The sequence below is a fragment of the Clinocottus analis genome, unplaced genomic scaffold (genome assembly GCF_023055335.1).
Source record: "Clinocottus analis isolate CAN_PGR_092001 unplaced genomic scaffold, fCliAna1.0.p SCAF_11, whole genome shotgun sequence".
Taxonomy (NCBI): Eukaryota; Metazoa; Chordata; class Actinopteri; order Perciformes; family Cottidae; genus Clinocottus; species Clinocottus analis.
In genome coordinates this window covers 4,794,541-5,034,484 of record NW_027175832.1, presented here as the reverse complement: position 1 = coordinate 5,034,484, position 239,944 = coordinate 4,794,541, and the positions used below count along the sequence as shown (strand labels likewise).

General features: G+C 43.1%; 17 protein-coding genes across 21 annotated transcripts; 6 read left to right on the top strand and 11 right to left on the bottom strand.

The window, feature by feature from the left end:
• Positions 1–42,500: 42,500 nt before the first annotated feature.
• On the bottom strand, positions 42,501–55,641 carry LOC137782087 (SUN domain-containing ossification factor-like). 2 transcript variants are annotated; one of them, XM_068571184.1, is made up of 24 exons: positions 55,367–55,641; positions 53,025–53,139; positions 52,637–52,756; positions 52,108–52,340; positions 51,764–51,868; positions 51,451–51,592; positions 51,247–51,364; positions 51,024–51,148; positions 50,847–50,914; positions 50,623–50,730; positions 49,976–50,081; positions 49,534–49,554; positions 48,507–48,562; positions 47,754–47,836; positions 47,457–47,522; positions 47,292–47,357; positions 46,997–47,084; positions 45,297–46,598; positions 45,085–45,172; positions 44,662–44,766; positions 43,903–44,060; positions 43,477–43,547; positions 43,296–43,351; positions 42,501–43,184 (listed from the first exon to the last, which is right to left on the bottom strand). In XM_068571184.1, the coding sequence occupies exons 1-24, from the start codon at positions 55,429–55,431 to the stop codon at positions 42,720–42,722; spliced, it is 3,930 nt and encodes a 1,309-aa protein (XP_068427285.1). In that variant the 5' UTR covers positions 55,432–55,641; the 3' UTR covers positions 42,501–42,719. The 2 variants fall into 2 exon arrangements, with proteins under 2 accessions (XP_068427285.1, XP_068427286.1); XM_068571185.1 differs by lacking the exon at positions 49,534–49,554.
• A 1,513-nt stretch (positions 55,642–57,154) lies between these two features.
• Positions 57,155–76,199, bottom strand: LOC137782398 (dynamin-3-like). Its single transcript, XM_068571678.1, has 21 exons — positions 75,876–76,199; positions 75,018–75,354; positions 73,132–73,205; positions 72,751–72,900; positions 72,109–72,312; positions 71,091–71,189; positions 70,677–70,837; positions 70,235–70,377; positions 69,895–70,030; positions 69,575–69,642; positions 68,616–68,754; positions 68,358–68,444; positions 67,700–67,770; positions 67,494–67,548; positions 65,846–65,959; positions 61,840–61,949; positions 60,943–61,057; positions 60,340–60,504; positions 59,917–60,149; positions 59,662–59,835; positions 57,155–58,849 (listed from the first exon to the last, which is right to left on the bottom strand). Exons 2-21 carry the CDS (start codon positions 75,176–75,178, stop codon positions 58,807–58,809), a joined length of 2,502 nt encoding a protein of 833 aa, XP_068427779.1. The 5' UTR covers positions 75,179–75,354; positions 75,876–76,199; the 3' UTR covers positions 57,155–58,806.
• A 2,741-nt stretch (positions 76,200–78,940) lies between these two features.
• Positions 78,941–85,028, top strand: LOC137801983 (myocilin-like). The gene is made up of 3 exons (XM_068599473.1): positions 78,941–83,179; positions 83,676–83,780; positions 83,918–85,028. The coding sequence occupies exons 1-3, from the start codon at positions 82,702–82,704 to the stop codon at positions 84,718–84,720; spliced, it is 1,386 nt and encodes a 461-aa protein (XP_068455574.1). The 5' UTR covers positions 78,941–82,701; the 3' UTR covers positions 84,721–85,028.
• A 1,594-nt stretch (positions 85,029–86,622) lies between these two features.
• Positions 86,623–88,506, top strand: LOC137802420 (peroxiredoxin-6-like). The gene is made up of 5 exons (XM_068600260.1): positions 86,623–86,714; positions 87,209–87,365; positions 87,761–87,910; positions 88,061–88,207; positions 88,333–88,506. Exons 1-5 carry the CDS (start codon positions 86,623–86,625, stop codon positions 88,504–88,506), a joined length of 720 nt encoding a protein of 239 aa, XP_068456361.1.
• Positions 88,507–89,389: 883 nt separating this feature from the next.
• On the bottom strand, positions 89,390–99,546 carry fggy (FGGY carbohydrate kinase domain containing). The gene is made up of 16 exons (XM_068570302.1): positions 99,466–99,546; positions 98,904–99,103; positions 98,559–98,670; positions 97,896–98,047; positions 97,171–97,259; positions 96,721–96,836; positions 96,427–96,555; positions 95,000–95,103; positions 94,601–94,708; positions 94,259–94,320; positions 93,250–93,409; positions 92,537–92,611; positions 91,877–91,997; positions 91,572–91,666; positions 90,399–90,460; positions 89,390–89,933 (listed from the first exon to the last, which is right to left on the bottom strand). Exons 2-16 carry the CDS (start codon positions 99,084–99,086, stop codon positions 89,852–89,854), a joined length of 1,650 nt encoding a protein of 549 aa, XP_068426403.1. The 5' UTR covers positions 99,087–99,103; positions 99,466–99,546; the 3' UTR covers positions 89,390–89,851.
• Positions 99,547–102,476: 2,930 nt separating this feature from the next.
• Positions 102,477–104,582, top strand: LOC137781511 (transcription factor Jun-like). Its single transcript, XM_068570315.1, has one exon. The coding sequence runs from the start codon at positions 102,833–102,835 to the stop codon at positions 103,793–103,795; it is 963 nt and encodes a 320-aa protein (XP_068426416.1). The 5' UTR covers positions 102,477–102,832; the 3' UTR covers positions 103,796–104,582.
• A 410-nt stretch (positions 104,583–104,992) lies between these two features.
• Positions 104,993–109,911, bottom strand: tada1 (transcriptional adaptor 1). The gene is made up of 8 exons (XM_068571082.1): positions 109,811–109,911; positions 109,359–109,450; positions 109,198–109,263; positions 108,584–108,678; positions 108,220–108,432; positions 107,495–107,646; positions 107,224–107,380; positions 104,993–106,211 (listed from the first exon to the last, which is right to left on the bottom strand). The coding sequence occupies exons 1-8, from the start codon at positions 109,891–109,893 to the stop codon at positions 106,059–106,061; spliced, it is 1,011 nt and encodes a 336-aa protein (XP_068427183.1). The 5' UTR covers positions 109,894–109,911; the 3' UTR covers positions 104,993–106,058.
• Positions 109,912–114,134: 4,223 nt separating this feature from the next.
• LOC137781269 (angiopoietin-related protein 1-like) lies at positions 114,135–122,810 on the bottom strand. The gene is made up of 5 exons (XM_068569932.1): positions 122,567–122,810; positions 118,733–119,571; positions 117,295–117,488; positions 115,893–116,163; positions 114,135–115,422 (listed from the first exon to the last, which is right to left on the bottom strand). Exons 2-5 carry the CDS (start codon positions 119,532–119,534, stop codon positions 115,235–115,237), a joined length of 1,455 nt encoding a protein of 484 aa, XP_068426033.1. The 5' UTR covers positions 119,535–119,571; positions 122,567–122,810; the 3' UTR covers positions 114,135–115,234.
• Positions 122,811–125,023: 2,213 nt separating this feature from the next.
• LOC137781234 (protein zyg-11 homolog) lies at positions 125,024–132,623 on the top strand. 2 transcript variants are annotated; one of them, XM_068569870.1, is made up of 14 exons: positions 125,024–125,418; positions 125,904–126,054; positions 126,421–127,220; positions 127,379–127,519; positions 128,553–128,729; positions 128,992–129,056; positions 129,325–129,424; positions 129,681–129,731; positions 130,079–130,237; positions 130,339–130,386; positions 130,846–131,046; positions 131,140–131,192; positions 131,613–131,710; positions 132,199–132,623. In XM_068569870.1, the coding sequence occupies exons 1-14, from the start codon at positions 125,416–125,418 to the stop codon at positions 132,357–132,359; spliced, it is 2,208 nt and encodes a 735-aa protein (XP_068425971.1). In that variant the 5' UTR covers positions 125,024–125,415; the 3' UTR covers positions 132,360–132,623. The 2 variants fall into 2 exon arrangements, with proteins under 2 accessions (XP_068425971.1, XP_068425960.1); XM_068569859.1 differs by having other exon boundaries at positions 125,026–125,418; positions 130,076–130,237.
• Positions 132,624–139,751: 7,128 nt separating this feature from the next.
• On the bottom strand, positions 139,752–147,829 carry LOC137801830 (leucine-rich repeat-containing protein 52-like). Its single transcript, XM_068599231.1, has 2 exons — positions 146,841–147,829; positions 139,752–141,959 (listed from the first exon to the last, which is right to left on the bottom strand). Exons 1-2 carry the CDS (start codon positions 147,490–147,492, stop codon positions 141,631–141,633), a joined length of 981 nt encoding a protein of 326 aa, XP_068455332.1. The 5' UTR covers positions 147,493–147,829; the 3' UTR covers positions 139,752–141,630.
• A 2,705-nt stretch (positions 147,830–150,534) lies between these two features.
• Positions 150,535–152,350, top strand: mgst3a (microsomal glutathione S-transferase 3a). Its single transcript, XM_068571599.1, has 6 exons — positions 150,535–150,629; positions 150,995–151,120; positions 151,320–151,393; positions 151,518–151,575; positions 151,725–151,797; positions 151,890–152,350. The coding sequence occupies exons 2-6, from the start codon at positions 151,004–151,006 to the stop codon at positions 152,030–152,032; spliced, it is 465 nt and encodes a 154-aa protein (XP_068427700.1). The 5' UTR covers positions 150,535–150,629; positions 150,995–151,003; the 3' UTR covers positions 152,033–152,350.
• Positions 152,351–152,674: 324 nt separating this feature from the next.
• On the bottom strand, positions 152,675–158,309 carry LOC137782342 (mucin-7-like). The gene is made up of 5 exons (XM_068571598.1): positions 157,856–158,309; positions 156,810–157,064; positions 154,841–155,149; positions 154,583–154,749; positions 152,675–153,936 (listed from the first exon to the last, which is right to left on the bottom strand). The coding sequence occupies exons 1-5, from the start codon at positions 158,037–158,039 to the stop codon at positions 153,892–153,894; spliced, it is 960 nt and encodes a 319-aa protein (XP_068427699.1). The 5' UTR covers positions 158,040–158,309; the 3' UTR covers positions 152,675–153,891.
• A 247-nt stretch (positions 158,310–158,556) lies between these two features.
• On the top strand, positions 158,557–166,115 carry LOC137781078 (importin-13-like). The gene is made up of 21 exons (XM_068569629.1): positions 158,557–158,798; positions 159,405–159,530; positions 159,697–160,331; positions 160,412–160,552; positions 160,667–160,808; positions 160,938–161,104; positions 161,319–161,439; positions 161,561–161,708; positions 161,858–162,039; positions 162,122–162,148; positions 162,286–162,420; positions 163,081–163,227; positions 163,482–163,562; positions 163,658–163,795; positions 163,896–163,992; positions 164,071–164,123; positions 164,221–164,287; positions 164,640–164,698; positions 164,789–164,878; positions 165,073–165,254; positions 165,502–166,115. The coding sequence occupies exons 1-21, from the start codon at positions 158,592–158,594 to the stop codon at positions 165,593–165,595; spliced, it is 3,039 nt and encodes a 1,012-aa protein (XP_068425730.1). The 5' UTR covers positions 158,557–158,591; the 3' UTR covers positions 165,596–166,115.
• Positions 165,460–171,036, bottom strand: fzr1b (fizzy/cell division cycle 20 related 1b). Its single transcript, XM_068569642.1, has 13 exons — positions 170,946–171,036; positions 170,650–170,751; positions 170,490–170,553; positions 170,247–170,374; positions 170,052–170,134; positions 169,767–169,950; positions 169,546–169,611; positions 169,308–169,410; positions 168,905–169,086; positions 168,563–168,796; positions 167,869–167,973; positions 167,032–167,124; positions 165,460–166,531 (listed from the first exon to the last, which is right to left on the bottom strand). Exons 1-13 carry the CDS (start codon positions 171,021–171,023, stop codon positions 166,490–166,492), a joined length of 1,464 nt encoding a protein of 487 aa, XP_068425743.1. The 5' UTR covers positions 171,024–171,036; the 3' UTR covers positions 165,460–166,489.
• A 7,943-nt stretch (positions 171,037–178,979) lies between these two features.
• LOC137803611 (3',5'-cyclic-AMP phosphodiesterase 4B-like) lies at positions 178,980–223,157 on the bottom strand. 2 transcript variants are annotated; one of them, XM_068602235.1, is made up of 18 exons: positions 223,023–223,157; positions 220,856–220,924; positions 211,617–211,750; positions 206,959–207,197; positions 201,679–201,873; positions 201,216–201,252; positions 200,312–200,382; positions 199,606–199,655; positions 190,795–190,907; positions 183,749–183,842; positions 182,152–182,378; positions 181,956–182,054; positions 181,374–181,538; positions 180,923–181,022; positions 180,540–180,694; positions 180,302–180,424; positions 180,017–180,199; positions 178,980–179,926 (listed from the first exon to the last, which is right to left on the bottom strand). In XM_068602235.1, exons 3-18 carry the CDS (start codon positions 211,656–211,658, stop codon positions 179,561–179,563), a joined length of 2,259 nt encoding a protein of 752 aa, XP_068458336.1. In that variant the 5' UTR covers positions 211,659–211,750; positions 220,856–220,924; positions 223,023–223,157; the 3' UTR covers positions 178,980–179,560. The 2 variants fall into 2 exon arrangements, with proteins under 2 accessions (XP_068458336.1, XP_068458346.1); XM_068602245.1 differs by lacking the exons at positions 190,795–190,907; positions 199,606–199,655; positions 200,312–200,382; ... (4 more) ...; positions 220,856–220,924; positions 223,023–223,157 and adding an exon at positions 184,327–184,628.
• Positions 223,158–225,771: 2,614 nt separating this feature from the next.
• Positions 225,772–228,972, bottom strand: LOC137781203 (leptin receptor gene-related protein). The gene is made up of 4 exons (XM_068569810.1): positions 228,859–228,972; positions 228,375–228,450; positions 227,469–227,655; positions 225,772–227,288 (listed from the first exon to the last, which is right to left on the bottom strand). Exons 1-4 carry the CDS (start codon positions 228,872–228,874, stop codon positions 227,172–227,174), a joined length of 396 nt encoding a protein of 131 aa, XP_068425911.1. The 5' UTR covers positions 228,875–228,972; the 3' UTR covers positions 225,772–227,171.
• Positions 228,973–230,697: 1,725 nt separating this feature from the next.
• On the bottom strand, positions 230,698–237,045 carry LOC137780727 (phosphoglucomutase-1-like). Of its 2 annotated transcripts, none has more exons than XM_068568918.1 (11): positions 236,721–237,045; positions 235,607–235,769; positions 235,175–235,339; positions 234,791–234,916; positions 233,409–233,599; positions 233,167–233,321; positions 232,849–232,964; positions 232,583–232,718; positions 231,852–232,035; positions 231,588–231,716; positions 230,698–230,965 (listed from the first exon to the last, which is right to left on the bottom strand). In XM_068568918.1, the coding sequence occupies exons 1-11, from the start codon at positions 236,976–236,978 to the stop codon at positions 230,876–230,878; spliced, it is 1,713 nt and encodes a 570-aa protein (XP_068425019.1). In that variant the 5' UTR covers positions 236,979–237,045; the 3' UTR covers positions 230,698–230,875. The 2 variants fall into 2 exon arrangements, with proteins under 2 accessions (XP_068425019.1, XP_068425026.1); XM_068568925.1 differs by having other exon boundaries at positions 235,175–235,321.
• Positions 237,046–239,944: the final 2,899 nt, after the last annotated feature.

Below are 239,944 nucleotides of genomic sequence, written 5' to 3'. Positions count from 1 at the left end.
TTATGCAAACCGCAGTAGAGTCTCGCGTCCATTCCTTCTCCCTCAGAGGACAATAGGTCTTAAAGGAGCAGAGATCAGTCTTATTTCTCAAATCCCCAAAACGCAATCCATCAGGGTAATTGATCAACCCCCTTTAACCAGCCATCCGTCAAGTCGACGCTGTCCCCCCGCCCCCTTCCTCCCTCCTCCCTCACCCCTGTCCCACTTCGGTCGCCTCATCATGCTGTATTGATTTCAATTTCCCCCCTCCAGCCGGGGTGAAAGGTGTAGGAGAGTGAGCCAGCTTCAATCACTGGAACACGGCACGTACACGGCACGTGGAGGAGGAGGGGGGGGGGGGGGTAATGACCCCCCCACCAAGCGGAGGCAACAAACAGGTCAAGCCCCCTTCCTCCCCCCCCTCTCACACGCACACGCACACGTGAACACACGCCCCTACTGTACGGCCTTGACCTTTGTGAGTGGCTGCAGTCTGCACACCGGTGGATTCAGACGGGCCCCCACAGGGTGCTATGCAAAAGTGCTGGTGCATTATGGGGGAACAGTTGGGGGTCCTGACAGCGCAACAACAAGCCTCTCAAAGAGACAGCACCCGGCAGGAGAGGGGGGTGACCCGTGTGTGAGGGCGCGCGTGAGACTGTCTGGCTGGCACATTCCAGCAGATAAAAGGAAGCATGAAATATGTTTTGTTGCATCTTCAATGTCAACGTTCTTGTTTTTAAAAGCATTGTTTCGCATTCTACATAACAAAAAGATGTCAGTTACATCGGATTCTTGCTTTGCTGCGAAAAGAGTTCACACGCCACGGGAAAAAAAAGAAGAAAAAAAAGAGACAAAGTTTTCCCCCTTCATCTTTTTGTTGTTGTTTTTCAGCCGCTGAGTGTGATTGATGCATCGCTGGCTCCACTCCATCCCACAGATTACAAATGAAAACAACAGTGTTGGGGTCCTCCCTCCCCCCACTGCCGGACGAGAGCTGTGCGTGCGTGCGTGTGTGCAGTTGTGTACGCGGCACACATACACACTGGCAGAAGTGCACTACAACATACACTTAAGCGGTTGATTGACGTGTAGCTCTTGGCTTGAGCACAGCTTAATCCCGCTGCTTTCACAGATGGACTCAGTCTTCCTCTTTTTGTCTGGTGTCACCAGTCAATAGTGGCATGTTATACACACACACAAACACACACACGCACACACACGCACACACACACTGTACAGTACCATGTACTTTTGTTTACTGGGGATGGAGGCTGCTGTGTGGCTTCTAATCCCCTTCGTAACCCGCCCTCCGTTTAGCGGCCACCCCTGCTACTGTGTGAGCGCACGCACACACACACACACACACACACACGCACACACACGCACACACACACAGACACACATTCAAACACACAACTCTTTGGTCATTAAAAAACAAAGGAGGTCAGTATCAGGCAGCTGGGTCCTGTGAAGCGAGAGTTAATCCTCATTTTCAAGGCCCACAGACAAAAAGAAGCTTCACAGATGAAATGTTTCATGAGTTACACATGAACACATTGCGCTTTCCCCACCTTGCTCATTCATCCATCCACCTTTCAATAACAACAAAAAAAAAAGTGTTGTTAATCAGGCTCTTCGTAGGTTGCTGTGGTGCATTATTAGCGCAAATCAAAAGGGGGGGGGGGAGATTAGACTTTTCTCCCCCTCCCTAATCGTATTCCACTTCTGCAAAGGCTTTGATTTCCATGTAGATGGAGCCGTGTTGATAACGGCAGGGAACTGCCCTGGAGAAATGAGGCAGAGCGATAAGATAAGGCGTGCAGATCCCCATCCAGACAAAAAAAAAAGACAAAGGGGAGAGTCATCACCCCACATGGCGGTTAATCTCCATTCAATCCAGAGATTACCGCAGTCAAAAATTCTCATCGCTGCACCCCTGCAAATGATTCGTCATCTCCCAGAGGAGCGGTGGTCAACTGATGCCCGCCTCGGTTTGAAAGCTGATCAATAATAGTTCACGGTTACAATGACGGCGTCGCGGCTCTGGGATCACGACACGACACGCGCTTCAATAGCAGAAAACATGCTTATCGCACTCATCGCCGCTCACTTGCGACGGTGTTTCCTGGGTGTGTAGCTCGCTAGAAGACTTGACCACTGATTAGACCATTCAGCTGTATTCTTGACACACACAAAAACAACCACAGAATGAGCCGCTTCTCCAGGAGAGAGGGCTGTTTTCTCAGTATTGTGCTCCACCTCCACTGAGTTGTATGCTAATGAGGCGTTTTAATTACGTTTAATCGTATTGTCGTATCAGTGTGTGATTAGCATTCAGAGAGGAACGGTGGGGAGAAGCTTGACATCGATAAATGACATGTGACCCTTGCCCCCCACCCCCTTCACCCCCGCCGCTGCGGAAAAGTTCCTCTCCCTTTATCAATCTCATCCAGGCCTCTTCATTTCCTGTCGCACGGCTAATAGTAATGTACTCAGACAGCACTCGGTCTGGAGGCCATAGCCCTCGGGGGACGGGGCGCCGAGCACCTGTGGCGAAGCAATACTCCCACTTTTATTGAGGGAGGGAAGCAAGTCGTGCAAGCTAACTGTCATGTCATGTGTCGGTCTGTTGGAAGAAAAACGTATTCACGCTTCATCGGTTCCTGTTTCACTGTTATGTTCAGACTTCTCATCTTACTGTCTCTGTTTAATCTTGCACACAAGCTTGGCATGTCTCCTGATAGCAACGAGACAGAGGAATCTGCATGTCTCTGTCTGGAAGACGTAATGGTGGAATGGAGCCATGCAGACGTCATGGTGGCCTCGGTGTATCCTTTGAGCTGTTTTGAAAATGCAATCCGTCTATCACGTTGTACTTCTGACTCTGCGCCTCCCTTGCAACGAATACATGTTCCTGTTTTAATGATTTTACTCCCAGGTGTCGAGGGAATTTTTCTAACAAGGTCCTTCACACACACACACACACATACGTGTGCCGCGCTCACATTTAGCAGACATTCTTTCAGGTGAGTAACAACTGCCGCTGTTTTAACGCTGCACTAATCAATGTGTTCAAAGTAAGAGTGTGTCAAAAGACTACGTTTGGTGGGAAATCGGTCGCTCTGTAAGGGACGAATCCACGGAGAATGATCACTAACTTCACTCAGTCAGCCTCGTGGGGTGGTTTAGCATCTCTCAGTTCATTAACCTCAAGTCCAGCTGGTTTTCGGCAACAATTATTTGAGTTTTTCACTCAAAACCCTTTAAATGCCTGAGAGTCTCACCCATTGCAACGAATGACACATTGGTCTCCAGATGCAAACAGAAAAAGGGCACTCCCGTGCGAAACTGTGATTGTGGGCAGCGCTGACGCCCACTCTGGTATTAAAAATAGTCTTTGTATTGTGACACACGTTTAGCTTTGTGTGTAATGCTCTCTGCCATTGTTGTGTCTTGTCTGAGTCTGAAAGCACACCACCAGCTCATTAATCTCATGTAGCCGGACCAGCTGTCTTGTCAAGGTCATGAAGGTCCGGAGAAAATCTTGCTCATAAAACACACTATAATTAGTCCTTGGAAACTCGGACGCGGCCACTCTGCTATCTTTGAAAACACTCGTTTATGAAAATAAGACCTCCGCTTTGCTTTCTGTTTGGGTGGAGAGAAATCCAAGGCGGCTGTGTCTTCTTTAACCTCGGGTTCCTTTAGCGTGCCATGTCTGAATCTCAGACTCATCAGCAGTGAACTGCGACGTTGCTCAAATAAATGCATCATTCCCGCAAGATGTCAACTTTGCACTCCCGGCAACAGGTAAACATGACCGTGCAGTCCAACCACAGCATCAAAGATACACACAGTTGGAGCTGGTATATTAAACAGGGAGAACCGTGAATGAAGCCGAGCCAGTTTTCATTTTTGTGGAGAAAAAGGCGATTATTATGGCGGTGTATTTCTCTCCATCTGCTGAGCTCGCATTTTTAATTAGAAGCGCTAACACAATGTGGGCACATTGCATCTGTACACTTTTTGGATGCAGGATAGTGTACAGATGTCTTCTGCCAGCTATTTGGGGGTGTGAACATCTTGATTATTGCCTGTTGTAGAAATTTGGCAAACTTCACGGGCCATTTGCATCTTTTTTACTCCAGTAGTCGTGCCATGTTCTTATTCTCATGCATATTTCCATAATTCGAAAACCGTTTGTCTGGTGCCGATGGGCCGTGGACATTGTAGACGGCATATGTTCGTATGAAGTATTTCCATTTCTGAAAATGATCTCATCCAAATATTTTTTCCTGACTAACTTATCTGGTAGACTGGCGAACAGGCCGGTCGCCCAACTCCATCTGAACACTCCACATACGTGAAAACAGGGAGGTGTCTTTTGCCCAATCAGCCACTCTGAGCACACAGCAGCTTCCTCAGGGTACCATGGAAACCCACGACATCCCGCTCATGTCCGGTGTGTCAAAGAGGCCCTTTATTTTAGCGAGTGTGCTCTGAGTATTTAGAAACCCCGTCACACACAAGCGCGTATTGTACGCGCGCTTTCCACCCACACATCTCCGTGATCAAATTGTCACAGGGGCCCGATGACAAAGACGATGTGACAGTATGCGATTTATTGTGTCAGGGAAGAAAGTAAAAGAGGGTAATTGAGGGGTGAGTGGAGGAAACAAAGTTTGCAGGTGTCAGCGTAACTTTGTCTGCCATCACAAGACTATGATGAATTTATTCATGGCTGGGTGACGCTGCCAAGTCAAGGACAAACACCATATAATTACCCTATGAATTTAGGAAGCGATTAATTCTAAATTCTAGCTATTTAATTAAAATATGCAAATAGACAGGCGTCGTTGTTACATGTGACACACTTTGCAGAGTAACAAAGTTTGATGGGAGTCACTTCCAACCATTAGCGACATTAGCGGCCTAAAATGATTCATGGAACACACGCACACGCACACACACACACACACACACACACACACAGACACACACACACACACACTGCATCTGTCTCCATTGCACATTCGCGCCATTGCGCATCACTGATTTACTGAGCACATTTGGGTCCAACAGTGGTGACTCAAGCAAGCTGACTCCTTCAAAGCAAAAGAAGAGTTGGAGAGCCATTACACATATAATTGGATTTCATTTCAACCATGCGAGTGGAAAAAAGACTTGTCACCACCCTGGAGAAAATGGAGCCAAAAAATACAATCATTGTATTTACTGCGCTGCATAGAGGGGGATTGTTTATGTATATGTACGGACGCGTTTCACACCGGGCGCTTTCCAGTATGTGCAAGCACGGTTTTCAGCCTGGCGTGTGTGTGTGTGTGTGTGTGTGTGTGTGTGTGTGTAGGGGGTGTTGCTGTGTCCAATGAATGCAGAGAAAGAGAGAGGAATGGGTTTCCCTGATGCTCTTTAAAGCGACGATGCATCAGAGAGGGACAAATTGAACACAGTAAATGCAGAACAGAAGGGAAACCACGGCGTCCATGCCTCTCCACTTAATAAGCCTCACAAATTATATATGAAGTCTGTCACTGCTGCAGAGCACGATGTCCATCTAGAAATGACCAAAGAAAAGGGTGATCTGACGACATGTTGTCTCTATGTAGTGTTAATGTTTTTAATCTTAAGCGTGCAGGCTAAAATGCTTGAGCTACTATATACAGCAGTTTTTACATTGATAATGCAAAATCTTATAATAGTTTGACTTGGGAGTGAGGCATTATTCCAAGATGGTAACACACTGTTCATGATTTATTGATGTTAGACACACAAAACACACAGATACAAATCCTAGGCTGAATCCATTCACTGACCTGAATATTCATGGTAATGCCCATATCATTATCATACAAGCATGAGAACAACTGGAAATGTTAAATTCATATTTAATTGTACACCAAGACCCAAAAGGAAACAAAAAAAAAAACATAATGCAGTGAAACATAAATAGGAAAGAAAATAAATGCATGCATTTGCATGCTCAAATTGATTAATACACTGCATTCAATTATTCAACACGCAATTATGTATTCATATGTATTTTTGACACGTCCGGTAATCTTTTTACGTGATCATTTCACTTCTTTTCAATGCAAATCTCCATTTTGTGTCTGTCTTGACATCAACGCATTAGTCTGCAACATGAAGACATGAACAGATGAACGAGCTTTAAGTACAATTTTCTCATTTCCTGCCACACGAGTTCACTTTTTTTGTGCGTGAAGAAGATGTTAAGACTCAATCCGAGATAAATGACGTGCCGACATGGGTGTATTTTGCGGCGCGGCACCCAGATGTGGAGCTCCACACGGGGAGTCGAGGCGAGGGAGGAGGGAGCCTGGGAGCATTTGATTTTCCATCAAGCGCATCCAAATGCCTTCAGACCTCCCGTTCACAGCCCTGACAGGCACACCTACATACACATCTTCGCATCATCTCACTCCCGTGCACACTCAGACAGATGGGTGCAGCTGCTGCACACCTCTCTGTGTCTAACTGACATATATATTTAACCATTCAAACGCATTTTACTTGACACACACACACACACGCACGCAAGATGCAAATTGAGGCCCACTGACACACACACACACACAGGCAGGCTTTCCACTCACTGTTCCACATGTGCAGGGCTGCCCCGAGATATTCACCAGACATTTTGGAGTTTAACTGGTGCAGACCCAGATTGGAGGCTTTGATCGTCATGCACGAGACCAAAAATGTTGACTGTGGGTTATTTAGAAGCTGGAGGCTGCGTTGGACAACCGCACACCACTACAGAGCTGCTTCTCTGGCATCCAGACTCTGGGTTTCCTTCCCCTCCCACCGAATCCTCATCTCCATCCTTAAATGTGCCAACCTTTTGTTTAGAGAGTTTCTTTTTATCTGGCAGAATATGAAGCTCGACAATAAAACAGAAATGATAATAAGGCTGCTCTTCTGATATTTGGAGGCTCTGACCCAGTTTTGATTTGTTCCACGGGGGGCGGTACTGTGATACATCGCTTTAGAACTCAACTCTAAATCCTAATAAACAGTGAATCCCCTCAATAATTACAGACGAAACTTTCTCCGCACAAACAAGTGATAATTGATGGTGGATTTGTTGAATATCAGCTAACCCGGGCCAGCCAAGTACTACTTGCAACCTACTTGGAAAGGAAACGACTGCAGGTATGAGAGGAATCAGCCGGGTTGAGAGAGATGCTACATGTGTGTGAGTGTCTTTGAAGCAGGGGGGAGAGACACACGATCTGAGGGAAGCGGGGCGTCAGAAAGAGAGAGACAAAGATAGAAGACAACGAGAGTAAAAAGGAAAAATAGATAGAGAGCCAGATGGAGGTTTGAATATTCTGCTTACTGCCATCCCTCCACATGTACTGTGGCGTGACGCGCGGCTGTCGCTATAACCCGCCCGATGAAGAACGAGGCAGATGCGTAATGGTGTAGCAGAAGAACTCAAATGTCAGTCGGTAATGGGCAGCCTGTTATATTAATCCCAGTCAGGGGCCTCCTTAAGACTTCAACATCCTTGGGGAAGAGTGTCATAAAAAATAAGGCAGTAAAGAGAAACCCGTGTAGCAATGCAGCATGAAAAATGCCCTCTATCTGCAGTGACTCAGCCAGTGAATCCAAGGTAAAGAGGAATATGTTTGCCCTCGCTCTTTCTCCTCGCATCCCTCTCCGTCGGTCTCTCCGTTTCGCTCTCCGCACACACACTTCAGTTCATAGACTCGCGTCCACGCACACACACACACACATATGTAGACGCAGAGGGAGACACTTGTTTAAGCACATTATCAAGGCCTGCTTACATTCGCCGGGTCTTGTGACATACGATTTCAGTCATTGTCCTCAAATAGACATATGAATTCATGCATGGCTGCTCAAACAATCACCACTGTCTTCCCCTTTTTCGAAATCAAACAGCAGATGCAGGCGTTTTCTTCTTCAACCCCCCCCCCCCTCCAGTTGGCTAATCTGTTAATTCTACATTCCCCGGGTGAGCCAGACAATAAGGACGATGGGCTTCAACGTTAAAACCCCCTGGCTATTGGATCTACATGGTGAGACCGTCTATTGTTAGGGGGCTTTCTAATGTAAATAGGCAGTGTAAACAACAATCACGACATGCTACTGTCCTAGATAGATACTACTGCGCACCTCAACACCATCAAGCACAAAGACGTATTCACGCATGAGCGAGTAACTCGCATTCATGCTTTGCAGCAGACCGGAGTGAGGCCGAGGACAGCACGGACACATGCATGAACTCTCATTTGGATGGAGTTCTCAATGTGAAAGGTTTCCTGTGTGTCATTCAGTGCCCTGCATTGTAGTGGGAAATTGGTGCAATATTCACTTCACTCCACTTCTTCAAGGTTCAAGGTTTTTTATTTGACATTTGTGCATAGACCAGCGGTCCAGACACGTCGGCATTCTTGTGCAGGGCTCTTTCAGAGTCGGGAAATATAAGTTAGAAAGAGTTTAGGAAATAAAAACACAAATTATTGATTAAAAACAGAGAGCAGCCATGGTATTCATACATTGTCCAGGTTTCTGATCATCTGTGTCATTTTGTCTGTGTCGTTTCTGTAGCGATGCCTTTACTGCAGCAGCGGAGGATGGACCCAGTTAGCTTCCTGACTTCCTGGACTTTTTTTTGCCTTTATTGTGCTGCTTGAAGAAGCTTTTTTTAATCTCAAGTAAGAGCTAGAATACACTTTCATTTTAGCTTGTACCAGGGGTGGACAAACTTTGATTATGGGTCAGAAAAATGTAAGGAGTCACAGGTCAAACACTAGTAAATGTATTTTTTCAATCAGCTATAGAGCAAGAACATTTGTGTTTATTGATCAGAAAACCCCATGTGCCACAAAAGTCACTACATCACAACAGTTTAACATTTGACATGACCCATATATTACAAACATTATTCATGTATCTGCTGCTCTTTAATTTGATTGAACTCAGCTTTGTGTTTTATCCTTTAATAGTGCGTGGCCTAATTTCCCAGTTTAAATTCGTTGACCTTATCCGTGAATCTGCAATTAGTTCAACTTAAAAAAGGCAGAAACATTTATTAGTCAATTATTAGTTCCTGTTCATGGACTAAGTACCCACTTAAGAGATCATGAAGCAAATTTACATGTAAGAGATAGATTTGCCTAATTTTAAAATGTCGAACAGCAGGCAGAAATGATAAAATATTGGTTTTCAAGAGGTTGAGAAACAAAATTTAACTGAATTTATGAAGCGTTTATTCACATTTTGTAATTCATCAGAAATATGCGTAAGCCACATTCTAGTTCATTTAAAGAAAATCCCTGCGGGCCATTTAAAGACGAGCAGCAGGCGGCAGGTAGGGCACCCCAGATGTAGAGCATCATTGCATCATTTATGATCCTATGTTTTGTTTTACTGTCTGACTATTACATAATTTAACTTGAGGAAGCACTGCAAACATTACATGCAATGTGTGCAGGAGATCACGGATCCTGGTTTCCTTTTGGAGTACTCATGCTTACATATAAGGCTTTTCACGGCAGACACTTCTCACTCACACTCACCAGCCAAACAAGTCTTCTTTTTTTATTATTGGCATATCCAGAGTGTATCCATATTGATTTTTAGAAAGTCTATGATTAAAGCTATGGAAAAAGCGAGTAGGCAGACCTTGAGTTGTGATTGATTTGTCAAACTAGTATGTGCAGGGTCCAAAATAAAAAATACCATGGTTATTGATATGCCAACATGGATAAAAGGTCCCAACAGTGCTGTGGATGAGCGACCTGCTGGCAACTCATCCGTCTTCACGTCAACTGAGCAAACTCCAGTCACAGATGAAGACCATGTGACATGGTTGAAAGACCCATGAAAAACTTGGACCGTATGTTGGGAATTGTTTTGTCAAACCAGGCAAAATATATTTTTAAATAGACGTTCTTTATGAGCTCGGTTAAATGTCACTATTTGCATTTAAATGACTATATTTCCTAAGTACACATGCCATCCCTTGGGTACTGTATGCACACATGCAGTGAATGCTTCATGAGCCTAATGCAAATAATCATGTGCTAGAATAAATGGTATTTCCTTTCTACTGACATACTGACACTCTTCCAGGCATTGAAATAACCTCACAGCCGCGCACTTCTCGCACAGATCTGTACACATAGAGGCGAGTCAGAGAGAGAGAGAGAGAGAGAGAGAGAGAGAGAGACAGAGAAGCAGCATGACAGCTTCTGCTGTAGCGTCACTCATCCGTGGTCTGCTCCGATGCAGATGTGCTCTCTACCTCGTTAACCTCGACCAATGGGAGCTGCCCGCGCGCAGCTGTGCGGCTGACACGCCGCTCTGCCTCACCAGACTGCGGCGCTGGCACGAGGAACCCACTGGCACCGAGTCAACGCATACTCACACGCTCGGACACATGTACGTACACGTACAGTACACGCACGCACACGCGCACACGCACACAGAGAGAGGAGAGGGCTCAGACATGACTGTGTTTTCAAACAGGTTCCACCTCTTTTAGGTCTCAAGAGCGTCACGCTGCTCTGTGTGCCGGCGTGTTTTACACACAGTCACCTTGTTCAAGGCCAGAAATAAATAGGTAATTTATTGACGGGGGCGGGTTTTCCCGACGACATTCAATTACACTTTGCAAAGGGGGCTCGTGGAAATGTATATCTCTTCCTATAATGTTGACAGCGGCTCTGCATCCTGCAGCTACTGCTACCACCTGCTTTACAGTAACCATAGCAACTACTTTGGGCTACCAGGGCATTGAGGGGAAGAAGGTCAAGGGTTGACTTCTGTTCAGTGGAGAAATCAAATCTGCTCTTTGCCTAGACAGCAGCTCTGGAAATTGATGTCCAGCAGGAGGGGGCTCCGTGGAGCGAGCTGCTTTTTGGTGGTGGTGGTGGTGGTGGTGGTGGTGGTGTGGGGGGGTTCAGGCTGCTCTGACCCTCGCTAAGATGTGCTGCCCACGGCCACTGCGACGGACTCCCTCTCTCCGACTGATCCAACGGCTTTTGTGTCTGCTGAATCAAGATTTTCTTTTTTTTTTTTTATCTGCCTGCGTGAGTGTCCCGAAACATCAGAGGGTTTTGAAATGTTGGATTTATTCCAGGGCACTCTCAGTCTATCAGTTTGCAGTCTGTTGATTTGTCTCTTTTTGCCGTTTTCCCCTCACATCAGAAGCGAGCCCACAGGTGGTCGCTTACTTTATCGTAGCCATGGCAACTGCCCACAGAAAGCCAGCAGTGGTTGGTGGAGGAGAAGAAGAAGAAGAAGAAGAAAAACCTTCACGTACCTTTAAAAGGGCAGCTCCTTGGATGAGTGTGGGTGGATTCTCCTTTGCTAAGTGGGTTTTAAGCTCTGAAGGATCTTAGACTGATTCAGAATAAAATGGACACTGTGCCCCCCACCTCCTCCCTCGCCCCCCTCCCCCCTCCCTTTTCCCGTCAGCCCAGGTGGGCCACATCCATTCCCCTCAAGGCCTGTCCACAGATGGGCTGATCCAAGAGGGGGTGACATGCGGGGGTGGAGGGAACTGGGCACAGTCCTGGCACGGAGGAGCAGAGCCATCTGCCTGTCAGGACTGCTCCATTTCAGACCCCTGCTCCGGCTCTCCAGTGCTCCCACCACAGATGGACAGCCTTCAGAAAGGTGTTAGTCATGCCTGGGCTGCATCACAGTGACACTAGGAGGGCCGTACAGTCTGGCTATCATTAAAGCAAAGGCTGAAAGCGAAGAGAGGGAGGGAGGGAAGGAGGGAGGGAGGGAGGAGGCAGGAGTAAATATGTGTGTTTGAACAGGTGGAAAGGGGTTAAGACGCAGAGCGGGGAGCTGTCAGTAACTGATATTTGCACATAACATTAAGTAAAAGCTGTGTGGGTTCCAGATATCAAATGTAACAGCCCACAGCTCCGCGTTCGACAACCAGCGCGCCCACACATCACCGCCACCTCTTTCTACTCTCCTTTTGTTCCTATTTTCTTGTCCGTAACCCTCTGCCCTTCGGTGTCATTTTCCTTTTCATCCGTCTTCCCGCGTGTTCTCTCGTAATGAAATGTTTGAACACACACAAGGTTTTCATTTTCTCACCTGGTTACCTGTCCGTCCGTCTGTGCTCGGCTGTCCCTGCGGTGCTCTTTTTTTTTCTCTTTTCCATTCAACTATTTCCATCCTCGCCTCTCCTCCGTCCCATTATTTATTTTTGACCTTTTATTTCCCCTCTCCTCTCCTCGCTCCCTTGGCGGCGGTGGCCCCTCGCTAATCCTTTGGGATGCAGTGCAGCATCTCTGCCGGGGGTTTTCTGGAAGTGGATTTGTAAGAGAAACACCAGTAAGCCTCTCTCTCCCCCTGTCTTAATGGCAGATTAGAGCATTGCTCCGGCATTAAGTCGACAAACACACAGAGCCTCGCAGGCAGGTACAGGAGAGAGGTGGAGCAGCTCGACATCTGTCAGAAAAGTGGCAGCGAGAAACAGAGGTAGAAGAGGGGGGGAGGGCGATCATCGCAAACTAAACATAAGCTGCTTAATGTACCACCTGTTTATTCAATTTTTCACAGGCGAAAAAACATGTATGGTGAAACACAGATGAACCCCCACATGTTTACCTTTTCACGGCAGTGTTGGGATGTTCGGAGAGGCTGACCTTTTTCAAGACACTGGGGTTGACTTCGGCGGTGTATTTCTGTCAGCGGCAAATACAGAACATGGTTGCAGATAATGTCTCATGACACAGACAGTGTATTTAATACAAGTGAAAGCTTTTTATAATCATAAGCTCATCCCATTAAATTATAAAAGCCACTAAAAGCTGTGTTATCACATCATGTGATTTTATTACAGTTCAAACTGGGAGATGTGAATACATGTATTGTTTAAAAATTGTAATGTATTTATTGGAGTTGTATTCTATTCTAATATAAGAAGGTGAGAGTTTGTCTTCACCAGATCTTGAGTAGATGTTTTCTTGGCATAACATACTTTACCTGATACATTTTCATCGTGTTGTGATTTTCTCCTTTACTGCTTTATCATTTTGATTAACAGCTATCACATATTATGATGAAAACACGTTAGACATCATTTAATCAGATTCCTCAGTGGGCTGAAAAACCACAATGCATGTAGTTGCTACAGCTTTAACTTTAAGGCAATGGTGGTCACCGCTCCTCAAAAAAAAACAAAAAACATTATGATAATCATAAATACGCCCACTGGGGGTTTTCTGGACACTTCACTGAGAACCAGCTGTTGGCACCCACTGACATCCTGGATGTCTTCATCTGCTTATCCTGCAGATGATCCGACAGCTGGATGTTGCAGCCTCGTCGCTCCTCCCTCCGCCGCACGATGCAGTCAGAGGGACTAACCTGACCTCGCGGGGCCAGGTAAGGCGCTCTGACAGCCAAACAGGACACGGGGCTCGTTACTGGGTCAGCCCTGTGAACCGGCACAGCGACCAAACATCTGACCTACATTACGCTTCACGCAGCCTGGGTGAGCGGCGCTCCAGTTTGGAGAATTCTTTCGACAGTTTGGAAAACATCACATAAGCTACTGTACTGCCGGACTGCACCTGATGTGCATGTTAACTTTGAGCAGACATTTTTCTTTTAGTTAAGTGATACAGATTAAAACTAGGTCGTTATTTGCTTTTTGTTTTTGTTGCTGTAAGCCGTCATCCTAACCCTAAACCCATAACCCTTAATCCTATTCATTGTTTGAGTTTGTTTGGAAGTTGTACGTGGGGGTTATATAGTATTGTAGCCATGATTTTCATGTTTAATTTGATACTTAACATGTTTTTTTTTCTTTTTCTTGATTTGTATCTTGTGACCTGATATAAAAGGGTCCCCATATTAAGGGCTCAAAGACACAACTCTCCCTGGCAGCAACAGGCTTGATCAGCATTGTGTGAACTCTTTTTTTTTTTTTTGTTGTTGCAAGGACTTAAATTAAATGGACTTTCATCTATGTATGTAAAAGTCCTGCACTCCAGCTTTTAAGTCAAAACTGAGTTTATTGATAAAGAAAGTTTTTCCCAAATTCAGCATCTTCAAAGACATTCACAGATTCTGGATTTTTCAATAAGGATGCTCAATGTTTTGATATAACATGTCTGGAGGCGATCTTAATTATTTATGGAAGCCCGTATTTGATCAGGAACACGACACCTTGTGTCTGAAACGTGCTCCACCGCGGTGTGCTTCAGTGTAGTAATCAATTCAAACAGTTTGAATCACCAGTGTGAAAGAGTATAGCTCATGTCAATCGGACAAAAGGCAAACACATTTATTATTTAAGAGTTAAGTTGGTAAATTTGGACTGATCCTGCTCAATGTGCACAAGCTTGCTTGACTTATATGATTACATTATATACCAGCGGGGGATGAAGTACTGTTCGGGTAATAACTATTTCCTCTAATATTTGGAGTGTGTGGAAAGTCAATTGAACTGCAGAAAGTGAAGCTCTTGTTTCTTTGTGCTTTATGTCACGATACCAGTTAACCTTCAAAGATGAAACACTCAAGGAGTTCTTACTTTTTATACCAACACACTGGCGACTGCATTACTTGTTAGCGCTACACAACTGCGCGGATGTCTTGGAAGGAAACATGTAGGCAAAGACATGCATGTGTTGTGTTTGTGAATCTCCTGCAGCGACCGCCTCCTATTCCACATGTGTAACTGCGTGTTTTGATGTGTGCGTCCCGCCTTTGTGGACGGCCTATTAGCGGGACAAAAGCACGTGTTTCACTCTTCATTTGAAAGAGATCAGTGGATTTGCACAAAGGCAACCCAATTTAGAAATCTCCAACAAAGCTCGCCTTCTTCTTCCCTCTCCCCTCTGCTTCACTGTCTCTGTCCCACATACATTTGCACATTTGCATGCTCTTTGAGGAAGTAGTGGTTCTCATGCGAAAGCCCGAGCTGTGAGAAAAAGGGATTGTGGAGGCTTGCGACTGAAGGGACAGAATTAGTGGGAAACTAGAGTGGGAAAGAGAGAGAGGAGAGAGAGAGAGAAAGAGAGAGAGGTGTGTGTATGGGTGAGAAAGGTCCCCTGAAGAAGCTTAAGTTTGCTCTTTTTTAAAACGCTTTGATCTCGCTCTGAAGCCCCTCACCCGAGAGTTTAGACTGTTGCTTTATTAAGGACCTGCTCGCCATGCTTTGCTCTGTCGACACTTTTTTTAAATTTCTTCTTTTTTTTTTATTTTGGAGCTCAAATTAGCAATTCAAATGGAGGCTATTTGGATATGCTCGCCCAGCTTCCTCCCCTCGGCTTTCCAGGCAGTTTGACAATATTTTTGTTAAGCCCCATTTCCCCCTAACGCAACTGTAGCAACAGGGGAGAGAGAGGAGATGGGTAGATAGAGGGGGAGGCGGGGAGATGGCGGGAGAGAGAGAGAGAGAGAGAGAGAGAGAGAGAGAGAGAGAGAGAGAGAGAGAGAGAGAGAGAGGAGGAGGAGAGAAAGAGAGCATATGGAGCGAGTGTGGGTGTGGAAGGTCAAATAGGAGACAGAGTGGCCCTTGCCATTTGGCTTGTTCTCTCCACTAAGCTAATATGAGGGATAATGACGGTTATTGGAATAATATGGTTCCGTTTAAAGCTGAAAGGTTTAAATTCATCCAGGGATTATACACCAGTGCCACCCTGCTATTAGACATTGAGTTTTTGTACCTCTTTTTTTATTCGCTGGCTGACCTGAAGGACAAAATGTTGATCAGTCAAGCTAATTAGAAAATGTCCAAACTTCAACTTGTATCTCCTTAAATGAAAAATGTTTCCTCCAGTTTCACGAATCAATATCTTAATAATAATGTATTCATTTATTAGCTGTGTCATGTGAAAGGCGTTGCCCATAATGATGAATATCAGGGTCTTTTATTTTAACCAATTATGTTGTATTTTTTATCTTCTTAGCACCAAACAGCAGACAGACACAAGTTAGTACATAGCTGTTGAAAATTGTGGAGCATTTAGCTGTTAAAGTTGGAGTTATTGTTAATAATTAATTGTTAATTAGGAGTAATGGGCTGCTTCGTCACGTGAACTATGAAGAGACCAGGGGTCGAACCGTGAACCTTGCTGGACAACCTTCTACCGATGAGCCACAGCCGCCCCTTTTTTTTAAACCCCCAAGATGCAAAAACAAATGCAGCTTAAAAATCCCAACCAGACATGCGAAGGAACATTGGTAAACTAAGCAGTGACTGAGCATCATTATACGTTTTTATAAGTAAGTATTTATCCATATATATATATATATATATATATATATATATATATATATATATATATATATATATATATCTTATTATTATTATATATTGCTGATTTAAAGACTTGTTTTCTTCTGCATTATGTTTTGATGTTTTTAATAGAGAGAAGAAAAAGATAAATGATCCTTTATCAACCCTCTTGGGGAGATTCTTCTCTGCATTTGACCCATCCTTGGTAGTTTTATGTGAAGCACTTTGAATCGCCTCGTTGTTGAAATGTGCTCTACAAATAGACTTGCCTTGCCTATTAGAGTCCTCAATGGCTTTCAGCCATGGTCATGGCCACTTGAGGCTGACATTTTGTATTTAGACTCACATGTCTCATATTTGTTACGTAACATAAATCAATGCTATAACAGCTCAGCAGCTCTTATGAAGTGACTCCAGCCAATGAAAAGTAGAAAAGCACTCAACCAAGTATATACAAGAAAAATGGGAGAGCTCTCTGCAGATCTTCAGTGTGTAGTAGTGCTGTTTTTCACAATGTTGTGTTGGGGTGGTGGCACCAAGGCTTGGAGGTCAGCAGTCTTAACAAGCTGATGAGGAAGGCCAGACAGGTGATCAGGTTGGAACTGGACAGCGTGGAGCACAGGGGAAAAATAGAAACCATCGGGAATAATTCTTCTTATCCTTTCTTCAACAAGATGTGGCAGATTCACTACAAGTTGCAGAGGGAAATACATTTTTGGGGTCACAGCGTCACAGTGACCTCGACCCATTGGTCATCACAATTTATTCAGTACAACCTTGAGTCCAAGGGGACGCTTGTGCCCAATTTGAAGACATTCCCTTGAGGCGTTTCTGAGATATTGCATTCACAAGAAAAGGACTGACGGACAACCCCCCCAAAAATAAGACTACAGCTTTCGCCGGCATGGAGGCATAAAAAAGAAAGTACACTCGAGTCAGCTCCAGTGTATCAACCAACCGTTCCTTCTGGGTTTACCTCGGTGGTGAGGTCTAAAGAGAGTGATAGATGCAGCAGGAGGATCCCATAAAGAGAGAGAAGTTGCACCAAAATGGCTTTAAACATTACGATTAGAGGTACTTTCAAGCAGAGGTAAGCACAAACGCTCACACCCAAGGTTGTATTCATTTGAGGGCGCTCACACACATTCATCATGGACAAGCATGCGTGTGTAAGTTGAAAGCCTTTGCCCAAACACACACAGACACACTTGAAAAACCCATACCACAACTTCTCCCTCTCCCAAGCTCCTTCGCAAGGACACGAGGGTGAAATGAAACATTATTCTATTATCTTGTCTTTGTAAGATGTGGGGAAATATGACAACAACAGCTAATGAGGTGAATCATACATCCCCTTCATGAGCGAGGCCTCCATTCCAAGCACAGCCACTGAAGCCAAAAAAATGTGGCTGGATTGGCACGGCCCGAGCAATTTTTTTTTTGTATCCGATTGTCTGTTTGTTCAGTATTATCCAAAACAAAGAGACGGGCAGGGGAAAGTGACAGTTAAATGCTAATTCAATATGTCCCTGTCCTGTCAATCAGGTCTGACTGATTAGCGGCGCTTGTTCATCTAAATGTGTTGTATCACCTCCTTGCCAAAATATAATGTGATCCTTTCATGCGTGGTAGGCCCGGGCTGTGGCGCAGTGCTAAGTCAGCGCTCTAGTTAATAAGTCCTTTTCATTAAACAAGCGTTCATTAAACATTCATTCATTCACTCATCCTCATTTGCATTTCCTCATCATAAAAGCATTCATGAAACATTCATTTGTTCACTTGTTCTCATTTGCATGGTTTCAAATGCATTCTTCAAGGAATGAATGGGGCAGAAATATGCGAGAGCAAGAGAAGGACAGACGTGAGGATGAGAAAGAGGACGAGGAGAGATTGTTATTACTCCATTTGAACAATCTGTCCTGTGGATGACAGTAGAAATTAGATCATATTTCCTCTCATGATTAGGTCGAGGCACTTGGCATGTAACAAAAATGACATGGTGCACAATTCAGAGCCATAATATGAAAACAAATCATTTTGGATATCAAAGCATGCAGAGGTGGCAGATTCGTACTTGGTTGTGGTTGAATAACGCACCTGCAGTACCAAAGCAAACGACGTCCCATTTTGATGATGATGGGACTGGATAACAGTTACGCAATGCACCTGCCCATCTCACCATATCCCAAAAAATAAATATTGCAAAAATATGCAATGAGGTCATTACATTGCATATTTTTATTTCCTTTTCATTTGATCCATATTGTATGATGGAGTTCTTCCCTACATGCTTTTCTCCTCTCTCTTGAACAGGCTACACATCAAAGACATATTCAACAAATCCTGTGAGAAATAGAGCAGCTTTGCTCTACACAACAGTGCTCAAGGGAGCCACTCCCAGTACATACGGTATGGTTTGTGTATGTTTGTGAATGTCAATATGATAAATTGAATACCGATGATGCAGTGGCGAGAGATTAGATTTATACGTTCCTAACCCTGGGAGCATTCTCCAGCCTCTATCCTCTCTTCATTACCTTCTCCTTTCCTTTTAACGTGTGCCGTTAGGGGAGACATCAATCTGAGTGACAAGCTGTGTGATCCTCCTCCCGGGCTTGGTGGGAGAAGGAGGGCTGTCAACATAAATATCCTTCCTGGATTCGCGGCGGACATGGAGAAGCCATGGCCACCATGAATCCTCATCCATGATCCCAGTCAGAAAAACATGAGCCCATCAGCATGGCTGAAAACCTCGCCATCACTTGCAAACGCCACCCTTTCCCGTCCCCTCTGCTACCAACATGACACATACTGTCAGTTTAGTGCTTGTTCCTGATTGTTTGGCCATTTTATTTCCACACAGGCAGAAAAAGGCATGTTGCCCAGCGGCCTTTCTCCCCGGTTTGGCTTAAACAAGCTCAAACAAGTTTCTTTGTACTGTATCTACATGCATTTTGATGTGGAGATTCCCAGGCAAACTAAAATCTATCTCGGATCCAAACACATAAAAAGACAAGAGAGGTGCACTCAATAGAGTGCCGATCTCCGCCAGGTGTGCCTGCAACAACCACTGCTGTATTGTGTGATTGAGTGAATACAACCAGTGCTGTGAAGAGTCTTAAAACGGTCTTCTTTCAAACTGAAAAACAAGCCGCTATGTAACATAATGCGAGCAACAGGCTCAAAGTTGTTGTGGTATACACTTCATACAAACAGAAAATGGAATTGGTCAAGCTATCCAGCCGCTTAAATCCCAAATTGAACCGCCGTCTTTGGATCGGAAGACGACCCGCTCGACCGCTGAGTCACAGTCGCCCAACTGCCCACAGCCAAAGCCCTCAGCCGTGTCATCACCAGCGTTAAGAGTGGTGAGTGAGTAGTAAGAAGCAGGCAGTTGCAGCCGAAACCAGGTAATACAAAGTGTTTTGACCAAGTGTGAGTCACCACAACCACAAGGGGTCCATAAGTATGCAGCCATAACTGGTCACACAATACTTTGCGGAATGGAAAAAATTAGCCCTGGATAAACACAAAGTTGTACACAAGCACACACATGACCAATCACTCCCCAGGCTTATGCCTGGCAATGATTATAGTGAAAAGTGATGATGGAAAATTGAAATACCCAGCAGGTTACTTCCTCAGCTCGAAGCCCACATCTGGCAAACCCTCATATTATCTTGACTGGTGGCATCAGTCAACATTTCTGGATGAAGGTAGTCCCTCTGTTTTCTTCATCGACTGAACCTTTTGCACCCTCTGCTGTTACTCTGTTAGGTTGTCAGAGTTATAATTGCGCCACAGATAACGCTCTGAGCGAGCAGACTAGTAGCGGGGAACGGAAACTAAGACGAGGAATGAAAAGGGTTTGGTCACAAAATCATGGTGATTTCCAGTGAGAGATAATCATCGTCGGTAATTTCCCGACGTGAGGCAAGTTCATGTGCGTCTCTAACTATTTTCTCTCGGCTACTGAAATGCGTTTGGTGGCTACAACTATTTTGCGCTAAAAGGAAGCTTAATATTTACTTTCTATTCATAATATCGCAAGTAACCGTACTCAAGGCAGAACTGTATCTCCAATAATGTACAGTTCAAGGGTTAAACAGTCCATTATTGATGATACAGCACTGCCTCGAGTACCTTATTGCTTCATTATAACCATGGACTGTATAAGAAGTAGACACAGTCACCGTTGGTTTGTGCACAACTGTTTTGAAGCCTCGATTTTGGCATTTTTGTTTTTACAACAGCAGCAACACACTTGTTAGTATGTCCTTAGCTCCCTTCCGTTCTATTCACATCACATTGCTGTGCTGTTGCTTTGGCACCCTTAATTTATATGAAGTCATTTTTCAATTATACACCCAGATGCACACACTGACATTAACGTTGCAGCGCAGCAGGGAGGGACACACCCTGGGGCCTCGTTCGTTGAAGAAACTTAGGCACAAACATTACGCCGATAAACAAAGTCACAAAGTTTGAAGCTACAATTCAGACCACACTGTTTTAAAATAAAAATACATTCTCAGCATTAATTCACCCAAAGCCTTGTCTAAGATAAACCGTGAACATTTTCCGAACAGTTAATGACCCTGAGGCCACTGCTTTGTACCAGTTGAACACAATTAGATTGTGTTACCCTATTCATCTGCAAAATGAACAGCACTAGAGGTACATGAAGGTTAGACGATGCATTGCCACAGCAAACCTACAGGCAACTCAAGGCTAACGCTACATATCTCTCTCCCTCCTCCTTCCGCTCTCCTTGTTCAGCCGGGGCAAGTTACAGCAGATGCAGCTTATTGAAGTCTATCTTCCTCCCTGGGACGTTATTAAAGATTACAGGAGATAATCGCCTTGGTATCATGCCGGATGCCAGGAGGCACAATATCATCACATACATAACAGTTCACTTGAGGAATACTGGACCGCTTCGACCCGTGGGATCTGTCCATCAGTCCGACAACTGTTAAAAGATAACAGTGTGCTGCAAGACGCGGTTTCAGGGGGCTTAAATGTACAGTCCGTGATCTAAATGTATATTCGGATAGACCCACCACCAAACTTCAAAACACAGGATTGGAACCTGCAGCCTTTTAAATACGATGACTTACACGAAACAAATGAATCTAAATGAGTAATGTGTTTATGTTAATGCCTGTTCAAATCTATTTTTCAGACAACAAAACCTAAAGTGTAAAAAGGACGATTTGTGACAGTCAGGATAGCTGTTTGCCACTATTTCCAGTCTGTATGCTAAGCTAAGCTCGCTGGCTTCGTGTTACTCGTACAAATAGGACACGGCTATCAATCTTTTCATCTAATCTCAGCAAGAAAGCAATAACTTTACTTGGATAATGATCAACTATTACTTTCACAAAGGACCACATGCATCATGTGTGGGAATTTAGCTGAAATTCTCTGTAAACAATTGCGTACCACAAAGCTGCGGATGTTTGCATACAGTGCTCATCCATGGGGATTTGCAAGTTTATGTTCCCTGCATTTGAATGACCTTCCATAACTGCAAAACACCAGCTGAAAACATGTCATTCTCCTTGGTGAAAAACACAGCGTCTGTGCCTATCTATCAGTCTGCGCGAGGCAGCTTATCAGTGGCCTATCATTGTCTGAGCCACAGCCATGGACACCTGCGCTGCAGAGTCACACACTGGGAGGAGAGAAAGCCACCTGAATACAAATCAGACTGTCAAGCAAAAGGAGGGGCAGTAAAGCTAGCGAGCGAGGGAGGAACTGCGAGCTTTGGTTGGGGAACTAGAAACAGTTAATTAGCAAGGATGCTCATCATGCTATCTGCATTATTATATTACGCCTCCCCTGCAAACAGCTTCCTCTGTGACTGCAGGTGCTGAAGGAAATCATCAGCCTCAGAGAGTCATGGAACAAGCTTGCTATTAAAACTGCCTATGAATAGTCGTCTATGTATGGATTTTTCAACTCGTAGGTTTGATAATATTTTTGATAAACATGTGTCAGGAAAATAACTGGCTAATAATGATATGCGTTGTCTTTCAGCGGCTGCCCACAAAGACCAACCTCACCGATTTGTGTTTTTGGTGAATTCACGTCCAAACAGTTGTTGTGCTCGTCTGGGTTGCATAAAGACCAAAGCTGACTCATAAACACCGCAACCTCTAATTAATATTTTGTTGAGTACCCGAAGCAAGGTCATTATTGCAACACTTCAGATGTAATCATGGCTGCACAGCACTGACGATGAACAGGCAGAGGGTAAGGTATAAATATGATGTTCTTCTTCGTGAAGGCTGTTTGATTTTACGCTGCAGCCTCTGGTGAAATATGAACAGTCTAGCAAATGGAGGAACCAGTTTATAACCTCTGATGTCTTCTTCAATGTTGGAGGAAGAAGCGAGCTCCACTATTATCATGTATAACAAATCTATGACTGACAGAGTCTGTAATTAAGTTTTGGGTTCAGCTGCCAATGGCAGGGCAATATAAAATATTTACCATGCAGAGTTAGTCTTGAAATAAATTTGCATTAATAAACCATTGAACTTGTTTTCTATGTAGTAGCACAGCAGTCTATTATGACAGTATATGATTCTGAATAAATGAGATTTAGCGCTTTCTCAACTTTCTCCCTTGTTCTTATTTGTAAATTAAATCAACAAAGCCCTGTAAAATAATAATGATATTATTCTGTTTTAGCCATGCAACGTGGTTCTAGGGATTCAATGTAAACTGATTTGACCACTTTGGTCCAGACTGAATTATCTCAACTGGAAATTTGGTAAAAACATGTTTTCAAAAGGATGAATATTTGGTGATCTTTGACTTTTCCTCTGGCACCACCATGACTTTGACATTTAGGATTCTGATTAACATCGTCTGGATGGATTGACTTCTGAGTGAACTTTGGAGCAGACATTTGTGTTACTCACAAGAGGACATAGCCTGATGTTCCATCTGTCAAACATTGCGATAGCCAGTGCGGTGGACACATACAAACTGGGACGCCTCACAACGCACACAGAGGTAGACTGAAATAATGATCTCACTTTGATTTAAAGTTTAAAATCCATTCATTGAGATTGATTTGTCAAGCTCATCTGGGATCTTACCGTCTAAGGATACATGGACAATACAGACGATACCAAAAGGTGTAATGTGAGATTGTCATGATTTGTAGTTTTCTGTTTCCTGTTTTATTTTTTAGCCTTGTGGCCCCTGTGTCTCTGCACTTCCTGTCCTGGTGATTGTCTGGGATCGTCTGTCTACCTGGTTCCTGATTGTGTACTCCCTGCACCTGTGTTGCCCTCATTGTGTCCACCTGTTGCTCGTTACCTCCCTCTTGTATTTAAACCCCGTTTGTCTCCTTGTCGGTTCGTGCTGCGTGTCCCTGTCTTCCAGGCCGTTGGAATCTGGACTGTTTTTGAGAACCCTTTTTTTGTTGGAATTAAATATTCTTTTAACTGTTCTACAGCGTTTGGGTCGTACTTCCTCCATACCTTGACGGTGATCACAGATACCCATTTGTTTTCCTGCATTTGGTGCTTCGTGGTCATTCATTCATGATCATAATCCCAATTTAAGCAGGCTTTGGATGAGTTATGGTACTAAGTCTGTGTGGGAAGCAAAAGAGGCGGAGCAAATTAGCCGAAATTCCGGACTCGCCTGCCATTGTCTGGTGATGATTTGCTATTTAGACATATTTGGTCATATTTGTATGAAATCAGTATCAGTAATCAGTATGACATTGTTTATTGGCATAAACATGAACCTAACAAGGTCAGGATTACTGTAGAGATTAATTAATTTGTTCAAATACAAGGATCCCGGCACACATACCATGACCTGATGTTTTCCCGTTCTTTATAACAGTATTAGCTAGTACAAGCACACCGTGACCATGAACCTTAATCTTAACCAATTTTCCAGAACAAACAAAACGTAACCTCCCGCAAATGCAAATCCTCCAATCATCATCATTTGAAAAATTCATTACCCCCCCGCCACCCTCCCTTCCCCCCGGCCCTACGCCCCTACCTGTCTTCAGTAATGGAATGTTTCATGCATAATGTATGAGAGTAATATATTATTATGGATTTTGTAATGCGGATCCACCTGTGTTACTAAACACAGAGTGGTGCTGAAAGTACTCTCTGGCATGCATTTTAATTTCAAAGTGGAGACACTTTGCATGGAGTCACCTGATCAAACGTGTCAAATTGAACCAGGCGTCAGTGGCAGTGAAGCCCTGGCGGCCTCACGGGGCGATGCGGGCTTCCCTCCCAATCATTTCATTCCCGGCATTGATTTGATGTGAACTTGGACCATCTGTCCTGCGTTAATTGCACATGTGCTGCGATGTAGAGTTGCTGCACTACAGAGATAGACCCATAATAAAAGTCTGTGTTTTCTCACCCAGCAGGCAGTCCTCTATTGTTTTCTTGATAATGGGTGAATGTGAGTGGTTTATTTACTCGTGAACACGGTTGGTCACCCACTAAGTAGGAACATGAAATGCAATGTCCAAGCCAAATTTCAAAGGCAAAACTAAACCGAAAAAGTGGCATATAGATTCATGGCATGTGTGCAGGAGTAATCAAATCAATCAAAACGCTCAGAACCTGTTCCCAGTCCATGCCTTGCCTTAAAAAGCTCTTTTTCACCGTCTACAAATACATCCCTCACATTTCATATGCAGTTTTAGAGCTGCAGTAGAGCAGGGTTTGGACTTTTTGAATAATAATAAGTGGCTAAAGGGGAGATTTAGTCAGAGTGCATTCATCTCGCTGGCTCGGCTGTGGGTGACATCGTTTTTTCTTCCCCTGCTCTCCGTCTTTTTTTCCTCCACTGCGAACAAGCACTCATTGAAACAGCAGGGTTGTCCCCTCTGACTTTAATATTACATGGTCGAGATGAGGGGAACACAGGGCAACAGTAAGGAGAAGATATTTGATGTTGAATGATCAGGAACAATCCCTGAGCAGCTGAGCTGAGAGAGAGAGAGAGAGAGAGAGAGAGAGAGAGAGAGAGAGAGAGAGAGAGAGAGAGAGAGAGAGAGAGAGAGAGAGAGAGAGAGAGAGAGAGAGAGAGAGAGAGAGAGAGAGAGAGAGAGAGAGAGAGCAAAAGCTATGAAATAAGATACAAAATAAAGAGAATATGAGAGATGAACTAAAGAGAGATGAGCTAAAGAGAGAGCAAAATGACCGAAAGACAAGGGAATGCGAGAATGTTTAATGTAAGACGTAAGGAGAAAAGGGAAGACTGTGACCTTCTGTCTCTCTACAGTTAGAAAAGGAACAAGGCCGTCCTGGTGGAGCAGGGGAATTGGAAAACAGAGAACAGCCATTTCCCGGTCTTGACAGGTGTCATGTAGAGTTCCTCAGTGCATGATGTTGGCTTTCTGACATTCAGTTGTAAAAGTAAGATGCCAATATTTCATTGCACCGTACTCGGCGAGGGTTCCTTACAGCGTTCAAAACTTGGATATTTTATTTAATAAGCATTTGGGCGATACAATTAGTCATCCCTTTTTTTGCACAGTGATTTTCAAATGTATTATTGATGGCACTTCACCGATTTGCTACTGCACTGCTAAAACATTGTCAGACTCATGATGGAGAATTTCAATCTTTTCCAGAGACAGTGTTTATAACTGCACACATTTACTCCGTTGACTAAAAAAGACCCCCAATGCAACTGGACCGCCAGCAGTCGGGTCAGAGATGTCGCGCTAGCAGCAGTTTCTGGCGCCTCGAGATGCTCAACCTGAAGCAGTGATGAGGAGCGGATCCACAGGTTAGATCACTTATTTCTAACTCCAACTCAACTTGGAGATTTATTTCATTTGAATTCAACACAAACATTAGCGGCTAAAGGTGGCTGAAGCAGCATGCCCGAAAAAAAAAAAAAAAAGGGTCAACCAAGAGCCGCTAAAGACCTGCTGTCTCGCCTACTCAGGGCCGATGTTGAACCAAAATAGCAAAGCCAGTGAGGAGTTGTGTCGGCTGCCCGCTGGGAGCAAGAAAATCTGCTTTCACTCTGCTGCCCCACATATTTCTTGCTAGCTGGGTGAGGAGCGCAATGATAAAAAAAAAAAGAAGCATGAAATATGAATGTATCCCTTTTGGATTCTGATTTATTTTTCAAAGGAGTGCAAATGACATGTGATTCTCAGAGTAGACATGATTACTGTAGTTGGACTTCACAAGGTCAGACATAAGACTCCTGTCAGTCACTTCAGAAGATTCACGATGACCCATCTCTTTAATGTTGAAACGCACTAAGGGGAAACCTGTCTAATGAAGAAGCTCTGTTCTTCCTGTCTGTGTGTGTGTGTGTGTCTGACAACATGGCATGCAACACCATCTCTGTTTCCACAGCAGGAGCAGCAGAGGATGCCAGGCACCTCTCCTGAGAAACAATTAGCTGTGAACTTCAGAGGAGAACAATGATGAGCATGTGAGCGTATGGACAGGGGGGGAAACTGGTGTTCTCTTACATTTACACTATTGATCTCTTACACAACCAAGCACTGAATTACATAACATTTTGTGCTCTCAGGATACCCAACCCCCCCCCCACCGCTGCCCCACATCACCCAATTCAGACATACACACACGATTTATCTCTCCCCTGTCCCTTTTTCATTTTTATTTTTCTTTCCTTCACTGCAGTAACCTCATTTGGACCGCTGCGCTAATTAAAGGGTCCACAAAACAGAGTAAGAGCCCGCCATATGCTCTAGCCGACAGTAACTCCAGAGTGTCACAACCTGGAGCATCATGCATACTGTAGCTCCTAGAGCAGAACTGAGATACATAACAGCCTTCTGCTCACCTCAACCCAGTCATAAAACCCCTCGAATCTCCTCTAACTAATATTAAATTAATGTGCGTCATATTGTGCTTTTATGGTGCATAACGATAACTGTGCATTACACATTATATGCAAAGAATGATTGATGTTTGCTGATATTTCATGGAGTAATGTTTTTTTCCCTAAATATATGACGAATAATGAAGTTAAAATGTTAAAAATGAAGAAATAAGTAAGTCAAGGAACTAAATAAAGGGAACAAGAAATTAAAGATATAAGCATGCCAATAAAACAGAGAATAAGAAGTGATTTTAAACATGATACTTACTCTGGCAGAGTTCCTCAGGCAAAAGAGCCTGTTGGGGCCGTGACGGCAGAAGCCGGTCACCTTTAATCTTTGGTCTCCATTAGGGAAATGCAAAAAGAGCTTCTGCAGAGACTTGCAGAAAGCTCACGCTCAAATGGCAGAAAGCCTCCGCATTAAGTAGGGACCAGGTGCAAAGTAATACATAAAATCTTTAAATCCAATTCTACAAAAAACAAAACACGACAGGACATTAGAATCGGGGAGATGTGGTCCTATTGCGAATAACTTTGTCAAATAAATCCAAAAGCTCAATGTGGAAAAAGTGAACATGCTTCTTAGAGGCTTAAAATCAAGATTTGGGATGCATGTTTAAAAGGCTTATGGAAATCCTTCTCTTCATTAAGTGGGTCAATAAACAGTATGTGGAAACAGTTACTATATCCTCTTCGATGGCTCTGCATTAACCTAAATGATGTGAGTAATATGACTGCTATAGTTAATTAGCATACAGATGGGAAGAGGAGCCTAAGACGAACCAGTTTTTACTGCCCATCGTTAAAGCCAGTAAATGACTGTAATGCATTTAAAGTGGCCGTAATCAATATTTTATATTAACGGATCAAATGACTACTTGTATGTGAAAGGGTTCTCTTCACACATCACCGGCTCCTCTGTGCAGTTCCTCGTAGCTCTATGGTTTTATGGCTTGCAACTTTGCTATTTAGTTTCAGTCTCGCCGTAGTATGCAAAAGACTTTATCTGCCCAGAACTAAACATCGAAGCAGCTAGCACCTATAGCTTGTGAACACAATGGAGCATTTAGCAGTTCAATAGATAGTATTTCCTTCATTTGGAGTTGGTGGAGAAAAGAACTGAGCTAAAAAATTGTGCGACTATTGGAATTGCATTTGCTTTGAGGCCAGAAATACAACATCAACTGAAAATATAAGTCAGTGTTGCGTTTACGACTAGTTTTCCACCATCACAGTCAGTTAATGCATGTATAAAAGGTGCAAGATCCGGCATTTCGATTGCCTCTCAGCGGTTCTCAACATGGCGACGGCTGAGCCTGCGGCTCACAGCTAACAGCACTAACAGTACAAACTAAAGCGAAAGTGCTGCCAGAGGGAGACCACAGTGACTTTATTCTCTGCTGAGGTAGACATTACTCCACTATAACGTGAGATATAGTTGTTTGCTGCTTTGTAAATACAATTTTTGAATATGTGTGCCTTCAGTTTTAAAATCTGACTGATGTAAAGTAATAATGTATGCCGATATCACAGAGATAGATTGTGAGCTCATCACCTCAGAGTCCTGACTAGATGTAGTAGTAGTAGTAGTAGTAGTAGTAGTAGTAGTAGTAGTAGTAGTAGTAGTAGTAGTATATAAATGTATTTCATTGGTGTGATTCTATAAATGTGTTTAACTAAACAATCTGCATTCAACCCTTGATACTGTTGCAAGTTATTTATTAGATACACATTAAGACTGCAATGTACTTCAATCAAATGTAATAAACAAAAACGGGGTCAAGGGCAAGTCTTGACCCTCTTTTGCTGTCGGCGTTTAAACCACATTGACATAAACATCGTGAACTATGCAGTAATCAATTACACTCAATGCTTGTACTTATATAACCTCCAGACCACCTCACAACCTATTTAACACCCTGTCAGCACAGAGCACCACCCTGTCTGTTCAAATAGGGAGTCATTGAACAGTAAAGACTCAGGAGAAAATAACTATAGTCTAAAAAAATGAATGCTTTTCTCTCATATGTACAACTCATGTAATGAGGGTCATAGTGCCCTGGGCTACTCAAGTGTACAGACAGGGAAAATAATTTAATTCATGAAGGAGGAGTAGTAGTTTTCCATATCAAAGAGGGTTGGCAGCATTTTGTTTGAAAGGCATATTTTCAATTCCTACAAACCCAATATTCTCTTTCTGATTGAAATTCCAAGTGTCTGCCCTCCCTCTTTGCCTGATTGGTGTGTCAAGAGGGTTTCCAGACAAAGGTACTGGATTCAACTCCTCGAGGCAATTGTCGGCGTTGAGTGTTAAGCGCAGTAGGAATCTGTGGGGGTGCACTGTGCAACAAAAAAAAAAAATCTTCAGACAGCAAATCCCAAATGCATTGCGGGGTTCGTGTTCCTTGCATGGCGGAGAGACACAGTGATGTCAGACGGAGGGCTTGTGTTTTAAGTTTGATCCTCTCTGTGTCTTCATAGGCTGCAGCGGCCTTAGCATGGGCAGCACTCACTCCTCCGCAGGATTTCCACTCAGATCAGACATTAACAAGCTAATTGTCCCCCTTGGGTTGGACTGTTCATTATCTGAGCCAATGCACAGAATTCAGTGAAGCAGGAGCAGAAATAGAGGCCACGGCAGGCTGACAGATACATGGTCAGTGGCTCTGAAAACCACAAATAGGCATCCGCATAGACGGCCTGTGGTTGTACTGAGCCTCCGCTCTGTGCCTGGTATCTCTTTGTAAACAGGAAATCAAGGCAACAGTTTGGACTTTTTCCCCTGAGCACATAACCAGCTGGCAAAAAATTATTCAATCTCTTGAATATTCTAATTCATTTTTGTCTGTGTCTTTAATAATACATTCCTGCAAAGGGCAGAGAGACGGTGTTTGCCATGTGATGTTTATAACCTTACATCATGCACATTAGTCTGTATTATCCGGCAACGCCTTACTTTGACGTGATACTCTTTTTGTGGGGGGAAAAAAGACATTCCTTCTCTGCTAGTAGCAGCAGGAGCCACATTTGGATCTCATCCATGTGTTAGTATTGGCAGGTGTACATTTGGTACCATTCACCCTTCCCCAATGAACACACAACAACAGTCCCCTTAAGCTCTAACAAATAACTCCTCTTCATGGCCAACGTGTGTCTTTATTTCCCCACACAATTGAGTCATTTTAGGATTTACCCTTTGTTTGTGCAGCTGCAGTCACAGGATTAGTGTTGGGGATGGTGGCAGAGAAAACATTATTCTAACCAACTGCACGACACCAGGCACTGGCTCAATTGCCATCGCAAATGCCATCTTAGAAAATTGGGCCCAAGTTTTGAGAATATACCATAAGTAATATCAACAGATGATAACTAGGGATGCACCAATACCACGTCAGACCAAGTACAAGTACTTATTTGAGTAAAAATAGGTCTACAAAAAAAAAAAAAGCGCAAAACTCAGAGGAGCAACTTGTCACTTAAATGAAATTGCGCTGATCCACCTTAAAGGTCAATCCACCTTAAGTGCACCTGAGCCGGAGTTGTAGCTAACGTCTTGGCTAACTCGCCTTTCATCATCAGCTAGCTGCCGAGCAAGACACATGAGCTGTACATGAATGTGTTGTACACACATGAGCTGTACACACATGAGCTGTACACACATGTGCTGAACACACATGTGCTGTACACACATGTGCTGAACACACATGTGCTGAACACACACCGCACTGCGACGTCCTCAGCTCTCACGTTGCTGCTCATTGTCACGCATGCTCTCCCTCCACCGGACACTCCCTCACACCGGGCTGGCGGAAACACAAGAGTATACCAGGCACGAACACACACACACGCGCACACACACACAGCTGACAACCTCCTGGCTAAACTAATTGATGCAGTGGAGACTTTACTGGGAAAGTGGCTGTACGTGTCCATGACAATGCACACAACGCCGTGGCTTACATATGTCTCCCAAAAAGGTGAAATGGGGACTCGGTTGCCTGTTTTACACAAACACTGCAGCTGGCGATAAATTATGCTATAAACGTGTTTGTGCAGCTGGGCCGGCTCATGAGGCTCGACAGACGAGGTCAATGTCACAATGCCGTAGTGGAAGCAGGTGCGGCTGTATCGGAGCAGTTTCACGAGTACGTGAGCACAGAATCGAACTCCATACGGATCGGTAAAAGGTGCATCTCTGATGATAACGCTACGCTAAAAGATATCAGAGGACAGACGCTGAGAAGGGACAAAAACACTTATCAAAGTGGCGACAATACATTCAAGATATTCCCGAGCATCCGGAGAGGATGTTTGGACAACACATTTGCTCATCGCAACGTGTCAGCCGACTCCTTTCGGTTGTTCATACCGCTGTGACAACAATCACATATTTGTGCATATGTCTGTGTATGCCATCAGGGGAGGCGAGCAACGACTGTCAGAAGTGACACGTGATGACTGGGTTTGCAAGACATGCCATTATCACGACTCTCACACCTCAGGCGAGTACGCTTTTGTGTGTGTGTGTGTGTGTGTGTGTGTGTGTGTCTGTGTGAGAGAGAGTCAGCCAAGCGTGATAACAGGGTGCACCTCATGTTCACGTGTGCCTTGTAAGACAGAGCTGCACATCTCTGCCGGCAGATGGGCCTCATATGAGCGAAGCAGCGCAGCCGGCGCCATGGGAACAATGACTAGCAATGCTGTTATTACACCTCACTACAAACTGGTAATTTAGTGTAATTCTAGTCAGTGTCACAACAGCGCCGATGTGCATTTCAAGGGCTGTCTTTTCTTCTTTTTTTTTTTACATGCTGCAAGCTAGTGGAGCCACAGCTGAGGAGACACCATGTTTTTGGGTGATGTGCCCCCCTCCCCACCCTTGACCTCCGTGAGCTCAAATAGGGCTGAGAGGCAGAGATGTCAGACTCGGTGGGTGATCAGCGGGGACAGTATCCAGCCGCCCCATGTCAGCACACAACTGTCATTTGTGTATGTGTATGTGTACGTGTGTGTCTATATCCTCTCTGGAGAGAGGAGGCGGCGCCAAGGCAGACACGGTGACTCACACTGTAAAAGGGAAGGGGAGTGAGGGACAGAGAGAAAGTGCCCACATCATTCAGCCCACACCACCCACAGAAACTAAGAGCTTATACACACTGAGTGTACGCACACGCGTGGCAGCATATGAAAGGAGTAGCCTCTACATCAGTGTGTCAGACAGGCTTATCCATAATGGGCAAAGCAGGCTGTAGCAGTGAATCAAGCACTTAAACAGAGAAGCCGTCCTGTGTAATGCAGTGCTCACAATTAGAGGAGACATTCAGAGAAAATGGTGAAAAGCTTGCGCAGATCACGATTCAGTCGACAGACAATTCCTGCTTTCTTGCAGTCACAGCTTGAAATATTCTACAACTCGGATTTCACATGTTGAATAGGAAATGCCTTTGATCCGGACCGTGAGTTATTTGCCCGTGCACGAGGCGTTATGAGCAGACTACTGTAGGGTTGATGCCAAAACAGTAATAAAAATCCTCAACGGCAGAGTGAACATAACCGCAGTCGTCCCAAACAGCTAACCTGCCTACGGTAGAGCAGCAGTGTGATGCAACGTATCCTCCACACGGATAGAAAAGCTTTGGCGTGCAATTACCAAAATTAGTCGAGAAATTAATTTCAACTCAGTGAACTGACACAGAAACGCACTGAACTGCTAATCTGGGAGCGGGAGGGCTAAAAATCCTGTGGAATTTAAAGTTTAATGGATTAATGATGTCAAGGCTCTCAAGTGGATAGGTCTGTAGCACAAAGTAACTCTGGAGGAATTAAATTGCTTATGCTGTATGTCAAAAAGCAAGCCTAAGGACTCCGCTCGTACAGTAGCTGCTCCAATGTGGAGCACCTCGCTTCTGTGCAGTCTATACCCATGATGCATCAGAGCTCTGATCTCTCGTCTCCTTGCTTTTTATTTCACCTGCCCGGCGTTTCCTTCCACGCAGGGTCTGCGAATGGCCTCTCACAGTATGAGTCAGTGGAGCAAGTTTTTTCTCAGCTTATGACATTGCTGATTGTTTTCTGAAAGCCCACCCAGGGACACAGCATCATGTCAGGCCTCAAACAATCGCTGGTCACCCGGTCAGCGCGCCGTGATTAGTCATAGCCAAAGAGTCTAAATCCAAAATAAATCATAGGCCTATTTCTGATTCCCTCTCACACGCAGATTAACACAGCGTTCTTAATGAACTTGGACCCGGAGGCAGAAGACTGAATTTGATCATTTCAGCAAGAGGAGATTTATTTGACAAACCATTGTCTTTTCCTTCAAGCAACATTCACATTTATACTTTCGTATAAAGGTCTCTTTGTGAAAACAGCTAACCCAGACCTGATTGTTGGATAGGAAAGAGAAAAGTACTTGGCCAACAAGACTGAATGTCTCTGTGGGAGCTAACTCTAATCATGCACACATGCAATCTAAGACACACACACACACACACACACACACACACACACACACACGCACGACACAAAAATCCCATGTTTACAATCACATGCACAAAGATGAGACCAAATGTGACTCCGCATGAAGGTTTAGCAGATGGCCTGGATAAAGATTAATTCTGAGCTGAGAGCCTTTCCTTTGTCAGCGGAACAAGACTCAGTATAGCCGACATGGTAGAGGCTATTTGAGACCGCATTCAGTTTGGTTTGTTTAGGTGCAAAGTTGTAGCATATAGGAGTCTTCCAGACGTAATTCTGATTTAGAGGTTGATGTAAACGATATCGAGGTGTCCGAAATTCGAAATTACTATAACTCTGATATGAGTAATACGCTGATATGTACATGTATTTGGTGGAGAAACCGAGCGTGCAACGTTACGAGCATCGACGTCAGCAGATGCCTACGACTACGTTATCTGTGGTCATGAACAGAGCGTCAAATACCACGACATAGCCTCAGAGCTTTGAGTTTATTTAGCTTTAAAATCACACAGACACAAGTGTTTTTGATCAGTCCAGTGGTAGTCGATACTTTTAGTAGCTTGCAGCCATAAACACCGCCGTGTTTTGGTTTACTCGTGACCGTCTTCAGCCACCAAACTGGACTAAAGCTGCAGGAACTGATTTTCCCTCTACCACCTTCTTGTTGTAGCCTCAAACCAAATAATCACCCTTCATACACTATGTATGAGCTGAGGGCCGGTATGGCATCAACATGATCAATACAAGACTTGTGTAAGCGTCACAACATCCTTCTGCATACCCCAAAAACTAAAGGAGGGAGAGAGGGAGTTTAATTAGGAAGGTCTCAGCCAGCACGATGGAGCTCTGTTTCACATATAAATGAAGGGATTCGTAGTCTGGTGTCTGCTCTATAACACATTCGCTCCGTCGTAACCTTTAAGAGAAAAAAGGATTAACTCGTCGTGTTTTTGTGATTCGGAAAAGTTCACTTTTAATAGGTGAACATTAACATCTCGCACTCAAAAGGCAGAAAATAGAGAGCCAAATTGGTGATAGGCCACCACAGGAAAGACTTGGAGTTCTTCCACTGACGTGCATGGGAGGCTGCCAACATGGATGTGCAGCATCAGTATTTCAAGGTGACTTCATTGGCAAGTGTTCCGGTTTAAAGCAGTGAGCTTTACAATGAAATATTCGTTTAGCTTTTAAGGACAGGAAACAAAACTGAGCTTGCGCAACAGGAATGAATCTGGTCGTGGAGATAGGACATTAAAATGTGCACTACAGTGTGCGACCTCCCAGAGTCACTGTGGACCGAAGCAAGAAGCAAAACATTCATCCCTGACCGAGGCAGCTCATCCCCCGATCAACCCCTCAACAACTTGAATGAATAGTTTGATGATTAATATTCACAGGGGAGTATTGTTCCTGTTGTTTAATCATCACGCCGCCGGTCTGTTTGAAACCATATTTTTATGTTAACAATAAGTAAATGATGTGTTTGTAAAAGGCGTCGCTCGTAGTAATAAACCCACAAATAATCACCAACCGAGCCCTGTCAACTTTAAATCACCAGCGAGAGGAGCCAAGAGGAAAAAAAGGAATCCCTCATGTGAAATAATCAAAATTGTGACAGAAAGTGTGCTCGTCAATTTGAACGTTCCCTTGTAAACATCATAAAAACTGTCTAATTAAGTCACTAAAAGAATAACTTCGCCAAGCCCTGAAAAACGCACATTTTTCTCAGATGTTTGAACAATAAAATGGTCTCAAAGTTGAAGTAAACGATTAAACCGTGAAAACTACTTGAGCACGACTCCATTCTGCTGGTGATGCCGTGTATCCGCTACTGCATCCATTTCCTGGTTGAGTGGGAGGGAAAAATAACCTGCCTTGTATTCCTGAAATGAGCGGAAAGGACAGACGTATCAGCCAAACTCAACCTTGCTCGGGGGAGCCCGCGAACGGCCGACCCGGTCCTTCGAATAATTCCTGTTGCGTGCGTTCCTCACCTGGCAAGTGTCTCCTCGGGGCAGGTGACAGGGGTCATGATGCGGAGGACGCCGGGCCAGATGCGAAAGCAGAAGCCCCGGAAACAAAGTATATAGGACAACCAACACCATAGTCATATCATCATCATCGTAGTCCTCTTCATCTGTAGGACCCCGGCATTGTGTGTAACCATAGCAACAACCTGAGCGAGAGGAGGGTGGTGGGGGAGGGTGGGGGGAGGGGGGCACTCGCCCTCGAGTGTCAGGGTGAGCGCAGTGGCCTTCAAACATGCCCTTCCTAAAAACACGACGGGAAAGTACTTTGTCTGAAAGGAATCTATCAGACGTTCCTCTTCTAAAACGCCGTGAATGTTCTCCTTGGACACACAGATGATCTTTTTTTTGAGTCATCCTCTGAGATCGAGGTTGAATGACGTTCATGACACGCAGAGGCTGTTGTGTAGAAAGCGCCACATGTTGAGTATAGTATCGTGTATTTTATTGGAGTCATGAGTGGAAGGTAGTGAGTCCGGAAGTGAAAAATATACCCGACACGGCAGACAATTTCTCTTGGCTAGCACAGTTTTCCTGCCTCGACGCACAGTTTGTTTGCCATTTGAGGCTTTTCCCAAAGCCACATTACATAATAATGCAGTGTTTGTTCAAAGCACTATGAATCACAATTACAAAAAAGGCAGCCGCACAAGATATTCATATTCATTTAAATACTAATTAGCACATTACAGAGACGCATGAGACCATGCAGTCATTGTCTGGATTTCTGGTGAATTAGGTTTGCCTCGCAACAACGCAATGTCAAGAATGAGAATCAAATTGTGTTAGTTCCAACAGAGAACAATGATTTGAGTGGAGTTGGGATCAAAGGTGGGTGTGGTGGCCAGCGGGTTCGGGAGTAGGGGAGGGGGTGTTCGACCCGCACTTTATGCCCAATTATGTGTCTGTTATCTGTCTCCAAATGGTCTACCGATAACCGATATTGTACATATTAGTAAGGCTCTCCATCAAAGTGGTACTTCATGTTTACTGTATGTCCTTACTATGGCAGGCTAAATTGAAATACACATGTTTTCCCTTCCCTATTTGACCCTCTGCTCACACTGAGATGACATTTTGAATACTGGGCTTTTTGAAATCAGTCTACAGGGTATATCTTTGGTGCTCGCAGAGTAGTTCAGTGAGGAACCACCAGTATTGGGAGATACTCATTTACTCATTCAAACAGTAATGTGTTGCATTACTGGATGCTTTACTTTTGTTACTCAGCACAGCTCCATCAAATGTATCTTTAAAACAACCCCAAATGCTCCACATCCATTTTCCATCTCGAGTCATTTCAACAACAACAAGAAAAAAGGAAAATAAAGCGTAATTATTAAACACGTGTTTTCATCACGAAATGTTTGCTCATGCAAAAGGTGGCATGATTGTTGCCTTTTTTAATTTAGCTGGTGTAATGTGGACATATTCTGAATTGTTACGAGCGATACATCTTTATTTCATGATTACTTTCACACTACCCACCATGTGTGTGTCCTCTCGTGTTAAGTAGAGCATCATCCTATTTTTAACGAGGCAACCACCGTTAGTTCATGAACGACTTAATCCAGTAACATTAATATTCAACACACTGGATGTTATAATTAGCGAAAACATTGACACTGGATGTCTGTGTGTGTGTGTGTGTGTGAGGGATTAAGATCATGAATATGTGTGTGATCAAATATGTAACATGCTCCAATATGTATCACTGAAAAAAAAATAATAGTAATTGTTGAAAAGCGCCGATTTGATAGGATTCAAAACAAAGACAAAGACTAATCAACAATGTCAGATATGATTTGCGGAGGAGACCTGAAGATGGGTTTCAGCCTCAGTCAGAAGCACACACACAGTACGGTCACCTTTGGCATCTGGGTTGTGACTCATTCATCAGCAGGGGAAAGGTCAGACTCCACGCTTCTGTGAAAGTGCACGTCATGCATGATCATTCTTTACTCTAGGCTGAATGATGTGCATCCTATCCTGTATTTAGTCAACATGTCACATCTCATCTGTGTGTGTCTCAGTTGAGAACACAGTGTGACCCAGTGAATGTGGACTTAATATTGTATGTCCATACATCTGCACTCACGTCGCATGATCGCATTGGCTATATGATGGATGGGTGACATGTGACGACTATCCATTATCGCCCCTCGGAAAAAAAAAAACCTCCGGCTTCTGTGTCAGATGAGCCGTGGTGATGGGGAACACCTCTTGTTGCTGCGTGTCGCATCAGCCAGCAGACAAATGTCAGACGACAGATAGACGCAGAGGAAATAAGTCCATGAAACATTAGGCAGAAGCTTCCCTGGAGGAGACTGTTAATAATATACATACATCTTCAACCAAAGGCTTATCCAATGTGGCAAGTCTGCAGCACTTTTTGGAGCGTCTTCTTCAGCCCCGCACACCGGGCTTAATCACAAGCGCATGGGACTTCTGTGACAGTGGGCTTACCGAGGGTAAGGCATGGCCGGATTGATTCCAAGTGGCTGCCAACGTCTTATCGGCCTCTCGCTAAGCGCCCTGCTAAACGGCGCTGTCAGGATGCCATTGTGGCTCAAACAGGAAGAAGATTTAACTGCAACTAAATCACAACTACAAGTGCGTTTATTGTGGCGTCCACCAGCGGGAAGAGGGAAGTGCAGGAAATTGGGTCGAAGAAATATAACGAGCGAGGTAATTTAAAGAAAAAGAGGGAAATGAGCAATAACACTCATGAAGGCGGCGGTGGGAGGGGATGGGAGAGTCCATGACAGAAGTTGTAAATCCGCATTTAATGCCGCGCTTTCAAATTGTATCTGCGGAACATCAAAGAAGCCCCCCCCCCCTCTCTTCTCCCCTCTCACACAAATCTAAGAAAGCAAAGCACTCAGAGGATTATTCTCCTCCGATTGCATACGCTCACAGTGATGGGATCCTTCACCCCCTCAGTAACCGAGCCCCCTCCCACACTGAGAGAGAGAAAAGTGTGTGTGTGTGTGGGTGTGTATATATATATGGATAATGTGAGTCAATCCCAAAAAGATGTAAGGATATGTCAAGAAAAAGAAAAGACAAATGAAAGTGAGGGTTTGCTGTTTTTAAAAGGGCCCAATTAGAAGCCTTTAACTATCTGCACACGCATGCGAGGGAAAAATCAAGACCAGCAGATGCCGGTATCTTCTTCTTGAATGGGTCAAGCTTCAGATACACTACATTTCCCATAGTGCAACCAGCAGCATCCTTTCGGTTCCCCTTTCCAGCCTCAACAAGAGAACCCTAACGACATCAACAGTGGTTCGGTCTCACGCTGTGTTCGCCCAGAACACACGTTACATTGTGGAGGCTGTGCTGCTGCGTGTGAAGTCAGTAGAAAGACATGAGTAGGTGGGAATACATGGCAATTTGCACATGGAGGTGCGAATGCAGGCTGTGATGTGTTTGGTGGCAGTGGCTGAAAGAAGACACACTTATCCTCGGGCTTTAAGAATCTAGTGTTACATCATAAACGTATCGAGACTATAGGAAATAGGAGAGCGATGAAAATGACAGAATTCAATTCTGGTGAGGTCTGAGATCAGTCAATAAACTGCAGAAATGTTCCAGCGGGGGAAATTTAAGCAAATGACACAAGAGAAAATTGTGCTTAAATTTGTGTCTGAACACAACTTTATCCTATAAAGACCTATAACGTTTTCACCTGGGATGCACTGACGTGTCTTTTTTCCCCCCATTGTCAGTGATACCCAATCCAGCTATTTGAGTCATTATGTCTTATGTCAGGGGTCACTGATAGGCACACCTTTAGTCCGGTCCCGGACCCAGGCGCCGTTGTATCCGACCTGAACGAGAAACCGAGTAGTCTGGGAATTACGTGACTGCGAGAAGTTCATCAATATGGCGAGACCAATAATCATCCCACCGGCAGTTCAAAACCAGTTTGTCTCATATGTTCAGAGACTGTGGAGAGAGCAAATGTCCATTCACATCCAAACAGAAAAAAACAAACATTTGAGCCCAATATGATCTGAACCTGAACACATTCATTTTCTGCCCAACAATAATGTTACTGGAGTGGAATAGAGCCCAAACAAGTGGTTTTAATAATCACAGTTAAAGTCCCTGCACACAATTGTTTCTTATCAGAAGCTTTTTTTGAGTGACATCTCTTCATACCTGAACGTACTGAATTTAAAGCTGCGTGCTAATTCATCCAATTCATTTTTCTAAAATGATGTACTTTATTTTAAGATGCACATTTTTCAAAAGCTATCCGTTTTGTATTTGATTGTTTTTTGTTTTCAGTTCAATTTAAAAACGTACAATAGACAATAAACTAATAGACTAATTAAATATGCGTGGGAGTAAATCATGGCGCTAGTTCAACATTATTGTGATGTTCCGGACCTTTGTTTGAGTAAAGTCTGTTTAAATGGACCTCGTTGAACCTGTGTACAGCCCTAGTTTTCACGGGTTATGTCATATTTTGTCTGACATTAAACTGACCTTTACGCGTAGAATTGGTGGAATGCCTCTTGACTAAATATTTAGAGTGTTAGAAAACCACTTCAGGCAAAAGTCAGGACTTAATTTGCTTTGTATTGTCGGGTTTCAGGCAAGAGAGGGACCTAGCTAGCTAACAATGCATCCGAGCAGACACCTGTATATCAAATAAAAAGCATACAGATACAACAGCACTCTGAGAATATGCAGTCCATAACAGACCTCGGATAAAGTGCCCGGGAAAAGAGGATTGCAGCCCTGCATTTACAGATAATCTTTGGAACGAGGGAGGGCAAAGAGAAACCTAGGAATTGTGTTAGCAAAATGAAGGGGGAAAAAAAGAGCATCAGGCCGCTTATCTCTCTGAAAGGCTCCTACTACCCAACCGGGTCAGATGAATAAAGAGGTTTTAACCTAATTTCTCATGCCACCACCGTTCTGACCATGCCTGACCGCGGCGAGCAAGAGACAGTGTGTGTAAGTAATGGAATGAATCCAGTTTTTCTGACTTGAAATACACAGCCGGAGCCATACGATAAATGCTTTTGGTTGATTCTGCACATCAAAAGATGTTGTCTTCAAACACATTTTCAGCCAGTGTTCTGGTTTCCATGAAACAATTTAAATGAGCACTACAAAAATAGTGAGCACATTTGGTCTGAATATTGCTTGCTTCAGAGTCTAACAAGTGCATTTTAATAAAAGAGCACAGATATGGTAATAAGGACCGCAGTTTGAGTGGCTACATGGTGGCAAAGACAAAAGCAAATGAATATGCATGGGGGAGAGCAGTAATAGCCCTTGAACTAATTTACTTCCATTCTGAGTAATGACTCATCACGTGGAAAATGATGGTGAGGGTAGGATCAAAAATTATATCAAGAACGTGTATCCCAGGACTACACTGCCCCCTGCTGGACAAAGCAACAACACACTTACATAAGAGGTTACAGCCGTTCAGCTACCTGCAGACCTGAGAAATGATTGTATTATTCAGTCTCGTCAATACATACTCACAATGATGCAAGCAGCTTTCATAAACGTGTGTGTGTGTGTGTGTGTGTGTGTGTGTAATATTTCTCAGTGCTTTATAAGTTTGTGTGGCTGTTACTGCACTATATATGTGAATATGTAAATGATATGTCGTACTTTTGAGATAATGTACTGACAGCAGGTTTACAGAGGTCAGATTTTTTTTTTAGGAAATAAAAGGCGTAGATGAGAAACTGGGATGGATGTTTGAAAGAATGTCTTCACAATAGAGATGTTTTTCACAGGGTCAGTGTGCAGCAGGAATGTGCATTCAGGCACAGCCTCACATGGCATCATGAAAAGTAAAAAAAAAAAAAAACTCGACTGGTCTGTGCTATGATTGTCATTTCTGTGAGATTCCAATCATTGCACAGATTTGTATGATGAAAATCATTGAATTTGCACATGTCCTGCTCAAAAAGAGATGAGACACGCAGACAAACAGTACCTCTGACTCAAGGAAGGGGGCGTGCAAGAGCCCACAGGTCGTGTTTGTACTAGCTGTCGTTGCTCTTCTTCTACACTTTTAAAATAACAAGAAGATAAGGAGGACTTTAACAATTGTCACAGATACTTTCATCCAGAAGATTATAAGAATGGATTCATTTTAAAAGGAATAATGTTGTCACCATTAAAGCCACTAGAGGACGCTGTTCTGTAGGGAAAGCGAGCGAGACGTGAAGAACGAAGCGGGAAGTGAAATCCTTCGTTTCAAGTGACAAACACCTAAATGTTATTTTGATACAAAACAATGGAATGATGTTCATTAATATGAGTGTATAGAAGTCAGGAAATATATTGTGTGTCTCTAAATGCGGCGATGGTGATTAAATTGGTTCGATGTTTACAGATGTTATCTACACTACTGCAGAGCGTTCATGAGAGGACTGAAAAAGCTTTTAGGTTTCCTACATTTATGCACTCTGTTATCATTCATGTTTCACAACATTTAATGTGTGTGCATTGTACCAAAAATAACTTATATATTTTTGTTATGTAGTGCTGTATGGGATTGGCGTCTGTAGCCGCTACATGTGCACTGGACTGGGAGAGCCGCTAGAAATTGATGGAATCAAATATGTACCTTGCCTATGTGTGTTAAGGAATGTCGATATGAAATATGAAAAATAACCAGAAGTCAATGTGCGAGCTTCCAAGTGAATGGTCAATTAAGCTGCTCTATTGGGTTCATATATTTGTAAATCGGACTGAAAGAGTCCGTGCTTCACCAGCCACGAACCTCACCGCACGTCTCTGGAGTGCAGCATGTCGATAATAAGACTTGATTGAATAATTGTGTTCATATATCGGGTCAATAGTCACGGTAAATATTTCCAAACGAAACATAAAATCTTTAATGGAAAGCTGGGAAGACATTTCTATGATTTGAAGTATAACAAATATGAACATCGACAAAAATAAACAGAAGTAAAAGTGAAGGGATCGTCTCATATCGAAGCTTAAAGCTGCCTGCGGCTACAGAACTAACATCCACCCGATTTTGGAAAGAGTCAAGCAGTCAGTGAGAAGAAGCCCTATCAAAGAGAACCAGAGAGGGCAACGTTCACCCCAAAAGTCCCAGAGCTATGCTCAGTTTTCCTGTTCATGAGGTCCTGTATGGTCGAGATGCGCATAGGGCTCCTGTCCCTCTGTGGGACCTGAAGCAAGTCCACCCCCGCACAACTAGGCTTCGGACGCCTGCGTCTAAATGCCTGTTTCTCCACCCGGGTCTTTGGTGGAGGCGGCCTATCACAGATTCGGTTGCAAGCTGTGGTGATGCCACAGAAGGAAGGGTCATCTGAATTTGAAGACCCCTCTGAGCTGCCCTCTGATGGCGAGTCTCGAAACAAAGGTTGAAGCAACCTCTTTGCGAGGGGCGTGGGGTTTGTGGTGACTGGTACACCGTTACACAAAACCACACCCTTATACAGTTCTGGAGCAGATTGAAAAGAGGACTTCAGAGTCTCCACCTTCACCAGGGGTTTCATCTTACGGCGTCTCCTCTGTGTGGGGAAAGAGCGAGAGAAAAACAACTGTTAGTTAGTTACAACCAGTATTTGAAACTTATATAGAACAAAACTATTCTGCAGTGCAACTATTTCCTCTTTACACACCTTTCTGTTCGCTGAACAAAGACTCTGTGTCTCCTCTGCTCGCAGCATTTCTGGGCCTGTGAGCCAAAGATTGAGGTTAATTTAAACTTGATTGATTATCTATTTAAGATATATTAAGAAAAAAGCAACCTTGAAACATTACTATTATTGCCCTGATAGCGCTGACGCAGTAGAACCGTACCTTCAGCAAGTGAGTGGATGAGTGGATAGGATGCACTCCTCTTCAAGCCCGTCTCATCACAGGAGAACTGCCTATTAAAGTAACAGTAATGGTTGAGGAAAGAGACTGCATGTAGCACCTTTATTAAGACACGAGTCACAGCTGTGTCATCGCTTAAGATTCCAGTTGCGATGCTCTTGATGATTAATTGTACTAATAAACTGGCTTAATGAGTAGAAGCCGTTTAAGGCACAGTAACCTCTGCCCATTAGATGTTATAGCCCATTTGGAGATGCCACGCAGTGCTTATTCACACTTAGCCACTCCACTCCAGCGTTTCCTTTGCTACCATGCATGTGTGTGTGGCTGAGCCTTTCTTTTTTTATCTCGTCATATAGATAGTATGCATCGTCAAATATATATTTGGATATTTGCTTGTCTTGCTACCTTTCAGGACAGCAGTAGGTGTAGCTCTTCGGAATGGGTGGCTCTGGCTCGGTGGTTGGAGGAAGGGTGGGCATGCGGCAGTGGTTCGCACACATCAGTAGGCCGAGACACAGACACAACGCCAGAGACAGCAGCAGGTAGTTCTGCCTGTCCGACACCTGGGAGACAGACCATTACATCATGAGACAGAAAAACACAGTGAAGAAAATGTTTATACTGTAATTATTTACAGTTTGTCCTGTACTTTGACTGCTGGAACGAGCATTTCTTGAACTCTTTTCATGCTGGGATGCATGAAAGGATAATCTTGACGAACTAAAAAGTGCTCAAACCATCCAGTGCCCAATAACTTGCAATGTACCCTTTTTTGTTTTACATATGAAATTATGTCAAATATCCACCCAGGGAAAGCATATTTTTCACTCACATTAGAGGCCGTTGTATGTCATTAAGTGTGATAATGTGTGCACATAATCCTGGTTGTATATTGTTTCTGCATTTGCAATCCTATTTATAATCCGCAATTTCATGAAATGTTTTGGCAATCTGATTTAATCTTTAATTCTGTAACTGTAACAGATTACAGTTACATTGTATGTGCCCTTATTACGTCACGCTGTACCGTTACTCCTCAAGACTGGTCAGGACCCATGTGTCATCCTAATGACCTGGTCTCAGGAAAAAAAACTCAATTTACTATCGGGCTGAACAAACTCCTCACTACAGATGGAGGCTTTGTGCCTGGAGCGTCGTATCTACCTCATCCTGCAGTTGGCTGACTCTGACAGACAGGTTGAGAACCAGCTGAGTCAAATTCTCCAGCTGGCCCTGCAGCAACTGAATGGACTCAGTCTGACGCTGATCCTACGGGAGGAAAAGACAACGAATTAAGCGACCACACGCACGCCGACAGACAATCACGTCATTGAAATAGTATGTGTCGGTATTATGAATAAATATATGCACGTTTGTCACTGGGAGTGTAACCCTTTTTCACATTACATGTATTCATTTGATCGATTGCTGGTATTAAGATATTGATTAGTGTAGCTTTAAACCCACCCACTGCATTTTGAATCAATATAACATGGCTTTGGGACGACTCGCTGAAAGTCACACAAAAAGCATTTATCTCTAAATTTCAGCTGTCGGGACTAACATCTGTACCCTTCCGTTGCTCACCTGTTCCTCTGCTATTCTCGACGTGTTCTGGAGTTTAATGATGGTTTGGTTGAAAGCCTTCTGCATCTCCTCCATCTGCTTTCGATATCTTGAATCAAAACATGAAACGATTTATTCTGAACATCAGCCTCTACTCAGTTTATAAACATCAAGGACAACAACCAGACGCTGCTTATTCCTCTGTAGCACTGGTCCGTGTCCCCGTTTCTCACCTCTGGCTCAGCTGCTCCAGGTAGCGTCCGCTGAGCGACATGTTCATCTCCAGGGCCTTGATGCGGTTGTTGAGTCTCATGAACACGGACTCCTTCTGGCTGGAGCTGTGCGCTGCGTTTCCGTTCTGATCCGTGCCATCGGGCGGCTCGGCGTAGATGTCTGAGAGAGACGGTGAGGTCGGCAGGAAAGACTTGCCGCCTGACGATGCAGAGATGTCTTCCGCGAAATCCTCCGCTTTAGTTTCCGGGATGGCCGAGTGACCGTTGGTGGGCTCAAGTTCTGTAATGGTGTCTGGAGCAGGATGTGATACATCAGAGGAAGTCGTACTACTTCCAGGTACAGCTGGTGGGTCAGGGTGATGTTCTAATTGAGGGGAGGCGGTGGGATGGAGAACTTGGGATTCATCCGTTTTATCTGGGGTTTGAATTGAGGCCGTTATCTCTGGTACAGAAACCTCAATGTCCGAGATCTCTTCTGATGGCGCCACCGGGGCATCGTCTACATCTGCGCTGACGATTGGTTTTACATAGATGGAGCTACTGAGAGAGGCTGAAGGCTCAATGTGCGTCTCTTCTGCCAGCACATCCTGGCTCTTTTCTGGCTTTGGCTCCTCGGAAGACAGCTGTGGCGTCTCCACAATCGGGGTAGGTTTGGCAGCGGATGAGTCAGTGGCACTGAGGTTGGGGAGGTTCAAGGCTTGACTGGGCTCCAACAGAGGAGGTTCAGACATTGAATCTTTATGAGATTCTACTGTGCTCCCTGGAGAAGGTGGCGCTTCTTTGGTCTCGAGCTCCTGTTCAGAGGCTTGTTCTTGTTCATGGGGCTGATGTACCTCACTGTAATGCTGCTGAGGGTCAGGGCAGGCGGAGGGAGACAGGGGTATATACCATGTGGGAGTGAAAATGGGAATAATCATTGGCTTTCTGTTCATGGTTTGGCATTTCCTTTTTTTGGACCGCAGAGCTGAACACTGCCAATGGAGATACTCCTGGAGGGAAGCTGCACAAGAGCAAGAGAGGGAAGTCAGTAGTGGACAGTCGGTCTGGATTACTTGTCGGTGCTCATGCTCCGTTTTCTGTTTTTCTACTTCAAACTCCTCCTTATCCAAAAGAGTAATTGTAGAGCTAATTGGTTCTTCCTCGTCTTTCTGTAAAGGAATGACAATTGTTTCTTCCACTTGGGAGAGCTCATGTGTGCTTTTTTCAGCTTCAAGTATTTCTAGCTCAGCGGTCTCCGAAGACGGGGCTACAGTTGCAGGGATGTTGGGGTCTGGAGACATCTCTTCCACTTCAGTGTCTGGACTATAGAGGGAGAAGGACAACATAGTGAATAGAGTATATACAGTCAAGGAAAATAACAATATAACATTGTGAGAGCATGTAAAGTTACTCTCATCCATTATTTCACAAACCATTGGCTAATGGAAAACCCATTTTCCAGTTATGAGGAACTAATAAAAGCTCTTTAAGTGGGAACAGTGCTTCAGTGCTTCTTTTTTTTTTATCTTTTGGAATAGCATTCACTGGACCCTCATTTACAGGAGTGAAGGCAATAACATTTTAATCACTCAGTATAATAAAATTAAGTTTTTTGTTCAACCCTGAATACATTGCCAGGGTTAAGGTTTGTTGAAGGTGAATTTACAATTATGAAAGAGAATTTATCAGACTCATGAACACTCATGGATACATGTACTCACACTGAAGTGAGGTCTTTAGTGGTAGTAGAGTTGGTTTCAAGTTGGGCTGACGGCTCAGTCATGTTCACTTCCTCTGATGAAAGGTTACCTACAAAAAGTAAATAAGAAAAACAACATTAAATGTAAAACGCACAAATACATATAAATGACTAAAATCATCACCGACATGCATGGTCAACAACTGAATCATTGGGAAAAACTGACTGAAACAGCTTAAAGAAAAAGGTTGTGAGAGAAAAGTGGATGTCAGAGCGACCAGGCAGAAACATGGAGCTTTGTGTCGTGTGGGTCATACCTTGCATCTCTGCGCCTCCGCCGAGAACATTGACAGCAATGTTATTCACCATGTTCAAAATCACGTCTGAGGAGACATCGTAAACACCAGAGGAACAAGTCAATACAGCTGGTCCAGGTTTGGGATAATGGTAGTCGACTTTAAGCAGCAGAAATCCAAACTTACCCGTTGCTGATCCAATCAGATTTGTGGGTAACTTGACTTCCCCGGGTACATATCCAGGAGGATAATCTGTAGGGAGCAGTGTACCGGTACTTAATAACATGACAAACCATTAAAGGGTAATAAGTATGACTGTGAACCGACTTGGAATTAAGTGATTTAGGTGCTGTGAGTATAAACATTCATTCATTTCAATATATATTTTCCTGTGTGATAAAAACTGTTCCAAATGTGTTTGTGTGTCTTGTGTGCTGAGAAAACGCCCAACTTTATCAAATATGTGATGATCTATGTTCTCACCCAAGTCATCATCCTGATCGTCTGGTCTTTCTGTGGGATCAGCTATCTCCTCGTACTCTTCCACCATGCTTGTGCCAAACACCCTGGTGAAAAAAGTACCTCAAAATCATTCTAGAGCCAAGCTCATGTTACAGTGAAATCTAATCGGTTTCATCCAGCAACATGCAAGTGATCCCCTCTCAAGTCCTGGAGAGCCTTTAGGAGACAAAAGAGCTACACTAAAAGCCGACAACACAAACTCTCTCTCACACACACTATAGTATAGGAGAGTCCGCCAACAGCTGCTCATCTTTATCAACATAAGACAGTTTTAATTTTTACAAATAAGACGCCATATGCATTTTTGCAGAAGTGTAAAGAACAGCTGTGAACATGTGCATTATCGCTCCATGTTCCCACCAAAGCTTGTGTGTACATAGTGGACAAAGGCAGTGTGGTTAGGGAGAGCTGGCCATGACCACATGCCAAATATTACATAATTTGACACCATCTTGAGCTGCAACAAAATATCCTTTGGCAGACACACTTTCAGCCAACTGGTTTGATTAGAATAGAAAAAGTGCAATCAACTATAGAAAAAGTGGAATCAACAAAAAATACATTAAAACACAAAACAATACAAAAAAAGTAGTATGATAAGAACACGTCACATCCATAAAAATAAAAATTAGATTTTGTGTTTCTCACTTCTTACAATATCCAAATCATGTTTAGAAGTATGTTAGAAAAATTTCACATTGCTTAATTACAAACCTTATGAGACTGAGGGGACAGAAATGTTCAGAGCCAAAGTGAGAGACCAACTCTACCTAAAAAAAGAAACAAAACATTAGTCAGATATTGTAAAGGAAGTGGGTCATGTATATAGAGTGCTGCAGGGATGATGTGTTTTTGAAAGCCCGGAAGTTAGTATCACACTGGTTCACTCGACAAAAAAGCCAATGGGATTTTCTCTTGGATCTTGGACTTAATCTTGACAAATTAAAACCACTTTTGTAATTTTTTGAAGTGAGGTAAACACCAATAATTCACCAGTCACACAAGTATATACAACGTGGCTGTACAGGCGGACTAGTTGACATTTTAGAGTCTCATTTAGATTCTTGATACTAACCGCCTTTTTTAAGAGCTTAAAGTTTTCACTAGAGGGGTTAAGGTTACTTAATTTGTACACATGGGTAGATTTGGTAGCGACTATAGCAATTTATGTCATAGAACTTAATTAAATATCTTAACCTTGTGTTAATCACAGACCTTACTGCAGCCATCTAACCAAAAACCCTCAAAAAACCCATTGGCTTCAAGACAAGGGAACTTGAAGTGCAAAAATGTGACTCATTTTGATGCTTTAGGATTTTTTCCCGCAGACATAGAGCAGTCCTCGTCGTATTTTTAATATTTACAAACAGCAAAGCCATGATTATGTGTCGTTGTAAAATCAACACAATGCATTCAAATGAAACATTAAGAGACTGATTGCCAATAAACCTGAGGAACATCTTAGTATAGGGTATATTAGATCATTTGACATATGCTTTTTCATTGAATGATTGGTGGGTATCATTTCAGAGGTTATCAAATGTTTAATAATGTGTGAATTTAACTTAAGGAGTATTTATTTATTGATGTTACAATGGGTTAGAAGCTACCACAGCAAGTTAGAACTGAATCTGAGTTGATTACACCACACAGACAAAAAGAAAGACATCAAATACATCTCCCTCCACGTTTACTATTCAGCTCACACAACCACAGACCTCTACAAGAAAAGCAGGCAAACCTTTATGTACTTGGTGAACATCTGAAGCAAGAGAGACAGAAACAAAGAATTAAAAGAGACGTATACATCCATTCAAAACAGGAGCGAAGAGTTTTTCATTTGAGTCACTTTAAAAAGGCAAATTAACCAAATATCCAAATCTAAAAAAATGTTCTTTTTTTTTAAACAATTACATTTTACATTTCAGAAAATGCCTGGTGCTCTTATCCAGAATATTATACCAAATGATCAACTCTGAAGTTGTAACACACAAAAGGTCACGACCTCCTTTTCTCCAGGCCATTCTACAGTGAAGAGGCCAAAACTTCCATTGAGAGAGATTCAGAGAGAAACAGTTAAACAGTTAAATGCTCACCTGTGTTAACATATTGTAGCGATTCCTCTGCACGACATTAGCTAAAGTAGAGAAAGATCCAATGCTCATGTGTCTAGAAAAACTCACCTTCACATATTTAGCATAAAGATGCTCATCCAATGGGAAGCTCTGGACGGTGCGCTCGTCCCGGGCGTGAAAGGTTCCCAGCTTTAGCCACTTGTTCGTTGGATATCTGTGAGAGAAGATTTGCACAATACTCAGGTGAGTTATATGCATGTCTGGGCGTTTAGGATTACAATGTAGGGTCATTCAAAATCATGTTATTAAGTATTGAAAATAAAACTACGATTTCTATATATAATTGCTCCTGAAGGCTGTGCGAGTGTGTGTAAATGATGAGATTATAATCTGATGAACAGGTTGTCAATTTGTATGGCAGACCCTGCCTTCAGTGAATTAATGTGTGCATTTTGAGAGGTTGGAAGATGAGAAAAGAACAATATAAATGTAATTCCATTTATCATATCATGAACCACACTCCGGGACAAATTAGAAAAGGACCATGGTCAGGTCCTGTAGCTCATGGTCTGAACATTATTAACTTTCCCTTTCCCCATGCTTGGCATAATGTGTTCGTGGCACAATCTTTATGGGCATGTTTGCATTTTAACAGAATTTGTGCAATAGGTAGCTGTTGCAAGTTATGATGCTATCAGCACTCCAATATTAATACAACATTATATTTGTGGATATTGTACCGCTGCAGTGCATACCTATCACTTATAGAGACAAGAAAGTCTTTAGGGGTAGAGGAGAATAGCTCAAAGTTAGCGATGTCCAACTGCTTCACCTGGATGGGCTCACAGAGCTCAATGATGAACCTGAGAGAGAACAAGAAAAAAGCCTGAAAAAAACCTAGCCTCAAGTGGAGATGAAAATAAATGACTTCAGGTTGAATCTAGGGATATAAAACAGTAAATGCAAGCATACTACATACCAGATTTTATTACTGCAGGGGTTTAGCATGTACAAGTCCATATTCTCCTTCAAAATGGCTGAAGTGCTCTGTATGGAACAAATTCACAGATCAATATGCGCTTGTATTTGGCATCATGTCGGCATCCATCAGAGTACGCAGATTCCTTAATGGGCTGGAGTATCAGACAAACAGTACCTTTGCTTCTGGGTTAGCGCCAAGGATCTTGGCTCCACACTCCACTGAGGCATAGTTATTGAAGTTCTTCTGGACCTTCTTCACCGTAGGAGGAGCCCCATTGTTAGAAGTATGAGTAGTCTGAGCTATTGAGAGGAAAAAACGGAACAAATAACCACAATATGCTATCTTCTGAATCATCTTAACAGTCTCGACCTTTAAAATGACAAATTTGGAATCTTACTCTTTTCATTCTCGACCTCCATCATCTTCCGTGTCCACTCATCAAAAGTGGGGATGTCCTCGGGGTCTTTGCTGATCACGGTAGCGTCTGTGCCTTTGGTAACAGGGGAGCTCGGATCCTGTCAGAGATAATGAGAAAATGAGAGCTGGGGCACCTCCTTTGCTAGAGAGAGGAAAATACTTCCCAATCATCCAAGTCTCTTACTTGCTCAGTTAACAGGTATGATGCGTTGTCCTCCAGATGTTCTGTGCTGTGATCGGCTTGAGAAGTCAGAGGTGGGTCACTGTGGGTTTTAGTACCTGCAGTGTGGACATTGGAAGTGTTCTCCAGAACAATTGGAGGACTGCTGTGAGAATGAAAAAACATTGCTGTTTTGTTTAGAGTCCCTCCCATGTGTCTTTTAAGATGACCCAATTCTGCTGTTTACAGTGAAAGCCAACTTGATGACAATGCTAGAGAAATATCATGCTATATATTTGTAGCTCACCATGTAGGGCACAAGAGTCACCATACCCACCTCTCATTGTCATAAGGGTTACTCTCTTCTTCTTCACAGGGAGCTGAAGGTGGGTCCGAATCAATGACCTCGGGTTTAGCTATGTCAGCTGCATCACCTGAAACTCTGAAATGAAACAACAATCTATCTCACACTTTTGCAGCCATTTTATTTGCAGGGAAAAATCTAAGGAAAAATAAATGTTTAAAAAGGAACTTGCTCTCATACAGTGTTGTTAACTGAAACAATGTTCACTTTCCGAAACACCAGAATGAGATACAGCAAAGAAAGCAATCATTTTTATTAAAAGAACTGATCGACTAAAAGAAGAGAACAGCTCTTGTGAAAATAAATAAATATCTTGCCTATCTGGGATATTGTCTTGAAGATTATGGGTGTTTGACTTGTCTTCAAGCTCAGCCGAAAATTCAGAGACAGAGTGGGAGGAAGGCAGCACGGAGGCTGAGTCCTGGTCTGGAATGATGGAGGTTTCAGGATGTTGATTTTCTAAGCTTTGCTCAGGTTCTGGTTCAGGTTGTGAAATTATTTGGTCTGCCTCCAACTCTTCCTCTACAGCCGGCTCCTGTATTTCAAAGGCCTGATGGATAAACATTGACATATTAGAGCTGTAGAGGGAAATATTAAAAGAGCTGATCCATTAGCCAGAGTTGGATGTATCAAAGCTGCACATGCTCGAGCAACGATCAATAAAAAGGACTGAATGGTACAGCGCACATCCAGTTCAAAAACTGTTGTGCTGCTCTGGAGGAAAACAAATGGTAAAACTTTGCCTAAACAAATGAAATTACCACTCCGGTGCAATACGCGAACATCACAGCACAGAATTGATCTGTAGTATTTATTACATTTTTGGGGATTTCAAATCTACTGTACCTCTGAAGCTTGTTTTTCATCCACCTCTTGTGTTGTCTGCTTCTCTATTTGCTGATTATCCTCTATCAAATGCTCATTTCTAGATAAGGGCTGGGTCGGTAAGACCCGGTTTTCCTCAATCTAGACAAAAACAAAATACAAATCCTTACATAGATAACATTGACAGCACAAAGATGAATCGCAGAAACCAAATCATACTACTGACACTGTTGTGCAACTACTGTACATCCGATACGAGCCTAGCATGACAGCAAGTTTACTGTGTGCTTAAGTCAGCTAGAAAATATATAATGGAAGTGTATAGTCACGTGAGTTTATTAAACAGCAAACTGTGACACCTTTGGGCATTGAAATGAGTTGTACCATGATAATATACAGCTGAGTTTACCGTGTGATGATCACTCTTCTCCCCTGACGCTTCCTCCGGACCGACGTCCTGTGAGGACACGGGCCTCTGGGCCTCTTGATGAGACTCTGTGCAACCGACATAACAACTAGGGTACCTACAAGAGAAGGGGAAAGGAAATCTGTGTCATAGTACCATGTGAGTCAATTTGTCTGAATGCGGGTCACTTGTTAATTTGTTGGGGGAAAAAATGTCCTGATATCTGGGATAGAAGTAGAAGTAATATATGGGTATTCATAAACTCTTGCATCAAGAAAGTGAACATTTTGTTGGAGTGCAGTGAGTCATACACAGTGTGACACACTGAGAAAGTCCCAGTGGCCTGTACCCCAACGTAGACAATTTATCTTATCTGTATGCAGAGTCATGGAATGTTGTCCTATTAAAGAGACACACCTCACATTGCTCAACCGGACAGTAGGGCCGGGAAAAGTGAAACATGCACATTTTTCAAATACATTTCAACATGTTCTGTTTTTGTCTTTTGTCTGAAGCCTACTGTGACTGTCACCAGTTAAGTGACAAGATACATGTTAATTAATAAATAAAAAATGAAAAACATTAACTTATTATTCATCTATATTTGAATTAGTTCAGTTTCACTGTGTAGATATAAAGGCCTCTATGTTTGTTTTAAACATCACTGAGTGATACTGTGCCAGAAACAATGTTCAGGTGCACTGAGACTGTGCTCCCCCCACGGGAACGGAAAGTTTCCGTGGGGGGAAAAGATCCTTGCCGTACAGTCTCAAAAGCCGCACTCCAACAGCGACCGCTACCTTGTAAACAATCCGAGCAATTATCTGGATTATATTCTGGATTCCAGGTCAAGTACTCTACTAGACCAATGGCCACTGGGCCACTTGATCTGAGGGGCTAGACTAGGAACAGACATGTTGGAGAACAACAAAGCAGTTGTTTTCTAATTGAAAGCCCTCATAGGAGCAAGAGTGGTTGTTGAGGCATGACTTACACAATAATTCACTAACTGGTTACAAAGAGTTAAATCAGTAGACTTTATAACGAAAATTGTATAAAATCAAAAACGTTGTTACCCTTCAGGATGAAATGGATAATCCCTCTCTGGGCGAGCCTATTATCATCTACATACAGTGGAAATGTTCAATATTCAAGAGTAACTGGTCAAATAAAATTCAAGAGCAGGCTAGAATAGCATGTAGTCTTTAAGGGATAGAAATCCCGTGCAATAATGAAAACAGAGCAGCTTGGGTATACAGAAGGGGACTGCCCATTATGCAACAAATTAAATAAACAAACACGTCTCCCACACGTGCAAAGATCATTTGTATGTGACACAAATCAGACTGACGAGTGACCTGTGAGTCGCTCAACTTCAGTCACTCGATATGATGCATCATTGATTACTCCATGTTTTAATCTGTATAGTAATGTGATAAGAATATTTTCTACGTGGCAATATGGCATCACATGGATGGTGTATCCTCAGTCAGACTGTTTCAGAGTCAATCCCCTACGTTTTTGTTGAGATCTTTGGGTGGACCAGGATACCGCTGCACATGATTTGAAGGTCCTGCTTGGTACATATGTAAAAAGCATGGGCCAATATTTGTTAAGAGCCAAACGTAAGTCATAAGACCATTCTATATTAAATACTGTGTGCTGCAGAAATGTCCTGGTCTACATGTTAAAGTCTACAGACTTCTTTGGTCCAGATCCCAGCAAAAATTACAACATAGTCACATAATGAAAATGAGGATGATTATGTTAAAGCTATAATACCCTGTATACAGCAAATCATATCGCAATATCAATGAAAAATAATTGCAATTAGTTTGTTTGTTTTGGGGTTTTTTCAAAATCGTTCATCCCAAAGTTGTACTGGTGACCAGTAGATACATCAACATGTCAGGCATACAACAGCTTAACTAAGAACCAAAGCTAGGCAGGTGAAAGTAGGCCAGGTCAACAACATAGATATCGAAACATATAACAACACACCATATCCCTCTCTCCCTTAAGCTCCATCTAAACTGCAGTGCTTGTGTTGTTAGTGTCCTCAAAACATCATTTCATGGCTGCAGCCCATACTCATCCTCCATAATCTCAGATTTGCAGTTCATCAGTAGACGTTAGCCGTTTGTAACCGAGCTAACACGCTAGTAACGTCATTCACGGTGTCCAACGTCAGCTAACTAACCGTGAGTCTGAGCACAAGTCAGAAGCCAGCCAGGTGCCACATCACTGCATCGCGCTAGCTAACGAGCTAATGCGATACTTTGTACTGGAGTTTAAACAACGGTTTGATACTTTTCACCGTCACCGACGTGATGTCAGGAACTTACCGACAGACTACAGCTACACACAGCCAAACTGACGCAACTCGCCATAACAGTGGTTTCATCTTCATCCCTCTCCCGCTGGGACAGACATTCTCGCCGCGACGTTACTCAGAAACAGGGTTTTCTCCTCTCGGTCCGTCGGGTTGAGTAGATAAATAATCCACCCGCTGGTTCCTTTGAACGGGGCTGACGCTGACGGCTTCCCCGGTAAAGTGTGATGCTAGCCACGGTCAACCTGCTGCTGTTGCTCCAGGTTGTCAGTGAGTGTCAGCGGGCGACAGCTGTCCAATCAGGAGGCAGAGAGCCCGTTGCGCAGTTCAAACTAAGCACGTGTTAGGGCCGTTTGTTTCGTTGAAGCCAGTTGCCCGCGTGGGCGGTGCTTATTTTTATTGAGGCATTCATGTCGGGTGTTTTCCATACTTGTGATAATTACTCATATCAAATTAGTCCCAACATATGACAAACTACTGTCGTCACCGACATGTGGAGTTTAGTGTCTGGATAAAGCCATGTCAATATCTGATGTTAACATAAACTATTTCCATACATAATGTTTGTGCATGTCCAGTAAAAACGATGCAATGACTTGCTACTCAAAAGTGGTAATTCGGCCATGGGAGTTCACTTCTCTTTGTCAGAACAGAAATGCTACAGTAGGCCTACAAATTCACAGGAAATGCATCATTATGTTGAAGTCACTAGATGGAGCCAACCCAACATTCACAACATTTATTGTGACCCCCCCCCCCCCCCCCCCCCTGATGAGGGCAAGAGACAAAACATCTTCAGAGTCTAATGCTAAATGAAAGGGGGCACAAAATCCCTCTTGTCCCTGGTTTTCCTGATCAAGCTCCATTCAAATGAAATACTTTGTTCAACAATATTTGCCACATTTTTTAAATTCATAAAGTACTGAAATAACTGTACTCTTACTAAGGCCTCTGCCGCCATCATGTGGCTGCCCAGTGAACATGTGTTTTGATTCCTCAGTAATCCATAGATGTAATATTAGTGAGATGGCTTTCTGTGCCTCCGAGTCCATAGTATGTGCACAGTACACTTTACTCAAAAAGAAAGCCATCATTACATGTACAGGTTATAACATCTTTTGACTTCCAAGGCAGAACAAATATTAAATAGTTACGTAGTTAGTACCTGCAGCCAGATTTGATTCCTTATAGCAAACACATCGATAGTGTTCATTTACATGATTAGACCATTGGCAGGGGATGTCAAATGATAAGCATTGTTTCACAAACAGACTTTTGGAAGAAGGTGCCAGCAGCCAGTTGCCTTTTTGTATTAACATATGGAATACAATTGGTATATGCAAGTTGGATGGATGGATGGATGGATATATTTTATTCATCCCCTAAGGGGAAATTTGCTGTCCAAGTAGCAGCTTACAGACACACACAAAAAATAACAGGGATGAAAGATATATACAATGCAGAGAATATTAATTTAGGAAATTAAACTTAAACAATAACGGAAGTGCAAAAATGCAAAGTATAGTCCATATGAAGTTTATATAAACATAAACATGTACAGTGGGTAACAAACATCAAAAGCAGTGCAAGGAATGTAATGTACTGCCTCACAGTGATGAAAAGGATGTATTGGCTAAAATTATTACCAAATGAATATCATAAATCAAGCCTTGCTCATAGTCTTAGAATTCAATATTAAGTTTGTGATCGGAAGAAATCATTTGGTATTGAACGTGGTAATAATATTACTTGAGGTTATTTCACCTTGTGGCTTCCACAAAAAAGACTGTTGACAAAGTGAGACATTATGAGGAAAAAGTTTATTGAGGAGCGATACAGAGACACAAAAAATAACAACTGATGCAATTCCCCAGTTCAACATTATGCCCTCTGCTAAACAATGCCGTCTCACTCGAACTGGAACCATTTCGTTGTTGTTCTTCAGATTATTATTATTTTTTTTTTTGTCCAACTTTCCAATTCTCTTTCTACATTTAGCTTTGGCAATACAGAATTGTAACTTATGCCGTTAAGGCAGTCTAAATTAGAGAGAAGAGAGCATTTTGTGAATAGAGACACAGAGAACGATTAAAGCGCTAGGATCCTTGATGAGGTCTTAATAGTCCACGGGTACAGTATCTCCTTATCGTTACCTATATACATCAGAACACAGTTTAGGCCCACATACACAATAACAAACTGACAGAGAAGCACTTGAACATTGACAATACCACCTTAAGCTCTGATGGAGATGCTGACTGACTAGGTTGGATGGTCGTGAGAGAAGAGGAAATACGAGAGACTAGAAGAGTTGAGAAAAGAGAGAGTGCTAGTTTGTAATGGACATGGAGTTGCAAGTTTCAAACCTGAGAAAAAGGCTAAATGGAAACATGTAAATGTGTGTTCTTTGTTCGTTCAAGAGGGAACTTGTGTTAAGTTGTTTTTTTTTCCATCTCACAGGTCAGCATCTGAACCTGAGCTTAAGGCTGCAAGGGTCACAACTTGACCATTGATACAGCACAGGTGGACACCTATGACAAGGTTAAATGTATTATTGAGGCTGTTTCCATATAGAGAATACTGACGGTGCTCCTCAGCCTTGCTATGTGTGTATGGCTGCTACTACAATACAGGAACAACTCACAAAAGTCCAACATTTAATTTACCCCCGAGGGTTTTATGATTCATCATTAACAGCTTTGACCATGAAAACAAATACAACTGAAACGCCAACAAACGTGCAGACGGACAGCACATGCACACATGTCCTCACACACTCGCACACACGTACACAGAGTTACTTTCACACAAACACCCACATACACACACACACATACTAAGATACAACTTATGTTCCTAAGAGAACATTGAGCTGATAATTAACACTTAAGGGGGCATTATACAATAAATTAATACAATATTAAATCAAACCCAGCCTACATATAGGCAAATTAGTCCCTCCCCCGTATACATACACACAAAACACACACACACACACACACACTCTACATACAGTACACACACTCCCATGCAATAAAAGCAGCGTATGTGCCATGCTGCATTTTGGAATGAGGAGGGCAGTGCGGCTGCTGAGCGTATTTTTATGTAGAAGCAGCAAGTGGGGGTAGTGGCTGATTTGGTGAGGAGATTGTGAGGAGGAGGGAGGGGGGGTGGGGGGAGGTTGAGGTTCCAGGGACCGATACTGGGTAGTGGATCTGCTAAGCAAACCTGGACCACAGGCGAGCAACAAGCGCACATACACATACACCACAATACAAGTACCATACTGTACATAGATATATGGACATCGTCACCTGGCAGGGAATTGAGGGTCAAGGGTCAAAGACTTCAGTGTCTGCACTAAGGAGGGACCAGGACAGCAATATGGCTAATAGAGGAGGGATGGAGAAGATGAGGGAGGGAGATCAGTGTATGAGGAACCCATTTAGATGTTTATGGTGGGACTTGTCTTGTGGGAGATGGCGGGGGCCGCCGGCTTGAGTAGAAAATGTGTGAGGAGAAGTGTCAGAGAACAGGACAGATAAGAGATGAGACAAATGAGAGAAGAGTAGTAAATAAGACAAAAGGAGACAAGAAAAGAGACAAGATTAGTCTTCACGCAGCTTAAAGAGATGTGTGAGGCTTTGTTTCAAAGTAAAAATGATCAACAACAAAAATGCGTAGCTTGATGATAACACTGTCAAATTTTTATTCTAAATATGAAGCTGTGCCATCAGCAGGTAGCTTAGCTTAGCATAAAGACTGAAAATGGGGGAGGGACCTTGCCTGGAAAGAGCTCTCCAAACAATTTGTTGCACATTTCACTCGTTTAAAAAAAAAAACACCCACATATTGTTTAATTTTTAGCTCAATGTTTCCAATATAGGCGGCAATCAGTGTATAAGTCATTGTTATCACCTGCAAAACTGTTGTTGCTGGATTTCCATGAAAAAAAATTGATGACATTTGATATTTAATGGCTGGAAAGAAATTTGTTCTTGATCTAGTAGCAGCTATAAAGCAGTTAATAAGAGCAGGAGAGATTTGATTCTGAGCAGGCATGCTTCATAAGGTAGAACAACACAAGAATAATGTAGTTTTCAATAATATTGTTGTATTTTCAGTTACACGTAAAGTGCAAAAGATCAAAATATTCAGTTCGGAGAGATCGACATGAACAGAGTATGATTAATTCTAATGAGAAATTGTAATTGAAATGGTCTTCATCTTTCTTATCCTCAAAGACATCAAAAGAGCATTTCTTTGTGCATCTTCCTGACAGATAAGTTATGTGAAGTCTGCATTTACCTGGGGATGCTAGGAGGGGCCCTGTTAGGGCGGCTGGGAGCCTGAGGGCTGTCAGCACTGTTATTGAAGGGCCCCAGGGGTCCTGGACGGTTCGGTGGTGGCGGGGCGCCTCGGGGAGACGGGCGCTGGCCTGATGACATCCTCCTGGAGGAAGTGGGGCTGGATGGAGGAGACCTGGAGCGGGAGAGCAGATATAGGCATTGAATCATGTTTCGGACAGAAAGAGCACAGTGTGTTTAATCCCAGCAATTTTACCTTCGACCGCCTGCACCTCCCACCCAGGAGCTGTCAACAGGCGGAGGCATGGGGACGGTGAAGGTGGTGGTGGAGATATCACCAATGATGGCCAGGGCCTCCTTCAGGGCCTGGTGGGTCCTCAGCACCTCATCCCTCCTCTGGGCCTGCTCCTGGGACTCGTCCATCAAGGTATTCTGGTCACCTGCAGAGTACAGCTGGGCCAGCAGCTCTGCATTGATGAAGTCCTTGACCTAGTCACAGGAAAAGATGCAAGATGGTTATTCTGAATTGTGATAATAAATGATAAGTACAGGCCTTCCAATATTTGTATCTTTCACTCAGTGTATTTCATGTCACGATACATACATTTACTACAGTGACAGCTTAGGAAAGTGGTCACGGCGGCCCATGTAAATGAACGCCTGAGCGATCTTTTCTTACATTGTTGATCATGAGATGCATGATGGCCTTGGGCATGAGGTCCCGGATGCACTTGTTGACAATAGCCATGTAGGAGTCCACCAGGTTACGAATGGTTTCCACCTTGCGCTCCAGCTGAGGGTCCATGGAGAAGTTCTCTGTGGCGGCGGTGGTCTCACTCTCGACCTGCAGAGGGAGAAAGGAGAAATACTTTGAAACAAGGAACGAGGGAAAATGAGAGAGGTGCATAAAGAGGACAGGATTACATTTACAAAACACATTGGGTGACGCTGACTATTGAATACAGGTTGTGTTCCTGTTTTGTGAAATAATGGCAAGAGAATTATTAAGTGTGAATATTATAGTAAACTAAGGAAAAATGTTTGTCATTTGCCAAATGTGTTTATTTCCAGTATTGCCATGCAATACATGTTTAAATATGGACAGTTTTAAATATATAAACACGTTAATAACATATTTACGTGGTGGGAAATGAAATAAGAATAATGTCAAAGAGGACAGGTAGGTAAATAATATTATGTTGGGATCAGCCATAACTGGGGGAAACTCTCATCCAGATAGTAAAAGGCAATTTTAGGGGAGAATATGAATGAGTTTGCTCACCGCAACGACTTTCTCTGGATAAACCCCGGCACGTAGGAGAGAAGATTTCCAGCTTTCCACATCCTCCTGAGAGTCACAGGCCAATTCCAGGGTGCGATTGTCCTTGTACACGTTCCTAAATAGCCACGAGACAGGATAATATGCACTAATTTTAATTAAATATTACAACTCGATCCAACTAACCTATGAATGATTACCTATTTCAAAACGTAGACAATGCTCCCCTTTGTTACAAAAAGTCTTCAACAAAAAGATATAAACTGCGACATCTGGAAGTATTGACAGTGTTAGATTATGTGCCTCCTTCCATGTGAGATGTTTTGTTGTTTAGTGCTTTTTTTTTGGTGGTTTGAGCCAAGAGGGATGAAGCAACTGAATTGCCATAAAACATTTTACAGGATGTTGTGCTCCAATTGCTGAACACGCAGGCCTGATACTTAACAGATTCATAGTGTCATGGATTTTCCTTTGTTTGTTATCAAGCTATTTGTTATCAAGCTATGACAAAATCAAGTCCCTCAAGTAACTTCATTATGACTTATAACTTTATAATAATCCCCGGCAATAATTCACTGTAACATGTTTGGTGTTGTTAACAATTATTGTACACATCTTTGTACTTTTTGAACAAACTAAATATAAAAAAAACAAACTTCTGAACTGAACTGTAGATCTATAAGAAATAGTTCCAGTTTGCCCAAGCCTGCAGCCATGCATACATTCATGCTCACATACTGTACAAATGACATAATCCAAAACACATTTCAGCCGGCACACCAGCACACAGGCCTTGGACTCTCTAGCCTCATCTACGGTATGTGATTCCATCAAAACGTCTGGTTTCATTTACAGCCACATGAAAAGTCAAAGTTAAAATGTTAAGATTTCACAGCTGACCTTGATTCTGTATTGAAGATACAGAATATGTGCTTGCTGGACATAAAACTCTTCTCCACATCGCGGACCTTTAGGTTGTCCAGAGGGAGCATGTACTTCTTCTCTTTCTCCTGTGAATGAGGAAAACAGAAGGTATGGATCAGGAGCACTTTTATGACTAATGCAATTTGCTCGGTTTCGTATTTTCATGAATTCCTGCGCACTGAAATTGGCGCCAAATGTGCAAGAGGGAAAGGTGAAATCAGGTTTTTTAAAAAAGGGGGAGAGAAGGGGCAAGCAAAGAGAAAGGGGGTGACAGGAGGGAGGAGGAATGGGGGAGACGTAAGAGTGGGAGGTATAGGGGGAGAGTGTGGGGAGAACGGGGGAAGCAGAAACAGAGAACGAAGAGAGAAAGAAGGAGAGCACATGTGGAAGTCATTACAGTGTGGGTCAAGACACAGTCGTTCTTCACGGCGCGTTTTGCCACGGAGAGCTAGTAGCTACAGGCTGAGTAAACTGAGAAAGACGGGGAAAATGCAGATATGTGTAAGCGCTGGAGGTCCAATGTTCAAACACAATGCTCCTCCTCAGCTGGGGAGGACGCTAAAGCACAGCTGTACCGCGTTCAAAGAGGGCCTGTGACGGATGCTTATAGTTTGATGAAACTCTGCTCTTCATTTTAACACTCCATCCCAGCCTCCATCTTTCTTAACACTTTTTTCTTTTATCCCTCCCCCTCTATATTTTCTCAATATTTTTCCTTTCCATTCCAGAGGGGCCCACTTCCTGCCGGGTTTTTTTTTTTTTTTTTTTTTAAGAAGGAGGGAGAGAGAGAGCGAGAGGGAGAGATTAAATGACAGCCTGGCGTTAAAACCCAACATCTGGTAGTGCTTAGCAGCACACGGAGAACCAGGGAAGGAGGGAGAAGTTAGAAAGACGGCGGGTGAAGGAGGAGAGAGCAAGAAGAAGAAGCACATGAGTGGATTTGCAAAAAGATTTGCGGAAGAAAGCCCACATCTGGTCTCGAGGTCCGGGAAGAGGTGGTAGATAGTCGCAGGTAAGAATTAACGGGGATGAAAAGAGACGAAAAAAGACAAGGCAACTAAACTCTGCAGACTCTTCTGTGTTTTATTCCCCAAGGGGTCACTACAGCCCATATATGGTCACATGGGTCTCCTCCCTCTTCCTCCCTCTACCTCTCCCTTTCTCACTCACTTACTCACCCCCCCCCCTCACACACCCTCCCCTCCTTCCATCTCTCTCTTTCCCTCTTTTTTGTAAGTCCCCCTCCCTGAACGTGCAGCCAGTCTGTCCCAGTCGTCTGAGCGAATATGCCACGTCAAGGCTGGATACTCTTCATGGCCGGCGTGACCAAAACGGACCGCGAGGGGACCCAGAGCTCAAAACCTCCTCTACCAAAACAAATAAACACGCCAAGAGACGTGCACCAAAAGGCTATCGGAAGGCGCCAAACATGGATGAGCCAAACTTGGATGAGGCAAAATCGCAGTTGTGAAGGGGTTTTCGATAGACGTGATCGGGCGAAGGGAGAGCACAGACGACACAGCCGCCCGCGAGCATCTGGAATGGCAGAAAACAGCACACAGGGCCCGGCTCTTCACTCCGGCTCCGTCCACCCAGTGTTCAGACTACCTGTTCATTATCATACTGGTGTACAGTAGTCTGCACATTGGTTAGACTGGGCATGGACCTTCTTCTGTCAGTCTGTCTTTCTGTGTCGCTATCTTTGTCTCTCTGTGGGCATTTCAAGTCTTCAAGATGTGTGCTTTTTTTTTTGTTTTTTTTTGCATCTGTTCCTTCTGTCTCACCCTTTTGCTATTTTTCATCTATTCATAATCTGTATGTGATCTACATTCATCTGTATTTTGCCATATATGCATTCTAACACTCGCCATTTTCTTCTCACTTCTTTTTTGGAATAAACATACATCACAAATGTTGGACAATAATTGCAGATTTGACAACTCGCTGTGAAAAAAAAAGGTGTGAAAGAATTTTAATTTTTGAGCCAGAACGATGTAAAAGTCAAAACTCACAAAATGGCGAGCGCACATAATTTATTGCATTAATGAGTAAATGTGCAGGCTGCTAGTCTAGTGCTCTGTTGTAGATGTGGTCCACTGGAAGGGGGAGGAGTGAGAGAGGCTGCAAAGCATCTGACATAGGCCAAAGGAACAAGGGCCAATCAATCAAGTGGAGTTTGAAAATACAGTCGGACACCTCCAGTGAAGTTATTTCAGTGGGTGGCCAAAATGGATGATGAAGTAGATTGCTGTGGTGTCAAATATCTGCAAAGGGCTGGTAGAAAAAGTGTTCTGCAGATGGGGCAAGAGCTCCAATGCACAACATGTGCACACAGGATGCGTTACACTTGACTGATTAGTTAAATAAGTGTTATTTTATTTAGGTAAGCTCTTGTGTTGTTGGTCTGTAAGGGAAATTTAACGAGTGGACATGAAACTTTCATAACTGTTGCATGTGTAATATGATGCATTAGATAGGACTTTTAAGTGTCCTTAAGTGATAGCTGCTTATGAAGTTGAAGGTCAGGATATTGATATTTAATAGCGGGGTTCTCTCTGCCAAAGCATTGGAGGCTGATGTTTGGATTTTAAACTTGTGATTTTCCAGCCAAGAATGCAAGTAACTGCCAACCGCAGGAGCGAGGAGGGTGTGTGTGTGTGTGTGTGTGTGTGTGTGTGTGTGTGTGTGTGTGTGTGTGTGTGTGTGTGTGTGTGCATCCACACTTGTGCAGATGCATGCGTATGTGACTATAGAAAGTTCATGTGGTGTAACAGAAATATACAAGGCGAAGCCAACGGAGTCTATAATTTCCTACATTACCACACTAACGTATCAAATGACATTCTGCAGGCCCAGTGCTGTGCGGCCCATGTGCTCTCTGGGGGCTAAGTATGCGTTCATATATTTTGGGTGTCTGTGAGTGAACATTTGGTTGGGATTGGGACTGTTCCAAGTGAATACATGAACTCCAAGTGGAAAGAAATGGGGAGAGAAGAAAGAGAGAATCGAAGAAATACTCAGAGACAAAGGGAACGTAAGAGTGACTCTTCAATTAAGGTGAAATGTTCACAAAGAGTGAGTTAATTGACCTACGTTTAGGTGGAACCATATATGAACATATGTTGTATAATTCAAGCTGGAGAGAAGACTATTGTCTCTGTCATCGTTTTCCTTTTTGCACAAATACAAATTGTACTATTTCTTTTGGAACTGCACCCTGGCAAGATACTAACAAAGGTCCAACAATTTAACAACAATGCAGCAACAACACCAACTGGCTGAAGGAGTTGCAGTGTGTCTGCCTATCTACACTTGCTGTGCAGAATTACCTCCAACCTGTACAGCAGGCACAGACAGGCAGATAGACATCAGCCCACCTATAAGCCAGCAGGACCAACCAAACGCTGCGTCCTGTCGATGCAGAGTGGCGCAAATGGTTTGCTTTTCTCCAAAAACCAGTATGCTGTTGTTGGTCTTTATGATATATTAAGAGTGATAATGGAAATAAAAATAATATAATTCATCCATGAGATCCAAGTCATTTATCCACCATGTGTTTGAATTTAATTCCTGGTTCCATTCGGTGAAACATCCAACTGTCTATTGTTTGATTTTTTTTTCCACATTTTTACACACTCTAAAGTAGTGTCCTTACCACCAGGACACATTCATAGGAAACATAGAACTAGGACATATGATTATCTGATTATTATTGTTGTATCCTCATCCTGATCTTAGCATCAAGGTCACACATAGGAATTAAGAAACTAAGACCACAAACTCTCTAACTTCTAAGGGAAATATATTTCTCTTTAGCTGCTAAAAACTCTGTGGGGAAAGACAATAAAAAATGCTTTGTAAAGCCGAGCAGGGACTGCAGTCAGTGAAAATGATCTATGGATTTGTTATTACGAGCAACGGCTTTTACATTAAGAGTGATTTGAGCCATTGTCACCATGAAAAATGTTGCTGCTCCGCTCACCTCGTCGTCCTTAAACCAGGAGAAGCTCTCGGCAGTCAGCACAAACCAGTACTCCTTGGCTCCTCCCTTCATGATGCTGATGTTGTTGATGGTCAGCCAGCCTTTGCGAATGACCTGAGTGGAGGGTACAGTCAGAAAGTCAGAAATTGCTGTAACGTAAAGGAAAAGAATAAGAAAAAACAAAAGAAAAACAAGAGGATGACAAGAGCTCTTCATCCGTAATATTTTGCTTTAAAAAAATAAATAAACTCACTCGCCTCTAAAACAATAACTTCATCACCATGGCTAAAGCTAGCCAAAATGAATCTGTGCAGGTAATCGGTGCATGAATTGCGATGAAATGTGCGTGGAGGTCAGGTTAGGTGCGCCGTCGTGACTCACTCGGAGCCGAGCATGTGACTGTGAGTCAGTGGAGGCTCATTCAAAGGAACTGTGTTCACAATGCTTCAAGCAGAGGCCAGTGTTAGCTTGTTAAGTGACCATTGTGTAAGTGCTTCAAACACACAATAAAGCATGTGTCTGTCAACTGTGTTAGGTGTGTTGACCCTACAAGCCTACATAAACAGGCCTGCGGGCACAGTGCCAAGTGATTATTAGCTTACATTATTGTCAGTCTCGCACCAACTAAGACTCACTAAGGAGGTTACCCAAATGATTACAAAGCCTTTCTGTCAGAGGCAAACGTGAGACGGCTGTTTTCGTGGCTGGATGTAGAAGAAATCATTCTAACACTTTTCGTCTTAGAAATTATATTTTTTCTGCCAAAACCAAGGTAATTTTTTTTGTTTCTTTTTATTCTAGTTGGCAACTCCTTGTAGTCTTCGGGCACTGGTGGGTGGAGGAGGTGTTAGAAAGTTAACGACTAGAAAGTAACCTCTTACAATCAGGCCTGATGCTGGAGGAGAGGAGGCCTGCAACAGAATGTGGGCGATTTAGAAACCTCGCAGCACTAAAGAATGATAGCTTTTCTAGTGAACCTTGTTTTAAGAAAATGCCTCTGCCCAACAGTAGTTTACACAAGCAATTTGGAATCCTTGAACCCGTCAACAGCGTAAAACCCCAAAAATGCAGAGGTGCTGGAGAGCACCACCCAATGGGCAGAAGTGTTATTGCAGGCACAAATGAAAATGCAAACCATAACCCACAATGAGCGATACTCACCAACAGACACCCATAAGAGGGCAGCTGAGATTCTCACTAAGGGATGGGGATGAAATGCAAAGTGGCACCTTGATGACACAGGAAGGGTTCAAACAAAGGGAAATGTCTCAACAACAACACCAGTGATGATGGTGGCATAAAGTAATAGAACCCATTGTGATTCTTTTAATGAGATCAAATGATAAAACCAAAGAAGCAAAACAAACCACTGTACACAACTGGTGCCTACTAAACATAATACACCATGCATGGCTGAAATATAAAATCATAATAAAATCATAAGGCTAGAGAACATCAGGCTACAATGTATACAATATCAAATGTGTGCAATGCAAAGGATTTACTCAAATGAAAGAGTATGTTGGATTCTTTGATTTCAGCATCTCTCGCTGTAGTAGCCATCCTGCTGCTGTATGGGTGTGCAGTACTCCCTTGACCTTGAGCTCTGCTGTTTGTGTGTGACGTACAAGACATGACAAATGCTCACCTGATTTCCTGCTGAACTCTGGCTCTTACTAGCCTGACTGCTCCGCTGCTGCGCACTGCGATGGAGAAACAACAAAACAGAAATGATAGGAGAGACAGGATGAATGTGGAGGAGAGAGAATAAGCCGGGGGGGAAATGAAATCTTTTAAATATTTGTTCTTAATGATCTATCATGGTGGAGCCAAACTAATAGCTGGAGTCTTTACTTAGCGAAACCAATGAAGTCTTCGTGGTTGGTGTTGATGTATGAGAGCTGGATGTCTATCAACAGCAGAACCTGCAACAACACAAAACATTTAACATGAAGCAGGTCATTCTTGAAGGAACAAAGTATTGTTTGACATTGTGGGAAAGACTCTTATTTGCGGAGTTAGATGAGGAGATTAAAACAACTCTTATGTCTGTACGCTAATATGTAGCTGTAGCCAGTAGCTAGTTAGCTTAGAATATAGGCTATATAATACTACAATGTGTTGTTTTTAACTAGTTTTGTTGAATAGATTAAACAAACCAGATATAAAATGTTCATTAGTAAGGAGTTTGTTATTTTCAGACAGAATCAAACATGCTGCTTCTAGTGTGTGTGTGCTAAACTAAGCTAACTAGCTGTATTTACTGTACGATAGGGGCAGTGATCTTCAATATGTCACAAAACCTTTTCTTTAAATATGATATGTTATACAGAATGTGTATTAACATGAATCGTTTTAGTTATTGGTAACTTGTTTATAGTTCTATATCATCATAAAGACAGATACAGATATACAACTGGCTACTAACATATGTGCGCATACCTGTCACAGACCTTCCTTCAGAAACAAATGTGTGGAGCCATAATTTCAAACTGATGTGTGCTAATGTTACCTGGTCCTTGGCCCGACTCTCTCTGTCTCGGATATGAGAAGTCACAATTCTCTCAGTTTCCTCACGCAGCATGGGGAAGCACTCCAGCTGAAAACACATGTCACACATTATTACTCACTCCATGCAATGAGGAATGTGGAATATCGAATAATAATGAAAAGAACCCAGAAACAAAAGTGAACTCATTTCTCATTTTCCTTTTTCCATTATTCCATATTTCCTTTCTGTTTCCAGACCCTCATGAACCATATGAGTTACCTTGTTGGAGCACTGGCGCACAGTGTTGATCAGTTCCTGGATGACCATGTCCACACACTTGACGCAGGGTCCCTTCAGCTTTATCACCTGCTTCTTCACAATCGCCTCAAACGCCATATCTGGGGTGAAAAGTCCAGTCCTGACAACCACCACGAGGAAGAAAGAAAAATTATAATTGGACTGAAACATAGATTCTGTGGTCGTCTCTGGTTGCAGTAGAAAAAAAGGGGGGAGTGCAAAATATAATTATTAATGTGTTACAAACTGTCATGGATAGATATTGGACTAGCGATTATTGTTGAAGGGCCTTCAGGCTAAAGTGTGGTGTTACTTTAAATGTCAGATTTCTCGCTTGGGTGGCAATTATTTTGGCTGAGGTGGCTAACCGCTGCTGAACCAATATAGAAACCCACAGAGAGGCTGGACCGAACAGAAAACAGAGAGAAAGAAAAAAAGACGACAAGGTCCTCCCTTCTCATCCAAACCATGTATTTATAGGTTTTTATGTAATTCAAAGATTTGTATTTTTACTTGTTATGATGTTTACCACATCAACGTTAATATATGTGAATTCATTCATTCAAACCTTTATAATACAAACCTTCTGAGCCAATGAGCCAAAAATGGAGGCTTTTTTATAACTCAACAGTTACTTCTTTTTTAACCCTACATCTCTTCTGACAAGAGTAGAGGTATTGTAGCAATTGAAATGAAGTTAAACAACCCTGTGGTTGCGGAGATAATGTCGTTTTTAAAAGCTTTTTCTTTTTTTGTCCGAAAATGAGGCGCTGAGGGCTTGGGGGCGCAGAAGGCTAATGGACAGTGTTTGCATCACGATGAATATCTCAAGTATTTGAATGACTGTTGTGCCTTTTGGTTAAAAACATATGATGCTGTGGTGCAACAGCAGGAGAAAATTTCAAAAAATTGAAATGTAGTTTTTTTAGATTCATTCCTACCTGATACCGTGGATGTTTTTGATTGCATAACTGATTTCACGTCGCATCTCCTTCTCATCACACTCCATCTGAAGAAAACGAAGTAGGAGTTTAGACAGCACATGCAGAGAACAGAGTTATTTCACAATGAAATAGTTTAGCATCCAAGGAAGAGTTTCAATTTTAGATGATGGGATTCCAGCTAGTTCAATATATTAAGCAAACAGCTCTTCAGATTTGAAGTTTAAAAAAAGATATTTATAAAGAGGTCAAATATTTGCACCCATCAGATTATTTCTCGTTTTGCAGCGTGCTGTCTTTCTCTATGTGCAACATATCACCTTGACCAGCTCAAAGGGGAAACGCTCATGGAAGATGCGGTTGATTTTTGCTCCACCAGACAGCTCCACTGTGTCCACCTGATCCCCTGAGCCCTCAATCCTTTTCTCAAAGTCCACAGAGAACTGCTGCACCATCCTGTAACCACAAAGGATGAAATAAACATGATAAATAAAAAAAACAGCAGTGATTTCTAACATCTAAAAGAAGAGTGGATAAGCAAAAGGTGCCATGGGAGAAAGTCATCTCTGCCGGATGTCAGACACTTTGTCGGAAACTTATCTTTTACCAACTAAGTATCATGTAAATGTTCTTGTTGTGAGAAAAAAATGGGGCACTGACTGCAACAGCTGCTTGGTTTTGCGGGATGGGTCATCAGGTCGGTATCCTCGGTATTCCTCGGCCTCCTTGTCCAGAGCCAACAGCTGGGACTGCAGCTTGCTGCGGAAAGCTGGCAGCGTGTCCCGGATGTGGTTGGTCAATTGCTGTGTGATAAGTCGATTGTGTTATTGGTATCTTTTCCGTAAAGTATCAATAAAGACTATATGTCTATTTCTCTGCAATCGTAGATAATGTAAAACACAGCAGGGGGAAATGTGCAATGCTTCAACTGAGTGAAATTATAAATTATTAGGACCTGAGCTAGAATGAGTGAGTGCATTTTCCACTGACTGTCACTCACACTGATGTGCCATACAATGGAAGAGGGAGGAGGAAAAAAAGTCCTATTATTAATTATGTAAAGTCTACTGTGTGAAAGCCCCGGGAGTAAATCTATGATCACCTCGTTGAGCACTCTCTGCAGTCGTGGAGTGCCCATTTTCTCGGCCATGTGCCTGTATGATGCGTGGGACAGGAAGAACTTCCTCTCAGCCTCCAGCGCTGCCTTGATATCTTTCTTCCCATCGATGTCCTTTTGACTGCGATTCACCACTCCAATATAACCTGGGAATCAATAAACATGGACGCAAATTGAGAGAAATAACGAAAGATAATCCCAGGAGACCAAGGCGGCGATATCAAAAGCGAGATTAACAGAAAGACAAGCAGTAAAGAACAAGGACATTGTTATTGGACAATTTAATAAAAGGCACAGTGAGATACTTTGAGAGTGAAAGGTTTTAAGAGGAAAAGCAAGTGCGAGAGCCAAAGTGGTTCTGGATGGCATAACTCACTCTACTGTACAACAGACACAGACCTCTTCGCAGCGGCAGCAACTTGTTCTCCAGTATTTCTCGGGCATCTGTGCCCTCGTCCATCAAATCCAGTTTGGTGATTACTCCAATAGTCCTCAGACCTAGAAAAGGGGCCGAAAAGAGGGGGGGGGGGATGTAAAGGATATTTTGTGAAGTAATCATTAGATGGTTTCGGTCACTTTAAGTGAAAATGCAAACCTTGCGAGTGCCAACTTCTTAAATGGGAGCGTTTGTTCTGTTTTATATAACTGTACATTTACTATGTTTGAGTTTTGGACAGCTGTTGAGCTTTTCCCAGTTTCAATGTAGCTTCACATCTAGCTTTTTCTTTCCTTTATTCCATCCTTCTTCCTTACTTCTTCCATTACTCCCATTTAATTCTGCGCGTCATCCTTTCCAAGCATCGTTGGCTGTTATCATCCCATCTCTCTGTTCCCTTCTAAATTCTTCCGTCCCGCTCTTCTTGTCTGGTATTATTCATCCCTCCCACAAGGTCACTTTGTCCAAGACCTCCTGTTCTTAGCTAATTCATCCTCCTCTTCCATGTCCTCCTGTCTGAAGGTTAAACTCCTTTGGGCATTAAATTAAGTTGATTCCTTTCTTACTCTTCCTTATCATCCCTCTTCCAGTATCTATTTTTCCTTCCCATCCGCCTTTGGTGTGTTTTTTTTTTTTTTAAATCCACCCATCTCGTTCTGATTTTCTTTTTCCTCTCTCCTTACGTGTCTTTTGATGCTCTCCTTATTCTCAATTTTCCCCTTCTCTCAGATCGTTTCTAATAATAATGTGACGCTTGACCGACCCCTGTAGGGAAAATCTGTTTTCCACATACAGAGAGGTCAGAGAACAAGGTCATATGCTGAGCACCATCCCTGCAGCAGATGGAGATTAGATGTCTTCTTCAGGTCAGTTTCACTAACCACAAAGCCACCTTTCACGCACTTTAATCACCTCCATTCAACTTTCTACATCTGTCCTACAGCCCGATGTCCTTTCCATGACCCCGTGCCCTCGTCTTACCCTGTGGATCGACATCCTTCGCCAGTTTAAGAGCATCGGAGTTGGCCAGGTCAGAGTTGGCCGGAGTGACAGCCAGGATCAAGCAGCTCTCTCTGGTGATGAACTGCATGATCATGTCGCGGATCTGCTGCTCGATGTCTGCGGGCTGGTCTCCAACCGGCACCTTAGTGATCCCCGGCAGGTCGATGAGAGTCAGGTTCAGCACTGCACAGACACAGAAATGCAATATTAAAAAAGAACTGGCCATACCCGTAGAAATAAGGGGCTATTTGCCAGCTGTAAAACATTAAAAAAAAAAATAATAATAATAACAATAATCAGTTGTATTCTGAATGGAGCTCATTTAAAATGTGCTTTAATTCAAGGCATCCGTATCGCATCAGTATAGCATCAATATAATGTTGAATATGAAAATACCATATTCAGCCATATTAATAAAGAAACACACCACAATGACAAATAAATGAAACCACATTCTTTGCTTTTAGTGACCAAGTTTTTAAAAAAAACAACATTTTCTGCCAGTAAATAATACAAAAAGTAAAAGTATGATGACTCACAGCATGACACATCTACCTTTGTTCAAAAGTGTTATTGTGTAGTGTTACTTGACAGTGAAAGGAAGGGAGAGGAGCTTCGCACCGTGAGGGGAGTAAACACGCAGGTTGATGGGGACGGCAGATATGCCTTTGTTGGCCCCCGTGACACGGTCCGTCTCTCCCTCGATCTCCTGGCGAACCTCATCGAAGTCTGTGAACTTCTTCCCTTTGCAATGGAGGAATTCAGCCCATTCTGAGAGGAAGAACATTGAGATGGGGAACTGGGATTAGTGGTGGCTGTGCTGCATGTGTCTGAGTGAAAAAGAATGCCAGCGTGAGAGGGAAAAAAGCCAAGAAAAAAAACAGTACCATTTTTTTTTTGAAAAGGGTGGGGGGGAAGGAGAGTGGGAGGCTGCGTTTGTGTGTGTACGTGTGTTTGTGCGCATGCTAGCATGTGTGGGTGTGTAAATGTGTGTGCGCCCACCTGCAGTAGCACTGATAAGCTGCAGAACCAGGGGCCTGCGGGTGACAATACCAGATCCACGGGGTAGAAAGTCCCTGAGGAAAGACCAATCACACCGCATTACATCAAACCACAGTCTATGTACACATTTATCAAAGAGTACATGGATAGTCATTGGTGACATAATTAGAATTTCCTCTGAACTCTTGAAGGAAAAATATATTCTAATTACACCCTATATGCAAGTTACTGTATGCCTTTCAATGTCACACATCTGGTACGCTATACGCTAGAGTTCAACATCGTTTGAGTGAAATAGGGGCCATTTTAAAACACAGCAACTCCTGTAGCTTTCAGCCTCTGCTGCTGCTGCAACCAAGTCCTGCAACAGTACAGAACAACTTGACCTGCTGAGCAACAGGTCAGAATGAAAAGCTGCATCGCTGACAAGAAGCGCTCTTATTTAAAAAAATTATGATTCCACCATTTCCTGAGGGCTTCCACACCCACTAGTTGTGTGAGTGTGTGTGTGTGTGTGTGTGTGTGTGTGTGTGTGTGTGTGTGTGTGTGTGTGTGTGTGTGTGTGTGTGTGCACATGCCACGCATCTGACAGCCATCACGACCACCCCCCTATGCTAAAGGTCTGTTACAAGAAAACCTTAACACACATTGACCCTCGGAGCTCACTCAAATGGGATGAGTTAAAAAAAAAAAGACATTCAGCATTGTGCAAAAGAGCCAGTTCTGGACAGATGGACCATTACTCAGCATCACGACTCTCAATGAGGGCTGGAACAGGAAAAATCCATTCATCCATCTGGAACTGCAAACATGCATGTTAAATCTGCACTAGTAAGGAACTACTCGGTCACACTGAAGACAATCCAGCTAATGTTGCACTTCCAAAAATGTGGGGAAATGTGAGCCACAGATTGCGGTCAATATTGAAGCAAACTAGGCTCAGACATTCACGATAAAGCTCCCAAAATACCGTATCCTACATTTACTACACTGCAACTCCAGTGCATCTTTCTTTAGAAATTCGCTGCCCTCATCTTTCAAACGCAAGATCCCCGGTTTAAGATCTGTGAGCCCTTAATGTTTTACATAGTATATCAAATGGCACAAACCCTGCACAGCAAAAAAAAAGATATTCAACAATAAACTAGTAAATTTAGAGAGGTAGTTTTTCAGCAAATTCACATTATGTTGTGTTTTTAAGCCCATCATATTGTTGTTGTGTGAAGTAATGTGATTCAGATCATTTAACTAAATTAAACACTTGAATGTGTATAATCAACAGTCACACTCCTTGCTGTTAAATGCTTTATCCTTATCTAAAAAATATATCAATTTAACTCCATCCGCTCATAATTTATTTGTTGTGGGTGACCAAAATCCAGGGCAAGATGATGAATATTCATGTTTGTTTTCAGGAGTGGGAGCTGTACAACATGATGGTGTTTTAAAATGGTTACATGCAGTGGTATGTCTCTGCACAATCTGCATTTTTTTACAGGGACAAGGAACGTGGCAGTATCAGTTTCATGAAGACAGCAGCATATTAATGCCCTCCAAACGACGAAGAGATGGATATTTCTAGGACTGTGAGAAGTAGCCTGACTGCAGTTGGTAATGATTGGACTGCAATCCCTACGGTGCTGCTGTAACCCAAATACTGCTTCCCTCCTCTGTCAGTAAAGTGACAGTGTTGTGTGTATATACAAATAATCATTATAATAATACTACACGTCGCATACAAACAAGACATCATCACATGGTGCAACAGCGACTTCAAGCTGGGGAGAGATGGTTTGAACTCTGCACAGAGATTGGCTCCATAGGCCTCTTATGTCATCCTCAAGGTTAACAGAAGGGATTATCCTATTTCCGGTGGTCAATTTTACCTGCCGACAAAGTTCTCGAGCACGGAGCTTTTCCCTGCACTCTGACCGCCGACCACTGCGATCTGCGGCAGGTCCAGGTTGCAGGCCTGGCCGATGGAGCTGAAGGCATCCTGCAGCTTGTTGACCAGCGGGATCAGATCCTCCATGCCACGGTTTCCCATGGTGCCTTTAGACGGGTGGACTCGGGATCAGCGAATGAAAATGGAGAGAGAGAAAGAGAGAGAGGAGGGGGATGTTGCGCTGCTATATTAGTCCGGGATACCGCGGTGCTTGTTGATGTGGGCTAGTGAAGTCATCTAGCCGCGCATTGCCCCGAGCCAAGCGAGGGTCGTACCGACTGTGGGAGCAGAGGAGAGAGGGAGAGAGGGAGAGAGAGAGAGAGAGAGAGAGAGAGAGAGAGAGAGAGAGAGAGAGAGAGAGAGAGAGAGAGAGACGCAGAGAAAAGAGATATGAACAGACAGGAGCAGACAATTGCGCAGTTGCTCACCACAGCCACCATAACCTCTCTCTCTCTCTCTCTCTCTCTCTCTCTCTCTCTCTTGCACACACATACAAATACACACATACACGCGCGCGCGCACGCACGCACGCGCACACGCACACATACATACACAGCGAGCCGCACGAAGCATATACTTTCAAGGGCATTTGGTGAGCGGAGCTTCACGGGCTCCATACAGTCTCTTCGAACAAACCCGTGCCCTCCACGATCCACAAACCGCACAGCCCAATAGCGCGCAATACGGGCAAAAAACAACGCACCGTTCGCAGCGTGCACGCAGACGCTGATGCACAGTGGACAAATACTGTCGTCTGAAAATACAACGCGGTAATCATAAGACATTTCCGTGAGCCTACCCCGCCTCAGGAATCCCTCAGCGTTTGACGGTGTCCGATGGTCCCGGTCGCTGTCCGGTGCTGAAACGACGCGCAGAGCAGGCAGCAACGACGAGTGACGAGACCCCGGACGATTATACAAGCGCCACCTGCTACGGCCGTGCATCCGCTTGATCTCAAATTCCAGTGCATTAATGGTGTTCGCCTGTGGGCTTGGTTCTGCTCGGCTGAATGTCAGAGTGGTCTCATCCCGAACACAAATTCGCCTTTGACAGATTAATCATTTTTTTTCTTCTCCCCCCCCCCTCTCTCTCTCTCTCTCTCTCTCTCTCTCTCGCTCTCCTTTGCTCCGCGGTGTAATTGCGAAGCCGTGCCTCGCTCTTACGCCATATCGACGCGGCGGAGGACCAATGAAAACCGCGGGATTGGAGACGGAGGCAGTGCAACGCGGCACCCCATTGGCGGGGCGGGTACAGGTTAGGCTTACCTGCGCCCGCCTCCTGTTTACATCCGTGCCATTTCTGTCGTCGTGAGTCATGCGGCACGGCTGCGCATCGCTGCAACAGAAGAGGTGGATGCGCTCCTTCAGATCCCTGCAGTAGGTGCAGAAACCATCGGTCGTAAATTCCATGCACATTTGCATACACGCTAGGCCTATATACATGTCATGGCAGTCATTCGATGTCGCCGTGCTTTGCGCACAATAACAGGATGAGCTGCATCCTTGGTGACTTTGAGCATATCGGGCCGCGTTTGGAAACAAGGAGTCCAGAAGGGTTGGCTTTAACCGGACAAAACACAAGTGTGATGCTTGGTGCCGGATGGTCCCTGCCGACCGAGGCTGGTGGAGGCGGTCAAACAGGAAGGACACTGTCAATCTGCTTTAACCTCTCGCAGGACAACCACTGCGATAACAAGTGTCTCTCTCGCGCTGGATGTGAACATCGCCTATCTAGGAGAGATCTAATTAGCTCATCGAGAGCAAAGGGGTCAGATGTCCTTCCATCTGCCAATGACAGTCAAATCTCATCGATTAAGTCAGCATTTGTCCTTTCCATTAAGGACAGGCTTGGGAGATGGATCTCGTCGGCACATCATGTTGCAGTAAGCTGGGGTAACACTAGATGGCGTTAACAGTATAACCCAAACTGCAGCTCTGCGTTTGGACCCAATTTGGGCCCATTTGATGTTAGCTACTTGTTCAAAAATGCAGGCAAAAATGATTTGGTAATATAATAGGGAGACGTTTTTTTGGAAGTACATTTTTAATCACAATCAATGGCGAAAGAACGTAGGCCAATGTCATTTATAATCATAATATGTCTATAGTTTTACCGAAAACAGGGGTAAAATGAATGAAATCATGTGGTTTGGGATATTATGAAGAGTTTTCCTGACATAAAAGCTGCCTGACATAAAAACTCGTACCCTGTGACGTAACCTGACAGGAGACAAGACGTGTGAGCAGCGGCATTCAGCGGCAGCAACATAAATTCAACACCTCCTCTCTCCCTCTCCCTTTTCTGCACCCTCCCTTTCATCTCCTGCCAAAGATCCTGTTTCCTGAGGTGTCCGCAGTAACAGGAGAGTCGGGTCGCCAGGTCAGTATTTAGGGCTTTACTATATAGGTGGGGCCTTTTTCAGTCCAGGACCTGGCAACCCCTTCAATGGTGACCTGTGCACCTACAGAGCCGAGACACTGTTAAAATGAGGCCCTGGGTGATTCAGGGGGGAAGGTATGGAGAACGGCATGGCATTATATTGCATTTCTATACAATATACTCTCTATACATTGCTTTATATGTTGAATATACTATACATCAATGCAGTAGTATTGTAGCATTAACACCAGAACATAGCAGTAATGGAGGAAGTACTTGTATATTGTGTTGAAAGGTAATAAAATGAGAATGCAACTTCAAAAATGCAATATAAAAAATACAGAGGTATTATGCAAAAAAATGTTGTATACTCTTTGAACTGGAAGCTAAAGAGATATAACTGGTGGCACAAAACAAAGTCCTGATTCAATCCCACTCTGGCCATCAATAAAGCTTCTAATAAAGAACACTGGAAGACAAATTACAACGTGCTGAAGGAACAGACTGACGCCGTAAAGCTTCAGAACAATGAGCGGGAGAAGAAAAAAAACCCAGACAACAAGATGTCCTATTCAGATTCAACTTTATTGTCATTGCACATAGTACAAGTACTGTGACAACGAAATGTATGTCCTCCAAGAACAAGTCAGCTAAATGGAAGATAGCTTCATACTTCATGACCTTTCTCTGAGAATTTTTGATGAACATGTTTACATGAAAAGACCCCAACTGTAAGATATAGTTAAAGGAGTAATATACGCAACATTCAGAGCATCAATAAAGCAGCAAACAACAATATGTGAAGAGATAGAGATGTGGGGAAAGGTCTCTGCCTTTTGAAACGATTCACATCTAGTTTTGTTACCTTGTGACCTGATATAAAAGGGTCCAAATGTTAGTGTACTTAAGTATTATATAATGCTTCATAGTGTGCAGTTACTATAAAGTGTGTATTTGTGTTTGTAATATTTGCTCCTGTTAGAGGCAGCCGTGGCCCAGAGAAGTCTCTCTCTGTCTCTCTGGTCCTTTGGCTCGATAACACTTTATGATAACTGCACGCTGAAGTGTAGAACAATGATTTATAAATGATGAATTAAGTGCTTACTCATATAAATAATGCTTCATATAATGCAGTTTTTATACAGTGTTGCCCATTATCCTTATGAAGCCACAACAACCACAACTAAAATTCAAAATGCAGGACAGAAATCTCTTTTCAATTTCGCTCTCGTCCTGATTACATTGAAAACATAAGACTGAAGTTGGAAACTATTCATGGCTTCACGGTTTTAGGCAAATACTTTTTTTCTTTATTTTCCAGTTTTTTTCCAGCTTTTTTGGCGGCACAGTCTCTAAATCTTAGCCCGACACTCGCACCACAGTGGAAAAGCCCTCTTTTTAAACCGTCGTCAGTGGGGAGAAAACAGCGGCCCGATTACGTAACCCAAATCCTTTTGAACAGTCCAGTCGCATTCTGCACAACACAGACAGATGGAATGACAGTTTGTGTTGTTGGTGGGAAAAGAGGAAATTACTGAAACTGTTGAATGTGCATATTAGAAGCAGAGGAATCCCTCAAACCCATACTTAAACATCGTGCCTGGAGGGTGACGCTCTGACAAATACTTTTACACTGTACTTAGATGACGCAATGTCAAAAAAAGACAGACACGAACATTGACTTATGACAATTTACAACACGATACTTAGATGGTAAATAGATGAAATATCCGATTTCTTAGCCAAACATTTTTTTCTCCGAGCAACTATGTAGTCAAGATTCCAGAACTTTGATTTACAGCCAAATATCTGCAAAACTAATGACATCCCATCAGCCTCAGCTGTGTTTTGTGTAAAGGGCTCATTATTCAATGTTTTTTTTATTAAAATCCAACGTAAAAAAAAAACAAACATTGGCTTTTTGTCAAGGGAAGATAAGATTAGATAAGATAATCCTTTATTAGTCCCGCAGTGGGGAAACGTACGGGATGCATTCCAGTGCAATGTGTAATACATCATCCCTGCAGCGCTCTATCCCTCTGCCCAGCTATGGTGTCTAACACCGCTTCCACCATCACATTTTGCAGTTAACATATTTTGACAATCCCATGAAATGCATCAATGCATCTGCAGCGGTGCCCTCTCTAGTCCCTAGATTGACTTTCTGCCATTACAACATCAACCGCATCACCTCCAGTGAGGCAGAGGACTCCTCGTAAAGAGCCACACAGCAGACACCTGGTGTAAAACAGGGCTGCATCAATTGCATCGGATCTGTTTGCACGTTGGACTGTCTGTGTTTTCACAAAAGGAAACTCTGGTGCCATGTCTGTGTCAGTAATGAGAACCTCTGGTGGCAACACCTGCACTGAGCTGTCGGAGACCAAACAACAGCCTTTGTGCCGCTGTGAGGCAGAGGTTTCGTGTGAGTAGGCGTGTGATCCTCTGTGATTATACCCTCCCATTCGCAGCACACAGCACGCCATTTTTAATGCTTTTCTCAGAAACACTTCCCACTGACCCCATGTGGGCCCACTCAGTTAACACGACGTAACTATAAACCGCTCCTTGTCATTGTACTCCGTCAATTGCTCACTGTGAATCAAACACGGTGACTCACATGCGCTCACTTCACAACATGTGCAGAGACTGTCTCGCTCTCTTTCACACGGTGTCTCGTGAAGTGCCGTTGAGGCTCAAGCTCTGCGGTTCTAGTCTGAGATATGTCGCAGAAATGACACTGAAACATTGAGGTAGGAAGTTCGGTTCATGGGTGGTAAACCACTCAAAACTCAATGACCAAAGTGGCATCGCAAACCAACAAGCCAGACTGTGTAAAAGGGCAGTTGTGCAACACCTAACATCTGTAAATGCACGTCTGGCGAGCCCATGATTGTTCTGTGATGGTGTTCTTCAAAATGTGTTATTCGTCGGCTAACGGAAACTCACGTTGTCAATCTCTAAATGAGTCAGCGTGAGAGAGTTGTCATGTCATCTAAATAGCCACCGAGCCCACCTTCCTACTCTATGAAGTTTCTTCTGTCCGACTTCCTCTAAAGCACTTATCAGATTGTGATGGCTGCGGCGCAAACAACTCCGCAATCGCGCCGTTTCTCTCATTAGTTTTGTTTTCCTTCGACAATGCCCCTCCTCCCCCCTCCTCCCTGCTTCCTGTTGCATAATATTATGGAAATCCTATTCAAACAAACGCAGCAGTAAAATGTCCCCGTAGAATTAAATAGTGGAAATCCTAAACTGCCAATAATTCTGGGATTGCACTTTGGAAAGGCCTTTTGAAATAACTGCCAAAAGAACGATGATGTCGGACTATTTTTCATTCATTTCGGCATCTGGTTATATAACTCATATTTTGTTTGTGATCATTTTTATTTGCATTATTTTTCTGAGGAACTGTATGCATGATACATTGCAGGTATGTGAGAACTATAAGTGAGGTAACTTTCCCAATCTGGGGGTCAGGACACCGGAAGGGGGTCCCAAGCTAAATCTGAAGAGTCACAATCAAGATAAGAGATAATAAAATGACTGTTTCTGTGACAGCATTACAGCAGGTTTATTTTGTTCTTACTTTCCATCTTTCATGGTATATGTTCTGTATATGAACAGCTCCACTGAGGTCCAATACCTCTGAAAACAAACGAAACACATTGTCTCCAAAAAAAGAGCACTATAACACACGGCAAGCACATCATCATTAGTGTATTCTTAACTCGAGCTGTGCATGTTGAGCACTTCAGACTAACATTGCGTCGTGGCTCGCTGACCTGGATAGCAGAATCCTCGTGAAAAAAAAGGTGTTAGCGTGTTAGGATCCCCCGTTCTCCCTCACAGGTCGTCTGAGTCATTATATTACATAAGGAAAAACACACCTCAGTGGTAAAAACATTGTGGAATACTGGTGACTTTCCACAGGCCGTAAAACAGACAGGTTAACTAGGCAGTAGTTTGATCTTCTGGAACCAAACACAGATGTGCGCTGCAAGCTGCTTTTCAGTATAAACTGGTCCATTGCTGTTGGCATTTATTTGCAATATTTTGTCACAGAGGCCAGGAACAGCATGTCGATTACGCAAAAAGACAGAGGTTCATAACTTTACCCATTCAGAGACCAAAATAATTTGCACACTTATGGATAGTTTTGAGTTGGATTCCAGCGAGAAAGTTTGTGCTTAACAATAACAATCCATGGCTTTATGTGTAGCCTTTTAGGCCACGTTTTAAGCTTTGCAAGCAGCCGGGCTCTTGGGTTTTGGCAATGCCGGTCCATCTGTTCATCAGTTGGTCCACCGCTTGGGTCGCGACTGAAATCCCGCAGAATCAGTTGGATGAGTTGACTTGAGTTGACTGACTTGTCTGTAGCCCCACCATGAGGTGGACATGTATGTTTCTGAGTAAACCAAATAGTGGATATATTTACACAACACTGAAATAAAATAGCTGACAGTAGACATTGTGCAAAATATAGTAAACACCCCCATGAGGAGATGTCAGCGTGTGAGGTTTACGCAGGTCTTGTAAGAAGAAAGAGAGAGTAACGACGCTGCATCTTCATCCTGAGCCAGACTGCGAGTCCTATTGTGCCAGACATCCAGCTGTGCAGAGGAGAGAGGAGTACCAGTGTACCATCAGGTCCTCTGAAGGACCAGTTTCCTTTGCTGTCGAGCATCTTTGGCGAGTGGTGGCCTTCCCGACTCCTACTCTGCATTGAGCCCAAATTTAACCCCGTACATGGACCACAAACTGAGTTTGCGATTAACCGAATGGTGGTTTATTAGTAAAACCATCAGTTTGTACACGGCTCTGCAAATGACAAGCAGGAGACACGCAAAGAGATGCTGTCCAGTCAAAACAATCTGCAGAGACACATTTAAATAATTCTCCCCCGGACAAAAAAACCATCAGATTGTGTATTTCACCTAAACTATGCGATTTTCACATTGTTTGTCTCGTTCAGCTCAGCTCGTTACCACCAAAAAGAAGACACACGAGGATCTTTACATACACACTCCACACCCACCCGGCTATTTCCCTCCCTGCCACACTCCTCGTCCCCTCCCACTCTGACAGTTAACTGTATAAATATCCCCTCATCATTGCTGGGATTCAGACGCTGACCTACAGTGACGACTCAGGTGAGAAGAGACAAGCTAAAGAAAGAAAGAAAAACATATAAATCAAGTGAAACTACTAAACAGAGGAGAAAACCGGAAAAGCATCAACTCAGAATGTGGCTCCAGGTGTTTCTGCTCTCTCTGTGCTGCTTAACTCTGCCCAGCCGAAGTCGGGCCCAAGACCGAGCCTCCCTCCGCCGGTCCAATGACCACGACGGGCGCTGCCACTACACTTTCACCGTGGCCAGTCCAGAGGAGTCCAGCTGCTCCGGAAGCAGCACGAAGCCAGAGATGGATGGAGTCTCCTCCCGGCTCACCATGCTGGAGGCTTTAGTCAGCCGTCTGATAGCAGGAGTGGATGGAGGCTCCAGGGCGAGGATTAACGGTGAAGAGGGTCTCCAGGAAGCCTACTCACAGGTAACAAGGGAAAGAAACCAGCTGCAGCAGGACAAAGAGCGTCTGAACGGGCAGGTCCAGGAGCTGCATCGGAGGCTGGCCGAGCTGAGTCAGGAGGCAGAGAGCCTCAGGCAGAGGCCCTGCCAGCAAACACACACCTCAGGGGAGACTCGGCGTGAAAACAAAGCTGCCAGTGGTACGTACATCAGTGGGAAGGGGAAAACACACACATATCAGAATGAGAACTCTTTTACTCACAGGACTGGCATTTAACCCGTTATCTTTTCAGAAAGCTGATAACAAATAAAAGAATTCTCCTCCTTCTGAGAAATGTATTTGTGGTTGACGATGAAAAGTGTCACGGCGCAGCAGGTCAGGTTGCAGTTAGCTGTCCAGGTTGAGTATTCGGGATTGGAATTTACAACTCTTCTTTTACGGCGTTGTCACTCAAGCATTTCTGTGTATGTGCATGTGATCATTTTCAGGGGAGCAACAGCAGGGTTGTTGGGAACCTGCTGTGCTCAGAGGCAAGTAAATAAGATAGTTCGTCTTTGATTCTGTCTGTGAGGTGTGACTGACGATGATTTAACTGCAGATTACTACTGATATCTACATCGATTATTAATAATTGTTCAAGTTTCTTTTCAACATTTTGCTGTCTTACACGTTTCTCCTTCCCTTTGCCTCTCCAGACCCGGCAGGTGATTTGGGGAACGGTGCTTACCAGGAGATGAAGGCTGAGGTTTCAGAGGTTCCAGCATCCCGCCTCATTCCTGAAGGAAATCACAACTTCACTGGTACATTTTGGGTTTTACCGACGCTATTGCAGCTGTCCAAATCGGCCGATAGTGGCGGAATGCTGGTGCAAATCAACGCGATCGGATGCACTATGTAGAACAAATACCGAGAAGTTTAACGCTCTCCTTTTCTCCAGGCTGTGGAGAGCTGCAGTCAGTGGGAGATCCCGTGTTGCACCGGAAGGCCGACAGTATTACAGGGAAGTACGGAGTGTGGCTGCAGGATCCCGATCCCCAGGGCCCCAGTTACACCAACAAGACCGTGTGGCGTATCGACACAGTTGGCAAAGATGTCCGTCAGCTCTTTGCGTATGAAGACATGGATCAACTATCCCAAGGCTTCCCGATGAAGATCCTGGTCCTTCCAGAGCCTATGGAGAGCACCGGGGCCACCATGTACCGCGGCTCCCTTTACTACCAGCGCAAACGCAGCCGCACACTGATCCGTTACGACCTGGCCTCCGAGAGCCTGGCGACGCGGCGAGAGCTGCCCCACGCCGGCTTCCACGGCCAGCACCCGTACTCCTGGGGCGGCTACACTGACATCGATCTGGCGGCCGACGAGCAGGGCCTGTGGGCCATCTACAGCACGAGTAAGGCAAAGGGTGCGATCGTGATTTCCCAGCTGGATCCCAAGAGCCTGGAGGCGAAGAGGACTTGGGAGACCAACATCCGGAAGAACACGGTGGCCAACGCGTTCATGGTGTGTGGCCGTCTGTACACGGTGGCCAGCTACACTGCACCCAACACCACCGTCAACTACGTGTTTGACACAGCCACCAGCGTGGGGAAGGCTGTGGCCGTGCCCTTTAAGAACAAGTACCGTTACAACAGCATGGTGGACTACAACTACGCCCAGAGGAAGCTGTACGCTTGGGACAACTTCCACATGGTCACCTATGACATCAGACTAGGCAGGACCAGCCATGGCAGCGGCTAAACAGGACACGGACTGAGAGAAACTGCTGTTAACAGGAATGAAGAGCAAGTGAATGAGATAAATTATACAATAAGTTGCATTGTGCTGATGTTATTGCAAAGCTTAGTAGTCTGTGTGTTGTGCATTCTTGAAAATCTATTTTTTTCTATTACTATTGTAAATAAGATGTCAATAGAGATATAATCATAAAGCAGATTGATGTGGCTGAAGCCCTTGATGATGTCAATGGTTACAACAAACAGTAATTATGGTTCAACATTGTGAAATATGTAATCTGTTTATAAATGTTGACTTCATTTAAGTCTAAATAAAAAACATGTAATTACACACTTGCTTGTGGGTATAATAGTTGTCATTTAATTTCACAAATATTCATAGCACATCATTAATTAGCGCTAGCACGCCTATGCTATACGCTATTGAAATGGAACTGAATGTGTATACACACGCTGCTTCTGCTTTTTAATGATTCTGCCGGTGAATAAAGACCTACCTGGCTTTACAGGAACAATGTTGTTTCTTAATTTCATGGTTTGTCTTCACTATCGCCAGATGACGAGGTGGTTCACCCACCGTTAACTACTGAAAGTTAGTTGCTAGGTTAGTGTTGTTTCACATGACTGCTGGAGTTTGTTATTAGTTTGGTCCTTCTCGTTTTCTGTAATGTATTGTGTCTTTAAACCACACACACACCTCAACTGCATTGTGGCCGACTGCGAGCAATCCATGCCTCTGTACCAGAGGCCTTAAACCTCAGTGTAACCACACAATCAGTCTCTGTGTCCTGACAACTCATATATACAGTCCGCTTAATAAAGCAGCCACTACACCAGTATGCACAAGCCCCCATGTTGTCATTTGCAACCATATCCAGGTATACATTGCCCTCTGTGGACAACTCTTTGCATCTGCATCATGCAGACACACCGCCCGCCTCTAGCGAGTAAGAGTTTATTCTACTTCAATCAGGCTGCTGCCTAACCTGGTTTGTAAATAACAATCGCAGATGGTGGTTGACAGCACAGTTTAACAACACCGCAAAAGGAGACGGATGCATTATAATGCCAGTCAGGAGACTCGACAGCTGATGGAAACTTGGCCGAGTGTGAGTCGACTTCCTCTCACAAGTGTTCACACACAAACTGTAAACCCACTGTGGATTGTTTCAGCTCAATAGAAAACCACATGCGACACGGTGCCGCCCCACACTGAGACAAACGTCTCACTTTAGCAAGAAGTAGTGTACTAGTGTCCTTTTTACTGTGGTTTAAGCTTTCATTCTCAGCAACCAATGTATTCAGTGTCAGGAAGATACAATACAATAGCTGTAAATGGTGCACATTTTATTCAGTTTAAAAATAATGCTTCAATTAAATCCAGCTTTGGTTAGAGCATTGTAAGGTTAAGGCCATGCATAATCAACACCACGATGCAAACATGCTGCAAGTCCATCCACGAGTATCCACGCCATCAATTCCAATACATCCAATGTACAAAGACAAATAAAAAGAAGCTAAAGATGAACAAAATGTAAGCATTACAGTTCTACTAAACCACTCTGCCATCCAGAATCCATCATAAGCTCTGTTGAGTCTCTCTGTCAGTTGCATGCACAGTAGGTCCTGCAAGCAGTCCCAGGGTAAGTTTATATTTAATATATTCTCGTGAAGAAGTGTTTCATTGAGACACCTGTTCCAATCAATCCAAACGTGACCTGAACGCACCGCTTTTTATAAGTCAGTCCAGTCATGCTATGCTGCCCTGGGCAGTTCACAGACGATGATGATGCATAAGTAAATAGAGTAACCTGTAGAGAGGGAAGTTCCCGCCTTCCTTTTATTAAGCCGTCTGTCATCAGAGCTGTTGCTGAACAGATCACACCTCCACGGCAAAACACTCAATATGCCGGGACTGCTGCTCGGAGACGTGTTTCCTGATTACGAAGTGGAGACCACCAATGGCAAAATTAAACTGCACGAATTTCTCGGTGATTCGTAAGTAGCCTTCTTTGAATATTGACATCCTTGCATATTTATTTGTAGGCTTACCGAGAATTCAGTTCACACGAGTGTGAGAGAGATCGCACCCAGTTCCTGTTGCTGCTACTGACTTCTGCTTTAGACCTTTTTTTATGAGACAAATGAATCTCTGACAGCGGTTTATGACCAAATCCTCGAGCCGTTAATCAGAGAGTGAATCAATAAGCCAGAGTTCAAACCTTAAATCCCTCAATGTTGCAGAAACACATCGGTGACCTCATGAAAAAAGCTCCCTCTGTCACTGAGAGGTCACATCCTGTCAGTTTGGTGTCAGATGCATCGTTCAGCGTATCCTATTATGCAACATCAGTAACCATTCATGTCTAGCGAGAGGAAACTTAATGCAATGCAAACATGTTTGAAAAACTCATTGCATCTCATCCTTAACGGAAGCACAGACCCTCGAGTGTACCTGACACGACCTCGCTAACCTCTCGTTTTCATTTCAGATGGGGAATCCTGTTCTCCCATCCCAGAGATTACACCCCGGTGTGCACCACAGAGCTGGGACGAGCTGCCAGACTGAGCAGTGAGTTCAGTAAACGCGACGTCAAAATGATCGGCCTGTCCATTGACAGTCTGGAGGATCACCACGGCTGGATCAAGGTGTGATAGTTAAAGCATCAACACGCACAGAAAGATGTTTATAACTCGCTGAGCATCAAAGTTTGAACTTCCTAGCTGGAACTAACTGTTAGTTAGTGACCTCTCGAGCCACATAACCCGTTTAACAATGGATTTGATGACTACTGATACTATATTGTAGCTTGTCGCAGGTCCTAACTACACAAATCATGCTAATGTGATTGAACCTATATAACTTTGATCTATATCTAGATCTATAAACACAACAAATATCTTATTATATCTTTACTGTGTGTGCGACACAACATCGTTTTCCTTTACTTTTTTTTTAATCATAAATATCCCGTGTTTTAAAAAAGGGCTCCATTTGTGTACATTTGAATAACTAAGGGCTTGTGTGTCTGTGTGCTAACTAGGACATCCTGGCATACAACTGTGAGGAGTCTGCTAGCTGCTCGTTGCCCTTTCCCATCATAGCGGACAGTAAACGGGAGCTGGCAGTGGCCCTGGGCATGCTGGACCCAGATGAGAAGGACAAAGATGGCCTGCCGCTCACTGCCCGTTGTGTAAGAGTCTTCACAATCAAAATACAACGTTCCTCCTCAGGATAGGAAAAGGAAGCATTCAAACTAAATATAGTCTCTACTCTAATGCATATATAGAACAATTAGTATCTTGTCAGGCTACATTTCTCTGTCTTTTTTTTCTTTCTTTAGGTGTTTATCATCGGCCCTGACAAAAAGCTAAAACTGTCACTCCTCTACCCGGCCACCACCGGACGCAACTTTGATGAGATTTTGCGAGTGGTGGACTCACTCCAGCTAACAGCGGGGAAACGACTGGCCACGCCGGCCGACTGGAGGGTATGTCACACCTTTGAAAGTGACCTCGGTTTATATACCCATCATTTCGGCAGCTGACTACAAAGATAATAGAAACAGGAATTGACCTGCTGTCATGTAGAATAAGCGTTTCTTTTCCCCTCCAGCCTGGAGACTGTGTGATGGTCCCTCCCAGCATGTCAGAAGAGGAGGCTGCCTCTTTGTTCCCAGCTGGCGTCTACTCCAAAGACCTGCCCTCTGGCAAGAAGTACCTGCGCTACACACCCCAGCAAAAGGCAGTCAGAGACAGCATTGATATCCAACACTCTCTAATGGATTAACAACCAATGTCTTTAGGAGTAGGTCAGACTTTTCTGGATTAGAGGTTTTACAGCATCTACAACTCCAATAATAAAGGCTTTAATGTTCAACTTATTGATCATTTTAGGAAAGATAGGGATGAGATGGAATTTCACATTCAAAGATACATTAAACTGTTTATTATTAACAGTACGGCAGAGAAGCTTCTTTTTTTCTGTAAGGATTAAAACAGTTTCGATCATACGTGTATTGTTTAGCAATGCACTTCTCTTTCTTTACTTTTCACCAATGCAAGAGGAAGTGGTTTATGGTGCTATTTGCACAAAGGATGACCTATTAAGAGCAAACAGTGCGATGCTTATGGTATTCATTTGACCTGAAAAGTGCACTGTTTCACATGTACAGTCAACATATTTGAATACTATAACTTGAATTGGTTCTGCCAGGTCTGATTGAAATTTCACTAAAAGTCTTGCATCTCTTCTGGTTGAGTGTTCGATGGACACGTTTGCCCTGTGTGAGGACAGCAAATGCATTACGGTTAATATTTAGCAAGCAACACATGACTTCTGGACGTTACCGTTCAGAAGCACCTGCGTGAGTTTGTTAGCGTTGGCCAGCAGCCTCGTCCCTGTCCCGTCTCTATCATAAGGTAGTTCTGTTTGAAGATTGTTAGGATTTGGCATTCCCCTTCACCGTGTTGACGGCATCAGAGAAGAGATTAACATCTTTGATCCTGGGGCCTGCTGGCAACAGGCTCCTTTCTGTGACTAGCAGACAGGAGAGGTTCAGGACAGTGGAGGCAATACAAACAGGAAATAGAAGAATAAGATAAAATACAGTTCAAAAATGAATTGTATATCCAAACACATTAGGTTGGCGTGACTAGTGAAAGGTACGAGCAGAGGTCGATCATTTTAATTATTTATTAAGAATACACGTGAAGGTGACGGCCCTCGATGGCGTTGAGCTGAGGAGACAGCCGAGCTGCAAGTCATCGTATCTGTTGATGTCACCGCATTCCCTCCTGTATCCACTTCCTCTTCCTTCTGGGTAGAACTGCAGCAGGGGGACCTAAAAGTCAGACAGCCATGAAAAGCTCCAGCAGCTCGTCTCCGGAGAGGTTTTTCTCTTCTGTCGTCTGCCAGGTGGTTTGAAATCCTGTACGTAGCAGTGAAGTCTAAAGTCACATAACCAGAATCAAGGCTCTATAAAGATATTCAGTGATGTTGTCCAAATAAATGGACCGTTCCGGAGAAAAAGCAGCAAGGTCAAGACTTCTGTTCACGTTCCCAGTGAGTGGATGTGTCATCCTATGACGACAGAGAGAGTCAGTTCCAGCTCGGCCGCCTCCCACCAGCAGCGTCATCTCTGGTTCATGAGGACCTGGTACTCCCTCTGGTGGGCGAACAGTCGCAGGAACACTTTGTACTTTCTCTCGTAGAAGCTGAGAAAAGTAGAACATGACAAAAATAATCAGACAAATGGGATAAAGAACAGTCTATGTTTCAGTTAGTAATACAACATGCTGACTTATTATATTGTAAAGTTGCACAACAATGACCTGATCTTGACTTTGCTTGTTGAATAATGTACAATCTTTATCTAGATGGGTTCCTTTAAAATATTTAAAGTAAAAACTCCTAATATAAATAATAGGGAAATGAAAAAAAATATATATCTTTTAATTGCATGAATGTATAAGACACTAAAGGAATAGACAGAATTAAAAGAATGGGTAGAAATTAATCTTAAAAAATACATTCGAAGCATTTATTTGGATAGAAATGTTGATATGTTGCATTCTTACTGAACTTTTTTTTTTTTTAACTCATTTATATTTATATCCCACAAACCATTAAAGCCATCATGACTTTCACCCGAAATTAAAATAGAAATCTCTTTGTCTCACCTCTGGAGCTCCAAGTCTGGCTGAACAACTTTCCCCACTTTAGCCATTCTCCCCATCGCCTCCTGAAACATAAATTGCAAAGACAAATATCACTCAATAAATCATGCTATGCACATGCAGTTCCAGCCGTGACCCAGTTATAGTATTAACACGAGCCAACTGCAGAGGTTTCTTAGTTTATGACTAATGCAGTGCAGGGCCTCTCTGCTGTCTCAGCCTAAAACATTCAGCCAGCGGACTGTGTGCAGCTCAGAGGATCAGACACAACAACTGCCTGCAGTGATTATGGCTGAAAAATGGGTGACAGGTGCAGCCTAGTCTAAACAATAACGTCTTATTTTTAGTATATCTGGCTTAAAGGCTTGCTCCAAGCTCTGCTACCGAGACACCGAGGGACGACAGCTTGACAGAGCAAAAGATTTAATCATCACTTTATATCTTAAACACATTGTGCCACATGTTCTCTGTGGAAGCGGAGCCATGCACTTTATACTTTTCTGAGGTTTTTGAGGTAAATTTCATGAGATTACAAGGTAAGAGTATTAGAATGCAAACTGCTAAATATATTGTGGAATAAACACTTTTTAAAAAGGGAACGCCACTGATTTCCCTCGTGAAGTTTAGTTTAATCTTCATTAGGAGTGCAGACTGTGGAAACATCAGTATAGTGTCTGCTGTGTTGCTATTTCAGGTTTCGCTCGAGACATTTAAAAAAAAGAAATGGACATTTATAAGGCAGAGGGGGCTCTAATGAAAGATGCTATCCTGTTTGGCCTTTTTAAACGTATAAAGATGTTTTGGGAACCAAGATGGTTTTGTTTAGAAGTACCTGTAGAAGTACAAAACACCTCACGGTGCCTACTCTCTGATGCAGTGTTCTGCATGAGGATAATGGTTTGTGTTATCTTTTCCACTTAAAATAGCAAATGTAAATTTCTAGTTTGACTATTTATGATGTCTCAACTTTATTTCCACTGGAACACTACTGCTGTAAATTATACTTATAGAGTTGACTCACCCGGAGGGGCCCGTTTTAGACAGTAGTTGTATTCATGTGGAGATTTAAAAAGGATATTCCTAATTATTAGTCTCAAATTTAACCAAATAATTAGGTCTCTTCTGTCTAAGCCTCTGTCACTTGTATGACCTTAGTTTACACCCTGTGGGCTCCACCTGTACTGTGCTGCAGTCCTGTGATGCACATGCACCCAGGACCGCTGCTCCTATCAACACCGCCTCCATCTGGTCTGGCAACACCACGGGCAAGCCTGAAGAGGACATCATGAACAAAAAGTGGATTTAGCTAAAGCATCCATGATACTGTTGAACACATGTTTTCCTAACAATGTGTGGTTAAATTGTAGAGAACATAAAAAGTATTTAGGTAATGATTATTTAACATGTTTGGATGAATGTCTATTGAGCTTAAGTGTCATTCACAATAGCAAAAGTGCTCATGCCTCATGAGCATTTCTTACCTGTAGCGTTGGCGTGAGTCTGGACAAACAGGGCGTTTTTGCTCAACCCGCCACACAGGAAGAGGGTTCTGATGTCATGACCTGCTTCTTTCATGGCCTCCAGAATTTGACGAGTACCAAGCTGAAACCAGGGAAGAAGATTAAAGGGGAGTCCGGTTCCAAGTTAACAAATACACAAGAACATTTTCCAAGAACCCTCATCATCATGATCACACTAATTTACCGTATGACTACTGCAATTTCTGCTCTTTGACGCCATTGGAACTATTTATATTCTAATGCTTTTCAACCTAAATTGGTGAAAACCCTTTATTAATTTATATCAAGTTAATACCACTTTGTTTTGTCCATATATTAAGGGTGCTTTGTAATCAGATGTTGCTCTTCTCAATGAAACTAAACTCGATATAACTGAAATAGTTCTCCACACTCACTCGCTAGCTGGCTGGCTAATAAGTCAAGCTAAGCACCAGTAGGTGTGAAGTGAAGTTATTGATTCATGATGGATAACAAATTATAGCAAATCGGAGGCCACCTGACACAGTGACACTGAATTCTAGGGGACTCCAAACCCACTCTTGAGAATCACTGCTTTGAGGTACTAGGTTGTCAAAGAAAGTCATACGCCATTTTGAAACAAATAAAACACAGTAGACTCACAGCGAGGGATTGTATAGTGGCCAAATAGAGCAGGGCCAAGTCATCCAAGGTTTGGGAGAGTGGCAGTCCAATCACCTTGAAAACAGTAATGAGTCATTTATAAATGTCTAAAATGTCTCAGTGCTGAATGATAGACACCAAAGAGGTGCATTCACCAGCAGATTCATTGATTCAGTGGAAACAAGACTCGACAGTTCTCTGAAACTACGATATGGCCTGAAAACAATGATTAGCTCACTGGATACAGAAAGAATTGTCACTGTGACGCACTTTCCTTATAAGAACCAAGTTAATTATTTTCACTTACAAAATATTTCTGGGAAATCTTTGAAAGTGAATGTTATCAGTGCAATTTTTTTTAAAAAGCATGAGATGCAAACAAAGAAAAATCAGACTCTGACAGTGTGCTATGCTTCAGCAGCTGATAGTTAACAGTATTATTATTGTATTTTGTTTCAAAGAATATAGATATGTATGACAACATTGACATCACTCATGTCTGACAATAGTGGCTGCCTGCTCACCGAACTTACCTACAGAAAGCAAATATGCATATTTAGCAAAATGTTAAATAAAACAATTATATAAAAAGCAACAAGCCTCCTCTTAAGCAAACGTAAAGGTTTCAGGAGGGTCTGCAATGACCACTGAACCCTGTAGGGTGGTGCAGTGCAATAACATATCTCCTGAAGCCTTGACTCGTGTCCCCTCACCATGCCCTTCAAGGTCGGGTCAGCCAGCGGCGACCTGTTCCCGTGGAAGTCCGGCCACACGTGGAGACTGGAGCCCAGCAGGTCAACAGTAGAAGTAGTAGCCATTGAACTCAGGTGGTTGTTCAAGTAGCTGAAGATGTTCTCGCCAGTGGGGGGACATCTAGGAAAAATAACAGTAGGAAAATGAAGAACCAAGTCTGATGAGATAACACTAAAGGTGTTGTTGTGTGAACACTACAACTGAGTTTAGAAACAGCTGGAGGCCTTAATCACTGAGGACATTTTGACATTAAATACTAGGAAAAGCAGAGGTGTTGCTAATGACATTAACAATCGCTTATTAAGTGTTCCAGTAAGCCATGTCAGTGGGCGAGCGTGAACAACGTAGCAGGGCATTTTAATTTCATTCTCGGTCAAACTCAAACAAGTAAATATTGAACAACTTAATTTGCAATTTCCACTGAATGAATGAATGAATCAGGGGTTTCTCAACCTTGTAACCACTTGTGATTGTTCACAAAATTCAGAGGACCACAATAAATATTCTGCACACACTCTGGCTCTCTCATTACTTTTTGTTTTTTTTCTTCTCAATACTCCATTATATATTAATACATCTATTTTGTGTCACTGCATCCGAGGGTAACGTCAGCTAGCTAACGGTGGCTAAACACATGCGTCGCGATTGCTGGTCATTGGAGTTATGTTTTGTTTGAATGATTGTTTTTTTACAAATTTTGATTTAAAAGTAACGAGCATTGTAAATTAGTCCATAGTCCAATATTCTTTTACATTTTATAAAACCATTTAGCAGTACATCCGCAGCCCACTAGATGGCGCTCTGGTGCCCACCAGTGGTTGAGAACAGCTGGTTTAGAGTACACAACCTTACTAAGCTTCTAACCTTCCCAAAGCTGACTAAACATTATTAAACATCAGCTAAAACAGGGATGACGGCTGTGCGAGAAGGTTTTTGGGAGGTGCGGCAGCACTCAATGCATCAGCTGACCTCTGCTGTGCCTGTTCCTGGAGCTGGGTGTAGGCGGGGTGGCCCTTCACCATGTGGTCAATCTGAGGGAGGAGAGAGCAAAACAGTTTCACAGAAAGAATTACAGATGACACAGCTGATGATTCAACTGTTAAGTAATTTGAGTCCTTTATCAGCTATTTTTGAATTATAGAACAGACAGACTGCTTCTAAACGCTTGTTTATGTGGCCAGTTGCTCACGTCTGTGTGACTTTTGGGTGCATTGAAACATGGATTGTGTACATTGTGTCCCTTCTTGCTTGTTGCTGCACAGCATAAAAGGGGTCAGTGAAATCCTGCTTAAAGCTTGACAGAGAACTGACCAGCCTTCCTGTAGCACTCTGGCCGCCCTCGTTGAGCCACATGCCAGGCACCATGGCAGACAGGCAGGGGCCCCACACTCCGGGCACAAACAGAGGCTGCTTGCTGATCTGATGCACATGAATGAAAAAGGTGATGTTTCAGTTTGCAGAGTACATCACACTGGCACACATTGAAACATGAAAAGATATAGGACCAGCTGGAGTTAAGAGTGCACAGAAAGACTGAAATGGAAAGCATTACCTGCGTACTATTGTTAGTTTTGTTTTACATCACCTTTAAGTTAAGAAAAAAGGGTGAGAGTGTCAGAAAGGTCATTAATGAGTTCATACCTTGTCTATACTATATTATATTTAAGATTATTTTTCAGAAAGTAATACAACAGGTGAAATGTAGCTCACCGCCATGTGACAGGTGGATGTTCCACAGATCATCGCCATGCGTGAGGTAAGCGGCTGGTGCTCACAGGGCAACTGAAAGCCTTTGATATCTGCACCTATCACACCTGGGGATAGCAAAATTACACATTTTAAGACACAGATTTTATAAGCATCCCAAATGTGAATTTGCAGGGGAAAATACACAAACATATTGTTTTTAGTGTTTCCCAACACAAAGTTCACAAAACTCCCGTTTGAGTCAGGGCCAAATTGCAGATGAAAAGCTTTAAATCCTTTTGAAGTGCTCCTTTAACCTTCACGTGGAATTCAGCAGTGACACTAACTGCTGGAATGATGTTTGTCTAGCTGGTTTGAGTTTCAGGTGGAAGGTTCATCTACGTGAAGGGGGTAGGGGGGCGTACATCACCGTGACATGCATTACTACTAAAAGTGCAGAGGGTTTTAGCCTCGGACTGATACGACAATGTGTGATAGGCAGAGGTCACAGCCAGAGGGCAGAGGGCAGAGTTCATGAGCAGTTTATCTCCCAGAGCAAAACCAGATGGTGAGGACTTCTGAAGCAGAGAGACGGTCGACTTGAAGATAACAAAGTGCTCAAACAGTATTGCAGCACCATTAATAACTTACTTTTTTATTCGTTGCATCTTATTTTATTTTTTTTCCCAAACTATTAAAGAAGGGATTATTTTAGTGGGCTAGCTAAAAATATATATTGGATATTGTAAAACCTCTACTTCAATTATTTTCAAGTGAAGTCATTCCCTTGTTGTGTCACTACTATGGTCAGCTTCCAACTAAAGTAAACATGATAAATATAAAATGATCTGGACACCGACTGGCTCAGTGTTCCATGAACATTCTTCCCTAGACGCCTTGCCTTTCATCTAGCGCCACCAACAGGTAAAAATAATAATTTGTGCACAATAAATATTCAAAATATAACGTAATTTATCCCAGAAAATAAACTCTTTGCTTGTGGGACACTGTTATGGCTTTCCGTAGGTGTCAGCTCAAATGTGTTAACTTTCGTGCACAAGATACTGAAAACTATTCTAAGAATGTATTGTGGATATTTACATTCCCCTGAGAGTTAAATCTAGTGTTGACGCTTCCTAGTGGAGGGACGCCTACATTTTTGACGCTATAGGGGCGTCAAAAATGGAGAAGAAAATAACAACTTTAGAGATAAACATTAAATGGTCTGCCTCCCTCTGGTGTCTTTTGAATTAATAAGATAAGGTCTAGCAATAATGGTGAACATACATTTAGCCTGAGCATCTTACTGATTACACATTTCCTGTTTTATGGTTATTTTAGTTCATATTTTTTAAACACTCAAAGCCATGTGGGACCTACAAAGCTGCCTTCACCTGAAAAAAGAAGATATATTTGGCTGAAAAAGACTGGTTCAATAAATAGATGAATACCGAGGCCTCCGGCATGAGCATCGATGAGAGAAGCACCGACTGCAGTTCCTGGCTCCAAGCTCAAATCTGCTGCTGCGTCCTGGGTGAGGCCGTCTCCCAACGGGCTCCCTGGAGAACAAGTCACGCTTCCTGGATGATATTACACGGCGCCGATTAAATAATGACAAATTAACTCTTTTGTGGATGATGCGTTTGAAAAAAAAAAGGAAAAAACATGAACTGAGCAATATTTTCTGTTTTCTTTCCATCTTAAAACATACAATTCATGAGAAGCTTGTTTGTTTGTGTCTTTACCTATTTTGGAAAAGTTGTTTTCCAGGAGATCATTGAGTCCAATGTCAGTCCAAAAACCAGCATCCCATCCATCTGGAGGGCAATACGTCCATTTACACACCAGAGTACATAAAGACCTGTGAAACAAAGCCAACAGATCAACAGTATCTGGTCAAAAAAAATTCGTCCATGATAAAAGACACATTTCTTAGAACACCGTGTTTTAGAGGACAACCTCATTTATTTCTTTACAACAGACATTTGATACAAAGATAATGTGTCAGCAGCTTAGCTTCTTCTCATCATTGTCATACTGTAGTCACTAACAACAAGCTGCAGGTCTCTGTAAATGGTCAACTCTTTCAATCCCTCTCTGAAATTAATTCATCGAACATCTGTTGCACATGTAAAAACCAAGATGAGACGACAGATGAAGGTTTAAACATCATTCAATCCTCAAACAAAGCTCACCGTGTCAAAGAGCCAGTTGCCTTCCACGACAGGAAGTCTGGAAGGTCAAAAAAGTGAGCAGCTTTGTTCCAGCAGCTTTCTCTTAAATTCTAATTATAAAGACAAAAAAAAAGGGCGAATGAACCAATGATCCACGAGTAATAACAGCACATGCATGTCCAAGCAGACCTTAAAGGGACAGTTCACCTCAAAATCAAAAATATATATTTGTCCTCTAACCTGTAGTGCTGTTCATCAATTTAGATAGTTTTGGTGCTGGTGATGGGGATATCAGCCAGATGCAAAAGAACTCTAGTTCCAAGCTGAAACTCCTCACAAAAAGGTCTGTGGATTATCTTTAGTAACCAAATGATTGCTGGAGCGAGACATTGCGGTCCCAAATATATTTTTGGGGGGGCCTTGAGCAGCACAAGTCGAGTGCCAGATAGTCACATAATATTGGCGCGAAGGCAGACGTATGTCTGATATGTCTAAAACTAGGCAACTCACACTTAAACACATTAATAAATACCACGATAAGTAAAAGGCAAATTATGGATTGTTAATTTTGGGGTGAACTGTCCCTTTAACAGCAAGCTTCCATCTATTGGACGCCTTCTGAGAAAAAGGTGGATAAGGATGAAAAACTATAACACCACACACATATTGACCAGCAGCCAATACAGAGAGCAACAATACAACAAATCGAGATCAGTGGTCCTGCGGTGACCTCGGTCACCTCTCACCTCTTTGAGCCAGAGCAGCTTCGGGGGTTGCATCTCTGGTGACATAACTCCTCCCACCCTGCGCAGGACCCTGTGGTCGGTGTTGGTTATACGAGCGGCCTGCTCTTCAGCACGATGGTCCATCCACATCACAATGTTCCTTTGTTTGTCACCTGGGAGAGCCAAGTGGGGAAGGGGGAGGTTTCGATTATAGGGGGAGCAAAATGTAAATAGACAAAATATTTTAAGATTAAATTGGTCGATGAGGAGTAAGAACAAAACTGAGACTGTGATAATAATGCATTATTTAGACAGCATATTATCAGCCATTTAACCTGACTACCATTAAAAATAACATGAATCCTAAACAACTCCATTCATTCTTTTATGTAGCTGACCCTGACCTCTGACCTCGTTGTGGAGGCGGGGGTGTTACCTTCAGGGATCAATAAAATATTGTTTCACATTAGACTAAATCAAACGATGTAAGCTAAACTCAACCACTTAAAAGTTTCAGGCTGAAACACTCGAAAAGAAATCCAGTCCAGTAAAATGTGACAATCAGCATTTCAAAAACAAACAAAAATCCACATTTAATAGTGTGTCGTTAGGTGTATATACAGTATATGATGCTTTCCTGAAGCACATAGGTCAGGCTGTAAGTAAAATAAATATTTCACTGACCATGCTGACTGACTGGCACAGGCTGGAAGCTTTGGTCCAAAACCACGAGTGAGCAGGTGGCATCAAAACCAATCCCTCGTACCTGAGTCTTCTCAATACTTTGGGTAACTCTCTGGAACAGATATCAAATATAGTATGAGTCATTAGGTCAATGGTTGTATACATACGTTTTACGTAAACAGGGACCAAGGATTGGGTATTGAGGAAAGATGGTGAAGCAGTGCAACTCATTTGAAAGTAGTTTGCTGATAGTATGTAAATAAAGATCTGATAGGATTGGGCGGGCATGTTAACTAAAGGTTGGGAACCAACCGGTGCTTTTAAGTCACCATGCCATGCCAGTACCTTGACAACTGTGCAGCATTTCTCCCAGATCTCAGTGGAGGACTGGACATAGTGGTCAGACTGGGGCTCCCAGATGCTGATGGTCTCCTCTGCAGTGCTCACCACCAGGCCAGCCCTGGTCACCAAAGCAGCCCTCACACTGGCGGTGCCCACGTCCACCCCGACGTAATAAACCTCCGCCATGAGGAAGAAGAATAGAGCTGAATGGAGCGTGAAGGAGGGCAGAGGGTCAGGAGTGGATTATTAACCGTCAATGTCAATGTCAATATATAATGGACTGTTTCGAAATAGATTAAACAAAACACGTGTTGATATGTGTTTCGTTTAATGTATTTCGAAACAGTCCCACGTGTGGGTTGTTGTATATATTCCATTCGCTATTAATTCATGATTTATTGTGTATGTTTTGGCGCATCAGACACTGAAATCAACTGAATGATATCGCTACAGCGAAGCAACAGAGATGTTTATATCATGTTGTGCACAGAATAACCTTCACAACAGACGTTAGTAAACACATAAGACCGTTGTGTAAAGGTTAGAACAACATATTCGAACTTACCAGCAGTTCAAAACGTTATTTCATCGCACAAAACATCACTTTTAAGTTTCTGATAATCGTACTTTGTGCTGGAGACGGTGGCTGCGACGGAACGCGAAATGGGACAAAAAGAGGAAAGTCGATTTATAGTCTCCTGTCCTGCTGAGCGGTGTAAAGTCCAAAGGAAGTCAAGTAAACGCTATGAATGTGCTACAATACATTCTCCCTTGCTGTCCCTCCCTCGTTATCATCTAATCTTTGTAGAAAGCAGATTTTTAGAAGACATTGGGTCATGGCAAATTAAAACACAATGTTTACTTTTTTTAATATGATGCATATGATTCATATTCCATCAAGTTGAACCAAAACTAACAAACACAAAACAGAAGGCAATCTGTTTTATTCCATATCGTGTAAACAAAGTAAACATATTGATTTAGGTCATGCTCCTTGATATTCGATACGATGCACAAGGTACTTTTTTTTATAAAATGTGCCTGGCTTTCACACAACACATCACGATTAGATGCTCAAAGAAAGTGCTCCGGGATTGTAATAATGCAACTGTTTGCTGTCCTGGTTCTTCAATAGTGGACGCGCCTCAGAAAGTGACACCAAGCGTTCTGACAAAGCATCAATATGTGACGAGTTGGGGAGAGACTAAATGGTGTGTATTGTGTGATATACACTTGAGAATTTCACTCAAAATGTCTCCTATCCAAAAGATATATTAAATATGAATAAAGCCAGTGTACATAAATTACTACCACTTATATGTAAGCTGAAGGATATGATTCAGAAAATAATCTGTAGTCACAAAACCTGCCATCAAAAACATTGGCTCTGACTTTTAATCGTGAAACCTTCTGCATCCCGCCTGCACGGTCACTTTCTTTTATTGGGCTCTTTTCTTCGAAGAGACCAACAGCTGTCTGAAGGACGCGATGCTGGCTGTGATCAGCCTGTTTGGACCAGGAAAGATGAGCAGAGATGAAGTATAGAAAAACCAAGCACCAGGACAGGAAGAAACAGATGTGCTTCAACAAACACTGCATGGACAGTGTTTGAAATATCATCTGTCTCATTCACTGCTTGGTGTGTGCGTGTGTGTGTGTGTGCGTGTGTCCATCTGGTCCCCGCCTGACGGTAATCAAAACTTCTGTTGATACATCAACACATGGATATATTCTTTCTCTGTTTTGCTCTCATGAAAGGGGTGAATGTTTCCATAGACCCTGGACTGTCCCTCCTCTGTACAACAAAAGCAAGCATTTTAGGAGGCAGGCAAGACCAGCTCCTGATTAGAAAACTGCATGCAGTGGAAACATCTGGCCCAAGCAGGGAGGAGGAAAGCGCTGTTATCTAAAAGCAGACCCATCGGGCCAGCAGAGGGGAAAAGCTGACAGAGAAACAGGAAGCACAGCCGGGACACAGCGGTAGTTTGATAGGAAAATAGGCTACTCCTCAGTGGGGCTTAACACAGGTGTTCAAAGAGAGTGGCTCAGAAAGTTTTATTGGAAATTGCTCTATCATAGGAGAGGAGGATTGATGAAAGATTAATACAAACTGTGTTATTGTGTAATTTCTTTACCACTGTGGTATTAGACACAAATGTTTCTGAAGCATTCCAACACTTGATTTCAACTTCAGGGTGTCACATACTTCCAAATGGGTGTTGCACTGCCGTGTTGTGAGGACAACATGTCATCTCAAGAGTGTTGACCTCAGGCCGCTCTGGTTCTCCCAGGCTGTCTGGAGCTGTTAACTTATTTATAGTTGGCTTGAGGAGAACATGTTGAATAATACAATGGGGAAGGCAAGACAGACTGGACTACATCTGTATCGAGCCTTCAGTCACTGAGAGTCGACCCTGAAAGAGAATATAAGGCATATATTATAGTAGATATATCCTGTATTATCACACAACTTAAATACAAGCACAGATCAAGTGGGCAAATATATAGGGCTGAACTATGAATCAGGATTTACCTTAATGACAATAAATGCAATAACCTCTTTTTAATTAATACGTGCATTATATTCACTTCCATGTGTTGATTACATTCTGATGTTTGTCCTTAAATCATCAGGTTAAGTTATATACATGTCACACATGATACATATTGGTTGTTTGAGTTATTACCACTTTGATTATCTGAGCTTTTGATAAACTATTTGAACCTGCAATACATTTAAAATGTTAAGATATGCATAATATCTGTTGTTGTATGGACTTATCTGATCACTTCTCCCTATAAATCAACATTAATTAAATAAGCTTCTCACAATAGCATGTCTACCACAACTATATAAAAAAGTACAGTTTAAAGTAACAATTTGACTCATATCTGCTATAGTGTATGTTGATTGTTCATGTGGGTTGTTACATATATTTAGCTACTTAAAAGTATGTTGTGTTTCTCAGAGCGCAAATCTTCCTCCTCTCGCTAGAAAGGCCCCTCAAACAAGTACAGTTGTTGAGAGTAATTTTCTTTAAACGTGGTCTTCACAACAAAAGAATGCCTGATGCAGGTGTGACCTAATTTTCTTTCTTCTGTCTTTAACCCTTCACAACATTACCATCCTAAACACAAATAAACCGGAGGCACGCATAGTTTCACGTCCCTGCGTTTTAATAATGAAGGAATCTTTTGAACGTGCTCTTATGTGAGGATCCGTGGAACCATATATATATATATGTATGTTCCTGATGACAAAAACATCGTATTGAGAGAACCGTGATTCGCTGTTGAATGTAATCAAGGTTAAACCGCACAGACCATCTGGAGCAGCACTCGCTTCAGGATGGGTAACTAATAATTGAGCGGGTAACTAAATATTCAAAAACACTACGTAATCCCATCGTACATTGCTCCACCGTCTGCATTACCTAATCCCAGAAGCCATCGCGGGGGGGCGGGGATATGGCCAGTTGTCAGAGCAACCTGCATGTCATTAAATATACCCCACCCATAATATCCCTTCCAGCCAATCAGAGGCCGTAGAAATGACATCATTGTTATTTTCAGTAGAGCTGCAGCTTAGAGGTGGATAAAGTTCGTCTCCACGTTGGAAGTGATAGAAAGTATTATCCCTGTTCAGACCCCGTTTCTGCTTTTTGGGAAGGAGGATCAATCAAAGCGGATACTTCAGGTGCGGAAACACCGAGGCTCGGCGACGGGGGGAAACGAGGGTTTTTGTTGATGACCGCGCGGTACCCAAGAGAAAAGTTTTCTCAGGACACGAAGTTGTCAAGTGAGTTGAACTTCAACAATAGGCGGACTCTACCACAAGACAGTCGATAGATAAGGAGTCACGGGCCACACGTAAACAGTCGGTCTTTGACTTGAAAACAGAAGGAGAAAAGACTCAAGGCGATACAAACTTTATGTCCAGAAAAATGGAAGCGACGTTTTACGAGGAAGCCGTGAACGGCTCCAGCTCTCAGCATGACGGGCCGACGGTGTATGGCTTCAACCCCAAAACGCTCAAACAGAGCATGACGCTAAATCTCAACGACCCGAAAAACTTCAGGCCCCAGCTGAGCGCCAAGGCCCTGGACATCCTGACTTCCCCAGATGTCGGCTTGCTGAAGCTGGCCTCGCCTGAACTGGAGCGCTTAATCATTCAGTCCTGCACCGGACTCACGACTCCCACCCCGACCCAGTTCGTCTGTCCCAAGAACATCACCGACGAACAGGAGGGGTTTGCGGAAGGCTTCGTGAGGGCTCTGGCAGAGCTCCACTACCACCAGCAGCCCTCCGCCGTCCACCCTGACGCACAGACCGGCGCGAGCAACAGCATGGGCTCCGGCTCTGCGGAGTCCGAAAGCGACGGGATCCCCTACAGCTGCACGGTGCGCACCGACCCGCCAGAGTACACAAGCTTGGGGGCTTTCAGCCGAGCTGTGGGCTCTGCGTCTGCACCTGCCAGCGAGAGGCACCCGCCTATAAGTTACCCAGCCGTCCCACAGCCGTCCCACAACAACGTGGACCACCTGGCGGCGCAGCACTCGCGGCTCCACGCGCTCAAAGAGGAGCCGCAGACGGTGCCCGAGATGTCCGGTGACACCCCGCCTCTCTCCCCCATCAACATGGAGAAGCAGGAGCGCATCAAAGCGGAGAGGAAGCGCATGAGGAACAGGGTGGCCGCCTCCAAATGCCGGAAAAGGAAGCTGGAGAGGATCTCCCGGCTGGAGGACAGGGTCAAAAACCTCAAGAACCAAAACACGGAGCTGGTTTCCTCTGCCAACGTCCTCCGGGACGAGCTGGCTCTGCTCAAGCAAAAGGTCATGGACCACGTTAATAGCGGCTGCCAGCTCATTTTGACGCAGCAACTCCAAGCTTACTAGACTACCGAGGGAAAAAAACAAGGGACATTTTTTTGTGTGGACCAAATGCAGCTTAAATGTGGCCCGTTCGGCCATGCGGGGGAGCCCCTGCGTTTCATTGACATTGTCCACCAAATTATCCGCACAGGCTGCATCCACTAAGTTTCTACAGACAAAGAGCGAGAATGGAGACTGACATGATACTTGCAATTGGTCAGCGTGATGAATTATTACACAGCAGAGGCCACCAAACCTGCTTCACGGATGGACAAAGCTCAGAGGGCTCATTTTCTCCAAATATTCCTCTGATGTGGCTTGTTAGATACAAAAAAAAAATGGGGTTTTCTTCCCCGCTTAAAACTATAAGATGTATTCAGTCAAGCCAAGGTAATATGGCAATTACTTAATGCTAATATTAAATTGATTAAGTCCCATGCAGCCTTGCGTTCTGACACCCAGAGCATGTGTGGGATCAAATTGACTGAAACACAATGTGAACAAGGCGTTGCCCTGCAAATCTTCCACTATATCAAGTAGCAGTTTATGCATTAAGACTTGAGTCAAGCACTGAGTATCTCACCAGCGACTATACAGTATGTACAGAGTAACACTAACAAAAACAAATCACACCTTTACGCAAGGACTCTCATAGGTGTGTGTGTAGCGTTTACTGACAAATACTGCCTTACTTTCTTAACCCTTATGTTCATACAACTTTGTGATATAGACTGAAATAACACTTTGTAATAATATTTGTACGCTGTCTTTTGAGCACTTAAGAACTGTAAATATGATAAAATAAAAAATGTTGGACACGTATGTTGTGTGCGAGTGCTTTTGTCTACTAAATAATTGATCGTTAAATACAGTCTTGTAATGCGTTTGCGATAAGAGTTTGTTATTGAAGGTCCTAGGGCGGACGGGATATTGAGTCACCAGGATCGTGTGTGGCGCTTGTAATGGCTGGTGAATCTACACGGCCGCTGATTGGACCGCGAGGTGTCGGAAGTGAGGAGCAGGCAGCCAAATATGGCAAGAGGTCCACGGTGCGCAATGGGACGGTGAGTGAGTCACCGTCCTCCCACTACAGCTGGTGACGAGAGGAAACCTTGGAAGCAAAAGCACATTTGTTTACACAATTTTAAGTGTGTTGATGTGGGAATATTCAGAATCTATAAACCAGTGAATTTGAACACTTTATTTTTCAAACTAGTCTGGAATAGAAATTATAAAACAAGGTTTATGTAGAAAAAAATAAAACGTTACAAATCTATACACATGTCCACCTGAATTAAATGGCCAAACACAAACCGATATTCAAGAGCACTGAGACATGAACGCTTCAGTTTACACACAGTGTGGACCACCAATACTGACCGCTGGTCTTTAAACTAGACACACGCCAATAAATGCTTTAGGACTACGTTGAAGACAGTTTCAGGGTACGTTCATGAGGGGCGTGATGGTACAGGAGGCAGCTGTCCAGCACATTTTAAGGAACCTACACCCACCATAAACCCACACAGGTGTTCTCACTTATTGCTTGATAAGATCTCTCCAAGGACCCTATGCTGACAGCGGCTGATTGCCGTTTTCTGCTGTACCTGTTAAGGATTAAGAATTTCCGTCGTTATCATTTGTATTTGTGATTTAAGTTAGAGGACCTCCCTGCTGGCCTCTACTTCAGCTTGACATGTGGCCTAACGAGCCAGATTAAGTGAAAACACCTGTGTGTAATGTATAGGGCCTTTAAATCTGCTCATTTCCTATGAGCAGATCGTTGGGCCCTCGTCACAATGCTACATTAGATATTGACGGTTCTGTTTGAAAGACACATTTTAATAGTTGTTGTATTGTATAACCGACTCCAAAACCATCATACTTTGGTGCAAACTGACCAACAAGAACTTACTTTTTCAGTCCAGTGCTTTATCTGCTGGAACCTCCTAAAATTAAACACTTTTAATAGTTTGCCCACAAGTAAGGTTCTTCCTAAATCACATTCCAAACAATGTGATGGTTGGGTGACGGCCAAAACGGAACAAACAATAATATTCCAGCTATTGGCTGAAGTGGAGTCCACACTCTGGAGCCACTGTCAAACTGTTTGGTTTCATCTTGCTCCACTCATGCTGTATCTTTGTGCAACAGGGATGTGATTTTCCAGGTATTAGGAAAAAGGTATTGAGTTTTTATAGACACACTGGTCCCAATCTATTTCCATGTTGGGGATTATTTTTGCTTTTGGTTCCCCAGTTCCTAGACAGTCCAGCATTCGTTGTTCTCAGCTGACGAGCACGCCCTCTTTGCCAGCGAGGCGCTGCCGGTGTACGTGGTCCTGCTCTAGTTCTTCATGGCTGGGGTGCCAGAGCCGTGTCAGGATGCGCTCCATGTTCAGGGCATACATAGTGTGGGAGGGCATCACACCGTGGTGAACCTACATCAGACAAGTGATTCAGGAAGACATAAAATCATTTTTCCGTGTGATTAAGCAATGAAGTATGAGTTCATTACTTATAAACAAGGTTATCAACGCCCACTGACTTCTATACATTTGCTAACTAATGCTCTATGAATAAGGTCCTATTTCAGAGTATGATTTGAATGATAATGTCTCTGGATTTATTTATTTATAGACTACAGTTGCAATTTAGGATATTTTGTGTTTGGGATTAATTTAGTCTATAAATTGTCACCAAATATAAAGTTACTTCAGACGAAGATGAGCAACAAATTCTTACAAATTAAAAAAAATAATAGATAGAAAATAGATTTGTCCACATGCTTGGGAATATCAGAAATCCATTCGATAAGCTGAATCTGGGTCGTTTCAAATACTCGGCCGTACATCACCAAATGATGAGCAGCAGTTCGGACCCGAATTGAGTGACTACTCTAGCCTGACCTGCGATCAATTTCTGATCAATTAATGAGAATGAATACTAATCTTTACAGAGTGTTGTAATTTTTCTAGCTTCCATGGTTTGCTATAAAACAGGGGTATTCAACCTTAATTCAGCAAGGTTTTAGAGAATTTCATCATGCAAAGGTCCAGAACAACACAATAATTTCAAATGTATGCTATATGATGTTGTGCCATATGTATTGAAGTAGCCAACAGTTGCATTAACATCCGTATTTAATCAACAACTGACTTCAAAATGAAATAAAGAAAGCTTACTTGAACAACATCTCAACAATATTTGTTATTACAGATTTCCAATTGAACTGGATTAATTATAAATAATACATATTCTAATAATAAAGACATTATCTTCTTTTATTTCAAGTACAATAAAGGCTCATGGTTCTATGCTCTGACCTCAAGGTGAGGGCATTTCAGTTACTGAACCTATTTGACTTAACTCAATTGAATATCCCTGTATAGGACATTAAAACTAAATTTGTTGAAGGTTTCGGGACCATTCATGAACATATATATATCTTACCTGTAAAGCCTCCAGGAGATCAAACATGTTGATTGGAGGGAGGGGAGCGGGGAGAGTGTCAGCAGAACAAGCCAATAAGTGAACAGCTTGTTGCTCGGCCTCATCGGGTGACACTTGAGGTGGTGGACCAGCGGCGAGGGAAGCACTTGGAGGGGGACTGAAAAGAGGAAAAAGGAAAAAACACTATGCACTGAAAAATGTGATCAGGTCTACGACAACCTTTTATCAACTGCAAGAGAAACAACCTGAGAGCTAACACAATTGTCCCTACCATTCAGTAACACTGTGGTAAGCGGCAAGGCTGTTCTTCAGATAAGGCTGAGGTGTGGCATCACTGCCAAAAGCGTATGGGAAGCGACCATCTCGTAACCTATAAGCCTTCCGCCGGCTGATGACTGCAGTTAGGACATCTTTCAAGTGGTGCTGGAATAAATCAGAGTAGTGAGTCAGGATTTTCTCAACCTCCAGGGTAAGCACAGGGGGTCACACTTAATAAGCGGTACAAAAAACAACAACTCTCCATTTGTTTAATGTAAATGAAATGTTAAGGTTTAAAATGAAACCACCACGACAAAATATATCACCAATCATATTTTGTATTCCAGTACAAACTATAAGAGAAACAGTTTGTACTGAAAATAGATCAATTACAATTTCATGGAATTCAAGAACAAAACTCAGATGGTGTTTAGGAAAGAACATGTTAAATCTGTCATGAATGTTTCTGTATGTGATGATATTTGAATTTTTGATGTAAATATTTATGCTAAACCATAAAAAAATAGCAACTTGCTCAGTTTTGTTGGAGATTTCACGACACTTAACACTCTTTATTAGGCAATTTTCTTTTTGTAGACATCTATGGATTTCGTATGGTACACACATCCTCTGACAGACAAATTCATATGACGTACAAATGGTAAAGCGCTTTGAGGTTCTTTTTTGTATCAAATAATTGACTCGACTCAACATTGCTGGCGAACAGTTGCTACAAACCTCAACAGCGTGAATCATGCTGCTGACGGCATCGTCTGTGATGTTATCAAGGCCCAGCTCAAAGGCCGTCACCATCATGCGAGCCTCTAGCTGGCCCCGCGTGGGCAACAGCAGAGTGTGGGCACTTAGACGCAGCTCCTCCTCCTCACCTCCCACCTCCCGGGGGCTGAAAGGCTGCGCGGCGCTCAGAGGGTTCTGTGGCTGGAAACGATGCTGAAGACACACGAGCATCCAAATGATACAAGCAGATAGTTGTTAAAGCACCTATTGATTCATTATATGTCACTAACTTTTATAAAAAACATTTACACCCACTCATTGGCAGCCAGCCTCTGCAGGGAGGAATATGAGAATAAGTACATACATCAAACTTTTGTCTGGAAGAACATTTCTTCTTCCCCTTTGGTTTTCCAGGCTTTGAAGCAGAGCTGCTTTGCCACTGTAATGGCCCTGCACCCTCTAGAGGACAACAAAAGAACACAAGATGAATTGAAGAAACAAATACATACATACATACATACATACATACATTATCTGAACCGCTTATCCTTTTTGTCTTGTTTTAACAACACAGGATTAATTGAAGGAAAATAAATACAGATCACATAAAAAGAAAAAAAAATAATGTCCATTTAGTTAAATGTTACAAATTTTAATAGTGATAGCCTCTAATTGGCTTTTGACAAATAAGTTAGCAACAATGTGCTTATGGGTGGGCAATACAGTTGTTGATCACAGGCCCTCTGTCACATACACACTTTTAAATTCCATTACTAAATAAACTGAACAACATTCCCATTATTACAAATAGTCTGAAAATGAAACTGCTCTAAAACTTAAACCAATGAAATCACTAAACATTGCGGATGGAGGTACAACCGCTATGGTACTGTACATTTCAATAAAACATAGTTTGGACACAAATACAAGCTCATGTGCAGTTTCAGGAAAAATATATTACTATTTCAGCAACTTCACCTGGTGTGGACACAATTATCTGGCAGCGTGTGAGAATGGCCAAAAGGAAGTCGTTGTGAACATGGACTGTAGAGGGAGGAGGACAGGAAAAACAAATAAGCAACACTTTTCTAGATAGCATCAATTACTCAACTTGAAGTATTTAGGTCATGCTCACGAACCAGTCTCCTGTGCCAACAGACGACGAGCCTCAACGTCAAACTCCTCCTTGCTGATTTTTTGTTTGAACCACAGCTTCAGGTTGGCCCAGTAGCTGCATGGAGAGGAAAACACCACAAAACAAACCGTACTTCATGAGTTTAAGTGCATTTACTGCATTCCTTCATTCATACAAACAAACAAACACGTAACAATAAAGTCACATATTACATAGAAACGTCATACAACGTCGAAATGTGTATAACTTCCTCTTGAGAGTGACTGCCAAAAACTATTGACTAATTGATAACTGCTGCTAAGGAGAAATGCTGCAAACATTAGACTAATAGCGAGCTGCTACTTTCCACAAGCTAGCTAATGGCAACATTACTTTGTATTTCAAGAGTAAACCAAAAGTAATAATAGACAACCAACAACGCAAAGAGAAAAAACGAACAAGGAGCGTTTTACTCACTGCTTGACATTATCGCCAATTGCATCAGTTAAATTCTTCTTTGCAATCTCAAGCTCGCTTGCATGAGCGGCCATGGCGTTCATGAGTTTCTACAACGACGTCATCACTCGGCGACAGCACCGTTCCCCTTCTTTTTTTGCTTCTTAACTTTATTGAAGCGTTCATGAATAGGACGTGAAATACGTGAAACTCACGAACAAATTCTACATAATATATTTAAAATATATTTTTAAAAATGGCGGTACCAGCTACAGTATAATCAATCCTTTGCCTTGTTTTTCCTGAAAAAAAAATATATATAGGGCTCTCTGTACAGTTAATTCAAATGGCATTTTTTCAGAAAATAATAATAATAGATATCCAAAGCACTGCCTGTTGTACACACCCAGGCATGACTGTCATCGCCACAGAGTGAGGATCGGGTCATCGACGGTAGGTAGCTTAACTACTCCACCACTAGATGGTATCATAGTATAATTTAAATTCTGCAGAGCCCAGTCCACTTACATGTTGGTGCAGAAAACTTAAACAAGAAATTTGACTACTGTATTTTAAATTGAACATCAAAGTGTTAACATTCATCACAGGATGACATGATCAGGAAGTCTCTGATCAATGCCAATAATGCCACTGTAAAATAATAAGATATTATGGTCAAGTAAGCTGTGATACAACAAAGTAAGAGTACATCTAAGTTAAATGTGTCCTCCTTCCCAGCTTTAGAAATGTATTATTAATGTTGACTTTTAATGATCTTCTAACTTTTTACTGCTCAGTAAAGTGAACGCATAAAGCGCTAATGTTGACCCACTCACTCCAGAAATATACTTTTAATTATCTCAGTGACCTCCTTACAATGAAAAGCCAGCTGCCAGATTCCAAGTAGTTTTCATAAAATTGGTGAACATCCCATTTTAGCACTGTAAATCCTTCCACATTCAGAAGTCCTTCACATCTGCAGCTACTTTAGAATGCAGCAGCTAAAATATGAAGAGATCAGGCTGTGTATTTCCTGTTCCATCTTTTAAATGTAGTTGAATTCAGAACTGGTGGAAAAAAAATGATACAGTCATCACATTTAAAGCTCATCCAGGGCTGGTCATAGTGGGACTTTCCTTTAATTTGACTTTCCCCTGGTGTGGGCTCAATTTAGATTGAGACAAGTCCTCTTTTTTTTAAGTTATGTAAATATTTGTCATCCGTCTCCTTGTTCCTTCTATTTCTGTCTAATTTGCGCTATTGAGTTTTTATTTCTTTATTTCAGCATCAATAAAACTGATTCCGTAAACAATTTTTTTCTCACTTCATATGTTTTGCAGCTGAAAGAGAAAAAAAACAAACAGAGTGGTGCTACTGCTGTATTTTTTATTATAATCTCCACTGGGCTGGATGTAAAACATTTCTGTGGTTCCTTCTGTTTTGCTTTGTGGCCATTTGGCTCATACATGTCTCTCTTGAGCCGATTTAGTCTCGGGAGGCCCTTTTGTTTTTCACAGTTTTAACTGTGCTGTAGAATCAGTTGAATAGTCAGGGCAGTTGCTCTTTTGGCTCTGTCTCCCCAGGCGGTCCTGAAGCCTAAAACAGACCTCCATGAATCCCGCCATCTATCACAATAAGTGAAACCGTATACCCAGAAACACACACACACACACACACAGTTAACAGTCATACTGTAGATTATTAGTGAGTGCCCCAATTCAAGGACTACATGCTGAATCCACAGTGTCATGAGGTCGTACGTCTTCACAAAGGAGATCCATTTGATAAGGGGTTTGAAGGTTTGAGTCTTGAATAAACAAACTTTTAATGCCGACCACATGAACGATGAAAACCATCTGAAATAGATGTATTTAACAGACTCGTAGGTTGAAATTCAATTCGTAGGTTGAAAGTCAAGGAGCTCAATTGTCACTGCTTATACGTTCCTTCGTTTATTATCTCTAGATTCCATAGGTAATAGAATGTCATTCAAATAAATCTAATTCTCACAATCTCAGCACTCTCTTGTGTGCTTCGTAGCTAAATTAAGTATGACTTGAATGTATGTTTTAAACTAATAAGAGAGAGTGGAAACTGCAGCTGTCTGCAGCTCAGTGAGCCTTTCCAGATCCCTCTAAATGATCATCCGTCTTAAACAAGTGTCTGTTAATCTTGAAATCAAAAGAGCACTTAGGAGCAGACTTAGCTATGGAGTTGTTTACTGTAGGGCAAAAATGTGTCATGGTGCTTATTTTCAAAGAAAACATCTCCACATCCTGCTTGTTGATTTGCTGGTTGACTAGTTTGAAGGCTAATGAGTCCCTCTCATGGACATTCCCCCAACAGCAGATGTCTTTCAGCAAGCAGCCGTAGAGCCAGCTTCTTCCACAAATCTTCCGAGTCTGGTGCCATCATGGTGGTGAAATACGTAGACAGCGAAGCTTCACTCTGTGACAAAGAGGGCTTGTACCTTGAAACCTGCAGCGGCTCTCAGACGACCACACTGCAGTAGCGCACGTCCATCCCCAGTGAGTTGGCCAGGTATTCAAGGTGGTACACGGGCCTGAGTGTGGTCCCCTCACCAGAGCCAGGGATGTCACCTTCGCTCCTCTAATGCCTGGCTGCACAGGAGTTTGGATTTTGCGGGTTTATAATGCATTTCCATAACCTCACGAGGCTGTTTAAAATGTAAGGGTTCAGTGTGTGTAGTGGGCAGAGTTATTGGAAGGCTTCAGTTACAGCTCCTGTGGTGACAGAGCGTCCCGTACTAACGGTCTCTGGGGTGGTTGTAGACTCGGCGTCTGAAAGGAACACTTGTGACAGTAAGGTGGGCACGTCACAAAACAGAGTTGGATTTATAGAACAAGTGAGCTCAGATGGATAATTGTTCAATAAAACTCCTAGAAAAGAGCGTCTGAGTCTGCGCTTGACCTTTTCAAAACCACCGATCGTTACCTCTAAAGCTCACTAATGAACATGTTTTATCTTGTTTGTTTAACCATTACACATCAAGAACTGTAAAAAAAATAAAATAAAATAAGCTATGGGTTTTAGAGGTTTTCTTAGGTTGGACTATTTATTGGCAAAAGTAACTGGGTGCAGTGACGTAAAGGTCTGCAAGTAACTGCTCGTAAAATCACAGCGTGTCATTTTTAAATTGTACAAATCTGTACAAATAAGACAAGCAAGACATGACATGTTACATAAGGACTTTTAAAGGTGCTGGTCGGGGGATTTTAAAGGTTTTTATTTAGACAGCGACATGTTAGCTGGGTCTGCTTCAGTCGCTAGCTTACTGCTCTACCTTCATATTCGTATTTAGCATTCAGGCAGGGGAGTGGTCGGCTACCAATCAGCCAATTTCCTCCATGGCAAGAAAGAAAATAGGCGTATTTCCACAACTTCCAAAATATTCCACTAAGTACAAATAGATCCAAGTGTACGCATATAAGCATAGATAACTCTCAATCAACTTCTTAGTCAAATAAAGTTTCCCAAAATATCTCACTATATTCCTTTAAAATAAAAAGTGTAGCCACCATAAACAACTTGTTTGATTTACTGTATAACAGTTTAGGTTTAAATGAATAGACAGTGATAAGAGTCATGTAGCGTAGGTTGAGAGCCAGACGTGAACTGATGATTTTTACCATCCACAGAATGTGTCACAACTGGAAACGAGATTCCTCTGCGATGTATTCATCGGTCTCCTTGAAACATTTTCACGCCACCAGAAAGAACAAAGCCACGCAATAGAACGCTTATTTCTGTTAAATGCTTTATACTTCCTTCTGCAGTGTCTGCTGGAAAAACCGCAACATGTCATCTGTGTGACTTACAACCACAAGACTTGTTTGGAATGGACACGTAATCTGAACAAAGAATAAAAATTAACAATTCAATCACAAATTAGGACATTATTCAAACAGCGTGTCACATAAAAAGAGTTCCTTTAAATTCTGAATTGACCCTAAATGGCAGTTGTGTACTATTGTTCAACCAAGTATTGTGACTGAATGGTTTCAGCCTTCATTACAGTTACATTTTAAAATCATGCCGTTTTTATTGGACGCTGCTTTTTTACATCTTCATTAACGAGTTTCCATGTCCAGCTGGTTTTGACCGGTCTTCCGGCTTTGTGTTTTGTTGCCGTACGGACGCTTGTTGGAGAAATGGGTGTGAGGGACTTTGTGGTCTAAAGAAAAACAGAACAACATGAGGGTCTATTTTCAGCTGAGAGACCAAAGGCTGTTGGATGTTGTTAAAAGCAAACCCACAAGTAGACCCCCCCCCCTCCCCCCAAAACCCCCCCAGCTCCCCTCTCCTCTCGGATAGTTTCCCCAAAAGGATGCCGCTTTCCTTCCATACCGGTGATTACAGACAGCGGCCGTGACTTTGTCAATGGAAGATATTTAACAAAAACATACAGTTAAAGCACTTTTGCATGGAAAGAATGTAAATTTCTGTGTATTTAAAGGAAGAGGGGGAAAAATAATTTGGAAATTTGGACCAGTTCCATCACCGTTCAGCCCTCCCTCCTCCCTCCTTTCTTCATCCTGTCTGGCTTTCAGCAATGTGTTTCTCGTTGTCTCTCCCATTGCCTATAACTCTCAACACGCTTGGTCGGCATATTTTATGTGCTTGAAAACTACTCAAAACATCTTTTATTTTCTCCAATAATGCTTGTTTTTTCCTAGAGTCATACTGCAATTTAATTAACAGCCAAATGAGAAAAACATGCAACGGCAACTTCCATACGTGCAAGCACACTTAGAGAATGATTGTCGTTTATACAGTGGAGGAAATTAGTTCTGTTTTCTATAGGATCACTTACTGTTCCCTCAGGACACCTGGCCCTTCTCACTGTTATGATAAGTTAATTGAACACATAAATTATCATTTCTGGTCAAAAAGTAGTTTAACATACAGTATAAAGGTCATTTTAAGTGCATAGAGAGAGACTGTGTTTGTGTCATCAAATGTACATGTGTCTTAAAACCACCTTCCTTTCTCCAACTCCTTATGAAGTTGTTCTTTTCAGATCTGGAAATGGTTATGGAGTCTAAAAAGATCACTATAGGTAACAAAATGCATTTTCCAGCTCATAGCACACGTTAAATACCAAGTATGAGCATGTAACCCATACATGTATCTTGGCGAGGTAGGAAGAGCTGCATTTAGATCTTACTTTACACAGTCATCATGTCCCCTAAATCACTCTAATTGTATCTATTATGCTATAAAGAGAACATCGTTTCACACAGAGTTCATTTCTGTAACAGGAGGCAGTTCAAGTCACGATTGGTGGTTGGTCATCTCCGTTGGTGTAGTTCTTCTGTCGAGGATCAACCAATTGCTGATGACATATACAGTCACAGAATGAGGTTCAAGTTTGCCTCTGGCCTCCACAGTTACCCCTGGACCAGCCTGGCTTACAGTATCTCCTCAGTCAATGGGCCTGATCAGCATACGGACAGACTTCATAGAGTAGAAGCCTCCGCCGTAGTCCGCCCAGAAGATCCCATCCTGGAATTTGCTGCGGTAAACGCCTCCGGTGTACCAGACACCGTTAAGATTGGCTTGGCCACAAGCGTTGTACCACCAGCCTCCTTTGTGGAAATGGGCACAGTTACCTGTTGTAGAGAGAATGGTGATAATTAGCTGTGTGAGGAAGTGTGTTTTTCACAGAGAAAAGGAATAAAGGATAAGAGAAAACATTCAGCAAGGTCTAACACCCTGGGCCTCAAATAATGACATTTAGGCAGTATCCCTCGGCGTCTTGATGCAGACCATAAACTGTATAACATATGGATGAAGTCCACATGACGTCACCCACAAGTGGCTGAAGAACCGCTATGAAGCTCAAAGTGTTTGGCTGTCCCTTTCTTTAGCAGTGATGACAGCCAAACTCCAAAAAGAAGTAAAGAGGTGAATCGTTGGTGGCGCTGAGGCGGCCGGGCGGAGCAGCAGTGGAAACAGCTAGCTGCTAGCGACCAGAGAGCGCACTCTCAAAGCAGCCACACCCTCAAGTATGCCTAACATTAAGCTTGAGGTTTCAATAAAACATCATGATGCACTTCAAAGGGCCCCCACGTTCATCTACCTGAGAACGCATCCTTGTCTCGATCCAGAGTAGTGAACTGTTTGCCGTTGTGGCTGCTCAGGGAGTCCCCGGCGTTGCCCTGGTAGGTGCCCAGCCGCAGGCGATAGCCCTCGCTCTCAGGCTCGAGGTGGAAGCTGCTGTACTGAGCGTAGACCTTCTTGTCCATCCAGTCCTCCATCTCCACCAGCAGCTTGTAGTTCTCCTGCCTCCCAAGGTTGTAGATGCCTTCCAGACCGAGCCAGTATTCCCCGTCCATGTTGCCAAAGCCGCTCTGAGTCAAAGGAAGATTAAAAGGAAGGTTACAGGAAGATTGCAGAAAATAATGAGCATTGTTTTTCATGTGGTAGCCGGAGGAGTTTAGAAACATGAGAATTGTTTAGGAAACATAAAACTCATTTGAGGACGAGGCTGTGTGATTGTAACAGAACAAATGAGAATTTTCTTTTTGATGACGTTCTGGTCATGGTTCTGTAGTTTAAACTAACGACACAACTTCAAAAGAAAGAAGCTGTGGTAAAAGAATGCCACTGTGTCTTTGAAAGTTCAAAGAAAGACATGTAAAGTTTAAGCAGGAAAATAACTATCCAACAACAGAATGCTGGTTCATCTCTCAAGCCGAGAAGAGCTCCTGGAACGTGGCTAACGGCGAAACTGGCCCGGGCGCTCGTGTGGAATAACCGCGAGCAATCTACATCTGGCCGTGTGCCTACAGAACACTTCACTTGGTAGCGGAGTTTGAGGTTTGTGATTGTGGATTAGCTGGGCGAGCCAGCAGATGATGAATAATGTAGGGCTCCAGTGCAGGGCCTCCTCTCTGGTGCTGTGTGTATGTGTATGTGTGTTTTTGTGTGTACATGTGGTGGCTTTGTGGTTGAGCACAGAGGCAAATCAATGTTGAAGAGAGCAATTTAGCTTCCAGTTACACATGCACAAGCCTGGCCAGGCTGAGTGGAACACTGGATAGCCGTGGCTGCCAGCAGCGATGTACGCCATCTCATTCTCACAGGGCTTTGATGAGAGGGTCTATACGGTGTGGTGTAGTAAAGCCAAGCAGCCATCCATCCAGGAAGGCACCATAGGAAGAGCGGTTTCGGAAAGAAACGCCTGCAGATTGAGCTGTGGAACATACCTTCCTTGCGGGTCCTCTAATGTTTCATAATGGGAATCTCAAACCAAATAACCTCGGACGAATAGCGCTGCTGACGGGGCGTTATATTTTACAGTATGCGAAAACACAAGGATTCTGGCCCAGGAAATAGTCCCAATAAATCCAGATGGTTCCCCTAGACGGGTCATATAACGACACTCCTGTAGTCTCTGGATGACCCAAATATTCAGGTTGGCTCAGGGGGAGAGAGAGAAATAAGACAAACAGGGCAGAGGAAGTGTCATATGTCATCACCTTGTAGCTATCCCAGTTCCTGAAGAAGTTAACAGAACCGTCTCTCCTGCTCTGGATTACGGTCCAGCCCCCGCCGTCTATATCCTGTTCACACCAGGCCTGGACAGGCCTCTCTGCTTCGTCTGGTCTGATCAGGTACATGCCGCTGGTGCTGTGGCCAGCTTCCTGCGCTGCGAGACAGTCTCTGAACGGGCCTGAAGGACAAGAACAGGAGAGGAAGGCAGGTGGTGAGAAAGACAGGGAAGTGTGAGGCAAAGTGTTTAACTTCTAAATAGTTTTGAACTGAAGGTTTGTTTGGGATAATTATCGTCAACCCCATCCCTAAACAAAAAGGAAACAATCTGTATTTAGACTTTTGGGCATCTAAGCTTAGCTAGTTTGCTTTTAGCATGAATACTTATCCATCATGATTAGGTACTGCCTTTATGAAGTGCAACAATCCCAATTATTAAGAACATTTCATATCCAGGAAACGGGTCAGAAAAGAAATTGGCTTTAGCTAAAGCTAGCTGTGACTTGCCGATAGCAAGGGTGCAGTTAAGGTTGTTTCTAATATGTTTTTTTTTAATTTTTTTAAATGCATTTCAGTAAACTATTTATACTATATGTTGATCTTGGTCTCAAGTACTCCGTTTTAGCAACTTTTGTTCATCGAGCAGAAATGACATGAGTTTACATAATAAAAAGGCGTTGAGGCCAATGTCTGTCTGAGAGCGAGACAATGAGGACAAAACTGAATGCGAATAAAACAAAACACATTCATAAAGGTCCTCTCAATACAGCAAATAGAAGTTTGGAAAGCAATGTCACTTTATTAAGAACTGACTGATTTGAGTAAAAAAGATAATATGCATCTCTGTTAATAGAAACTAAATTCTGCTTTTTTTTTCAAGGTAATTCAACATTCTCTTTAAATATATTAATTAATAGCACATGTCGCAGTGAGTCTCCTGGCTAATAATGAAATACTAATAATGTAAAGGTATAGTCCTTTCACTTCATAAAGTAAACCAGAAGTGCCTTTACTTTGTGGTTTGCGGGAGCTTATGCCAGCCTGGGTTTTGTCTCACATGCAATGGAAAAGTCTTGTAAGGGATCATTTTCATACACAGCTGCACTGAAATCCTTCACACTTTGTTATTCTTGGGCGAGGGCAATCTAAATGTGTCAGGAATTTCTGTTGATGAGCAAAATCGCACCGGTTAGGTCTTTCTTTGCTTTGCTTTAAGTCCCCTGCCTCAGTTGAGACGTTAAAACATTTTTATTTCCATCCTGGTTTGTGTTCTTTCTGTTGAGCGGGAAGCAGAGTTCGAGCTGAATCTGCACATCTTTAACCTGCAGCTCTCTTCAAGCACAGTGATTATTACTTTGTTATGGTTGGCACGCAAACTCATGACAGCTAGAATGTTTACCATCCCCCACTAACTCATCCTCTCACCTTCAGCGCTGAAGTTTCTATGTGGAGGTTTCTGAACTTCCAAGGTGCCGCTTGTGGGTGACGGCCCAGAGCGAGAGCCCCTTTCTCGGGCAAAGACCCGGGTGTTGTCCCTCTGGATCTCATTGGTGAAACGCGGCACATTAACAGGAAGGTTCTCGGGCACCACCTGCACAAGCGGAGGTCCCAAGGGTGGCTGGTCGTGCCTGCGGCTGTACACCTGCATACACTGCTCCTCCAGAGCGCCAATCAGCACCGACTGGTTGTTCACTACCGCAGACAGGGCTGCGTACCTGGCCTCCAGTTCCCTGTACCTGGATCCCAGGCGCAGTGACTCGGTGGTGGCGTTGAGGATGCGTGTCTCCAGCTGCGCCAGCTCCAGGGAGTTGTCCCTCTTCCTGATGATCTCGTGCAGCAGTTGCATGTAGAGCTGGGTCACCCGAGAGTTCATGTTCCTGCTCTCTTTCCTCAACAGCTTCATCTCATTCACCAAGTTGCCGTCCACATCAACCACCAGCTTCAGGGTCTCCATCTCCCTACGCTGCTTCGACAGAAGGTCGCGCACTCCAGCCACATCCAGGCGCGTCACTCGGTCCTTGTCGTTTGAATAACCGCGGGCGGCGCAGATGGGTCCTGTGATCTTCTGCTCAGGGACCAGGAAGGTGTAGGAGCACTTGTTGCTTTCTCCATTGGCCTCTGGAGCCCTTCGTATCCTAGAGAGGATGGGGTGCTTTGTCAGGGCTTGGCTTTTCCCCCAGAAAGACAGACCAAACAGAATAAATATGCTCCATGTTCCAGGTCCCATGGTTCCTCCTCTCTCTTTCAACAAACACGCTGAAGATCTATGAAAAAGGAAAGAATGCAGAACATTTTTTTCAACAGGGATAGTTGGTGTTATTCTATATTACACTTAGTCAACAAATACAAGAAGGACCAAACATAACAATGTGTCAATCAATTTCTCCACACTTTCCCACTTCTCGATGCTATTTTTGGCCCCAAAGCCATTGGTTCCTACTGAAGAAGTGAGTCTTTAAATCCTTTTTAGCCTTGCTAGCAGGAGGAAAATGTTGCTGTCGGTCCACCATTTTTGCACAAATTAAGTGAAATAAGTCAACACTTTTATATAATGTCATACAATTTGGTGCACACATTGATGTTCCCCTCAGTTATGGTGATATCGGGTCAAAAATGGTCCCAACTTTTAGCTTATAGCTAATTACTACGTGCTAAACTAAACTAACAACATCCAGCCCCAACTGCACTTTGTGTTTCGTTTTCAGTGGAAGGAGAAGAAACAGATTAATATACATTTAGGGGTATTGACAAACTGCAGTGTTATGTTCATTAACCATATTATTTAAAGTGGCGCATTTGTTATATCTCATTTTGTTCTTTTGTACACTTTCCGACTTAATGTTTCCCTTTTCCCTCTAATCCAATAGAACCACTGTGCTTCCTCTGTTTCCATGATACCAGAAGGAGCCTCCAGTCAAGACTCAACCCCAGCATCTTGCTTAATTATGAAGTGAGTGAGCATTTGAAAAGTAAAGTGAATGGCTTAACATGCTGTATTAACAGACATTTAAGATTTCCCCTCTGATGCACGTGCAGAGGAGTAAGAGCAGAACCGCCTGGCCACCACAAATCTGTTATCGTAACTTGGATTTTCAATACATTCCCTCATGGGTTCCCTTTCATTATGGCCCTCACCACATCTGTATCAGGTGTCTGGGTGTGGGCAAGTGCTGGGATCTGTTTTTCATATTTCTGTAAATCTCCTGGCTCAGACCTTCCATAACCCTCCCCTGTATCCTTTCAGTGTACCTGCACTGACTCATGTGGAAAATTGCCATGATAAAAACCTCTTTGGAAATATTTAATAGGAACTGGTGTCAATGTGGCCATGGATGACATTCAATAGGACGGTATCAGCTGCAAGAATTCATGAATGTAAAAAGATGTGTATCAGTATTGAGTAAAAGTTAACAGGTGGGTATCGTTGGGCCTCACTGGCTCATTTTAACTTCTGGCACAAAGAAAACATTTACATTTTGTGGGTAATAACAACACATGTATGTATGAGCGGCAGGGGGAGCATGAATCCCTGATTCATGAGTAATCTTTTCTGGAGTCGACTTCTGGAAGGAAAGCTTGTGTTTTGAGCTTATTGGTTTTGACAGCACAACTAATGGAGCACTGGTGGATGACTTTCAAAAGTGCATGCTAAGTGAAAGCTCCCTCGCCCCATATTCCCGCATGGCTCTGGAAGTGGAGCTAATGTGGAGCCAACTTCAAGCTGATATATGGCCAAATCCAACCAACCAGAAGGAAGTCTGGATATGGCCAAGAGGGTTAAGATATGAACCTCTTCATATCAGAGCAGATCAATACTGCTGAGGATTTAACAGATGCCAAAGAGGCAGGATTAAATGAGGCCATGACAGACACCGCAGGGGTTTTGACTCATTTCTGTGGGTTCTTGATGTTTAGTTGCACTGAAGAGGCCTGACCACAGTGAATGGGACAGATCTCAGAGCAATACCTTCATTTAAACTGCTACTATAGCAGAATAGACCGTTTTATCATTGTGGTGGGAAAAAACATAACAAAGTTTGTGTTTTAATAAAGCACAATGAATTATGTGTTATTATTGACAGAAGGAAAGTGTCTGAGCCAATAGTAAGTTTTAATAGTGCATAAATTCAGCAGCAAAAGAAACTGCCCCACAGCCCATAACATAATGGAAGAAGCTGCAGTATTTATCATAGATTACAAACCATCTGAGGGAAAAGAACAAGGCACTTTCAGGAAAACGAGCCATGTGTCAGAGCTCAGAAACACGTTGGCACTGTGAGTCAGTTATTATTACCCGAGGAAGTTCTTTTCCCTGTCTTTCCATAATCACATGGTCATCCACTTCAATAGCTCGATCTCAGCAATTGGCCCGTCTGTGTGTCTCCAGCCCCACATTGTGAATCTCACTCTGACAGGAGTGACAGTGTTTACACAAAGGCTCCTCAGCCAGAGGTTTGGAGCTCATCGGCAGTTATAAGCCCCAGGTTTCACTCCGTCGTTCACACCCTGCTGGTCTTCATCAAGTCAGCCGCAGAAGCCGTGTTTTTTTTTTTTTTTGTTGACTTATTAATAAGGGAATTTTCTCTTACTCCCCGCTCAGACCCAGACCTGACCAAATGCAGGCACCTCATCTATATTAATGCACAGACCTTGCAACCAGATAGGTCAAACTTTGTGGTGGCTGGTTTTCCCAAAGTTGGTACCGCTGAGCCCGACTGTCTACACATAAAGACTCTCAATTCTGCTCCATTGAAACTCTGAAATGGCCCTGGAAACACCACACTCGCGCCCCTTTTATATTTGCAACGTTATTTCAACATACACCATAAACGTATTGCACATCAGAAAGTAAAGTGTTTTCTTTGTTGTGGCTTTTGCTCCAGGCCCTCAGACAGTAAGGACCGTGTCAATTAGCCCACTGATTAGTTTCGTCTGCTGAGGGGACGACATGATGCGTGAGCTTTGTACTCTACATGAATATGATCATGCTGTTTACACAACATGTACATATGGAATTATAAAAAAAAAAATTAAATTACTTTAAAAAACGCTTGAATGGTTTCTTTAATGTGAGCATTTCAGTCACTCCATAGCTCCTGATAAGAGTCATGAATCTCTCCTGCCATGTAAAACGTCTATCTAGCTTCATTGTTCCATATTAGCTTTACTTTTCTTTGCGTACAGTGATGACTGGGAACAGTTTCAGCAGTGAACCCACATCATTCTAATAAAACGGAAATGAAAAAGTAAAACTCTTACCTGTGTTAGTGAGTTCAGTCAGCAGCGCAGGAGGTGCAGGTAAGACCCAGCTTGATCTCTCAGTTGTGATTCCTATGCAGGTTCATGCTCCCCATTCTCCTCCTCTCACTCACTCTCTTTCTGCCTTTACTCTCATTGAGAGGGAAGGCCTGCACACAGCTGGGGCACAAGCAAACACTGTCCACAGGAGAACAGTAGAGGGTGGTCCATATGCCGAAAGAGGGAGGCTGATGGTGTGATTTTCTCTGTAGTTTGAGCAGAGGACAGGCTTGGCCCTTCCCTCTTCCTCTGATGAAAGAAAAGACTCCTCCTAATGTCAGATTTAGCCACAAAGGAAAAACTAAGTGATGAACAAGATTGGCTGGGAGTTAACAAAATCAGTCCGGCTGTCATCATGTCGGTTATCGTGAGGTCTTGTTTACAGTGTTTACGATATTGTCAATCACACATGCTATTTGTCTGCCACGCTTGTAGAAGTTGCTGACATGCACATACACTCTCTTTTTATTTATTAAACACACACACACACACACACACACACACACACACACACACACACACACAAACACACACCTGTCTGCTTCATTCATGCAACTACAGTTTCCTCATCCTCCTCTCAAAGCTGTTTCCCATCAGCTCTAATCTAATGACTGACTGATTCTGGCGATCCAGTAGCTTTGAAATGTTTGGATGTGAGCATCTCTTTGCTCCATATATGGGGTGTCTCTTGTGGCAATCCAAGAGCTTTTGGCAGCTGTGTTTATTTAGTTATGAGGACAATAAGCAGAGGGCTTTGCAGACAAAAAAGAACGCCCCTCAGCTAAATGTTTTGGATCGAGGAGGAAGCACGAGCTTTGATGCGTGGGGATTCTTAGCGGGGGGAGGCATACTTCAGAATGTGAGGACACATTTGCTTACTGAGCAACTGAGGCAGGACATTCATTGTGTGTGTGTGTGTGTGTGTGTGTGCACTCTTGCGTAAATGTATGAGCGCATACGTTTGTCTATGCCTGATTGAGAGCATGTGTCTCGGCAGTCGTTTGTATATAATAGAGGTTGCCCAATTTAAATAAATCATGTATAGAAGAACATGTGTGTGGAGGAAGCGGTTACGGAGAAGGAGCTAAAAAATACATTTTGGGCTAATTCTATCCATGCCTGAAAATATAATGGTATCTGTACAACATTTAACAAGCCCCACTCTTGTAAAGTCTAGATCAGTGTTTCACAATCTGGGGCTCGGGCTCATCTAAGGAGTCACAAGGTATATCTGAAGGGTCTCAAGTGAAGGAAAAACATATAGAAGAAAACTCTCTTTGGGTGAGTTGCTATAACTCATATACACAGAATACAGTAAAAAAAAAAAAATTAGCCAGATTTTTTAAAAAGGTATTTTCAACAGGACTTGTTTATCTATGCTCTAATTTTGCCCAATTTCACATTGGACAGATACTTCAGTTAGGTCCTTCTCCACTAAATGTAAGTGTACACAGACGAGGTGTCCCTCTTTCTGCCCCAGCCATTAGAAAGTCGGTTTGATAGTTTTTGTTTTTTCATGTACAAAATGTGAGTTTGGGCCGATGTATTAAGGGATTCATTGTTTTACATTGATAATACACATGCCTCTCTATAATTAACGTAAGCTGTCACATTGGTTAAAGTCTAGCTCTCTCCGTGAGCCCCTCCTTGTGGCTAAAACAGTTTATTACCACCTCCATCATACTAGTTGTTGTATGTCCATTGCTTTCTGACATAGAAGAACTGTGCAACGGTGGAAGAAGTAGTATTCACATCATTTACTTCGTAAAAAAATTATCAATATCACACTGTAACTACTTCACATACAAGTACAATTTTTGCTATCAAAACCTGTATGTAAGTATACTCAGCTGGATTAACTTGTAGTAGTTAAGTAAAAATACTTATATGCACAAAATTGTCCATCATCATACTTTTACTACAATAACCATACAATGTTTTGAAGAGGCATCGTTTTTACTGGACAGGTTGTAATCTTAAAAAGTAACTTGTCATAAAACTGTCAGACAAAGGTAGTGGAGTAATGATCACTATTTTAATCTAAGATGCAAGTTATTGAAGTAACAGTTTTAACTTGCAAAATGTAACTCATGGAGTGACAAATTGGAAAATATGCACTCTTAAAAAATGTAAGAAAATGGAAATGTCATTATATCGGTTATGTAAATCTATCATGTGGTTAACAAGATTGTTCCTAAATAATATATGAATACTTGTTTAAAAGACCAAGATGGTATTGTTTCCTACATTCTTTATTCCGTTTAATATAGTGCAATTTAAGATATAGTGTATAAATATAACCGTGATCTACATCGTGTGCTTGCTCTTGTCTCTTAGATCGATTGCTTTAGTCTCCGCCCACATACCGTGAGGGAATCCGTGATCTTCTTCGTCATTGCAAAATAGACTACAAGTAACATAACTTTTACTAAAGTGCAGTAAATGTACATCGACATTCCTCAATTGCCTGTATTATTGACAAATGACAAAATAGATGGTTAAAAGTCGAGTAAATAGAGAATAAACTAATCAGTATTAGCATAAACAAACAAGCTAGCTACCTTTAAACGAGCCCTCGATGACGTCATGCGTATTGACCAATAGGATGCGGTTGTGTTGTGACAGCCGTTACCTTTTGGCACTCTGATCAAACCGGACGGTCTGCAATTAAAAACAGAGGATTTCAAAACTGTTACTTTGATTCACAAGGAAGAAATTCATTAAGATAATGAGTTATACTCTGAAAATACTTCTGAGCGACGTTTTGTAGTTTTTATACATTTTCCTGACGACTCTTTTACATTTCAACTATGGTGAGTTTGACCTCGTCCCTTTCTGTAAAATGTTGACACCCTTTTTATGCCTAAATTTGGTGTTAACGCCTCCTATGAACTGCTCTAGGAGTCATTGCTTTTGTCCACGGTGCCCTACGGAGACCGGTTGGATTAGGTGATTTAGACAGGCTTTACTTGTGTGCAGTGCTGCGGATAAAATTAGTCTCCTGCAGAGTTAGAGATCCTGTGTCACTGTGAATCTATTGAGCCCCTGAGGAAGACGAGACAACTGTCAGTGCATGTCCTTCACAAATGTACTTAGTGTGAACAACAATAACCTTTAAAACATATTTGGATAGATAATTTACACCCTGTACAGCAGTGAATTATAAATTGCACACCAAATATACCAAATTCATTTCCAACATGTGTGTTTTTTTCCATTAATTTGTTTGAACTAATGCTTGCATTATTATCATTACTCGATAGTAAGACTCTTTGGAATATCTGCTAATGTGTTGCAGGATGCTCTGTGCGACCTCTGCTTGGCTCAGGTGTGCCGCAGCCTGGATGCTCTGTGCAGCAGACGAGCAGATGGCTCCCTGTGCCTCAGGTGGGCCCAAATGTTCCCACAGGAGGTGGCAGACCAGTTACTGCTTGAGATGGCAACTAAAGGTAGGTCAGGAGAACAGAAAAAGGCTCCTACGTCATCAATATCATCAACTGAGGGCAATTGCAGCTACCAAGGCATGGTAGCTCTGCAGCAAGTGGTAGCAAAGAGACAAATAATCACACACCATAACAAATGTGTCTTACCTATGATATTCAGTTATAATTCTTCATGTACACTACTTCCCGTACAAACAAAGACTAATTACTGTGAGAAGAGCAGTATTCTTTCCGCTTCATATGCATTACTTATTTGTTTATAGTGTACGCTACTATATCAGGATGAAATACTGCAAAAAGTATATTACGTAAACATCAATGTCGCTAAACTAATGCTACTTTTCCCTACACCCTTCCTCTTCTCCCAACAAGGGATACTGAATGATACAACCATTGGAATTTTCCAAAACTGCAAAGAGCTCCGCTTGCGCCGAGCCTCCATCCGATGCTGTCCAGTGTCTGCAGAAGCTTTCCGCCTGGCCCTCTGCCCTCACCGGCTCCAGGAATTAGACGCCTCCTGGGTTCCTGGCGGCCTCACTGCTGCAAACATCGTCTCAGGCCTGGCCTCCAATCCAGAGTGCAGATCCAGCCTACAGAGGTTGTACCTCACTGGGCTACATGTGGACTGGGAGCCTCTGGAGGAGGACGGAGGGACCCGTGTTGGATTTAGCTCCCTGCATGGCTTGCGAATGCTCAACCTTGCCAACACAGATCTGACTGATGCTGTTCTCCAGGATATCTGTACCCTCCCTCAGCTGGAGAGTCTGGACATCTCCTGCAGCGCTGTCTCAAAGCTTACCGCACTCCTAGATTGCAAAAACACGCTGAGATCTTTGATCGCCCACCGGCTGCAGCAGCTGGATATGTCGCCGCTCAGGTTGCTGTTTGTCATCAGCCAACTTCACACTATCAGGCATTTAGACTTTTCAGAGGACCATTTTGCTGTGGATGACAGTGACGGGAGAGATATGGATGAAACAGTGCGGCAGCTTTTGGATGGGAGTCCACAGGTCCTCCCTTTCCTTGTTTCTCTAGATATCTCTGGAAGGAGAAGAATCACTGAAGCAGCAGTCGGATCGTTTGTGGAGGCCAGAGGTGGACTGGTCTTCTTGGGCCTGCTAGCCACCGGCACTAGCTCCTGCGACATCCTGTCTTCACAGCAAAACCTAAAAGTAAGGAGCAAGCAGCAGGCACAGAGTTGACATCATACTATGAGATGTCAGATAATGTTATGAACAGACATGAACTTGACTCTCCCATATGTTTCTCATTTGTCGTTGCCCTCTGCATTTCCTGTCTCTGACAATGCTGATATTCTGTGTACGTTTAGGTAACAGGAGAAGCTAATGAGAACCAGGTGTGTGAGGCTCTGAGAAGGTACGGAGACCGCGAGTGTTTCATACGAGAGGCACTCGTTCATCTTTACAATCTCACGACCGACATTGACAAACCACGGACTGATATGCTAAAGGTACTATGTTAGCTTTGTGTTTGAACAAAATCTTCAAAGGATAGTTCTATTAGTTGCAGCGCAGGTCTTGTTATCTTTTGGACATCCTTTTCATGGATTGTGATTACATTGTTCTCTGAAAGTAATTTCTTAAACATCCATCATTTAGAACAGAATATCTAATCCATTTTATTCAACGTCACTAACATACCCCCCTCATTACACAGGAAAACTGGGCACATAAAAGACTGTAAACTGTTATTGATGTTTAGAAAACCATTTGGGCAATCAATTTATGACTCACCTTTTGTTTTTCTCAACTACGCAAATTAGGTGAACCTGGGGGGATTATTTAACCTAAATGATGCTGTTCCTTGCCCCAAAGAACCTTTATGAATAGGAACGATGGCCAAAAACCACAATAATAGGACCCAGGTTGAAAGAAACTAATTAATTATACTTCTAATTGCATTATAGGATACTATTTTATTCTAGTCTTGCACAATATCTACACTTTATCCTCTGCAGGATGAGATGTTGTATTTCACTCGTTAATAATTTATTTTAAAAAGGAACTGTCACAGAGATCAAGATATAAAACATAAATGTACTAAGAGCAAGGAAACTCACTTTTACACTCGGATCATCTATTGTGGCCAGGAGAGAGCCCAGCGTTCTGCTGCAGGAAGTGCAAAGGGCTCACCTGAACTCCTTCCCATATCAATAGACTCTGAACCAAGCCAGGCTCCTCCCACATCCTGCTCCATCTCAGGCAGCTGATGAATAAATAAACACATTTAAAAGTGTGTGTGACTCATCCTCTTTGTTAGGAGCTGAGCGTTCATCTTCGAGCTTAGTTTGAACGAACTGTACAGCTAAAGCTAAAACAACCTCTTAAGGCGAAAGAGGACGTAAAGAGGGTGTTTCTTGCAGAGCCTTACAGATAAATAAAATGCAATCTCACAGCTGTCCCCCCACTGTCCACTACCGATAGGTAGTTGCTTCTTCTGCTGAAGTCCATGTGCTTTTGAAATAAACCTCTTGTTTGCTGTAGTTGGTGCTGAAGGGGATGCAGAACCACCCCACTTCCCTACACGTCCACCTGGTGGCCACGGCGTGTGTGTTCAACCTCACCACTCGGGACCTGGCAGAGGCCATGCCCGTCAGCCTGCTGAGCTGCACTGTCACCCAGGTGCTGTACGCCATGAAGACCTACCCCAACCACCGACAGGTTAGGGAACAGAGCTCAATGTTTCAGATGACAGATCCATAACGATATGAGATATGATGTGGTTACACAATCAGAATCTGGCACGGAATGGCTGTTGCTACCAGCTGGCATGTCATCCTTCAGATTCTGACCTAATAGTTGTTGCATTTGGGTACCGTGCACATTTTTCACCGACTGACAGTAATTGTACACACACACACACACACACACACACACAGACACACACATGTAAAAATGCATTTAATATTTTCCATCTCTGCAGGTGCAAAAGAACTGTCTGATGGCTCTCTGCAGTGACTACATCCTTCAGAATGTCCCATTTGACAAGTTAGTTATTTTCTCGCTGTTATAAAATGATGTATTGGCCCACGCTAATGCAGTAGCCAACACAATCAGTGCACTCATAGAATTGAACTGCACTGTTATTCCACCCAATTGGCATCTAGCTAAAATATATATTTCTCTTGAAATGTTTGCACCAAAAGAAATAGTTCTGCCAGATTAGAAGAGCTGAACAACCAAGCCCTCTCGATGCATCGCTGGTATATTTGTGCAATACTGTGTCGCTTATATCTATAATGTGATCATGGTTCAGGTATTTAGCAGCCACGCTGGTGTTTAAATGGCTGTGCAGCCACGAGGATCCTACCCTTCAGAGGATGGCTGTGGCTGTCATCTCCATTCTGGTGGCCAAGGTCAAGACACTGCTCACTTACTGTGCATTAGTGTGTTGCAGGGAAGTAGTATGGCACCTGTTAGTCCCACCTGTTAAGAGTCCTGTGTGTCCGTCACCTCCTGTAGTCCTGTGATAACATAGATTCAACAGTCAGGTTTATGGTTTTATTCAGTCCAGTTAACATTTTCCTTTGTGTGTTCAATGTGTTCTAGTTTGACCTTTGGAAAAAATATGTAGAGTAGAAAGAAGCACTCATCTATTTGTATTATTTGCAGTTGTCCACAGAGGAGACCGCTCAGCTCGGCAAGGACGTCTTTATCATAAAGGTACATTAACACTTTGAAGGTGATTTGATTCAAACTTCCACGGCTTAGCACTAGATATGCATGAGTATATTTCTAGCTCTGTGTCTCTCTCTCTCTCAGGCACTACATTTTCCATTACCTACCCTTCATATACACTCATTTACTCACTGTCACCTCATTGCGCCATGCACTCATCCTTCATGGTTTTCTGTTCTGTACTTATTATTATTCAGTTTTATCTCCATCTGTGCAATCCAGCTTCTCTCCACGCTTCAGTTGTTTTATTATATATATATATATATATATATATATCTCAAATTTTCCTCTGTCTCATGTTTTCACCACTCATTTGCTCTATCTCACAGCAGCTGCTGGCTGTTGTGCAGCAGAAAGCCATGGCGGGAGTGGTGGACTCCACTATGAAGTTTGCCCTGAGTGCTCTGTGGAACCTGACGGATGAGATGCCCACTGCTGCTCGCAATTTCATCGAGTGCCAGGGCCTGGAGCTGTATGAGGAGGTTCTTGAGGTAGAAGTGCCCCAGAAATACACTGATAGACACATTAGTACAGAAATGCCCCCCACACACAGACAAACATCATCTCATGCTGTCCCTTTTTTGTTTTGCAGTCCTACTACACTGAACCTTCCATTCAGCAGAAAGTTCTTGGCCTTCTGGTGGGTTCAGTATGTGTTCATGTCATGTTATGAGCTCAGAATGTTTTTTTGTTTTTTTTGCCACTTTGTTTGTATAGCTTGTTTAAACTAAAAGGTGATTTCAGTGTTGACAGCTTATGCTCATTTTCTTTTAGCAATGATTCCCACATCACATATTTACATGTTGCCCCCAAATGTTTAAAACTATTTGACTCATATGAATGAAATAAAATCCATCTGTTGGCCATTTGACATTAACGTTACATCGAACATTAAAATTGTTGAGTGTAAAATCTAAATATGCAATATTTCATGGGTAATCAACTAATACAAACACTTTGCACATATCACCAAGGCTAATCTTATTAACAACAAGACACACAACCACGACCTGCAACATGTGTCGAGTGTCTTTTAAGACATCTCGGCCCCACTAAGGCCGCTCGTATTAATGCTATAATTTGTCTCTGTGTGTTACAGAACAACATAGCAGAGGTAGAGGTGTTACAGGTGAACCTTATGGAGGAGGACCTGTTGGGGCACATCCTCATCCTGCTGCAGGACTCCCAGGTGAAGCAGGGGGTCCGTTACTTTGCAGGAGGGACTTTGGCACAGCTCGTCTCCAGACCAGAGGCCTGGACCCTGGACGACGAGCTCCGTAGCACCATACTGAAACAACTGGTGTGTGTGAGAGGCAAAAGGTTTTGGATGTTGGTCTGCATTGAATACAAATCCAGCTTGGGCTCATTTCAAAGTCTCTTTCTTTCTTTGCAGCATGCATCCATAATGACATGGTCCCAAATCGAAAAAGAAATGGTCTCTTATAGGTAAGAGAAGTGCAAACTGGACAAAACAGAAAGCATACTTATTTATGCATTAAGCCATTGTATTCATCAACAAACAGGTTCCATACAACTTTATTAGAATTGTTTGAATATGAATGTTGTTGCTGGAGACACGCTGTATGGATTATATATCCCAACTGGCTTGGGAACGGCTCAGGTTCCCCCAGAATGTACTTGAAAGTGTTGCGGGTGAGAGGGAAGCCTGGGTCGGCCTGCCGGGCCTGCTGCTACCGCGACCAGACCCCGGATAAGCGGATGAAAATGAATGGATGGAAATGAATGGTGTCATTGATGGCAGAGAAAAAGAATTGTCAGGTTGATTAAAACGAAATGCTCCAAATTACACAAAGCACAGTATTCATACTCTCAGCGTACTTTCTCCTTCTGTTTTCCACATTTTAGATCGTTCCGTCCATTTTGCCTTCTGCTTCAGACTTGGCAGCCGTCGGGAGTGCAGCTGTGGGCAGTCTGGGCCATACATCTGGTCTGCATTCAAAACAGTAAGAAGCACAACAGACTACTGTGATATTAGAGGGTGGGAGCACATGTGGGATTTTATAGGGCTCAGCATGTTTAGATCAATTTGTCAAACACGTCATCTTCTCATGTATTAAAGTGCTAGAGCGGCAATGACTAATCAATAAGTCCGTCTACAGAAAATGAATCTGAAACAATTTCTGCACTAAAAAGGCCGAACTGAATATTTTTGGGGTTTTGGACTGTCGGTCCAGAAAAGAAGAGGGATGGAATTTTAAAAAATATATTTTCTGACATTTTAGAATGAACGAGGAAACAATCTGCAAATTAATCAAAAAAAATATGACTTGTTTGCAGCTCTCTCCATTTTGATGTAAAATATAGCTGATTGTCATTCTTTTATATGTACATTTGCCACAAATAATATACCTTATGACATATTAAATGCGCTCAATCAGTGTAAGCTAAGCTTCCGTTTCCCTCCTGTTCTCATCACGTCTCCATCTTCCAGCTTCACATTACAGCAGCATGCTGGAGAAGGACGGCGTGACTGAACTTCTGAGGGCTTTGGCTGCAGATCCAGACACACACAGCGACGTTAAAGCACGGTCAGACAGCATCTTGCGTGTATTTGAGCAACACCAGAGTCACTCGGGGTCCTCCAACAAATAGATGGAGTTCTGAAATCTTGACAAACATGCAAAGAAGTAGATTTTTTGTTCACATCAATCAGCTTGAACTTAAAGTGTAATGGAATAAATGAAGTGCTGTATAGTTTATAGAGAGCGTACTCTTTGGTTATGTAAAGTTCTTTCAGGAGCTACCTTTTAAACAGTTGATAAATCTTTTTTTTTTTAAACGTTTACAGACATGATATGAAGTCCTAATAGTTAATATATTCTAAAGTTAAATTGCTGTTCAGTATGAAAAAGTGTAACCGTCATGAAATGTTCAAAATAAACTGAAGTTAGAGAGTAAAGCTTGTGTTGTAAGTCATGCATGTAACTAACAGCGGTCACTAGAGGGTGCTTTGGTACTGTACCTTCAGGGCGGTTTCAAGAAAATACCTAGTAGCAAGATACCAAAACAAACCAAATCAGCTGTGTTTACCGCTTAAGTGCTGAGGAAAGTTCTCTTCCTCTCTACTCCCTGGTATCCTCCATGCTAAATTCATTATATTTTATGTAACACGTGCTGGAAGAAGACAAACTGCTCGTAGGCATCTAGTCTATTCTAAGTTGTCCTATTAATACATTCTTTTGAAAAGTCGATTAACAAGCTCTCATTAATATTTGAGTTGTACCACCGTGTTCAACTTTTAGTGTCAAAGCCGCTTTAATTCACATTTTTAAATCCCCCGGAGGAAATTTAGAGGATTTATGAAATATAATACGACTTTGGTGCTTGTGATTCAACCAGGTTCGTCATCTCCTTGCCAGTGGAAAGATGTATATTTTAAAAAGGTGCTACATCCAGCGCCAGCACTTAACTACTGGTTCTGTAGAATCAAAGGTCAAGCACCCTGTAGAGAACATGGTGTGATGTTACCGCGAAAAGTTCAAGGCAAGAGAAGTGTGGGAAAATGCCACTCAACTACAGTGTGCATGGTGACTTTGCACCAGTGTCAGGTGGACACGTGGAAAACATAGCACGTGAGAACAGGCGAGCCAAAGGTTAGTAGTGGTGTGCATTTCCTTAATCAAGTCTTAATCTTGTGGCTAAAAGAGTTCATCAATATTCAAGTGACAGATGAGACAGGCAGGTAGAGAGACTATCAAATAGAAAGGATAGAACAACAGGAAAGAACTTTGATCATTTCAACACTCGGAGGTTATGTGCGTTGCGTGTCTGGACCATGAGCAGCGACTTGCTGGAGCCGCTGGTCACTAGCAACTGCTCCAACCCAGAAATAGCACAGCACGTAAACCCATCTGTGAAATCGCATATTGGTGTTTTTGTATCATTTGTATGAATTAAAACAACAAGATACCATGTGCATGTGTAGCTGAATCAAACGGCAGGTTAATTTAGTTAAAGATTAAACCAGAGAAATGGCTCACCTGGGTCTGCCCAAAGGTAACAAATTCCATCTAACACCCATAGTTTTGATTTTAGAAGAGACGCCATGAATTCACTCACAACTTTAAAGGGGTGAAGAGCTTTAACTTGTTTTCTATATCCGATGATGTCTATATTTTCGCAATATTTAAGAATTTAACTTTTTTAACAATGTCACAGAAGGCACAGACTAATTACTGACTTTTTATTATAATCAAAGTCATTAAATGGGAAAATATTGGAACTTCTGGGGAAGAAAGGGATATTAATGGTCAAATGAAATTGCTGAAACAGTAAAAGGAATATAAATCACTTTATAGAAATGAGTTAAAACGGTGCTAATACAAAATCTGAAATTTGAAAAAACTTTTTAAAGCATCCAAAACTGCCAGTCTAACATAAACTAAGCAAAGTATGAGACTACAACGAGGAGTGATACTGTTTACTCATCTCATGTGTAACACAAAGCAAAACCTGTGCGACCTACATTTGTGTCCCCTGCACAGCGCGTGGGCCCTCACCACAGGTGCCTCGCCTTCCAAAAAGAGATGCTGCTTGAGTGAAAGAAAGGCAACTGAATTCACGAACCCAGTTGGTTTGACAATAATGGCAAAATGATAACTTACAAAGGGAAAACTGGGTTTACCAAGGCTCGCCATGCTGCATACTAAAATCATATTTTTGTATATTGTAATAGACTCAAAACCTCTGTATGGAAACATTAACACATGGGGTAATCCAAAAACGGTAGGGGGGAGGATAAAAATGGGGTTTGAACACACTATGCAAAGCCTGTCAGATGTGCAGTGTAAAAAGGCTTCATGTGACGTGATCACTTTAATTACACACACGTAACTTTAAACACTAGCAGCCAGGACAGGGGCCAAAAGAGTGATGAGCATAAAGCAACCGATGCTTTGTGTAATCTGATCCTGTGTTCACCAACACTACACGTAATGACATTGTATCAACTTGCATTAAGGAGCGTTCTTCACCACATACAAATTAAACAAAAGAGAAATAAAGAATTAGGGATGTTTAGATGTGCTGATAGACAGATTGTGTTACTCTCGGGTAAAGCCAAACTATCTGTTTCCTTGTGTTTCTCGCTTCATATTTACCACGTAGTCTTCATCTAATTAGGCCTTCTATGCGAGAAGGCAAATAAACTCATGTCCTATAATGTCAAACTATTCCATTGACTGAACAGGCCATGGAAAAAAGAGGTAGATATAGAGTTAATATGTGTATTGGGAAATTAACAGTTGCAAAAATAGGATTCATGGCCAAAAATATCTCCAGACGAGATTAAGCATGGGAGGGATAAAGAGACAGATGCTGGCGATAAGAGGAACAGGAACAATTATAGACCCTTTCATGCTCCAGGATAGTTTGTGCAAAAATACCTCCAGACCAATTCTCATATTCCCTGTCTCAGTTTGAAATATCATTGTGCTGCTTTTGAATTGGAGCTTAGTGTGAGTAAGCATCTCGTTATCTCACTTTTGCAGCCAGCTCTATTGGATTAACATAATCGTGAACTAGTCTGGGCACCCAGAATACACAAACGTACAATGCCACACATCTCCAGCTGTGAGTGTGTTCACTTGTGAGGCTGAGTTTGCAGTGCATTTGTGTATTTGTGCAGCTACACTTGTGAATTAACAAGGTCCGGGTGTAGACCATGAGGCTGCCATACACAGCTTTTTTTCACCAACACTACACATAATGATACTCTATTCACTTGCATTAGTGGAGCGCTGGTCACCACGTACAGATTCAATAAAGGAGAAATAAAGAATCAGTGAGGTTTAGAGGTGCGAATAGACAGATTTGAGTTTGCAGTGCTATTGTGTATTTTTGTGGCTTCGTCTGTGAGTCAACAATGCCTCCGTGTAGACTATGAGAGCACCATACAGACCTTTGACTTGGATGCTAATTAGACACCCACTAACCTTCTAAACACCCATCAAGCAAAAGAGGGTAAAAGAACATTCAAAGAGCAGAAGAAGAGGTCAAACAACAAGACAAATGAGAAGAAAGAAGATGAGAAAAAAAAATGCTTCTCCAGGCAGAACTGACGCACAAAAGGACGCACCATCGCTTCTCAGATGACCTTTTATTGCTGGGGAAGGATACAGAGTTGGCAGGCCCCTGAGCCTGTGTGCAGATATGTAACAGCAGTATAGGACTGTCCCTCTCTCTTCCCAGTGGAGTCAAGGGCTTACTCTCCACCATCAATCAATAGTCACTTTCACACAGGAGGGTTAAGCAGAGCTTGTTAATATCAAGTCCAATAGAAAACATAAAGTGTGTAACATAGAATCGAACACAATAACTTCATTAAGTTGAAAAAAATCAAGCTGAGAAATATTTTCTGATAATAAAGTGATGTGAGAATAACAGAGAACGTGCGAGAAGTAAACTCTGGAAAAGTCACTTTCGGCCTGTAATGAAGAACAGACATCTCTGTAATTGTGTCTGCCTGTGTGTGCTTCAGTGTGGGCAAAATGTGAGATCACAAATAATTAAAGCAACAAAAAAAAAAAAAAAAAAAGCGGAGGACTCATTATACACTGTATGTTTACAATTGTAAGCATAGAAAATGTATTTAACTTAATATAAGTTGCAGCAGTTCCTTTATGATTCACCTTAGCACAGCATCCAGGGAGGTTTGATTGTCTGACTGCAATTTGATGCTGTCATCCATATGTTGAAGTGATTAATGATCACATGACAAATAGAGGCACCCGCTTTACAGTCTCTGGAAATATATCCCGCGTTTCTAACTTTGGTGTCATAAATACCACTGCTCCGTGACGAAAGGATTTTCTTCCTATTTTGGATGTGTCTGAGTGTGAGTGAGCATGTTTGTAAGCAGATGTGTCAGACGGCTATTACAGTCGGTTAGAGCCGCTCTCGCTTTATGTCACATCTCCCATCTGTGGACATTTTACAGTGGCCTGTTTGCCTTCAGCTCAGTAGCTGCACACATTGGTACGAACAACCACAGGCAGGAAACATGCTCGCAGGAGCATCCACATCCGCATCCAATAGCAGTTTGCATTTCTGTTTATTCACTGAACTGGCTCGCAGTCACAGCTGTGCTATTGATGTGACCGTAACCAGCTGAGTGCATTTCTGTCCTGAAGCACATCCAGACCACTACCTCAGTTGCGCTTGTGAATAATGGGAACACAAAGCATCCATTCTCAAGCATAACAATATCCCGATTAGTACCACTACATGGTGGGAAACGAGCGTATTCCCTTTATTCCCAAGAGTTAGATGAGTTATGTTTGTATGCTGAAACTAGAGTCATAGTCTAGTAGCTTAGCTTAGCATGAAGACAGAAGCAGGAGGAACCAGCTAACAGTCGCTGGAGCCTATAGGCATCGCATTGTAGGATAGTTAGCACAAAGGGTTAATGCCATGACTCCATATTGTGCCCACATTTTTTACATTCAGAATTTGGAAACTCAACTAAAATGGGAGAGGGTCAATGAGAGTGATATCTGATATAGACCAGCAGAGGCTCAAGGAAGACAATACTCCTGGCCAAGAAATATTCTGGCACAAATGCCTTCAGATTACCGCAATTTGTTGTCTTAACATTTCTTTTTTTGTATGGATTAAACAAACAAGATAACTAGTAAGCTTGGTGTGGGTAGGTTGATTTTGTACCTTTTAGACAGAGCTGTTTCCCCTGTTTCCAGTCATTATGCTAAGCTAATCAGCTGCATAACAATGCAACAACAATGGAACAACAAAGTGTGGCATGTACAATAGTTTGTGCAAACAATCTCATCATGTAATGCTCTGCATTTTATTGATGCAGAAGAAATAAGAGTGGGGTAACGGTTAGCTAGTTTCCTCCTGTTTCAAGTCTGTATGCTAAACTAAGCTAACGGGCTATTGGCTGTAACATTAAAGTTGTATAAAACTTCTTATCTCAGTCTTAGCAAGAAAGCGTATTTCCCAAAACAACTAACTTTTATTAAATTCTTAACTTGATGGTTTTGGTGATGTGGGTAAATGCTGTTCCGGTGAGTGAGAGTATTGTATCGTTAGAGAGAACAAAGCACTTCTTCTCAGCTTTTACACAGCACACTGTACTCAGAGGTGATTTGTGTTAGAGTCGATTATGGAGGCAGAACTGATGCTTCTGTCTGAGCATGTGCATACATGGTCCTAAATAAGGTCTGGGTTTGCAGTGTGGGGGTGTAAAAAGTGCAGAAAGGTAATCTGTTGATCATACTATTGAAGCGCAGCATCTACAGTTTCTCCGAGTGCCCACATAGAGCAAAAACTGTCAATATTGAGAGTTTTCAGTGCCAGGTGTTTGCCTAGTGTGCAGAACACACGAACGGCAACTATGCACATGTTTATTACTTGTCGTTCCATCTGTTCCACTGTGCTGACATGTTTTAGGGCAACTAGCTATCCTATTTCCAGGACGCACCCAAGCTTGTGCATCACATGGCCGAATCAGCGTGCTTAGCAGAATGTAATACACCATACACAACTAACCCATATATGCCTGTATCGTACGCAGATATAGATAAGCATTTACTACACCGACCTCTATAGACGTAGACATTATGCTATGTATTCTATATATAGTGAAGGTACCCATGCAAATATTACACCCACGCCATGAGAGCATCTCAGCATACTATTTTAGTAGCAACGTATAGGTACAGTACATGGGTCACTATCTTGCATTGACATTTGGCATCCAGTTACGTATGTCACGCCAGTAAATATGTTTAGGTTGGTGCATGCATAGTTATGCATACTGCCATGTGTCAAGATCACTCCCTTATATGACAAGGGAGTGCGAGACAGACATACACACACGGTTAGCTCCTCTCCATCTTATGTTGGTGGTGTTGTAATTTTAAAAAGATTACACCTATACCAAGACTGCCTTTTCTAACACCACAGTTTTTACAAACTGCAAAAGGGGAAAACTCCACAATTTACATTTTTCACAGCAAACATTTGTACTTTTCATTGCAGGAACAGCACAAATGTAATTATTACTTTTCGAGACCATGGGCCCTGGAACATGAACACCTACATGGAATGCAGCCATCATTCATTATTATGTGCTTTTCACGGTATGATAAAGTCAAACAGAAAACCCTTGAAAAAGGGTCTATAACGGTCAAAGTATATTCACCACTGACACTCAATAACCAGTATGCATATACTGGGTGGTGTGCTGCTGAAGTTCTGTTAGTTATTTAGAGAAACCAATAGTTGTAGTTAATTTTGGGACAACAATATGCTCACGCAGGCACCAGTAAATGTGTGAAGAAAGGTTTCTCAGTAGTATTGCCGATCACATTACAGTAAGACACCAGATTGTGTGCAACCACTATCTTCACCACATTTTATAATAAGTAAAAGTCCCATAATGCCACAATCATAGGTGTTTTCTCATTGTAGGAAAAGCACGGGTGTTACGCATGACATTACCGATGGATCCATTTTATTCAAGTCACAGTAAGCCATGATGGTGTGATTCAAAATGACCGGAAAATCAAGCAGCTGAATTTAATTTAGCCATCATTCATTGCATTAGCTACACAGGTACTTTTCTTTCTCCCGCGCTGGCGCAGCTGCAAGATAATACTATCATTACAGTAAACAGGACTTACTGACATCCATCGTACATCACACCTTCATAATAATATTGCCTTTCATCCCTCATCTGTAACCGCTTATGCTTACAGGGTTGCGAGGAGCTGAAGCCAATCACAGTGGACATTGGGCAAGAAGCAGAGTACAGCTTGGTCAATCATGAGGTGGACACATAGAGGCAGACAACATTCTTACTCGCATTCACACCTACGGGCAACCAGAAAGTAGCCTGCATTTCTTTGGACTGTGGGAGGAAGCCGGAGGACCAGGAGAAGCCAGGGAGCGAAAGCGCTAACCGCTGCGCCACCATAAGGTTATAATAAAACTTGTACAAAGTAACATCTGCACTATATAAAATGAGCTGGTCCAATCATTGTGAGAAGATGCCCTTCCTCTCAGATCCCTCAAAAGTACAACAATTATTCTGAGACACAACTGATTGTACAGATAAAATACACATACAGAGAACAGCACATTGGAGCAGCTAGCTATTGGTTTCTCGAGTCCTCTGAGGACTTTTTTTTTTCTTGCTCCTTCCTAAGTTTGTAACAGTCAACGTCTGTGGCAGTGAAGTAGTGCAGCCGCCAAGTAAGCCAAAATATGGAAGTGGTCATTCTGGGCTAAGTTTGTGAACTAGGTTCATAGACTGTTGACCTAGTTTATCGCAAATAGAGGCAAAACAAAGCAGGTGTTGATATTTACAATTATGGGCTGAAATGAGTCGGTTCCCTGTTTCTCCTGACAGCATTGGCGCTCTTATTGCTCTGAAAGTGTAAATGAATTAAACACCAGGTTTGTAGGAAAGTCTCGGTAAAACCACTCATTTTAAAGTGGAATTAAAAATTGTAACGCACGGGAAGAAAAAAAAGCAGGAGCATGGATGTTTTTAAAGAATGACTCTCAGATGATACAACTTTGGATCTTTTGTATCAAAATCCTGTTTCCTTTAATGAGTTGAATTCGCGTGTACACACCTCATAAGGCTTTTTGGTGCATCAACTGTGCATGCAGAAACAAATAGGACACTGCACTCAAACCCGACAAAGAGAGGCCGAACTAGAAATCAATTATTACATTCTCCTGTTGACTTGCCATCCAGCAAGGCACACTGCCAAACCACACCTGAGCAGGTGGCACATGCTGGCTCTCAACTTCACAAAACAGACCTTCAACACAAATACCTTTGAGTTTTGTTTGTTTCTGGGCTAATAAATAAAGGAGGTGGACTATCCGTACACAATCACACATCACCGGACCAAAGATGGACACGCTCACATCTGCAGAAGCTCAGTCAAACATGCAGCTACATATCACACACTAGTGTAACATTTATTCATTTACTCTAATATAAAACCCATATGAATGCATTCAACCCTCTCCTTTCAGTAGAAATTTGTTGAAATGAGTAGAATTTTACATTTGTAAAGCTAAGTCTCCTACTTTGCTTGTTGCATTGTGGAGGTCAACTGGTGCTTTTTTTCTGTGCAAACAAAGCTATTGAAGTAGGGTCTAGAAATATATTCTTATACTGACTAGTGCAGTGGCAACTATCCAATTTGTCACATTATAGGTACAAACAAATTGCATCATATGACAAGCTTGTTCCTCCTCTGTTGGTCACTGGTGAACCCAGGTGGTGGTGAAAAAAAGCGCTGGACATGTTGGGAAACACATGCGCTGTCTTGCCTAGTTAGATATTAATGGTCTCATCTAACTCTTGGTGCCCAAGTGAATCATCAAATTCCCTAAAATGTGAAACTATCTTTTTAAGATGTGAACATTTGATACTGTTACACAAGCCAAAATGAGTTGATAACCAGCTAAAACATTCTGTAATTGTCAAAACCAGCAAGCGGCTTTGTAGAGACTGACTGCTATGGGCTCCTCATCACCCCGTATGATCACATCCCCAGTCAAATATTACAAAATAATGAACCATATAGCACAGTCAGACATTTGCATACACAGTCAATAATACCCAAAGTGCAGGTGGGCCTCCACAATGGCAGCCAGAAGGTGTGTTACATCACCGGAAAGCCCACAACACATGAGAGGTATGACATTCCACATCTCTGTTGATTCCTCTTTCCTCTCTCTCTCGAGCCAGCTGAGCCTGTTAGACAGACTCAGTTGGACTTGCGGTCTAATTGGACTTCATGACAGTCCTGGAATTTTGACAGGAGGCACTGTGGGAATCCGTGATGCGCATAAGGGGTGGGGGGGGGGGTTCAACATTTTAGACAGTTTGCGACGTTTTCAAATTCCCGTTGCCATGGTCACTCCTGGCTCGCGAGGTATGCCCCGTCTCACCGGATCCTTCCTCATCGTCCACGTCCAGCTGCTCGTCTTTCTTCTTGATGTAGCGCTCGTAGAGCACCATGATGACGCCCATCACCCAGGCCGACACGGTGCCGGCCGCAAAGATGACAAAGCCGATGACGACAAAGAAGAGGTAGTCCCAGGAGCCCAGAGTCTGGTGACACAACGTCCGTAGCTGGATGCCCACCTCACCCAGACGGCGGCCCTGCATGTCGGCCGGCGATCCGCACACCGTCTGGCCCTCATCTGTCACACAGGCACACATCGAGAAGGAGCGATTAAGGACTAATAATAGCTCAGAAGAAAGCATTCCATATATTTGGGAAGGAAACACAGTGTAAGCATTGTAACGCTGAAGTGCACTGGGGACAAATGTGCATTTTCTCCCTAGATAACAATTCCAGCCATAAATAGGTCAGCTGTCCTGGAGTGGCTTCATTAGACTGAGTCATCTTGATCTGGACTGCATGCGCAGGGTTTGCATTACATCATGACATTAATCCAGGACAGTGGCATTCTCGATACACACGATTGCCCTTGGACAGTAACAAGTAAATCTGCACCAGGTGTCTTCAACATGCAGACATCATTAATGGTAATGTCCCTGAAAAGTTTGGTAATAACTGAAACAGTTAAGAATATAATGTGTTCATGGTGGAGCCCGTCATAGAAGCTGATTGAGAGGGCCTTTCAGGGCCTTTCAAGTGTATTTAACTGCTGCTCTCCTTTGAGAATACCAAGTCATTTTACTTACAGCAAACATATTCAATATAATTATCATAAATTTGTATTGTCATTGAAAAGATCCTTTGATATTGTGAGAGCCATATTAATGCAGAAATAACTGAGCAAGGAAAATATACATATGGCGATAAACAGCCGCCCGATAAATAATTCATATGTTACTTATATAATTTTGCATGGTATTTGTAAATGGCAGCAAACGGAGCTGAAGATATGACGCATTCAGGTTCAAGAGCTAAGAGACGTAAATGCAGAAAACCGTCCTGGCATAACAACTTTATCAGAAAACTACCGTGCTTCATGTGCACTAAAGTTGGTGCAGAATTGAATTATGAATTATTTAAACTCCTTTCTTCCCTGCAGGATTAGAGAGTGACTTGGGCCTTTGTGTCTGCCTGAAGCGACAGATAATAAGGTTTCTCATCATCAGGCGCCGCGTATGAATACCACTAAATCCTCGCTGAAATCCACAAATCCTAATAAAATGTTGAGTTCCTTCTCTTTCAATTCTGAAAAAGGTCCATCAGTCAAGTACGTCACGTGATGGATGTTGAGCTCTGCGGCAGCTGACGAGAGGCATTTTTTCTTCAGAAAAGCATCCTGAAGCTCGGCTCAGTGTTTGGTTACCGTGAGCAGAAACGCGGCAACAACACAACGGCGTTGCCGTCTCTATACGAACGCTTTTTTAATTGGCTTCTGGTTTTTCAAAGCTTTTGTGCAAGAGGGGAGTCCCACTGGGGGAGATCAAAAGACTTGCACAGGGAACAGTTTTATGAAACCATATTTCGACACTAACAGCCTGGAAATATACATCCTCAATGTGCTGGCATATTTTGAAATACTTCGGGTATATACATGTAGAACTGATGAACACATGAACATTTGTAGAGTAACTCTCTGTACCCTGCAATATATTTAGGGAACCATGACATAATAATTGTACTTATTGTATTACATAATTAGAGTATTTTACAAAATGTAATGTTTAAGAGGGGTGTTTTTTCCTCACCGTCTGGTATAAAGGCATTACGTTTGACTAATTTCCTATTTTGTGCTTCAACATGATCTCAAAAACACACAATCGATGCACAACATTGCTATTTATCAATACTCTCTGCCAAACATTTTAACAACTGTGTGTGATTTTAGCTCACTTTGTATCCATTAGTTTCACTTAATAATTCCATCTGCTTATATATTATTTTTCGCAAAAAAAATTCCGATTCTTTTTTGGGCCAGTTTTGCCCTTATTTAAAAGTGTAGTAACAGAGAGTGCAGATTAAAAAAAAAGAGAGAACTGTGAGCAGCAACTAGAAGGTCCCAAAGCTGGAATCAAACGAATCATTGCAGTAGTGTGGGATGTGCTGTAACCTACAAATGCACTCCCCTAACTCTCTCTCTTTTAACCAACTCCTTTACTTGCTTATCCAGTCATTTGATTCATCCTCGTTTAGCTGACTCTTGAGCTAACTTCTCTGCCACTAGTTCTGATGCTCTCTCAGAAGCAACACGTGGTGTTAAGGTGTTATAAATGACTCAGGCTGGTGGGAGGTGTGATTTGACAAAGGGTGACAGCGATCATGCCGAAGCTTTCAATCAAAACACTTGATAAGTTCATTTAATGGGACAACAAAAATGGACTTTTTCCCTAATATTTGATTCTTTCGGTGCATGCATTCTCATCTCTTATCCTCTGAAAGCGAGCGTGCGGCTGAAGAAGAACGCGGGGACAGTCGGCCTCTCTAAGCTCCGTCTACCACAGAGAATTCAAAGCGTACTCTGATCCTCTCAACGGCTGCGTCCCTGCACTGTTCACACAATATGCTGTAACAAAAGACCCACATGCATGCACACATGCACTCTCCCTCCTAACATGTGCACAAACCCTCCTCCACTTGACTTAACTTTCCCATCTTCCCATGTCTGCCCTTGCAGAGTCTGCTAATGTGTGTTTGTGTGTGTGTGTGTGTGTGTGTGTGTGTGTGTGTGTGTGTGTGTGTGTGTGCGCACGTGTCCTTGCGTGTGCCTGACAGCGAGGGAGGAAACCCTTCTGGCTTCGTCCCCCCCATCCCCCTCCCTCCCCCTAAAGAGACTGGCATCAAAGAAGAGGGCTTTCCCTCCCTCCGTCCCCCATCCCTATACTCCGCTCTATTTCTAGACACCCTCCTTATATAACAACTGAAAGAGTGTTAATCTAGCCAGGAAGGCGAGACAGAGGAGAATCTGTTGGTTCCTTCCCGAAGCGTTAGCGCTTGCCATGCGTTTCCATAACCAGAGGAGACAAGTGAGCCGTGTTGCATGAACCAGGTGAGACCCAGACGCGAGTTAACAAGGCACCGGAGACGACGCTCACAGCCCAAACAGTCGTCTCCAAAATGTTATCCTTCCGTTTTGCCCCTGAAGCGCGACACATTTGTATAATTTGGGGGTTGTGAGTCTAAATGCATGAGTCAGTGAATCTGTATTTGTGAATTTCTGTTTGTGTGTGTGTGTGTGTGACTTTTCACATTTTTTTTTCAGAGATGGACAGACTGTGGAACTGAGGTAGAGAATGTGAGTAGCTCTCCTCTCCCTCGCTGGCAGCTGTCACTGGAAGAGGCTTCACTCCAAATTAAGCGAGACAAAAGGCAGAGAGCAGCAGGGAAATAGGACAGCTCTTACAGGACTCGTTTTGGACTCGGCCTATAGATGCACAGAGGGAGTGTGGTGGACTATAGTCTGTGTGTATGTGTGTGTGTGTGTGTGTGTGTGTGTGTGGAAGAGAGAAGCAGGGGATGCCTTTAGTAAGCGTGGCGGATGTATTATAGCTATGGTGTTAGAATTATGACAGGCTTCATGCTCAGTAAGACACACTATAAATAGCAACTGCCCTTTTGCATAGTGACACATCCACACCAAAGCATGAGCATAATAACTCAAAAGTAAGGAAGATTGGTTGAATATCTGTCAAATCTATCAGCTTGATGGTGATTTTAAAAAAATGTTTGAAATCGATATGTGATGGTGCAACTAGATCCATGAATCACATCTGCAAGATATCTGGATAAAATAGAGTTGGATTAGTCATTTTAAGATGAAAGACTTTCTTGTTTTCCTCCCAAACTGCAGGATGCAGAGCTGAATTAATGAATGCAGTTGCCAGAAGAGAAATCTAATGGCTCCCTGCCTCCCATCCTCTTTCACCCTCTTTGCTATTTGATCGTCAGAACGCTGTCACGCTCCACCGCCGTCACCCGTGCACATCTCATCCCACTGAAAGCCGAGCAAGGGTCAAACTTTGCAGACTTCTCCAAACTGCATGCTACACATACTTACATGTAAATTCTTATTCACATACAACCACATATTTTGCACAACACACTATTTATCACAGCTAATCTCTTAGAAGTGTGGTTGAATACGATGATGATGATGAGGATATGACGATATCTGTTGCGTGCGCTCAAAAGGTGCAGATTTTAGGAACATGATATGAGGGGAATCCAGCAGTAAGGGCTCTGTGTGCGCTTGAATAGATAGTTAACATGGAGGCAATTCCTTCTTTAGGTCTAAGGGAGACTTTAACTGCTAAGTTATTTTTTCCAACTCATCCCTTTTCTCCTTTTAAGTTTAATTGGCACTAATAAAGCACCCTTTATAAAGGGTGTGTATGGACTTCATAAATATGTTTTAGATCGTTAGAAAGAAAAAATATATGGTTGGGAAAAATCACTCTTTTTTTCCATGCTGGAGGAGGATAAACAGCACGGCTGTATTATACCAACCAGTACCGAACTGTCACCAAGGGACTTTGTTTTGTCTCGAAAAGGGCACCTGTGTCAAAACCTGGCTTTAAGACCTTAATAAATTCAGTTTTGCTCTCGTTTGCTTCATACTCTGAAAGAAAAAGGTTTAATCAAATTACCACACAACCATAAACATGATATGAGTGAGATTCTTTTGGTCATAAGACCTATAATGTTTTGCCCCAAGCGCAGCATTTTCTGATATAACTGATATATAGTGCATTGGTAAATGATTTATCGACCATTTAGAACCATTAATGATAACTTATATAAACCCTTGAAGGATGCATTGTCAGAGCTTTACAGAGCTTTTCTCTTGCATCATATCACACACTTGGTGCTAAGTCCTACAGCTGCATGGAAGATAAATACGTTTTCATATTTTAATAGCATACAGTCCAATTATTGAAAGCAGCCACCAGGCTTCATTTGACCGGGCATTATAACAAGTAAAACTGAAGCAGTAGTCCTTATTTGTGATTGGCTTTCATGGGGCATATATCCACTTAATATAAGGAACGAGCAACAGTAAAAGGTCATGATGTAATGTTGTACCTAATATGACATTAGAATACATTCGAATGTATAATTGTATAACCTTGGAACTTGAAGCCCTCCAGGTGGACCCACAGACACAGGTCCTCGTTGTCGCACTCGCAGCTCCACGGGTTCCCGCTGAGCCCCACCGAGCGCAGGGCGGGCAGCGCGATCAGGGACGTGATGTTGACGACCGTCAGGTTGTTCCGACTCACATCCAGCACCTGGAGGGCCGCGTTTTCTACAAAAGCGTCCTGGTGAATCTCCGAGAGCCCCGGATTGTCGGTCATCCTCAGCATCACCAGGCTCGCCAAGGGCCCGAACGTCCTGTCCTCGATCCGCATCAAGGTGTTGAAGGAGAGGTCCAGGTAGGCCAGCTTCTTTAGATTCCCAAACGTGGACTCGGATATCTCCGTGAGGGAATTGTTGCTGCAGTCCAGGTACACCAGATCGGACAGATAGTTGAGCGCAAGTGGCGGCAGCTCCACGATGCGGTTGTTGGAGATGATGAGCTGACGCGTGGACAGCGGCAAGTTGACCGGGAAGGTGGTCAGGTGCTGCCCAGCGCACTGAACCACCAGCTGGTCATCACACACACACCTGTCCGGGCAGCCCGTGGAGAGCACCGGGGACGACTTCACCCCCGCCGCGGTGAAGAGGAGCAGAACTATGAGCCGCAAGGGTCGCGCGCTTGACTGCGGGGCAAGACGCATGACACCGCCGACGGCTTCATCCACCCCGTGTGGTGAGAGTCAGACGCGGTCACATTCTTCATTGATACATCCTCACCAAGCTGTTTGTCTCAGAAATGAATGTCCACAGAGGTCAAACCGAACACTTGCCCGTGGCAACACTCGCGCGCGCAATGTCTCAATTCATCCTGTCGTTGGTTGTGGATCCGGCGCGCATCCACTGGCTGGAACTTGACAACCAGAAGCCTTCCTGCCCTTCCAAAGTTAATCTATTTATGGCGTTTTCTTCCGTCGAAAACAACGCTATCCAGACAGCTCGCAACGTCCTCTCATGCTGCGCTGCTTGCAATGGTCACGGTCAGTTGTTCCACTATGTTTGCCTTCCTCTCGCTCTCCGAAACTGAATCCCAATAGAGGAGGGAGGGGGAGTTGGGGGGGCACTACACTGCGCGCAAGTGGGGGTGCGGTGTGGTGTCATCTCACGCTTTGGAGTGAGCAGGAGCGAGAGGGGAAGCTCTGGGCAGCAGAGCTAATGGAAAAAGGAAAGTCCAAATATATGGGATGCATGTAATTAGGGGCAGTAAAAAAAAAAAAGGTGACAGACAAGGCTCCAGTTGCAGAAACAGCGATCCATCTACATATGACTGTGTGTGGTATTCTCTGTTTGTGGGCATGTGTGCGTATACCTTTCATCAGCCTGCCTCAGGTGTGTGTGTATGTGTGTGTGCAAACGTCTGTCATATCAGTCATAGCCAGCCCCCGCGCCCGAACCCAAAACCCATTGCACAGCCATCAGATGTTGGGACGAGATGGGACAGGATGGTTTTTAGGAAGCAGTTGTTTTCCCCCTCTTTTCGGTCTCAGTGTGAGTCCTGAGTCTATTCTTGGTTCTCTGTGTAGGTGTTGAAGTGCTGAATCAGACTCAGCATGATGGAGGAGGAGGAGGACAGATGTGCCGCTGACAGTCCGTGAAGGAAACTATACCCCAAGTCGACAGTCAACAACACACAGACCACGTTCACTCTTTTTCTGTCTCGAAGTGGAATCTTTTCCCTCCATGTATTCCCTGGTGTCAAAAATAGAGCAGCAGGCCTGTAGGCATGCACAACCTAATGCTTTTTCACACTTGCCATCCTGTGGACTGAACTAATCCACACAGCTGTTTTGTGTCAAAGAGCTTCAGTGATTTCATGAGGACATCTAGTGACGAACACTTGGTAATGTTTTACACAGTGAGAAGCTGTGCAGAAATCAGATATTTTTTTTCTGTTGCATCTTGTCTGATAATGACCCAAGAACCATGCAGTGGACTATACTTTATCATTTTTTAGGACATTTTTTAAGACATTTAAAGCACACATTTATTCTTTAAGCAGTGGCCCACACGCTATAGGGGAAATTACAACATTTCCAAAGTTATCAAATATGTCTTATTGTTGGGAAAATATGGTAAAGTAGTGCATAAGAGATCTAGATTATTTCCACTTAATGGAATGGTGCCATATAAAACAAGGAATATAGGTTTAAATATTTCACGATACAGCTTCATTGAGTAGTTGGAAAAATATGATACTGTCAGACTGCAGAAGAAGATAACAAAACGCCTCTTACAAAAGAGGGGAATTGTATGTTATTAGTATGAAATAATAACCCACATTTAAATGCCAACTATAATCAACCAACCAGGATGGCCCTGACGGAAACAACGACTGTGAATGCGGGCAGTAAAACCAGTTTGGGCTGTTTGGCCCTGTTGCACAAAATAATGTCTTCGATATATAAATGAGTTTTTTTTTCAGTTAACCGTGAACTATGTTTTCTTAATCTCTCATAAGTACCTCTGTTTGCCAAAGCATGCATGGCCTTCTAATTGTTTGATTCCTGTCCTTCTACATTAGACATATGGAAAAATGTAGAGGCTCTGGATATAATCTCTTGTCTTAGAGTGATGTCAGTCTCACCTTTGCAAGAGGTTATCTATACATATTTATCTTTATGGTTAATCTGCATTCACCAAACAAAGGCAAAACAATAACACCACAGCTCCAAATTGTTGTTTGAATGACATAGCAAAATGAAACATTATAGAACATATAACTTAACTTAGTGACTCCGGGTCAGCGGAACAAGAGACACCAATGACAGTGCTTTGCATACCTCAACTTGACCTGATATGTGATACAGGAAACTTTGTTCCGTGAGATCCTCGGTCCCTTCAAAGCCGGGCGGATTGTTGGCAGCCCTCCATTTAGGTTTACAGGATCAGAGCCCCGGTGTTGTGAACCTGCTCACTGGCACGGCTTACCGCACTTCAAAAAGGATGGAGTCATCATTAATGTCATTACTTGCACCTGTGCTTTTCTTGTAATGCCAGGTCAAAAATGTTCCACATAAAAAAAAGGCAGTAAAAGTTGACAAAATGCAGCAGTCAGATAAAGGGGTGTAATGGATCTTGCATGGAACAAATCCTCACTTCATATTTGCAGCATCTTCAATAATTAACCATATTGAATAATATATGAGTCTATTCTTGAAATGTTAAAAATAAACCTTAATGTGAAACCTGATGAAGTAAAACCATTTGCAAAAAGAACCGAGATAAGGCTCATATAAATGAATTCAAGTTTTGTAGCAGCAACTTTGCAAGTGAAAGTCATGTACTAAAAGTATCAGTAAAAATACATAAATAGCACTTTTGTTGTCAAAAATACATATGATGCTAATATATGTTGCTGCAAGTTTATACTATTATACTGTATATAAGTGTATTATCATAATTATTGATGCAATGGGTGGTCTGCATAGCCGGTTGAGATGGAGGTCGCTAGTTCAGTAGAGTCTCTAGGGCGCATGTCAGAAAGACGTAACTGAGCGCTGCATCGCGAGTGTCACCAGCTGTTCACGTCGCATTTATCACACATTTACAACACAAGTTTACATGAAAATAATTGACAAAAAAGACCGACAACCGCGCCCTCACGGTGTGTGTTTCCGTATGTTACGTAAGCCTCCACGGAGCGCGTACGGACGGGGCGTGTGAAGGGAGCGACGTAAAACCCGGAAACACAAAGCAGTGCGTTCAGAGACTTTTCTGCCGTCGGTTAGCAAAGTTGCTCTGTTTTCACCTGAAGAACTCGAAGTCGACCGACCTCTCCCAGGTAAACTTTTGTATTTTGGGGGTTTTCTGTGAGTTGTATTATTCTTAAACCTGTTGGTCTGACGTTGATGGCGTCTCTGTGTTCTCATTTGACCTCTTGCTTTTAATGCGCCCTTGATGTCCTCAAATGCTCTCCTGTTTGTCGAACAATGCGGTAATGTTTACCCTAAATGCATCTCTCCCGTTTCATTACCTCTAAAAGAAATACTAAGAGCTAGGCTAAAACCCCCCAAAAATAATTATAACTTTCAAAATGAGTCAAAAAGCTGAAATGATAACACAATATATTGGCCACATGTACACGAAGATGCACTTTTTGGGGAATAACTCAAACTAATAAGACTTTGTCATTCTTCATCTCTCAAGATTGCCAGGATGGTTGTGCTTTCCAAAGAGTATGGATATGTGGTGTTGACTGGTGTTGCCAGTATGGTGATGATTGGACATCTGGCCATACAAGTTGGCAAAGCCCGCAAGAAGTACAACGTGCAGGTGAGCACATCATTGGCGTTCAAATGCATAGCAGGTGTAGTCCACTCTTTCTCAGTCATACTATTCAAGAGCTGCACCCATCCATTCAAACAGCACCTCAACTATGTCAGCAGTCTGCGGACACGGTTGTGTGTCTTTTGCATTGCTCATGTAAAGCACTTTGAATGGTCCATACAAACAAACTTGTCTTCACTTGCAGTATCCTCAGATGTACAGTGCCGACCCAGAAACTGGAAACATTTTTAACTGCATCCAGCGTTCACACCAAAACACGTACGTATGAGCTGAAATATGCGCAATGCAACTTTAAAGCTGCACCCTCTAGTCTACACTGACATTGCACCATGCTCTCATTAGTCAATGTGAAAGGTAATCTGTCCTTATAACCTTTCACCAGCCTGGAGATCTACCCCGCCTTTCTCTTCTGCCTCGCAATCGGTGGTTTGCACAATCCTGTAAGTTTTTTTTTCTTGCAATATCATACCTCTTTAGCATGAGCCTACTGCTCCATACATATAAAGTATTGAGCAATTATTTGAGTATGCATAAAATCATGTCATTAATGAGTGTTACATTTGCTTGTGTGTGTGTCTGGTTACAACAGCGTCTTGCTAGTGGACTTGGAGTTGTATGGATCATAAGCAGAGAGGTGTATGCACACGGGTACTCTTCAGGGGGTAAGAACATGTTTCATTTACATTTTCTGCCTCTGCAACATAAAGCAGGTTGCAAATGTGCTATTAGTAACAACACTTTTCTTCTCATTTAGATCCTAAGAAAAGAAGACGAGGAGCGTTCGGGAACGTGGCTCTGCTCGGCATGATTCTGTCCACCGCCTGCTACGGCCGCTCTCTGCTTGGCTGGACGAGACCGCGGGGTTTTCCCTTCCGTCAAGCTGGATGTTGCGAATGAGAATGAAGTCTCAAGGACGGGCTCACCTTTTATTCACTTTATAATCAAAACCTATACACCTTGCAACATGTATGCTAACCGCTGACCAATTTGATATGTGAAGCCAGATGAATTTCTTGTTTTCAAGTGGCCCGACTGGTTCTCAAGGGAGGAACAATACATAATTTAAGGCAATCGCTCGGGTGTGGTCTCCATGATCTGCCAGTTGATCTCGATCGCATTTTCACCTGCGCCCTGATTTCTGAATTAGCTGGCCACAAGACGTGAGATACATTGCCTATTTTTTTTAAACAGACACTAACAAAACTGGGACGTTTGACCTTCCATGATTGATGTGACTGAATATCACTCAACTATGTGATGTATTCAGTAATGCATGTAAATGGTTCCTGTAAAAAAAGAAAAGCTTTTGTTGATTATTTTTGTATCTTTCTCCTACTTGAATCAGGACATACAAGTGATATTAAATATCATACATTTGTTATACATTATCGTGTGCTTCTTTTATTGGGTGTTAAAGGGGTATTTATTGAATGTGAGGTGTTATTAACGGCAATGTTTGTTTAAGGGAGTGGCTTTCTTTTTTAAGCTAAGTAGTTCAAAGTCCACATTACTTGTCAAGGCAGGTGGGGTTATATCTCTGAAGAGCTGTTGAGCTCACAACCGACCGCAAAAGAAACGGCCCGTCACACAGGTTACAATGACACAGCACACTGCTGAAGAGCTCGTCCAGTCCGATCTTTTACCAACTCAAGATCGGACGACAGTTTTATGATTTCTGATTTATTATCAAACAGGAAATCTTCATTTCTTAAAGTCCACATTTCAATGGCATATTAAATCATACATCACTGTTGGCACTTAACAGTAACTGAGAACACACTATCGGTAAAAACTGATACAACAGCTTGATACTCCAGTTAACACAGGCAACAACAATCTAAACTGCTCATCGTCTCCACTCAAAGCATTTGAATAAACACCTTGTGTAGAAACATTCATAAATATGTATTTTACAATTCATTTAACAACAATAGTGTGATTTACCTTTACAAATTGCACCTATCAAAAGTGTTTAGTGTAGCGAGGTCTCTTCTCAGTGTGTATTGGTGGATTAAACATTCATTGACAGCAGAATAACCAAATTCAAGTTTTAAAGACCAGAATTAGACGATGATGACAAAAGTTCAATAACATGTGGAACCGGACATTACAGGCTGTAACAATAATATTTTCCAAGTATCATTTGAGGTAAGTTGCATAATACATTTGAGCAACTGAATGCGGTTTGGCTTCTACTGTACGATGTTCTGTGTTGTGCCAAAGATATGGCTTTTGAATTGTATAATCAAGACCTCTGCTTTAAGACAACACAATCAACCTGGCAGTTTGGTGTGAAAGTGCACTTCATTCATATTTGGTCACCTAAGGGATCTTAATTTATATTCCTCAAATATTTTAGGCATGTTGGCAACTTTCCCATTTGTCTCTCTCTTATTTCTCGCTGGATCACCTGAGGTTGGTGGACTTCACGCAACCTTGAGCCGCAATACCTCAGATGGCCCCCAGGGGGCACTGGGACCATTCAAGCCACATTAAAGTGCTGTGCATACATGGGGAGTGAGTCACGGGGGCTGAGGCACAAACAAATAGTCTCCACTATGATGAAGATCTCTGGAAATTTAAAGGGAATGTGGAAAAAAGTGCTTGTGAAAAGACTTTGTGGATCCTTCTCGTGGAACCACAGAGAAATGTTTTTTCTATCACTGACCCAAAACTCTGAGATCCACACTGGTCTTCCTTTGGCATCGGCTTTGCTTCTGTTCTCTGAGTAGCGGAAGTGACTGAGGATGCATCCATCAGTAGGTGTACCTGGAGAGGGGCGTGTCCTCCATCAAATCATCCTGGAGAAGAGAATTACAGTATGATTTACATATACCAGTTTACAAATGGGACACCAATGTGTATGCGCTCAGCTTGACACTTTGTGAACAGTTTATTAAGTGATTTTGTGATGATATAATTTTTTTTAAACAAGGGGCTCTGTACATAAGCATAAGGAGTTATGAGAATAAATGTAATATGTATAAGAACTGACTTGAATTGAACAATTATGTGATTTTGTGATTTAGGTTTTAATTCACACAGCAAGTTAAAACAGTAATTCCATAAAGTTTTGGGGGACAAAGATGTTACAGCGGCAATCTTGAAGATTTTCATTGCAATAAATGTCTGTTAAGTCCTTATCGAGGTAACCCAATGGCAAGTGAGCCCACTGATGAAAGTATTGCAATATATATATATATATTTGCAGTATTACAAACTGGGTGTCTGTGGCATCTCTCTTCCCACACCTCCAGAGCCTACATTTCCCAAATGTTGTTAGACCCTCATTACATTGTAAACACTTGCTTCAAACTCCACACCCCCAGTTCGTAAACACAACTGAGGTTATTGTTTCCTCAGCACAAGTAAACTGACCTTCATGTAGAAAAGATGATGTCAATAAAATGCTGTAATGCCCCTTTAATCACAACGTATTTATCTCACCATGGGTAAATCCTGAAGCCGATGGAACTCTGGGTGGTTTGTGCGCTGGCGGAACTTGAGGAAGAGGATGACGAAGACGATGGCGGTCGTGACGATGAACACAGACAGCAGGCCGGCCAGCAGGGGGTCTAAAGGGGAGCTGGAGCGGTAGCGGGGCCCCTTGAGGTCTAAATGACACACATGCGGACAATCCTAATAAAACAGTGAACACATTTGTGAAGTACAAAATAAACGGCAATCCTCTCACGGCCGTGATACCTTCATCTCCAACATTGAGCTCAGACGGGACCTCCTGGTACGTCGGCCCAGCAGGACCCCGGCTCGGGCCGGAGATCAGAGGACGCCCTGTGGTTGTGTGTGTGGAGGTGGTGGTCCAGGATTCAGACTGTGGCTGGACGGTGGAGGCGTGGGCTGTGGCGCTCGTGTCCTGCACTCTGTGGGCTGGCAGAGATGAAGAGGCGCTGAAAGGATCTGCGGTCACATCGGCTCTGCCGTCGGCGGTGGCGGCGTGCGGCGGAGGGGCGGAGCTCCGCACAGGCGGCGCAGGTGAAAGGTGGTCTCTGGCAGCTGAAAGTGGGGATGTGAAGTCAGTGCTGTATGAATTCAAAGCAGCACAGATAAGTCTTCAAAGAAACCGCACACACAGAGCACACTATTACTACACAACAGCAAACTGATCACTCCCACTGATGTTAAAACAGCAGCTCGCTTTTCTTGTCAGGTGCCACCTCTTTTTGCATGACAGTGTCACAATACCGTGTTAACTTGTCGTTTGTATTTTTATACATCAAATAACGGCATAATAATGGTGGTGGATGCTTGCTGCGGCATCTTTTCAGTTTTTGCAGTTGCTTGTTCAGATAAACAACAGGCGTCTGCAATAATGTACCAAGCAAGATAAACATGAAAAGATTGTGGTGTTGATTGATTTTAACTTTGGAAAATGTGGTCGAGAGGATCAACAGAATATTTATTGAAAACAATTTATATAATCAATTCATTGTTTAAGTTGTTTAGTCTAATTCACTTTATCTAGCTTCTCCAATGTACGTATTTCCTTTTTTTTAAAACTCTTTGAGTGAACTTATTTTCAGTGTTTGGATAGAAAAAAACAAGACATTTTAAATCATCAGATATGCATTCAGAGAACATCACATTCACAGAGCAATCGATTATTCATACAACCGAGAACATAGTCAGTATGAATTGATAATGAAAAGAACTGTTTGGGGCGGAACTGGTGAACACTGAAGTTTCACAAAGCTGTTCTATGAGTTTCTATATTTCTTATCAGTCACTGTTTTCATGTTCTCTATGAAACTACTGAATATATGTAACGATATACACACCAAGCTTCCTGCATTTTCCCACTTTCAACATGAGTATACTGTGACTCCACTATACACACGTGGCTCTTTACATGCACTGTAAAAAAAAAAAAAAGTCTGTAAAATCTACAGTTATTTACTGCGATTCAGCTGCTAGTAGTTTACTGTGTAGTTTCACAGCTCATGCTTTCAGCTGGGAAAGGGGTTTGTTCAAGGAACTTTGTACGATCAGTAATTACAAGTCAAGATTTCCTTTCTACAGTTTACATTCAGGATATGATAATTATAACAAGAATAATGATAGAGGAAGAGACAGGCTGCCATTAGTCCTGTGGGCAGAGCACAAAGAGAGGAAGAGTATTCTTGTGCATTTTCTGCAATAAGTCCCAAAACAACTTAAAGTAATTGGTGACGTAATCTTTAGCTTTTGAATAGAGGAAACAACCTACACATTACTCCAGAGGGACAGACAGAGACGTGACGAGGCAAGAGTGTGAACAGGATGCATTAGTCATTTGCTTTGTTATTTCTGGGCTGCTCAAAGAGGCAACCGGGCATCAGCGGACAGAGTTATATTTATCTGATCTATAAAAGGGAATCTCTTAGATGAGGTTGCGACACACATTCTCAATCTCAGTGTCAGGGATCAGGAGAGGAACATGTTCCCGGAGCGCTGCTGGCAGTGAGCCGCAGGAGAGTGCATGTGTTTGCAAACAAACCGCTTTAAATGTGTGTGACGATTTCTTTCAAGGGTCTGGACAAAGTAAACGGACTGGACTGGAAGATGATATATGCACAATTATAGAATTATAGACAAGATGGTGACCACCATGTGTCTGTCTTGAAGCTTTTCAAGAGCGGCAGCGTATAAACAGTGCATGCAGATCTGTCTGGAATACCTGCAGGTGAAGGAGCAGTCATGACGGTGTGTTCGGGTGTAGCCACTGCAGAGTGTGTCATATGTACTGCTTCGGTTGCAGCCTCTGAAGGGATCGTTGCTTTGGCCTCGGTGGTGGTCGTGGTTTCGGTGAAGGGTTCATCCTCGCTGTGAGTCCGCTGCGAGACCCCATTCCCAGGATCCTCTCTCAGGTCAGGAGATGCTGAGCTCGGAAAGACCGACAGGGTGTGGGCAGGAGGCGAGGCACTGCTCTGACCTACGAGTTAAAGAGGATAAAACATGTATCAATCATTCCTTTGCTTTCTCTCTATACAATTGTGTCAAAAATATTCCCCCAAATCATGCAATGGGATATATTTAAATGTCTTTTTTTGTTCAACGAACAGTCCAAAAATCTAAAATATCTGCAGTTTATTGACAACGAGGACAAAACTCTGCAAAATGATCCACATGAGAGGAGTTGTAACCAAAAAGTTTTGTCATTACTCAGTACTGAAAATAATGCTCATCAAATATTCATTCAACTGAATTACTCATTACAGCTCAAAAATTATCAGTTTACTAAAAGAAAAGAAAAGACAAATCACTACTCATTTATTTAACTTATTGGAGAAATTGTAACTAGAGATTTTTCCCTTTTTTTTTGCTTGCAAATAATCTGATTAACCATTAATAGTTGATCAGTTTTCTGCAAGTGACTTTTCAATTGAATCATGAATGTGATGTTATCCTGCATTAAATAACATCTGTTTAAAAAAAAAAACATTATTTTAAAGTTCAAATAAATAAATGACTGGTAAAATAATACAAATAATACATAACTCCGCACATACATCATGTCAAAATACAACCAACAGCCTGCAGCTCTGTGTAAACTTTCCATGAGAGCAATAGACATGTCGAGAGCATCATGTAGGAATCGATAGCGAGTCCAACTGGCGTCAGCAGGATGTCAGGTGAAACAGACACACACACACACACACACACACACACACACACACACACACACACACACACACACACACACACACCGGGATGGCACCTTACCTCTCGTCTGCGATGAGCCGGTAAGCACCACCAACACGCAAAACGCCAAATTCATTTCAAATCGCTTCTCCTTCGCGGCCTTCGCCCGCAGATCGCAACAACAAACGGAGCGAAGCTCTTCCCAGCGACTCTGCTTCCGAGCTCTGGGGCTGTTTCCGTTACGTGATTTGACAGGGCACATCATCAGCGCTAAAAATATCCTGAGGGAGTCGGGCAGAAGAAGGAGTATAAGGGGTGGGGCCGCACGGCGGGCTGCGTGCGGGCGGCCGGAGGAGGGACGGCTGCACGCGCGGCTCTCCAACGAGCAAAGACGCGGAACCGAGCTCACCGCGAATTCATGTTTTCACCCTCCAGCACCTTGTGTTTCCTGCCTGTGGTGTCACCCCCATCCCCGAATCTGTTCCTCTTGACATGCACCAGCTTGCGGCCACCGTTGCTCCGCCGCTCCAATCAGATGCCTGTGCGTCAGCGGCGCAGTTGTCTGCGTCAGGAGCGCCTGTTGTAGCGCGCTGTGTCGCGTCGGACGCACGCGGGTTTCCCGAGGTTCATGAATAGTGTGGGCTCGCTGCGATGTTACGTAGAGAGATTAAACGGTGAGAGGTGAGTAGGCGTCAGTGTCTGCTGCTGGTAATGTGAGACAACAACTTCTCAGCCCCCCCACCCCGCCCCCCCACAGAGGTCAGTGTGTCGTCATGCCCGAGCGCACGGCCCACATGGGCACTGTATGGACAGCTGAATGACCCGCTGCGTCCTCGGTGTGAGGACGGTGTCTCACCGCTTTAATCACTGCTTCTTCTTTTTTTTTGACGACCAGGCTTTCATTTCTGAGGGATTTCCAACGGCAGTAGGGAGAGACACCTTCACGTTGCGCCAGATGGAGCCTCCAGCCAATCCGGGAGACAGCCCGGTGGAGTTGGAGTTGACGGTGGAGAATGTGGAGTCGGTAAGTTTCCACTATCAGCCACTTCACTGGATGATTGCTTATTGAACGATGTGGCTACAGCTGGAGTTTCTGCAATACCGTTCAGAACACCAACAGCTCTTTTGAATGTGTCAACAAGAAAAGTTGCAGCAGCATTATGTCATATTTATATGGATGGATGTTTTATTTTACGCAATAACTCGCATGATAGTAACACTATTTAAAACAGAGGCGGGTGCTCATAGTTCACCACAGAAAGATTGGACACACTGGACATTTTGTAACATGATACCAGCTATAAGCATATGCTGTCCTAATAATAACTAACACCACGTGCCTTGGATTAATCGCTATGACAACACATTTTTTACTCCATTTAAACAATTGGACATCCAGCCTGCATGATCATTAATGTTGTTAATGCAACTGCAGCGATTTGATTAACAACCTGTTACACAAAACACAGATGCATCCATTGTAATGACTGTCTCTATATACTCTGTCAGGGAATATGGTGATATTAATGGGCATGATTATGATTTTTATCCACTCAGACGTTGTCATCCTCGTCTGTTATCCTTTCACTTTAAGTGTTTCCTTTGCATCCGTTCTCCTCTGCTCCTGCAGGCTCTCTACCAGCTGTACTTTGACCCGGTCATGGAGCGTAAGAATGTGGCCCAAAAGTGGCTGACCCAGGCCCAGGCCTCTGCACAGGCATGGCAGTTCTGCTGGGCCCTGTTGGGCCCCGACAAGGTGCGTTATTGCTTCTGCTCAGACATCCTTATACCAACAAACACTACTTCATTGAGTAAGAGCATGAACTGGTTGGATGCCAGTCCGGATTAGAGCTGCGAGAAGACATTTTGTATCCGTCCACAGCAGCCATTCCATCCTTTACAGTGAGTGTGTTTCTTTGCAGCTCCCGGAGGTTCAGTTTTTCGGCGCCAGCACCCTCCACACCAAGATCTCCCATCACTGGAGCGATCTCCCCACAGACCAGCATGAGAGCCTGAGGATGCAGCTCCTCTCCCACATCCTGCACTTCTCCTCCGGGCCGAAAATGGTGCTAACCCGGCTGTGCGTCGCCCTGGCCTCTATGGCCCTGAACTTAATTCCACAGGTGTGGTCCCAGCCAGTAGCGGACATGGTGAGGGCCTTCCAACCGCAGAAGCCCGACTCCGAAGGCGGCTCCGAGGCCGCCCAGGACCCTCAGGCGCACTGCCTCGCACTGCTGGAGCTCCTCACCGTGCTTCCAGAGGAGTTCCAGAGCGGCCGGCTGGCTCAAGCTCGCCGTACCCAGCTGAGGGGGGCGCTGGCTGGGGAGTGGGCAGTTGTGTGTCCCTTACTGCGTCAGCTGCTCCAGAGCCAGGACTCCTCCATCCAGGTGAAGGAGAAGGTCCTCCGCTGCCTGTCCAGCTGGGTGGCGCTGGACGTCCCGTTAGGGGAGAGTCATGAACTGGTCCAGGACTGTTTCAGCGCTCTGTCCAACCCGGAGCTGTTCGACACGGCTGTGGAGACCATCGTCAATGCCATCGCACAGCCTGACAGCCACAGGTGAGAAACGCGCCGATCCAGACATTCATTCAGGCCACGGTCAATTTTCCAGGTGTGAGAATCGCGGCCTGTTTGCGCAGGTACGTCGACGCTCTGGTCAATTTGATGCCGCTGGTGCTCGGTCTGCATGACCAGCTGAAGACAGCGGCTCAGGATGGGGACATGGAAACCTCACACGGCATCTGTCGTATCGCTGTTGCCATGGGGGAAACACACTCCAGGTACACACAGCTGCACACACACACACACACAGCTGGACACACACCTTCAGCCAACCTGGCTTCGGTAAATGGCGTTTTTCTTGAGTTGGTTCAATGTCTGTTTGTGTACGACAGGGTTTTGTTGGAACAGGTGGAGCACTGGCAAGAGTATCTGGCTTTGGTTAACATGATTCTTTTCTGCACTGGCATCCCTGGGCACTACCCAGTCAGTGAGACCAGCAGCTCCCTCACACTCACCTTTTGGTACACTCTGCAAGTAAGGTGAAATAATACGTTTATGAGATAAAAACATGTAAACAATACAAGGAATGTCATTTCCTTTGTGTAACTGTCTCCCAAAGGATTAAGACACCAAACTTTCTTTCTGACTTTCTTGCATGTTCAGGATGACATCTTGTCATTTGAGGAGGAGAAGCAGGTCGTTTACCTGCAGGTCTACAGGCCGGTTTACTTCCAACTGGTCGATGTACTTCTACATAAATCCCACTATCCCTCCCAGGAGGAGTATGCCTCCTGGTCTTCTGATGACAAGGAGCAGTTCCGAATTTATAGGTAAGACACACAACGAGACGCCGTTCGTAAAGAGCTCTGAAACTGAACTATACATCCTTTCTCACAAAAAAAAAAAAAATAACCCAAAAGAACATGTCTGCACTAAATGGCATGGCAATGTATCTTATAGCTGTCGAGACGGTTCTGCCGGTGTGGCTAACAATGGTAGTAAGATTCTCTCCAACCATGTTGCCACAACTCTTTTGCATTATAGAGTGGACATCTCCGACACTCTGATGTACGTGTATGAAATGCTGGGGGCCGAGCTGCTCAGCAACCTCTACGACAGGCTGGGCCGACAGCTGATGGACCCCCAACAGTCAGCAGTCTGGCAGGTAAAGTCATTAATCACTGTCTCCCATTTCTTGCTCATCTATTATTTCTGCATTTGACCTTCTTTTCCTCATTCCTTGCCTACTGTCTGACGTCACACACTTTGTTTTTCTCCATCTCCAGGACACAGAGGCCCTGTTATTTGGCTTCCAGTCCATAGCTGAGACAATAGACGTGAACTACTCTGATGTTATCCCGGGTCTGATTGGTCTCATCCCCAGAATCAACATCAGCAACGTTATGCTGGCTGACACCGTCATGTACACCATAGGTACAGAACAGACATGGGACTTCAATGTTTTACATTCAAACATTATTACAAACTGGATCATTTATGGCCATGGATGTACAATTCTGCCGTCTGGGCTGCACTCAACTACAACAAACCCATTTACACTCTATCCACCTCCTGTTGGCCAGGGTCCCTGGCTGAGTGGCTGGCTGATCACCCGGTGATGCTGGGTGGCATATTACCCATGGTGCTCCAGGGCCTTGTGAAGGCAGAGCTGTCTGTGTCCAGTGTATCCACCCTGAAGAGGATCTGCAGGGAGTGTAGACACGACCTCGGCCCCTACGCTCAGGACATCCTGACCATGTCACAGGTCAGACTTGTAAAAAAAAAAATAATTTAAAAAAAATTGCCATGATGTCTGACCTTCTATTCACACCTGTGTTTCTCTGCAGGATGTACTGGTGAAAGAAATCCATAAGGTGAGTAAAGTGCCAGTTCCGTCCTACTCTGTAAGCTCAAATGCACCACCAAGCTTCTCTCTGAAGGCATTGTGTATGATGTGTGTATGATGTGTGCGTGTGTGTGTGTGTGTGCGTGTGTGTGTGTGTGTGTGCAGAGCAGCCAGTGCATGTGGTTGATGCAGGCTCTGGGCTTCCTCCTGTCCGCCCTGCCAGTGGAGGAGATTCTGGGCAGACTTCATTCTCTCATCACTCCTCACGTCCAGCAGCTGGATACACTGGCCCAGCAGGAGGTACGTCAAAGCAACTCCTGCAATTTCTACAGAACAGAAGTACAAATTGGATGAATCAAGAGCCCTATTCTTGACGTAAAACTGTATTTTACTGCACTACTTCTGTCCCTTTAGTAGTACATATGTACTTCAGCGTACTCATAAGGAATACTTTATTTGTAGATCACAAAGTAAGGTACAATAAAGTGGATTTTCAATTTGAGTTGGGTATCTTTTCAATATAATATGACAGTAGTTAGTAGAGTGTGTATACTCATAATACCTGATCGATTACAAGTGAGTGCCCTTTATTTCAGATGTCGCAATTAAAAATGATTACCCTCATATTTTTAGCCTCAATCATCCAAAATGTGAGTACAAAGTTTATGTAACTGTGTCTTATTGATAAAAACTATAAATGGATGGATTTTCTTTTTTTTTTAAAAAGAATAAATATACAATGAAATACATTTTACTGAGCAAATAGACACTATTATGCAAGGGGAGGTCTGTCTGCGACAGAGACAGATGATACTGGCTCTTTTGTATTGCAGCACTCTTGCAGCTTTTGACACAACTTGGACAGTCATGGCCGTAAAATTGCTCTTGACTCTCACGAACGCTGTCACATTCACTAGCTTTCCTTCCAACGTCACAGTCTTCACTTGTCTCCCTTTACAGCCTGATCCTACTAACAAACAGTCTATTATTCACATCCTGGGGATGCTGTCCAGTCTCTTCACTACCCTGGACATCAACAGACAAGCAGACAGCGGAGAGGGAGCATCAAGCCCGAGACTCCCTCCCTCTCAGAGCACACAGAATCCAGTAAGTTCAGCTCTAGATCATCGGGTACATGGGTAGCTCCATAAACATAAATCATACCAGCAACTTTACCTGCATGCCAGCAAATGACCGTAACTGTTTTTGGAATACACCAGAAAAAGAGTGCTTTCTGAATTAACCCTTCAGCATGGGTCTTATATTTCTGAATATTGCATGCAACATATTTAAATAGGCTGAAATGAACCAAACGTTTGAATATGAAATGGATCGAATATACATTCTAGTTCTGTTTCTAGGTTGTCGTTGTGCTACAGCAAGTGTTCACGCTGATCCAGAACATCCTCAGCAAGTGGCTTGATGACTCAGAGGTAGTTGAGGTAGGAGGGTTTTTCACCGCTCGCATGAATACGTATATGCTGATGATTTATTGATGCGTGATTTCTGACTCACAGCTCTCTCTCTCTCTCTCCAGGCAGTGTGCGGGGTATTCGATAAGTCCGTTCGAACCCTCCTACATGATTTCGGGCCCATGGTGGCTCACCTCAGTGATATGCTGGGGCAGATCTTTTGCGCCTTCCCACAAGCCTCGGCACTGGATCTGGCACGGCAGGTACAGATCAGGGCATGAATAAAAGCATTATCCTTTCAAAGTGCAAATCAGACTTTTAAACATGCTTTTAGGATCACAAGCCATTCCCTCTCTTTTGTAGTTGGTTCACATATTTGCTGGAGAGGAACATCACATCTCTCACATCAAAAGCCTTATTGTGGTGTTGACTTCTGCCACGCTTACGATATTTCAGCAAGGTAATAAAAACCTGCAATTAATTCCAATTTACTTTGAGACATATGTCTGTCTTGTCTCATCTCATATTTATTGTTCAGGTCCACGGGATCATCCTGATATTGCAGAATCCTTTATGCTCCTTCATGCTCAGGTGGGTTGCGTTATTCTTGTCCATTGTTATGCACGTTTGCAGCTCACAGGAAGCTTAACCATAAAGACTTTGCCTCATTACTTTGTGCTTCATTTAGATTCTTAAAAGGAAGCCTGATATGTACCTGTCCGACCAGTTGGATGTTAAAAGGCTGTTTTACTGCGGTGAGTATCATTGCATGGTTATATACACAGGTGGAGAGAGTACTAGAGTATTGTAGGCCTTTCAATTAATATTACGCAAAAATAAGTAAAGGTACTTTCAGTTAAAATGTACTTAAAAACAAAACTTATCTACAACTGGAACAGTATGGTATCGACAAATTTAATCATCAAATGAATTAAATGGCATATTTTGACCCCTTATGTTTGATTTGATGCGATCTAAAAATGACTTTGTTCAGCAACTTCTGTCTATATCGTAATTGTTCTCCATGGACTTCAAATTCTGCCCGAGACAATAACTCAGGAGCTGAAGCCTTCATAAATACATATTTGTATCCTCTGTACTCTCCAGGGATTCTCTCCCTGAAGTTCCCAGAAACACCCACAGTGAAAGCTGCCACACTATTCTTTGTAAGTTGAGGCCGACATATGCACTTTGAATTGTACGCTATAATAAAATAAATGACTCATCAGCTCATGTTTTTTCTCTGTACCTGGCAGACGGAGCTGTTGCCTCGCTGTAAAGACACGCCCTCGCTCGGCGAGGTGTTGCAGAGGGATGGAAAGCTGCTGACGGAGACTCTTCTGCAGGTGATTCAACCGCGAAACACGACGAGATGTGAAAACCTTACAATCGTCACGGCGGAGTGTTGATTTGGAGAGCACCCGCTCACTCTTTTTGTAAACTTCCTCTTTATCGACCAGAGCGTGCACGTTATCTCTGATGTTTGGTCTCATTTAAAACTGTTTGCTAATGGGAGGCGCTGCTTCTATTTCTGCTCCAGGCGGTCGGAGGCGAGTCACCTCGCAGTCTGACGGAGCACTTCTCCGAGGTGTTGCTGAGTCTGAACAGACACTGTCCAGCTCTGCTGTCCCAGTGGCTGGAAGAAACCCTCCAGACCCCGGGCTTCCCCTCCGCCCAGGTCTCCACAGAGCAGAAACACACCTTCCGTCAGCAGCTTCTGAGGTGATAACCACACAGTTGGCACAGTTTATCAACATCAAAACGGTTTTTGATTCAAAAAGAAGGTTGCGGTCCCAAAAACTCTTCATTCAGTCAAGAAATAATGAATTGTGTGTGTGCCTCTATAAAGAAAATGCTGCAAGAAAACTCATCCGAAAAAAAGCACTGTCTGAAAGCCAGCAGCCGGCTTGGGTCTTATGGAGTTCACATGTTTTTTATTGAATTCATCTTTTCTTCTTTTTTTTCCCAGGGAGCAAACCCACAAGCGTCGTGTTAAGGATATCGTGAAGGAGTTTTCTCTGCTCTGTCGGGGCCTGCAGGGGTCTGGATACTCTGACTACTAGACTGAGCTGGTAGCACGCCATGTTCCAGAGAAAGTAATGAACGAAAATAACAGAATCTCTTTGTTTCAATCATAAATGGTGCCAAATAGTATTGATCACTAGGACAGGTGAAACTGGACAACACAGACCATAATGCTTGCTGAACAAAAGCAAAAAAACACAGATGAAGTGGACTGTTATTGATGAGTGGACCTCTGTGCAACATGTTTGTAATAAAATACCTCTGGTGGCCAATCAGGATGAAATAAAAGGGAAAAGTGTTGCACGGCCCTTTACTTGTCTCCAAATCCTCACTCCAGCTGACAAACACACAACACACCAATAAACAGGTCATTCTTTGCAGCTGCATGATCCACTGTGCGTGTGTTCACTTATTTATTGTTTCTCTTCTCTTTTATGCTGCTTGTAGATCATATTCACACATTATCAAAATATATAAATCCCCCTCTCCCCTCCCTCCATCCCTCCGTCCATCCACACACACCCGGCTTCTTCTTTCTCCTCCTCTCTGTTCCAAAGAAGGAGAGCGTTTTAAAAATGTGACGTGACTTTATATAGCTTATAACTCTTGTACATGTATACTTCTGCTAATATACAATAAAAACAATTGTATCACTTACACAACAGAAAAAAAAAAATAACAAGACCGACTTTTTTAAGCAGACAATATGTCCTGACAATAGACTGCTAGTGTTTCGTTTGTGGTTTTAAGTCAGTGACATCACTGTGAGGGATGGCAGTTGTTGGAAGTTGGGACTGCATCCTGTGTAGAAAACGTGGACTTTGAGGACCGTCTGACTGGTGGTTGGTGCGCTGGGATGAGCGAGCTCTAAGTGCGAGTCTGTAAGTGACTTTAGTGGCTCCTCCAGATCCGATCCAGACCCGGTCCGTTCACTACCGTATTCTAGTGAAGAGGTTCAGCACTGACTTTGATTCCTGGCAAGAGAAGGACGTGTCAAAACATTACGATACGGCTCATTGTCCCTGAATCCACAGTTGTCTCTGCCGGTTTATTGTATTTTATGGCTTTTAAGATTATGTTTGTTGAAATTCAAAAAAAAATATCAATTAGACAGGCTTTGTCGTGCGTTTGTTAGTTCATCAACACAACGATCTTTGTGTTTCTAGTAATCTTGAATGAGACAAACATGAAGTACTTTCAAGAAATCATTTAGTAACTTCAAACATCAGACCTGTGTATAATAGTTCTGCGTAGGGTTGTTTCAAACCACAAAAAAAGACTCAATCGACTAACACAGAGCTGCAAAACTCAAGTTTCTCCACAAAGATTCAAACATTCAGCGTGAAAAAAGCATTTCAAAATTCTACGACAGTAATCTCAGTCGACTGACACCAAAGACTGACTCGTTAACGAGTTGACGAACAAAGGTGACAGTCCGGGCGATGTGGCGAGCTAATTCACAACGACACTGTACCTTGGTGCAGCGTGTCTTACTGAAGACGTTCCAGAAGCGGAGCGTCTCATCGCCGGCTCCTGTGACGATGGCCTCGCCATCTGGTGACACGGCCTTGAGCGGGAAGAGCAAACAGAGGAGGACCGGTGAGCGGGCGAAGGGGAGGCGGGGGGGGGACCATTATGGATTCAAATTCCTTGTATTGTGGACACACACACTTGGTCAATAAAGCAGCACCGCTGCCAAGGTAACCGCTCTCTCTGCGCACCCGACCTCGCAGAACCTAAAACAACAAGGCCATTGCACACAATCGCGACCTCGAGAGAACAAGACATCACGCACCCACCCCGCCACCCGACTGCCCTCTGGACGCAGGGACAGAGCGTACGGCGCCGATTCATAATTCGATTCAGTTGGTACACGCCTCCACAGTCCTGAGAGGAGATCTAATCAGACAACATGGCTGCACGACGGGTGTGTGTGTGTGGGGGGGGGGGGGGGCTTTACCGTTGCACATTTTAAAATATATGATTACTTTATCGATTCTAATGCCATCAACAGTATGATAAGTGGTTTGAATGTGCTGCAACATTAAAATGCAGTTTGTACTTTGATTGATTGATGATTTAAAAGTAACAAATTCACAATGTCAATACATATAAAACTGATGGTGTCCGCGCCACATAAGTACATTTTTCCAACACTACTTCCTTTTTTTTTTTTTTTTAAATGCAGGACTTTGACTTGTAAAGGAGCATTTTTAACACTGTGATGTTGCGTCTGAATACCTGCGGCACTGGATAAACGGATGCTAACGTTGGACCATGTCTATGCTTTCATTTCAACCTGCAGTCTTACCAGGTACAGCACTCTGTAAGAGTGTCCAGTCAACTTGGCCACCTGCGTTAGCGACGGATACTTCCACACCAGGATCTGGTTCTGAGAGTAGCCGTGAGTGCTCACCTGAACACAAAGAGAGAAGACTCGTCTAAAAAAATGTGGACACGTGTACACGTCCACGTTGCCTGGTATTGTCTCATAAAGAAGCAACTCTTAGAATAATTACAATAAATGTAAAAATGACCCCATACAACGAAACAGTTGAATCAGCACTTTCTGAAACTGTCCCAACAAAAGACTGAACATTGAACAGTAAGCTCCCCACACAGAAGATTGTTATTACATAGATACTGCATGGAATCATATGGGATTGTACATGCAGAAATATTAGAAACTAAGTCTATATTAATGGGTCATCATGGAACAAAATGTCCCTCTATTTCAGAAAAAAAATGCAATAAAATGCAAAATATAGCTAGACACTTTTGTAACATCTCAATACACTGAAAGTAAATTATTTGTTTCACATAACACATTTTCACATCATCCGGACTCATACTGTGGTAATAACAGCATGTTACATACACAGTCAAATATGCCAAATATATGGTTAAACAAGTGTATTACATTAATTAGGTAATACAGATTTTTTTGGTTATAATAATTAAATTACATTTAATTAATGATCAAATTGTTATTATTGCGTCCTCACCAGTTCGTTGGCGTGTTTGGACCACGCCAGGTTGCAGACCTGGGAGCCGGTGTCAGTGCTCTGCAGCGCCTGACCCGTCAGAGTGTTCCAGAAGCGCAGACAGCGGTCGGCGGTGCCGCCCCCCGACGCCAGCAGCCCGTGTTGGTGGGGCGACCAGGCGATGGCCTTCACGGCCGCCAGGTGGTCACTGTACTGCTGCACGGGGAGGAGGCTGGAGCTGTTCCACACCAGCAACTGCACAGGAGACCACAAGGAATGGGAAGTTTGAACGTGTTCCCTCTCACAGATTATGGAGCTTAATCTGAGGGTTAATGCCCACAAAACATGGAGTTTAAAGCTCGCCTTGTTGTCGTTGCCTCCGGATGCGAGATGCTGGTGGTCAGGGGACCATTTGAGGCCGCACACTTCCTGTCTGTGACCTTGCAGCCTCCGCTCAGCCGACGGGGGGGTTCGGACGTCCCGCTGTAAGATCACTCGGTCCCGACTCCCCGACGACAGCTGCTCCCCGTTCCACGCCAGGGCACCTTGAGCACAAAAGGGTGAGAGCGAGGTCTCATATGTCACTGTGGCTATCTGGATGTGCATCTCTTGATTCTGATACGATAACAGCATGCGGTACTATATACAGTAACATGGGGTTTAGTGCTATTACGTGAAAATAAAACAAAGTGGTAAAATGCGAAGAAAACTCAAACTGATTACAATCCGCAGTTTGTAATCCCACTTTTCTGCAGCTATGACTGACCTACACGTGCGGAGTGACCCTCCAGGCTGGTAAGCTTCCTCCCTCCCGCGGCGTCCCAGATCTGAACGTAGCCCTTATGGGTTCCGACTGCCACGAGACTCCCCTGATAGGGCCGGAGCCAAAATCAAACACACGCTGTTATTTTTTTCCCAAAAAAACTCTTTACTACGAGCAGTTCATTGCCTCTTCTACTCGTGTCTTAAATGAGCAGTAGTAGTAATCCATTCTGGCAGCTCACCCTCTCATTCCAACAAACTGACGTGACAGAGTCTCCATCCACAGAAAGGTCACATAACCTCGTCACCTGTTCGGACACAAAAGTACACGAATGGAACATTGACGCTTTTCTCTCGAGCAGAACACAGACTTCATTGCTTCCCCTTTTAGGCCGCGAAGAAATCCTGCAATGACGCTCCCACTGCGAATGAATGTCTTTTAAGTCCTCTCCTCTCCTCTGACCTGGCTGGTGCAGGCACTCCACAGGTAGACGCAGTTTCCCAGGCCGACACTGAGCAGGTTGCCTGCTGACCAGTCTACCAGGTTGAGGTAGAAGTCGTCCTGCAGCTCCGGAGCGTCCAGCACTTTGAAGGGGATCTTGGAGATCTTGCGGGCTGGTTTACGAGGGGAGCGGAGCAGCTTGTGGCTACAAGGAACACAGAGAAGGAACCGGGGAACCGACGTTATCCGACCAGCGTTGTTTCGGCACTCTGTCCGCTCAGCGTGCACATGTGAGATATGTCATACCTCTTGTTACTAAGCGGAGAAAGGGAGTAAGGTGAGACTTCATTATCGCTATCGAAAGGCACTCTCTTAGTGTGGACAGTGTACTGCAGGGAATAAACACACAAAGCAGAATTATAACTCGGGACTTGTAGGAGCTATTCGGGAATGTATTATTATTTGATTGGTTATTATTTAGTCTTCTCTCATGACTCATACCCTAAAAAGGCTGTGAGAGTCTTGAGAGAGGACAGCGTGACGCCGGTCTTCTGTGAGAGTGTCTGGCACGGTCTCTATCCCGGCCCCCAGCAACTCATTCCTCAAGAGGGCAGCGTATGCCACAGCATCTGGTGGGGTGGCAGTAAAAAACGTTGATGGAAACATAAGATGGTGCAAAGCTATAGCTCAGAGCGCCAAAAAATAGACAACCTGGATGATTCACACCGAGTACAAATGTCTGACCTTTGCTGGAATCTGAAGTGGCATCCTTTGTTTTATGGGTCTGTATTGGGGAGCGGTAGTTCTCCTGCAGGGAGAAAAGAAATGGTACGCACGTTCATGTATTAATATAGCTTTGATTACTAAGCTGAGATTTTGTGGAGCAGTGTAAACAGCTGCTTACGTTGGCGTAGTGGAAGTTGATGCTCCAGTTGCTTCCAGCGCGGGTGGGAATGAAGCGGTCGCCTGACTTAATGCTGACAGGACTGCAAGTAGCACTCACACACTGGAGGGAGGAAACCATAACACATCCAGCAGGCTTATTTACATTTGACACCACACTAGTTGGGGCTAAAGAACTAAATTATTCTAAATGTGTATGAAAGGACCCAGATTTTTTTTTACACACACACACACAATACAGACATGACCCAGCATTCGCAGACATGCACAGGTTTCCCATCATGCCCTGTGCCTGACCTTTGACAGGCGGGCCTTTGTCGGCAGGTTCTGGTGGTTGATCTGCCTCAGCAGCCGTCTCTCGTACTCTTGGTCCATCGCCTCCCGGCCTGACGAGCAGCAAAAGGCCCCTTTGCTGCCCCCGCCCCCTCCACCCCCCCTCCTCCGCCCCGCCCCCCGCCCACCCCCTTTTTAAACCTCCGCTTCCTCCCGTTGAGGAAATCCACCCTGGATTCCCATCTCTGTGGGGGAGAGAAAAACAACAACAGGTGCACTTTAATTCACCATGACACCGAGGCACGAGCAGCCCTTTCGGCTGCATGGACGCAAACCCAAATGGCTTCGGTTGGCACGGCGGATGTAAGATGTGCGCGCATGTCAGCTGCGGACATGGTTCCCAGTCCGCAGCTGCCGGTTTTCTTGCCCGCGCAAAGGCGGCGACATATCGGGAGTTAAATGGCTGATGACAGCCGCGTTGTTATCGTGCTCGTGCACCCATTTACAAGCAACCGGCAGCTGCTGCTCGACAGCGAGACTTACCCGACAGGTCTCGGCGGCTCAGGGGACCGAGTCGACCGTCATCTTCGGCCGAACAAGAGGCGCTGCAGCGGGGAGGCTGTTGTCGCTTTCTTCCAAACAGCGATACATCCAAACGCCCAACGCGACTGATGTTGTTTATGTTCGCGACCAAAAAAATGGCGTCCAAATCAGCTGGAGCAGAAGTGTTTTTGGGGTTGGCTCCTGCACGTCTGTGAAGGCAACGCAGTGCGCGCGCGGCTCAACAGCGACGCCCGCTGGCGATGCGAGTTCACTGCAGCTGCAGTCGGACTGCGGGTATTCCTTATGTTGCCACGAGGTGTCGCAAACGTACTGCACATGAATTGACTCACTATTATACCGTATGGAGAGGTTTTATTTATTTATTTATTTATTTTACAGTTTTTCTAAAGTGTGTGCAGACTCTACCTCATACTCCCAGAACCACACACAACTATCTTGCATAATGAAAATCAAAAACATTGCAATATCTTCTCAAAATAGTCTTTCAAAAATACACAATAGTCTGATCAGGAAATGTCTGTCCTTTGCATGTTCACTGTCATACTTATTTTATATGTACAGTATTGTGAAATAGTTTGTATGTTAAATATACTGTAAAAGAAACTCCCAGACAGTACTGTTTGCTTTCCAATGATCACACAATTGGATATGTAAAATATAAAGTACAGGGGCCTGGATCTCATTATGGCTCTCCTTGATCTTTGTCTTGCTCTTCCTCCTCCCTCACCTGTCTTCCTCCTTTCATTCTAACTCCTCATGCCATACCTCTCACTCACATGTTGACACCCATTGCTTCAAAACAGAGAAGCTCACCTGTTCCTCTTTTACAGCCAAAGCTCTAATCGCTAACATTAGTGTTCCACGTATTTGCCTGTGTAAACTCCACATAAGGAATGCTTTTAAATTCACTTTTAAAACCAACTTCTCACTCTGATTTACGTACCATCTGTGCTGTCATCAACAGCAGAGAGTGAGAGTATTGATAGCACATGCTCGCCCGAGGGCCCCTGCGTGAGCAAGACTTAAGAGTAAATAAAGATCACTGATACTACACTTCCACCCCTGCTAATAGCACCACAGAGCACGCTTTGCAAACGAGCAGACAGAAAAAAAATGCTTCCTCTTCGATCTCTTTCATGTGTGTTTTTCCTTCTGAACCGCTAACATTGAAAGAGAGAGAGAGAGAGAGACAGAGAGAGTGAGAGAGAGAGAGAGAGAGAGAGAGAGAGAGAGAGAGAGAGAGCTGGCCTGCTCCTGCCGAGGGTTTATGGAGACAAGGCATAGCATTTCTGGTGGCAGTCTGACCTGGAACGTGAGGCCGTCTGTCGCGCTGCCCTTTGACACACTGCGAGACGCTCGGCCTATTTATATGTCAGCAGACCTGGAGGAAGCTGCTGTTTATAGATTGTCTTTGATTTCTTTATTTGTTTAACGCCGTCAGATAAGTTGTCAATGTAACACTTTACAAAAAGAGCTGTGTCATGTTTCAACTCATTGTATATTTTTAGCTAATGCTTTTAACGTTTTCATGCCCCCCAACACGTGGCGTTCAGGTGTTACAGCTGACGCATATAGGGATATATTTTTTTATTGAAATTGTAATATCATGATTTCCTAGGTTTATCATGTCGTGACCCTTTGGAGATATATCAAGTAGTTCAAACTAGCTCCAACTCTACCAGCTAGGCCGACAACAGATTCATTGATTCATTAATTACTAACAATATAGTAACGTTCACCACTTTAATACATGAGTCGCAGTGCCAATTTTTACATTCAGATTTTTGATAGTTGAAGTAGATTTAGTTGATAATTCTGTACCTTTTTCTTAAGTGGGATTTCAAAAGCAGACCATTTTCTAGTGAAGGAATATTTGTGGGATTGTTGTGTTCGTACTTCTCCTTTTGTACATCCACCTGTGTTCTTTCTAAACATTCCACACATGCGCACACATGCAGACACACTGAGACACAAACACGACGATAACTATCTCACCATCGTCCCGTTTTGCATTTCGTCAGCGCAGTCACAACAGCCGCTCTTATCTGCATCCTCAATCAGCTCCACACAGAGGCCCACGCTGGAGGAGCCTCATGCCGACGTGGAGGGCAGCGTCTGGGGGTGGAAACGCAGCCGTCTGCTCTGGTCGGGCCGCGGAGGAACAGTCTGGGGCCTTATCGCACAGAGGAAGCTTTGCCACTGCTTATACTGTGACACTCTTCGATCCTTACAGGAATTCACAACAACACAATAGGGGTCTGACTAATCTCATCTCTCGTACGACAACAAGACGCATAATAGTTCCAGTATGATAAAGAACATGGGAAACCTTTACTTTGTAATACGGTTGGTGTTGAACGCAGACTCAGCTTTTGTCTAGACAAAGAGGAGTGCTGAGTTCTGGAAAATACTGCAACAGGGTTTTCGTAAAACAACAATCTTATCTTTGAATCATCAGCTGTGCCACATGTTGTTTTGAACTCGGTGTGTGTGTGTGTGTGTGTGTGTGTGTGTGTGTGTGTGTGTGTGTGTGTGTGTTTTGGTGAAAATGAACAGGACAACATGCAACAACAAAGCTCCAGAGCTTTGGGTGTAGATAACCTTCGGTGGAAACTCCTGCGTTTACATTGTGCTGCAACAATAGTGCTTTGTGTATCTCGCCCTATAGATGTGGTTTATCTGAAATGTACACTTTGTGGAGGAGCCCCTCCCCCTCCCCCCACCTCTCCTGTATCCTTTCTGTCTCTCTTTCAGTCACCACACCGCATGTTGAACATCTCCTCCCACGCACTCGTCCACTTTGACACACCAGATAGCGACAGATATACATGCGGATTAAATATCATTTGGTTTCCAGTCGATCTTCATCTTCACCATGGAGCAAAGCCACACATAAAACCTTCTTCCTGCGTGAAACAGCAGCAAACTGGTGATGGTCGGATGGTTTAATACTGTGTGTCTGTACATGCATCATCAACATTCACCATCCCATTCTTTCCCCTCAAGTGTATTGGGATCCCTCCATCTCCATGTGTCACATCTATTATGTCACACAGTTTTGGTCAGTGTGTGTCTGTGTGGTGTGCGAGCATGCATGTGCCTCAGTGTGTCATGTATGATCCCAGGGGTGTTTTATTTATTTCATCTTTTGAACAAACACGGATGACAGCGTGCTCTCGTGTGCCGCTGCGTCCCCACAGGGATGTTCCCGTCCATGTCCGAACAATTCCTGGACTTGCTTCACGTTGGGTATCGCCCCGAGGAATGGGCACAAATGTCAGGCAGGTGCCGTGTCCTTAAATGCATCACGGTAAATATGAGTTGACACAGACAAGCGCTTTACACATGGGCTAATGTCCTTGTTTGTTTTTTTTAATCATGCACATCCAACGACGACATGTCTTCAATGCAAATGCATTCATCACACATAATTAACGTCATGTGTTGCTCTTCACATACATAACTGTGACATTTCATTTAATTTGCTGCTCTGATTAAAATGACTCAAAGTCGCAGAGTCCCATTTTGTCTTAATTTTAGATTTTGGGTGTGTTTTTGTCGTTTTTCATCGCTCATTCTGAGGATTACATAACTGCTGCCATATTTATATACAAGGCAAATCCACACGCTGAGAAGAAACAATGGCGTATCTATGATGACTGCGGCCATGTTTGATAACTAGATGATTTGTGACGTTTCCTGTGAAGGACACATCCTGCTATTGTCCTGACACGACATCTTAGAGTCCATGAGACACAACACACTCAAACACACACACACACACACACACACACACACACACACACACACACACACAAGAGGCCTGAGAGGAAGGAGGATTCACTTCCTTACTTCCTTACATCCTTACACTCAAAAGACACCTTTCAACTCTTTTAACGTGTAACAATTTTACTTGTGGCTCAATACTGCTCAATTTTCTATTTCAATAATGTGCGTCTTGTAAAGTGTCTACATTTTTCAAACACACTTATTAGATGAATTTTATTATTATTATGAAAGGAAGCCGGCGTCTGTAATCATAATTTTCGTCTGCCTTTTCAGCGCACTTCCATGGCCTAGTGTCTCAGCCTCTCTGAGCTAATCGCTGCCATCCACACACACACACACACACACACACACACACACACACACACACACACACACACACACACACACGCGCCTGGATCATTATTGAATTATCCTGGAATGCCCTGCTTTACCCTGTATTCCACCGACTGACTGCACACTTGATTCAGTTCTGACAGTCAACTCAACTGAAAACAAACAGCAGCTGGTCAGGAGAAACTCCAGGAAGACATGTGTTTTCATAAAGTGGACATGGAGCGAGCAGGTTTGTTTTGCTGGAAGTGGTTCTCTTCCTCTCTTTGCTTGGCCCCGGGCCGCGGGCCCTTTCAGAGCCTGGCTGGCGGAGTGGAGAAAGGAGGTTGACTGGTCTGTCAACTGGAACTACTGGCAGTCGGAGCCTCCGGCTCAGCCTGAACCCAGGCTGTTCACTGCTGCCGGGGACGGAGCCGTCTGCCTTCACCCTGCTGACGTCAGCCACCAACAGACCACAAGACTTGTGTTAGCGTTTCAAACAAACTCGCTGCCCATTGCCATGGCAGTAAGGACCACCTCCATGGAAAACACTCGTCCTCGTCCGCTCCTGGGTGTTTACCATAAACAGTTGCCTCGTTTTTGCTGAATCCGAAAGGAAGAGGAGGACGGTTCAGGTTCCTGGTCGTCATCCACGCGTCCACATACTCCAAAGCCAACTCTATCTCACATCCGCTTCAGAATGTGACCTGATTCATTAATTGCTATTACGTGCTGAACATGTTGCAGGTCAGTGCGTTTAACATTGTGTCAAGGACAAAGGAAAGTAATGAGTACCTTTAAACCTTTGTAACCAGACTAACACACTAAAACCCGTCCGACGAGCACAGTTCTCTGACTCAGGACCTGAGTTCAGGGCTGATGGCAATAGAAGTAATGTGGAATAGTATTGATCAAGGATTATCAACCCCAAAGGAGAAAATCTAAATAGCTGCAAAGACTGAAAACTTGTATCACGTTGTCAGGAGAGCGGCTGCTTTGACAAATGATCAGTAAAGAAGAGATTACATCAGCAAGTGTCTTTCCTCCTGTTTTGTTGAGATTACTCAGAACACTAAATCTTTATGCTTCATCTCTGGCCGCGTGACATCTTTACCCAACAGGACCTCCTATAGATCACGTACTCCAGATACTTATCTGCTCGGGTCAAGGTGCTCGCTGCCATGGGAGAGTGAATGCCCTGCGGGCCCGGCAGCATTACTATCTCTGCCCTTCCTGTTTACATTGCCGGCCGGCCGGTTGGCTGGCGGTGACTGAACTCGAGTCAGAGGGGTGATGTGTCAGTGGCTGTCACTTCCACCTGGTTTTCCCCTCAGAATTGCAAAACTGGAACCATGACGTCAAAGAAACCACACCAGTCTGTATTATTGTAATTACTGAGAATTAACTTAAATTGCGTTGCCCTAGATTGGCAGTGGATTTCAACCCAATGAAAACTAAATGAGGGTAATCATGTTTGACCCTTCCAGCTCTGCCGCCAGCCAAACTAATGCTAATTTGCAAGTTGCTAGACTTTGAACTGGAAAAAAGAGAAGACAAAGGATGATATGATGTAATCCCACAAATACATTACTGACCTGCTGACCCATTTATACTCACGCCTCAAACCAAATGGGTCCAAGCTTTTTTTTTTTTGCTCATGAGATCCAATAATACAGAGACGATAAATTCAAATGGAGGTTGTTTTGTTTTTCTTTAGATATTTTTAGACTCAAAAATATAAAATATTTTCCCATTTCCAAAGAACGTGATCCACAAGTTATTAAATGATGATTTTGACGGTCTCTATGTCCTATGCCACAAAATTTTAGAAGGTCAAGGATAATGTGTGTATATAAATATATATATTTCTTTTTTTTGCTCATGAGATCCAATAATACACAGATGAGAAAATTCTGTAATACATGCTCATTTTAATAATCTGATAGAAAACATTGGTTGAGCACAACATATACCATTTTACAATATATTGTGAGGAAAAACACTGAAAAAATATATTTGAAACAATGCAATATATTTCAACAAATATTCCTAGAGCTGTACAATGACCAGTCACTGTACACAATATACTGCAGTAAATATCCACCCTTCATAATCCACCAGAAACACAAAAAAAAAAAACAAAAACAAATGCCAGACTTTTTCTGTACCACACAAAGTGTGCTCGGTTTGGACGGTCCACAATTTGCTGGCTGAACATTTCAAAACAAACATCTCAAATTGTCAAAATGTAGTTGCATAACTTCATGTTACGGTCGTAAAGCAAAACATCTTGCTAAATATAACGAAACAGAACCAGCGCACAAGTTCAGTCAAACTGTGATTTGATACGTGGTTGTGCAGATAAATAATAACAGATATACAGGGAATATTAACAATCAATATCAATAGTATCATGTACAAGGAGAAAGGTAATAAATAGTGTTACAAACAGCTGACAGGTTTAAACAACTCAGCTGGGTGCAACAAGATTGTGCAACTGTTTACATACACACACACACACACACACACACACACACACACGCACACGCACGCACACACACACACAAACCCAGTCACACCGGAGGTATCATGTCATGACACGATATCGGCACCCCCCTCCCTTACTCTGAAGGTTGTACTTTTAAGGTAGTGTTGGACAGATCAGCAACCAGCTGCAAGCTGTCGACATATTCAAAGTGCTGCAATAAAAACTACAATATACAATTATTCTGTTACTAATAGGTGTCTTTTTAAATGTGCACACAGTCTCACAGTCATTCAGAGTTCAAAATGAGTCACGGCACGAAGCCTATTGGTAGGAATAATGGGAACCACAACAGGTGTGTGTGTGTGTGAGCTGATGAAACAGGAGGATTATCAGGTAGAAACAGTTTCCAACAGAAATTTCTAACCTTTGTGGAATATTTTTTGGTGGAATTCACTAAATAATTGCTTTTCATTTGCCTGAACTCGTCATCCAGCTACAGGACAACGTCAGGGATGAAGGTCCCTTCTGGTCAGAAGTTTGATTTCTTTCACTACCGACTCTTCCAGCTCGCAGAGGTGGCAGTGAAATCATCAAAGTGCTTTCTTTACAGGATCTTTGGAGTTTGTTTAGTTTTTCTTTAGATATTTTTGGACTCAAAAATACAAAATGTTTGTCCATTTTCAAAGAACGTGATCCACAAGTTATTAAATTGCTTGTGGAGTGACTTATTGGAGAAAAACAAACATGTTTTACATGTTTACTTTAATGTAAATTACTGATGTTTCTTTGTCCAATGCCACAAAGTGCAAATTGTGCTGGGAAGTCGTCTGATTTTAGAAATACATCCACTGAACGAGCTTATACTATTGCCAGAACATGAGGAAGACTGTGTGAGAGAAGTGTGTAGAAAAGTTGACACATTTTACAGCTACATGAATGTGTTCAATAAATTATATTTAAAAAAAAAAAAAAAAAACGTACAAAAAGAAACGTTTGAAAAAAAGAAAAAAAAGGCACACAACTTTTTTTTAAATTTTTTTTTAGACAAGTGTAAAAACTACTTGGGTACAAATAACTCGCTCACCAGTCGTTTTTGGTTGGACATTTACCAGGTGGCATCGCATCCTGACACAATCAAAATAACAAAAATGAACATAAAAAAACTTCCTGAAGTGCAAGTTTGGAATTTTTACGAGTCCCAGTACGCGGACACACGTCGCCTCTTTGTCTGAGAGATTCAGACGTGCCTCTGCAGTCTGACAGCAGTCCCTTCTTTAAAGAACACACCTCCTCCGACTCCCCTCTAGGGGGCTCAAAACAAACTGCCACAGGGTTTCCAAGCCCCGTTTGCACGGGTGCCCAACATTCAGTCAGGCCCTCTTTGCCAGGCAGCTCCCGAGAGCGATATTGCAGGATTGCTCCACTGCAATTAAATGAATTCAGCCAAAACAGCATAACTCGCTGCACTCAAAGAACAGCGTCAGCTCGGCTATGTTTCCGCGGGTGAGACTTCACACGTCGTCGTTTGAACCCCGTCCTGATCAGAGGCGTGTTGCTGGAGTACCACACTGTCCGCCATCTCCATCAGTGCGCTCTTCCCGTCTCCACTCGGTCCATCCTGATCGTCCAGCGTCAGCTCAAACTGAAATTTACTCGCCACAGGTGCCCCCTCCACCTCCTCCAGGAGGCCGCCCTCCCCGTCACTGGTGTAGAACGGAGGGGAGGGACTCGGGATCATGCGCTGGTACCAGTTCCTGTTGTCCTCCAGTGTGTCCAGGATATCCTGGGCGTCGGGGTGGACCAGGTCGGCCCACGTCTCCCACAGAGGGTGCACAATGTAATCGATGAAGCCGACCTAGAAAAGATAAAAGGGGGGGTGATGTCAGTCAAATCAAAAAACAACAATGAGTCTTTTTTTGGGAGCGAAAATGTGCGTCTTCTCTACCTGCGTTCTCTCCACCGAAGCTGTGTGTTTGTCGCACATCGGACTGATCTCCATTCCCCTTTCTCTCTCCCGGTCTCCTTGGTGGAAAAACTCGTTCATGATCCGGTCTGTCCACTGCCGGTACAGATCCAGAGGCTTGGTCGGGTTGCTCAGGTCCGCACAGTGAACCATGTTACGCAGAACCTGCAAAGACCGAAAGAAAAAAGAAAGAAAATCAACACATTGCATCTCTTTCTCGAGCGCCGAACTGTCTGCATCGTGTGGGTGTACTAGCATCCGCCTTACCTGCATCCTGTCTGTGTAGTTGTCGAGCAGCAGAACTCCGGAGCTGGTCACTTTCTTGGTTTCCACCATCGTCTTCAGATTAGCCAGCAGGCTCATGTGTTTGGACATGTCAGTCGCCAGCACCTGCAGGAGAGACGGATGTAGGAAATCATTTAGGAAGGAAGCAATAAAGCAGTCAAGACATCACCTCGAAAGCTAAAACTGTCATCGGACAGATGTGCAGACGTTTTTTCCTCACCATGTCGATGACCATCCTCCGGAGGGTCTGCCTCTGTTTCTTGGTGAGGTTTTGGAAGATGTCGCAGTTGTCCTCCTGCAGCAGTTTGAACCCCACAGCCAGGTGGTGGTTCTCCAGCACGGACTCATCATTGTACATGAGAGCTAGCTCAGAGTCTGAAGGCAGAGGAGGGAGGGGGAAGTGACAGGAAGAAAGACATTAAATTGGAGCTAGCTTTTTTTTTAACTAAGGTCAGGTAACTTTTGGGTCCCTAAAAACCTGTATTTTTGTCTTTGGAGCCAGAGCCCATTAAACCATTGGAAGTATTTCTACCAGAAGTAGACTAAATGATTCAGCGTTGTGACTCTTTTCACAGACGATAAGTGCCATTGTAGAGAACTCACTGGTGTTGATGAGGAACTGGTTTGACACTCCTGGGTGGTCCACGTCGTGAATGGCTGCGGCAAAAATGGCTGCCAAGATCTCCAGATCTGTGAAGACCGCCTATGTTGGAAGAGAAGGAAGAAAAATTAAAAAAAAGAGCAATGAGCTTCACATCCAGTAAACGGGGCCAAATAAACAATCGCTTGAGGCCGATCCTTCCATGTGTCATCGTTTTCGACACGCAGTTTCTGGAGCGTGCCAGTATTGGTGACGACAATGCCAGTCGACTCATTAAAGCATAACAAACGAGCTTGAAAAGTAGGTGCAGGTTGGCATACTTTAATGGTGTCACAATGCAATCCCACAGCTCAATGTGGCAGCAACAAAAAGCAAAGATATGCAAAACGCAGCTTCACTTTGTCGGCAAAATCTTTTGACATTGCCCGGTCACGATCGGAGAGGGTGACTTACATCCAGTGCAGGCGTTGCCAGGAGGATGTGTGTGGACTGGGCCACGTCAGCGGCGTGCAGGCTGTTGTGGTACGCCACGTCGGAGTGATAGTGGTCCTCCAAGGTCAGCATGAACGTCACAAAGGTGTCCGTTGGAATCTTGAACGTCCTCATCAGGTCTCGCTCCTGCGTAAGCCAGAGAGAGAAAATGAGGAACGAAACCCAGCGAGACTTCCCTCTGAAGACGCGACCGTGTGTACGTTGTAGGTCTCAAGCATCTCCGAGAGTTGTGCTTTTTGCCAACAGTGATCTGAACCTTAAAATCCATGCCTCGGCCATAATTGACAAATTGTGAATCATGCATTACTGAGAAAGCTGAATATGAAAACAGATTTCCGGCCAGAATGATTCACAGCTAGAAATCAATTGCATGTGCTAATGTCCCTCTAGCAGATGTCCCAGTAGTGATACTGACAGCTGAACGTAACAGAGAACATACTGTACACACTGACGTGGGCTGTGCCTCACGCCCTCTATAGCGGCATGTGTTTATGAGCGCTTTCACGATGCAAGATGAAGAGGATGAAGAGGCAAGGCACTGACCTGAAAGATGGAGTACATGATGCATGTGAGCGGTCGGTTGTGGGAGTGCTCGGTCACTTTGAAGATATTTAGACCCCATTTGTTTATGTCCTCCAGGTCCTGTGAGAGAATAGACAAGACAAAAAAGGGTTCAGCCAATCACACAACTTTCATGTCATACATTTTGTTTTTGCTCCGTAACCCGTCGATCGCTTACCTTTGACAGCAGTTCCTCCTGGTCTGTCTTGACCCCGAAACGATTGCTGGTGTTTCCGGAGATGCTGGGTGTGTGGCTGACCTTCCTCACCCCACTGATCTGAGTCATCATCCCACCCTGCTGCTGCTGCTGCTGCTGCTGCTGCTGCTGCTGCTTCTGGCCCTGCCTCCTCTTCCTTTCCCTGGACTTAGGAACTGGACACGGAAGCTCCAACTCATTCTGCTTGTCTGCAGAAGATAGAATAAGAAAAATACAGATTTTAAAAAGGTGCTTTTTTTTTCAGTTAGTCCAAAAACTAAAACGGAGCAAGCGAGGGGATGTTGTATCCGCCTCCTGGCTTGTAAACAAAGTCAACGCCAGGGGAGATAGTTGACCTCTCACACCTACGTGACAACACAATACAGCTGCACAGACAGTTGTTCAATTAGTAAGCGATCCTTCAGTTATAGTTAACTTTGCTGAAAATAAATTCCTCTTGACAGTAAAAAAAAAGCAAAAAAGCAAAAGGAAAATCGTTTCAAGAAGGGTTAAGAAGTGCTACTGAGATGTTATGATATCCGACACAGCTCCAGCGGCCCGTGCATTCTGGGAAACGGGGCCCTGATGCAACTATAACAATACACATAATCATGGATGCCGGCCAATGTGAGGCCAACAGTGTTTTCGCCGTACTGTATTTCTGTTAGTATGCAGGTCGGTTTGGTTCATGTGATTCAGTCTCCGAATGAGATTCTCACGCAGCTGACAGCGTGTGTGAGTGCAAGACTCCCTCGGTGTGAATGTGTGCACCGCGTAAACCGCAGCGAGAGAAAAACATCTCAGCTGCATCCTCCGCAAAGCGCTGCTCGCTCCACCTGACAGGTGTAAGACGACAACAAAACCACTCAGCTTCAAAGCTGAGTTTCTCTCTGCGCTCGTGTGGTTTGTTTTCGTCTCCCCGAGCAGCTCCGTCACTGCGCCACTTCTATCGTGAGGAGAGGTACAGTTTCTTCACAACGCATCCTCTGCCTCGCTTCCCTTCGAGGTTTTCGCCGTTCGGAGGCGAGAAGATGGAGGCGTGTTTTGCGAGCAAGAGGAGAACGTTAGTCTGCGCGCGGCCCAGATCAGCTGGCTCGTCTGCGCTGGTGGCGCGTTGGAACGGGAAGGTGGAAAAACCTGAGAGGGCAGACTGGCTGGCCCGTGAGTCATGGAACGCCGCCGCGCTTTTGAGAGACGAGGAAACACGGCCGTCCTCCTGATGAATAATGCGCGAGGGCGCCGCGCGCACACAAACAATCGCCCTCCTTCCCCGCTCATCGCCCGTGATCTTTCCAGAGGGAAGTCTTCCCCGAGTACCACCACCCCTCCCTCTCCACGCCGCTCTGCAGTCGGAGCGAGACGGGGGACTCTCCGTCTCCCCCTTCCTGACTAGATCAGACTGGTTTGAGAGCAGCGGAGCACACAAACTGGGATTTGCTCCGCTACTTGGCACATGCTTTGAGTAACCCTCGGACGCATGTAGACTGCATGTGTCATTTCTGAAGGCACGGCTGCACATTGCAGTGCGTTGCACTTATGCAATTCCTATTGGAGTCTGAATAAGCGCTGCGGTGCTCACCTAGGAAGGTGTTGGAGATGTACTCTGAAACTTGGTTGCCTGAGCGACTCATCTCAGACAGGTGGCTTAGCTCCCGGTTCAGCATCCTCTTGAACTGGAGGCACAGAGACAGACAAAAAGAATACATGAGGTTCAGCGATCTTTTCAAGAAAGCACAGATGAGATGAGATCACACATTTTTCTCCCATTACCAAGCAGAGGAATACAGCACTTCCTGTTATTTTCCACTGTCCCAGGAGAACATAGCCTTTGTTTTTGAACGCGCCATATAAAGAGAGTGTTTATGTCTTCTCGGTCCTGGGTTGGATTAGCCACTAAGACACTTGACCGGCGAGCATTTCAACAAACACGGTGCATGATACACAAAATACAGCGTCATTAATGTTTACATCGAATTTTTTTTCGAACACATTCAAGTGTGCAATCGCACAGCAAAATCAATGTGGGAATATTGAGATATTTCACCAGCTGCAGTGAAAACACATGAATATACAGTATATGCACACACACACACACACACACACACACACACACACACACATGTGTCTCATCTATGCCAACTCTACTCTGAGACACACCTTGATGTATCCCCAGGACACGGAGAACAGGTAGTTGGCCTCAGGCATGGTGCTGAGCTGTGCTGAGCCCCTGGCGCTCCCCAGCAGAAGCCCTGTATGCTCCTCTCTGAGGGGACCCCCAAGGCTGAGCTCAGCCCTGCAACCTGAAGCACAACAGCGCCGCCGAATCCCCGCCTTCCAATGGTCGACTACGGCGAAAAAGCCCCGGCTGAAGTGTCTAGAGAGGGGCTGTGGCGGACCCCCACGTCCCCATCCGAATGCGCCTCCTCATAGCGTCGCCCAGGGTTTTCCAGGATTGCAAGCCGTTGGCGAGAGTGATGGAATCCCCCCCCCCCCCCCCCGCCCCCCCAACCCCTCCCCACGGTTGCGATCAATATTCCCTTTGCTTTTCTTCGGTTCTCGCTGCCTGCGTCCGTTTCGCTAAACCTTTTTCTCCTCCTGCCACCATCCAAATGTCATCCGCTGACATGCAGGTTGGGGGAAATCCAGCCTTCCCTGGCCCAGATGTAGCGAGGCAGGGAGGAAGAGCAGACGGAGGGAGAAAGGAAACGAGAGACAGAGAACGGCGGCGAGGAGGGAGGGGAGGGAGGTGCGCTCTAGCTGTAGAGTCTCCTGTGGCAGACTGATGGGTTCTCTCGCTCTCTCTCTCTCTCAGTCTCTCTCTTTGCCTCCCACCCTCGCTAAACACTGAGCCATGCACAGCACTGCAGATAATCGGAGTTGGGAGAATCCCCCCACATCTTTTCTCTCTGTCTCCAGCTATTCCTCCCGAGCTCCTGAGCTCCCTGCAAACCCCCCTCCCACGGTCTCTCTTTCACCCCTCCCCGACTCGGACTCCCTCCCTTCCCGATTGGCTCTCCCTGCTCAGTAATGCAGAACAGATCACAACGCATACTGCGCAATGTGAGACTTCAAAGCACCAATGTGTCTATCGCATGGCTGAGGAGACGCTGGGTATTAATTTACCAGATTGGGGTTAAGTCTTTTTTTTGTTGTTGTACTTTGCAGCAGTAGATCAATTGAACTGCTGCACGCATTCTAGTTCACGTTTATTCCAGTACATTTTAAAGACCTGTTCTTGTTCTCAATTTCCGCTATTGTCCACACTAAACGAGGTGATGGGAGACAAACAGAGGAGAGTTTTATAGTCTGACGCCCACCAGAGTACCACCAATTGCACGTCAACCTGAACGCCATGGCAACAGAGTCACGTGGCCCATGTGATCGTTCTCACGGTGGTCCCCGCTCTAAACGCATTGCTTCACATCACACACAACCATGTACACAAGCATATGACACACAATCTGTAGCAGAGATGCACTGGATTGACATAACTAGGCTAGATATTGTAAAAAAAAAAAAAACAACAACACAGAATCACGGATGCAGTTTCTGTTAAAGAACGATGATGCTGATGTAAAAATCTCTTTTTTTTGTCAAAAAAAAGAGAGGCACTGATGCAAAATCACACCCTAATCTTTACGATGAATGCAATGGGATGATGATGTAATCAATCCGTTTGCCTAAAATGTAACTGTAGGATCCTGTTTTTATAATGTCTTGAATTTAAAAAAAAAGAAGCTAAGATTATGTATTTTGCCAGGGCTTTTTTTATTTCTTACAATGTCTTTTCTCTCCTGATCTCAACAGCTGAGACGAAGACCGCTAACATCGCCTTGACTGTGAACGTAGAATACCACTTTCAAAGCATGGGCTGCTTTCAAAACCCTGACTGCCAGAGGCAGTCCATGAAAATCTAAGAGAGCTCTAAAGGACAAAAAAAAAATTGAGTTTGGAATCAGAAGACTTTATTCCATTCAAAGGGAGCCGGTAATTGATTCTTTAGAGCAGTGGAGCTGAATGTCTGTGCGTCCGTCAGACACACAGACACATTTCCGTCAACCCGGGGGTCAAAAGGTTCAGCTCAGACGCACAACGTACGCTCACGACATGATGACCCGTGTATGAGTGTGTTCATCACAAAGGATTACTCAATCCATGGCATGAACACATACATGAGTTGTGTTAGCAAAGAGTGCTCACGCTGAGAACAAACCCCGGTCTGAGGTAACCTCGAGAAGTTTCATTGACGCCCCAAAAAAATTGTGGTTAGTTCTCAGAAGATGATGATGATGATGATGATGATGCCACATAAAGTTTGACTTTTCAAAATAGGTGCACACTGGAGGCATTGTCTCGCAAAATGGCAACGCAAAGTATATCTCTGGGTTGAAGTTGAAACACCTAAACTAATTAACATTGAAGTGTGTCAAAAGTTTTTTGGAAGTCAAATATGCCAGCACACTACTGTTTAGTCTCACTGGCGTGAATCCAAACAAGCAAGCCAAGATATTCACAACGCCAATAAAGCAAACTCGATTAAATATTTAATCCCGTTCTCCCATGAAACAACCTCTGATCAAACCAATGAATGAATACATGTTCATGAATGAGTGAATGCATAAATCACACCCCCATATGGCAGACCACACTCTCACAGGAACAACGCAAGCGGCTCCAAAACGAACTCACCTTTTTCAAACTTGTTAGAATGCCAAAGTTGTGCATGCGTTTCTCAGAACATAGTCCCATTGTCGCTCACACTAAAAAACAAACTGCAGAGCGGAAAGAAATCCTGTTGAGTTTCACGAGAATGAACTTGTCTGAGGCTCTGCCTGCTTCCTCCCTCAATGCTCTTCTCTGGAGTGAAGGCAGACAGGAAACATATAGCGATAAAGCTGACTTGACTGACTGGCCGACACGGTCGAACAAAAGGTCGATAGCTCCGCCCCCTCTGACACGGGCCTGAACATGTGTCCCCACCCACTTCCCTTAAACTTGATAGGGTAATTCAGTGCGCTTACTGGCAGACATCCTGCTTCCTAACGTGGCCTCAGGCCCCAAACAACTAACATACCTGAGTGCATCACTGAAAAGTCCCGGGAAACTTGTTGAGCACACGCAATCATCCACGCGGCGGACATTTAAAGGAAGTTCCCGCGCTCATTTCTTAGAGGACACTTTGACTTTGAATGAATCAGAACACAGTGGATTGCAGCCTGACTGCATATTGCGATACCTCGGCTGTGTCATCTGACAAAGTCCAGACTGATCCGATGCTGCCTCTGGGCCCCCCGTGCGGATGTTTGCTGTGTCAACACATGGCGGATGATACCGAGCGCCTTTTTCACAGATTAGCAACATTAGAAAAGGCATTTCCTAGAAGGTGTTGATAAGAACAACACACAAATAGGGGTTTGCAGTAAACGCAGGTTTTATATTTACCTTCCTACTTCTGGCTTATTTTCCATCATATCAGCACATTTCAGAGGTAATACTTTTCAATTACAATTAGGCACCAAAATCACTACTGCAGCTTGTCCGATCTGCTCACCACCCTCTCAGTCAAAGGGAATCACAACACTGTAATTTAATGTCCATTATCCCCTGCTGCAGCTACAGGGCCCACCACTACATCTGTTTCAATAATTTTGTCATTTTTTCCCCCTCTGAAGACGCCGGCGCTTCAAAGTTGAAGTGACCACACGTGAGTTAAAGTTTCCTACTTGCTCGCGCTCTGCTCGTGGAGGGTGGGGGGGGGGGGAGCTCGCACGCACGCAAACCCGCAGAGCGCCGAGCTCCTCTAACTGGATTCAGATGGCGGTGTTTGTCCAAGGCCGTCACCGGCATCGGCATGGAAGTGTGGCGAGGCTAATGATAGTGAGGAGGCAGAGGAGCCGCTCCCCATGCTCTGAGGTCACGGCGACCAGGCGGGCGGGCGGCGGGGTGTGTGGTCCCCACGGCGCCCCGGATACACCTGTGCCCTTGGACACTGGATGTGCGGTGACACCCTGGGGTTCGATTGTGGGGCTCTTTGTCAAACATCACGTCATTTAAAGGCTGGAACGGAGCCGCAAAAGCCCGCAGATGCTGCTTTAATGAAACCGTATTTGACGCCCGTTTGGCAAGTGGGCCGACGCGTCATTTCTTTGCCGTCCCTGTACAATTGCACAACGATCGAGAACACCGCCGGTCAACAATGCTTAGTGGTGGTTACTGGGTCGTACTGGGAGGACTGTGACTCAGGGCGAACAATGCGCCCGGTCTGCCTGGCGAGTGGCTGTGCTAAGTGTGCGTCTGCGGCGGCCTTGCGCTCATTGTCTTGAGGGTCGCAGTGACGCGGTCGTCTGTATGAGGCTCAACCCGGCTGAATGCATGGCCGAAGCGCGGCTATTGTCGTTGGGTAGTCAGGGAGTCGAGGAGAGGGGGCAGCAGCGGGAAATAAAAAGAGACAGGAAACTGGTTTTCACGGTCACAGTCACCCGTTACAGTCTGACGACGCCCCTCCTCATCCCAATCCACCTTCAGACCACAGTGCAGACTACAGACGGAAATGGACAACACCCCCGTGAGTGTTTATAATTTGACGCCGCCGTACTGTCTCTACTGGCTGCGCGGGCGTCGAGTAAGACTGTGCACTGTATAGTAATTTGGTTGAGCTCCGCACAAAATGAAATACGCAGAAAAAAAACGATCATCAAAGCAAAAGGAAGTAATTAGTTCCAAATAGCTGCTTTGTGTCGACTTGAAACACCACAATGTGTTTATTTAGATTCACTTCCACCCAACCAGAAAGCAGTTTTTTTTTTCCTTTAGATTCAAAACAACATGTTTTTTGATTTGATCTTTTTAGTCACGTAAGCAGGGATGTCTGGTGTTGTCTAGTGTTTTGCAGAGATATTCATGGGGCCCAGAGGATGTGCTAATGACCCCATCATCATCATGAGGTTGACATTTCTGTTTTGTAGTAAAATATCTCAACAACTATATGGATTGTCATGATTTTTTTTAGAAACAGTCATGTCCCCCTGAGGACAAATAGCTTCAGTGATCCTGTAGCTTTTCATATTGCATTTCAATTTGTCCAAAGCTTGCGAGGCTACTGACCTTACCGTCAGGCTCAGCTGTACTTATTTGCTAACTAGAAAATGTTATCAGGGCGAATTAGTATGGTACATTTATTCTTTTGACTCACCAAATGTTAAAAGTGCTTGCAGTAAATGTATATCTATTATATTGTTACATGCAACACTGTCCGCATGAGCACATTTGTAAGCAATGCAGAGATGTTGTGCTTGGACACACAATTAGCACATCAGTCATTATTTCAACCTTACTTCATTGTACATACACTACACATCATGTATTTGCCCCCCTATTAATATTAATATAAAAGGTGAACAAATGGAGTATCTGCAACAGAAAGAGCAATGAAGATATCTGTCTGTACTTCTTTGACTAAGATACAATTTGATTGAACGTAAGTGGAGCTTTAAAGCCAGTCTGGACTTTCTTCCATGAGTCCTGTTTTTCTGTTAATCTCAAACGAAAGTCTGGACAAAAGAATGTCTGTTGATTAAGCGTGACCTTTTATGATAACGTAATATGAGAAATTGGACCAATGTCCCAGAGAGCCAACATCCACACTCGCTTCACTTTGATTGACAAATGCATCTGTGTGCAGTTGCATTCATACTGCATGTGCATCTGAAGCTCAGCCTGGAGGTGAAACACACCCGACGTCTCACATAGTTTGTAAGGACATTGAAGAAGAACAGCGCTTTCCATGGAGTACAGGGGATTAGGTTACTTAAACAGGAAGTCAGTCGTTATGTATGCAAAAAAACAACGTGTTTTTACATTTCTTTATGACAGGGGACCCATAAAACATGATGCCAGGTCATGGACGACCACAGGGAGGCTGTTACTTTGCAAGTGCGTCAATGTGGCAAAAAGCAATTTACATTTTGCATCCACTGCGCAAATTGGCAACCGCACTGCAACAAAGGCTAATTGTACGGCTGTGTACAAGTCAGTCAGGTCACCATAACAAGCTCGGCGTCGATAGCGTATCACAGAATACACACTGTGGCAATAATAATTCTGTAACATTGAACAGGAGCTAGATCTGGGATTGAACATGTGAAATGGTCCCCTTTCCTCTAAATTCTTGTTAAGTTTAGGTTTGGGAGACACAACAGTGGAAAGAGTAGGTGTGCTGTGTTCCTGTGATCGTTGTCTCAGTGGCAATGCAGGCAATGACACAGTCACACATATGTTGAGAGTTTAAGGTGTAAAGATGTGATCAGAATTATAAGTCATTAAGAGCACATCAGTGTTTAAATCTTACAACTTTTAAACATACAATTTGTTTGTTAAAAGTCTCCGAAGACAGTTTATCAAAATGTTTGACCTCTTAGGATTTTAGGGAGGCACTACCTGACATTACTCTGTACAGACAGTTTAATGTCTCTTGCACAACAAGCTACAGGTCAGATCCATAGAGGACATGCTTGAAATCCCGTCTCTAGACACGTAAATGTAAAAACTTTCCGAGCAACTTCACAAATGCAAATGTCCACAGATATATTTGTGCATGTACAAAATATGCAGGATAAATTGCCCTACCTTATTAGAGGCCATGTCACTGACAGAGCGGTAGGTTTGGATGGTCTCCAACTGGTCCAGACACCAGTCCAGCTCCTCCATGGTCTCCATAGCCAGCTTCTGGTAGGACTCATCTGCCAACAGACACATGGACACGTATTCAGACCCGAGAGGATCCATGTCCATAGCGGAGCCCCCCGACACCATGCCTGGAGGTCCAAGGGTCCCAGTGAGGCTTGATCTTACGGAGGACTGGCCTGCAGGACATCCGGGAGACGCAGAGGAAGAGGGGGAGGTGTGTACACACAGCTCCTTCATCCTATTACGCTTCTCCACCACCTCAGAGAGTTCAGATAAACTGGAGGCTGGAGTTAGACTCTCTCTCTCTCTCTCTCTCTCTCTCTCTCTCTCTCTCTCTCTCTCTGTCTGTAGTCTCTCTCTCTACAACCCCTCGTTCCCTCGCTCTCTCCTCAAACCCCCTCCCACTCTGTCTGGTTCTCCCCGCCCACCCCCCTCTCAGACTCTCTCTCGTTTGCTTAACCCCCCCTCTTAGTATCACTCTGACTCTGCTGGACAAGTGTGTGTGTGCAAATGGTCTGCTGCATCCTGCTGTAATAGCGCCCCCTCCTCCCCCCGCCTTTAAACACATAAAAATGATGCACATACAGGTACAAACCCACTGCTTTATGATGTCTTAGACTCAAACAATTGGATCTCTGTATCTAGAAGAGGAAGAGTAGGACGGGGATGGAGGGTAGTAAAAGATAAACACCTACATTAACTTCATGAATGCAGTGTGTCACTGCTGCAAAGGCAAATGCTTCAAACTACGACTTCCTTTCTGAAACATTCGCAGACCACTTCAGGGCTCTACTGCATGTACTTCAGCATCTACTTTGCTGAACTGCAGCGAGAGCAGCACACACCGCACCGCCACCATCCACACACTGGTTCTCGCCTCTCTAAACCTTTCTGAGGGAGAAAAAAAATATATATCAAACATCCAAACTTTGTGTTTATGCAAGCAACACGAGAGGCAAACTTTGACTCCCTGAATTTGGGGGGGGGGCGACCAGGCCGGGGTCTCTCTGTGTGCCAAAGAAACTAAAACACTTCCTCTTTGGCCCTGAACTCGCGCAAAACACGGAGCGGAGTTACTGAATAGTGGAGTGACTGCGGACGACAATCGTAGCTCCGTCGTTAGCGGCTATGCCTCACATGTGGCCGGCCGCAAACTTCAGAAGGAAAAGAAGGAGTTTAAGAGAAAAGCGCTGAGATGATGAAAAGACAAGGAAACAAATTAAGAAGGATCATTCCCTGATATACCCGGGAGAATGTTGATTCGACAAATCTCGGCCCCAGAGGGAGTAAATGCAGAGCACATCTGGCTCTCCCCACCTTCCTTTCTCGATGGAAAAGACTGATCCCGACTTCATAGGGCTCCACACATGGAAGACATTTACCCCATATGCTTAGCACAACAGGACAGCCAGCGTGCTGCTCCCCAATTTACGTCAGTGTAGTGGATCAAAGCACTTCAAAGCACAGTGATGGCGCACAGACTCTGAACCAGCGGCGTTTCACAGAGAACCGCTGAACGATATCAGAACAACATGATGGCAGCGAGCGTTTAAACTCAACTGTGGCTATTAGAAATCATGCCACCGCTTCCTCAGGTTACAGGAGCGTGACTGCTAGCACTAGCCTCATTCCTCAGGTCCAACCAATTTTTCCTTTACTTGGGCTCCAGGTTGGAGAATTCAAAGAAGCCCTGGCTACAATATGATGCCGGACGCCAAGCTCCGTGGTTCAAACTATTCACAGGAACCACTGGAATCCAGGCCATGTAAAAGTCAGTGACACGGAGCAGAAAGCACAGCATGAAAGCAGCTCATGCACAAGGTGGTGAGCTGTTGAAACGGGGTATACACCAACGTGCGGCTGTCTTGAGCCATAGGGGCAGGAGATGTTGCCAAGAGAGTGCGACCACATCCTAACCCCGCTTCCTCCAATGAGAGCGTATAGAGACATTATTATATTTGACATTTTAGGACGTCGTGAACCATCAAAGGATTGCCTCATCCACACCGCCTGTACGACCGGGGACTCGGGTCATTTTGAAAACTGACGGCTGATCACACACAAACTCCGGAATCTGATGGCAGTAAAAAAAAAAAAAAACCCCTCAGATGTAGACCGAAGAACAAACATTTACTGGTTTTGACTCGGTGCCATTTGCCCACAGCAAGAACACTGAAACAGATCTTTACACGTTCATCTGTTGTGTTTCCGGAAAACGATAACAGCTGGATGCTTCTTTAACATGACATCTGACAACAAAGTTGTAATTAAAACAAAGTTGTGTGCACACACACACACAGGAGAAGGAGATGGGACTGCTGAATCCATCTCTGCCTGGGGTTGATCATAAATACAGTGCTAAATGGGCTGACAGACATTTCACAATGTCACCAGTCAAAGGTGGCGTGACGCACTTTCAGTCTGAAAAACCTGCTCCCAGACAGAGTGCGAGGTACTTTTCCAGCCTGTTTTTTCACTAGAAGTTTTTTTTTTCTTCTTCGATGAGTCCTAATGCTTTGGCCATATGCTGGAGGCTGCCGAGAGGACAACAGACCTCAGTGTGCAGACAGACCTCGTCGGCCTCCCCTCGCGTCCCCCCCTCCCCCTTTTCCCCTCCAGCTCCTCTCCCCTATAGGGCCACAGACCGGCCTCTGTGAGAGCCATCAACTGCACAAAAAGCAGCCGGGCTGCGCTCAAACATCCACCCCACCTCCATTCCCGCCTGAAACACCTTCCGCTCCCGTCCACCTCACACTGCCCCTCTCTGTGCTCTCAACCTAACCCCGAAAAACCGGCTTCCTTTGCTGTCTGGCAGAGGTTTGCTGTGCAGCGCTGAGCGGCTTCATCTATTCCACCACCGACTGATAAGCTACAGCCGCTAATTCAGTGAAAGGAGTGTCGGAGCTGTTTGTTTGAGATTAGTTTGGAGTTATCTGACTCACAAGCAGTATTGTTTCATTGTTCTAGTTGTTTTTGATATATTTGGAGAGCTTTTTCTTTTGATTGTTTGTAGTTTAGTCTAATATTTTGTTGTTGTTGTTGTCTAGGTTTACTTGGTGTGTTGGTTGTTCATTTATTTGTTCATGGGGTAACGCTGTGGGCACCTGTGGTTACATCTAGGCTGCAGGTACAGGACCAGCATGCACCTGGGTAGGCTTATGTTTTTTTCCAGCACAGGAGAGGCAGCATGGGGAGTTCCTTTGTTCTTTTGTTAGTTTGCTTGTTTCATTTAGTTGAAATACATTATCAGATAAACAGAATCCTGCGTGGACAATGCATTCTTTTGGCTGCGTAATCCACACACCAAAGTGATTTATTAAAATGTAAAGATCCGCATCCAACATGAAAGGGACATTATAATGCTGTTGGGTAGTTTAATCCATGGTAATACTAAAACAATGTTTCCTAAGCTTAACCTGCAGAGCAACTAGTTACTGTAGCTGTCAAATACATGCCACAATAGTATTTAACCCTCTGAAATGAAGTAGAGCAGAAATATAAAGAAAAAAAACACTAAAACACCCAAGAACTTCAAAACTGCTCGTAAGTACTTGAATAACTGACCATAGTTACTTTCCACCAGCTGCAACAGCGAGCATGTGCGTGTAAGCAGCTTTACTGGTTTGATTCTTCCTGTCGTCTTTGTGTTTTCGTGGTGACTTTAACACAGTGACTAACACGTTTTCAGTCGTGTTTATTCATACTAATTTGACTTGTCAGGAAATAATGAGGCTCGAGACAACGGAGGGTCAATGAAGAAGACTCGAGTCATCGCTGATAAATCTGCATGTACGCAAACACACATTCCTCATGCTGACCGCACCACATTGTGAAAGACCAAACACACTTTGAATCAGACATGTGCACATGCTCAGTGTAGTGTGCGTTTGACTTCGCACCTCACAGGAAGCCGAGACAGAGAGGGAGCGGACAGTGAATCACTTTGGTATCATCCCCAATCTACGTCAGTTTACTCATAAGTTCAAGGAAAGAGAGAGAGAGAGAGAGAAAGAGAGAGAAAAACACCTTAATTCTGTCAAATATTTGTTCAATCAGATAGCAACACAAAGGAGTTGTGTAATGCATACTTGTGAACAGTCAGCTATGTACACAACTGCTGGGAATACAGTATATCTTGAATTTGATCAGTGACTTTCCTACTTGAGTAAAACAACCTTTGCTTTTGTCATTTGCATTGTGTTTAAAAAGAATTTGACAACATTAAAGCTTCCTCATTGCAACATGTTTCCCCACATGGTGTTGTATATATATAAAAAAAAGTATAATTCATGTACTTGTCTCTGTTATATCTGCATGGGGCTATTTTAATGCATATATTGTTTCATTTTGTTTGTTTTGCCTAAAAACAAATTGGATGCAAGGTATGTTGTTTCGATACAAGTGACCTGTATGAGACATTTGATATACTGTCATAATAATAATAATAATAATGAGAGAGGTGTGATGTTTAAGGGAACTTGGTGGAGTACATTTACAGTAGGTCCTGCCCTGAAACCGCACCATCACACGCTGCTCACAAACAACCTCAACCATTTCTCCGGATTACGTTTCCTCATAGTTTACAACTAGGCCAAATCTCCTCACCTGTCAAAACAAAAGGCATCAACGGCGACACTGACAGCACACAGCTCATCGGGGCCAGTTTGACAGCTCCTTCACAATGCATGTGGGAGCTGGTGTTGGCACAGGCCGGCTTGAGGGATGGGCCGCAGCAAGGTTTATGAGTATGCTGACGTCAATGACATAATTCAAATACTTAACCGGGCTGCACGCTTCCAGCGCCCCAGATCCTCTCCTCTGGCTGCGGGCCTGGAAGACCTGTCATGGATTCCTGCCGCGCGGCAGAGTAACTACTGCGGAGGGGGAAGCGGAGCGGACTGCCCAGACTGGAAATGGCAGGTCACATTTGACTTGTCAGGTCGGGTTGTGGTCAGCTGTGTGTGTGTGTGTGTGTGTGTGTGTGTGTGTGTGTGTGTGTGTCTACCCAAATCAGCTTGTTCATTATTCTAAATGTGACGGAGTGCACTTCATCATTATTCATGATTTCTAGGTTGGGGGACGTTAAGCACAGCGAATGGCCGCTTGAGAACACGGCTCCTCCAAGAATCAATATATTTCGCCCCAAAAATACTCAAATAATATTTTTTTTTTTAACTTATACACGGTCAAAATGTCGGGGCCGAAATCAAGAACAAGGAAAGCAGCAGGAAAAAAAAAATAAGTATACAGTTTGTCACATACACAGAATCTGAACATTTTAAATGCATGTATGTGAGATTTTGAAGACTAATAAAATATAAATTGAAAAAATGAAAAAGTAATGATATCTAAAACCTATCTCGAGCACAAACAATATGGCCCTCATTCAAGAAATAATTCAAAATACTCTATTGGGATTAACCCAATCCATTTCATCAGAACCACACAACAGTGCTATTACATAGAAGATGCTAATGCTCACACAATTTACCAGGCCGTTAAAAACAGACACCACTGCTTTGCATTGTTCTTACAATAGGTCTAAATATGCTCAGACAGACCTGAACATATACAACTACACACAAACTCTCCTGCCCTGATTTAAAAGTGACATTTTGTTTTTATGGGGCATTAAAGCGTTAATAACAGGTGATTAACAAATGTCATTGGTTCTTTGTGTTCTGTCAGAATAACCTGTTTCCGATCAGTCTAAATTACTTCTACTCCAGGACATGTTTACACAAAGAGACAAAAGATGGATGAGTAATGTACTGTAATGTTATGTGGGGCCCCGCACCCTGGGCCGTGTGTCAGGTGTTCTTGTAGTTTCAAGGCAGAGGACGTGCATGCTTGACTTAACAGGAACCCCATTCAACAGCTGAATGCTGTATTATTTCTGCACGGGTTGAACTGCAGCGGCTGGCCGACATCCCACGCAGAGATGAGACAAGAGATCGACACGGGTGATTGTCAAAAAAGGTTCAGGGGTGCCGGCCAGATGAGGAGACAGTTTTGGACCCGCAGAGTGATACAAGCAAACATGAAACCAGCATGAGCGCTGACCTGGACGTCGACAGCGGCATCCGATATGAACAAACTTGAGAGATGCTGTTTTTAAGTGCATGTTTTAGTCGATGAACATATTAATTGTGTACCTCAGAAACAGCTGCTTAGTTTTCCAGATGAATTATGAATCGTGATGTTAATATAAATCAGTGGTTCTCAAACGTTTTCTGTCACGCCCACTAAACCAGATCGCTCCATCTGACGAAAACTAATAACGTGTGCAACCACTTTGTTAAAACAATGCAAATAAAGTTCACAATGTGCAAAAAATAAATCATGTTTGGCAAAAAAGATTACCAAGAAACCCTGTTTTTTCCCCATAGTTATCTGCTGAAGTGTCCTTGAGCAAGACACCGAAGCCCCAGAGCTTCACAGCAGCACAAAGCTCCTTAATTACTCAGGATGGTAAAATGCAGAGAATAATTGCCACACTGTGGGATTAAAGGATTCTGCATCTCCGCTGCGCCCCACCTGTAATACCTCCGCACCCCACCAGAGGGTCGCGCCCCACAGTTTGAGAACCACTGACATAAATGAATCAATAACGTTACGCTCAGCCATTTCTGTAATACTGTAACTCGGGTCACTGAGTGCAGACCACCTGAAACATTTACTTCTCAAGGGATTGTGTAAACATTTATTTCTGAATGCCATTCAAAAGGAAACATTCACCCGAGAACATGCCATGATATTTCACATCCCCATCTTGTTCTATGACTAATCACGGACCCTGGAGTCCCGACCGCCTGCGACGATGTTCACCCAACGCTAGTGATAATAACCGTTACGGATTAATCAGCGGTCCTTGACGGTGAAAGTGGTCACGATCTGAGCATTTTCCCTCAAAAGTACTATTTATCAGACACAGAGCAAAGCCTATTATCTGGATCGGTCAGGGAAGAGGGAGCCCTTTGTTGGCGGCCGGGCTCACTGGCCTGCATGTGATGGGGCCAGATGTGAAGCGTGAACTGCAATGTCACATCGTGTCACATGATAAGAATTACGATCCCATCACGTTACTGGAGTAAAACGCTCACAGTGTAAACAGCAGTGACACACATACACACACACACACGCGCACTTTTATCTTTCCTGTGCACTTCCACCCGCTGCATGTGGTCACGTTCAGGCTCTTTTTGTTTATTCCATCCAATGTGACCTTTAATTATTATCGCATCTGATTAAAAGTTTCAGAAACTGTGACGCCTCTCTTTGACCTTTTGCTGTGTTTTTCCTTCTGTCCCAACTCACTCCCGGCAACTATCTGGCATATCTCGTACTCTCGTCTGTGTCTTAACTCACCGTCTTCCTGCAGGATGACACACAACAACCGAGTCTATTAATTTCTAATGTTTTTCCCCAATACTTCACTGTGTCTGTCTCGTATCCTTTGATAAGAGATAATCAATGTTTCATAGACTTCATAATCAGCCACCTACACAGAGCTCATGCCCAGAAAGAGGAAGGTATTAAATCTTTTTTTTCTTCACAACTGGGGATATTCCCTCACCGAACACAGACGCAAAACAGGAAAAATCTGTTCTCCCTTTCCGGTCAAAGAGTCGATGCAAACTAAACAGAAAGCAGCACCAGAGAGGATATGAGGGCATCTTTCCTTATGAAATATCACAAGGAAAGACGCCCTCATATCCTTGTTAATTGTTGTAGTCGTCTCCTAAAGAATTGCTATTATACACTGGAGTAGCAGGTGTACTGAATGTCCTTTGTATTCTCCGGAAAAGATGACGCCAGTAATAGTCTCTGGTGACACAAGAGTAGGACGCTGAATTAGAAACACAAATGCCCTGTGTGTCAGAGGTTTCAAACCAATTTAAAGTTGGGGTTAATCATACTTGTTTTTCTCATTTCATCTTCTCCATGCCAATAACGAGATGCTTTCCCACGTCAGAGATGACTCCGCAAAGGTCAAGGTTTGTGAGAAGTGTGGAGGAGGAAGGACAATAAGACTGGCAGTTGTCTTGTATTTTTTCCTGCTGCGGGACACTCCTTATCAGCCCATCTGGGTTAGAAGGAAGTGGAGAGCGGCCGTGTGCAGGCCGCGCTGACGTCAATCAGGCTTGAAGAACCAGTGCAGCAGAAACCGAGATCTCCGCCTCCCTCCTCCTTTTTCTTTCACCTTATATGGTTCTCGCCCTCTCGTTCCTTCACTCCGTCAGTGCATGGGAAGTTTTGTCACAGTTTATTTTATGAATTAACTCAGAAGATCCCAGCTTCTATTTGTGAGTGAAGACACCAGTTTGTGACGGCGGCGTGAACATCTATTAGCGTTGACATGGAAATGTTCGCGAGCAATGACGGCTCTCCTCAAATTAATCTCGAGCAATTCAGCATTTGCATGCAGAGGGCTAAATATTAAATGTAAATATATCCTGTGTTTGCAAGAGCACATATTATCACAATCTATTTTATCTGTAGTAATTTGCTTTAGGCTACTGTTAGTTATTGTTTAACATTTGAAATTGTGTTGTCAACTGTGCATTTTTATCTCTGGCTTTGATGCATGAAACTGCACGCATGAGGAGTCACATGAGTGGACTATCTTTCACTCTTTTGCATCTTTCAAATCCTCCAAACGCCAAACTTGTCTTTTGATTTCTTAACATGCATACAACTACCACAGTTAAGACAATGCATTGCTTTTGCAAGGCCTATGATAGGTCTCACCTGACAGACAGACTTTGGTGAGAGAAGGCTGATTCGCAGCAGGAGACCTCCTGCAACCAGAGAGAAACAAGCCAGAAACTGTTAAAATCAGGTGTTTGACAAAAAGGTTGCATTATTTTTTTTTTCCACTATGCAATTTGGTTAAAGCAGCAGTCATCGTTGCCACAGCACAAACACAAAACAGCTCCCTCGGTTCTCTGAACTTGGACTCAGGTCAGGTTTTCTTCCACGCGACATCGTCGTGTTTCATTCAGTTTTGGCTCGTAGTGACCTCTCTTTGAGGTTTGCATGGACTTCTGGAAAACCTGATGCAACTGCAGTCACTGACCTGGTTCAGTGACCAGAGGGAGCTTTCATGCACATATGAGATGAGGTAAACCCCCCTTCTAGCAAAAAAATGAAGTGAAATGTCACACGATGCTGCTGCAAACCAGCTTTTGCATCCACAGCGCAAATCTATCTGCATGTGTGAATCCACACTTGGATTAACTTTAGCGCTTCCTTCACGAGAGAAAGCTTTACAAATATCGGTGATGCATTGGCGCCCCCAAGTGAGGCACGTTGGCATCTGGAATTAAAGCGTCTAAAACGTATTTCTGAAAGCTAAAAAAGATGCATGAAGATTTCCTTAAAAAAGCATGTAGTCACTCTCTCACACACACACACACACAAACAGATAGTAGAATAAAATTATGAGATGATTTACTTATTGGATGCACACTGTACATTCGTCAAGGTGGTGAAATTGTTCCTGACAGTCCGAAGGCTTGCCAGAACCTATACAAATAAAATAAAACACAAAAAGGAATGAGAATAAGAAGTTGCAACGGCTAGCTTGAAGTATGTGAAACATCAGCATGAAAAAGTATAAAAGGTACATAGAAATATTATGGACTATTACAAGTTGACACTCGCAGGAGGCTAAAGGGAATACACTTATTTCACTTCTATAACGTTCAGAGTCTTGTGATAAAGTGATGGCTACTCAAACATGTTTTATGTTATTTATTTATTATGTTATTTTGCTTAAAAATGCAGCTGATTATGCAAACTGACTGACGTATTGTTTTATCTGGGTAACGTAAGCAGTGACTGTCTCTCGATGCTCAATGGTGCCTGTCACTTCCATCCAAATCACTTCTTAACCTTCAGGACGTGCAGGTCAGTGTGTTCATAAACCTGGATTTTCTCTTAAAAATGTCATGTAATCAATAACTGCTGCAATCATTGGGCTGCAACCTGAAATACTGCACCTTATGACCAGCAGCACAGAGCATCCACTATCTCCCAAAGTTTCATCATCACATGACATTATGGTGGTTTGGAGCTAATTGTGACCACCAGAGAGCAGAATGTTACGGACCAATTCATCTGCTGTTGAAGTTGTTTTCAGTTACAAACGTCCTTGCCATGCTCTTTAAGGCCACCAGGGGGCGGTCAGGATAATCACACCAAAGTGAGTGTGTTACTTTCTGGATTCATTAGGAGGTGCTTCACATCTCACATCTTAAAAGCCCTTGGGTGAAAAATGAGTTTGCCAAAAAAAAAAAAAAAATGCCACTTAGCAGAACATCAATAATGACTGACGTCATCTGGAGCAGATTTATTACCTGAGCAAATGGAGTCACAATCAAGTCCTCTCCATGCCTGAAAAGGGATGTGAAAACTATCAAAGACCGACAAAAATACACTGTTGAACATAGTAGACCTAACACAGTCTTTTGTAATGACTATTTCCACTTTGGGCTGGGCAATATGAGGATATATGTCGTCAAAAATATGTATTAGAATGCCTATTATTTATATATAGTTTCTATTGTGACGTTAAAAAAAAACAGCAGACAAACTGTGTTGCTGTAAAACACACATTTTACATTGTGATCCTTACAAAGTTAAAGAGAAAGGTAAAAACAAGAAGAGCCCGTATTATGGTTCCTAAAGTCTGCCACCTGTCCTGTAAATATATTTATCAGCTACGTACAGTCAGCTTGGCTTTCTCTTTACTATACACACACTCTACATGGTTATTGAGAGGAGATTTCGGCCATATTGCCCAGCCCGATATCAACTTACAGTTCTCCAACAATGGAAGAGTTCCGAGACAGGGACTTGGGCGATAGGTCGTAGTCGCTGTCGGAGCGGTACAGGAAGGACTCCCGACGCTGGCTGTGGCCCGCCTGGTTGGGATGGAGAACCAGACCTGAACCCGGGGATGCCTGCAGGTCTGAAGGGCTGCAGCACAACGATGGACCATTTTCCCCTTCAAAGCTGAAAGAAGACAGAAAGATAAACCGATCAGCAATCAAGAGGAGAGTGGCTAAAAGAATATGTCTGATCGATCATCAATCTCATCATTTCGATTGCCTATCAAGTCATCATCATTATGTACTGAGTACTTTCAATAAGCTGCCACTAAGTACTGGCTTGCGCAACATGTTCACAAATCCCATCCAGGAAAGAGATGATTGCATAAACCATACAATGATTACTCACCCGTCCATCTACGGCCTGAAAACCAAACTATTGTGCTCATTAAATAAGTATGCTTTACTCGTCAGTGAGAGGAGATTTGTGTATCGTATGGCGCTCTGCTTTGGGTCTCACTGGAATACTGTCCATCCATGACAGCTCCTTGTGGATGAGCTCCTCATGACGCGATGTCAGACATATTTGAGTGTTTTTTTATTCCGCATTGTGTATTCTTATCATGACAGAAACACTCAACCAAATCTATGGATCGACTGCATGTTGTCGTGTTTGTGTGTACCTGCTGTTTAATCTGGAAAAGATGATTCTGACTCTCAGTGCTTGAGATTCATGTTTTTTTTTTACATGGTGCCTGACAAATAAATCAAATCAGGATCAAATAAAACGAAAAAATAGAAAACATGCAACATTTAATCAAATAGTTTAAAGCCTAAGCTAATTTCCAATGCTTGGTAATGGCTTTGAAAAAAAAACCAACATCCACAGTTCAATTGAAAAATAAGCAATTATAGAAGACAAAGCTATCAGACAGACGGAAAGAATCCTATCTGTGAACTTATCAAGACATAACTAAATCCTCAGAGCGCAAGCTAGCAAGCAGTCGGTGGACATGTTTTGTGGAAACATAATGCAAATATCTACAGTCCATCTACCCGGCATGTTTGCTGATGTCACAGAGAAACCGCCACAGATGCAGAGAGGATATGATCTGTGGGTGCAGAAGGAGAGGACAAGCTATTGTGTAACCAGATGATCAGGTCGGATGTAGTTTAGACTGAAAGGTCAAAGTATCAATGCCCCGAGGGAATAACAGATGCCACAAATCATGAATCACCCAGTTTAGCTTGGCTACTATATGGTGCGTTAATATCGTATTCTTCATTTCAGATGCAGCCGAAAAGTGTCCGCAAGAAAGAAAAGAACAATCACACATTGTATTGCTTTCATAAACACACTCAGTACTCCGTCAACTTCTCTAAAATCTATTAGTGGACCAACTGTCCCAAACATCACTGAACCATTTGCCCCACATTCATGCAACATGTGGGATTAAACGGGCACATATCCCACTGAGACGCTCTCAGTCCCACACCTCTGCCAGTAAAGCTCAGATTAATGCGAAATGTGCAAACACTGATTACGCACAGGCGGAGCGAGAAACGTCATCTCTGTTGCCCTTTGCGTCATCCAAATCCCAACTTCACACAACGGCAACAACATACTTTATCTCCACAGATGTCGTCTCTTCATGTGACAGAAGCGGTACACCACTGTATGGGATGCAGATCCTGATCCTAGATACTGTAAACTCACAGCAATGATCTGCTACAAAGTGTTGTAATACAACTTTTTGGGAAGAATTTCTTTTGGCAATGTGCCATGAAGCTCAAACTTCGACCAATCGACCAATCATCATCACCAACCATCCGCAAACACCCCGACACAATTGGAGAAAGCAAAGAAAGACAAAGAGGCTTGAAACACTCAAAAGAGACGGCAGTCAGAGATGAAAAGTTTAGCTTAATAAGATATTTTCAAGAAAGAATAATTAAAAGATTAAAAAAAAGTCACCTGGGAGCCGAGAGGTGGACTCTACTGACCACTTCCTCGCTGAAGTCAAAGTGCCCAGCCCTGCACCTTGGGGATCTCCGTGGCATTTTTAGCTCTCTTTCACCTACTCCGGTCATCAGGCAACAAAAAGCACTGATGCTGTGGCTGCTCACTTGCTCACACACACACACACACACACACACGCGCGCGCGCACACACACACACACACTGACAGACCCGGTTCCTGTGCAGTATGAGGCCACGTGCTGGAACAGCGTAGGCTTGGCAGACGCTAACAGGCAGATCTAGGCTGGAGCACTCGCAGTTGCTCTGTTTATCTGACTGCCTGTCCTCTTCCCCTCTATATTAAGCCACTGCAGATTAGTCAGTGCGTTCATCATCCCAATCGCTCTTCGATTGGCTACCTATGATGTCCTATGAATGCACTGGAAAATACAGATTTGAATTCATTTCTCAACTTTAAAATAGTCTTGGGTGTAGATAAACAATGGTGAAATAATAAGTATCAATACGTATTATTGTCATTTACTGAGGAATATAATAATCTGCTTGCATAACCTTTCAGGTCACATCTACTTAATATCACAATCATCACAATTTTGGAAAATTGACCATTTCAACTTTGGAAATAATCAAGCCAAACCACAAAGGTTGATGTTTCTTCTATTAAGAATTGAAACAGCATCATCGGGAACACAATAGATAGATAGATAGATAGATAGATAGATAGATAGATAGATAGATAGATAGATAGATAGATAGATAGATAGATAGATAGATAGATAGATAGATACTTTATTAATCCCCAAGGGGAAATTTGTTGTCATAACAGCAGTGCCACACCCTTTACAGACACCAAATGGAACAAGAGAGTACAGCGAGACCACGAGCTGCTAGTAGGATAGAGGTGTGCGGGACAAGGTTTCCAAGATGTTGTTGAGAGATAAAACAGTCCAACATGGTCGCCAAAAACATTCAAAGAGATGCAAGAATCATTCTAACTAATTTCAGTGATGAATGTCTTCATTTACAGACAGGACTTCACTTCTTTGTCGGACCGACAGTGTATAATAATTCAGTGCTAATGTACCACCATGTGTGTATATGTCGTATATCCACATCAGTTGAGTTCATTTATCCCCAGAGGTAACATCATAACACATGGCATTTGGAAGAGAAGAACCAGAACCTCCTTTTATGATCGAAATGCAGACGCAGGAAACAAGAGAACAAAAGAAACAGGCTTGCTTTCTTAAGCAAGACCGCTGCTATGTTCAACAACTCCCCACCGTACACACCAGACCCAGGGAATAGAGCGAAAGAGGACCGTGGCTCCACACACACGCCTCCTGTGTGAGTAAAACCTGCAGATCGTCATGACACTGTCAGTTCGAATTTTGATCGGAAGGGTTAAAAATCTCAACCTTGAGTAAAGCAAAGCCCAACATTTCAACAAAAGAAACATTTCATGATGAAATAGTGTCCTCATATTTCAAACATTTCAACACATAAAGGAGAGTACAACTGTTACGTCGTGTTCCCAGAAAGCAGCACAAGATTCTGGAGGAGATTTCTATGATAGACGTCCTACTGCTGCTCCCGAGTGAACTGTATATCATCTATTGTATATCTGTTCATCCTGGTGAAGGAGTCCTCCTCTGCTGCTTTTCCAAAGACGTTGTCATTCCTTTTCTTTGTCGTTAGAGTTTGTTATCTGAAGGATAATATTTGAGCATGTTCAACGACGTTGTACGAGTTGTGAATCCCGAGATAAACATCTTGACTCTATAAATACACTTGACTTTGAGATATGCGGGGAACGGCAGACAATTATCATCGGCAAACTCTTCATATGCTATTGGCACCATCTGTTTCCAGTGTTTCACATGCCAATTAATCTCTTTGACGTCCCTGAACTCGAGCTCACCCTGAAGCAGGGACGCTGTTGGCAACTTGAAATAAACTACTGCTAAATAAGAGTCTGTGTGAGTTCATAAATACGTCTCAATAAGCATGCACCTGTGTCTCTGTCTCTAAATGCCTTTTATTTATTGCATTTTTAGAAAGCCAAACAGTGAAACCAAATAAATCGCTGAAATAACTACCAGAGCCTCACTGGAAAGACATATTGAAGAAAAGATTTGTCCTGAGGTCAAATTCACGATACTGTGCTTTCAATGATTCCCTCAAATACTCCGAAAAAATACGACTCTTGAGTTTATGATGAACTTGATTGGAAGCAATATTTCCCCTGCATGAACAATGCAAATCAAAATCCAAAATAATATCAATAAGTCTGATCGTAACAGCTGGAAAATAACACTCAAAGTCGTAGAGCGTGTAATAAACAGAGCAAAAGTGTTCCAGCTCCTGACCTTTCATCCAGAGTAATGCAACTCATGCGTATGAAAAGGCAGTAGAGCAGAGTTTGAGAGTTATAGAGATGGAAGCAAGTGAAGGGAGCCCATAATAACCTGTAGTTTAGTGTGTGTGTGTGTGTGTGTGTGTGGGGGGGGGGGGGCATAGAGGTTCAAACAAAGGATGATTTATGTGGCAAATTGCGGTTCAATAAAGTGAAGTAGTAGCTATCATAAAATCCTTACACAGTAATTCTACCATGGAAACAGCCCAGAGTATTCTGTCTCAGAGGTAGACACACCAACAACAACAACAACAACAACAACAACAGTGTCTTCAGTTGAATGACTGCCAACATTTTGTACCATCTGATGCCTTTGAAATGAGCAACATTTCTGTTCTTATCTGGGGCACAGGGGCACAGTTATGAATGGAAGAAAACACTTAAAATTTTTAAAAAAAAGGGAGGTGTTGATGAACCAAAAGTAAAAATTGAAATGTCGACGTTGCTGCTCATTTGCAAATCTAAAGTTGGAGGTAGATGGAATATCAAGAAAGAATACAAACAAACAATATGAACAAAAAGATCAGCAGAAAAATAGCAAATGACCATGAAACGTTATTATATCAGATAACAAATGAATATAGAATATGAATCATATGCAACATTGTGACGCTACTACTATATGCAAACTGAGCCGTGAGCATTGTGTCTGTGCTACGGCTCGGTGGTGAGCAGGGTCGTCCTTCAATCGGAGCATCGGCGGCTCGATACCCCAGCTCCGTTAGCCCATGTCGATGTGTCCTTGAGCAAGGCACTTAACCCTAAATTTCTCCCGTAGCTGCGCCTACGGTGTGCGAATGGTTGCTAATACTGACGTGGCTCCTCCCCTCAGTGTGTGAACGGGTGAATGATGTCATGTTTCTGAGCCCTACCTGTCGGGGTCGGCCTGTGTGATGTCGATGCGGGGCAGAGACGAGATGGGCAGGCTGGAGGGTCTGGTCCGGGTCACCGGGTCTTCTTCGGGTGTGAGCGACCTCACCCGGTCCCTCCCCTTTTCCACCTGTCGCCAGGACAACGGAGGCAGCTGCAGGTTGCCAGAAAACCGCCTGTGGACTTTGCACACTTCTACCCCGAGTGTGTTGCCGGTGGAAAATTGCCCCACAGAAGGCTCCTTCAAAAAAAAAAAAAAGACAATTTCATGATTATTAAGATGATGCAGATTCCCTCTGATAAGCTTTGTGGTGAATAAAGATACTTTTGTGTTTGTGACACGTAGTTTTCCATGAAAGGATGTACTCAATCGAGAAAGAGACAAAAGTCAAAGCAATGAAAAGGAAACTAATAAAAATAAATTTAAGAATGACGTAATGCATAATATAAAGGATTTGGGGATGAATAAAAGAAAATATTGGTGAAACCAATTTAGCACATATCAACATAACAGTTCTACAAATGTCTTGCACATCTAATCTACTTCCTTTAATCTGTTCAAGGTGGGGCTTTCCATTCAATGATGCCAGATTAAAGAATAATTAGGCATCATATTGAATCTTCAACATAACCAGTAACCTTTTTCTCTGTCAGGTAAATGTAGTAGTACGGTATTTTCTTCTGGAGTATAAGTACACAGTGAGAACTATACAGGTGAGTTGCTTATCGTTTGAACTCTGTTGTGTGAAAGTTGAAAAGTATCTGAACGGGTATGTTTTGAACTCGTGTTCTTGACTTAACAAAGTGCCGTTCCGTATATTGCCTACGTTTATGTTTCCATGCTCTTCACAACAAAGACAAAATTGCACCGTTTGAGCGAGGCTTATTTCAGACCAAGTGACATATTTATTAAGCAGCGCTGAATATAAATTGTGTGTTCAATGCGGCGGGTCGAGAGTGAAGCTTTGGGTAAGGAGCCCTGGGTGCTTCGCGGTAATGACGGGCTGTAAACAAACCGGGGCGCTGAGGAAACAGAGGCAGTCCGCCAAGCTCATTCTGCATACATCACTTTCCACTTTATGTTTACCGCCTGGGTGTCAATGAGACCCGCCGACAGGCTTCAAATGAACGAGAGGGCTGGGGAGGCACGATGGTGCCGAGAAGGTGGGGATGAGGGGGTGGGAGGGGTGTCGAGGAATTCCTCGAACATGGCTTTGGAAAACAAAACATTTTGTGTGCCGGGCGAAGTGGAGCAGACAAAGAAGATGAGTGTGAGGAAAAGAGATCGACAAGAGAAAGTAGAAACCTGCACATGGTCAAATACTAATATGGAAACATTTCAAAATGTCAGATTGTTTTTTTTTAAACTACATTATAGAGCAGGGGTGCCAAACTCATCTCAAGAGGGCCGGACCAGTAATATCACAGCATAATAACGCATAAATAAAGACAATATTTCTCTATGTTTAGATCATTGGTGAAGGTTTTTGGATGATAACCCCTATTTTAAAGTCTTTTTAACTACTAACTAGAAACATAAAGACTAAAAATCCACCCATCAGCCCACTGTTTATCTGCCTGGGCTCTCCTCTGCAGATTCCCTCGCTTTGTGACACGGTTGTGCCGCCACTTTCATGACGTAATCCAATTTTAACGTCTTCCAACACAATAATATCAGTGCTCACATCAATTGCGACTGTGGATCAATGGTTTGCATGTCCGTCTAACAAGCAGAGGATCATTGGCTCAAATCCCAGCTCAGCAGGTCAAGCAGCGACGAACTAAGCCTTGTAAAAAGTCAAAATGTCCTTTGTGAAGGCCCCTGCACATCTGTCTCACTGAGGTGTAACGACGTTGCATCTCTTCAAGCGCTGCCAGCACTGTCATCTGCTCCCATTAAAATGTCCTCTTTATTGCTTCAAGAAAAGTACAGCGGTTCATGTCCAAATTGGCTCTTTGGTGAGGGCAGAGAGCTTCAACGAGAATAGTAAATGACATGAGAAATAAAGGTCAAAAGGCAAAAAAGGTTCAAATTAACAAGGGAGTGGATAAAGTGAGACTGGGTGATGTTCCATGAGCGCCTGCAGCGATCGAAGATTAAAGGGAGAGAAGACAACAGACAGAAAGAGGAAGACATCCTACATCCTCTTTCCAGTGGAAGTGACAAACAGGGTGCATCCCAAGTCTCTTAATTATGTTCCTGTTTCCCTCACTTGCGTCTTTTCTCTGCGTCATAGTCCCTCCCATCAGAGATGCAAGTAAACAACGCGAGGAGAGAGGACACAAGGAAAGATGTTTTAAGAGACATGAGACGTCTTTTCCTCTGAAGCGTCACGTGAAAAGACTTCTGAGAGAAGGGAAGACAGAGTGAAGAGTAGCAGCTGATTGTGTATAAACACAGCGCTCCTCCACCCTATTCTAGAAAATGCAATTTGTCTGATTTATTGTTCCTGTCTTGTTCCTGTCCCAGAGGAAAAGGGTGCAAATTAAATCTGGCAAAACATGAATCCAACGACTCTGTTCTGTGACCGCTTCGTCTTACACGATCACTCCTGTCTACCACACTCTACAGTCACAGATCTAAATAGTCTCTTGTCAATAACTGTAACTTTCAATATCAAATGATTTATCAAGTGCGAATTGATTACACCTTCGACATTTGGGCATGTCATTCGAGGTAATCAATGATCCCACGCACGGGGACCAAACAGCACTTGGAAGAATAAATACTGCCGATTCACTTTGAGTGTGTACGCCTGAGCATAAACCAGGGCAAGAATAAGGATGTTGATAATTTTAGAATTGAAAACAGTCCATGTAGGAACCTGGATGCATCAGATGTACCGGAACATGATGATAAAAAGACAGGAACTGAGATGAAAGGTACAAGAATGAGTCTAAAACGGAGGTTGTGTATCTCCAATGTCAAACACAGGCAGAGTGGGTGTTTCTTCTCCATGAAGATAAAAGGCCTCTCTTGGCCGCCGTGTCCAAACAACTCCAGTGTTCTCTGGTACGCTTCCAAAAAGCCTTTTTGAAGAAGGTGGTATAAATGAGACGGCTCTAGCGGTGACGGTCTAACAGCGTGCCGGATTTATTGAATCAAGGAGCCAAAACAGGACTGAGCGGTGGGAGATGGACACTCAAGGTGTTGAAGAGCAGATGTCTTTACAGAATCATATTTGACTTTTTTTTTTAAATTTGCTTCTGATACAATGATGAAATATAATATAATATAATTGAACAACTAATGAATTGATATTTCCATTGAACTATGTAACTATGTTTTTTCTGTCTTTGTTGCTTTTCATCGTGTCTGATTTCAGATTTCAATTATTTGTTGATATGATTCAGTTTGTATTTTTAAAATCTGAATGTCAGACATTGAATGCCTTACATTGATAGAAATATACCCAGAACCTTTTTATATACCCTTTATTGTTATATTCGTAACAAAAGAAAAGTATGTTTTTCATTAAAAAACAAATCACAATGTTGTCAATAAACAAAACAAATAATAAATTGAAATGAAATGCTGACATATAAACAGCTGCTGTTAGTCTCTGGTGCTCTTGCAGTGCCTCACATATATCTTTAGGTTTAGGTTGTACCGAGTAGCATTGAGTAGCATGTAATGTGCTGAAAGTAGTGTTACTATCTATGAGACTGAAATAGAGGAACATTTTAAATGTTAATATGAAAAAAATCCGGCTGACGCATTCCCGCCAGCAGATTGTAATAAACATTTCAGGCGCTGTTAATTAAATGTTTTCATTTTGTCATCACCGAAATCACAACTTGTCTGCAAGTAAAAATGACCATGAGTCCTTCATGACAGAATTCAATTATGCATGTTCTCCATTAGATGTTTTACAATGTTTTTTGCATGATCATAAATATTCAGTAACCAGCCGGTCGTGAATTCTCGGGTGTTTGAAGGGTGACGGAGGTCAGTCACAGCAGGAAAACGTTCATCCTCCAGGATGCAGCTTGGCCTCTGAGCTCCTATTGGACAACATCAGCGTGAATGATCTGGCTGGCGGTCCAGTCGTAAACACCGGTGGCGGAGAGGAGAAACAGATGGGCCTCTCTGTCAGATGTCCGTCCTTCCTCATCTGATCCATGTTTCCACTCAGTCCATGACCCAAATGTCTCCTGGTGTGAACTGTCTTCTAACACCTTTCCTCCTCTTCCCGGTCTGTGTCCTTCTAAACTCTGCATCACTCCTCAACTCTCTGCCTCTATGATCTTCTAGAAATCTTTCTCACAAAACACACTGTCCCTCTTCCCCCTGTCCCTGTTATAACACACACACACACACACACACACACACGCACACACACACACACAGGCACACATACAAATTTTGCTCTCTGCAGCGTGTCCTGCTGGATAGCGGTCTGTTGTGTACAGTACAGTCATCTGTTTATGAGTCACCGACATACTACACCTTGCCGCCTTCGTGTATTCCCGCTAGAGCTCACTGTGTCTTTGTTCGGGTGTAAACAAAGGCAAGGCAAACATTTTAACACAATCTACAGCGACTGTGCAAACTGCTGAATTAGGCTGTAAACTTTGGAGGCGAGATGCAGGGTGTGTAATGAATGCAGAGAGGGATTCATGGTCGCACAAAAGAGTGGTTGGGAAAATCAGTACTTACGTCGCCTTGTATAACCCCCTGGGCACTCCTGCTCTTCTTCATCCTGAGGGATGTTCAGCCAGATTCTCTGATCCGTTCTCCGAAAACACAGCTTTTTCCTGCTTCCCCTTCTCCGGGCAGCTTCACCAGCACGCCTGCACATGGGAGGCAGAGAAGAAGAAGGGGGGGGGCCTGATAAAGTAACCAGTTCCAAAAGTTATTCTGGCTCCCTCACAGTGGCAGTCATGTCTGCAATTGTGTTAAAGACTTGTGTTGTTGTTCCGACTTGGTAATGAAGTTATGAATTGTATTGAAATACAGACTGTGTTACACAACTTTGAAGACAAAGAAAAGAGTATTACATGAACTGTGATGAAGTACCTATCTCGGCCATATACAGAAGTGTATGGTTGTGGCTGTATTGGACATGTTGGCGTGAGGATGTTAACTTGCCGACATGAGCAATAAGCTCAAAGCACTGACGTAGGAGCCTCAATGCGGTTCATTCATGTTTGACTAAGTAGCGTGCAGAAATCTAAGTTCAGATCGAAGGCAACAGCAATTTACAGGGTTCGTGGATTTTGAAGGTAATACAAGTGTGACGACCCTCTTTGCTGCTGGCCCCCTGCAGGTGTGCAGGTGGGCGTGGCAGAGGGTCATTAGGAGATTGGGAACACCTGTGCTAATTAGCGGCTTTCTTAAAAGGCCCTCTGGTCTGTTCTGACATGTTGCTTTCTTTCTCTGCCAGTTGGGTTGGTGTTCAAGATTATGGCTTGTCTCTGTATTGTCCAACATCACACACACACACACAAACACACGCGCCCACGCACGTCAAATCCCCCTCATGCACTTAATTACTGAAAATATTAACTCCACATGCCAATGTTAACCTAGTTTGTGGTTAAATTCAATAAACCCTTTTCTGTTAAACTACTCATTTATCACGTATCAATGTCTGTGCAAAAATGTTATCACTTTTTAATTTTTCCTGTTGTGTGAATTCATGTCCTAATTAGCTAATTAGTTCTTGAGTTGAGTGGAAATGTGTTTTGTGAGGTCACAGTGACCCTGACCTTTGACCACTTCAGTGCAAATGGGTGCCAAATCTGCAGACATTTGCTGAAGGCGCTCCTGAGATATTGCTTCCGCGACAATGGATAACACAAATACAAACTTCCTCAATGTTACATGTCGTCAAACCGAAAACAGCTGTGCTGCAACTTTGACAAAAAAAGTAGGTAAATTACAACAGACACATTTCAGTTGGCTTTGTGGGTAACAGTGTAGTTAAATATAGGCAATTAACTATAGGCTAAAATGTGCAAAATGAAATAACCCTGGTGTGTATTACTGCATGTAATACACTGTGGAAATGTTTCTGTGAAAAAAAGTGATAGGGTGCATGTGTATGTGCCTGAAAGTCTGCTTGTTCAGTCCCGTCTGTCCGCCTGATTTGAATGCTGCGACTGTACACTCATCAATAATAGAAAGACCACAGCTGGAGGAAAATCACCAAAAGGCAGAGATGAATGACTAATCTTTGTGACAGAAATGAATTGATATTTTCCATGTCACCATCGATCGGCCCCACCTCCCTGTGGAGCGAACCCGTCACCCTGATTTACCGGGCACCGTGCTCTTGTGATGAAGTCGGTGTGCAGTAGCAGTGTGTACTGGTGACGGAGGCTGCTGTCGGTGCTTTCCGGGTTCTGCCGAGTCAAATGTCATGAAAAGAGAATTCCTCAGTTGCACAAACAACCATGCTCTGTTTGTAGCTTTCCAAACAACATCGATACACTTTGTGCGCAGCTTCCTGTTCCCCTCAGTAATTGTGAAAAAAGAGACATGGGAGGTGAAATGACACAGGGATTAGTTTTTGAGCGTCTGTAATATTCGGCAGCCGGTTCAAATCTCAGCAGGAGAGCAGAGTTCTTAATAATGTATGGGTTTGAATAGATGTGTTCATTATAGGTTTCACAAGAACACCATTTAAATTATTCAAACTTCATGATCAAGAGGTTTCAAGTTTAGGACGAGGTGGTTGTTGTGACCGCAACAGTAAGAGGAATCGACTTAGGGCAATGGGCAATTCATTATTCTCATAGACTTAAGAGTTTTATATTTCGATGCTATTAATATATTTTTTCTCTGAACTCCAAAGCTCCTCTTCTGCCAACCAAATGCCTGAACTATGAGTCTCCCCGATAGCACCATTTTAGAAAGTAGTTTCCAAGAAAATATTTTTCTCGCCATCAGAAAATGTTGTGATCGTTCCAGTGGATATCATTAACATATTAATATCAGCACCGACACCTTTGTCCTGTGCTCATAAAGGGCAAGCTGGAGTTATCCCAGAGCTGAGAGCTACTTGACAAAGCGAACTGATGGTAAGAGGTTATGTGTCCAGCATTGATTGTTATGATCCTATCCAGGTATTAAAGCTTCAAGGCTGTTTGCGAAAGCCCTCAGAGTAAAGGTCCAGAAAAGGGAGTGTGTCCTTCTGCTATCTGAGACACGGAGGGGCACATACACAATACACGCCGTACCTTGTGATGAGGAGTGGTCGGCCTGAGATAGACCACTTGTCATGAAGACAGGTGGCGTAACCCCATTCCATTGTTTCTGTGCTTCAAAAGTTAGTTTAAAAAGATTGTGTTGATGCCAAGGACTTTGAGTAAGAACATCACAGTTCCGGTTGAAACAACACATCAACACGGTTCCAAAGTCCGGACATTTCAACGTTGAATAGAAACAATTGTTCCTTTTGCTCAACGAGGCATTTAAATGCCACCGTGGATTCAAATGATGTATGCATGTGATGTGTGTTTGTAGGCCTGCAACACATTTGTTTCATGATGCCCTAATCTGTTGATAGATTTATGGTTTTGCTTATAAAATGTAAAGAATTGTGAAATGAAATGGCCATTAGACTTTCTCAGACCCCCAAGGTGACATCTGCAAATTGCTTGTTTAGCCCAACCAACAGTCGACAGTGATCATAATGAAAACAGAGAAATGATTGTGTTTGAGGTAGCTGGTAGCCGAATTAAACAATTCACATCATCGTCTGTCAATTGACTCATAAATGAAACACCAAATCATTTCAAAGTCTATTTCATCTCTTGCAGCACACTGTTTGGGGATACATATTGCAGCAGTGGTATGTTGTACTTGGCTTACCAAGGGCTGGCTTTTCTATTATGAACTTTTATTATAATCTATTGTCAGTGTACAAAGTAGCTTTTAAACACAACGTTTGGAATTAATTGTTGAGGGAAGACTGACGGCACACGGTCGAGCACTTTGAAATCAGTGATCACTCAGCTCATTATCTACAAAAAAACCTGCGGCTGAATCCCAGAAAACAATCTTCCCAGTAAAGCCTATTAAAAGTAATAAATTAAATGGTTGTTGCAAAACGTACATTTCCCTTGCCATCAGCACTTCGGTGAAAAGGTCAGGGCCGTGAACGAATCCAGGGATGAATAAGCCGGAGAGCATTTAAACCTAAATCCACGAGACGTGCACTTCTCCACTTCTTAGAGAAACAAGCTTCAAGTAACCTCTCATCTCTGTCAGCCCAGCAATAAGTCATCCCCATTGTGGTCGCCTGTACCTCTAGGAATAATTGCCTGTTTATGTGAAGCGGGCAATAAAATGCACGGTCACGAGGCAGCACTCGAGGTCCAGATTGTAAGGATTTAGCTTGGAGAGCTCTCCAGGGATCATTGTGCTGGGCGTATACGTCATTTACAAAGCAGAGGCCACGGACAAACTTCACTTTAAACATTAAAGCCATCAAACACGGCTTTCAGAGGCGTTTGTGTGCCGCAATCACAATTAATTAACTTTACAGTCACTCTTTAACACCAAATGAAGTCAGAAGTACTGTCAGAGAACATATAGCACGGTGTACGTCGAAAATTGACTTTACTTACCCAGTGTTAATGTATTCTGTATAAGAGTGTTAAATGGAGAAGTAAGCAGTGCTGGTCACAAGACAAGACAGCTGTCGACAACTGCAGCAGACCCTGTTTGTCTGTTGGGTCACATCCATCCAATCAAAACAGCTCGACACCCGCTGAAGAGAGTGGTGCAATCCTCAAACATGCAGCATTATTATTCATGCACTTCCAGTTCCCTTGTTTTTAAGTCAAGGGGGGGGGGTTGAGTGGCTATTTGGTTAGACGCTGTTAATAAGGTAGATTAAGCTAAAGAGATTTTAAAGTTTGGTTATACGACATAAAGTACAGCATTGCATATCCCACTTGTTTTTTTATCCCACATTTTGAAGCTTTCATGCGTCTTAAAAAATGTGGTTGCTAACAAGTGGTTAAATAAGACACCAGATGTTTGGAGGGACATGAAACAACATCACACCGATTAGATCCACCTCGTCAGTTTCGTTGTGTTAACATTAAAGAGAGCCTGTAATGTAATGCAAACTATTATTGTAGGAACTAGACTCCGATAAGATAGTGGCAGAGGACTGCGCAGCCACCACCAAGGCACAGACATCATCGTTTTACAGCTATTTAGTTATCTTATTTATTACTTTTACTTCCTAATCACTGAGTTATTTATTTGATGTGCAGTAGACTTGCGCTAATGTAACCGTAGTGTATTTTGTTAGCTCTCCGCACATGGTAATTGCACGTATGCTTTAAAAAGTATGAAAGTGTTCATTTGTGATGAATATTTTGCTAAACAACACATGCAATAATCAAATTATAATCTCATAACCGCATTGGATTTATGTGGAGGAAACTAATACAATACAAACAAGCAACAGAAAGACCTCTCGTCACACATCGGTCAACACCGACGTCCACTGATGGCATCATTGGTCTTTACCAATTTAAACATTGCGTTTCTGGCCCTGATGCTAAATGTTCAGATTTACTTTGAAGACATCTCTTCTCCAAACTCAGATCCTCCAGGTAAAAAAAAAAAAAGGTTTAGACACTGAGCTGAACTTTTGTGACCACATAAAAGGGATTGCGCAATCTTGTTTGATCAGCACAAAAATACATCTAAAATCAAATCATTTTTCTTTCCGACCTTGAAAGAAACGCCGTGGTTCTGACTGAAAGGATCGAGTGAGTTGAGCTCACCGAGCTGAGATACAGCTCATATTACACTTTATATTTAGTTCAAAGACCAGACATCAGTCTTCTATCATATTCCTTCTCACTGGAATCATTTTACGTAACATGTTGCATATTGAAAGCATTCATCTCTCCAGGTCACTCACTGACTATTATGTGTCTGAAAATGTGTTAGAAATTGCAGCTATAGATTCTCAAGTAAATTTGATTTAAAGAAAAATACGTGACTCACTGATATGGACAGATTTATCATTGACACTGGAATATCTACGTGGATTATTGATCTAATATATAAACAACCATTATGTATAAACGGGTTGCTACTATACTGTATCGGCACGTGTCTCGTGTACAACAGCAAAAACACGTGAACTGTGTTCACTGGGTGCCATTTGATCGTCAGGTCAAGTCTCTTTAATCCTATTTGCAGATTAGATCAAATAGACAAATCAATCTTAATGTCATTTTTACACAACACTATTATTATAACAATCAATATTTAGGCAGCAATGAGTTTTAAGGCAAAAACTCTTTTCTAATCTTATCCCTCCTTCCCACACTGTTTGCGTGGGCATGTCCTCCACACAAGCAGAAGATGCACTTCTTGCAGGTAGACAATTTGCAATAATAACAACCATAAAATAATATAAACATTCTAGCTTGTTTAAGGTATTAAGTCTATATATATATAAATGATAATAATATGGTAATAACATAATTTCTTCTATCATGTAATTTAAGCAGAAACCAGTCAATCTTCACCCCAAAGTCCTATAAGCTCTATGAAAATGTCACACAATTGTCAACTTGGATTACTTATCACGACCAAATCAAAACAGCCACAATGGAAACTTGGCTTTTTGCATTTGCATTCAGTGCCGTGAAGCTGACTCCGGGAGAAAGGAACGTTTGAGACGGGGTGAAGGCTGAGAGGAGTTTGTTGAGGAGGAAGAGAAACAACACACATTTGTGGCAGCTGAAAGATGACGTCAGCGTGGAGGCCACATGCTGGGAACCCACTGCCCTACTGTACAGACACAAAGAGAGAGGGAGAGAGAGAGAGAGAGAGAGAGAGAGAGAGAGAGAGAGAGAGAGAGAGAGACTGTGTGAGTCTGTTGTCACCGGGTCATGTGTTGTCACAGGACCATTTAAGGAGGGTCTGCTGCCGCACCATTCGTTTGTCACTTTGTCGCAGATACATCCTCATTAGTCGCCTCATGAGTCTGTCACTCTTTCAAACAGAAAGTACAAACTGTCTCAATAATGATGTCGCAAACGGCGTTTTATAAAGCTTAGTTTGGGAACATGGACCACGCCCCGAACACAGCTCAGTTTCCCATAAGTACTTCAGCACAACCAAACCGTTCACTTCCTCTTCGACTCAGTTTCCACATCCCTCCCCCAACCTTGTTATTGTCTTCCTATTTCTCTCTCTCTCACGCTCTCTCTCTCTCTCTCTCTCTCTCTCTCTCTCTCTCTCACTGGATTACACTAGGGACCCTGCACCACCAGCGCTTCTGAAGAGTCGACCCCCACTCACAAGTCTCCACTCGCCCCGTTCCCACCACAACCCCAGACGCCAGCTCATCGCACCCCTCCAACTTTGTTTCTACGTCCCCCTCTACCCTCTTTCCGTCTCCCTTAAACCCTTCATCCCTCGACCCCCATCTCTTATCCTACATCCCTTAAGCCCACGACCCCCCCCCCTCAGCCCTACCCCTTCCCTTCCTCCCTCAACCCCTTTCCGCTTCCTAAATTGGACCCTCTCATTTCATCTCACAATAAACCATCTGAAGCCCATATCGCTATCAGCGGGGTCTTTGTTAGTGAAACAAATTTAAAAAATGGCAACGGAGGCACTCCAATTAATTTAATTTGTTGCTTTGTTGTGTTTTATTGCTGTTGCACTTATGTCAAACGACAGAACACATGAATCAACATCATAAAAGGAAGTGTGGAGCAGATCTTGAGACAATCACCGCCCACGATGGACCACCGAGCTGGACCTGCCGTGCCGGACCAAACACCATCAAAACAGAAGTCAGGTGACCCAGGGAGGAGAGCCAAAATGGGAGGAGCTAGACTCACCCAGCTAAGAGCTAAGGCTACTCCACTCCTCAGCCTAATCCTGGCTAATGTCCAGTAAAAGGAAAATAAGATGGATGAAATAAGCCTTCGGGTTAACCCAGGAACGAGAGGTCGTGCCCACATCTTCCCAGAGTCCTGGTTCTGTTGTTGGAGATGGACGGACCACAGAGAGGAGAGGGGGCGGACTCTGTTCACATCAATCCTACTTGGTGCTGCAATATTGTCAAAGTTAATGGACAATGTCTCCCTGACGTCAAATCATTTATGTGTCTATGTCTTGTTTTTCCTGTGTTGTAAATGGACTCCAACTGCATTTCACCGTGAATCCCTTTGTTCCGTAATGACAATAAATTATCTTTGAATTTGGCGATAATAGCCCCATCCCTTAATTAAGAACAACTACATCTCTGTTGTGTAACACTCATTTGTTTCTTTATTCTTTGGTCGTCTTCCGAATTTATCGTAGATAATATCTCTTTTCCATTCTTATAATGAGATGAAAGAGGTGAACGAATGCTTAATTCATGATGAGTATTTAGTGCTGTTTTACTGACAGAGACCTATCAAACCATTTTAAACATGAAAGAAGGAAATGAGAAATAATTGGTGGGCCAGCACACATGGCAACTGTGACTGTGGATGAGTCACTTGATTGGAGTTGCGGAACAGCCCAATAATTATGGGAGTGCCACTCTGTCAAATTTGAACACCCACATACACATAAACTAATTACCCCGTTGTATTCAAATCACCCCATCCGACGCCTGCTGTATGTATTGTGGTTCAAGTACTGTCTGTGTCGGCACTTCATCCGTTATCCATTCACAGGCCTTGCCGTTAGAGCTCCAACGATTAAAGCTGTTCATGGGAAATTTGAATAAATGACTTGGAGAGTAAGGAGGCAACAGAAGGCTTGGCAGATTCTGCAGGATTTGGGGCCCAGAGGGGGCCTCTGGTGATGTCACCAGTTGGCAACCTCCATGTCAACATGGCTGTAAATCCCTCAGATGACAGCTGAGACAGACATGAATCCGTGTGCTGCTTTGAGAGACTCTTCAGGTTGAAGTGAATCAATCAGTGACACTGTATCAATATCGATATCAATATCAGGGTTGCAAAGGCATGCTCCATCACATGCATACATATCTGCAGCGGTTAAAGTGGGCCGTAACAAACAAAGCCAATGCTCTGAATGGAAATTCATAAATAATAAGGTCAAGGGGAGTTCATTCTTAGTGTGCTGCAGCCTAGAGTTCCTTCTCGTAAATGCCGTCGAAAAACTCAATCAACAAATCAGAAAGTAATGTCGCCCCCCGAGTCATCTTCTCCTGATCTTTCTGAGAAGCAGCCATTGGAAGCGAGGCCAAAGCGAGACTTGAGCTTCGCCCACCGCAGCGAATTCGTAGAATCTGGAATCTGAAGCATGAAAAAACCTGAGGCGTCTCAGTGAGAGTAATGCTGGTTTTAATATTATAGGGGTGGGCAGTACATCCCGTAATATTCATCCCAGACCCCCCTCACTGTACAATTTTCACCAAACATTTCTACCACAAGAGGAAGAGGAGAGTGATGAATAAAACATATGTTGATATGGAATGCGTATGCTTTGTGTTTGTTGTTATCTAGTGTTGGTCTTTTGGAGCACCAAACCTAGGGGAGTGGTATACAACAGTTGTATATTTGGCACCGTTAGTATCTCTAAAATAGTCTACAAACGAGACTCACTGAGTCACTGAATTGATACGTAATAAAACGGAAGCGTATCTGTTCTGTGGGACGCGCGATTGGTGGACGTCAAAAACTATTTCTATGTGGATTGTGGTACAAAAAAAGGTTACAAATGCTAGAAAGTATCATCTTTAATACTGACCAACATATTGTGCTGCAGACTCACTGTGTTTGTTTTTTTCAACCAACAGCTCCATAACACATAGAAAAATGACATCCTCTGCTTGAAAACCAATGAATAAATCGTATACACTACTTAGTCAGCAATAAGGCGTCCAATAAAAAACTGACTTTGACCACAATAATCCCACCCAGACACCATACAAATGTACTCACAGCTAAACCTCTTTTCCTTGGGCCAGTGTTGAGAGGATGGGTGGGAACTCACGTCAGCAGACTGTCGACCTGGAAGACAAACAATGTATGGATTACAAATTTCACACATCACACACAGCATAAAAAATGCCAATAGTATGGTGCAGCAGAAATGTGATTGATCAGCAACAAGAACCCCTGACAGTATCCCAAAAGGGCAACATATTGCCCTCTGACAAGCGTCGCACATGGATGTACTTACACATGATTTCCCAACAATATAACTACTTTTAAGAAGTCAGACTTGAAGGCAAAATGTGGAGCTATAACGGTGGGAAGCAACTAAGACGTGTGAATCCCAGTTCAGATTACCATCCAGTGCATATATACACACACACACACACACACATGCACACAACACTTTCTGTCTTCACAATCAGCTGTTGATATTTGGGCTTTTTAAAATCACAGTTCCCACGATGACAAACACTCGCCCAGTCTGCAAACCTAACGGCCGAGCGCAGACACGGCGCGTATTCATCGTCTGAAAGCGGAACATCAGTGGTTGGCAACAGAAGAGGCCTAAAGTAACACCAGTAAAAACCACCAACCAGCCAGTAAGTGAGTCATCAATCTGGTAGTCCAAGTCCTTTTGACATGAAACTGATTGTACGTGCTCTGTCGTGTAGCAAAGAATTAGAAATCATCTTAGGACCAAGCCAGGCAAAAAACATGCAACAAAAACCAGAAAATGTATTTACAAATAGTTTCTAAAGCCCCAGAACTAATTGGGTTACTTATGTGCTCTGTTGTTTCAGCACTGACTGAGAATAAAAGCTGAGTTCACGCACCACATGACCGGGGCACGGCAGAACGGCTGTGAACTGGGCTCAAAGGGACGTGCACCTCTGAAATCGCTTTCCTAAAATGAAACCTGATATTTACTACGGTGGCATAATAGAAGAGCTTTGTGTGAGATGCCAAACGGATTCACAGCTGCACAGAAATATTTGAACAAGAAGCACATTATTTGGTGTTTATTTTACCTCGATGCATGCGCCCCTGTGCAGCAAGGAAGGGAGACTTTTGTGTCACTGGAACAGCAACAGTTTGGTTTCATATTATCTCACTTCAAATACAGTGTGACTCTGCTGTAGAGGCCAAACGACTTATTGTGGTAACTTTAATATATATATATATATTGAAAGGGTGAGCCAACCAATCCCTAACATGGAGACTATGAATAAAAAACTGTTCTAACACAGACTATACACTATTCACTATTGAGTCTCTATATTGACTCAAGTCAGACACATTAAGTCCCGACATAAATATGATGTTGATTTCTACTTGCGGGTGAAATAAAGGGCCTAACAAGTGCCATTTATTTTCGAAATGTCGATGGTGGACCTCATTTAACTCAGACTGCTTTGCTAAATGGACAGTGATTGATCGTGTAATGGCATGCAAAACACTCCAGCAAGCACTCCATTTTACACTTCTTTTTTTTTTTCCAACCCTTAATTGTCCCAAACCCAAATATATATGTCAAGCTCAATACATAATATAATCTCTTCCACGGGAAAGCCTTTCCCCTTGTCTGACCTCATCACCATCCACACGTGTGTGTGTGTCTGTGTCTGTGTGTGTGTGTTGTGTGTGTGTGTGTGTGGGTGTGTGTGTAGGTTGTGTCCAGAGCAGCACGCCATTCGGTTCGACACGTCTCTCAAACTCGACACACCGAGTGAAACTGAACAGGTCGGCTGACAAAAGGAGGCGAGATGCCAACAAAGTCCTGCGAGAGATGAGGAGCCAGCCCACGTACACGCAAGACGCCGACGTGATGGGACTGAATCAAAAGACCTTTCGGTGCAACCCAAGATGCATCTTATTTCCTCGATTATAGCACAGCTCACATGAGGGAAACATGCCACCTGAGCGTCGTAAAACATGTTTTTTTTTTTAACAAATCTTAGAAGCAACAACACGGTCATACACCTCAGTGTAATATACTTGTAAATAAATATAACACAACTTTAAAATACCGCGCGTGCTGTATGGTGTTTATTCACCTATTAATTACACAATGCGGTCGATACAAAAAAAAAAAGCTATTAAAAAGAAATTCCCCCTTTTCGTTAAGCGGAACACAGCCGGATCATGGCCGGATGGCCACGCGCAGACTTACCGGGGGTTTATCTGCTGTCCCACGCGCTGCCGGGCTTGTGGTAAACCGTTGTCTCCCGTTTCTCTGCCGCGCTTCCGAAGCACGCGCCCCTTTTTATCAGGTTCCATTTGTGCCATTCGCGCTCGTTCCCATTCCAGACCCCGAGAGCGCATCGATTGGCTTTGACACTGACGACGCAAATCTTTCCGTTTACCAATGGCTGCCAGCGCGCACGCCCTCTCTGCCGTCTCACTACTGCCCTGCGTCCATTTGAATCCCTGCCAGATGGAGCACTGTATGGATGTGTCTGCTTCACCAGTTTAATGTGTGTGGGGTTTAATCCCCCCCCCCCTCCCCACCCACACACACACACACAATTCTCTGTATTGTATTGACTCCCTGATGCGCTTTAGTTGATTGTCTCTCCAAACTGTTGTCCTGCTTAGATTTAGTGACACAAAGTTGAAAGTTTTGAACTGTTGAAGAGTAGTAGATAGATAGATAGATAGATAGATAGATAGATAGATAGATAGATAGATAGATAGATAGATAGGTAGGTAGGTAGGTAGGTAGGTAGGTAGGTAGATAGATAGATAGATAGATAGATAGATAGATAGATAGATAGATAGATAGATAGATGGATAGATAGATGGATAGATGGTCAGATGTGACTTATTATAAAGTCTTATAGCAGTGAGCAAACTATGACAATAAGAATTATCAGATGTTTTGATGCCATGATATATTTATTATAACATCCGTAGCATGTATAGCTATCTATATAATATATCTGTCTGTTTATTAGTGTACTAGCCTATATTACAGTATCACACTGTGTGCTGTGTTGCATTGGGTTGTGATGCGCTAAACTGTGTTAATCTGTCTCGTGTTTAAGACCGAGCAGTTTTTGGGGGAATGCTCTTGATGCCTTTGCTGTTGCCAAGCAACAGCTGTTCTGGAAAAGAGATGAATGGGTGTCCCTCGGCTTTCTTCATCTCCATCCTCACCTTCATATGTTATTCTTCTCAATGTCTCTCTCCCTCCCACGTAGAATAAAAACACAGTTTGACTTCATCACTCACTCAACGGACAATTTCTTCTTCACATGGTCTCAACGTAGCGGTGTCGGGGCGGGACGTATTTCTTTGAACACTTTGCTTTCCGAACTGAGCCACGGTTGATCAATGACCTGCTTTTTTCTTTTGAAATATGTAGATGCTCATCTTGATCCTCAGCCAACACGAGGTCCCTCTCTTGCTCTGATGGACCTACAGAAACTTACCATAAAATCTGTAGTAGTTAACTGCCAGCAATTAACACGTCACCTATAATCTAAAAGAAAAATAGCTGTATTTTTTTTTACTGTTTATTTAATTAAAGTGAAAAGCATGTAAAATGTACAATACAAGTACTTTTCAAAGTGCAAAACACCACAAGTAATTTCCCAGTGAAACACACTCCAGGCTTCATGAGGCTCTCAAAGCAACTGATACCCACACCAGTCACGACTGAACAATCCTAACTTGTATGGGTGAAGTTTTACGGTATCACCTTCACCTGCAGAACGGTGACAGTGACACACGTCCACACACCTTGCAGCGATGGGCGAAGTCCAGACTGCAGTGCAATGCCGCTTATAAGCGTCAAGATATCTCAGGCAATTCAATTATCGTTTCTACGTTTCCAGCCAGGCTTTAAAGTGCATTTCAGTTGTCAGCTTTGTCTTGTTGGTTACTGGGATCTCCTGCAGGTCTATACGTGACTGTGTTTCTACAGTAGATTGTTGGTTACTGAGATTTCTTTTTACAATTGTGACTTCATTGCTGTGATTTTCACGGTAACAGTATTTACTGTGAAATAGTATCTCATCGCTTTCTGTTTTTCAACCTCCAGAGACCGACTTTATATCTGAGGTCAGCTCATTTCTTAAACTTAACACAGCCAAGCGTTTCCAGAAGCACTTAGAAATATGTAACTGAGCTGTTCAGCACCTCTCTGTCTTCAGTGCTTCTCACACAGCAGCGCTGATATAGCAGCTAACCTTTCTGTGGGATATTAGTCCATACATGCTTTGTCTTTTCCTTGTGAAATGCAATCACGGGAGGCAACAACCCAGATTCTCATAGAAATATTCATTTATCTGCAGAGAGCGGTGAGGAAATGCACTTGGCTTAACTCGCAAATTGGTGAGGAAGCTTGAATGCATCCATGTCACACGTGAACAAAGAATGAGCGACTGAAGTTGCGTGCAGCTTGTTTTCTACCACCTCCTATTCAACCCGGAAAAGAGAATGCTGGCTTGCAGTCCCTTGTTATGCAGCGCAACAGTAATGTTGTGTATCATGTATTCAATATTAATGTTTTAGTGTTCGGAACGATCGAAAACCGACAGGGAGGCCGGCAGATGTGTTTCAGTGAAAATGATGTGCTGTTAGGCAAAAATATGGAGCGGTTTTGCACGCGGCTTTTTGAAGATTGCAAAATATCTAAATGATTTAGCAGATGCTCACACCAGACTTTATCATGCTCACATAGTCTGGCCAGACAGAATTGATCCGAGCACACACACACACACACACACACACACACACACACACACACACACACACTACACCTTTCCTTTCACAGTCTGTGTCTCGTGGGAGGCCATTACAGAGGTTCGCTACTTTCACTGCTGCTGCTGTGCTATACAGTCCACACATATCCATCACAACAACCCAGACACGCTTTTACCTTCACACACCAGCAATAAACAGCAAGACAGAGTTGGTTTCATTATACAGGGAGTTTTAATCAATGTTAGAAGACAAAATGTAACCAGGAACTTATAAAATAACCTTCGAGAGCTCCTCAGAACTCATTAGTGGGAGTATGAGAGTCACAAGAGAAAGCTTTCTTTACATGTCAGTTCTGAGACATACAATATAATATTACCCTCGAAAAGCATGAAGGATTGGAAAATCTGATATTATACAGGACGATAACAAGAATTTTTGTGATCGTCAAATGGGCTGATCATACAAACCTCCGAACCACAGTAAAAGTAAGTTACTGGTAATGATGAAATAAAAGGTGATTTTGTTATAGTGATTTTACTACTACACATGTCAATGGCTTGTGATGAGGATGATGATGAAACCCAAACATCTGACTCAAAACCAAATGACAGTGATATATCTATTATGCAAAATATACACTGGATGACAGGCACTTATGAATGAGGTCGCAGGCCAAGCCCTTAAAACATATTTACCATTCAACATGTAATAGCTATTCACAAATTAATATCATGCCCCTAGTGGCTGAATTGTATGATTTTTTTTTGTCATCTGCAGGAATATAAAATAGATATGAGTGCTTGTTCAGGCCTGTTTCACAGCGCTTTCAGATCAAAATCCACAGTTCAAAAAAGGTGAATATGTTCTATTGTTGCACTCCAAATGATCTTTGGTGAGAATGTAAACAATTGCACCAGAACAAAAAGTAAAGCAGTTTTAATAAGTCTGTTTACATTAAGAAACAGACTCACAATAAGTCTTTTAGCAAAATGAAAACAAACAAACACACACACACACACACAATCTCCATACAAATAGATATTTACCTGATGAAGAGTCCTACCACTAGTTAACTTGGATTAAGATAACTTGCCCTGCCGTCACACTTTAAACAGCAGACAGTGCTCATAATAAGGAAACCATCAGTCAGTACAGACAATCCCGCCTTGAACAACAAGGACAGATAATGCAGCGAGCGTCGCAGTGTACATTACAATAGAGTTACTCTTTAGGATCCCAATATGATATTGATTAACTGAAGCATAATGAAATAGCAGGCAGCTGCAATAAGCAGGGGGATTTGGGGGTTGAAATAAAGATGAGACGAGCTACAATACATAGGTTATGGTGGATAGGTGTCTCTATGGTCCTAGACATAAGGCACATTAATGGGATACATATTGTTGTCTCCAACCCCAACACCTTTTAATATGAAAATTGGCTTGAAAACATGTCCAGTAAATTTGACATTTTTGCAGCATACTATGTACATGAGCATCATCCACATTAAGTGCAGGACACATACGCCCCTCAGTCTGCTGTCTACTCATTCAACTATCCACCTACCCATCCATCCACCTATCCTCCTGTCTGTCCACTGTCTAAAGGCACTCTACCACTGCTCCCAACTGAAGTCATCCCCACCTCCGAACACGACAAAAAAGCCGAAGATGGTGAGGAAGATGACCGCATTTCCTGTCATCACCAGACCACAGGCACCCCATTGGATCTGTGGAAAGAAAATGTTCATCCTGAATCAGTCCACAATAAATCTATAGTCCTTGTTTTTTTCACAACACTAAATAAAAATGCATTTGAAATATACTAACAATTGATGTGGTGCACATACATATCCACACAAACAAATACAAGCCAAGCTAAGGATGATGTCTGTAAAGAGAAAACTCACCGTGGTATTGCGGGCGAGCACAATGGGAAGCCCAAAAGATGATACCACTATGCCAGTTGTTAAGAAGTAGGCCAGCTCTCTGCACGCATTGCTGGAGGAGTCTGTGTCATCACTGAGGCGTCTGGATATGAAGGTTGGGATGGGGCTCAATATGTAGAAAATCAGGACAAACAGCGGCCAGTACACCCTACAGAAACAATTAAAAGCAGGTTTTTACAATTTATGACATTCAATGGCACAAGTTAGATTAAAATAAACAGGTGTAAATTCAAGAAGAAAAAATCCATGCCAAGACAAATCACTCAGAAATATTTAACCATTCACAGCAGAATGAAACATTTTAAAGGGGCATTGTGAAAACGATGCCCAGTTCACCTGATATGAGAGGTATTACTATGCCTGTCAATGTATTTTTATAATGTCTTATGTGACTACATGTGAAAAATAGCCCAAATAACATCAGAGTTATCTCAGCTTGGTCTCAAGGTTTAAAACCATTTAACAGAGAGCCTGCATTACACGCTGGGAGTAAGGGGTTTTAAAAGGAGTGGGCAGTCAATAATTCATAATGGAAATTCTAGTATTCAGTATTTCTGGAGCTTGACCCATACAAGAGACAGCATTTTTCATTCTCTGTGGCATTCTTTTGAAATGTTCCTCTTAAAAGTCACTCAACTTGCAAATGGCATATTTAATTGTTGGAGCACCACTTGTAACAGCCAGACAGGACAGTTTTGAAAGTTTTGTTTTTTTGTTAACTTCTGTTTTTCCTATCTCTCTGATTAACTACCTCTTCACTAGAAGAAGAAAACAAATCTTCACAATCCCTTTACGTCTCTATATTGGATGCAAGCCAGGTCTATGTGATGCAATAGCTTAGCCACCTAGTTATAACAAAGCCCTTACCCGTACTGCTCCAACGCACAGCCCAGAAGAAGAAACGTAAGTCCGATGGCTCCAGTGAAGGATAAAGCAACCAGTGCTGAAATAAGACAAACATCCCATGAACGTTACATTGCGTTACACACTTCACTGTAATGTCCAATGTAGCAATTAGCTAGATACGAAACAGAAATCGGCTAACGTTACATGAAGTTTGCAACACTTGCTGTGTAATCTGTTTGTAATGCCAAGTTCCCTTTTAACTCGGATAAATAACTAGAATAAATATCAGAGAGCTTAAAACCGGCGGATAACTTAACAACGGAACCAATGTTGTAGCTTGTAACACATCTAAATGTTCGTGTGCAGTGTAGCTTTCGAAATTAATGAGCAACATTGTTTCAGAAATGTAGACTATACACAACGTTTTTGACGCATTGACGTCTGCGTCACTAAATGAACGTAAATCTCAGCTGTCGACTGACTCATGACGACTAGAATAGAATACCTTTAATTCCAGCCATTGCGATAAATGTGTGGAACTTTCTGTTTGACTTTTGATCTTCTTCTTCGTGTTTTGTTTATGTGTCCAGGCTCTGCTTTCTTTCTTGGTAGACGCACTTCCTGCTTCCTCCATCGGGTTTTCCTTCTTCGTCAGGTGACTGTCTTAAAGCGACAGTAGCACTCAGTCGAGGATTTAACCGGCGTTGTCGACGGTGCGCTGAACATGCAGACACACCTGAACGCCACAGGTGCTGCCGACTCCTCGTCCCCCATCATTAGCAGCTTGCAGGCACGTTAATCAAATGTTCTTGTCAATCAAATATAGTTTCCTCCATGATTGTTGCAATCCCCTGTGGTGAGGAGCAGAAGATCATGGGGGCTTGGTGAACACCCACGTGATATCCGAGGAGTAAATGTTCCTGTACGTTACTTACTGTACTTAATGTACATTGTTGAGGAAATTGTACTTTTTTTATAAATATATATCTACATTTCTAATGGGTTTACACTTTTTACTCCATCACTTGCAGGCCTATCTGACAGCTGTTTACAAATTCCATACTGCATTCAAATTAGCATATGACTATAGACTGTATAAGATGTAAACGTACCACTCAGCAAACTGCAAATGCAACCATATTGGAAGGCAGCAGTCCTTATATGCAAGGCTGCCTGACAAACGTGAACATATGACCACACACTCTTGTGAACCGATTTTGATCTGTGTTGGCAATAATATATATATATTTTCCCCTGGCTTATTGACCAAATAAAAGGGGAGAAAATTACTTAAAGTGTTTCAGTAATCAGTAGTCAGTCTTGTCAGAGATTTAATTCCATAATTACTCCCTTTTCAGGGCCGTGGTATTGAGCATACTGACCCGTTGTCACAGTGAGACACTTGAATCGAACATAATCATCATTAATTCCATTTGTAAGTCAAAATGTCTGCAGTAAAGAAGGTATATCTAAATTTCGCTGACTTTATACACATGTATGATTCAGATAAACCAGAGTTAAACTCAGTGTGTCGGCCTCTTGTTGTGTTTCAGGTGCACTGTAATATGGAGATGAAACCAGGAGAAAGGTACAGTACTTCAAAGGGCATGTGTGATCACAGAGCTGGACCAGATGTCAGCGGACTGACGCTGTTGCTCTCCAGATGGATATCATAGCCACCGGAGCTGGATAGGTCTCTTTTAAACTGTTCCCTATGACAGCTTAATGTCTCCTGCAAAACAAATAAGTGTAAGAGATAGTTAAAGTAATGAACTGCACTCCTCAAGAGACTGAAAGGTAATTCTGTTTATCTCTAATACCACGATATTTGCATGTTGCTTTGCTATTGTTCTTTGTAATTATCAGAACCGTCACTCCTGATATGGAAAGATGTGTTTGTGGCAATGCTTGAGTGAGCAGACTTGTCACTCATCCACCAGCACTACGCACCTGACTGCAATTTCAGGTTGTTATTTGCTAATAGGTTCCTAATTCCTAATTTCAATAATCTTCCAAATCCACCTGTCAAAAGTCTTCTGTACTACTTTGCATAAAACCATGAAGCTCAAATCCAGAGCGTGCACACAGCCAGAACAATGTGAGGAAATGCAGTCTGATAACAGAGTTTCACAAAGGAAGTAAAACTGCAGTCAGGGCCACATTCGGTGTTAAATAGGGAAATATTTCATGATGAGCTGTTTTGATCGCTAAGAATCCGCCTGGTTTTGAAACAAGTGACTCATTGGTTTTGAGTCATTGGATTTAATTAGAATATCAAAAAAAACACAGATAACCCAAGTGAAATTTAAATATAAATGTAAAAGATACCAAGATCACAAATGGCTCAAAAATAAAAAGCAGTTTAATGTCGAACAGAGAAAAACACTGAATATATTTTAGCCCAAAATGCAAACTGCTGCATGTCGTGCAGCTGCACTTGGAATTGAAGCTTTATACAAAGATCTGGGAAGAAAAACAACGAGGGCATTATTTAGCGATGATGGAGTAACAAATGGGAGGAATCATGTGATGACTGATGGGCCACTTCGACCCGTCCTATGATGGAGCTGCGAAATCTTCAGAGCGATAGTTGCCAGTGGTGCCAGCATCACCTGTCCCAAACAAGAACGATATAGTTAGAGACATGTGCACCTGGCGGCCATATGCCACCGATGCATTTCCTCATTAATATTTACTGATGAGCAGGACAGAGGTGCAGATGCTACTTTAAAACCTTAGCTTTGAAATATACCAATTACTTCACACTGGAAGAAGTTGAACTAAAGGAAAGTTAGCCAAAGGGGGAAATGTAGTTTGTTTAATGGTTTTCAAATGGGGGTACATGAAGGCACTCTAGGGGGTACGCAATAATAAAAAAAATACATATATTTGTAATGGGCATCCTTTAAAAATAGTTATTTAACAAATATGGAAGTTCATACATCAAATTCTATATATTCTTAATTAAATCAGACACTGATGGCACACCGCTGTGTCTTATATATATTTTTTTCAACCAAAGATACTTTGCGCTGGTCACTGGAACTCGGCTGAAAAAGATAGTTCACAGGCGGTACAACACTGAAAAAAGTTGAGAACCAAATAGTTAAAACTAATTGTAATTAAATTAGCAAATTAAAAAGTTGAAATGAAATCACAGCACTGTATAAAACAGAAAAAATGGGTTAAATGACAGTAAAATAAAATACAAATCATTTCTTTAGATTTTTTTACCTGTGTGTCTTCTAAGATTTGCTCCTTTTCATAGCTGTCGATGTAGATTCGAACAGTCGCCACATCACAACCTGTCCCACTGAGTCTGTAGATGATGCGAGAACCATCAGAGAAGATTATCCGCAGCCCCTGCAGTGAAAACAGCCCAGTACACACAATGTGAAACTGAACTTTACAGCTGAGTAGCTCCAGTGCCCAGCGACCACTGGTTACATCCAGTAACTGTATAATGACCTTATCACTTTATCAGTGTGTCACTCATACCTGGTTCCTGGAGATGCTGCTGTCTACCGGGTCTGTGTACTCAAAGTTGTCTGCTTTTTCCACTTGGTAGATTTTGTCTTCCACAGCAAATCTTTGCTTCACGAAGGACTTGTCGACAATCATAATCTCCAAATCCTCCATCATCTCACAGGCTGCATCTATGTCTACGTTATCGTAGTCATATCTGGACAAAAACACAACGTCTATTGTAAGAAGAATAAGTGCTTTATTGTGGCACGTTTAAGTAAATTAAGTCTTTTTTTCCCCCCACAATACTGTCCAAATATGTATTCATTTGTGAATGCAGTGTTTGTCCAATAATTTGTAAACTATAAATGCATTCCTTGTATTTCAGCAGTCAATGTTTCTAAGACACCAGAATGTTTGTAATTATTTTATTTTATTTAATCCAATTGGCAGATATCATAAGGCTTTAGGCCATGATACATCTGGTTCCAAAATATGTCCATAAAGGCAAATTAAGAATTTAGGAAAGGGCCGAAAGCATCATGTTATATTTTAATTTACTAACTACACAGTTCAGGACCTAAAATAATATGTAATGGCATATATGTTCCACTAGATGTCAGTCATGTTATGTGCGTATCTTCTTAACAATTTGTCTACTTAGACAAAACCATTGATTGTCTGTGCTTTGGTGGCTCTGATGGTTGGTGGAGTACAACTCTGAATGCACATCTACAAACATCACAAAGGCATCGACATCTCACCTGGTAAAGTAGTTCCTTCCGTATTTCAGCCAATGGTCCTTCAGGATATCCTCCACACTCTGCTTTCTAGTGGCCAGAATGGACAGCCATGCCAGCACGGCCCACAGCCCGTCCTTCTCACGGATATGGTCTCCGCCTGAAAGAGGATATGTGTATGTATTTTATGCACAGAGAAAAGCATGATCATTAAACTAGAGTCTCCCCCCTCCAAATACTAAGTTATTTAAAATGTTTTGATCTAATAACTTTCTGAATCTATACAGTACCTGTACCAAAGCTTTCTTCCCCACACAAAGACAGTCTGCCTGCGTCCATTAGGTTCCCAAAGTATTTCCACCCAGTGGGAGTTTCATAGAGCTCTATTTTTGTTGCCTTGGCTACTCTGCAGGAAATACATTCAAAGAGTACAGTGAATCTTTGACACAATACAAAAAACAAATCTCATTGTTATTAGGAATGTGTACTTTTGCATGTTAAATGCAACGATTTGATCTTATGCAAATCTAGTTGTGCAAAAAGTATTGTAAATCACTGTCTCGTCAGCTGTGGCAGTGATGTGAAACTAGCCGGGCTGTTTTTTTTACCTGTCTAAGGCTGCACTTGTGGGCATGCTGCGGGCGAAGCCTCTCACCCCTGTATGTTGGAAGTACGGGATGCAGAAGATGTTGTCAGCGATAACGGCCACAGAGTCCGGTGGGGTGACGAAGAAGCCGTGTTTACCGAGGATCATGTTGCGGTCCTAGAAAGCCAGACATGCAGGGATGAAAGGTTATTTTTATCGCATTTCAGAGAATCTAAAGAAAGAGACGAGTAATAGGACACGCACCCCATCACCATCAAATGCGGCACCAAAATCATACTGTCCATCTCTCATGCTGTCAACCAGATCTGCAGCGTAGGTGAGGTTAGGATCTGGGTGTTGACCCCCAAAATCCTCCAACGGCACACAGTTGATGGCAGAATTGACTGGGCAGCCCAGCTCCTCACAGAGGATCCTGCTCACATACGGTCCGACCACTGGGAAGACCACAGAGGGGACAGAGGCAGCCATGAGAGAAGACAATGAACTACTGAAGTACAATATTGTGTTGCACAAAGTGACACTTTTAGCATTCTAAAACCACCAACAGCGACAAAACGATCAGCTCCTGTTGCTTTGTTTAAAGTAGATTAAGATGTTGCTCTCTTGACAAGAGTTAAATGAGAAGATTAACACCAATTGTACTGTCAATGCTAAGCTACCGTCACCAGCTGGTGTTTAGCTTTGTATAAAGATAGGAATTAGGAAAACAGCTTGGCTCTGCCCGAAGGTAACACAATCTGACTGTCATCACAAATGACTTATAACTTGTTAATTAATAGTGATGCTATGTGAGTGAATCAGACGGAGAGAAAGTCATGGGTCACAATGATACAGGTGTGCTATCATGTCAAAATGTTGACCCCTATAAATAACTATACTCATGACTTCCTGTGAAGGGGTGACGAGGGGGATGTGCGGACTGTTCACTCATTAGTTTCAGTTTCAGTGTTTGGGGATGCTCCTAAATAGCTTTAGTAACATGATCATTATGAATCATTCCAAAGTCAACAGTTCTTATAACCCCATTCCACTCGTCCAGCGATATTTCAAAGCCTACAAGAGCACTTGTTTATTGATGTTTTAAAATTATTTTAAAAAAGAAAAAATATTGTATATATATATATATATCCTGTATTTATCTACATTATTTATTTATATAATTCAGAAGCACTTGTAGAGAAGCAATGCAATGGCTGTGTAGCTGCGTCAGCTGGTGCATCATATTTGACCATGAGCAAACATTTAAGAAATGTGTGTTTCATGTTGATTTTCCTTAGAACCTACGACTCTGAAAAACAATAACTCAAGTACTGCATTGAAATTGACTTTCATATCACTCATGTATATATAAAACATGATCATCTGATTAAACCTTTGTTATAAATTAGCTACACCTCGATCACACATGATAACATCAGTAATAAAAATCCAACATAATGTATAATACCAAACACAGTGGTATAATATACTACATATATGTTTATACTTTTACAAAAACGTATGCTGTACTTTTTTGGACTTGTAAGTAAAAGTTATCAACATATCATATTCTATCTGTCATTTGTTTTCAGAGCAACAGAGAAGATATCAATGCAATAACATGCTCTTGGTAAACATGATCTCACCTCCATGCATGGCATCTACTCGTATCTTGATGTGATTTTCACCAGATAGAAGCTCCTTCAGAGCAGCAAAGTCAAAGATGTTCCTCAACAAGTTAGCGTAGGATTCCACAGAGTCCACAATTTCCACTGAACATCACAGATGACAAACACAGTAGTATTTTGAATCCACAGAATTCACATGCCATCATAAGCATTACAATGATCACTGAAGATTGGCAAACATGTGTCATATGACCAATTCATATTGTGAGTCAGATTTTACAATCTCTTTTGTAGCAAGTATTTCACCGCTCTAGTATCCATCCACCATGTTTTTTTTTTTACTATCTCATTGCCTCCATCCGCTCCCAGTTTGAAATGATGTGTTACAGACTGACACTTCACCTGTGAATGGTTTGAACTTGTTTTCCAGATCAAACGTCTGTTTTCCCAGAGTTGTCAAATCCACATGCAGTCCAGGGCAGATGGCAAACTCCTCGATGGTCCTGCTGATCTGAAATATCTTGTTTGTGACAGCCTCCTTGGCTGGGCCTGGATGCAGTAGAAAATCTATGACATTACATTTGATATTTTGTACTGATGTACTACACATATAACATTCAGGGTTGCTTGGGATGTTTATCGGTAAAACCATGCAGATAATCCGATGCACTTTGTCCCAGATTGTATGTCCAGACACTCCTCAAACAATATCTCATTACTGTGTCTGTGCCACATATCTGAATGAGGCCCGTACAGCCTTGTTAACTTCACTCGTAACACTATTTTTCACTTGGCTGATGCCGCTGCATTCCTCCTCCTCTCCAGTTACCATACCTCCATTTGCAGTATTGAACTTAATGCCAAAGTCTCCATCAGGTCCACCAGGGTTGTGGCTGGCAGTGAGGATGATGCCACCGATGGCTTTGTATTTCCTGATTACACAGGATATGGCCGGTGTGGACATTATCCCGTGGTGTCCAATGATCATACGACCCACCTGAGGAAATGTCACACAGGTGTGTGTGTGTGTGTGAGTTGGTTGGCATGGGTGTTACTTAATTTAGTGGGGGATGGCAGGGAATAGCACTGACTATCAGGTTTAGTGTGTCATGTATCTTGTCAAAGTACCTGCTACTCAACTGTCCTTTAATGAACGGCAGTTATGGCACATCAAGAGCAAGTTATATTGTGTGTAAGCGTATATTAAATCCCTCTGACCATGCCGAGAAAGCATCAGAAGCTCAAAGGTTATGAAACTTAAGTTATGGGACCACAGAGTGCTGGCAAGTGAGTAGAAAACAAAACAGGTTGTATGCTTTTCTATTTGAAGACATTAGCCAGGAGCTGCAGTTACAGCAGCGGGGAGCAGGCTTTATGTCTGAAAGGCATCCATTGATTTCTCAGAGTTACATTATTCTGCCATTATTTCTGTCTCCTCTCACTGTCTTGTTGTATGTGTATTATGAGACAAACAATAAACGCTATTTAAACATTACAAATGTGGTAGTTAAACTGTAACACAACCAAACGTTTTGACAAAAGACAAATTAATATCATATGTATTATACAATACAACTGACTTGATGTAAGATGATATTTTTCTTGTCTAATATTAAATGATCATTTTATTGTATTTTGTTGACATTTGGAGAAGTAGAAATAGATAGATTATACCGTAACCTTTTAATTTCTATTCATGTCACAATATTATTATTAATATTTTTGTATTATTTACATAGATTTTTAATATTTTGCCATGTCTCCAAACAAGGCTGCAAATTGAATTCTAAGACAACAGGAGGATAGTACAACTAATGACAACAAAAGGGATCAGAACAGGTGACACCTACATGCTTGCACTCATCCTCTTTCAAACACACATTAACTAGCATGCACACATAAACAAACACACACACACACACACACGCACACACACGGTGACACTAACCCCGTTGGCAGCTGCCATCTGCACAATGACCTCAATAGCTGTTCTGTTGAAGAAGCGACCGTCTCCCCCCACCACCACTGTTGATCCCTGCCGGTCCCGTAGGTCAATGGAGGAGAAGATACTCTGGATGAAGTTGTGGAGATAGTTCCTCCTGGACTGGAATACAAGGACCTTTTTTCTCAGGCCGCTTGTACCAGGTCTCTGGTCGGGATAGGGTGCTGTGGGGATAGTCAACACCTGCAGAAGACTGTCGTCCATTGTTTCAAAATGTGAATCGAACCTGAAGCGACAGCAAAGAGAGCTACGACCTGTGTTTGGAGGGAGATCCCCCGTCACTTGACATGGGGAACCGCACATAGGGGAAGAATGGCAGGGTATAATCTTGACTCCTCCTGTTATTTCACGAGAAGTACAGGGTTACAGTGGCACTGCTGAAGCCCAAAATAACTTTTCAAACCAATGTGTGTGCAGAGGCAGGGGGAGTAACTAAAGACGCTCCTTCACACATGTGCAGGGAGATCACTGTCAAGGCTGCAGGCCCAGTCACAAAGAAGTGTGAAGAAGAAGTGTGTGTGTGTGTGTGTGTGCGTTCGTGCATGCATGTGTGTGTGTGTGTCTCAATGAGAGTACTCAGGTGTTATGGGAGCTATTTGTTCATATGTAAATGGCTGCAGCTGTGCTCAAAGTAACAATGGGAGATGACATCTTTCATTTGAGAGCAGCTTAGCACTAGCTTGGGAGGGGAGGACAATGACCCTTTCTTAAAGCCGAGTGTCTGAACAAAGAGTGAGGAGCAGTTAGAGAGTCACTAGAAGCACATCCTAAATCTAGATGTGGTTTTAATAAAGTATCTGCAAACATATCCCACAAAATCATTTGACAAATCCAATGATACACGCAGCACAATCAAATCAGCGTGAAGGGATGGAATGAGACATGACGACACTGCCCTCTAGAGTTTGTAAAGGGCTCTAACAACACAATTCAAAAGTGTTTACAGACCCCCCAGTGCAGCATTCTGAAAGTTTTAGTCTGTCCCAATCGCACGAATATCCATCAGTGATCTATTTAAAAGACTTTGGCATCAAGATAAAGCTGACGTTTTTAGTTCAAGGATGATAATTTTCTCTGTTGACATAAAAAATTCTGTGCCAATGCAATGTACGAACCCCCAATCAATCATCAGCCCAAAATGACAAACAGAACATTATAGAAATCAGGGAAAGAACTCCAAGGGTTTTGTTGGAAGAAAAACCTATTCACTCTTAATCAGTTACTGTTTCACTGTTTTATATGTATATATATATATATATATATATATATATATATATATATATATATATATATATATATATATATATATATATATATATACACATTCTATTTTTATTTTGTATATATCTGCCATCCCTGCTCTAGTTTATTTTATTACTTATTTTGTGTGTTTAGTTTATTCTATTGATGTTGATGTCTAAAGACATGTAAGGCGCTACTTTGACAACAACAAAAAAAATCCCCTTGGGGGATTAATAAAGTACATATCTATCTATCTATATTCAGACTTCTCATTGAACTGTCTGTTTAATCGGACACACAAACTCAGCATGTCTCCTGATAGCAATGAGACTGAGGTTTCTGTAATCACAGGATCATTTTTTTTGCAAACCACTCTATGGGACGACGGGGGGAAAGGTTCCTGATTAGGCCAAAGACGTCATGAGGGGGTTTTGATAGTGGGTCATGATGTGTATTTAAAGATGGTTGTTTGAGCGATCGTTGAGCAGTCTTGGATACGCTATCTGTCTATCACGTTGTACTTCTGACTCTGCTCCTTCCTTGCAACGAATACATGTTCTTGAAAATGGTAGCTAAAATAGCGTGTACCTTGCACACTACATGGAGACATTCCACTTCTCACATGTTCAGATAGAGGATACATACTTACAGAAATATAATGTATTTGATGAGTCACACTTTACAAATGTTATTACAAAGGTTAATTGTTATAATTCTAAGTTTAGACCAGATTTGAATCATTCTGAATGTTATTTCTATTTTCGCAGTGAGATATAGTCAACTTTTTTTAAAATCTGGACTTTCTTCGTTTGCCCAAATATCTCCTTGTTCCACAAGCCAGATCATGTTTGTGGAATGATTTGGAGGATGGTTGAGCAGGGACAAGTGTAAATGTTTGGGAACGTAGGGGTTGCATGTATGGTGCATTGTTCAGGGAAAGGTGTAAATGTTCTGCAAAGTGGGGATGTAAGAGTTCTGGGTGGGTTGTATTTTCCTTTTGTAAATGTAAGTAGAGAGCACATTAGGCTAGCCAGACAGTATTGTGTGCAATCAGTTAAATGTATTGCCTGAATAGGATTAATTTGCATTGGAATTAGTCATACTTGACCACCAACCCACGTGCGAAGGGACATGGTTGCACATTACCCGGTGAATACCAGAAGAGGACGCTGCAGACATTGCGTGAAAGGATATTCCAATCCGCTCTGCAGAAAGTGCAACCTCCGTCTCTGCTTTTCAGAGGAAAGGAACTGCTTTGGGACTACCATTGCAAGTAAACAAGTGACACTGAGTCTTTATAGTTTTCTATAACATTTTATACAGTTTTTTTTAATGTTTTTAAAATATATTAGGATTCAATAAAATATGACTGTTGGGTGATTAATGAAATATACTGTTAAAGTGCTTTGTAAGCAATACACACTCCAAATTAACCAGTAGTTGTTTTGTGCATTTGTTCTGACAGTTTGAGAACAAATGCTGAAATTCTGCTACCAACTAGGCCCAACGTTGCAATATTACAATGTTTCCCTTAAAACTTACAAAAACATTTTTTTTAATTAATCCTTCATTATCTGCATCAGAAGACTCTTACAACATCACCTGACTTAAAAAAAAGGATATTATTTTTATGTTTGGGTCTTACAGGGATAAGGTTAAAAACAGCTGCTCTAGAAGGTCTCTGGTGCAGTCTGGATGAGTACAAAGAGGCTGTAACTTCCTACATCAGCCTTCTGTCAGGACAGCTGTGTTCCAACCAGCACCAGGGTGAGATACGACAACCAACCCTAGTTTACAGCGCAACGCAGAAAGCCATGGCTGCACAAAAGTCAAGCATTTAGGAGTGGGGACAAAGACTCACACAAAGGCAAAATACAGGTTTAGCAAGGCGGTGAGAGATGCTAAACGACTGTACTCTGAGAAACACA

Coding starts and splice junctions, on each gene's coding strand:
- LOC137801983 (XM_068599473.1), top strand. CDS start 82,702: ATGTGGCTCCAGGTGTTTCTGCTCTCTCTGTGCTGCTTAACTCTGCCC. Junction 83,180..83,675: donor TGAAAACAAAGCTGCCAGTG/GTACGTACATCA, acceptor TTGCCTCTCCAG/ACCCGGCAGGTGATTTGGGG. Junction 83,781..83,917: donor AGGAAATCACAACTTCACTG/GTACATTTTGGG, acceptor CCTTTTCTCCAG/GCTGTGGAGAGCTGCAGTCA.
- mgst3a (XM_068571599.1), top strand. CDS start 151,004: ATGGTTGTGCTTTCCAAAGAGTATGGATATGTGGTGTTGACTGGTGTT. Junction 151,576..151,724: donor TCGGTGGTTTGCACAATCCT/GTAAGTTTTTTT, acceptor TGGTTACAACAG/CGTCTTGCTAGTGGACTTGG. Junction 151,798..151,889: donor ACACGGGTACTCTTCAGGGG/GTAAGAACATGT, acceptor CTTCTCATTTAG/ATCCTAAGAAAAGAAGACGA.
- LOC137781234 (XM_068569859.1), top strand. Junction 127,221..127,378: donor CTTCACAGCAAAACCTAAAA/GTAAGGAGCAAG, acceptor GTGTACGTTTAG/GTAACAGGAGAAGCTAATGA. Junction 129,425..129,680: donor TCTCCATTCTGGTGGCCAAG/GTCAAGACACTG, acceptor TATTATTTGCAG/TTGTCCACAGAGGAGACCGC.
- LOC137782342 (XM_068571598.1), bottom strand. CDS start 158,039: ATGATGTGCCCTGTCAAATCACGTAACGGAAACAGCCCCAGAGCTCGG. Junction 155,150..156,809: donor GACTGCTCCTTCACCTGCAG/GTATTCCAGACA, acceptor CCCCACTTTCAG/CTGCCAGAGACCACCTTTCA. Junction 154,750..154,840: donor GCTCAATGTTGGAGATGAAG/GTATCACGGCCG, acceptor TGTGTCATTTAG/ACCTCAAGGGGCCCCGCTAC.
- fggy (XM_068570302.1), bottom strand. CDS start 99,086: ATGGCGGAGGTTTATTACGTCGGGGTGGACGTGGGCACCGCCAGTGTG. Junction 97,260..97,895: donor AGCTGCTCTGGCTCAAAGAG/GTGAGAGGTGAC, acceptor CTTTATAATTAG/AATTTAAGAGAAAGCTGCTG. Junction 96,556..96,720: donor AAACAACTTTTCCAAAATAG/GTAAAGACACAA, acceptor AATATCATCCAG/GAAGCGTGACTTGTTCTCCA.
- LOC137803611 (XM_068602235.1), bottom strand. CDS start 211,658: ATGAAGAAGAGCAGGAGTGCCCAGGGGGTTATACAAGGCGAC. Junction 182,055..182,151: donor AGGAGGAACTGCTGTCAAAG/GTAAGCGATCGA, acceptor ATTCTCTCACAG/GACCTGGAGGACATAAACAA. Junction 179,927..180,016: donor CTTCGGTGGAGAGAACGCAG/GTAGAGAAGACG, acceptor TATCTTTTCTAG/GTCGGCTTCATCGATTACAT.
- LOC137802420 (XM_068600260.1), top strand. CDS start 86,623: ATGCCGGGACTGCTGCTCGGAGACGTGTTTCCTGATTACGAAGTGGAG. Junction 86,715..87,208: donor CACGAATTTCTCGGTGATTC/GTAAGTAGCCTT, acceptor TTTTCATTTCAG/ATGGGGAATCCTGTTCTCCC. Junction 88,208..88,332: donor CCACGCCGGCCGACTGGAGG/GTATGTCACACC, acceptor TTTCCCCTCCAG/CCTGGAGACTGTGTGATGGT.
- LOC137781511 (XM_068570315.1), top strand. CDS start 102,833: ATGTCCAGAAAAATGGAAGCGACGTTTTACGAGGAAGCCGTGAACGGC.
- LOC137780727 (XM_068568918.1), bottom strand. CDS start 236,978: ATGGACGACAGTCTTCTGCAGGTGTTGACTATCCCCACAGCACCCTAT. Junction 235,340..235,606: donor GTTCAATACTGCAAATGGAG/GTATGGTAACTG, acceptor GTAATGTCATAG/ATTTTCTACTGCATCCAGGC. Junction 233,322..233,408: donor CCGCATTTGATGGTGATGGG/GTGCGTGTCCTA, acceptor CTGGCTTTCTAG/GACCGCAACATGATCCTCGG.
- LOC137782398 (XM_068571678.1), bottom strand. CDS start 75,178: ATGGGAAACCGTGGCATGGAGGATCTGATCCCGCTGGTCAACAAGCTG. Junction 69,643..69,894: donor TCCCCTTTGAGCTGGTCAAG/GTGATATGTTGC, acceptor CGTTTTCTTCAG/ATGGAGTGTGATGAGAAGGA. Junction 59,836..59,916: donor GGAGGTGCAGGCGGTCGAAG/GTAAAATTGCTG, acceptor CTCCCGCTCCAG/GTCTCCTCCATCCAGCCCCA.
- LOC137781078 (XM_068569629.1), top strand. CDS start 158,592: ATGACCCGCTGCGTCCTCGGTGTGAGGACGGTGTCTCACCGCTTTAAT. Junction 160,332..160,411: donor GCACAGCCTGACAGCCACAG/GTGAGAAACGCG, acceptor CTGTTTGCGCAG/GTACGTCGACGCTCTGGTCA. Junction 161,709..161,857: donor CACCGTCATGTACACCATAG/GTACAGAACAGA, acceptor CCTGTTGGCCAG/GGTCCCTGGCTGAGTGGCTG.
- LOC137781269 (XM_068569932.1), bottom strand. CDS start 119,534: ATGGGACCTGGAACATGGAGCATATTTATTCTGTTTGGTCTGTCTTTC. Junction 117,489..118,732: donor TAGAAACTTCAGCGCTGAAG/GTGAGAGGATGA, acceptor CTTGTCCTTCAG/GCCCGTTCAGAGACTGTCTC. Junction 115,423..115,892: donor AGACAAGGATGCGTTCTCAG/GTAGATGAACGT, acceptor TCTCTACAACAG/GTAACTGTGCCCATTTCCAC.
- LOC137781203 (XM_068569810.1), bottom strand. Junction 227,656..228,374: donor TGTGCGTTGGAGCAGTACGG/GTAAGGGCTTTG, acceptor TTGTTTCTGTAG/GGTGTACTGGCCGCTGTTTG. Junction 227,289..227,468: donor TGCTCGCCCGCAATACCACG/GTGAGTTTTCTC, acceptor TTCTTTCCACAG/ATCCAATGGGGTGCCTGTGG.
- LOC137801830 (XM_068599231.1), bottom strand. CDS start 147,492: ATGCGTCTTGCCCCGCAGTCAAGCGCGCGACCCTTGCGGCTCATAGTT. Junction 141,960..146,840: donor GGAGGGCTTCAAGTTCCAAG/GTTATACAATTA, acceptor CCTGTGTGACAG/ATGAGGGCCAGACGGTGTGC.
- fzr1b (XM_068569642.1), bottom strand. CDS start 171,023: ATGGACCAAGAGTACGAGAGACGGCTGCTGAGGCAGATCAACCACCAG. Junction 169,951..170,051: donor TCTCCGCTTAGTAACAAGAG/GTATGACATATC, acceptor TGTTCCTTGTAG/CCACAAGCTGCTCCGCTCCC. Junction 168,797..168,904: donor CCGGAGGCAACGACAACAAG/GCGAGCTTTAAA, acceptor TCTCCTGTGCAG/TTGCTGGTGTGGAACAGCTC.
- tada1 (XM_068571082.1), bottom strand. CDS start 109,893: ATGAACGCCATGGCCGCTCATGCAAGCGAGCTTGAGATTGCAAAGAAG. Junction 109,264..109,358: donor TCTGTTGGCACAGGAGACTG/GTTCGTGAGCAT, acceptor CTCCCTCTACAG/TCCATGTTCACAACGACTTC. Junction 107,381..107,494: donor TACCACAGTGTTACTGAATG/GTAGGGACAATT, acceptor TCCTCTTTTCAG/TCCCCCTCCAAGTGCTTCCC.
- LOC137782087 (XM_068571184.1), bottom strand. CDS start 55,431: ATGAAGATGAAACCACTGTTATGGCGAGTTGCGTCAGTTTGGCTGTGT. Junction 50,915..51,023: donor GCGCTAACCCAGAAGCAAAG/GTACTGTTTGTC, acceptor TGTTCCATACAG/AGCACTTCAGCCATTTTGAA. Junction 43,185..43,295: donor TTTGTTCAGCGAACAGAAAG/GTGTGTAAAGAG, acceptor TTCCCCACACAG/AGGAGACGCCGTAAGATGAA.